The 284389-nt window shown below is 48.0% G+C and overlaps 9 protein-coding genes across 35 annotated transcripts in view; 3 read left to right on the top strand and 6 right to left on the bottom strand.

Moving 5' to 3' along the window:
• The window catches only part of LOC123353839 (maestro heat-like repeat-containing protein family member 2A), a 20665-nt gene extending 17291 nt beyond the window's left edge, over window positions 1–3374 (bottom strand). Inside the window, exon 1 of the mRNA XM_044995255.1 lies at window positions 3251–3374. Within this exon, the coding sequence (XP_044851190.1) occupies window positions 3251–3374 (124 nt within the window). The remainder of the gene's footprint in view (window positions 1–3250) is intronic.
• Window positions 3375–10739: 7365 nt separating this feature from the next.
• Window positions 10740–33453, bottom strand: LOC123354098 (complement C3-like). Of its 3 annotated transcripts, XM_044995769.1 has the most exons (15): window positions 32895–33452; window positions 31213–32264; window positions 30502–30620; window positions 29557–29918; window positions 29121–29252; window positions 26653–26704; window positions 26362–26449; window positions 23553–23642; window positions 23002–23107; window positions 21560–21649; window positions 19720–19806; window positions 17509–17592; window positions 16430–16565; window positions 13639–13710; window positions 12251–12305 (listed from the first exon to the last, which is right to left on the bottom strand). In XM_044995769.1, exons 5-15 carry the CDS (start codon window positions 29158–29160, stop codon window positions 12299–12301), a joined length of 852 nt encoding a protein of 283 aa, XP_044851704.1. In that variant the 5' UTR covers window positions 29161–29252; window positions 29557–29918; window positions 30502–30620; window positions 31213–32264; window positions 32895–33452; the 3' UTR covers window positions 12251–12298. The 3 variants fall into 3 exon arrangements, with proteins under 3 accessions (XP_044851705.1, XP_044851707.1, XP_044851704.1); XM_044995770.1 differs by lacking the exons at window positions 12251–12305; window positions 13639–13710 and adding an exon at window positions 10740–10852 and having other exon boundaries at window positions 32895–33453; XM_044995772.1 differs by lacking the exon at window positions 13639–13710 and having other exon boundaries at window positions 12249–12305; window positions 32895–33446.
• A 16074-nt stretch (window positions 33454–49527) lies between these two features.
• Window positions 49528–73021, bottom strand: COLGALT1 (collagen beta(1-O)galactosyltransferase 1). 2 transcript variants are annotated; one of them, XM_044995043.1, is made up of 13 exons: window positions 72933–73021; window positions 71551–71779; window positions 67259–67369; window positions 65658–65775; window positions 64336–64470; window positions 63978–64182; window positions 62348–62467; window positions 60842–60918; window positions 60490–60596; window positions 59714–59846; window positions 58676–58803; window positions 57375–57581; window positions 49528–51113 (listed from the first exon to the last, which is right to left on the bottom strand). In XM_044995043.1, exons 1-13 carry the CDS (start codon window positions 73015–73017, stop codon window positions 50846–50848), a joined length of 1923 nt encoding a protein of 640 aa, XP_044850978.1. In that variant the 5' UTR covers window positions 73018–73021; the 3' UTR covers window positions 49528–50845. The 2 variants fall into 2 exon arrangements, with proteins under 2 accessions (XP_044850978.1, XP_044850980.1); XM_044995045.1 differs by lacking the exons at window positions 71551–71779; window positions 72933–73021 and adding an exon at window positions 68514–69153.
• Window positions 73022–76975: 3954 nt separating this feature from the next.
• NIBAN3 (niban apoptosis regulator 3) lies at window positions 76976–101087 on the bottom strand. The gene is made up of 14 exons (XM_044994376.1): window positions 100969–101087; window positions 92569–92699; window positions 90998–91129; window positions 90436–90550; window positions 89154–89321; window positions 88104–88219; window positions 87906–88010; window positions 87155–87317; window positions 86555–86742; window positions 85684–85842; window positions 85258–85374; window positions 84919–85026; window positions 83853–83964; window positions 76976–79611 (listed from the first exon to the last, which is right to left on the bottom strand). Exons 1-14 carry the CDS (start codon window positions 101021–101023, stop codon window positions 78038–78040), a joined length of 3243 nt encoding a protein of 1080 aa, XP_044850311.1. The 5' UTR covers window positions 101024–101087; the 3' UTR covers window positions 76976–78037.
• A 6268-nt stretch (window positions 101088–107355) lies between these two features.
• On the bottom strand, window positions 107356–114371 carry PGLS (6-phosphogluconolactonase). The gene is made up of 5 exons (XM_044994956.1): window positions 113912–114371; window positions 111485–111592; window positions 108761–108862; window positions 108061–108201; window positions 107356–107839 (listed from the first exon to the last, which is right to left on the bottom strand). Exons 1-5 carry the CDS (start codon window positions 114185–114187, stop codon window positions 107702–107704), a joined length of 765 nt encoding a protein of 254 aa, XP_044850891.1. The 5' UTR covers window positions 114188–114371; the 3' UTR covers window positions 107356–107701.
• A 659-nt stretch (window positions 114372–115030) lies between these two features.
• On the bottom strand, window positions 115031–137485 carry SLC27A1 (solute carrier family 27 member 1). Of its 2 annotated transcripts, none has more exons than XM_044994954.1 (13): window positions 137251–137485; window positions 134818–134985; window positions 130277–130671; window positions 128733–128894; window positions 126225–126294; window positions 125258–125349; window positions 124990–125099; window positions 122869–123078; window positions 122373–122499; window positions 121965–122102; window positions 121325–121489; window positions 119788–119934; window positions 115031–117184 (listed from the first exon to the last, which is right to left on the bottom strand). In XM_044994954.1, exons 2-13 carry the CDS (start codon window positions 134982–134984, stop codon window positions 117027–117029), a joined length of 1941 nt encoding a protein of 646 aa, XP_044850889.1. In that variant the 5' UTR covers window position 134985; window positions 137251–137485; the 3' UTR covers window positions 115031–117026. The 2 variants fall into 2 exon arrangements, with proteins under 2 accessions (XP_044850889.1, XP_044850890.1); XM_044994955.1 differs by having other exon boundaries at window positions 137212–137265.
• Window positions 137486–138263: 778 nt separating this feature from the next.
• On the top strand, window positions 138264–145929 carry NXNL1 (nucleoredoxin like 1). 4 transcript variants are annotated; one of them, XM_044995154.1, is made up of 3 exons: window positions 138264–138590; window positions 142197–143008; window positions 144833–145929. In XM_044995154.1, the coding sequence occupies exons 2-3, from the start codon at window positions 142683–142685 to the stop codon at window positions 145128–145130; spliced, it is 624 nt and encodes a 207-aa protein (XP_044851089.1). In that variant the 5' UTR covers window positions 138264–138590; window positions 142197–142682; the 3' UTR covers window positions 145131–145929. The 4 variants fall into 4 exon arrangements, with proteins under 4 accessions (XP_044851089.1, XP_044851087.1, XP_044851088.1 ...); XM_044995152.1 differs by having other exon boundaries at window positions 142163–143008; XM_044995153.1 differs by lacking the exon at window positions 138264–138590 and adding an exon at window positions 139159–139531 and having other exon boundaries at window positions 142163–143008.
• A 4474-nt stretch (window positions 145930–150403) lies between these two features.
• Window positions 150404–207283, top strand: LOC123354114 (GEM interacting protein). 3 transcript variants are annotated; one of them, XM_044995799.1, is made up of 22 exons: window positions 150404–150656; window positions 154429–154566; window positions 180615–180708; window positions 182068–182134; window positions 185630–185693; window positions 187253–187378; window positions 187792–187856; window positions 188595–188705; window positions 190133–190213; window positions 190865–191053; window positions 191846–191983; window positions 192676–192866; window positions 194071–194195; window positions 197360–197446; window positions 197606–197704; window positions 198280–198419; window positions 198789–198977; window positions 199445–199582; window positions 200170–200366; window positions 201310–201598; window positions 204630–204750; window positions 205320–207283. In XM_044995799.1, the coding sequence occupies exons 1-22, from the start codon at window positions 150404–150406 to the stop codon at window positions 205847–205849; spliced, it is 3432 nt and encodes a 1143-aa protein (XP_044851734.1). In that variant the 3' UTR covers window positions 205850–207283. The 3 variants fall into 3 exon arrangements, with proteins under 3 accessions (XP_044851734.1, XP_044851736.1, XP_044851735.1); XM_044995801.1 differs by lacking the exons at window positions 150404–150656; window positions 154429–154566 and adding an exon at window positions 154647–154740; XM_044995800.1 differs by lacking the exons at window positions 150404–150656; window positions 154429–154566 and adding an exon at window positions 154650–154688.
• A 4249-nt stretch (window positions 207284–211532) lies between these two features.
• Window positions 211533–252446, top strand: LPAR2 (lysophosphatidic acid receptor 2). Of its 18 annotated transcripts, XR_006574614.1 has the most exons (6): window positions 213308–213439; window positions 216953–217021; window positions 221128–221323; window positions 233459–234201; window positions 245407–245499; window positions 246153–246286. XR_006574614.1 is itself a non-coding variant. In XM_044995702.1 (5 exons), the coding sequence occupies exons 3-5, from the start codon at window positions 221199–221201 to the stop codon at window positions 246452–246454; spliced, it is 1170 nt and encodes a 389-aa protein (XP_044851637.1). In that variant the 5' UTR covers window positions 211533–211805; window positions 216953–217021; window positions 221128–221198; the 3' UTR covers window positions 246455–252446. The 18 variants fall into 18 exon arrangements, 17 of the variants coding, with proteins under 17 accessions (XP_044851637.1, XP_044851641.1, XP_044851642.1 ...); XM_044995702.1 differs by lacking the exons at window positions 213308–213439; window positions 245407–245499 and adding an exon at window positions 211533–211805 and having other exon boundaries at window positions 246153–252446; XM_044995706.1 differs by lacking the exons at window positions 213308–213439; window positions 221128–221323; window positions 245407–245499 and adding exons at window positions 211533–211805; window positions 211919–212105 and having other exon boundaries at window positions 246153–252446.
• Window positions 252447–284389: the final 31943 nt, after the last annotated feature.

The raw sequence follows: 284389 nt of genomic DNA, 5'->3' as shown, positions 1-284389 counted from the left end.
CTCCTATCCATTCCAGTTAGGTGTGCGCGCCGCGCGTGCACGGCATCTCGGAACTTTTTACCCTAGCAACCCCGGCGGGCCGGCTAGCGCCCCCTGGAGTGGCGCCGCTATGGCACCCATTATATACCTCAGCCGGCCCGTCCGCTCCTCAGTTCCTTCTTGCTGGCTACTCCGACAGTGGGAAAGGAGGGCGGGTCTGGAATGGATAGGAGCAACACATCTCGAAAAACAACAGTTACTACAGGTGAGTAACCGTCTTTTCTTCTTCGAGTGATTGCTCCTATGCATTCCAGTTAGGTGATTCCCAAGCCTTACCTAGGCGGTGGGGTCGGAGTGAGACGTGGCGGAGTATAATACCGCGGAGCCGAAGGCTGCGTCATCTCGAGACCAGGGGTGAGCTGCAGCGGGTTCGCACGGGTTCGCGGGAACCCGTTGTTAAATTTAGCAGCCATTTTAGAACCGCTTGTTAAGGGCTGCTAAATTTAACAAAAGTTCCCGCCCACTCCTCTCCTGCTCCGCCCCCTTCTCCTCCCCCTCCCCTGCTTCCCGCGAATCAGATGTTCGCGGGAAGCCTGAACAAGCAGCATGGAGGCAGCCAGCAGGTAAGCTGGGGCGCAGAGGGGGAGGGGAGGTGCGGCTGGCTCAGCAGCTCCCGGTCCCAGACTGTGGCTCCCTCCAGCCCAGCGCCGGCCCGGGGAGTCGGGCCCCACGGCTGCCGCCGAGCGGCCGGGCCCCCGTGCCGGCCCGGGGAGTCGGGCCGAGCGGCCGGGCCCCGGTGCCGGCCCGGCCCGGGGAGTCGGGCCGAGTGGCCCGGCGAGTTGGGCCCCGGTGCTGGCCCGGCCCGGGGAGTCGGGCCGAGCGGCCCGGTGAGTCGGGCCCCGGTGCCGGCCCGGCGAGTCGGGCCCCGTGGCTGGGCCCCGGTGCCGGCCCGGCCCGGGGAGTCGGGCCCCGTGGCTGGGCCCCGGTGCCGGCCCGGCCCGGGGAGTCGGGCCCCGTGGCTGGGCCCCGGTGCCGGCCCGGCCCGGGGAGTCGGGCCCCGCGGCGCCGGTCGTGGTCCTGGCAGAGTGGACCCTGTCCCCAGGCAGTGTGGTAAGGGGGCAGGGAGGGGGTGGGTTGTGGGGGGGGGATAGGGGTCAGGGCAGTCAGAGGGCAGGGAACAGGGGGATTGAATGGGGGCAAGGGTCCTGGGGAGCAGTCAGGAAAGAGCAGGGTTGGATGAGGTGGTGGGGGCACTCAGGGACAGAGAGAAGGGGTAGTTGTATGGGGTAGGGGTTCTGGGGGGCCATTGAGAATGAGAGGAGGGGTTGGGTGGGGCGGCAAGGGGCAGTCAGGGGACAGGGAAGGGGGGGATGGGTCAGGGGTCTCGGAGTGTGTGTGTTAAGGAACATGAGGGGTTGGATGGGGCACGACCCCCCCCCACGGAGGGGGGGGAAGGAGGGAACCCGTTGTTAAAATTTTGGAGGGAGGAGGGAACCCGTTGTTAAAAATTTGGCAGCTCATCACTGCTCGAGACTGTTGCACCAACGCGTAGTGGGAGGCGAAGGTGTGGACCGAAGACCAGGTGGCCGCTCGACAGATGTCCTGGAGTGGAACATTGGCCAGGAAGGCGGCCGACGAGGCGTGCGCCCTTGTCGAGTGAGCGGTGAGGCGGCATGGCGGCACGCGAGCAAGCTCGTAGCAGGTCCGAATACACGCAGTGACCCAGGAGGAAATTCTCTGGGAGGAGACCGGCTCACCCTTCATGCGGTCGGCGACTGCCACAAACAGCTGGGTCGAACGCCGGAAAGGCTTCGTCCGCTTGATGTAAAAGGCAAGCGCCCTGCGGACGTCCAGGGTGTGAAGCTGTTGTTCCCGAGGCAAGGTATGCGGCTTCGGGAAGAAGACCGGGAGGAAGATCTCCTGGTTGAGGTGGAAGGCCGATACCACCTTGGGGAGGAAGGCCGGATGCGGTCGAAGCTGTACCTTGTCTGCATGGAAGACGGTGTAAGGTGGACCCACCGTTAGTGCGCGAAGCTCAGAGACTCGTCTCGCGGATGTAATGGCGACGAGGAAAGCTGTCTTCCAGGAGAGGTAGAGCAGGGAGCACGTGGCCAAGGGCTCGAAGGGGGGACCCATCAGCATGGCCAGGACGAGGTTCAAATCCCAGGTCGGGGCAGGACGCCGCACCGGCGGGTACAAGCGGTCCAGGCCTTTAAGGAAGCGGGAAACCATCTGGTTGGAGAAGATGGACCGACCTTCCAGCGATGGACGAAAGGCGGACACTGCTGCCAGGTGAACCCTCAATGAGGAGACTGCAAGACCTTGCTCCTTAAGGTACCAAACGTAGTCGAGGATGGTAGGTACCGGAACTACGAATGGATTCAGACTTCGCTGATCGCACCAAAGCGCGAACCTCTTCCATTTCGCGAGGTAAGTGGAGCGAGTGGAAGGCTTTCGACTCTCAAGCAGGACTTGCTGAACTGCCGCGGAACAGTCCCTCTCCGCGTGGGTCAACCACTCAGGTACCAAGCTGTAAGATGGAGGGACTGCAGGTTCGGATGGCGGAGTCTGCCGAAGTCCTGGGTGATGAGGTCCGGCCACGACGGGAGGGGGATGGGATCCCGAACGGAGAGCTCGAGCAGCAGGGTGTACCAGTGCTGCCTCGGCCAGGCCGGCGCTATGAATATGACGTGGGCTCTGTCCCTCCGAAGCTTCAGGAGCACTCGGTGCACGAGCGGGAACGGAGGGAAGGCGTAGAGGAGGCGATCCGTCCAGGGGTAGAGGAAGGCATCGGACAGGGAGCCTGGCGAGCGACCCTGGAATGAACAAAACAGGTGGCACTTCCTGTTCTCCCTGGAGGCGAATAGGTCTATCTGGGGAAACCCCACCCTCCGGAAGATTGTGTGGACGACATCTGGACGGAGGGACCACTCGTGGGAGAGGAACGACCTGCTGAGACGGTCGGCCAGCGTGTTCTGCACTCCCGGAAGAAAGGACGCTTGCAGGTGAATGGAGTGGGTCACGCAGAAGTCCCACAGGAGCATCGCCTCCCTGCAGAGGGGGGAGGAGCGTGCTCCGCCCTGCTTGTTCACGTAGAACATTGCTGTTGTATTGTCCGTGAACACTGTCACACATCGGCCTTGCAGGTGGGGGCAGAAAGTTCGGCAGGCTAGATGGATCGCTCGCAGCTCGCGGACATTGATATGCAGGGCGAGCTCCTGGGTCGACCAGAGGCCTTGGGTGTGGAGATCGCCTAGGTGAGCCCCCCAACCGAGCGCCGAGGCGTCCGTGGCAGACGGGCGCGGAGGGTGGAACGGGACCCCGGCACACACGATCTCCGGGTCGAGCCACCAACGGAGGGACTCGAGGGTCGCTCTGGAGACCGTCACCACCATATCGATCGGGTCTCGATGTGGCCGGTACACCGACGCGAGCCAGGACTGGAATGGGCGGAGGCGGAGCCGCGCGTACGCGGTCACATACGTGCATGCCGCCATGTGGCCCAGGAGGCGGAGGCAGGAGCGCACCGTCGTGGTCGGGAAGGTGACTAGGTCCATGATGAAGGCGACCATCGTCTGGTGGCGGGCGCGAGGGAGACAGGCCCTGGCTATGGTGGAGTCGAGGACCGCTCCGATGAACTCCACGCGCTGAGAAGGAATCAAAGTGGACTTCTCGGCGTTGATGAGGAGGCCGAGCCGCCGGAAGAGGGACCGGATCTCCGCCATCTGGCCCATCACGAGTTGTCGAGATTGTCTGCGAACCAGCCAGTCGTCTAGATACGGGTATACGTGGATCTGACGACGGCGGAGGGCTGCGGCAACCACCGCCATGCATTTGGTAAAGACCCTCGGTGCGGTGGAGAGACCGAACGGCAACACAGCAAACTGGTAGTGGGTGTTGCCAACCACAAATCGGAGGTAACGTCGATGAGGAGGATAGATGGCGACATGGAAGTAAGCGTCCTTCATGTCGAGGGCGGCAAACCAATCTCCCGGATCCAGAGAGGGAATGATGGTCCCCAAGGTGACCATGCGAAACTTGGGCTTGAGCAGGTACTTGTTCAGCTCGCGAAGGTCCAGGATAGGACGTAGCCCGCCTTTCGCTTTGGGGATAAGGAAATAACAGGAGTAGAATCCCCTGCCCCGCCTGTCTTGAGGCACTGCTTCTATGGCACCCACGCTCAACAGAGTCTGGACCTCTTGTAAGAGGACTTGCTCGTGAGAGGGGTCCCTGAAGAGGGACAGGGAGGGTGGGTGGGAAGGCGGGGGCGAAACAAATTGAAGGCGGTATCCCGACTGGACTGTTTGCAGCACCCAGTTGTCCGTTGTTAATTGGGACCACGCCGAAAAGAAATGGGAAAGGCGGTTGTAAAATAAGGGGGTAGGATCCGGTAGGGAGAGAGATGGGCCGTCCTCGAGCGTCCCATCAAAAAGCAGGCTTAGCCCCCTGGGGGGCCTTGGACGAGGCCTGCCCCTGGTTCCGCCGATTGCCTGACGGACGACGGCGGTTCTGGGCCGGTCGCCGGCTAACATACGGCCGATAGCGCTGTTGGTAGCGGGAGGGTTGCGGCCGGAAGGGCCTGCGCTGCGTCGCCGGCGTGTGCATCCCGAGCGTACGGATGGCAATGCGACCGTCCTTCAGGGTCTGGATCCGAGAATCCGTCTTTTCAGAAAACAGACCCTGGGTGTCGAAGGGGAGGTCCTGGAGGGTATACTGCACCTCCGGCGGCAGGGTGGAGGACTGCAGCCAGGAGATGCGCCTCATCGTCACGCCGGATGCCAAGGTCCGAGCCCCGGAGTCCGCGGCGTCGAGGGCGGCCATGATAGAGGACCTGGAGGACTTCTTTCCCTCGTCCAAAAAGGCCGAGAACTCCTGGCGGGATGTTGATGGCAGGAGCTCCGTGAACTTCGCCAGGGACGTCAGAATATCAAAGACGTACCTGGCGAGAAGGACCATGATGTTTGCAATCCGCATTTGTAAGCCCCCTGCGGAGTAGACCTTACGGCCGAGCAGGTCCATGCGTCGGGCGTCCTTGGACTTGGGCGCAGGGGCAGGTTGGCTGTGCCTCTCGCGGTCGTTGACGGATTGAACGACCAGGGAGTCCGGGGTTGGGTGGGAGTAGAGGTACTCATAGCCCGTTGGGGGGGCTGAGTACTTACGCTCGACCCCGCGTGCTGTGGGTTGAATGGAAGCGGGGGTCTGCCAGAGCGTAGTGGCGTTTTTCTGAATTGTCCGTACAAAGGGCAACGCCACTCGGACGGGAGCGTCCGCGCCCACCACATTGGTGATCGGGTCCTCGTCCTCTTGGACCTCCGCGACGGGGAGACCCATGGCCGTCGCCACTCGGCGAAGCAGGTCCTGGAAGGCCCGAAGGTCAATGGGCGGGGGTTCGTTGGCTGCAGCACCTGCCACCGCCTCGTCCGGCGAGGACGATGAAGATATGCCCTGCACAATTGGCTCAGGCGCCGGGGCTGTTGGTTGAGCCTCCGCTGAGTCGTGCGGTGTGGCTGATTGGCGGTCCGGAGGAGCGGAGGGCTCGTGCGGAGGAGAGGGAGGCGGCCGGCTAACTGTCGCCTCGGGGACCCTGGTCCCGGTGGTCACATCCCGCAGAGGAAATGGGATGCCCTGCGCCTCATGATGCGCCCAGGGGACCCAGTAGCCCCACTGTTCATGATGGAGTCCTTGCGGGGTCGGCAACCGGTGGGCGGTATCATCCGCACCGGAGGCCACCGATGCTGGGCGGGATGGCCAAGGCGGTGCCGAGGCGCCGAGGGATTGAACCGCTGAAGACGGGAGTCCCTCTGCCGACGGCGCCGAGGGTCGATACGTGTATCGCCGGCGGGACGGCGATCGTGACCGTCGGCTACCGCGGTGCCGGGAGCTCGACCGGTGCCGGGAGCTCGACTGGGACCGGGATCTGCGGTGCCGGGAATGACTACAAGAGTCGCGGTGCCGTGAACGGTGCCGGGATGGAGACCTCCGGCGGTACCGACGGTACGGCGACCGGGACCTGGATCGGTGCCGGGAGTGCGACCGGTACCGAGATTGAGAGCGGTACCGGGACTCAGACCGGCGTCGGGATGGTGCTCGGTGCCGTGATGAGGAGCGGCGTCGAGATCCCGAACGACGGGACGGCGACCTGCGCCGGGACCGGGAACGGGACCAGGACCGGGAGCGCGTTCCGTGCCGTTCGTCCAGAGAGGGCGGCCGTGTCATTCTGGCCGGTTTCCCCACTGAGACGACAGCCCGCACCGGCGGTGCCGGGGGCCGGAGGCTCGGTGCCTCTATGAGCCGGATCAGCTCACGCGCGGAGGAGAATGTCTCCGGCGTCGATGGCAGCCTTGGCTCAACCACGGTCGGTGCCGGGGAGCGTGGCGGTGCCGGACTCGACGGCGCTTGCGGTGCCGGAGTCGAGGGCCCAGGGCACGCTTTACGCACGGCCGCAGCCACTCTCGCGGCATCCTCCGTGCGGGCCTTTGCCACTGCTTTCACCAGCTGTTGCTTGGCGGAAGGCGAAAGCGAGCGGTGCCGGGTCTTCTTAGCCGCCGGCTTAGGTACCGGGGCTGCGGTGCCGGAACGGCTCGGTGCCGCGGGTGCACTCTGCACCGATGAAGCCCTCGGTGCCGGCGCAGACGGTGCCGGGGGTTGGAGGGACGCCTCCATAAGGAGCTGTTTTAGGCGAATGTCTCGCTCCTTACGGGTCCGCGGCTTGAATGCTGAACAGATAGCACACTTGTCCGTGCGGTGTCCTTCGCCCAGGCAACGGAGGCAGGAGCCGTGAGGGTCACCAACCGGCATAGGCCTCTGGCACGCTGCGCAGGGCTTAAAGCCCGGTGCCTTGGGCATGAGCCCGCACCGGGGAAGGGAAGGGAGGAAATATCCCCCTTATCCTTACCTAAAATACTAACTAACTAACTACTGAACTAACTATACTAACACTAAACAAACTATGTACAACAAGAAGTAGCGAGAGCTAGGGTTGTGGAGGACAGAGAGCACTCCACAGTTCCAACTGGCCGTCACGGGCGGTAAGAAGGAACTGAGGAGCGGACGGGCCGGCTGAGGTATATAATGGGCGCCATAGCGGCGCCACTCCAGGGGGCGCTAGCCGGCCCGCCGGGGTTGCTAGGGTAAAAAGTTCCGAGATGCCGTGCACGCACGGCGCGCACACCTAACTGGAATGCATAGGAGCAATCACTCGAAGAAGAACAAAATAGTCCTTAACTATCATTAATTAAGACATAGTAACAGCACAATAAACAGACAAGAGGATAATAAAGCAAGCAAACAAATCCCCTTTGAACCAGGTACCAGCATGTAACTAATAGAATGCTACATATTTAGGGAACTTTCTCCCTGATTCAGGGTCTGATCTGACTAAGCCCCTGTTCCATACCATTGTGTAAACTGGGGACTTGTACAAGATGGAAGGTATACAGTGGCACACAGTCGAGGCCTACTCCATTTTTAGTACATAAACAGGAGGCCACTCCGTAAGAAGCTAAGGGCATTGTCAGCACAGAGAATTTGCCTGTCTCTGTGCTGATGTTATGCACCCCTCAGTGTCTACACCTGGCTCCATAAACTTCGGCCTTTCAAGAATGCAGCATTGTGTAGCACGGGTAATTGTAATAACGCTTGTTCATTGCAGCTGTTAACATCAGGGCAAGGCATCCACATATAGGTCCACTACAGATGGACCAGTGATAGGAAGAGTGTTCATGCATGTGACAAGTAACACCATAAACTATTAAATGCCACAGAACAAATTAAGATCAATAACAGAACAACATTATGTGTGGCGAAGCCATGACAAACACTGTGCAGGCATCAAGGAGCTCGGAAATTAGCACATCACACAAACACTGCCTCAACTTGACTTAGATCTTGGGCAATAGTAGACCCTTAAAAGGAGGCCACAGCTTTACACCCATGGTCACTGTGGTGTTAATTGGCTGCATTTTACAAGAGCTGGATCATAGGTTGACTCTGAGTGTATTTACACGGGGCAAGGTTTGCACAACACAAGCCTTGTGCACACACTTCCCCTCAGAGCAGCTGCGGGTGGAGGCCCGACCATTCCCCCTCCAGCAGAGGGGGAGACACAGCATCTGCCCCTCACTGCGCATGGGGGTGATTTCCTGGCGCACAAACAGCCCATGCTGTATTCTGCGTGGGGGAAGGCCCAAGCCCCGTGCATGGGGTGGTGGTTCCCGTCACCTCCTTTCCAATTTCAATCCTCCCCTCACGATAGTGACCTGATGGTATGGCCAGGTGGAGGCGGGGTGGGATGGCAGAACAGCTAGGGCACTAATGTGTCTTTGCGGTGCTGTCCTTCGTTGCTTCATTGTGTGTGACCGCTGCATGCTGGCATGTGCTCCTGCGGCCGGTCTGCCCCGAGAGGTCAGGGCAGCAGGAACCCTCTGTCCCGCAGCTCAGAAAATGGCAAGGCAGAGCTGCTGGAGAGTAGATTGAGTGGTTGGGGCTCTGGATTCTACTCCTCGCTAGGGGAGTATGGTTAGAGAAGAAGGGGAGGGGGCAGGACACCTGGTTCTCTTCCTGTCATGGGCTTGCTATGTGACATTAGCCAAGATGCTCAGAACCAAAATAGCAAAAGCAGCCTTTAATTCTGAATGCCTCTGATTTTGGGGGTGCCCAGTGTGAGCTATGAAGGCCTGAGTTTCACAGGGACTCAGCATCCACAGAGCCCGTTATTGGCACGACCTGGGACACAGCGATCCTACCGGGGAACCTGAGAAACAGCCAACCCTGGGAAACGGAAACTGCCCTGGGAAGCCTGGTATCTGGTTATTGGTTTGCTAATAAAGCCAACTTCCAGGAAGAGAGTGAAATTGGCCTTGTGTAATGTGTTTGGAACAGGCTGGGGCAATAGACAATAGATTATTTAGGTTAATTTTTCTGTCTACCCAGTGGGACGCACTGCTCAGTTTCTTTCCCGGACTCAGAGCTTGCAAGCTTGTCCCCTCCCAACCGGGGGCAGGGAGAGGGGAAAACAGCCGTCACCACCTCCTACCTGTAAGTGGCTACCCCGCGCCGTGGTAAGTAGTGGGTGGGAGTGTGGACAGGCAGCCCAGATGTGCCTACCTTTAAGATGCAAATACAGGCACAGTCCAGTATTTGCTGGTTCATTTGTTTTCCTCAGAATGCCGGGGGCATCTGGCATTAAACGCTGCGAGGCCATTCCACTTTCTGAGGGACGTGCACAATTTGGCCAGTGGTTGGGGCTTGCGGCAAAACTCATGTGCCAAAATCTCTTGAGGCCTGGACTAGGAAAGCCCAGGCCCCTCAACTGAAGCTCATCCTCATGGAGACGTCCCTCAGTGGCACTTCACACCTGGGCTGGCAAACTTCTGCTGCTGCCCTGTGGCCACAGGCAGCTTCCTACAGACCTCCCTCCCCCACCCCCGCCCCTGAAGGGAAGGAACCTGTCCCCTAGAGGATGTGGGAAGAGGAGAGCTAACACTGCCCCTGCCAAGACCACGTCCAAGTGGAAACGTTCCCCAACTTACTGGCGGTAACGTCAAAGCCGCAGACCCTAAGCAGGCAGGTGCTAAGGAGAGCGGGCAGAAAACCTCCTCCCTGGCACCCCAGCATCCACAGTTCCTTGCTCACCTCTCCTCGGTAGGGACACTGTTTCAGCACTTTCACTTCCATTCACTCCACCAGCTACAGCCGCTCCTCCTTCCTCTCGTGAGGAGGATGAAGATGAGGAAGGGGAGGCTTTTTTCTCCCAACACTCTTCACTGATGCAAGGCAGTGTTTGGTCTGCACATCAGGAGCGTCCCACACCTTCTCTAGGGTCTGAATTTCAAGGGTGGTCTGGTCACCTCCCCACCTATTCCCTTCCCACCTCAGCGGTCATTCTGGCACCCACAGGCAGCTTATACACAGTTCTGCTCTAACACCAGAACTGGCACCATGGAGGTACACAGACGCTCTCCACCAAAATGCACAGTGCCACCAGACGCCCCTGCCAAACAGAATTCTGAGGAGGCAGAAGAAATCTTAGATCAGGAGGCAGCTCCTGCTATCTGTAACTCCTCGCCAGAGAAGAATGTTATGCCCCCTCTACCCACTGCTGGGGAAGATCTCAGGAACTTCCAGGATCTCTTCAAACAAATTGCTGACATGTTCCAGATCACCTGGGAGGAAGTCTCTCTCTTGGACAAACCCCACATGTCCACCTGCTCCGAGATTGTCCTTCCAATTAACTCAGCACTCACGGAACCTGCCAAGAACATATGGCTGACCCGAGCTACCATTCCGCCCACATCTAAAGCGGCGGACAAAAAATGCTACATCCCTCCAAAAGGGATGGAATTTCTATTCACACACCCTCAGCCAAATTCACTGGTAGTTGATGCAGTTAACAAAAAGGGCAAACAACACGTATCCAGAACCAGCCCTTCTGATAAGGAATGGAAAAGACTAGACTTACTTGGCCGCAAGGCCTGCTCATCAGCAACACTTCACTGCTGCATCTCCAGTTATGAAGCCCCCATGGCGAAGTACGACTACATAAACTATTCCAAATTTTCTGACTTTTTCGACTGAATACCAGAGGACAAAAGAGAACAGTTTACATCGCTCATCTCTGAGGGTCACCTCTTGGCTAGGACAGCCCTCCAGACATCTTTGGACTCTGCTGACACAGCGGCAAGGACCATCACTACCGCCATAGTAATGCGCCAGGCCTCCTGGCTTCACCTCTCAGGATTCCCCAAGGAAGTCCAAGCCACGGTAGAGGACCTTCCATTCGAGAGTCTAAAACTGTTCGCCGACAAGACTAATGCGTCACTCCACTTGTTGAAAGACTAGAGAGCCACTCTCAGATCTCTTGGCATTTATACACCTACAGCAAAATGCAAATAAGGCAAGTATTATACATCAGAGTGACCCAGACAAATCCCATACACAAAGCAACTGAGACAATATGCTAAGCAGCGACATAGACAGACGCTGACCAGACGCGGACCAAACTCCCATTCCACCATGCCTCAAGGTCGAGGGCTTGTCAAATCTCCCCCAACTATTGCTGCCAACAATAGATCCCACCAACCATCTCTTCACCAACCGCCTGATGCTGTTCTATCCAATCTGGCAAACTATCAGTTCTGACAGATGGGTTCTGGAAATCATCAGGACTGGCTACACTATCCAGTTTCTCTCCATCCCATCTACCCCCCATCCCTCTTCAGGGACCCCTCTCAGGAGCCCTTCCTGAGACAGGAAGTGGAACATGTCCTACAACTGGGAGCGGTAGAGCCAGTATGTCAGAGAGGGAAGGGTTTCTATTCCCATTATTTTCTAACGCAGAAGAAACCTGGAGGATGGAGACCCATCCTTGATCTCAGGAAACTGAACACATTTGTCAGAACTCAACGATTCAGGAGGGTTATGTTACCTACAATCATTCCAGCACTGGAACAGGGGGATTGGTTTGCAGCCCTCGACCTGTAAAACATATATTTTCACTTTACCATATTACCATAAAATATGTGACAATTTGCCCAGTTTAAAGAAAAAGTCAGGACACCTGCAGGAGGGCTTAAATACAGGCCTGTCCCTTTAAAAATGGGATGTCTGGTCACCCTATGTATGGGGAAACAGACCTTTAAGGGCTGAACTTACCAGAGTCTGGGCAGGATAGTGTCATGCCAGGAGCCAGACTCAATTTAATCATGGTTTTCTACATAACACTGTATTCTTTTTGGTTGTTATAACCTTAATACATATTCTTCACAACTCAGAGATAGATGTAGGTTTCATTTTTAGAAGGTACACACTATACATTTTTAAAGTGATTTATTTTGAAAACTTTTCAGATTAGTTTTACAGCTATATCAGAAAATGAATGACTGTTTGGTTATTTCATTTACCAAAGGTAATTGAAGCAGATGTTAATGAAGTCATTGGGAGGTGAACTATCTCCAATTCGACAGGTTAATCATTAATAGTTGGAGGATTTTCTTGCTGTGCTGTATTAGGAGAACATCACCAGACAGACATTTAAATTGTTTTATTTAACTAAAACAACAACAACATTACGTATTCTGGATTTTTTTCTTCAACAACAAACATATAATATTTTAACAAAACAGCATATGAATTTTTGAATTTAGTTAAACATTCACATTTTTTAAAATCAGGTTTTTGTTAAAATTGTTTAACTAAAATAGTTAAATGAAATATTATAAAAAAAATTAAATCAACTATGTCAGCCAGGTCAACATGAGAAAATTAAAATATTGGCTTCTGCAGCTAACTCAGTTGTCTTCACCTTCATTTGCCTGTTTCTTCATAATCTGGAAAAGAAAAACAAGCTTTCCTTCTTTCTCAGGTCCCAAACAATTTCTCAATTTTGAATGAATTAATCCAAAGGAAGAAAATATACCTATTTCTGTTAAAAGTGAGAGTATCACCTCAACAGTCTCTGAATCCAAGTGCTTAAGTGACTCCCACCAGTTCACTGGTATGACTTTCTTTAAAACATCCACAAACATATTTCTTGAATGGTTCTTATTCCCAAACTGGGTCTTTGTTACAGCCTGCTGCCATTATACATACCGTATTTTCCGGCGTATAAGACGACTTTTGAAACTTAAAAAAAAAAAACCAAAAATCGGGGGTCGTCTTACACGCCGGGTATAAACAGGGCTTCGGCTGAGCCAATCCTGGGAGGCGTCTCTCTTGTGTATGCCATTAATGCATACAAAGCCTGCTCGGATTGGCAAAGGTTGTAATAGCCTGCCTCTCTGACTCAGCCAATCCGAGCAGGCTTAAGAGATGACACCGCTCCCGGAACGCTCCGCCCTCCTTCTCCTCCCCTTCCCCGGCTTCCCGCGAATCAAATGTTCGCGGGAAGCCTGAAAAAAGGAGTGGGCAGGTAAGCCGGGCGTGTAGGTGTGGATGGGGGGGTGGGGGTGGGACGGCTTACCTGCGGCGCCGGTCCCGGTGTCGGCCTGGGGAGCCGGGCCCCGCGGCTGCAGCGCCGGCTCCGGTGTCAGCCGGGCCGGGGAGTCGGGCCCCGCGGCTGCGGCTCCGGCTCCGGCTCCAGTGTTGGCCCGGGGAGCCGGCCCCGCGGCTGCGGCACCGGCTCCGGTGTCGGCCCGGGGAGCCAGCCCCGCGGCTGCGGCGCCAGCTCCGGTGTCGGCTGGGCCCGGGGAGCTGGGCCCCGTGGCTGCGGCTCCGGTGTCAGCCGGGCCCCGCGGCTGCGGCTCCGGCTCCGGTGTTGGACGGGCCCGGGGAGTCGGGCCCCGCGGCTGCGGCTCCGACCCTGGCCCCCGGCAGGGGTAAGAGGCCAGGGCCAGGGCTGGGACTTGGGCGGGGGAGGAGGGGTTGGATCGGGCAGAGGTTCTGGGGGGGGCAGACAGGGGATGGGGAAGGGGGGGTTGGGTAGGCACCGCGGGGGAATTTCTGGGGTCTGTTGGGATGGTGGTGGATGGAGTCGGGGCAGTCAGGGGACAGGGAGCGGGGCAAGTTTGGCAGGGGGTGGGGTCCTGGGGGGGAGTTAGGGTTGGGGCTCTTGGGAAGAAGTGGTCAGGGGACAAGGAGCAGGGCAGGGCGGGTTATGGGTTGTGGTTTCTGAGCGGGGGGCAGGACATGGGTGGGGGGTGTATTCACTGGACGGTTCCCTACCGGGTCTTCGGTGGTGGGTCCTTCAGCCTCGGAAGGGGGGGTAGTCTTATACAGCGAGTATAGGCCAAGAACCTATGTTTTAAGTGGAAAATTAGGGGGACGTCTTATACGCCCAGTCGTCTTATATGCCGGAAAATACGGTATTCCCTTCTAGTACGAGAATGGTATGGTAGATCTCAAATCAGTGAAGGCTACACTCAAAGTCCTCAAGACTTCCGGAATATGCTGCTCAAACAGTTTCACTTTTGTTTCTACTGCCTGTCCCAGACTTCTCCTTGTCCAGATCTATTCTGCCGCCAAGAATCTTCTATTCCAGGGGTAGGCAACCTATGGCATGGGTGCCGAAGGCAGCACGCGAGATGATTTTCAGCGGCACTCACACTGCCCGGGTCCTGGCCACCAGTCTGGGGGGCTCTCCATTTTAAATTTAATTTTAAATGAAAATTCTTAAACATTTTAAAAACCTTATTTGCCTTACATAAAATAATTTAGTTATATATTATAGACTTCTAGAAAGAGACTTTCTAAAAACGTTAAAATGTATTACTGGCATGTGGAACCTTAAATCAGAGTGAATAAATGAAGACTCGGCACAGCACTTCTGAAAGGTTGCCAACCCCTGTTCTATTCACTGAACTTTTTGAAACTTTGCATTTTTAGAGAGACGTTAGGGATTGACTCTGTGTACACAAATTTGCAGAGGGACAATAGGGTTGAGGCCTGTTATTTCTCACTTTTATATATTTATGTATTTATTTAAAAACATCTTTACTGTTAACAAGCATATTATCTCTGGAGACACAAATCCACAGTTTGAGACCTGCAAAACTAAGCATCTCTGATGGTATCTTCTAGACTGAAGAGTGACATCGCCGCTCTCCTCTCCCTGCACATTCTTCAAAACCCCACTTTTTTGACAAAAAGTTGGGATGGCCAGGACAGGGCTGAAAAAAGGGACTGTCCCGGCCAAAACCGGTTGTGTGGTCACCCTAGGCACACAGTGGTACAGAAGACTCTCTCCCAAATATCCATCCATGCGTATCTAGCCACCCATTCATGCTTGTCCATCCTAATCTAATTTAAGGTGTTTCTCATGCACCCATGATCCTAGTAGCTGGTTACTTATACAGCTGTATTGCAGACTATGTAAAGATTGGTAAAAAGTCACACAGCAGGCCAGGGTAAGAAATCAGCCTTTTATTTATTTATATATATATGAAAAAAAAATAAGAAGAAAAGAGAGTGAAACCCCCGAAGAGGACAGGGCTAGTGGCGAGTGTCACCAGCACTGGGACTCTGACTGGAGATGTCTCCACCCTGAGGGTTATGCTCCATCTCAGCTCAAACTGTCCCCTTGGGGCTGCTGGGAAAGCTGGGTCCAAGTTTAGATTGGGCAGCCAAACATGGTCATGGTTTGAGAGAACTCAAGGAATTCCTGGCAGAGGTTCTGGAAATCCGGCTTCCGGCATTCGTCCTCGTTGGGTCACTTCTCGATCCAGGTGTCCTTGCCAATGATGTAGGATAGCCGGGGATGGACAGGCAGAAGGGTGAGCAATGAAGCACAAAATGTGTTCAATTTGTTTGCTCAGTTCGTTCCTCAAGGGCAGCCGGGTTTGCCTAAGGGCATGGGCAGCGGGTATGGCAGGCCAGGGGAGGCTGAGCGTCCTCAAACAGCCAGGCGTGGCCCCACTCATGCTCCTCCCCAAGCCCTATCCTGCTTCCCCCTGGCCACAGCCCACATAGGGCTAGGGCTAGGGCTAGCACGGGCTGGCCTGCGGCTCAGGACTTGAGGCAGTTGGGTGCCCCTGGTGCTGGGGCCCCCCAGCTCTGGTGCTCCCTGGCGCTCCGGAGCTAGTGGCGCTTGAGGCGCTGGGGACTGAGCACACAGCGCTCCAGGGCTGGGGGCACTTGGGCTGCGGCACCTGGTGCTCCGGGGCTGAGGGCACTGGGGCTGCAGCACCCAATGCTTCAGGGCTGGGGGGGCTCAGGTTGGCCAGCTGGAGCGGCCCAGAACTGGGGCCGGGGGGCTGGCAGCCACGGTGGTGGGCTCGGGGCTCTGGTGGGAAAGGGAGACAGGCAGGGCTGGGGTCTAGCCTCCCCAAATAGGTGGCTCACACTCCACCCATGCCTAAGAGCCACATCTGACTTGCAGAGAAACAGTGGGTTGCCTCCCGTCTCATAGGTCCAGAGAGACTACAGATCCCAGCATGCAATGCTCCAGATACAGCATGAGGATGGAACTTTTAGCCTCTGTGAGCTGCATCTTTTTGGTAAAGCTCATTTTTAGGTGTTGTTTTTACTCTAATTAATTATAGTTCCACCCAGTTGAAACCGAAGTGATTTAGGAACAACTGTGGCTGGATGCAGGGACCATGAAATTGCACTGACAAAGTGATTTGTGCTGGTGAAATAGTTGGGTAGCCCCTGTGAAGAATGGTGGTCCAGGGTTAGACTACGAGGCGAATCTGGATTCAATTCCCGGCAACTCCAGAAACTTCCTTTTGGTACTTTGAAGATGTCACCTAAGGCCGGTCAGTGGGAGTTAGGAGCCTCAATACCATTGAGGACCTGGACCGTAGGCTGTCTGTGCCTCAGTTTACCAATCCGTTAAATGAGGGTAATAATGCTGCCCTGCCTCCCGTAGTGAGAATAAAAACCATTTGATATTGTGAGGCTCTCAGAAAGTACAGTAATGGGGGCCTGATAGGTACCTAAAATACATAGGGTAATTAGTTAAGGGCGTGTGTTCTTGAAAGTGACTAAGGAAGGGTAACCACAGGAGACTACTTACTCAGCTTTCCTGGGCCACAAGTCGGTGCTGAGTCCCCAGATCAAGTAGTCTTTGTTACGCTCCAGCCTCAGAGACTCCCTGCATTTTATGTGGCTGATGAATGGGCGGGTTTTTCCTTGTGGATCTTCATCAGTCCCTAGGGCGGGGGTGAAAAAAGATGTCACACATAAGAGCAGAGTGAGGAGGAGATAGTACGGGGTGGAGACAGATGAAGATGAAAGGAACAGAGAAGAGGAGACTCCTAGGTGTTCTCTTGCGATTTCAGTACAAATTCAGCCCTAGTGTGACTGCTACGATAACCAATCACTGAAGCTCCAGCAGTCATTAGAGACAGGAAGGACCGTCTTGTGGTTGTGGCACCGGGTTGGGCCTGAAGAGTTCAGGCCTCAGCTCATGTTTCTGCCACAGACTCCTGGTGTGACCTTGCACAAGTCACTCGACCTCCCTGGGACTCAATTCCCCACCTGTGAAACGGGGCTAATAAAGCCACCCAGTGTCGATTTAGATTGTAACCTCGTCAAGGCAGGGGTTGTATCTGGATATGTCCAGTGCTTAGCACAAGGGGCCCCTAATCTCAGGTAATTCAAATAATTAGAACAGTCAAATCAGCTCCCAGTGAGTGAAGCCGCTTTGAGCTCAGTTAGATCCCTGCTTCCTTTGCCTTTATATTAGTTTATAAAAGTCAGCACTGAGGAAGAGAGACTCCATCTCCCCTATAGCAGCTTGGGCCAAAGGGCCACCAAGTCTGGGATCTTGACTCCCACAATGGCCAATGCCAACTGCTTCAGAGGAAGCTTGAAAAAGCTCATAATGAGACTGACCAATTGTGCCAGGCTGACCACAGGGAGAGGTTCCCCCTGTTATTTTGTCTGCCTCTTCGTGGCATGGCTGCCTAGGTGGGTTGAGGAAATTCTTTCTTGTCCCCTTGTGGCGATAAATTAATGCCCTGGAGCATGAGACTAGATTAGCCTTGGGGCTTTAGCACTTCCTCTGGCTAAGAGAAATAGCTCTTATGCCGGCCTTTATCCCAAAGGCCATTCAGAGAAATTGCACCCTGATTGTAGAAGGGGAGCTCTTACCTGCCTTAATGAGTTCCACAATTTCCATGATGTAGTAGTCAGAACTATCCACTTGTTGAATTCTAACAAGCCTGGTTTTATACACTTAAAAAAAAGGAAGACATACAAAACACCAGTTGAAGGTCTGCAGTATTTTTCTGTAGAGAATTCACTGTGTAACTGACTCCCCAAACTGGCTGTGAGAAAGCTGGTGCCGTGGTGAGGGCAATAGCTGGAGACCGGGGTTCATTTCCCTGCTCCACCACAGACTAACTGCATGACCTTGGGCAAGTCACTTAGTCACTCCATGCCTCAGTTTCCCCTTTTGTACCGTGGGGATAATAGCACTGCCCTGCCTCACAGGAGGTTGTGAGAATAAACATGTTAAAGATTGTGAAGTGCTCAGATACTAGGGAAAAGGGGGCAGGGGCGGCGAGTTATATACACTCATGGTGCCTGGGCTCCAGCAATATTCAGGGCCCGGGGGCTCGGCTCCACCAATGTTTGGGGCCGGGGCTCTCCCCCGGTTTCCCCTGGCCCCCACTTGCTGCCCCTGCTCACCTCCCCTGGGCCCCAGAGCCTGCAGCTCTCACTGAGTCTGCTCTGCCGGCTCCTGGCATCAACTGCTGCCACAGGGTCCGAGTGCCCCCCATCCACTATTGGCAGGGCAGGCTGCCCTTCCGCCCTAGCCCTGAGCCTCTCCAACACCCCAAACCCCTCAACCCCAGCCCTCATCCCCCCCAATCCTCTGCCCCAGCCCTGAGCCCCCTCCTGCATCATGAACCTCTCAGTCCCAGGCAGAGCCCGCACCCCACACCCCAACCCTCTGCCCTAGCCCTGAGCCCCCTCACACACCCCAAACCCTTCATCCTCAGCCCCACAGCCCTCACCCCTGCATGCACCCCCTCCCCTTCACACACACACCTCCCCTGCCCCCAAACTCCCTCCCTCCTATCCCCAAACTCCCTCCCAGAGCATGCACCCCCTCCCCCTTCACGCACATCTCCCCCTGCCCCCAAACTCCCTCCCTCTGCACCCCCTCCAACCCCCAAACTCCCTCCCAGAGCCTACACCCCTCACCCCCTCCTACACCCCCAGTCCAGACCCTGCACCCAAACTCCATCCCAGAGCCTGCACCCCTCATCCCCTCCTGCACACCCACCCCCTGTCCCAGCCCAGAGCCTGCACCCAGCACCCAAACTCCCTCCCAGAGCCTGCACCCCTCTTGCACCCTAATCCCCAGCCCAGGGCCTGCACCCCAGACCTCCTCCCCACACCCAAACTCCCTCCCATAGCCATAGGCAGGTGGGGGGCAGAGTTTGAGAGTGGGTAGGTTGTGGACACCACCAAAATTTCTACAAACCTGCCACTCGTGAATGGGGGCATAGCCGGATAGTTACCCCACTCCTGCTGATTGAAAAGCAGCCACAGCTGTGGCTGGCTTAATAAAGGCCCAGCTGGCCCTTATAAGAGGGCTGGGGGCCAGAAACCAAGATAGACTCTCTCTAGCTTTGAGAGGGAGGGATCTGGCTGCAGGGAGCTGAGACACGGTACCTAGTCTGGAGCAGGGCTGGGGGAAGGCCAAGGGAGCTGGGGTGCTCCGGCCTGGAAATCCCCCAGGCTGTGGCCTAGTGGAAGGCGAATTAGGTACTGGGGTTGCAGGGGCAGCAGGTCCAAACCCCCCTTGCCTATGATGAGTGGCTTTTGTACTGCAGTCTACCCCAGTGAATGGGGGCTAGATGGTGACTGGCAGTAGCCCATGACTGAAGCATGGTGGGGCTAGAGCGTTGTGGGTTCCCCTGGGTGGGGAGACCCTGAGATTATGGGGGTATTGCAAGGAGGCAGCGCCTTGGCCTGAAAGGGGCACTGGGGTCCAGGAGGGACTTGGGCCAAGCAGCAGGTGGGACACCAGCCTGCAGAGGGCGCTCCGGAGGCTGGAAACACTAATTCCCTGGGATAACCAGCAGGAGGTGCCACAGGGGTGAGTTGCGTACCGTGACAGGGGGGCAGATAAATTCTTAGGGTTAGATTGAATCTTAAACAGTCATCTGATTTTGTTCATTTCTTGGCACTTATGGCCCCAAAATCTCATCAGGTTTCTGTCCCAGCAGATCCAGACCTTACCCTGATTCAGCCTCAAAGGCAAACTTTACAATCCAAATCAAATTCTGAACCCTGTCTCTGCGCTCTCCTCATGGAAAAAGACTCAGCAGATCCAAATCACAGATTTACCATAATCCACTCCAGGTTTGCAGGCTTCCTCCATTCGTCTGTTCAGGGTGATGGGACCCTCTATCTTCTGCTGCATGAAGCAGCTTTCTATGGGGAAGGAAGATGGGTAGAGAATCACCAAGGGAGACCATAGTTTCAGCTCTGTTATTAGTGACCCATAGGTGCCCACCTATTTGAATCCTGGGTGAGCCGCGCTAACCCACACAGTGACAGGCTCACCTCCTCTGACAAGGGAGTGGCCATGAAGCCAACCACCTGTCACATTATAGGACATAGGTGCTGATACCATGGGTGCTCCAGGGCTCAAGCACCCATGGGGAAAAAAAATAGGGGGTGCTCAGCACCTACCAGCCACAGCTGTTTGGCGGCTGGCAGGAGGCATTTGGTGGAGTGCAGGTGGCGGGGGCCTCTGGGGAGGGGGCAGATCGGGTACAGGAAGTGGCAGAGCAAGGGTGGGGTCTCAGGGGAAGGGGTGGAGTCGGGGTGGAGCAGCCACCAGGAAAAATAAAAGTCAGCGCCTATGTTATGGGACACAGTAAAAGAAGAAAACAAGGGATGGAGGGGTAGGTTGCAGGGTCTAAATGATCCTGAGCAGACAGACTCAGACAGCTCTGCAAAGGAATCGGTAGATGTTGCCCAGAGGAACTCTGCCTGGGTGTATGAAATAACCAAGGACCATAAACAGGCCTGGCAATCCTAGCTAACTTCCCTCTCTGCACTGATGGATCTCTGCCTGGGTCAGCGCCAGGAGGAGCCTGGTCACAGGACTTAGTGGAGCAGCAGATGGGGAATCAAAGGTGATGGGAAGGACAGATCCGGAGACTGAGCGCCTCTCTGTATGCCCGGCAGACAGCAGGGCTACAGCAAGTTCCCCACTGAACAACGTCCCCACCAATGGGTCTCTACCCTCTTCTAGAGGATCCTTTTCTTAGAGAGCAGGGAGTGGAGCCTCCATGGCTCATTCAATACTTGGCCGCTGGGCTGAAACTGACAGTGGGGGGCTGAGGGGTGCCAGCTGTGGGCATCTTGGAATGAGAGGACCCAGATATTGTAAAGAAGTGCCTGACTTTGTGTCACCTCCCCCCCCTCAACTGGACTCCATGGATCAGCTGGCTTGGTCCAGCCCCCAAGGCCCTGATGGGCAGAGAGGAGGAACTGATGTTTCCTATACCTGCTCCCTCCTGGTGACCCAGCTGGTTAGAGAAATTCTGCTTCTATGTCCTGCTGCCAGCTCTCCTGTGATTGGTGGGTGGGGGTGCCATTGGAGAAGGGAGGGAACCCAGGTGAGGGCAGGTGGTCAGGGAGAATGGAAACCCTCTATGACTGCAGGGGAGGAGGGACCAGAGAGGGAGTGAAGGAAGATATTGAGACCTCTGCGGGGGCGAGGGGTGGGTTCTGGGAGTTACTACCTCCTCGAAGGCCCATTCCAGCCCCTCTAGGTTCCGTTTCCCTGGCCCAATCCCAGGCCCTGCAGTCCCTTCTGGATCTTCTTTTGCCTCCGCTCCCCAGGCGTGCATGAGTTCATGTGGGGGTGCATCCCTCACATATTCCCACTGAGGGTACCCTCATCCCAACCCTCATTCCCCTATTGCTGTATGTGGTGGTGTGTAGCAGGGACACAGCCGGCCAAGAGTCAGAGTTCCAGGCTGGGGGACAGACCCAGGGACCATCCTGTCTCCAGCTGCCATGAGCCTGTATCGCACGTGAAAATCACCCAGACACCACAGGGAAAGAAGGCCCTGATTGGTTGCTAGGGGGGGCCCTGGGACTGCATGTTTGCTGGTAAAGCTGACAGGGGAGCCCTCACCTGAGATGTAAGCAGAGACAGGACTCTCCTTACCTTCTGCACACCGGCAGATGCCCCCGTGACAGATCATATTGAAGAGCCCGCTCTGGTTAGACGGGTGGTAGAACTTGGTGCACCGGTCATCTAGAGAAAGATCAGAGACACGGATCATTCCCCCTCCCGTAGAACAACGGCCACGGTTTACAGCACCTAGGAGACAACCCTGAAGCCCTTACTCAAGCAGAAGCCTCACTGGGTGACCCTGGGGAAGGGAGCAGCAGTCTGTGGGAACGACTTTCTTAGCTATAGGAAACCATCAGCTTGAAATGACGGGCTGGTGCTTGTTGGAGACACTCTCTTAATCATGCTAGCAGCAAATTCACCTCTGGAGGTAAAACAGGGGGAGAGGGCAAGTAGGATAATTATTGCCTGTAGTCAGAGGTTCCCCTTATTATTTTGTCTGCCTTTGCTTGGGTGTGTTAAGGTGATGAGTGGGACCATATATTTCCAGCATGGAATAATGTTGGAACAGGAGGAACTGGGAGGTGGGCAGTAAACCAGACTAGATGATCAGGATGGTCCCATCTGGCCTTAAAGTCTGAGTCTAAACCCCTTGTGTTCTAATCCAGTAGTTCTCAACCAGGGGGACACATACCCTAGGGATACCCAGGGGGTATGTTAACTTATGTAGATATTTGCCTAGTTTTACAAAAGATTCTAGAGCCCTGCAGTGGGACTGGGATCCAGCAGGGCCCATTGCTATAATAGTGGGATAAAAATTCAACAAACAATGCAGGAGCAGGTGGGAGTAGATATTGTGGGTCGGGATGGGAGCAGGATTGAAAAAAAAAGTCCTCATTCGCCGCCAAAAATATGAACGCTCCAGCCAGCAACCCCCGCTCTCTGGCCTCTCAGCTCTGAAGGCAGCGCTCCTACCAGCAGCAGCTCATGCCACCTTAACTCCTGCACTGCTGCTGGCGGGGTGCTGCCTTGAGAGCTGGGAACCTGGCCAGCAGCTGCCGCTCTCCAGCCACTGAATGACACGACTCATAAGTGAAAACAGGCTCATGGCTCGCACTGAAATGTAAGTCCAATATTTATATTCTAATTGATTTATTTTATAGTTACATGTTAAAAAATGAGGAAGTCGGCAATTTGCCAGTACTAGTGTGGCTGGGACACTTTTGTATTTTTATGTCTGATTTTGTAAGCAAGTCATTTTTAAGTGAGGTAAACTTGGGGCATGCACGACAAATCAGACTCCTGAAAGGGGTGCAGTAATCTGGAAAAGTTGAAGGGAGAGTGAGCTAGTGTAGAGCAGGAGACTGGGATTCAGGACACCTGGGTTCTATTTCCAGTGCATCCCCTCTGTTACACGGGGCAATAATACCTAAGTACTGCAGCAAAAGACTGCAAGAGGCAATGATACCAATGTGACCCAGAACAGAATTTGAAGCCAGGTGCCTTGAATGGTGAGGAGAGCTGCGATCTGTTACCTATGCTGTAATAGTCGTAGACTGTGACGGATGCCGGCTGAATGAGCCCCACTTCGAAAAACTGGTGAGCTTTAAACTGCAGGCATTCCTCCTCTCTGTGAGAAACCTGGGTGCGGGGGAAATAATAGGATTGCTTAGGTTGAAGGGTGGCTGGATGGAAGAGAGAATGAAAAAGAATAAAAGAAAGGGAGATGTTGGGGAAAGAAAAGTGAGGCAGGTGGGGGAAAGAAGAACTAGAGAAGTGAAAGGAACAAGGAAAGAAGAAGTGAATGGCACAGAGAAGCAAATTCAACCTTAATATCAGATGTTGCATTTCCCATTAAAGTCAATGGACCTACATCCACATACACCAGCTGAGGATCTGGCCCATTCAGTTACTCTTAGTGGAAAGACTGAATCTGGACCAGTGAATCAAATTTGGCCATGGGTTGCAGTTTGTCAACTTGCTGACGTCTGTGGGGATGCCAGGGTGTATCTCAGAGTGCAGTTTGGCTCAGCAGGAGCCCATGAAATTAACACAAGATCAGAGAAGCCGCTTGTTGAGTCTTTACCTTGTCCACATAGATTATGAGGTTGCTTCTGTCGGATGGGGCTTTGTTGATTTCAAACTTGGAAATGTATCTGTTGACCCCTTGGGAAAGCTAAATGTGAATAAGAAAAAGCAAGAGGCATTGTGGGTAAGGCAGCGTCTCTATGAAAGTCCTGCAGCTCATGCTTGTGATCACATCTCCCATGCAGATTGTATCATGAAAGATACTAGCCTGCTACTTACTCCACACCTAGGGTTGCCAGGAGATTGGTTTTTGAGCGGAACACCTGGTTGAAAAGGGACCCTGACAACTCCAGTCAGCAGCACAGCGCAGCTAAGGCAGGCTCCCTGCCTGTCCTGGCTCTGCACAGGTCCCGGAAGCGGCCAGTATGTCCAACTCCTAGGCGCAGGAGTGGCCACAGGGGCTCTGCGCACTGATCCCGCCCTGAGCGACAGCTCCGCAGCTCCCATTGGCCAGGAACTGCAGCCAATGGGAGCTGCATGGGCCGTGCCTGCGGGCGTGAGCAGCGCACAGAGCCCCCTGCTCCCTCTGCCTAGGAGCCGGAGGGACATGTCACCACTTCTAGGAGCCACCTGAGATAAGTGCTGCCTGGCTGGAGCCTGCACCATGACCCCCCCTCCTGCATCCCAAGCTCCTGCCCCAGGTCAGAACCCCCTCACACAGCCTAACTCCCTAACAGAACCCGCACCCCTTACCCCCTCCCGAATATCAACCCGTAGCCCCAGCCCAGAACTCCCTCCTGTACCCCAAAATCCTCATCCCTGGCCCCACCCTAGAGCCCACATCCCCAGCCAGAGCCCTAACCTGCTCCCTGCACCCCAACCTCATGCCCCAGCCTGGAACCTCCTCCTGCACCCTGCAGGCTTCATTTGTGGGCCCACCCCAGATCTGGCACCCCCAGCCAGAGCCCTTGGCCCCAGTTCTCTTTTAAACCCTCTTATAGTCCTAGCGTTCACAACTTTCTCAGGCAAGGAGTTCCACAGGTTGACTGTGCGCTGCATGAAGAAGAACTTCCTTTTATTTGTTTTAAACCTGCTGTCCATTAACTTCATTTGGTGGCCCCTAGTTCTTATATTATGGGAACAAGTAAATAACTTTTTCTTATTCACTTTCTCCATACCACTCATGATTTTCTATACCTCTATCATATCCCCCCCTTAGACTCCTCTTTTCCAAGCTGAAAAGGCCTAGCCTCTTTAATCTCTCCTCATAGGGGACCCGTTCCAAACCCCTAATCATTTTAGTTGCCCTTCTCTGAACCTTTTTCAATGCCAGTATATCTTCTTTTGAGATGAGGAGACCACATCTGTACACAGTATTCGAGATGTGGCCGTACCATGGATTTATATAAGGGCAATACTATATTCTCCGTCTTGTTCTCTATCCCCTTTTTAATGATTCCTAACATCCTGTTTGCTTTTTTGATCGCCTCTGCACACTGCGTGGACATCTTCAGAAAACTATCCACGATGACGCCAAGATCTTTTTCCTGACTCGTTGTAGCTAAATTAGCCCCCATCATATTGTATGTATAGTTGGGGTTATTTTTTCCAATGTGCGTTACTTTACATTTATCCACATTACATTTCATTTGCTAATTTGTTGCCCAATCACTTAGTTTTGTGAGATCCTTTTAAAGTTCTTCACAGTCTGCTTTGGTCTTAACTATCTTGAGCAGTTTAGTATCATCTGCAAACTTTGCCACTTCACTTTTTACCCTTTCTCCAGATCATTTATGAATAAGTTGAAAAGGATTGGTCCTAGGACTGACCCTGGAGGAACACCACCAGTTACTCCTCTCCATTCTGAGAATTTACCATTAAGTCCTACCCTTTGTTCCCTGTTTTTTTAACCAGTTCTCAATCCATGAAAGGATCTTCCCTCTAATCCAATGACAATTTATTTATGTAAGAGCCTTTGGCGAGGGACCTTGTCAAAGGCTTTGTGGAAATCTAAGTACACTATGTCCACTGGATCTCCCTTGTCAACATGTTTGTTGACCCTTCAAAGAACTCTAATAGATTAGTAAAACAAGATTTCCCTTTACAGAAACCATGTTGACTTTTGCCCAACAAGAATGGCGACTGTACATCACTCCCTTTCCAAACTCCCTCTCAAAACTCCTCTGTTAGCGGCCCCTGTTCACCAGCACCAATGCTGGAAACATCCCTGGGTTTGTTTGCTAAACTTCACCTTCATTTTATACCCAGGCAGCAATTCACTGCAATGATTCCTTCAGGACCTGGATTTTTTTTGTGCAGCCTCTCTTTTTTTTTTTTGTATCCACAGTTCTTCAGGCCCAAATAACTGCACTATGTAGGTCAGAGGATCTAAAGGGAAATCTTTTTTTTTTTTTTAAACTGTGGCCTCACTGTACAAGAGACTGTATCAAATGCATTCTGCTCTGGCATGCACAGTCAAATGACAGCAGCCTCTCAATTTGCTATCCAATAAAGCAGGATTGAACTGACCTGAACTTGTATGGCCAGATTTTCAAAGTAGCCTGTGCAACCTGCAAAATTTGCCCAGGGCCCTGTTTGTTTCTGTGAATTTGGACATTGCGCTCATGGCTTATTCATCCCCTGGAATCTCCTCTATGAATGCCCCAAAACTGCCATCCCCGACCTGGAGACAACTGGTTGTGGTTTCCTAAAGCTGTTACCAATCCTTAGAGCTGTCTGGTCTCCCTCCAGGTTTAACTCTGGAGTCTGACTATTCATCTGCTGCATTGGATTTTCTTATCTGAAAGCCCCAGTCGAGCCACTGCATTGTTTATTACGTTCCCTGTTCTCAGATTACACTGACGTACTCTCTTAAGATCCTCCATGTCCGGTGAGAAGCCAGTGAGCATGGAGACATCGATGATAGACATTGTGGCATCAACCACACCGAGGAACCTAACGAGGAGAAGAGAAAATACCCTTTTGATCAGAATTCATCACTTGAACATTGATTTTTGCGATCGCTCCACCAGTTCCTGTTGCTTAATTATAACTTTTTTGCCCATTCCATAGAAAAAAATCATAGCCCAGGATTCTCCAGCTACCCCCTGCATCGGTCCATCTATTTATCATCTATCATTAAAGGGCATTGTTCTCACCTGATGCAGATTTTAATATAGACTGAACGCATCGCTCCATCCGGCTTCTTAACTGGAAACATTGCAGAAGACAAAAGAAATTAATATCTCAGTGTAAATTTCATGCCAGATAAACCCTCTTTTGTTTTTTAGGTGTACTAATATGGCTTAGTAATCAAACAGGTCCTAGAGTAGATGTGAAAAATCCCTCAATAAACCTCCCCTCCCCTCCAGCAATCCATAAAAAATTCTTCCCATCCCTGGCATGCAAACTAAAAAGCCTCTCCCAGCTGAGTGGCACAAATGAAATACAGTCTAGGGCAGGGGTTAGCAACCTTTCAGAAGTGGTGGGCCAAGTATTCATTTATTGTCTCTAATTTAAGGTTTGGCGTGCCAGTCATACATTTTAACGTTTTCAGAAGGTCTCTTTCTGTAACATATAACTAAACTATTGTATGTAAAGTAAATAAGGTTTTTAAAATGTTTAAGATGCTTCAATTAAAATTAAATTAAAATGCAGAGTCCCTGGACCAGTGGCCAGGAGGTGTGTGGTGTGAGTGCCACTGAATATCAGCTCATGTGCTGCCTTCGGTCTAGGGTTAGCAGAAAGAGGAGACTGAAACAATGAGAACTCATGGGTGTGAATTTGGACAGCTGGGAAAGTTAAGAACAATTTACAGCTGGCTCCCATTTCTGTAAAAGCAGTGCCAAAATCCTGGATCCCTCTATCATATGACCACGCATTAGACCAGCATATCTCCCGCTACTGGCCAGACCTAGCAATTATAACAATCAGCTACTCCCAGGTAAAGGAAGTTGCTCCTTTAGACCAAGCCACAGAGGCTTGTGTTTTGGGTGCTGAAGATCCTGGCACTGGAGATGAGGCAGGCAAGAAGGCTGAAGGTGCTGTAGGCTAGGAGAAGCACGTTGCACAGGAGCAGCAGCAGCAGCTTCCCCTCTCTGCAAGCACCAGGGTCGGGGGCCTCAATCCTCTGCCGCCTCTTCCCCCAAGCCCCCACCCTTAACCTGCCTCTTCCTCCCCGCTCCTTCCCGTTTACTTCACACACCGGGTCCTCGCTCATCCCCGCAGCAATCAGCTGGCTTGCGGCATTTGGAAGCAGGGGAGGGAGGGGGAGCCTGCACAATGAGTCTTCACTCCCCATCCCCGGACACCACAAGCCAGCTGATTGCCACAGGCAGGAGGCCGTGGGGGAAGGCACTGATCCGCGGGGTCTGCTGGCGGACGGGAAGTGCTGGGGGGGGCATAGGAGAGCTGATGGGGGGCTGCCGACTGTGGACAAAGCAGGCAGCCAAACGCCGTTATAGCGAAGCATTGCACAACTTTAAATACAGCATGTTCTGTAATTGAGCAGGGACCTAAGATTGAAACAATGTTAAGCGAGAGGATGTTAAGTGGAGAGTTACTGTCAATTCATGGAGGATGAGTCCATCAACGGCTATGAGTCAGGATGAGCAGGGATCGTGTCCCTGGCCTTTGTTTGCCAGGAGCTGGGAATGGGTGACAGTGGATGGATCACTTGGTAATTCCCTGTTCATAGACTTTAAGGTCAGAAGGGACCATTATGATCATCTAGTCTGACCTCCTGCACAACGCAGGCCACAGAATCCCACCCATCCACTTCTATAACAAACCCCTAGCCTATGTCTGAGTTATTAAAGTCCCCAAATCACGGTTTGAAGACCTCAAGCTGCAGAGAATCCTCCAGCAAGTGACCCGTGCCCCATGCTGCAGAGGAATGCGAAAAACCTCCAGGGCCTCTGCCAATCTGCTCTGGGGGAAAACTCCTTCCCGACCCCAAATATGGCGATCAGTGAAACCCTGAGCATGTGGGCAAGACTCACCAGCCAGCACCCAGGAAAAAATTCTCTGTAGTCACTCAGATCCCACCCCATCTAACATCCCATCACAAACCATTGGGCATATTTACCTGCTAATAATCAAAGATCAATTAGTTGCCAAAATTAGACTAGCCCATCATACCATCCCCTCCATAAACTTATCAAGCTTAGTCTTGAAGCCAGATATGTCTTTTGCGCCCACTACTCCCCTTTGAAGGCTGTTCCAGAACTTCACTCCTCTAATGGTTAGAAACCTTTGTCTAATTTCAAGTCTAAACTTCCTAGTGTCCAGTTTATATCCATTTGTTCTTGAGTCCACATTGGTACTAAGCTTAAATAATTCCTCTCCCTCCCTAATATTTATCCCTCTGATATATTTATAAAGAGCAATCATATCCCCCCTCAACCTTCTTTTGGTTAGGCTAAACAAGCCAAGCTCTTTCAGTCTCCTTTCATAAGACTGGTTTTCCATTCCTCGGATCATCCTAGTAGCCCAGGCAACTGCAAATCTGGTCCCTTCCCCAGCCTTAATCCCACAGAGCCCCGTACCCAACCAGGATGCACATGGTGTCTGAAGAAAATTACAGCAAGTACAGATAAGGAATTCCAAGCACTGACCATTTACTCACAGCCAGTTATGCAGGAGGGAGAAAGCTGAGGACTGTTCATGTCTGCTTAGAAGGATGTTCAGGGTGATCAGGTCCACTTCTGAGAGTCTCTCGTCCGGGTAGGGCTCCTGGACAATTCCTCTGCCAGCGCAGCTGCAAAAGCCATGCATCAGCCAGCATTACACACTCAAACAGATAGTCAACATCAAGAGTATCCACTCCACTCTTGCGCCCACTACCCTGCATGATTTTGGTCCCCTACTTGTTCATAGCTCACAAGACCTAGCTTGTGGGGATGCACACCTACACCCCTGCCCATGTCCTACGAAGAGAGACAGCACAAGGAGAGGCAAGGACAAAGAGAGAGGGACAGAGAGACAGTGTGTGTGTGTTGGCCAATACATTAGAGGAGAGAGAGAAACACGTGGGAGGAAGTAAAAAAAAAAAAACAACTCACCAGCTGGAGTCATCCCCCTGGATCTAACGTTCTGCCGGAGAGGACACTGCTTGTGAACAGAGAAATGACCAGACCCTGAAAATGGGGAACTTGTCTCCCTCGCAACCACAGCTACTCAGGAATCTTTTCCTACAAACCGAGCCCCAGCTAACGACAAGTCCCAGCCTGGAGGCAGGTGGGCCGTTAGCAGAGTCTTCACCGAACCAGACACTTATCTCACTGATGGTGACGTCTGCTCCACTCCCAGCTCGATGGCATCTGCATAGCCTGGCATCAACAACGCTCGCTGTCTCACGGCTCTTGTGCACTTTACATCTCAAAACGGGGGTGGGCTCTTACCCTTGACTTCTTTGTCTGTGGTACTAAGCACAAGAGAGAAAAAAAAAAGTTATCGGAATCTGCAATGTTGTGTAGGTTCTTCTTCTCTCATCTCCCATTACACCTTTATAGCTACAATTAAAAAGCACACAATGCACACACAAACAAAGGAACTCCTCGCCAGAGAATGCTGTCAAGCTCAAGCTTAAGCTTAATGGGGTTCAAAAAAGAATTATGTAAATTCATGGAGGAGAGGTCCATCAAGAGCTAGGATGGGCAGGGATGGCATCCATAGCCTCTGTTTGCCAGAAGCTGGGAATGGGCAACAGGAGATGGATCACTCGGTGATTCCCTGTTCTGTTCATTCCCTCTGACCGAAGCCACTGTCAGAAGGGAGGATACTGGACTACATGGACCTTTCGTCTGACCCAGTATTGTTATTTTTACGTTTGTATGTTAAGCAGCACCTTGCACCTGCATCCAAGAGAGTCACTGTGAAGAGGAGACTATTGTCCCTTCCCCTGGTCTTAATCCCACAGAGCCCCATGGCCAACGAGGAGGTTCATGGCTTCCGAGGAAAACTAGAGTGGTACGGATGAGGAATAGACGCCGTAATTGTTCACTCACAGCCAGTCATGGAGAAGGCAGAAAGCTGAGGACTCTTCATCTCTGCTTACAAGGATGTCCAGGCTGCTCAGGTTCACTTCTTCCAGTTTCTCCGCTGTCTGGGCTCCTGGACGATCCCTCTGCAAACACAGCATGTAACCCAAGTAGGAGCCATCACTGCGCAAAGTTCTATTGATGTCTGAGATACCGCCCTCCCTCTCCCATTCAATCTACATCAGCCCCACTTGATGAACAGAGTCAGAGTCAACTCCCACAGTCACCCCGGCCACTACCAATGGAGAATCTAGTACCCATCATGCTTCTCTTCTCCCTCCCAATACCTCAGTGCGATGCAGGCTCTCCAGACCAAGCCTGTGAGCATGCACCACTGCCCATGTTCTATGCAAGAAGACAGTACAACGAGAGACGTTTTGGAGCATGAGCTTTCGTGGGTGAATGCCTACTTCGTCAAATTCATCCGATGAAGTGGGTATTCACCCACGAAAGCTCATGCTCCAAAACGTCTGTTAGTCTATAAGGTGCCACAGGACTCTTTGCTGTTTTTACAGATCCAGACTAACACGGCTACCCCTCTGATACTTGACTGCAAGGAGAAAAAGAGAGAGAGAGCGAGCATACTGGCCAACATATTAGAGCTTAGAGAGAGAGACACACACACACAGACACAAACACACACAGAGGAAGAAGGACCAACTCAGCATCTGTACTCACCTTCCTGGTTCCAGGCCACTGCTCAGAAGAACCCGCTCCTCTCTGTCCTGGAAGATCAGCAGCTTAGAAGATAGGGAAATTCTCCTCCTGCACCTACAACAAGGAGGAAAACTTTTATAAGAAACCAAACCCACCTAAAGGGACGCAGCCGTCTGTACTCAGCCTCTACCCCGCATTTATCTTGGGCTTTAGCCGTGCCCCTAAAAGTCGTGAAGTGTAGTTATGCAAGAGAGAGAAAGCTGAGGACTGTTCATGTCTCTTCAGAAGGATGTCCAGGCTGCTCACGTCCACTTCTGCCAGTTTCTCCCCAGGCTGGGGCTCCTGAAGAACAATTCCTGTGCAAGTGCACCTACAAAAGCCAAGCATGAGCCGTCACAACACAAAGCTCTATTGGTCTTGAAATCTTGCCCGCATCCCTGCCTCCCTCTTCCATCCCATCCACATCATCCCCACTCGAACAGAGACAATCAACATCCGCAGTCACTGCTCCACTCTAGTGCCCACTACGCTGCATGATTTTCATCCCCTCCTACTTCTTCATAGCTCCTGAGACCTAGGCTGTGGGGTACACATCTAGCACCCCTACCCGTGTCCTATGAAGGGAGACAGCACGAGGAGAGAGAGGGGGGGGGTGTTGGCCAACACAGAGTAGAGTAGAGAAGAGAAAGAGAAACACAGGAGGAAGGCAAGCAACTCACCCCCTGGAGTCATCCTCATGGATCTAACCTTCTCCTGCGGAAGACACACCGATCCTGGCCAGAGAACTGAGCAGCCTCTGAAAATGGAGACCTGGTCTCCCTCATAACCACTAGTCAGGTACCTTTTCCTACAAACCCAGCCCTAGCTAAGTGGGTGTCTGTACCAGGAGTCAGCTGGGCCGTGAGCAGAACCCTCAGCAAAACAGACACTTATCTCAGTGACAGTGGTGTCTGCTCGGCTCCCAGATCAATGACTCTTGCCTGGCATGAACACTGCTCGCAGTCTCATCCCTCTCGCTCGCTTTCCATCGCATGAGGGCAGTAGAATCTAACGTGTGACTTTTTTCCTCAGCGCTAAACCCAGCACAGAGGAGAAGAACAAAGTAAATTAGCATGTCTGTCTGCAATGTTGCATAGTCTCTTCATTTCACAGCTCCTGTGTCCCATGGCTCCGCCCTCAACTACTTTACACCCGCAACTAGAAGGGACCCATTGTAACTGCATCCAAAATAGTCACTTTGCTCAATAGACTCTTGTCCCTTCCCCAGCCTTAATCCCAAAGAGCCTAAACCCAACTGTGACCAAGTGGGAACATTCTGAATGTTTTCTCTGAATACTGTGTGGGTGCCTCAGTTTCCCCTACGCCTTTCTTAAATATCTAGGTGTGGGGGATCAGGGTGTATGATTTTTGCAGAGCTTAGAGGGCCCCGGTGATACTATCTGCATAGAGAATGGCCAGCACTCTCTCCTGGCAACTAACGGCCTGGGCCCCTCCTCTGCAAAGGGGCCAACTGAAGGTGTCAGAGAACAAAGAGATCAAATGACCTCCTGGCCCGGGAAAGGGACAAAGGCCAGAGAGGAGGGGCTGGAGAGTCTCCGATTGGAGCTGGCTGGGAAAATGGAAGGGAGCCCAGACGGGGCTCTGGCCTCCTGGGCGCCCCCCCCCCCAGATGGACCTAACTGAAAGGGTCCTGTGATCTGTACCTGCAAGACCTGTCTTGGACTGTGTTCCTGTCGTCTAAATAAGCCTTCTGTTTTACTGCCTGGCTGAGAGTCTTGGTGAATGGCAGGAAGCCGGGGGTGCAGGGCCTTGTCTCCACCAAATTCCATGACACCAATGAGGAAACACACGGCCTGTGAAGAAAACTACAGCGAGTACAGATAAGAAATCGAAAGCACTGACCTCTTACCTCACAGCCAGTTATGAACAGTCCTCAGCTTTCTGCATTCTGAATGTCTCCTTAGAAGGATGTCCAAGCCGCTCAGATCCACCTCCTCCAGTTTCTGCTCCGTCTGGGACTCCTGGACAATTCCTCTGCAAGCGCAGCTGCAAAAGCCAAGCATGAGCCATCACTACACAAAGCTCTACTGGTGCTTGAAATCCTGCCCTCATCCCTGTCTCCCTCTTCCATCCCATCTACATCGGCAACACTCAATGAACAGAGACCAAGTTAACACCAACAGTAACTACTCCGCTTTAGCACCACTGCCCCACATGATTTTCGTCTCCTCCGACTTCTTCATTGCTCCTGAAACACAGCCTGTGGGGTGCACACCTAGCACGCCTGCCCGTGTGCTATGAAGGGAGACAGGATAAGCAGAGGCAAGGACAGAGAGAGAGAAAGAGAGGGTTGGCCAACATACTAGAGAAGAGACAGACAGAGGGAGAAACATGGGAGGAAGGCAAGCAACTCGTCACCTGGAGTCATCCCCCTGGATCTCACCTTCTGATGCAGAGGACACACCGCTACTGGCCAGAGAACTGAGCAGCCCCTGAAAATGGGGACCTTGTCTCCCTCATAAACACAGCTAGTGAAAAAACCTCTCTTACAAACACAGCCCCAGCAAATGGAGCGTCCCTATCAGGAGCAAGGTGGGCCGTGAGCAGAGCAATCACCAAAACAGACAGTTATCTCATTGAGAGTGGAGACTGTTCCACTCCCAGTAGGACGGCTTTTCCTTGGCATCAGTAGTTCTTGAGGTCCCATCGCTCTCGCTCGCTTTCCATGACATGAAGGCAGTAGACTCTGACATGTGACTTCTTTTCCCTTGGTACTAAACCCAGGACGAGGGGAAAAAACAAGTAAGTTACCATCTCAGTGGGCAATGTTGGGGAGGCTCTACTTTTCGCCTCTCCCACACAGTTAGGCTCTGCCCTGAAGCCTCATCCCATCACACCTTTAGGACTACAAGTAGAAAGCAACCCTTGGAATGACACCTTAAACAGTCACTCTGCACAGCACACTCTGGTCACACACATCAAACCTGTGGGGAAAAGCATGTTTTTGGCTTGTAACTTATTGCTTCTTGTAGCTTGTTGCTTCCAGCAAGCAGAGGCAAAGGGGGGCGAGAGTCAGGGGTGCACAGCGGGCCCATCACAGTCCCAGACTGCAGACGCCAGGAGAGATCTAGAGACTCTGGTCCCTTCAAGCCTTAATCACACAGAGCCCCATAGACAATGAGGAAGCAAACAGAGTGTGAAGAAAATTGCAGTGAGTACAGATGAGGAATTCCAAGCCCTGACCTCTTACTCACAGGCAGTTATGCGGGAGGCAGAAAGCTGAGGACTGTTGATCTCCACTTAAGAGGATTTCCAGGCAGCTCAGGTCCACTTCTGCCAATTTCTCCTCCAGCTGCTGCTTGTAATCGATTGAGCCAGGGCTCCACCCTCCTGGGACAGGAGGGGAGCCACACCGACTCCTTACACGTCCGCTGTTACAGTGGGCTGTACAGCAGAAAACAGCTCAGTGGGGTGGCAGGGGGGACACAGGCCCACCCACTCCACCGTGTCCCAGCCTGGGGCCCTAACAGCGGCTATCACCGCTGCAGGTCAGTGGGGTCCTGACCGCAACACACTGACATCAGTACCTCTGTGTCTGCAGCCTGACAGGGGTCGGCTACCCCCGGGCTGCTTCCACTTTCCCCCTCAGGGCCTACCTCGTCGGTTGCACTGGGTCCAGGCCAGTCAATCAGCATAGGCTCCTCTCGGCCAGGGCTTGGTGGCAGATCCGGCAGCTCCTCGGGGAAGGCCGACCAGGCGTGCTCAGGCGGCTCCTCCGGGTAACAGCAAGGCTGGGGAGGCTCCGGTGGCTCCTCCCAGTACCGGGCCCGGGGAAGCTCCGGTGGCTCCTCTTCGTAGCGGGCGCGGGGAAGCTCCGGCCAATCAGGACAGCTGCCTCGGGCCCTGGAGGGTTCCCAGTCAGGAGCTCCCGACAGCACGTCTGCTCCCTGCAGCGACTGGGCCCTGACTGAGCTCTGGCCACCGGCTTTTCTACTTCCTGTCCCGCCCCTTGACTTCCGGGGAGCGGAGACAGGTGATGGTGGCTCCGCCCACTTGGGTGTCTGCAAGGGCGCTCCCTCTGCTGGGCAGGAGGGGAGCCACACCGACTCACTACACTGCTCCTGGATGATTCCTCTGCAAACACAGTAAGTAACCCAAGAAAAAGCCATCACTACACAAAATTCAACTGGTGCATGAAATCTTGCCCTCATCCCTACCTCCCTGTCCCACGCCATCCACATCAGCCCCACTAGAGCAGAGACTCAGTCAACACCCACAGTCACCGCTCCACTCTAGCGCCCACCACCCTGTGTGATTTTGGTCCCCTCCTACTTGTTCATCGCTCCCAAGACCTAGCCTGTGGGGACGCACAGCTACCACACCTGCCCATGTCCTACGAAAGGAGACAGGACAAGGAGAGGCAAGGACAGAGAGAGAGACAGACAGACAGAGTGTGCTGGCCAACACATTGGAGAGAGAGAGAGAAAAACATGGGAGGAAGTCAAGAAACTCACCAGCTGGAGTCATCCCCCTGGATCCAACCTTCTGCTGCAGAGAACACACTGCTTGTGGACAGAGAAATGACCAGCCCCTGAAAATGGGGACCTTGTCTCCCTCGTAACTACAGCTATTCAGGAACCTTTTCCTACAAACTCAGCCCCAGCTAACGACAAGTCCTGGCCTGGAGGCAGGTGGGCCGTTACCAGAGTCCTCACGAAACCAGACACTTATCTCACTGATGGTGACATCTGCTCCACTCCCAGCTTCATGGCATCTGCATAGCCTGGAATCAACAACGCTCACTGTCTCACGGCTCTTGGGCGCCTTCCATCTCACAATTGGGGTGGGCTCTTACCCTTCACTTCTTTCTCCGTGGTACTAAGCACAACACAAGAGGGAAAAACAGAAGTTATCATCCGAATCTGCAGTGTTGTGTAGGTGGTTCTTCTCCCATCTCCCATTACACCTTTATAGATACAATTAAAAAGCACGCAATGCACACTCAGCCTTTGGAGCTCCTGGCCAGAGAATGCTGTGAAAGCCAAGACTATAATGGGTTTCAAGTAAGAACTAGGTACAGTAACTCCTCACTCAACGTTCTCATTATGTTCTTGAAAAATGTGACTTTAAGTGAGTCCAATTTCCCCATAAGAATGAATGTAAATGGGGGGTTACGCTGCAGGGGATTATTTTTTGCCACACAGGACAGTACTATAATTGGGGGGTGCCCCCGCCTTACCCCACACGGGCACAGCCCACTGGCACTGGCGACAATGAGGCAGGCAAGGAGGCTGAAGGTGCTGTAGGCTAGGAGCAGCACATTGCACAGGAGCAGCGGCAGCTTCCCCTCTCTGCAAGCACCAGGGTCGGGGGCCTCAACCCTCGGCCGCCTCTTCCCCCAAACCCCCACCCTTAACCTGCCTCTTCCTCCCCGCTCCTTCCCCTTTACTTCACACACCGGGTCCTCGCTCCTGCCCACAGCAATCAGCTGGCTTGCGGTGTTTGGAAGCAGGGGAGGGAGGGGGAGCCTGCACAACGAGTCTTCACTCCCCGTCCCCGGACGCCACAAGCCAGCTGATTGCCACAGGCAGGAGGCCGTGGGGGAAGGCACTGATCCGCGGGGTCTGCTGGCAGGCGGGAAGTGCTGGGGGGGGGCATAGGAGAGCTGATGGGGGGCTGCCGACTGTGGACAAAGCAGGCAGCCAAACGCCGTTATAGCGAAGCATTGCACAACTTTAAATACAGCATGTTCTGTAATTGAGCGGGGACCTAAGATTGAAACAATGTTAAGCGAGAGGATGTTAAGTGGAGAGTTACTGTCAATTCATGGAGGATGAGTCCATCAACAGCTATGAGTCAGGATGAGCAGGGATCGTATCCCTGGCCTCTGTTTGCCAGGAGCTGGGAATGGGTGACAGTGGATGGATCACTTGGTAATTCCCTGTTCTGTTCATTCCTTCTGGGGCACCTGACATTAGCCACTGTCGGTAGACAGGATACTAGGCTAGATGGACCTTTGATCTGACCCAGTCTGGCCATTCTTACGTTCATATGTTAAGCAGCCTGTTGCACCTGCATCCAAGACAGTCACTGAGCAGAGGAGACTGTTGTCCCTTCCCTTGGTCCTAATCCCACACAGCCCCATGGCCAACAAGGAGGCTCATGGCCTCTGAAGAAAACTTGAGTGGTACAGATGAGGGATAGAGGCCATAATTGTTCACTCACAGCCAATCATGGAGAAGGCAGAAAGCTGAGGACTCTTCATCTCTGCTTACAAGTATATCCAGGCTTCTCAGGTTCACTTCTTCCAGTTTCTCCTCCGGCTCCAGCTCCTGGACAATTCCTCTGCAAACTAATAAAGACAAGCAGGAACTATCACTACACAGAGCTCTATTAACACCCTCATCCCTGCCTCCCTCTCCCATCCCATCTACAGCCACCCCAGTTGAGGAACAGAGACTGAGCCCACACTATCAGTCACCGCTTCACTCTACAATCCACTGCTCCCCACGGGTTTCGTCCGCTCCTGTGGACACCTGACCAGAGGACCAATGAGGGAGAAGATATTTTCAAATCCCTGTGGAGGGAAGTTTTTTTCCTGTTCTTTGTTTTTTTAGAGAGTCTCTCTTGGGAATTAAGAGAGTCCAGACATCTTAATCAAGTCCTCCCAGGTTTCTGCAATAAATTCTTCTATTCAAGCTAGTGAGTATTAGCAAGGAACTAGTATTCTTATACTTTTATTTCTGTATTTGCAATTCTGTGTTTTGCTATAGAATTTCTTTAAGTCTGTACTGTTATTGCTTTTACTGAGAAAGAAAGGAGGGGGAATTCTCTCCAGAGATTGATAAGTTTAGACCCTGTATATTGTTCCATCTTGGTTACAGAGACAGTGACTTTCTTTTATTCTTTAATAATTCTTTTCTATTAAGGACTTGGTTAATCTTTCTTTGGGTGGATTCTCAGGGAAAGGGGAGGGGGAGGCATCCCTCTGTAGTTAGATCCCGGTATCTCTCCTAGGAAAAGGGAGGGGGGAGGAAGCGGGGGAATGGTTTATTTCTCCTGGGTGTAAGAACTCCATGGATTTGGGGCTCTTGGGATCCCCAAGGATTTTGGGGAAGGACGGTGTCCCAATCCACGTACCTGATTGGGTAGTGGCAGCTTTTACCAGATCTAAACTAGGATTTTTAGTTTAGAGGGAAACCAATGCAGGTCCCCATTTTGGAACCCAACAGCTCTAAGTGGGGGTGAGACCTATGACACCTCCAGCTCCTGGACAATTCCTCTGCAAACTAATAAAGACGAGCAGGAACTATCACTACACAGAGCTCTATTAACACCCTCATCCCTGCCTCCCTCTCCCATCCCATCTACAGCCGTCCCAGTCGAGGAACAGAGACTGAGCCCACACTATCAGTCACCGCTCCACTCTACAATCCACTGCTCCCCACGGGTTTCGTCCCCTAGCTCGCCTGCCCGTGTGCAATGAAGGGTGAGTGTTGGGCAGGAAGGAGAGAGAAGGGCTGAGGGGCCCCATGGGTGGAGGGAGGAATGGGGGTGCAGGTTGGGGAATGTTGGACAAAGGAGAAAAGGGCACTGGGGGGCCCACAGATCTAGGGACAGAGTGGGGCGCAGATTGCGGTGGGAGGGAGGAAAAAAGGGGACTGAGGGGCCCAATGGATGGGGGAATGAACTGGGGGGGCTGTTGGGGAGGAAGGGGCGCTGAGCAGTCCCTAGAGGTGGGGGCATGGAGGCGCAGGTTGTGGTGAGCTGGGAGGATGTTGGAGAGAGATGGGGTCTGAGGAGTCCCTTGAATGGAGGAATGAACTGGGGGATACAGGCGTGTAGGTTGGGGAAAGTTGTTGCAGGCTGGGGGGTGTTGGGGAGGGAGGGGGGGCGGAAGGGGGCTATGGAAGAAGGCATGTATGGGGGAAAGTAGGGATGGGGTGCAGGTTGGGGTGGCCTAGGAGGTGTTGGAGGGAGAAGAAAGGACTGAGGAGCCCAACAGATGGGGGGATAGACGGGGGCGGGTTGGTTTCGGCTAGAGGAACGGGCGTTCAGATTGGAGAAGGCTGCAGGCATAGGGGGTGGGGTGGGTGGGTTGGGGACCAGGGAAGCAGGTTGGGGTGGGCTGAGGGTTACAGGGGGGGATGAGGAAAGTCAGGGCGGGCTGGGGGGTGCGGGAGGGAAGAGGAAGGTTGTGGGGGGCTGAGGGGGACTAGAGAATGTCACGGGAAGCTGGGGGGGTTGGGGGTGCAGAGGGGGAAGGTCATGGTGTGCTAGGGGTGCGGGGACACCGGGGGGGCTGGGGAAGGTCGCGGCGCACTAGGGATGCAGGGGGGCTGGGGGTGCGGGGGCACCAAGGGCGCTTGGGAAATTCACAGTGTGCTGGGGGCACTGGGGGGGCCCGTGGGGGGAGGGAAGCCTGCGGCCCATGAGGAGCTGGGGATGCTCACAGCAGTGTGGGGGCACCGGGGGGGGGGCCATGGGGGGTTGGGGAAGGTCGCAGAGGCTGTGGCTGGGCAGGGGGGGAGGAAAGGGGCGCTGGGGGGTGTCGGGGGGAGGGGGCAGTGGGCAGGGGGAGGTGCTGGGGGGTCCCGGGGGGGGCGGGAGCACTTAGGGAGGCGGGGGGGCCGGTCCCAAACACCCCGCGGGGGGGGGCGGGGTTGCTGTGGCGGCCCCACGTCCCAGGGCCGCAGTGCCTCGCGCCCAACGCACCCGAGTCCCCCGGTTACCACGGGCGGCCTCCAGACCGCTGACGTCACTTCCGCTCCGGCCCCGCCCTGCGAGCAGAGCTAGTCACGCCCAACGCGCCGCCTGCGGGGTCCGCGGAGGCCGATGGGAGTTGTAGCTCTCCCAGCGCTGTCCGTACTCCACCTCCCTGCGCTGGGGCTTTGACCACACTGGCGCTTTGTAGCGCCGCAATGTGCAGCGCTGCAGAGGGTGTTTTTTCACACCCTGCTGCAGCGCTGCAAATTTGCAAGTGTAGCCATATCGACAGACAGGGAACTCACTGCCCCCCCTCCCATCCCTCTCCCCCCACTCCCAGCCTCGTCACCTCCCAATTCCTCCCCCCACGAGCCACGTCACCCCCCCAATTCCTTCCCCCGCCCAGCCCAGACACTCTCTGATTCCTCCCCTCCCCATCTCACCTGGGGCTCCGCAGGCTGCCAGCTGCAGTGTGAGTCCCCTGCAGCGGGGGCAGCGGCTGCTGCTAGGAGACAGCTGCAGAGCCCAGCGTCCTTTGCCCCAGCACTACCTTCCCCCGGTTTGCCCTGCAGCCCCCCGAACCTCATCACCCTCAATTCCTCTCCCCCCCCCCAGCCCAGGGCCACCCAGAGGGGGGGGCAAGAGGGGCAATTTGCCCCAGGCCCCGAGCCCCACAGGGGCCCCCACCAGAGTTTTTCGGGGCCCCTGGAGCGGGGTCCTTCACTCGCTCCGGGAGGCCCGGAAAACTCTTGCGGAGCCGGGCGCAGGAGCTTCTTCGCTCCTGGTCTTCGCCGGTGGGGGGTCCTTCCGCTCCGAATTACTGCCGAAGACGGATCGGGACCCGCCGCCGAAGCGCAGCCCGGTTTTGTGACGAGGCTGGGGCAGGGCCGCCCAGAGGATTCCGGGGTCTTCGGTGGCGGGGGGCCCTTCCGTTCTGGGACCCGCCGCCAAAGTGCCCCGTGGCGGGGCCCCCCCGCCCGCGAATTACCGCCGAAGATGGAGCGGGACCCGTCGCCGAAGCGCAGCCTGGTCTTCAGCGGTAATTCGGCGGCGGGGGGGCCTTCCTTTCCGGGACCTGCCACCGAAGTGCCCCGAAGACCCGCGGCGGGGGGCCCCCGCCGCTGAATTACCGCCAAAGACCGGGCTGCGTTTCGGCTGCGGGTCCCACTTCGGCGGTAATTCGGCGGCGGGGGGGCCCCGCCGCGGGGCACTTCGGCGGCGGGTCCCGGAACGGAAGGGCCCCCCGCCACCGAAGACCCCGGAATCCTCTGGGCGACCTGCCCCAGCCTCGTCACCCCCAGAGTCTCCCCTCCCAGTCTCGTCTTACCTTGGGCTCCCGCAGGCTGAGAGCTGCAGTCTGATTCAATCAGCCGGCCAGAGCCCAAGGTAAGAGGAGACTCGGAGGGGAGGAATCCGGGGGTGACGAGGCTTGGGGGGGGTCTGCCGGGCAAACCGAGGGAAGGTAGCGCTCGGGAAAAGAAGGCTCTAGCTGCACAGAGCCAGGGGTCCACTACAGCCAAGCTCTAAGATACAACCAGGGCCACTGCAACCATTTAGGTGACCAAGGCGGTCGCCTGGGGTGCTAGGATTTGGGGGGGGGGGTATTTTCTTCAGCAGCGACCGCGGCAGCCGGATCTTCAGCCGCCCCGGTTGCCGCCGGCATTTAGGCAGAGGGAGCTGGGGCAGGGGAGTGCGGGGAGGGCCGCCTGCAGCAAGTAAGGGGGGGGCAGCAAGCAGGGGAACTCCCCACCCCAGCTCACCCCTGCCCCGCCTCCTCTCTGAGCATGCCATGGCCACTTCATTTCCCCTGCCACCCAGGCTTGCAGCGCCAATCAGCTCATGCTTGTGCATGGAGATGGGGCGAGATGGGGCGGGGGGGGAGCTGCCGTGCGGGGGGAGGGCGCAAAGTGGAAGTTTCGCCTAGGGCACGAAACATCTGTAGTAAGAGGAGGCCCTAAGCTATAAACCTTGATATCACTCAGCTGCGTGTGTGAGTTCCCTCTGTGTGCTGCCCCAGCTCTGCGCAGATAGCTGACACAGCAGACACGACAAGAACCCCCAATAACCACAGAGTCTAGTAAGATGCAAAGTCACGTCGACTAGGTTTAGTGTGATCTTGGACACAATGGCAGTTCCCCGTATCAGAGGGGTAGCCGTGTTAGTCTGGATCTGTAAAAGCAACAAAGAATCCTGTGGCACCTTATAGACTAACAGACGTTTTGCAGCATGAGCTTTCGTGGGTGAATACCCACTTCTTCAGATGCAAGTGGTGGAAATTTCCAGGGGCAGGTTTATATATGCAAGCAAGAAGCAAGCTAGAGATAACGAGGTTAGATCAATCAGGGAGGATGGGGCCCTGTTCTAGCAGTTGAGGTGTGAAAACCAAGGGAGGAGAAACTGGTTCTGTAATTGGCAAGCCATTCACAGTCTTTGTTTAATCCTGAGCTGATGGTGTCAAATTTGCAGATGAACTGGAGCTCAGCAGTTTCTCTTTGAAGTCTGGTCCTGAAGTTCCCCGTAGATTACTGAGTCGTTAATTTGGAGTAGTGACACTACCACTGAGGCCTTTATATATAAATATCTTGTACTTAGTTACTACACAGTACTGTCCATTCATGTTATAGGTTATCCTTAAGGCTGGTTGTCACCCTCTAGTCAGCTTTACTGGACAGGAAACAGAAGTGGGTAGCTTCTCTGTTCCATTGGTTGATGTAGATCCAGTTGTTTCTTATGGATGCTGTCTTCCAGATAACCTACTGAATGGACAGTAACCAATTTATGAAATATTGCTGTGTCAAGATTTAATAGTGGTACCCAGACACTGAACAAGATTGTTTTGAATAACATGTGCCTCAGTTAGGATGCAGTGTTACTGACCCAAATTATGACTAACAGGCAATTTGTTTACTCAATTTGTAGTTACTATGTAACTTAGTTTCTTTACCTTGTTTTCTTTTTGTTTCTTGTTTTGTTCGGTTTTCAATTGCTTTATTTTTTGGAGATTTCTGTAAAAACTATAACTTTTAACTTTTAAAATAAAGAGAGAGCAGAAGTGAGGAGAGGCGGGGGAAAAGGCGGGGGTGAGGAGGAACCTATGAGGCTGTGGCTACACTTAGCGCTTCAAAGCGCTGCCGCCGCAGCGCTTTGAAGCGCTAAGTGTAGTCAAAGCGCCAGCGCTGGGAGAGAGCTCTCCCAGCATTGTCCGTACTCCACCTCCCTGTGGGGAATAACGGACAGCGCTGGGAGCCGCGCTTCCAGCGCTGGGGCTTTGACCACACTGGCGCTTTGCAGTGCCGCAATTTGCAGCGCTGGAGAGGGTGTGTTTTCACACCCTGCTGCAGCGCTGCAAATTTGTAAGTGTAGCCAAGCCCCTAGGAAGGTAGCGAGACCTGAGCCAAGAGAGATTAACTCCATTAAGATATTTGAAAATACAGGCAGCAGCAGCAAGTTTAGCAAACTGAGAAAACATATAAAGGCCAAAACTTAACTGGTATTTAAAAATATTTGAGAAAGAAGGTTCTATTTTCAGATATGAGCGCGGAGTGTGGTTCCATGGGTTGAAGCAATTGGGAACCTGCACAGTTGGGAATTGTGCCCCTGGTTTTTATCCTGGCTCTGAGAGGAGATTGGGGGTAGTTACCTGCTCTTGTAAAACCTGAATTTGTTCCCCCAGTGTCTGTTGCTTTTGTGTGCATGCCAAATGGATGGTGGGAGTGCCCTTTTTTGCTGCAGTTAACTGTTTTTGGGCAACTCCATGTGTTAATGCATCAATTCTAGGTGTCAACCCGCTTAATTTCAGTTTTTTACTTTGAAATTCTTTTTTATTCACTTTCCTGCAATCGAGTCGCAGCTCCTGTCTCCTAATGTGCTCTGGGAACTGTTCCATTTTTCCCTTCATTTGATTTACCAATTCAGTGAGAGTATTGTGTGCTACTCTTTCCTTCTGTGCACTTACTTGTCCCGTTCTGACAGGCACCAGTCTAGGTTCCGGTTTAAGTTTAACTGGAACCTGGCTTTTATCATAAGGTGATGGTTGCAATGCAGTGGACCCTGTTTCATCTTTTAATTTTACTAGGGCCACCTTTTTCCATTTCTGTCCCCATTCTTCAGGCACAGCGTAGCTAGCTGAAGCCTGCTGTTTACCACCAATATTTATAACAGGGGACGGCACATGTATTTTTTGTAGGTTCCTTACAGCTGTTTCCAGTGTTTCACTTTGTTCCTGTACTGGTTGTCTCTGGGCTGCTTGCCACCCTGCAAGTGGGGTGGGAGCATTCCAGGGCTGTGTAGCTTCTTTTGATTCTTTTAACTCTTTCTTTGTTACTGTTACTTGCTTGGCCAGCATGCCAGCATGCTGTCTAAGCCATCTCACTGCCATAGACATAAGTTGCAAAATTCTTGCTTTTTTACTTTTATTACTATTTCTTAGAGCCTCGGTTTCCACCATTGCGCTACATATGCCAGTCCATGTTTCCCCACTCTCTTTTTTAAATTCATATGGACCCCCTTTACTGGCAATCCAGCGGGTCCAAGAGTTATCAAACTCTGTAGGGATCATAAGGGAGGGGATCAGGGGGTTCCCTAGCTCGAGGTTTGCTGCCATATTGGATTGCGATTCTTACCACGGCAGGTTCGCTTACTAACCAGATCAGTGGTCGGGGTCACCAGTGTTGTCAGAGTACTACTACATCCTTGCACCGGCCCTGGATACAACCACATTTGCTCCAATCCCTCAGAGCGAGACAAACACCTACAGGATCTCTATAAAGCATTCTTAAAACTACAATACCCACCTGATGAAGTGAAGAAACAGATTGACAGAGCCAGAAGGGTACCCAGAAGTAACCTACTACAGGACAGGCTCAACAAAGAAAGTAACAGAACACCATTAGCTGTCACCTTCAGCCCCCAACTAAAACCTCTCCAGCGCATCATCAAAGATTTACAACCTATCCTGAAGGACGATCCCTCACTCTCACAGACCTTGGGAGACAGGCCAGTCCTCACTTACAAACAGCCCCCCCGCCCCCCCCCCCCCCGCAACCTGAAGCAAATACTCACCAGCAACTACACACCACACAACAAAAACAGTAACCCAGGAACCTATCCTTGCAACAAAGCCCATTGCCAACTCTGTCCGCATATCTAGTCAAGGGACACCATCATAGAACCTAATTACATCAGCCACACCATCAGGGGCTCGTTCAGCTGCACATCTACCAATGTGATATATGCCATCATGTGCCAGCAATGCCCCTCTGCCATGAACATTGGCCAAACAGTCTCTATGCAAAAGAATACATGGACACAAATCAGACGCCAAGAAATATACCATTCAAAAACCAGTTGGAGCACACTTCAACCTCCCTGAACACTCAATAACAAACTTAAAAGTGGCAATGCTTCAACAAAAAAAACTTTAAAAACAGACTCCAACAAGAAATTGCAGAACTGGAATTGATTTGCCAACTGGACACCATCTGAATAAAGACAGGGAGTGGCTGGGTCACTACAAGAACTAAAAACTAATTTCCCCATGCTAATTTTTCCCCCTAGTGTTATTCACACGTTGTCAACTGTCTGAAATGGGCCACCCTAAGTACCATTACAAAAGTTATTTTTAACCTCCTGCTGACAATAGCCCACTTTAATTGAATTGTCTCATTAGAACTGGTAAGGCAACTCCCATCTTTTCATGTACTATGTGTGTGTGTGTATATATAAATATATATTTTTTCCACGCCATTAATGTGATGAAGTGGGTCTTAGCCCATGAAAGTTTATGCCCAAATAAATGTGTTAGTCTCTAAGGTGCCACAAGTACTCCTCGTTTTTACAAGCCTTGTATTACCTAATCTGGCCACCAGGTATCACTGCTGCTCCAAGGGAAACAAACACTGTGCAATACCCCGACTGGCCACGGGGTGTCACTGCTGCTCTAAGGAAACCTGCTCTGTGCATTACCCATATTGGCAGGAGACACGCTGGGCTTTACTGTAACGCACACACCAAGAGGTGACCGGAGTGGCGGGTGGGGATGATGGTCATTGCTCCAACTGGTGGAGCGACACACAGGAGCGTCCCCCAGCTGGCCAGCAGAGTGGGGGTGTCACTGCCTCAATATGGGTGGGTGAGCGAATAACTGGAGGGCACTGCCTCAGTTAGACCACCCGATCCAGTTTGCACATGTGTGTTTGTGCACATATGCGGTGCTATCAGATGGGACAGTGCCTTGTGTGTGTCTGCCACCCCACCCACCCCCAAATTTGGGCAGTGACCCCCGATGGCTAGTTCACACATTCAGAAGAGAGTCAAATATCACTGTTTGTCACAGAGTAATTTTATTTAACATCACACATTCTTCATCAATGTAGAACCCCCACCTGCTGAAGCTGGTGCAATCACTGATGACAGTACCATCACCTTTCTTACAACAGTAAGAACTTTTTTATTTGAAAACTGCATTAAGATTACATCTTATAAGATCTTTAGTTGCTATTTCATTGCAAATATACACTATTACTGACAAAATTCTTAACGCAGAATTAAAGGTTGCCTGATGGTATCTTATGTCCTTCCAAGATGCAGAGTTCAGCAAAACTCACACCTCAGAACACCAGGAAACTCAGCAATGCAACCTTAACTTTGCCCTCTTTGAGTGATGACCTAATACACCCATACTCACACTCTGCCTTTGCAGATAGTGGATATCACTCAGAATAGACCACACGGCACCTGTAGCCGAGTCAAATACCTTCTCTTTGCTGAGGCATGACTTAGTTGTAGGTGAGCTGTACTGAACAGGAGCTACCTATTCATGTTCTAAACTCCAACACTGAGCCTACTTCCCAAAAACAACCCCACACTTCTTAAATTTTACACCCCCTTCACCCTTACTCGCAGGATTCCATCTAAAATGATACTTTCACCTACTCATCAGACACACATAATGCTGTCATACCCCACCTCATTACTGACAACCCTCACGGTAAGACCATCCATGTGCCCCGCTACTGACTCAACCTACACAACTCACTGCTGAAATGATGCATACTGGGTCCTTCAACATACATGTAAACGTCTTTCCTTTCATCAAATGTGTGTTGGTGAAGGTGGGCACCTCAGACCCAGATCTCGCATTCAAACTAATCCCCATATGTCCTCATATCACAGTCAAATCTCTACTAAGCTGCTTTATCTAATGCCTGCACCATTCAGTACAGCTAGACCGAACACTGTGAATGCAGCTAGAGTGCATGCAGGTAGTTCCCAGTGACTATTGCCAGCTCAGGGGAGGAAGAGTTAAGATTGCCTTGGCACATGCATTAACTTTATTTCCTGATTTTCAGAGGTTTGAGTTTTGCTGGACTTGACATTCTGGAAAGGGACGAGCTACCTCCAGGCAACCGTAACTCTGCGTTAATTAAGATTTTGTCAGTAAATCAAAGGATACACTTCATTAGGATCTATGCTGTTCAGCATAAACAAACTTCAGTGGTAACCGGACTTTGCAAACACTCTTCTGCTATTTATAAAACAAGAAGCCATGAGTCTTCAGAAATCCTGCTGCACAACAGCTAACCCACAGCCTTGGGAGGTACTCTATTCCTTTCACAACACTCTGATTTGCAGCATAACCTCCAGGCTTCATGAATACAACAAACCAGGCTTTGGGCTGCAGAAATTAACTATGAAAAAAGCTCTAGTTGGTTCAGAATGCAACAGCGTGCCATCTTAATAGTATAAACACATGGCCTTTTGTGCACTGGGTCCCTATGGAATGTAGACAAACTTATCTTCAACCTGCCACCACAGTCGTCTACGTGGTCTGAGCCAACAATCTCGCTGTCCATAGCCATCATATCCCACAGTGGCTATATTCCTCAGAGAGAGAGAGAGAGAGTGTGCGCACACACGCGCTATACAAGCGTGCCTATCTCTGTATCTCATAACCCTAACCCCCAAGAATGAGGATGATCAATGGGACACAGTAATATCATGGTACAAAATATATTGGAAGGACAGAACAAGTCATGCTGGTTGGGGAGTGGCACTATATGTGAAAGAGAGCATAGAATCAAATGAAGTTAAAATCTTAAATGAACCAAACTGTACCATATATAATCTTTATTGATAGTAATTCCATGCTCTTATAATAAGAATATAGCAGCAGGGATATATTACTGACCACCTGACCAGGATGGTGACAGTGACTGTGAAATGCTCAGGGAGATTAGAGAGGCTATTAAAACAAAAAAAAGTTAATAATAATAATGGGGGATTTCAACTATCCCCACATTGACCAGGTACATGTCACCTCAGGACGGGATGCAGAGATAGTTTCTTGACACCTTATATGACTGCTTCTTGGAGCAGCTAGTCCTGGAACCAAGAGGAGAGGCGATTCTTGATTTAGTCCAAAGTGGAGCACAGGATCTGGTCCAAGAGGTGAATATAGCGAGACCGCTTGGTAATAGTGACCATAATATAATTAAATTTAACATCCCTGTGGCAGGAAAAACACCACAGCAGCCCAACACTGTAGCATTTAATTTCAAAAAGGGGAACTAGACAAAAAGGAAGAGGCTAGTTAAACAGAAATTAAAAGATACAGCGCCAAAAGTGAAATCCCTGCAAGCTGCATGGAAACTTTTTAAAGACACCATAATAGAGGCTCAACTTAAATGTAGACCCCAAATTTAAAAAATAGTAAGAGAACCAAAAAAGTGCCACCGTGGCTAAACAACGAAGTAAAAGAATCAGTGAAAGGCAAAAAGTGGAAGTTAAATCCTAGTGAGGAAAATAGAAAGGAGCATAAACGCTGGCAAATAAAGTGTAAAATATAATTAGGAAGGCTAAAAAAGAATTTGAAGAACAGCTAGCCAAAAGACTCAAAAAGTAATAGCAAAAAATTTTTGCTAAGTACATCAGAAGCAGGAAGCCTGCTAAACAACCAGTGGGTTCACTGGATGATTGCAATACTAAAGGATCACTCAAGACCCTCACAAAGAAGAAAAATGGATACACATGAAAGCAGGCAGCCACTCTCTCCCTGTAAGAGGACAGCACAGCTCCTTTCCTGGAGGATTCCTCAAGTCAGCACAGAGGAAGAAGCCCTGGAACATGGAGGCACTTTTTAAGTGTTGTAGAAGTAAGTCTAGTTACACTTCAGGATGGAACTGATTGGTTCAGTACTTGCTTGACATTTCCAGGATTCATAACCCCTCTCTTCTGGTCACTGATACAAATGCACCCCAACAATCACCATATATTTAGTAGCCTGTGGGAAAAAATCAGTGTTCTCACTCCAGCTCCTAGGACAGGGACCCACAATGCAATTGCCAGTACCACACCACCTTCCGCAGAAACCATGGAGTGAAAGGGCCATGGGGAAAATCAGGCTCCACTCATTTCTAGGGCTCCTCCAGGTCAGGGTTGAGGTACATGGGTTACGCAGCGCAAGGAAGTTTGTACCACTACTGCCAAGTTGATCAGTAGAAGACTTCACTCTCCAGGGCTGTGAAGCCAGCACTAGATTAAAATACAATGTGGTGCTTGAAGAAGTCAGCTCTTGCGAGCTCCTTCCCCAGCACTCTGGGCTGTTTATGAAGAAGCAAGAGACAGTTCAAGTCATAACCAAAGATTTTATAAAAACAGGAAAGTTTTGGTCTTACAGAAAGAGAAGACTTCAGCTTATATTAGGGCACATCATTAGCAGGAACCTGCAGGATCTGGCAGCATTTCACCCCTCCTCCCCAGACACCCCCAAGAGAACATTCAAGGGTCATGAATAGGGATCCCAGAAATCCATTTGCCAGGGAAAAATGCATAATGGTGTTTTTACAGAGAATCTTTAGTTTTTACACTGAGAAAAAAACCAAAACCCTCAATTTTACTGCAAGTACCAGTGTCACTTTTTCAATGTGCACAACCTCCCCCTCCTGTGGTTGATTTTTGAATGTGCTTTAAATTCACATAGCTAAACATATGCCAATAAACTGCTTGCGGCATATAGCGGTTACTCAATGCCATATAGCGGGTCGCGTTTTAATGCATCTCAAATTTCACTTCAGCCTCCACACATGAGTAATTAAAGTTATAAAAAGATGCTGAAAACTTTAAAAGTCACCCCAAAGACCATGTCACTGAGTTTGGTAAGGACAAATTTAATGTTGATGGTAACCTGCTGTTCTGTACTGTATGCAGCAAGGCTGTAGATGACGTTTGAAGGCAGACAATCGCAGAACACATGGAAAGAGCTAAACTGACTGAAAAGAAATGAAAGAGGCTGAAACAGCAGGGCCCTCGACAACAGTAAAGAAACAGTGCACTGTGACTGGATCATTCCAGCATTTTACAACTGTAAATATATCAATAAAACATTGTGTTCAACTGATACCTATATATATATTTTGTGGATAAGAACTAACGTTCAGTGTTTCATTTTAAAAATCCATGTTTTCCCCCCCAATTATGGTTCTTTAATTGGAGAATTTTGTTTTGTTTTTTAAATCAGAGAAAACTAGGATCCCTGGTCATGAGATACACACATGGCAACAGAGGCAGGAAGACCAATGTCCTATCAAGCACCAATATCCTAAACCAAAGAATAAAACTTCTCCACTACGACGAGCAACTGTGTAAAGATCTGTGCTGAACCACAGAGCAGTGGCTGAATTGATGGACAAAGCAAACCTGACTTTCTCCAGCATTCTCTCTCATAGAGTCCTGCAACAGCAGAGGTCAGAAGGGCTTCAGCCATGACCCTCATTGGCTTTGTCATCTAAGTGACTTTACCATTATATTCTTGGACACACCGAAGCTCCAGTAATCCCCATGGATGGATGCTGCTATACCCCTTTCCCTGCTTTCTACCCCGGCTCCAACACACACCCTTCCTTATCACGGTCAGTCCCTTCATCCATTTCCTAGAAGGGGCCTGCTCTGGTCATAGCTCATCCCGGGCTGTACTGTCAAGAGGTGATTGGAGCACATCTGAGTTCTTGGCCTCCTTGCTGAGCTCCTGCTGTTCTTTCATTTTCTGGGATTTGGCACGGTCCCAGTCAGTTTTTACTCTCTCATTATTCCAAACCACAGAGGTCTCAGTGTCGCTGATGTAACCATCATCACCGGTGTAATGTGTTGGGTAAACCAGCAGTGGTTCCACTGAAAAGGCCAGCAAATTCCGGTTTTCAAAATGTTCCATGTATTCAGAGCTGTTCAGAAAAGGGGAAAAAGAAAAGGGGTGTGTGTGTGTCACGTCTTCTGCATTTACCCTACAGTCCATCTTCAGCTTCCCACACCAGTGCATTAATCCCTCCATTTACCCTGCTTCACTCCAGACACCCTTCATCCTCCCATTGTGGCATTCAAACCACACATCAACTTACTTAATTTTCTAACCCACAACCCTTCTAGTCCGCTCCCTTTCCCTAAAAGAACAGCAGCTGTAGAAAAACATCGCAGCTCCAACAATTCCTAAGAAATGAGTGTTTTAGAGCCCTCTCCAACCCCCACCCAAGTAGCTCCAACCAGATCTCAGCCTCGTGGGGCATAAACAGACTAGTAAAGCCAGAAGCCAGCTTGTTACTACTGCAATGTGGGAATGTCAGGAAAAACACTGCCTGGGAATGGCTGGGTCATTACACTAATTGAATCTATTTCCTTATGTTAAGTTCTCCTCACACCTTCTATGGGTCATCTCAATTATCACTTCAAAAGTTTTTTTTATCCTGCTGATGATAGCTCATCTCAATTGATTAGACTCTTCCAGTTGGTATGCATACTTCCACCTTTTCATGTTCTCTGTATGTATAAATATCTCCTGTCTGTGTGTTCCATTCTATGCATCCGAAGAAGTGAGCTGTAGCTCACGAAAGCTCATGCTGAAATAAATTTGTTAGTCTCTAAGGTGACACAAGTACTCCTGTTCTTTTTGCGGATACAGACTAACACCGCTGCTTCTCCAAAACCTGCTTGAACCAGGCAGTGTTGAGCAAGATGGTCTGAAGGTGTGATGTCAGCTCTCACTGACAGGGCTGGGTGGCCCACTTGATTCTCAGTAAAGTGGCAGATTTTAAAAGCTATATCAAGGAGCAGCCTGGACTGCAAGTCCCTTCACAGAAATTCCAGTACGGTGATCAAGCCAGTGGACAGTGATGGGGCTAGAGCAGGCTCATGCCTTTGCTGCACAGGAACTCCAAATGGCAGGAAGTGTCTGATTTCACCCAAGTTTCTCAGGTATTCATCAAAAACCCCACGGGTGCTGAAGACAAACATTTCTGGTTGTTAAATAAAAAAAAATCAAAAAGCTTTAAGAAAAATTAAGAAAAATGTAGGGCTGTCAATTAATCAGAGTTAACTCACGCAATTAACTAAAAAAAATTAATCATGATTAATCACACATATAACAATAGAATACCAATTGAAATTTATTAATTTTTTAAGTGTGCAACAGCCCTGGAAAAATGTTAGTTTTCATTCAAATTTTTCATACGAACTGTGATGTCATTCCATATTCTTTATGAAATTATGCTTATCATATGAATGACATAACTGAGATATACTTTATGCCAGAGGGCTCATGTGAGATATCACTGGAAAGGTCTGATTTACTGAATGCGATTATCCTATTTGTATGCCTGTATCATTTCTGTATCTGAAGTTAGGAACACTGACTATGTATTTGTATTTCAACTATGCTACTTTGGATGACGCCCACTGCTAACACTTCAGATACAATAATGGAAAAGCCAGATGAGACATCCGCCCTATCAGCGAGGACAATGATCTATGAAAAGCTTCCGTGTCACATGCATCCAACGAAGTGGGTATTCACCCACGAAAGCTCATGCTCCAAAATGTCTGTTAGTCTATAAGGTGCCATAAGACTCTTTGCTGCTTTTGTGAAAAGCTTGGCTTTCCTGTGGACACTCTATACTGCCACTGACTCATGGACATTGTGATCCTACAGAGTCAGGTGGTCTTGTCACCTGATACTAAACATTACCTGGGACTTCTTGTAATTTTCCACTGTAAGGGAAGGGGGATCAAGCTTGGGAAACAAAGAATTCCCAGCTTATGTGAATCCTATTTAATGGTGGGGAGGAAGGCAAACAAGACTCCTTCCCCTTCATGGCCTGTCTGCCCAAGAAGAAAGACTGAAAAGGGGAAGGCAAGGTGGGAGTCCAGACTGCACGGCTGGCCTTACCATGAGGCGAACTGAGATGGCTGCCTCAGGTGCCAAAATGGGGAGGAGGGCACCACTAGGACCCAGAGTGTAGAAAATTGTGTCTGCTGCTGGTGCATATGTATTCTCTCTGCTCTAGATGCACAGAGATGGTGGAGTGCTGTGCTGGAGGAAGGAGGGCACAAGAGACATAACAGGCAGGCAGGAGAAAAGGTGAGAGGGAATAACAGAAAGCAGCAAGAGCTGCAGGGAGACAGGAGGAGCCGCCCTCTTATGTACCTCTCTAGCACCCCCAGGAGCCTGGCCTGATTAACACCAGCTTCTCAGGGAGCTTCCTGTTTCCTGCTGCTTCCCTGAACCCACTTCAGGAGAACAGGCAGTCAACTGAAGTAGTAGGAGCCAGTTAAGCCCTTAAGACGCTGATATCTTCCCTCACTCAGGCCCTGCTACCAGCCTACTTATTTGTCCCCTTCAATTGAGTGTTGAGAGCCACTATAGCTGGCACAGAACAGCAGTCATGAGTGAAAGAAGAAAATGCAACTCTGGGGCAGCATTCAGAAAAAGCAAAAACAAAGGAAGCTTTTCTATCTAAGCAGGAAGGAGCTCTCCTGAGATACATAGACACAAATGTTTAGGGTGAATCTTCCGGGTCAAGTGAGGCTGTGAGTGGTGAGGAGATGCCCGATCTTCTAGTTAGTCAGAGTGCAGGTGACCTGGCAGCTACTGCAGCATCCATTTCTCCATCTCAAATGGATGTAACCATGCACATTCCTGAAGAAAAAGTGTATGTCAGAGAAAAGTGTGGTGGAGGCACAAGAAACAGCTGCTGCTGAGTTTAGTTCCTTAAATCTATATCACCCAGGACTGTGGACTCACTTGAGCAGTAGCCTGAGGGACTTCCTTGTACTGAATGGGCCACAGCAAGTGAAAAACTTCATGTTCCCAAAAGACAATGAAAACAGAAGTTTCTATCTAACACATTACTGGTATGAAATCCCCAATGGTGACAAAGTGGAGAGGCCATGGCTTATGTACTCAAAAACCCAGAATGCTGCATACTGTTCTGGTTGCAAACTCTTCCAGTCTAATGTTCTAGCCACACTGGGTTCCAAGGACTGGAAAAATCTGGCTAGAAATCTGGCATGCCATGAGAAGGCAGTAAATCACCAGAGAGCATTCCATAGGTGGAAAGAGCTTGAGATGAGACTAAGGTTAAAGGCCACCATAGATCAGCATCAAGAGAAGATTGCATCAGAGTCTCTTTACTGGCAAAATGTTCTGAAAAGGCTCATTGCTATTGTGAGAACCTAAACCTAGCACTGCGTGGCACTTCAGATCAGCTGTATGTGCCAAACAATGGAAACTTCCTTAAAACTGTGGAACTGATGGCTGAGTTTGATGCTGTACTCCAGGAGCATCTAAGAAGAGTCACGACCCAAGAAATGTACACACACCACTACCTTGGAAAAACAATTCAAAAGGAGATCACACAGTTACTGGCAAAAGTCAAAGAGAAGATTGTGGCAGATCTGAAGTCAGCAAGATATTACTCTGTTATTCGGGATTGCACACCTGACATCAGCCATACGGAACAAATGACTTTAATGGTGCGTTTTGTAACGACAACAGAACCTAGTGAAAATGTCCCTGCAATGGTGATTGTCAGAGAGCATTTTCTAGAATTTATTGACACTGATGTTGCTACAGGAGCTGGTATGACAAAAGTGCTTCTTGAAAAGCTGGAAGATTTGGGAATTGCGATAGCTGACATGAGAGGTCAGGGCTACAATAATGGTGCCAACACGAGAGTAAAAAAAGAAGAACAGAGGAGCGCAGACACAGATCCGAGAGTTAAACCCTCGAGCTTTTTTTGTCCCAAGCAGTTCTCATTCATTGAACTTGGTGTTGCATCACTGACCATCAGCTTCTAGTGAGGCTGCTGAATATTTTAATGTAATTCAAAGCATCTATGTATTTTTCTCTGCATCAACTCATCAATGGCAAATTTTGAAGCAACATCTGGAAACATCCTCTCTGACACTGAAACCACTGAGTGCCACACTAAGGGAAAGTCGAGTGGAGGCGATAAAGCCTATCAAACACCAAATTGGGAAGATGGATGATGTCACAGTTGCCATTATGGAGGATAATGCTATGACAGGAACTGTTCGTGGGAGAACAGTGGCACAGGGAAATGGAATCACCAGAAACATACATAACTTCAAATTTCTGTGTGGCTTAGTGTTGTGGCATGACATACTGTTTGAAATAAATGTTGTAAGCAAGAGACTCCAACGTGTTCAACTTGATATATCTGGAGCAATGGAACAACTGGACAAAGCAAAGTCAGACCTACAGTCTTACCGGTCAGATGAGGGATTTCAAAATGTTCTGAAGAGTGCACAGAAGTTGGCAGAGGAACTTCACACTGAAGCTATTTTCCCACCCTTTCAAGAATAACAGAGTCACCAAAGAAGACGACATCTTGATTACGAGGCACGGGATAATCCCATAAGAGACCCCAAACAACAGTTCAAAGTTGAATTCTTTAACCAGGTGCTAGATTGTGCAATACAGTCAGTTGAAGAATGTTTCATGTAGCTCAAGGAACACAGCAGTGTATATGGGATGTTGTATATGATATTCCAAAACTCCTCACTATACCTGAAGAAGACCTACACCAGCAATGCAGGGCACTAGAGACAGTGTTGACACATGATGACATGCGTGATATTGATGCGAGTGATTTAGGTGATTAACTGAAAGCCCTTTCAAGATACATTTCAGCAGGATCAACTCCAAAGGCTGTTCTGGAATATACGTGCACAAATAAGATGATCACTCTCTTTCCAAATGCTTTTGTTGCTCTGCGCATACTTCTAAGACTTCCTGTAACAGTTGCCAGTGGAGAATGCAGCTTCTCCAAGCTGAAGATAATAAAAACACATCTACGCTCCACAATGACACAGGAGAGGCTGGTTGGCCTTGCAACCATCTCAACAGAGCATGAGCTGGCCCAGACTGTGGACCTTCAGGAAGCAGTTCAAATCTTTGGAACCAAGAAGGCACCGAAAGCACCACTTTCATTATTCAAAACAGATAAAAATGCCAGTGTTTACTATGCAGACAAAAAAAAAGTTACATTTGCTGTTCAGACGTTTGAAAGTTAAGTGTTACTTAAAATTTTTGAACAAGGCATTTTAAGTTGTTAGTTCTCCTTTATTGGGGTAGGTAGCAGAGCAGGACCATGAGAGGAGAAGAACAGGAAGAAGGCAGAATTGAGACCTTTCAAAGTTTTGGCCCAAGCAAGGGGACATGGGAGCGTCAGTTGAGCTCCTCGCCTCAGGTGCCAAAATGTTGTGGGCTGGCCCTGCCAGACTGAGACAGGGGTCTAGTCTGAAAAGGACTATAACTGGAACTCTGAACCATAGAAGCTTTGCAAACTGCCCGCAACAATATCTAGGGTGAGAAATACTATTTGTAACCAATTTCTTTAGTGAAACTAGCTTAGTTTGCGTGTTTGATTTCATTTGCTTAATCTGCTTTGTTCTGTTTGTTACCCCTTTTACCACTTAAAATCTGCCTTTCATAGTTAATAAAATTTGTTGATTATTAAACCCACTTTCTTTAATTTCTAACGGGGGGGAGGGGAAGAAGTGTGCACATCTCTCTCCACACTGAGGGACAGGGCGAATTTCATAGTATATCTTTGGGTCTGTGCTCCAAGGGAGGTGGACATCTGAGTGCTGGAGCAAGTCCCTTAAGCTGATTCTTCCCCGAGCTGATCTGCAGCTGGGCGTGTCCCTGCCTGTGTGTGTTAGAGGAGGTTTTAAGACTGTGGCTCCGCAAGACAGGCTAAAGGGAGCCCATGCTGGCAGAACAGGTAGACTCGGTGGTATCTAGGCACATCAGGTGGCTTCCCAAGGAGTCCAACCCATCACAGGAGCAATAACCATTTCCCAACTAGCTCTAGTTAGAACCTCTGTTTCCAGGGACAAGCAGGAAAACTCTTCAGTATCTTCACACCAACTCCATATGCTACTACTGGGATATGTGAGGCTTCACTGCCAAGTTCAGAACATAGGGGTTAATCCCTGTTCAGCTACAGCTGCTGACTACAGACTCCATCTCTGACTACTGCTGAAGCAACAGCAAAGAGTGTTTGTTCAAAGCTCTGCCTGCAACAGGCTTCTCATTTCAGAACACAATGCTCCCTTCACCGTTCCTATAGGCTGATACACCCTTCTTTCCCCAGCACTAGGCCCCAGAGGATGCAGTCCAGACTCACACAGGGTGTTTGTCAAACATGACAGGAAGAAATTCATCCACAGGTAACATCTTGGAGAGTGGCTCAGCTGCCAGCAGCTTCTGGGCACCCTGCAGTGAAATCACATAGGCTAGAGTCCAGTAGGAATAATCTGCCTCCACCAGGTTCCGCACGTGAGGCACAGACTTCTCTGGGTGATCCACCTGCATTCGCTTCCTCCCAATGTAACTGGGGGAGACAGACAGCAGCACAAGATTATCTTTTAGAAAGACTTACACTCTAGCTCAGGGGTTCTCAAACTTCATTCCAATGCGACCCCCTTCTGACAACAAAAATTACTACCGTCCCCCTCCTGGGGTCTTAAAGCCTGAGCTCGTTCAAGCCCCACCACTTGGGGGGTGGGTACGGGAAGGGGACAAAGCCAAAGCCCCACAGCCCCAGGCTGGGGGCCAAAGTCCAAGGGCTTCAGCCCCAGGCAGGGAGCCTGTAACCTTAGCCCCGCTACCCAGGGCTGAAGCCCTCGGGCTTGGGCCCTGGGCCCCGTTTAAGACAGCCCTGGTGACCCCATTAAAATGGGGTCCCAACCCACAGTTTGAGAACTGCTGCAAGCAGCAGCTAGGGCCTCATGAAGGAAAGATCGGGTGGAATTCTCTGGCCAGCTTTATGCAGGAGGTCACATTAGATGATCGTAATAGTCCCTGCTGGCCTCAAAAAAAAAAAAAAAAAAAATTATGAAGTCCCCATGCCTGGAATCAGTCAGCATAGGTGGAGAACAGAGGTGGCAGGTGCCCTTGTAGCATAGGGCAACAACTTCTGGCATAAAAATAAATCTGCTTTCTGGTTAACAGGGTACGTGGTCCTCTCTGATGATGTGTTTGCGGTACAGAAATCTTTTGCCATCATCAGTGGGTGAGCCTATGCTCTGAACTGAGTGCAGCTCAGCATTCTCACCAACACCCAGGCTCTGTCAGAGTTGCTCCATTGGAGCTGTTGGTAACAGGGAAATCAATGACCTCTTTGTTCCCAGTTTGCCAAGCCATCAAAGTATCATCCTCTCCTTATTCAAATCCCTTTCAGAATGCCACTTCCTACTAATGCCTACAAAAAGCAAGTTTATAATAATCAAAGGGTAGGTTATCTCCCACTCTGGACCTCCCAGTGTCCTCTTACTCTTCTCTCTTTTAGACTGCAAGCTCTTTAGGGCAGGATTTATGTATTTTACAATACTGAGTGTACTGCCAGAGGTAAACAGATAATTAAAGACAAGAGCCCAGGGAAGCTGAGTAGAACATCCATATAACGTTCTGATCTTCTGCACTTACATCAAGTCCCAATCCAGACCCTCTTCTTCCAGGTCATACATCAGATTCATCAGCCGTCGTTTAAAGAATATTTCAAACCGCAGGTCATCCTCGAACACGACTGATTTCTCCAGCCCTCCCTCCACAATCTAGCAATTTAGCAGAACAGAAGCCAAGTCAGAGAACCTGAAATGCCTGCACCTCCTTCGCCCCACCCCCCCATGACATGTAATTTATATCCCCTTCTTTCACAGCACTAGTATCTATTGACTTTTAGTGCTGAGGAATTAGCTCTCTTGCCTCCCGACCTCTTCCATGTATATTCCCTTTTACCACTTCTAGGGCACATCTAGGCATCATGAGTAAGGTTCAGATTTTGTCACAGTTATTTTTAGTAAAAGTCATGGACAACAAACAAAAATTCATGGAAGCCCGTGGCCTGTGTGCGACTTTTACTAAAAATAATGGGGGGAGGCCAGACAAGAGGATGACTGAAGCCTGAGCGCAGGGGTGGGGGAAGAAGTGATGAGAGTCTGGACCCCACGGCAGGGCCCCCCACCACTCACAGTGGCTATAGAGGAAAATGTCATGAGATCTCTAAAAGCCACGGAACCCGTGGCCTCCATGACAATCTTATCCTTAATCATGAGATCTGCAAGACTGCTCCCAACCTGCTGTGTATAAATACACCCATTGCGGCTCACATAGTAACCCAAAAAAAACAAACAGAGGAGGGCACCACCCTGCTACCTACACACTCCTCTCACCCAGCTAAAATAACAGTGTCAGCATGTGAATTCCTGCTCAGTGCAGGAATGATTTAAGTCTCTGGATGGTCCTGAGAAAAAAACCCCACCCGACCATATGTCCCTGCTTATTCTTTGTGCAACTGCAAACCCTGCCAAGAGCAGTGGGAACGCTGGAAGTGGGAGAACCATGGCAGGAGCACAAACTGAAAAGGTCCTGGCTTGGCTATCACACCCAAACAGAACAAGTGTCCTGAAGGGGTCAGAAGCACCAAGATCCCTGGAGCTCTCCTGAATATGCAAACTCACTCACCTCCTTCCAGATCTTATAGTGACTGAGGAAGCAACCCAGCTCCCCTTTGGTGAGTGGACGGCCGTGGTATGGATCCTTATATCCTGGCAGCATCTGAATCCCCATAGCTTCCACCTCACTACTGTTCATGGCTCTGCAACAAGCACAAAGTGGTTAATGCCTCCATCAGCACAGAGCAGCAGCTGGCTTTGGAGTCTCTGCTAATGCTCATGAATGCAGCTTCTCTCCCCAAGAAATCTCCAGGCCACTTTATTTTAAGCCTCTCTCTTTGCAGAAGAGATGATGGAAAACAGAATAGAAGATCCTAGGATTACTCATTCTCACAGCCAGTTTATAAAGAATGCAGGCAATTTAGGTCATTACAACAGCTGTTCTGGCAACAGCTCAAGGCACTACACAGCCATTATCTTGTTACCTCACCCTGAAGGGCCTTGTGTGCACGTGCAGGGAAGACATTATTAGAGGAACTATACAGGCTATTCACTCTTTGTCCATTGACAGGGTGGGATGAAGGGAGACAACGCCTTACAATCCATAAGGGGCTTCCTACAGCAGAGAACTTTATGAAGTGACTGGGAAGCACTGACACCCAGAGCGTCTGGCTCCTCCTTCTCCCTTCCACCAAGCAAGGGAGTTGCCCTGCTTCCCTGCATCTCCAAGAGACAGCATCAGCTCTTCCCCATAAATACACCCTCCAGGAATCCTCACTGGAATATCCCGGTTCCTTATTATCAGGTGTTGGACTGGGCAAATGCTTGTTCTCTGGATGCACTCACTTTCCATCCACAGCCTCAATGATTTTGCAGTCGATCTGCTGCTCGTACAGCGTCCGCAGCATTCGCTCTCGTCGATCTGCCCTGTGCTTTAAGTTAATCATGAAAACCTGAGGAAATAAAATCCATGGCCATGAATGTGCAGGGAGGTAAGAACTCAACTGCAACCTTGATGCATCCTGCACTGAACACAAAGAAAGAGATACCCTGTGCTTTATTAAGACCTAGAAATGCAGCTCAGGCATTAGAGAGTCTGAGGTGACCACAGGAGGAAGCCCATAGGCTCAGCTTGTGCAAACTAAACACTATTCTTCATCTCAGTAATGTGCCTGTATGGATGAGAGTCCTGACTCACCTCATCAAAGCCCATCTTGTCAGGGACCTTGGGCAGGACGGACAGGTATTCTGAAGGTTCCACTGGAGGGTTCTTCACTAAGGGAAAACCAAGAAATGGAATGTGAATGGGTTTCTGTAAGACATTATCTTCCAGACATAAGGCCAAGGGACCTCTCTTAGCCGCCACAACTCCAAATGGGGCACAGCTACCACCACACTAGGAACAGCCGTCCAAACAAACCACCACAGAGTAACCAGGTACGAACAACCCACTGGGGCTTGAGAAAGAAAAGGATCCTCTAATTTTCTATTCCACGACTGATCTCCTACACCCCTTCTCGCTGCTAGCCTTTGGCCAGTGCCCCACAAGTGCCTGACATAGATATTTATGCTTATTAGTCCTGTTGATTGACATACTGCTCTCTCATTTATTATTTACTTCAGGTTTTTCCTCTTGTTGGAAGGAGATTCTCCAGTCTCAAGGAGTGAGCAAAGAGTATTCAACCAATTAATTAGAGAACGTTTGCAGGCAGATTTGAACAGGAAACCACTGTCTAGAGCTGCATTTACAGAAATATTCTGTCTCTGAAGACAGGGAGAATGCAAGCTTGTGCAGCTGAAGCCATGCTCTGTGTGCAGCCAAGGGTGGGCGGGGGAGAAATCAGAGGAATAAACCTCTGGCATCAAATTCTCAGATACATAAAACTATTTTAAAACAGTTATCCTGTGACCTGGGCTCTCCCTCTTGCATTACTCAAATTTACAGAGATGTGTATTTAAATAGCTAGGAATCAGTCCTCGTCCCTTTAAGAGTTGACAGGGAGAGGTCAGATACTTAACTTCAGTAAAAGAATCTCTGTGCAGCCAGGACCAAATATAAAGAGATACTGTGACCCGTACCTAGGAATGTACCCAGGGGAAGAAAACATGGAGTCCAACACACTCCCTATACTGTACACACCAGAATTCAGATTACTCCACACACAACAGGGTGGATGGGCACTGCCATACAGGCCCTGCAGACACCAGAGGCCAAGAGAGGGGGAAAAACTGAAAGAGGACTGTGTGGTAAGCTGCAGTCACAAGAGATGAGGGGCCCTAAAGGTTAGCGGAAAAAGCAACACAGTCAAGTCAGGAAGAAACGCTCTCTGTTTTTAAGTGGTACAAACAGCAACCACAGGAGCTGAACAATTTACCCAGATGTCAATAGGCAAGACACCATGCCACCCCCTCACTACCTGTAGCAGACACAAGCAGCTCCAACATGGCCAAGGGAACTGTGGAATCATTTGAGGTAGCGCTTCCATAGAAACTACCATTCTAGCCATCCTGCTTAACAATTCCTCAATACATTTTCCTCCTTCCATCCAACCACCAGCTTTGAGGCAGCTGCTGCTGAATCCCCAGGACAGAGACAGGTCCCAAATTCAGAATGTCAAAAGTAAGAGGGAAGAAGGAAAACCGTCTAAGCAATTCCCAGTCCAAGCCTATGAATGTTCTGTTTCTACTGGCATCCAGCACTTACCCATTATCTCCAGCTGCACGTGCATGAAGCTTTCCACCTCGTCCCGCATGGTGCTGTGGGCTCTCAGTGGCACCGGCAGGAAGCCATAAACCTCTTTGTTGCATACAAACATCTGGATCTCTGAAGTTAATACACAGAGTGAGCTACATGCTGCTCAAAACCCACTCAGTGACAAACCCAGCCCACATCATGGGACTGCATAAGGCACCCATGTCCTTGGCTTCATAAGTCAGCTCAATAAGACCTCACGTGGCCTGTATGAGACAACTGCATTAGAGGGGTGTATTGTGCAGTGACCTGTACAAAAATGCCAACCCAGCCCATTATATACAATTGTTTATACAAGTACAAGACAAAAACTGACACTCCCTGGACTGTTAAGCTGGAAGAGCTGTGCTAAAGTCACGGGTTGGTTTGAGTTGGGAAAGGAAATGTTTGTAGTTGAAATCACTTAAATGGGTTTTCCTGGTTACTGTTTCATGGAATAATGTCTCCATTCCTTTTTGAACATTGCTTATTCACTATGGCACTAAAAAGGTCAGAGGGACAGGAAGGAGCAAGCTTCACCATCATGGTTGCGGCTCCCCTACCATTTCCTGGAACCCTGGGATCCGCCATGACACCATTGGGCCTTTGTCATCTTGATCCTGAAAGATGTTGTGACCTGGCCAGGCCAGAGAAAGGGAACTAAATGACATCCCCTCCATCAGCTTTGTCTAAATCTTGAATACCTGAGAGTTAGGTTCTAGCTATTGTTCCTCCCTCATGTCATTTTCCTTCCTTGTCTTATTTCTCCTGTTTCTAACTTCTCTTTTTGCGTTTGGCCTAACAAGTGTCAGGCTTTAACTGGCCAAGACAACTCCACATTTGTACACTGGTATGACAGGAGAAGCCACAAAAAGCAATTCTTTAAACAGACCAACACTGGTAAACGTTTGCCATGTCTCAGAGTAGCTGATAAGATCATATACTGGTCCTATAGTTTCCCAGCAGCAAGGTTGCAAGCCAAAACCCAAACTCTCACAAAACCTAGCAGAGACAGATGTTGCATTTTCTATCTTTTCTGTTCTTCTCTCTTTCCATTTATCTTGTTTGGTATTAAAGGAAACAGGACTTTCAATAGCAGCAGCAGCTCCAGACCATCTAAACTAACTTTCTCTCTTCTCCCTCTTCTTCCCACAAGAGGACAGCTAATACCATCTAAAAGACTGTAAAGCAAGTGTTCCCCCTATAAAATACTCTATACAACTAAAAGGAATAAGGAAAGCTATTAAAATGAAAGCCTGAGTTAATGCAAAACATTGCAAATCCTTACATTGTTTTTTCCTTCTTTTTCTGTGACTTTAAAAGATTTTAAAATGATGAGTGTTACAACAACAGGGGCCATAGCAATTACTTGATAGGCTTGGTTTGGGGGTCTCCTAACTGAACTATTGAGCGCTGCAACAGTAAACAAGGGTTTTGTTAATATCTTATCCCTTGTTGGGCCCAAGACAACCCGTTACCAACACAGCAGACAACCTAATCCCCCTTCGGAAAAGGATGGCTGCAGGCTCTCAATCCAGAGCAAAGCTACACACCCAGCCTATGCTAGCAAGAAGTGCATGAACAGCAATATCCATTAACTCACCTGCCTGCTTGCAGGCAAATGCAAAGACAATGATGTCATCAAAAGACCAGGTGTAATCTGGGTGTGGTGGGTAGAAGGCAAGGTCCCGGGAGGCCTCTTTCCGCAAGTCAATCAGGAAAGTGGAGTGCACCATGGGGACAGCAAAGCAGCCACGGCGATCTCGTTTTCGAATGGGAATGTAGGCAGGAGTGCGTTTGTAATAGCCCTAAAAAAGGGGAAAAGGAGAGTCTTGCAGGAGCTCGGGGGGGGGGGGGCAGCTGGGAGCTACTCATGCATGCAATGGATCCTGTGTGCAAAGTGCTGGTGTACACAGGGACTGGAAGAGGAACATATGTCAGAATCCCAGGCCTCCTCCTACCTGCGAAGTCATTCCACACCAGAAGTTAGAATAGGCAGCACGAGAGTCCAACATGGGCGCCACTACAGTCTTGTTCTCTGCCATCAGCAGGCCCAGGGTGTCTGGGTTTGTCAGGAGATTATCTGCATCCACAAACTGCAAACAGCAAAGAGAGACAACAAGCACAGTCAATTCTAATGCAGCCAGTCTGGTCCCTGCATCAGCCTGGTGTGCTCCACCCTGAGCCATTCCTGTGTAAACCCTGTGAATGCTTTCCAACTACTCCTAAAGTTACTCTCAGGATGTCCACTGACCCTAGGCGCTCCTCACTAACTAGGTATTACTGCTTTCATTCTGATAAACACAGGCATTTCTGTTCCTAATTCTCAGACCTGAAAGGCAGGATCCATCAGCCAAGCCTGGAAACACATGGACTGCTGAGCTACAAAATATCCCATGCCAGCACATCAGTATAGCATAGGCAGTACTTGAGTCCAAATGGATTTCTATTACCTAAAGCCCAGTCACAAAATTCCCTTAAAGGCAGCTGCTATTCAAAACAGAGAAAGAGACCCATCTTAAGAAGTGCACCCTCAAGGGAGAAGTTCCTTAAATTCAACTACAGTCCTTCCCGTTTAGACATGAGAAACACAAAGATAGCTGTGACAGACATTTATATGTACATTAGCTACATTTATACCTAAGCCAGTTAGATCATAAAGCTACTAAAGAAGGCTACAGCCTCCAAGCCCTCCTGGTCTGAAACATCTTCACAACAGCAATATTTTAAAGATGCTTCCACTTCTCCAAGCAGGCAGGAGCACCCAGTGCCAGCAGACACAAGTGCTTGGCACCAGCTGCATTTGGGGATGCGTGTGAGGGGGGGAAGACACCAGGAACATTTACAAAACACTCATTTTCATGCCACTGTCACCAACATAGTTAGTGCATTGATAGCAATTCATTGGTCAAACAGAGGCACCAGCAGAGCCCAACTTCATGCAGATGAGGGACACAGAGTGCTTGCAGGGATCCAGTCAAGGACATCATATGGATTATTTCCACCCATTAGGTTATCATCATACATTTGGTTGCTCCCAAAAGCAGGACACCAAAGTACATGGATAATGGGCCATGGCCTGCCTGAATGCTGTCTGGCTATTCCTGTGCTCATGCAGCTCTGGTGTGCAGGGCCAGGCTAGTTTAATCAGCAGCATTAGCCCAGGTGAGAGGCGAACAGAAACCTCCACAACTGAACTTGGATTTGGTTTGCAAACTGAAAATGATTGGACATAAACATAGCATCTGTCACCACAGTACCAAAGGCAGGGAGATTTTCTTACCAAGATGTAGTCAGCCCACATGTCCCTGGCAGATTTCAAGGCTGCTTGTCTGAGCTTCATCACGTGCTCATAGCGAGAATTTGACCAGTGCTTCGGGCCTTCCTCATCCGGATAGGACCTGCCAGGGATTAGCCTCAGTTGAAGTCCCAGCTGCGTTCATCCCTCATCACTGCTTTCCCTTCCCAAAAGTTACATGATGTGAATATATAGCTGGAATGAACTCAGCACAAGTGCCAAATCTGAGAGGTGAAAGGCAAGCTAGTTGTAAAAGACGCCCTGCCCCCCTTTAGCCACACCACAATCCAAGTGGCCTTCTCTGCCAAGGAACTAACAGACCTCCTGCTTGGTTTTGGAGTCTTCTCCATAGACAACAGCAAGATTTCGGCTCAGTAATATCACGGAGGCCCCTGAGACTCTACAGAAAAGGGAAGGCATTTGACAGACAGACATGTCTTGTTGGTCCCATGGATCCAGTTAAACCCTTGGGCTAACAGAATATCCTCTATATGCAGTGGAGATCATTGATGCAGCAGAGTCAATTGCTCTGACCCACCAGTTTTATGAGCATCTCTGAACAATCTTGTCTAGAACTGCAGCCAATCCAATCCTGCCACAAACAGTGACTTCTATCAGAGCCCTGACCTGCTCTCCAGCGCACTACTCCCAAGTGACAAGCATCCTGAATCCTCTAAAACAAGCAAGACCAGATAAGGCAGAATTTAATGCTGTCTCCTTGGTGTCTGCAGATTTTGAAAAGGGAAAACAGATTTTTTACTTCTATATTCAAAAAAATGAGACTATTGAAGTATTTACATGGGACTCTTGATAGCATTTGGAGACCGGCTCTGTTCAGTAATTTGCAGGCAGGTCTGCAAGGTTGTATGACCAGGGTGGGCTTCTGACAGTTGCAAGGCGGGGCAGCTTGACTTTCCTATCTGGAGCAAACACTGCATCAACCATCCTCCCATCCCTGGCACCCCATCTCACTGAGTGTATGTCTGTGAGGTCAAGGGAGGTCATTCGTGGGAAGGAAGCCAGTGGTTAGAAGGGAGCCAGGGCACTTGCTGGGGGGAAAGGGGGTTCAGACATTCACCCATCGTCACTTTGAGAGTTCAGTGGGGCTAAGATGAAACTTAACAAAATCACATGCCCCAGAGAAACAAGGCTTATCAACAAACCCTATCTGCTCTCTGGCCCTGGGGCAGTCTTTCACAGGGCAGGAGGGATAGCTCAGTGGTTTGAGCATTGGCCTGCCAAACCCAGGGTTGTGAGTTCAATCCTTGAGGGGGCCACTTAGGGATCTGGGGCAAAAATTGGTCCTGCTAGAGAAGGCAGGGGGCTGGACTCAATGACCTTTCAAGGTCCCTTCCAGTTCTAGGAGATTGGCATATCTCCAATTATTATTATTTTTTTTTTTTTTTTTTTTTTTTTTTTTACCTATTAGGGCTCAGTTAGGTTCTTTCCAACGCCTACCCATCCCACAGAGGTTAACTCCACCTTTTAATTTACCCTTTTACTGAGGAAATCAATAAACCTGTGCAGCTGTCTCTCTTCCCAAGTTTAGCCAGGTGCTGGTAACAGTCTCTGAGGCAGGGTCTCACCTGGGCTCCTCCATCGGCCTCCACTCCACAGTGTGATACAAAGTCTGCACATTTATCAGCCATTCTCGTAGCACAGCCGTTGTGTTGTCAGTGTTGTGGTCTGTTGCCACCCTGAAAAACACCCAACAGTGACACACTGCTAAGTAGGGACATGAACCCTCCTGGCACTTTCCCCCACGCCCTGCAGGGGAAGCTGGAGCAATGCTCTTGGTTAAGGTTATGATTTAATCGTGAGTATCTTTAGTAAAAGTAACAGACAGGTCACAGGCAAAAAACAACAACAACAACAACAAAATTCACTGCCCCAGGACCTGTCCATAACTTTTACTAAAGATACTCATGATTGAATCTTGGAGCAGGGGGCACTGCAGGGGCAAAGCCGGGGATCTGGCACTGCCGGAGGGGGGAAGCCTCGTGGGGCATTGCTGTGGCTGCCACCCGGGGGGATAGGGGGCAGGGGCAGGGCGGGGAGTCCTGGGAGGCCCACTGCGGCTCCAGTCACTGCCAGGGATGAGGGAGCCCCAGGACCAGCCGCATTGGCAGCTGCTCAGGCAGTCCCTGAGGCCAGCTGCCCAGGGCCACCAGAGCAGCAGCCAGTGCCGCTGGCTGAGAGACCGCCCAAGCGCCTGGCTGCAGAACCACTCTAGCAGCAGCCAGTGTCGCTGAGCCAGGGCGGCCCTGAGATCAGCCACACTGGCCACTGCAGAAGTCACTGAATCTGTGACTTCCGCGACCTCCATGACAGACATGGAGCCCTACTCTTAGTCCATGCTGCCTCCCCGCACACCCTGCAGGAGAGTCTGAGGTAAATCCCACCATCTCATATACTTTCTCATCTGCAAAGCTGCCCATTTCCCCTCTAGGTTCCACTGAGCCCACAGGAGACACCCATGTTCCCAGAATTCTGGGCTCTCCATTCTAACCCTGCTCCTCCTCATACCCTATTGAACCAGGAGCCTCTTGCTTCTCTCACCCTTTCTAGTGCAAGGTATTGCCCTAATGTAAGAAAACCAGGCAATCAGCATCCCAGACCCTACTCCAACCCAGTCTTGTTGAGAATGGATCCCCAACACAAGATGCACAGCTGTCTTTAACCCTGTTAGCTAATGGGGGTGGGAGGTGGGCGTACCTTCACTCTCCTCTTTCCAAGCGTACAATTCATCCACCAGGGAAAAGGGGCTCACGGAGCCCTGGGACCGCTCCTTCAGCCACCATGAGGTGGCAGGAAGAGTTCTCTTCCTCAGTCTATACTTACCTCAAAGTGGTAGAGAGTTTGCAGTAGTGCCTTTCTTTCCTCCTGCTGTAACGCAAGCTCCAGTGGGAATTTCAGAGCAGGTACTAAATCCCTTGGGGAAAGATACCTTCCCTGTTGAAAACACTACCTGCCCAGCTTGTCCATGTAACAGCCACGTTCTGCTCCGTGTCTCTAGTCGCACTGAGTGCTGGCTACATGCACATGAAGCTGTTAATGTCCAGACACTTGGGGCAGGCTGGCAAGCGTTTCACTGGGGCCAAGGTGGCTTTAAAGTGCTAATCTGCAACCTAGAAAAAGTAACAGGACCCTCCCATCCAACGATACCCAGATTGGCCCAGGGTCTCACTAGACTCCTGTCTGTGCTCAAGAAAGGCCCCAGGCCCCCAGCGTGGGGCTGCAGGGAGCAGGGAAAGGGAGTTGCCTGAATCTCACCAGCCCCCAGAACGGCAGGGGGAGGAAATCCCAGGCGGGTCCCAAGCATCCTCAGCTCCTGCTCGGGCCAGGGAAGGGAACAAGTATGTGTGGAGAGAAGCCAAGGAGACCCTAGGGACCTGGCTGGCCCGGTGAGGGAGAACGTCCTGCGGTCGCTGGGTGTGTCCTGCTAGTGTGTGCGTGAGATTCCCAGAGATGGGGGTCCTGGGGGGCTGGGCGGGGATGCCCGGAGGGAGGGGGGGGAGAAGGATAGGCAGGGATGACAGCCAGGGGACTAGGTGGGGGATGATGCCCGGGGGGCGGATGCCGTGGGGTGGGGGGGCTGGGCGGGTCCCGGGGGTGGAGGGATGCCAGGGAGCTGGGGGGGGGGGGCGCCCAGGGGACTAGGCAGGGATGATGCCCGGGGGCCGGGATGATGCCCAGGGGCGGATTACGGGGGGGGGGAGATACCGGGGGGCTGGGCGGGTCCCGGGGGGTGGATGCCGGAGGGGAGGGGTGCCCGGGGGACTAGGCAGGGATGATGCCCGGGGGCGGATTACGTGGGGGGGGATGCCGGGGGGCTGGGCGGGTCCCGGGGGGGATGGAAGCGGGGGGGGGGAGCCCGGGGGACTAGGCAGGGCTGATGCCCGGGGGCGGATTACGTGGGGGGGGATGCCGGGGGGCTGGGCGGGTCCCGGGGGGAGGAAGCCGGGGGGGGGTGCCCGGGGGACTAGGCAGGGATGATGCCCGGGGGCGGATTACGTGGGGGGGGATGCCGGGGGGCTGGGCGGGACCCGGGGGATGGATGCCAGGGGGGGGTGCCCGGGGACCTAGGCAGGGATGATGCCCGGGGGCGGATTACGTGGGGGGGGTGCCGGGGACCTGGGCGGGTCCCGGGGGGTGGATGCCGGGGGGGGGGGGGTGCCCGGGGACCTAGGCAGGGATGATGCCTGGGGGCCGGATGCCTGGGGGCCGGATGCCGGGCGGGTCCCGGGGGGTGGATGCCGGAGGGGGGGGTGCCCGGGGACCTAGGCAGGGATGATGCCCGGGGGCGGATTACGTGGGGGGGGATGTCGGGGGGCTGGGCGGTCCCGGGGGGGGGGATGTTGGAGGGGGGGGTGCCCGGGGGACTAGGCAGGGATGATGCCCGGGGGCGGATTACGTGGGGGGGGGTGCCGGGGGGCGGGGGGGGTCCCGGGGGGGATGGATGCGGGGGGGGTGCCCGGGGGACTAGGCAGGGATGATGCCCGGGGGCGGATTACGGGGGGGGATGCCGGAGGGGGGGGGGTGCCCGGGGGGTGGATGCCGGAGGGGTGGGGTGCCCGGGGGACTAGGCAGGGATGATGCCCGGGGGCGGATTATGGGGGGGGGGGTGCCCGGGGGCTGGGCGGGTCCCGGGGGGTGGATGCCGGAGGGGGGGGTGCCCGGGGGACTAGGAGGGGATGATGCCCGGGGGCGGATTACGTGGGGGGGGGATGCCGGGGGGCTGGGCGGGTCCCGGGGTGGATGCCGGAGGGGGGGGTGCCCGGGGGACTAGGCAGGGATGATGCCCGGGGGCCGGATGCCGCAGGGCCGGGGGCCGGGCGGGTCCCGGGGGGGATGAATGCCGGGGGGGGGGCCCGGGGGACTAGGCAGGGATGATGCCCGGGGGCGGATTACGGGGGGGGGATGACGGGGGGCTGGGCGGGTCCCGGGGTGGATGCCGGAGGGGGGGGTGCCCGGGGACCTAGGCAGGGATGATTCCCGGGGGCGGATTACGTGGGGGGGGCTGTCGGGGGGCTGGGCGGTCCCGGGGGGGGGATGTTGGAGGGGGGGGTGCCCGGGGGACTAGGCAGGGATGATGCCCGGGGGCGGATTACATGGGGGGGGGTGCCGGGGGGCTGGGCGGGTCCCGGGGGGGATGGATGCGGGGGGGGTGCCTGGGGGACTAGGCAGGGATGATGCCCGGGGGCGGATTACAGGGGGGGATGCCGGAGGGGGGGGGTGCCCGGGGGGTGGATGCCGGAGGGGGGGGGTGCCCGGGGGACTAGGCAGGGATGATGCCCGGGGGCGGAGTAGGGGGGGGGGGATGCCGGGGGGCTGGGCGGGTCCCGGGGTGGATGCCGGAGGGGGGGGTGCCCGGGGGACTAGGCAGGGATGATGCCCGGGGGCCGGATGCCGCAGGGCCGGGCGGGTCCCGGGGGGGATGAATGCCGGAGGGGGGGGGTGCCCGGGGGACTAGGCAGGGATGATGCCCGGGGGCGGATTACGTGGGGGGGGGGATGCCGGGGGGCTGGGCGGGTCCCGGGGGGGATGGATGCCGGAGGGGGGGGGGGGTGCCCGGGGACCTAGGCCGGGGTGCAGCCCGGGGGCGGATTACGGGCGGGGGGGATGCCGGGGGGCTGGGCGGGTCCCGGGGGCCGAATACGCGGGGGGCGAGATACCGGGGGGCTGGGTGGGTCCCGGGGGATGGATGCCGCGGGGCGCGGGGACCTGGGCGGGTCCCGGGGGGGATGGATGCCGGAGGGGGGGGGTGCCCGGGGACCTAGGCAGGGATGATGCCCGGGGGCGGATTACGGGCGGGGGGGATGCCGGGGGGCTGGGCGGGTCCCGGATACCGCGGGGGGTGCCCGGGGGCGGCTCTCACCACAGCGCCGTTCGCTCCTTCGGGTGCCGCAGCCGCTCCAGGGCCCCCAGCAGCGCCGGCAGCGAGTGCGCCGCGTTCCGAGCGAGCAGCGCCAGCAGCACCCGCGGCGCCTGCAGCGGCGACTCCGGGCTCCACCGCTCCTCGGGGAAGTAGGCGCTGCCCGGGGCCAGCAGCAGCAGGAGCCAGAGCCCGGCGGCCGGGGCCATGGTGCGTCGGACGCTCCGCGCAGCTGCCCTCCGACAAGAAATGGAACTTAAAGGCAAAGGGAAGACAAGCCCGGTACTGGCCGCCGTCTCCCCCGGGGGCACCTCCCCTTTAACAGGGATTCTTACACGCCGACAGAAAAGGGTCCGGAGACACCCCCGCCCCGGCCCGCCTCTCTCGGGGCTGGCTGGAGCCTACGCGTAACGCCTTAAAGGGATGGGGCCAGGCTGCCCCCCACGAGCCACGTGCCCTGCCGCGCGAGGGGCCCGCTCCCGGGACGAGCCGCTGCACGAGCCGGGCCTGGCGCCGCGTGGGGGTGGTAACGCTCCGGCCCCGGCCCCGAGCAGCGGGTCACCAGAGCCCGCGTTAGCCAGGCCCAGGGCGGGGCTCGGGCTCTGCCCCCACCCCGGCCCGCGGGGAGGAGGGGGGGGGGTTGCAGTGCGATAAAGTTTGAGTCTCAGGGGGAAGCCGGCTGAGTCTGGCGCCACGAAAACACTGAGGCGTCTGGCAGCACAAAGCTGAAGCGGGTTTTTTACCCACGGAAGCTGATGCCCAAATAAATCTGTTCGTCTTTAAGGTGCCACCAGACTCCTTGTTGTTTTAATGAAGTTTGGTTACCGCTGACGTCTTATTTCTAGGGGGAACCTCTGTGAGTCACTGCGCACCTGCAGCAGCCCCTGTCCCCTGCAGACTCCCCCCCCCCCCCCGAAAATACACTCTCCTGGGGAGGGGCTGCAATTACACCTTTCGCCCACCAGAGGCTGCTCTTGCCAGAACAAGGCAGGTGGAGCAGCCTGCTGGGGAGAGGCTCGTTCCCCACAGTGCCCTGCTCCTGGGACCATGTGAGGAGGGATGGACAGAGTGGGGACTACAGGGTGCGTGGGGGGCAGTGGTGTTCCACAGACTAGGGGTCAGAAGGGTTAATGTGGGGGAGACAGACTGGGGCATAGGAGCTAGTGAGGTGACAGCATTCAGCTGGGGCAGAGTGGGGGTGTAAGGCTACATGGGGATAGGGGGTAGCTGAGTGGGGTATAGGGACATGGAGATGAGGGGAGAAGGGGTGGCTGGGTGGGGGTGTAGGGACACAGGGGCTTATACGCCTGACTGAATGGGTCAGCGGGGGTGGATGCTCCCTAACAATCTCCCCTCCCCCCTCCAAAAAAAAATCTATTCCATACTTCTCCCACTCATGCACAACAACTGTCCAAGTTCACTCCCAGGCTCCTTCCCAGCAATTACTTCTCTTTCCCTCAGCTCCTCCATTAACCCTGACTCTCCCAAGCCTTTGCACGGCTTCTGAGGGGTGTGGGAAATAGTGTCTGTATTGTAGTTTAAATTAACTATTACTCAGTTATGTATAAATATGCAGTCAAAAAAGCTAACAATGTTGGGAATCATTAGGAAAGGAATGGATAAGACAAAATATATTGCCTGTTTAAATCCAAAGTACACCTACATCTTGAATATTGCATGCAGATGTGGTCACTCCCATCAAAAAGGATATATTGGAATTGGAAAAGGTTCAGAAACGGGCAACAAAAATGATTAGGGGTATGGAACAGCTTCCATAGGAGGAGTGGTTAATAAGGACTGTTCAGATTGGAAAGGTAAGGGGGGATACGATAGGTCTATAAACTGGTGTGGAGAAAGTAAATAAGTGTTACTTACTCCTCTTAACACAAGAGCTATGGGGTCACCAAATGAAATTAATAGGCAGCAGGTTTAAAACAAACAAAAGGAAGTATAACCTATGGAACTCTTTGCCAGAGGATGTTGTAAAGGCCAAGACTAAAACAGGGTTCAAAAAGGAACTAGATAAATTCACAGAGGATAGGTCTATCAATGGCCATTAGCCTGGATGGTGTCCCTACCTCTGTTTACCAGAAGCTGGGAATGGCTCACTTGATGATTACGTGTTTTGTTCATTCCCTCTGAAGCATTTGACATCGGCTGTCAGAAGACAGGCTACTGAACTAGATGGACTTTTGGTCTGACGCAGTATGGCTGTTCTTACGCCTAGTAAGGAATCTATATGCCAAAAAACATTTCCTGAATCCCTTTTTGTTCTAATATTGTTACAGACATACTTGTGGACAGGTATTTTGAAATTACCTAAAGAATTGAAACTGGCATGATTATATTGTTATTTTGACAAAAAAATGTGGAATTTTAAAATAGCGTGCAGAATTTAATTTTTTTGTTACAGAATTCCCCCGGGGTATACAGTGAGACTAAAGCTTATCTGTGTAGAAGAGATTTCTGGAGGTCCCAGCCAAGAGTGTGGAATTAACTCCCCCACAAACAAGGTCTATCACAAACCTCCCTACCTTCTCCAATGGCAAGGACCATTTCTTTGACCTTGCCTTCTCTGAGATAATACAACCACCCAGCTGGTGCTTTGTTTAATTTAGATGGAATAAATGCATCAGAGGTGTTAACATTAAACATGCTTAAATAGGTCCAAAGCTTGGAATACAGACATCACCCTACTTATACTATGGCAAAAACACCATTAGAAATCATGTTAACCTTTTATTAAAGCTAGAGAAAAGAAGAAAAAACAGTTAAAAGCATTTGAAATGTAGTGTTAAGGGAGGCTTTATTTAGTTTAACAATATTCCTTTTTTCTTTAGCTGTATCTAGTGTTCAGAAGGAAAAAGACCCTGTTGCTTGACAGTATCTTGGATGTTACCAATGATGGTAATAACTGTCTTTTTGAGGAAAAGAGAAGTAATTGAGATGGGCTGGAGATGTCTTTGCTGCTGCTGCTGCTGCTAAAGTCCAGTCTTAGAAGGAAAAGCCCTCTTGTTTGACAGTCTCTTTGCTGGTAACCAAAGATGATGGTAACTGTTATCCGAGGTGGTTTTGGGATTCATGTGGAGCTTGTAGGGGTGATGATCTGGGTCCCCCCCTCTCAGGATCAGGGTGACAAAGGCCCAGGGTCCCAGGAAACAGTGGGGATAGCAACCACAATGGCGAAGCTCATTCCAAAAGCCTCTGTTTGTTTTTTAATACTTTCGCCACGCAATCTTTCTTTTAAGGACCCAAAAAGAGAGTGATGGGGGGTATAGACCATCCCTTCATTATTTTGTCTACCAATAGGCCTAATATCCAACATACCAATTGGCTCATTAATTTCCAGCTCTACATTTCCTGTTTTTAACAAGTGTTCAGTTCAACACAGTCCTTGAATCATATTGAGTTGGCCTAGTATGTTTGCACTAATTTAGAGTCTGTCTGCCTTCTGTACTTTTCTCATCACCACTTCTTATAGGTTATTGTAACGTTATGAACTTTTACATACTTTTTAAAGTTGAGTTCACACTTTGGCTAAATTTGTAGGTTCAGTTATTTCAACAGTGCATATAAATTATAAAAAAAATTCCAAAACAAAATTCCACTGCACACACTTTTCCCCCGGGGGGAGAGGAAGAGAGAACCACCATGAGACAGATGTTAATCACATCACTTAATCCACTACCAAATGTGCTCATACTATGAAGCTTAATCAATATAATGAATAACTCTATACCATCTTGCCTCATATTTAATGCCAGACAGGAAATGTGACAGACACAGGCCTACTGGTTAAAGAGTGGTCTTTATTTCCTGCCCCCCATCTTGTGGCAGGAGAGAGGGTTGCAAGAAGTATACTCATCATGTGGTCAAGGTCAGTATCAGCTGACAACAGTGGCTAATGTTACATTTTCTCTTTAAAAATATACAGCTAAAATGCAATATCATCCAAAACCAACCACCACCAACTCACTAGTGCAACCAATTGAAACTGTAAAACAGATGTTTTGAACAAGAAGTAAGGCATACATTCCAGTTTCCTACAAATGGAACATGTGGAATTGTACAAAACCTGTACTGAAGAGAATGAATAACTAGGTTAGCACTGGGGGTCTTAAAAGACCATGGTTTCAATAAGACCAAATTTCAAAGTGCAAGATGTGAAATGAATGCAGTTAGTAAAGTAATTGCAACCTAAAAGCCGGTGATTTGATTCTTATCAATCAGTGCAACTTCAGTGCATGGAAAATCATTAGTATCATTTGATTAGCAGTTAAGAGTCATCTCAGTGGGGTGGATGCACAAGAAATTGTGTTTATGAAATACAGAAACATGAATGCATTTGTTCCCTTTTTGAAAACCACAAAATTATAAAGTGACAGTTTTGTAAACACCACACTTTGAATGTTAATAGGTTTATTCAAATAACTACACCAGATTACATATTTTTACATCACTATCTAACGATATTAGTACTTAACTGTAAACACCTGTTGGTATAAAATACATAGGCTTTTATGGATTAAATAATAAGCCATATATTGTAATAAAAGTTTAAAAACTTAAAGTTTAACAGCATGGTGGGGATTAGAAAAAGACAACACTAGATAGAGTTCCCTTCTCTTAGCAAATTACAGGTCAGCATGAGGCATGAACATTATTAAAAATTCACTAAGAGGTTTTTACATACCTGAAGTTTTAAATTAGTAGCTTCTATTTTGGGGTGAAGTTTTACATATAAAACAGATATTACCTCTGTTATGGCAACCATTCCAATGAACTTCAGGTTCTGTGGGTCAGTCCAGCTTAGCAAAACGTAATAAAAGGATTAAATAGGTATCCTTGTGGCCACTGTAAGACAGTCTCCTTGAGCCTTATTACACAATGGGCCCAATCCTGCTCATTGAACTCCATGAATTGTTAATTTCAACAGCAGCAGGGTTGGGCCCAAAGTATCAGTGATGACACCACTTCACTGTCTTCCCCTGCTATAACTGCCTTGGAAGAAACAAATACAAAGAAGCAAGATACAGTGGAGCAGATTTTTTGTTTTGAGTTTATGCTTGGCAATGCATAATGTGGAGCCCCAGTTTTCCACCTGAGCATGGCTGTAGCGAAGCACACTCAGGGGCGGCTCTACAAATTTGGCCGCCCCAAGCAGTCATGCCCGGGAGGCGCCCCCGAGCCGCGGGAGCAGCGGACCTCCCGCGGGCATGACTGCGGAGGGTCCGCTGGTCGCGCGGCTCGGCTGGACCTCCCGCAGCTGCGGGCGGTTCGCTGGTCCGGCGGCTCCGGTTGAGCTACCGCAGTCATGCCTGCGGGAGGTCCAGCCGAGCCGCGGGACCAGCGGACCCTCCGCAGTCATGCCCGCGGCAGGTCCACTACTCCCGGGGCTCCGGTGGACCTCCCGCAGGCATGAAGCCTGCCGCCCCCCCGGGAAAGGGCTGCCCCACGCGCGTGCTTGCCGCGCTGGGGTGTGGAGCCGGCCCTGAGCACACTCCAGCTACTCCCTCTTCCATTCCTAATAACCTCCATCCTCCCTACTGCACTGGGGGCTCCAAGGAGGGTGAGAGGATCTGATTGTGTCAGCTCTGTACTCGCAGGAAGCCCCAAGTTAGCGGAATGGGGCTAGGCTTCACTCTCTTTGCACTGCCTGAGTCACAAAGGGAGTGGAACAGGCAGGGCTGGCTCTAGGCTTTTTGCTGCCCCAAGCAAAAAAAAAAAAAAAAAACACGGAGTGCCGCCCCTTGAGAAGTGCCGCCCCAAGCACGTGCTTGGAACGCTGGTGCCTACAGCTGGCCCTGGGAACAGGACAGAAACTGTATCAGTGTATGCTGCTGTTTGAAGAAACTGGGGAGGGTTATTGGTGATGTCTTCGTAGCTGCAGAATTTCTGTTGTCTCTCTCTGAAACACTGTTCCAGGACATCAATACCGTGAGATAACCACAGAATACTGTATTGTATACACACCCTGACTTGAAGGCCCCTTACAAACACCTTCAGTATTATCACTTACTAATAGAATTAAAAGCCACACCGGGACAAAGGGCAGAAAGGTGAGAATTAAGAGCATGAGGGTATTAAGATACACTATATGATATGCATAAATATTACATGTTTTACATAAATGTTCACAAAGGAGCAGTTCATTCCTTTCCAATCCCTCAGCTTTTGCTTAGTTTTCTGCTCTGAGAAGCCAGACCAATTCCAGTTCTTTCAATTCACATTTGTAAGGCCTTGAGACTGAAAATCTCTGCATCTCCCACTAATTCTTGGTCAGTGCTGCTGAACCACCTGTGAACCTGCAACTGCCATGTAACTGGCAGCCCCTTCATAGCCTCAGTTGCCTTGGCACTCTCCATTATTTGCTAATATAGGGATATGAAGCATCCATCATCGTATCAGGAAAGTTGAATGTGTGTATTAAGCTTTGTCGTCTCTCTGCTCCATGATGGTCAATGTCAGTTGGATCTTGCTCCTTGTACTTCTATTTCAGAGGTTCAGTTTGTTGACAACCACTTCCCTGGTCTCTGCTGTCTTCGAGATCCATTTCCAGCAGATCTGTTTGGAAGATTTCCATTTCGATAGCTATGGATAGACACTCTAGAAAAACAGTCTTGTCTAGCTCATTGAAGTCTGCCTCTGTCATCTCCTCCTTGTTCATTTCCTGTTGGGACTGCAAGGTCTGGCAGGTTACTTGACTAGATTCTTCTTGGTGCCCAGGGACAGGACCCTCATGCTCATCTTCGTATCTCAGGCTTCCAGTGAGTAAAAAGGGAGCAGACTTACCTTCAGCCAGTCCACCTGCATGCCTATGCCCCTTGAATTCCTCCTGAACATTGTGCCCTAGCTCCAGCTGATAGATCTTTCTTTCCAGACCCTCCGCAGGAACCAACTTTTGGACATGTAATTCTGCGATCATTTCATCACCATGTTCCTGAAGTCGGTGTGTCCAAGTGGCATCCCTCGTTTCTTTCACAGAAAATTGACCGGGAGAGATCATTTGCCCATTGCAAGCTTCCCTGACCCTGCATTTGCCTTCACCCACTGATATTGTTTGCATTTCCCAACTGCTCTGATTTTCTCCTAACTTGTCTCCGTGCCACTCAATTGATGCCACATGATTTGTTGCTGATATTTGTAATTTTCCCCCTGTTAAACCTCCATTGTCCCTATATGTATCTCTGTCCAAACCTATAACCTGCAATGAATTGGTATTAGGCCAACAGTTAGCCTGAGAGTTGTCAGAATTTGTACTATCTGGGCTTGGACTCTGGTTCTTGGACATACTTGTACTTGCAAAAAAAGTGTAGTTACAAGATTCCTCGCAGGGACCTTCTTGATCCTGCAATAACTCTCTGTATTTTTGGTTATTCTTACCACTCTGTCCTGCTCCTTTAATCCAAGCTGGATTTAACTCTAATTCTCCATCCTGCCCTTGACCTCCTTGCTCAAACACCGCCCTCCCCCATTCCTCTCGTATCTTCTCTACAGCAGCTTTGTCTACAGAATATTCATTTATGATGTTCCGTGGCTCTTGTAGATCTTTGCTCCTTGCAAAAGGGTTCCATGACTTGTTATTACATTTGTTTTTATTTGGGTCCCCTGTGCACATATTGTTTTCAGCCTCAGACACAACTTCAGTCTTCTCTGCAACATGTCCTGCAGGTTCAGTAATGCAGCTGCTTCCTATGTCTGGTTCCAAGGCCTTCTTGTGTCTCCAATTCCTACCATCAGGCAACACCCTCAAAGATTTTTCTGCTTCTTTATGGCAATGGGAAGTTACTGGGCAGATCTGCCCTTTATCTTTGGGAGGATTTGCAGCCTCAGCTGAGCTTCCTTCATATTTCCATGCTTCCTTGTCTGAAGTGCTCTCACTGACTTGACAGGACATGAGGTTCACGGTGTCTGATGTGGCATTACCACCCAAGGCTCCTGTCCTTATTTCAGGGTGTTCCTGGACTCTGTCCTGCTGCAGCAAGTTGTCCACGCTATCCAGAACACAGGAGAAGCTATCACTGTAAAGATTATGTCTGTTTTGACTTGAAGCCTCTTTCAAGGCTGAAACAAAGAACAACAGAAAGTGAGAGAAAGAAATACCAAATCTTGCTTTGCTCTCTACCCCTGCTCCCTCCCTACTGCATGTGTCTATATAGTCACACTCCCCGTGCAGCACAAACCCAAACATTAATATTCCATCTGTCCTGTGTCATAGTTCTTATGAGCCCTTCTTGACATTTTTCTTTCCACAGGGGAAGCCAGGTTATCCCCAGCTCTAGCGAGGTAGCCAGCAGCAAGGGTCTGTGACTGCCCTGGAGGCTTTGAAAGCTCTGTCACATGCTCCATCTGGCTTATCCCCAACCAAAAACATATCTGAAGAGTTAAAAATAGCCTTTGGGGCTGGTTTGATCAGAGGAGCCAATGCAAGCAGATGAGCAGGATGCCTGGCTTTAAAATGACCACATTAACCATTTATCCTGAGCACAAAAGCTCTTTTGTTTTTAACACTTGAAAAGCAACTAGTAACATGCAGCCCTGCAATGACATCATGTCTGTAAAATGGGATTTTATTTTACCACACTAGCCAGTGGGAAATGTTTTGGCTACAATCAGAGCGGAAAGAGAAGGCGGAGTCTGGCAGAAGTAAGATATTTCAATTTAGGAATACTGGAATTTACCACAAACAACATATGGAAAGTCGTTTGAACAGAAAAGCATAAAGATTCCTATAGATGTATGAGACCATACGAGCATTCCTATGCCAGAAGGCAACTGGCTCCCTGGTATCTAGCAGAGAGTTTCAGCTGGCCTCACCAGCTCAGGTTTACTCCAACTCTCTATTGTTATGATCTGTATCTAAAAGGTGTCATGTTATGTGTCATTGGAAAACCCAATAACACACTGATCACTAATATTCTTACATGATGTTTGTAAGGTCAACCCAAAAAGATTATTCAGCTGTGCTGGAATTTCGACTAAAATGTGTTTAAATCAGGCATGTCAGGGGGAGATGAAAAACAGTTTTTCCCCAAGACAGAGGAATGCGGTTCCACTTGTTTGAATGTATCTCCCATGTAAATTGAGCAAAGTGTGATCAATGAAAAGCACATTTGCATGCCAGGCAAACAAAACCATCAGAAGAGCAAGGGGGGTGGGGGGGAAATGATCACTTAATTTCAACAGGGTCTGAAGACAACACCCCAGGAAGATTTTCTGCCTCATGAAGCACTGTCAATGAACTTTGAGAGAGACTTTTCCAAGGTTTACTGGACTAGACAGAGAGGTGAAAAGAGCCCCAAAGTTATTCTTCACCTGAGAAGACAAGGAAAACCAGCACCTTGGACTCTGTGGGGATCGTGACTAAGGCCTGGTCTACACTAGGCGTTTAAATCGGTTTTAGGAGCGTAAAACCGATTTAACGCCAAAACCGTCCACACTAGGAGGCACCTTATATCGATTTTAATGGCTCTTTAAACCGGTTTCTGTACTCCTCCCTAACGAGAGGAGTAACGCTAGTATCGGTATTAACATATCGGATTAGGGTTAGTGTGGACGCTGATCGACGGTATTGGCCTCCGGGAGCTATCCCACAGTGCACCAGTGACCGCTCTGGACCGCAATCTGAACTCGGATGCAGTGGTCAGGTAAACAGGAAAAGCCCCGCGAACTTTTGAATATTTCCTGTTTGCCCAGCGTGGAGCTCCGATCAGCACGGGTGGCGATGCAGTCCGAAATCAAAATAAAAAAAAGAGCTCCCGCATGGACCATGCGGATGTGATCGCTGTAAGGGCAGGCAAATCCGTTCTATCCGTTCTATCAGCGCTCCGTTACAGAAGATGAAATTCAGAATCCTTTTTTAAAAATCTCCAGACAGACGCCATAGCAGGGACTCAGCGCACTGCAGCATGACAAGCGTAACGGAAAGCCAAAGAATCAAATGGATGCGCATGGACTGGAGGACTGAAGCTATCCCACAGTTCCTGCAGCCTCCTAAAATTATTTGCATTCTTGGCTGAGCTCCAAATGCTTCTAGGGTCAAACACAGTGTCCGCGGGTCAGGGCATAGCTTGGCAATCTACTCACCCACCCCCCACCCACCCCCAGAAGCGAAAGGTAAAACAATCCTCCGACTCTTTTACATGTCACCCTATCTTTACTGAATGCTGCAGATAGACGCGATAGTGCAGCACTCAACACCAACATCCTTGCTCCCCCCCCCCGCCATGGGCGGCTGATGGTACAAAAGGATGGAAATCCATCCTCATCATCAGCATAAGCTGATCGTACAAAAAGATGGAAATCCATCCTCATCATCAGCCTCAGCTGATGGTACAAAAGGACTGGTAACCGTCCTCGTCATCAGCCTATTGGCCCTAATTTTTTCTGGTGGATGGATGGTGCAATATGGCTGGTAACCATCCTCATCATAGCAACAGGGGGCTGAGCTCCATCAGCCCCCACCCTTCATGTGTAAAGAAAAGATTGTTGCCCCTGGACTAGCAGTGGGATGCTGGGCTTCTCTCCTACACACTGCTTAATGTCCTGTCTGGACTATCATAGCAGCTGGAGGCTGCCTTCCACTCATTTCTCACTAACAAGTCAGTGTGTCTTATTCCTGCATTCTTTATTAATTCATCACACAAGTGGGGGGACAATGCTACGGTAGCCAAGAAAGGCTGGGGAAGAACGGAATCAACAGGTGGGGTTGTTACAGGAGCACCCCCTGTGAATAGCATACAGATAATAATTTCTGCGGGCTCTGACACAGAGCAGGTGGTTCTCTAGCACACTTGCCTATATTAGGCAGCACTGATTCTATTTTTAGATACCAAAAAGGAGGGATTGACTCAGGGAGTCATTCCCAATTTTTGCTTTTGCGCCCCTGGCTGATCGGCCAGGGGCACTTATGACAGCAGCCAATGGTACAAAACGATGGAAGGTGCAATATGGCTAGTAACCACTCTTGGCTTTTGCGCCCCTGGCTGATTGACCAGGGGCACTAGCAGCAAATGGTACAAAAGGACTGGTAGCCATGATCATCCTCAGTTCCAATTTATGGAAGGGTTTGGATGGTGCAATATGGCTAGTAACCATCTCTGCTGTCATGCAAAAGCAAAAGCATGCTTCTGTGTAGCGCTGCTGAATCGCCTCTGTGAGCGGCATCTAGTACACATACGGTGAGAGTCACAAACGGCAAAAAAAGCTCCATGATTGCCATGCTATGGCATCTGCCAGGGCAATCCAGGGGAAAAAGGCGCGAAATGCTTGTCTGCCGTTGCTTTCCCAGACGAAGGAGTGACTGACGACATTTACCCAGAACCACCCGCGACAATGATTTTTGCCCCATCAGGCACTGGGATCTCAACCCGGAAGTTCCAAGGGGCGGGGGAGGCTGCGGGAACTATGGGATAGCTAGGGAATAGCTACCCACAGTGCAATGCTCCAGAAATCGACGCTAGCCACGGACCATGGACGCACACCACCGATTTAATGTGCTTAGTATGGCCGCGCTCCACCCGATTTTATAAATTCTGTTTTACAAAACCGGTTTATGCAAATTCGGAATAATCCCGTAGTGTAGACGTACCCTAAGAGCTAGTCAACTGTTGCAGGAAAAGGAAGACTGGTGAGGAAACTACCTTGAACAAAGACCGTAGCTTGTTAAGATAGGTCTTAACCATTAGAAAGTGTAGTTTTACTTGTGTTTGTTTGCAACTCTTTTCTCTCTTTATTCCTGATACTTGAACACTCTTAAAACCTCTCTCTTTTTGATTGAATAAACTTATTTTACTCTTTACCAAACCCAATCCAGTGCTTTGGCTGAACTGAAGTGGTTGTTAAGTCAAGATAACCAGCTGTTGTTTCTGTCTCTTTAAAAGAGTCCTGAGTGTTCCATGAGAGGGCTGGACATTGCAGGAACACAGTTTGGGGAAAATTCAGAATGGGGGGCAGGGTGTTGGGGTCACTCTGCAAACACTAACTGGCTGGTGCAAGCAGGGTGTGGCCTACATGCTTGTAAGGCTAGCTGTTAGTGTCAGGGCTGTGAGCCACAGCAACCCAGCATTTAAGGCACCCAAAGTTCCAAGGCAGGCGGTGACAACCCATTATTGGTCTGGACTGAACCCCAAAACATCACAAAATGCTTTAAAAAAAAACCAACAGTAGTCAACAGAGGGGAAGTTACAGGCCTGGCAACTGTAAACATTTTTGATCTGGATAATCTGTCTGCTCTTTAGCAGAAGATAAGGACCTAACAGAGCTGACTTTGGCCTGTTTTAGGATGGAACCCAGTTTCTACTCACCTTTGGTGATTGCCTGCTGCAAAACAGCCAGAACCATTTCTTCATAAATATTTTCAACATTGATGATGCCACTGAAGTCAGCAAACACGTAATTTTCATACTTGGGCAGCTCCTATCAAAGGAGGTAGAAGAGAGGAAAATCAGCCAGCGTCAGTTACAGATGCACCTCACACACACACACATAGGCAGGGCCAGCCTTGGATTACACAGCACCTGAAGTGAGCCAAAATATGGTGTTCTGCCCCCACCTTGGAATAAATAGTCACCTGAAATTCCAATGGCACCCTGTAGTTTCTGGCACCTGAACTGCCTGTCCAACCTTTAATGCTGGTCCTGCACAATGTTTTGTGTGTATTTACAGGTTCAGAAGGAAAGTGGAGCCTCATGGTTAAACAGCCAGAATGGAATTAGTTCAAACTCTCCAGAAGTCTGGGGGAAAGTTTAGGATCAAGCTTCCCAGACTCCTGATAACTAAAGACAAAGTTTAAATCTCTTCAGGACACAGTGCCCTCTACCACCAATAGCCCACTGACATGCACCAGGACTACCTTCAAAGGGAGTCAAATTTAACCATTGTCCTGGTACGAGGTACTAAGTTAGGGTGGTAGCAGTGCAGAAAAATGATAAAACAGAAGAGAAAATTTTGGGGTATATTTACATGGCAAGAAGAGTCATGATGTGAAATAGAAGTAGATTCATGGCCCTCTGGAGGGAGTTTATTGGCTGCCTGGTGAGAGTGGTCTGCATTTTGGTGACATTGAAGAACCTATAATACTGCTTAAGTCCTCTCCTCTCTTTAGAGTCACAGTCCAGCCCTGCCACTCTGGAAAGCTATAATGAAAGGTCAGACTAAATGATCTAATGATTCCTTCTGGTCTTAAATTCTGTGAAAGACACTGAGGGGAAGGGGATTCTCCTATAAGCCCACTGAAGTTCACTGGGCTAGCAAAGCTTTTCTGAAGACTAAAATGGAATAGTTTGATAAGATAAAATCAGCTTGTATGAGCGCCATCAGTTCATATATGGGGTTTGGGTTCCTTCACCTTCATTCAGAATCAGGCCTCACCAGTTTACATCTCGGCTCCAGATTCTTCAGCAGAAAGGGAAGAAAGATCTGAACCAGCCACTCTTGTGCAAACTGCTTCCTGGTGGAACTGCTGTCATGGTCAAATTTCTGAAAACCAACCACAACCAAATTGAAAAAGGAATCAGCGCAACAGTCAGGAAACTTCCCCACAACAACTTCTGCATCTATCCACCTAGAGCAGCTCAGGGACTGGAACATGTGAGGAACACAGTGTCCAAGGCAGCACACAGAGCAGAAAGGCCAACAAGTGCAGAGAGAATATGATCCAACGAAATAGGACTTTACACAAACGGAAGGTAAGAACATCACACACCTTACCTTCAGCACACGAGTTTTGATCTTTTCCAGAGTCTGGGTGATTTGGCTGTGGTTAGTTGCCAAGCTCAGATGTTGCTCTGAAAGCTGGTGGAACGTATGGACCGAATTCTGCATTAGCTACAAAAGAAAAAATCATCAGATGAGTAGGGGAGCCAGCACATTCAGAGACTATAGTCAGGACTCAGTTCCATATCTTCAGCAGCCACCCTCTGGATAATGCAACCTGCTTTCTCTCTAAGATTGGTTAAATAATCCCTTCATACCCTGCTGATGTCCAAGGGAAAAAGTAGACCCCGCACAAAATAAAGGTAAAAATAGATCAGCTCAGAGCTGAACACGCAGGGAATGAATGCACTGCCCCTTCCCTTCACCTCCACTAAGAGGCTGACTCACCCCAGTCTGTTCTCTCAAAGTATCACCACTTACCTGCTGCATGAGGTTTTGGGCTCTAAGGACTAAACTTGTCACACCGTGAAAGCGAAATTTCTCCTTCAGTCCTTGCAGACTGTCTTTGTAGAGATTAGCCTTCTCGTAACATGGCTCCATGAATCCAGGTTTCCAGGGCATTTCCCCAAGTGTGAGAACCTGCATCAGACCAGTAGTCAACTAGTTAAGGTCTGTACAGTGCCTAGAGGCAGTGAAAGCCTACCTAAATGCTAAGAATTATTATTATATGGGAAAGGATCTGAGTTAAAGCCATTATCCATGCCCAAGCAATGTAAAACTGAAAAGAAGGCATCTCTTTGCAGAAAGACATTGACTACTTGTCTCTGGAGCCATGTTTGTCCCACAAAACCTGTTTATGGGTGATCCATGAACAGGCAGTGGAATACCTGAGCAGACTCAGACAAGTTCAGATGCCATATTCTTGTCTAACAAAGTTGCTTCCTTTTATCAAGCTGCCTCTGTGGTGTAGTGAGATTCAAAACAGCATGTGGCACTGATCTGAATGAACTGCACTGTGCAGTTACAACAGCAGCTAGGTGAAAGTTACAAGAGCTCAGGATCTGCACAGTTCAGGGCATAATTTCTTCTCTAGCTGGGGGTCAGGGAAACTTTTCCTCCCATTGTACAGTTCTGCACAATTTAGATACATCATTGTGATGAGGAGATTACAAGTATTCTACATTGGTTACTGTTGGAGGCAGGATACTGGAGCAGGTGGATCACTGGTGTTCTGGGGTCTATGAGATAGATGGAATTAAGTTGCCATCCACAATATTGAAAGTGGACGTGTAATGTAGTCTCCAGAGGAATAAGACAAAATGGTCCCTCTCTCATATCATCTATATCTTACCTCTTTCTGGAAGACCGTGGTAGGCAAACTCTGCACATGTCTGATCATCTCATCAATTCTGTCTGTGAAGAGCGAACGCACCACGTCAAATCCTAAGCTAATGGGGCGTATGAGCTCCTCCATCACACAGTCCAGGTCAGGCTCTACTCCTTGGTGACAGCAGGATTCCACTGGGTTCTGGATCACCGCTGCCAAGATGGAAACCCCTCAATTAGCCTGACAGAGTCATAGAGGAACTCAGGCTGCCCTGGATTAATTAGGTTCAAGAAGAAGACTGCAAGGTCTTGGAATGTGAAATACTCATTCATCCACCTATCCTTTATTTCTGATGTGCCCATCCCTGCAGTTTCTATGAATCTAGGGTATCCATCACAATAGCATCTAATCATAAATACAGTAATCAAGATTCACATAGCATTGTCTAAAACAGTAAGACATAATGAACTCATTCCCAATCCAACCTTTCTAGTGGCAGATAATGCTGCACACTCTTAGAATTTCAAATACAATTGAGAGAGTTAGAATTCTAAAGCAAAGTAAATCCGGTGGATTAACAGAAGAGAACCAAACACCCCATCCCTTCACCCCCTTTCCTCTCACCTTGGAGTTTCATAGATATCTGATCCTTTAAAATCAGCATCTGATCCAGATCAGGGCGAATCTTCTTTTCCAACTGAATGTGGAGTTTCTCATTCTCCCTCTGAAAATCCAGAAATTCGCTGGAGACCTGGCCGAGGACCAATGTATAAACCTCCTCTAGGAACTGACCACACACAGCAGGGACCAGATCAGCAAAAGGAGAGGAGAAAACAGGGGAAAAGTAAGAGGCATCATACAGGCCATGTGCAGAGATCAGGAGAAGTTTCTGGTGGTGCTGTTGGGTGCACAGTCCTTGTCAGGTCACTCTACTTGCAGCTGATTAGCGCACTGTCTTCTACCTATATTACATCTGTAAGCATGGGGCTCTAATTGACTCATGCAGAGCCATCTGACCCAACTCAAAGGCCAATCCAATCACTCCTGGGCCATCATTTACTTGGTAGCTACATGTAACTATAGATACCAGGATGCTATTCACTCCCCACAAATACCCCGTTTAAATTTTGCACAACACACTATATCAAAGGCAGCAGTTTCACAGGAGACATGAAAGGCAGAGGCTGAGAGTTGGATTTGAGAGCAGTAGCTAATGGAGTTGTTCTTTGCTCTGCGGCAGACAAATAAACACAAAGTACAAACTCCTAATGTGGTCTCCGCAACCAGAGTCTAAAAAGTTAGCTGTGTGTCACTCGTTAGTTCCCGAAACATCACTGTTTGGGTTTCAAATGTAAGCATTGCTCTGTGGACTTACCTGGCACCAGGTCTGTTTCTTCCTGCTTTCTGATCCTTTGAGATTTGGGGGGACCTGAGACTGCAGCACTGGAAGCAAATCCTCCATCAGCACGTTACTGAGAATCTAAACCCAAAGAAAAAGACCATCTTCACCAAGTTACCAGCACAGAGCATTCATTAAATACTCCAGCTTTGGAATGCTCAGCACTTTACAAACCTCAGGCTCTGTTCCCAGGAGGAGATCCCCTGCTCCGTAACTACCTTTCTCTTGCCTGTAAAATCGCACAGCTTCCAGGAAAGCCTCTACTTCAAAGGAGTCCTGTCTCTGTAAAACTGAATCCGAAATACCAGTCAATCCCAGCAACATTTAGCTGAGGTTAATCAGAAAAGTCCAATCCACTCTTAGCACAGTAATAAACTCTAGGACTGGAAGGGACCTCGAGAGGTCATCAAGTCCAGTCCCCTGCCCTCATGGCAGGACCAAATACTGTCTAGACCATCCTGGATAGACATTTATCTAACCTACTCTTAAATATCACCAGAGATGGAGATTCCACAACCTCCCTAGGCAGTTTATTCCAGTGTTTAACCACTCTGACAGTTAGGAACTTTTTCCTAATGTCCAACCTAAACCTCCCTTACTGCAGTTTAAGCCCATTGCTTCTTGTTCTATCCTTAGAGGCTAAGATGAACAAGTTTTCTCCCACCTCCTTATGACACCCTTTTAGATACCTGAAAACTGCTATCATGTCCCCTCTCAGTCTTCTTTTTTCCAAACTCAAATCTGGCTACATGTAACTAAGATTGCTGGTTACAAGCAGTGCTTAAATGCTACGGCAATAAGTACTATATAAAACCTATGATAGAGACTAACATTACACTAACAACAACGAAGGGGGAAGAACCTCTGGAAATTTCTGTGGATCTGAGTGCACCAGCCTCTCCCTTTAAAGAAATGAAAGCCTAACTACCTGAACTTGCTCAAATTTAAAATAATAAATTCAATCCAGGGAAGAATGAAAAATGTAGGAAATTTTCACACTCTTTGGACTTTCATCAGTATCACATGCGTATCTGATTCAGAAACCCAAGAGTCTACAGTGGTCCTCAGGATTTCACTGGGCCCTCAATTCACAGGTGATGTCTCACTAAATGGACTCCACACAATTTTAGGAAAGGATCCTCATGTCAGTAGCGAACACCTGCTGTCAGCCCCATTTGCAGATGTTGCCTCAGGTCTAGTAAGGCAGGCACTTCCAGGTGTTACCTGTGCTGCAATATCGGATCCCATCTCGAAGGACGGATTTCCAGGCGTGCTGGGATTTTGCAGAGTTTGTGCAGAAACAGAAGGACTTTCGGAACGGATGATAAAGGAACAGCAGAAACTCTTCTGGAGGCCCATTTAAGGGGTCTTGGTCTTGGTGGGTGTAGTCAACTTGAAAAGAAAAACACAGAACATGCTTCCAACAATGAGTTAGAATTGACTGTTTCTAGAAATACTGTGTAATGTCTCCACAGCTCTTAATGATCCTAATGTCTCTCACTCACAGCTGCCAGTTTACTGCCAGAAGGAAATCCTGTCTTCTGACAGACAGCTGAGCACCAGCAACTTCTAAGACATCAGAGGGAACTACATGTGATCAGTACCTGCTAAGATTCAGCCCATAATTTGAGAAATCTGAATGCACTGACTCAGGCTTGAGACTTGCACAGTCACTTTAAGGCATGTTCATTTTTCTAGTTAGTATTTACTAGAAAATACTGTGCCAAAATTATACACTAAGGATTTTTTCTTTTCTGCCATTAACAAAATCTGTTCTGTTCTGAAAGTGATTATTGAAGTCTCACTTCCTTTCTTGAGCAGACAGGAAAGACTCCTGCTTCATTAGAAATTTTTAATGTGTATTGTGTGAAATAAAAAGATCAGCATTTTACATATTGTTACAAACAGATGGAACTTTTAGGGTACATTGCCATTTTCTTTTCAGAGCTGGCAAGCAGCACTGAGAAATGGAACAGAGCAGCTGTCTCAAACAAGTCCAAGGATTGGCAACATCTCTCCGCATCTGCTTCTAATTTCATGTCACTTCACTATGGAACCTGGGTTCGTCATCTGGCTGAATAAAGCCCTGTAACCCACCAACAGTACTAAATGTACTCCTTCAAAGAGAGAAAAAGGAGGGACAGAACAGCATGGCAAAAAGGAAACAGGTTTAAACAGCACACAGTCCTGAAAACCTTGTGTTTGAGAGACATCAGTATGTTCAGTTTATTTTGTGGTCTCCAGCTTTGAGCAGTACAGCAGCCCCATGAGCAATGGAGCTTCTGCGTATGTATAATCAATATTCTTCTTTCTATATGTTGGACTTTACCATCCTTGCAACAAAAAAAAGTCCAGAATTCAGAAATGGAGCCCTTTCTATTTAGAGCTGGTGTTGCTGAAGAGTTCTTGAAGTTGCTGTTCTGTATAATGTTGTGAGGGACCAGTAAGACTCTGTTCCCTTCCGGGTCGCAGCACAGTTCTCAAACAGGGCACATCACAGACTTACCTACTAATCCCTGGCAGAGACTGTCAATCAGCCTGTTGTATTCACTGAGTGAGGTCACCAGCAAGTATCCGGACAGAGTGGTGGATCCTCTGGGCTTATATCCTTTTCCCTGGGCCTGGAAAAGAAATCCAAACAGAACTATCTTAATGAGGGCTCAAGGGCAAAACTCCTCACACACACACACCTTGCTGTTAGTATTTAGGGTCTGAGTGACTGACAGCAAATCTCTCTCTCTTAACTTCACTCATTGACAGCATACAGTCACCTCTGGAGGTGGAATTCAGTAGCTGTTTAATATACACCACACATGAATTTTGGAGAGGAAATGAAGGAGGAGACTGTAACCCTATAAGCCAGAAGGAGGAATTTTAGCGGGGGTCAGAACATAACTTTCCAGAACAGTGGGACAAACTGTCCCTTGAGAAGGAGAACCCATGTTCAGATGTCCAGGTGTACATGTGTCTGCAGGAAACACATCTGAATGGGGTAACAGTATGTAAGATCCATATACATTTTACAGCCCATAAAGTGGGGACAAAAGCAGCTGAAGCAGCACATTTACCTCTTTACTATCAAACCACTCCAGGGTACAGTTTCCCAGCAAAATGAAATAACTCTTCTTCCACTTGCAGGTGTCTCCATTATACTGCGTCAGGAATCCCTCATGCAGAAGAGCATCAGGTGGCTTCTGGAGCTGGGAATGGATGAGAGAGGACAGGAAAGTCGTCCCAGTGAAAGTGCAGATGCAATTGTAAACTCTTTGGGACAGAGACCGTGTCATCTGTGTCTATCAGTGCTTAGCACAAGGGGACCCTGACTGGGGCCTTTGGCTACTACCACAATATAAATAATGAGACAACTGAATGAGGACATCTAGCGGACACTGAAAGTAAATAAAACATCTACAACAACACACACCGTTAATTACAGTCACAGTAGCTCTGAAGAGGACTTACAAGGTCTTTCAGTCTAACCAGAGGAGAGGTCACAGTTTATCAGCTCCATCTATGTATATAAAATTATAAAACTATATGTAGTATGGAATTGCAGTGTTTTAGCTGTGTTCATCCCAGGATTATTAGAGACACATGCAGAGGTGTTAACAGCCCACTTCACCATGAATGGTCTCTTGCAACATGTGTTAACTCCTTATGCTTAACAATCTGTTCCACCTTGTATTTATCTGTGATGCTCGGAGTATCTTTCCCAGACCTGAAGAAGAGCTCTGTGTAAGCTTGAAAGCTTCTCTCTTTCACCAGAAGAAGTAGGTCTAGTAAAATATATTCTCTCACCCACCTTGTTTCTTTAGCACAGAATGAAAGATAGCATGAGCAAGTAACAGTGAGTGGCAATTTTTAAACCTTTCTAGTGGCAGCAGGGCAGCAGTGAAGATTAGAACTTGGGAGTTGCCACCTCCTATGCCCGGGCTTGGGCCACCAGGGTGTGTATCCTCACGCTTGATTCATTCAGCAAGACACACAATTATGTGTCAGAGATTAATAGAACTGGAGCCCTAAAGAACCTCAAGATGCTAGAGAGAATGAGGGAGGAAGGCAAAGTTGTCTTCAGATCAGGGAGAAGGCAACAGCTCGGGGGGGGGGAGGAGAAATCTCTGAGAACACTAGCAACAGCCATACATTGCCCTCTCTCCAAGCTCACAGCTCCTACAGGAGTCAGCAGGGATCACTGAGGGAGGGAGAAAGAGGGGGTGGTATGCAGGAAAAGAAGACCTTTTGAATTATCTGAAACTTTAGTCAGTCCCTCAAAAGTGAACTGAGCCATGCCACCACTGGCCTCTGACATGCAGAAACTGTCCCTAAACACACACACACACACACACACACACACACACACACACGCTATCTGCATTTTAAAATATATCCCTAAAGACCTATTTCCAGGGCATGAGAAGCCAAAGAAGCCCCTATTGTTAGGTCAGCGATCCACACCCTAGCAAATAATTACATGAGACTGCTAGAGCCTAGGAAGAAGCAACTGTAGTTTCCACATTACAGAACTGCTAAGAGAAGGTTGTTTCTGAGGGAACGGAGCCATGAAAAGGGCACCGGTGCCCTTGGGATCAGGTGTCTGTAGTAGGGGCAGTGTGTCATGTACAGGAGGTGTGAGACTTACTTTGCTCTGCAGCAGCTGTAGAGCAGGTTTGCCTTGCGGGTCCAGCTCCTTTGAGACCCGTCGCAGAAAGGTGGTTGCAAGTTGCCTCTGATAATAGGGCATGAAATTCTTCACAGTGGCATCGCTGCGACCTGGGGAGTGAGAAGAGAGATGACCATGGTGTTTCAGTGCTCTCCCGCGGGAGGTGATACAAGCTTCTGTGTCTAATTAGCATTGTTCACTTTCCCAATAGCTTGTGAATTGCCAGTGTGGGCCCCCAAGGATGAGGCCAACAAGTTCAGATCCAGATCCAAACCTCTCCAAAGTTCATGAGCACCCCTATGTGGAAATTCTAATCTGGGCTCTCTCTACACATATTCCAGACTCTCAGGATCAGTGTAAGGCTACCACCAGATTCTAACAGCAACTAATGCTCATCAGAGGAGGAATCAGAATAAACAACATGCAGACAGACAATGCTGGGGAACCCTTTGACTCTAAAAGTGCCTAGGAGGTGCACACTATGGGCCTTTATGTCCCTCTCTTCGCTGATGAGTACCGTGTGCCTACCAAACATAAGGAGGACCATGTTCAGCTGGCATGAGGGAAGGAAATTTGTCACTCTGCAGTGACCTCTGCAGCTGAGCAAGGAGCAGCAGCACTGATAGGTTCCGACAAGAGATTCCATCTAACCTTCTTTGACCAAGGAACATTGACATGATGCAGGGTGTGCAGACGCGGGGCAGGAATCTTCTACTTTCATTGAGGAATCGGGGGAGCACCACAACAGAGGAGCCAGACTTGAGATATAAGATTTACTATAGCATCTCTGGTGTTATTACATGTATATTATGGTAGCACCCAAGAACCCCAGTCAAGATTGGGACACCATGGTGGTAGCTGTTGTACAAATGTAGAAAGGAGATGCTCCCTGCCCTGGCCTGACAGTAAGTTTCTTTTGGAAGAGTCTTGCCACTGCCCCACCAGTATCTAGCATGGGAAGAACCTGAAGGTTCTTTCCACCTACAGTCACAGATTGTAATATCAGCAAAGAGTCCTGTGGCACCTTATAGACTAACAGACGTATTGAAGCATGAGCTTTTGTGGGTGAATATCCACTTCGTCGGATGCATGGATTGTAATATGATTGCCAGAGATTTTAGCTTCACACTGCCCTATGAGGTAGCTTAATGTGATTTTGCAGTGGGGAAACTGAAGCAGAGAAATATGAAGAAACCTTCCCTGGTCAACCACAGCCTGGAGAACCCAGGTACCCCCACTGCCAGTTCCCTATTCTAACCACTAGATCACACTCCTGAACTGCTGTACTTCTACGCTGCGGGAAGCAGAAGCCAACCAAAGCAGCCTGTGAAAATGGCAAACAGTGAATCATTAGGAAGATGGCTCTGAATGTCAGAGGGTCTGATGCAATTAAAAGATAAAAGATTCCTATGTGCCATTGCTTCTCCAAACAGATTCTCTCCATAGTCTAGAAGGGGAGAATAAAACAAGAGCAAATTCACTAATAACTGAGAAGCTGTTGAAAGGTCATGCCTGCATTCTATTGTGACTTCAGGCAAAGCTGACAATGCTGCCACAGTATGAATTTCTGAAGATTTCCTGTGATACATTCCCCAGCCCACCCCCTTTAGCCTGGAGACTCATAAAGAGGCAGAGAGAAAAATGTGGCTCAAACAGTGAGTGGGGAAAAAAGGAATGACAAAAAGTATAAAAACAAGATATTTCCCAACTCTCTCTCTCTCTCACACAAACACACACACACACACACACACGACACCAGAGGGGCCATTCTCACTGTCAAACTAATTGTGTGTGTTTGCCTGCATATTCTAATGATTTTGAACTGTTGGCTGATTTACTATGGAAAAGAAAAGTAATCAAACCCTAAATTAGATTTGGTGTTTCACAGCCCAAATGTGAGCTCAGTGAGCACTCAGCCAGCATTAGTAGCTTTCCAAAAATTCAAAACAAGTTGTGGGATGTGGTCATACTCACCGCTGGAAAAGTCTGCCAGCTTCTGGGAGGAAGACAATGTATGCTACTGCACTACCCTCTTTATGGAGTCCTGGATTGAATTTGATGGTACCACTAAAGCTGCTTAAATGGAACTGAGGGTGGAATTTCCAGTAAAGCCAATGATTGCAGTGGAGATCAAGTTCCTTTTGCCACAGCTACTCCGCCAAAGCAACACAAACAGCTTTAGCTGGAGTAACCACATCTGTGACCCAACACAGCTGATGAATGAACCTCCTTTTCCATCCCCATGCACCATATGCGTTGTCATCTGCACCTCTGCAAAATGAATGCAGACTGCTACCAAATCAAAATAGCAACATTTTACAACTATTTTGCACAGGTGTAAATGACAACACAAGGTACCAGGCAGGGGACAATCAGGTCCAACAGATGCAGCTCAGTTAAACAGACCTCCACCCTCAACCTCAAATGCAAAAATATGAAAAGTGAGCACCTGAAATCAGAGGGGAAGAGCTTCAGACCACTGTACTGAGGCCAGCAAAATGGGCCTCAGGAAGGTGCTCTGAATAGTGCAAATAGTGCAACCCCTTCCAAGGACGTAGGAGACTGATAAGTCAAAAACTTGGGGGACTGTCTTATTTCTTATCAGACCAAATCATTACAGCAAATTGCACAGAAAAATAGAAGCTGAGATTGAGTCCTCACTCACTCCAACACTTTATGGGAGGGCTCCTCATTTTTTAAAATTTCCTGTGGGCTCATTCACCCTGCCCAGGGAGATGATGATGCAACAGCAGAAATCTCACCAGAGGTTAGAAGGATTTATCTGTGAGAGCTCACTAACAAAGGGACTCATTGATAAATTGGAGAGGGTTCAGAGAAGAGCGATTATAATTGTGACATATACTCCATAAGGCTTCATGGGAATATGCTTATGAATGTATATATGACACAACTGGAATGTTTTATGCTACATATGCCATGTAACATATCTATGTAAAGGTTATGATCTACTGAATATATTCATCCTATTTGTATGCATGTGTCATTGTATTTGAAGTTATGAATACTGGCTGTGTACCTGTTTGATTTCTAAGTAGCCTTAGTAAAGCATTTGGTCAGCTTCTTAAGAAAGGAATGTGCAAATTAAGTGCCCAGTCCAGAAACACTTAAAGGACAATGAATCTTGGAAGGCTCCAATCCACATAAGAAGTCTACTTGAGGACGTTCAGGGTAGCATGTAAACAATGGCTGCTGCCTGAAAAAAATGACTCATGCATGGACATATGACTTGCCCATGTGACTCCAAAACTCCATCTTGGAGCTGGACTTTGCATAGGAGAGAGGAGAGAAAGAGAAAGTCTATTTAAACCCCTGGGAGATCCCTCCATTTTGGTCTTCAGTTGGCTCAAGAGAGATCCTTGGGGTGGAGAGGCTACCTGAAAGAAACTGGAACAAAGAACAGTAACCACAGGGAGTGTGAGTGATAGCGGGACCCAGACTTGGAGACGAGTCTGTAAAAGGAAGCTTGCTGGAACTTCTCTGAGGGTGAGATTTTATCTGTATTCATTTTTATTACTGTATAAGGCATAGGCTCGCATGTTTTATTTTATTTTGCTTGGTAATTCACTTTGTTCTGTCTGCTACTACTTGGCACCACTTAAATCCTACTTTCTGTACTTAATAAAATTACTTTTTACTTATTAATTACCCCAGAGTATGCATTAATACCTGGGGGGGGGGGAACAGCTGTGCATCTCTCTATCGGTAAGTTTTATACAGGGTAAAACGGATTTATTTGGGGTTTGGACCCCATTGGGAGTTGGGCATCTGAGTGTTAAAGACAGAAACACTTCTCAAGTTACTTTCAGTTAAGTCTGCAGCTTTGGGGCACGTGGTTCAGACTCTGGGTCTGTGTTGCAGCAGACTGGCACGTCTGGCTCAGCAAGACAGGGTGCTGGAGTCCCAGGCTGGCAGGGAAAGCAAGGGCAGAAGTAGTCTTGGCACATCAGTTGGCAGTTCCCAAGGGGTTTCTGTGATCCAACCCATCACAATAATGATTAAAGGATTAGAAAAAAAATGCATTACAGTGACACTCTCAAAGAAAACAATCTATTTACCTTAATGACGAGATTAAGGGGTGACTTGATTACAGTCTATAAGTATCAATACGGGGAACAAATATTTAATAATGAGCTCTTCAGTCTACCAGAGAAAAGTCTAACATGATCCAATGGCTGGAAGTTGAAGCTAGACAAGTTCCGGCTGGCAATAAAGCATAAAACTTTAACAGTGAGAGGAATTAACCACTGGAACAATTTACCAAGGGTTGTGGTAGATTCTCCACACTGACAATTTGTAAATCAAGATCTGCTCTAAGAATTATTTTGGGGAAGTTCTATGGCCTGTTTTATAGGGGGACAGATGGTTATCACAATGGCCTTAGAATCTATACATCTATGAATGTGCTAGTGTTTAGTGAAACTATAATAACGACCTAAGGATAGTCATGTCTCTCTCATAAGCCTCTCTCACCTGACCTAGATACCCTGTACATGCATTGGCAGCAGTGCCTAACGATCTAGATAGAGATTACGAACTAGTCTCGTCTCCCTGGCCCAGAGTTCAGCAATGCCTGCTGATGTGCAAACACACTCTATGTAACAAATATACAAGTTAATTAAAGTTGGGACCCAGGAGGATATTCAACCTGTTGTGGAACAAAAAGCATCTCCTGTTCTTATTCCCTGCCTGTGCTGAGTGTTTTTCCCATTTTACTTGTTTAACCTTGTAAGGTCCCTGAATAATGGCTGAGCGCCATGCAGTAACCTACCTTTTGTTTCCCCTGTGGTTCCACACAGTTATTACCAGGATGATGGTGGCTATGGATAATATTTTGAAGTAAACCACGACTGGCTAATTTCAGATGAAACTAAAAGGGTACTGGGGGATGCTGAGCACTGAACCTGCACTGAAGTTACTGGGAGTGGCAGGTGCTCAGCACCTCCCAGCAAAATGCCCAGCAAAACAAAAGCCACTGAGTACATCCAAGTGATTTTAAACAGAGACTGTAGCTCCTGCAGTGCAACTGGAAGTCAGTCAGTGAGACGGCAAGCAAGGTATCCAGCCTACAGTCTATGCTAGCCAAGGTTGCTGGCCTGACAGAAAGAGAACAGGGCTCCATGACAGGTGAATTTAAGCCAGCAACTTCAGCTGGTTAGTCCACATTGCAACTCTGCTGTCCGACTTAGAGGTGGCTATTGGCTAGATGGGAAAAGGATCCACTGGAGAAGACAGAGGAGAAGGACCTTGGAGTATTGGTTGATCACAGGATGACTATGAGCCGCCAATGTGATATGGTCATGAAAAAAGCTAATGCGGGCTTGGGATGCATCAGGCGAGGTATTTCCAGTAGACATAAGGATGTGTTAGTACCATTATACAAGGCACTGGTGAGACCTCAACTGGAATACCGTGTGCAGCTCTGGTCTCCCATGTTTAAGAAGGATGAATTCAAACTGGAACAGGTTCAGAGAAGGGCTACTAGGATGATCCGAGGAATGGAAAACCTGTCATATGAAAGGAGACTCAAAGAGCTTGGCTTGTTTAGCCTAACCAAAAGAAGGCTGAGGGGAGATATGATTGCTCTCTATAAATATATCAGAGGAATAAATACCAGGGAGGGAGAGGAATTATTTAAGCTCAATACCAATGTGGACACAAGAACAAATGGATATAAACTGGCTATCAGGAAGTTTAGACTTGAAATTAGACAAAGGTTTCTACCCATCAGAGGAGTGAAGTTCTGGAACAGCCTTCCAAGGGGAGTAGTGGGGGCAAAAGACATATCTGGCTTCAGGATTAAGCTTGATAAGTTTATGGAGGGGATGGTATAATGGGATAGCCTAATTTTGGCAATTAATTCATCTTTGACTACTAGCGGTAAATAGGCCCAATGGCTTGTGATGGGATGGGATCCGAGTTACTACAGAGAATTCCTTCCTGGGTGTCTGGCTGGTGAGTCTTGCCCACATGCTCAGGGTTTAGCTTATTGCCATATTTGGGGTCGGGAAGGAATTTTCCTCCAGGGCAGATTGGCAGAAGCCCTGGGGGGGTGGGGGGGTTCGCCTTCCTCTGCAGTGTGGGGCACAGGTCACTTGCTGGAAGATTCTCTGCACCTTGAAGTCTTTAAGCTATTATTTGAGGACTTCAATGGCTCAGATACAGGTTTGTTACAGGAGTGGGTGGGTGAGATTCTGTGGCTTGCGTTGTGCAGGAGGTCAGACTAGATGATCATAATGGTCCCTTCTGACCTTTAAGTCTATGATTCAATGACAGTGATCTCCATAAGTGGGGTGATGGAGGAATGATGTTTGGATGACAGAATCCTTTTAGAAAGAGGAGGCTACAGCCATGTCAGAGAAGGAACAACACCCCACAAGACACACAACTTGGCCATAGCTGTCCCTGGTGTATCTAGGAAGGAGTTAATCAAATTGCATTAGGGGTATATTTCGCCCCTTGATGTTTGAGGAACATCCTGACATCTGTGTTTTTACATGAGGTAAATAACCATTATGGTGAATACCATCCTAGTCACTTCAGATGACTTCTTTCTCTCTCTTGCTGTATCCTTCACTCACCCTCCACAAGCCAACGGAGGTTTTTAAAAGTAACCTGAGAACTAACAGTAGTTTGGATTAAACACACAAAACCAAAGTTCTGTCCAGCCATGGTCACTAAAGGTCCTGTGTGCTGTTTGTATGAGCCCAGGTATTAACAATAGTGTCCTGGCCAAACTGCAGCTCAGACCATTACACCCTGTCTGCTCAAAGTCGCTCAGGTAGGAACACAGAAATATAAAATGAGAAGAACAGATCCTCCAATACCTGCACCCCTACAATCACAGGCAGTTATATGGGATACTCCCACCTGGTCCTAATAGATGCTCCTTTTCAATGCTCCAGAGGGAACCAAATAACCCCAAGGTCCCTGCCAGGTCTTCTCTTTCTGTCCTAAGTTATTGTGTCTAGTTGTGTTGTTAAACTCTGATTCTCAGTTTCCCCATCTGTAAAATAATAAAAGTAATTACTAACTTAGTACTAATAATACCAACCTTTTAAGGGACTTATACAACCCTACCTTGCAGGGAACTGAATGAATACTTAAAGAACACTGTACTTTTAAAGCCAAGTATCAGTACACTCTCGCTTTGTTTCACCCATAGGTGCTTGTCCTGGCCCAGTGGTGAAGGGATTCTTCTATATATAGTTTGTAAAACACTTTGGAGCTTGGAACACACCTGAAAGAGTCTCCAACACTACAGTAGAGAAATGGCCATGGGCACAATAGGGCTGCAGCACAATTCTTGCACGATTAAAAATGTCATTCCAGTTCCTGTCTACACTACAAGATGAAAGACTTTTCTGTCTTAGTTGTATTGTAACCAGATTCTCTGACATCATAGTTTTGTAGCATAGACAGGCCCTAAAAACAAAGATGAGTTGTTGCTCAGATTATGGCTCAGCTATTTTCAGACAAATTCTCCAGCTGCCCTTGTGAGCAGAGGCAAACTGGACCGATACCAGGATGGGAACCTTAGTGATTCAGTATCAGATACTCACATATGGTGCCAGGTTGTGATGTACAGCTGAAGCAATGTAGACAGATGTGATAACTTTATTGGTGCCTCTGTGCTCATAAAAGGCTCATCAACTCTGCTGGCAAGCATGGATTCTCAGCACCATATATTATAGCTTGGCAAAAATGCGAGTACTGATATCTAACTGATGGCCAGGCTCCAACTTTTGAATTCCCATATGACACTTAGTCTCACAAGTTACGTTACAGAGGTTCACCTGACTGTCGTGTCAAGTTAGATTTAACCACTGTGTAGAATATTGTTGATCCATATTTCTTTCCAGCCTTAATGTCGTGATCAAATAAGCAACAGTTCAAACATGGTGGGAGGATCTTTTAACTATCCCTCCCAACATGGTTGTAGGACTTGTGCATTTTCATTCCTGGTTTTTGTTTTTTTTTAAATGTGGTTGCACTTCTGAAAACAGGTAGAAAAAGTCTTCTTTCCTTATTGTAACAAATCTCTTTTGCCATCAGCTTCCCTGCACAGAAGTCACCGTAAGTAGCAATCACTATATCTGAACGATCTGCAACATAACTTGTTTGGGACATTTATGTTTTAACTTGCTGTTGTCCACTAGATGCATCTTGAACCCCCTTCTCCCGTCCTCTTTGTTTAGCATTCCTGCCCCAGAGATGGATCTATGGTAACCTACCATATCCCAATAACCTGCAGACACAGCCACCTCAGATTACATGTTTATACGTTGAACTAACTGAATAGTTTTATTTTTAAAAGGAACCATCACTCTGGAAATGGTAATCATCAAAGCTTTTCCTTACCTCTCAGATACCTGCGCTGTCTTCCGTCCAGTAGACTTGAATACCTTCCTCCCATCTTCCACTTTAGTATCTTGCCTGTTTCCAATGCTTCCAGTCAGAGTCCTTGGCAGAGAGAAGCTGCCTGGTAAAGTGATTTTTAGGCTCCAAGAGCAGCAGGGATTGTCTTTTTCTGTCACACTTGCCTTCAGATCATCAGCTCATAAATATTCAAATAATGTTTCTGTCTCAGAGCAGTCCCTGCACCCACACCCCTACACACAAACAGGCCTTAAAGGGGCAGCAGCACTGCGGCCCATGAACCCACACCCCGACACAGAAACAGGCCTCAAAATATCCTTAAACCTTTAATGTTAAAAGAGTTCCGGCTGTTTGGAGGTTCTATTTTTGTAAACCGTGTAGTGTCTTTTGTGTCTGTGCTTGATATAACCCAAGCTCATACAGACTTCCTCCCTCTTGTAACAGAGTGGAACAAGCTCACAGAACATGGACATGATGGAACCATGATTATACTGAAGAATGAAAATCCCAGATTGATTCAACAAACAGTAAAGTGCAAACTGCAATTTCTGTCCTAGCAAATCCTCTGCTTACAGACCTGAATAAGAGCTCTGCATAAGCTTGAAAGCTTGTCCCTTTCACCATCAGAAATTGGTCCAATAAAAAAAAAACCTTACCCACCTTGTCTCCACTTACTATGAAACAAAAAAGGATTTCTCTATCAAAGCCCTATTGCACCAGAATTTGGATTTCAGGTGCTGAAGAGTCAAGAGCTATAAACTAACAGGCTGTAATGAACTAATTTATCCATGGATGTCCTATGCCAGGGGCGGGCAAACTTTTTGGCCAGAGGGCTGCATCTAGGGTGACCTGATTTTATAGGGACAGTCCTGATTTTTGGGTCTTTTTCTTACATAGGCTCCTATTACCCCCCACCCCCTGTCCCGATTTTTCACATTTGCTGTCTGGTCACCCTAGCTGCATCGGGTTTCGTAAATTGTATGGCGGGCTGGTTAAGGGAGAGGGTTGTGGGCCGGCTGCCACCTCCTATCTGCCTCCTCCCCGCCCCGGGACCCCTGCCCCATCCAACCCCCCCGTTCCGACGGTCCCCCCCAGGACCCCTGCCCCATCCACACACCCCCACTCCCTGTCCCCTGACCGTCCCTGGACCCCCGGCGCCCCATCCAACCCCTCCTCTCATTCCTGAGGGCCCCGGGACCCCTGCCCCATCCAACCCCCCCTGCTCCCTGCCCCCTTACCGCGCTGCCTGGAGCACTGGTGGCTGGCGGTGCTACAGCTGCGCCACCCGGCTGAAGCCAGACCACGCCGCCGCCACCGCGCAGCACAGACACCGGGTCAGGCCTGGCTCTGCAGTTGCGCTGCCCCAGGAGCTCACAGCCCTGCCGCCCAGAGCATTGCGCCGGCAAGCTGAGGCTGCAGGGGAGGGGGGAGACAGCAGGGGAGGGGCCAGGGCTAGCTTCCCAGGCCAGGAGCTCAGCAGCCAGGCAGGACAGTCCTACGGGCCGGATGTGGCCTGCGGGCTGTAGTTTGCCCACCTCTGTCCTATGCTCACTTAGGGCATCCTCCCGCTCTATACCCTTCTGTACACCATCCATACAGAGCATTTCACAATGATTCAGGGGCTTCCTCCAACTGCACCAAAAGCCAGAGATAGTTCATCTGCAAACCAGGCACCAATGACTGACTCTAGTAGTGCCACTGTGGGACTTTTCTGAAGTATTTCTGAACCAGAAAGCAGCATTTATTTAAAGACTGATTTCGCATGGAAATGCCACAGGTCAGTGCTCAGCACCTGCTCTCAACTCTCAGTTCCCTTCTGTACTTAGCTTCTCCTGATTAAGATTAATTCAGTAACCTTCCACTTTTAACATTATGTGGCAGCCAGTTTCAGTGACGCCCTCCAGGATATGTAGAAACAGGAAATCTTCCACCCTCTCTTTAAGCTGAAGCATTCAGCACTTACATTAGCTCCTGTGCTAGATAAAAAGCAAGATAACCCTTTATGCATGACAGAGCAGTAGGGACGATTAAATAAACAAATATAAAAGGGGTCTGAGAATCATCCAAAAGGTGATCCAGGACCACACAGCAAGTGTGCAGAAGAGACATGCTTACAGTGTTCTATAAAAACATCACACACAACATTGGAGGGTAAGACGAAACAAACTTAATTCCTCTAATGGAATGAAGAAGCATTTCCAAACACTTTCTTAGAACTCGGGTAGCTCAAAAACTGCTTATTAAAATTTCCAGCTTGTAAGAGTCCTGAGTGAGGACAAGTGCGTTTCATACGTCTGAAGAGATGTGCGTTAGCAATAACCAGGATTCTGGGTGTTTGAAAGTCCCATACTGCACATGTGTTCTATGTTAGTTTCCAAGTTTAATATGAATAAAATATGACTTCAGTTCTTTTTTTATTCATGGAACCAATTACAAAGTTCCAAGGAGATCCCACTTTCTCATGCTGCTTAAATAAATCCATGGCGAAATAGGTAGTTGCATCTTTTCTGCGAAGGATGTACAATGAGAATCCTATTAAAGGGGGTGGGGGTTGTTATTTAAAATAGTATTAAGGGACTCTGTAAAATGACTTACACAGCTGCATAAAAGTACCAGGTGCTTTACAAACACAGCAAGTCTCATCCTCTGCCCTTAAGAGCTTCTATTCTATGTGCCTAATACTGGAAGGTGATCTGTGCCTTCCAGTCCAACAAAAGTCAATAGGAATTCAGCACCTCACAGACTAAGAGAACATAAAATTTGGTAGATACAGAGGGGGACTGCTCCAGACACAGGGAGAAGCATGAGGTGAACCTACACCCTCAGTGGGAGAAAGATGAAAGCAGCAATAAAGCAAGAGGATTGATATTAACGGCTGGGGGAAAAAAACAAAACAAAAAAGCTTCCAAGTCCCCCAAACCCAGCTTTCACTCAGTCAGATGAGGCAGAAAAGTACAGGTGCATTTCCTCCTCACAGTACTGTTAGTAAATCTGTTTCCTGTTCCAGTGTGTGCACTGCAGCTGCCTTCAGAGAGAAGAGTCTGAGCCAAGGAGTGGTAAGAACCCCGGATGTGAATATTTTTTTATTTATTGTGAATATTGTTCGAAGCTATCTGGATCTCTGTAAACTAACTTTAACAACCTAAGGGAAGGGTAGAGCATACAGCTCACTAACAAGCCCTACACTCTGCCCAGCCTGCTGGAATTCATGCCCTAAAAGAGAAGATTGTGCACCACAAATCGAGAAGCCGCAGAACCATGCAGGAGACACATGGAGGTTTTTTGGGGAGGAAGGTGGCATGTTTATACAGTACTGGTTGATGAGAAGGGACATTGAACTGTGGGTTTGATCTATTCATGGAGGTATAAACACTTGTCATCCTAATGCCCTGGCAGGGCTCTCTCTCTCAGATTTACCTGGAGGAAAGGAAAGGAAAACATCCATGGAAGGAGAAGAGACTGATGTTCTGGATCATAGTACTGGCTTCAATATCTCTGCTTGCACACAAATGCCCATCAAAGTTCTGTCCAGCTTCTGCATGTCATATTTACATAATATGTATGATTACGGTTTAGAAGTCCTAACTCCTATATTCTATTCCCAGTTCTGCCAGTTTTGCTGTGGACCTAGGGCAAGTCACTTACCCTCATTGCCTCAGTTTCTCCAACTGTAAAATAGGACTAAATACAGTCGAACCCATTTATCTCGACCTCGGTTAACTTGCCAACCCTATTAAGTCGACGTTTTACAAGTGGAACCGCCAAACTCCCTCTTTGTCTTATGGGTTTCTCATCCCTTATGTCGATTCCCCGAAACCTAATATCTCGAGCCCGGCTCCCCGCGTCCCCGACCCACCGTATCCCCAGCCGCCCGCTCCCCGGCTCTCCAGCCGCGCGGTTCCCCAGCCGCCCGCTCCCCGCGTCCCCAGCCGCCCGGCTCCCCGCGTCCCCGACCCACCGTGTCCCCAGCCGCCCGGCCCCGCATACCCGGTCCCTGCCCGTCCCCACCTGGCCCCGCATACCTGGTCCCCGCTTCGCCTGCCGCCCGCCCGCCCGGCTCCGCTTCGCCGGTCCCCGCTTCGCCCCCCGCCCGTCCGCCCGGCTCCGCTTCACCGCCCGCCCGTCCGCCCGGCTCCGCTTCGCCGCCCGCCCGGCCCCGCATACCCGGTCCCTGCCCGTCCCCGCCCGCCCGGCCCCGCATACCTGGTCCCCGCTTCGCCTGCCGCCCGCCCGCCCGGCTCCGCTTCGCCGGTCCCCGCTTCGCCGCCCGCCGGCTCCGCTTCGCCGGTCCCCGTTTCGCCGCCCGCCCCCGCTTCGCGCCCGCCCGGTCCCCGCTTCGCCGCCCGCCCGTCCGCCCGGTCCCCGTTTCGCCGCCCGCCCGGCCCCGCATACCTGGTCCCCGCTTCGCCTGCCGCCCGCCCGCCCGGCTCCGCTTCGCCGGTCCCCGCTTCGCCGCCCGCCCGCCCGGCTCCGCTTCGCCGGTCCCCGCTTCCCCGCCCGCCCGTCCGCCCGGCTCCGCTTCGCCGGTCCCCGCGTCGCCGCCCGCCCGTCCGCCCGGCTCCACTGTGCCGCCCGCCCGGCCCCGCATACCCGGTCGCCTGCCCGTCCCCGCATTCCTGGTCCCCGCTTCGCCTGCCGCCCGCCCGGCTCCGCTTCGCCGGTCCCCGCCCCGCCGCCCGCCCGTCCGCCCGGCTCCGCTTCGCCGCCCGCCCGGCCCCGCATACCCGGTCCCCGTTTCGCCGCCCGCCCGGCCCCGCTTACCCGGTCCCCGCTTCGCCTGCCGCCCGCCCGCCCGGCTCCGCTTCGCCGGTCCCCGCTTCGCCGCCCGCCCGTCCGCCCGGCTCCGCTTCGCCGGTCCCCGCTTCGCCGCCCGCCCGTCCGCCCGGCTCCGCTTCGCCGGTCCCCGCTTTGCCGCCCGCCCGTCCGCCCGGCTCCGCTTCGCCAGTCCCCGCTTCGCCGCCCGCCCGGCCGCCCGGCCCCGCCTCGCCGCCCGCCCAGCCCCGCATACCCGGTCCCCGCTTCGCCTGCCGCCCGCCCGGCTCCGCTTCGCCGGTCCCCGCTTCGCCTGCCGCCCGTCCGTCCGGCCCCGCTTCGCCGGTCCCCGCTTCGCCTGCCGCCCGCCCGGCCCCGCTTACCCGGTCCCCGCTTCGCCTGCCGCCCGCCCGGCCCCGCGTACCCGGTCCCCGCGTCGCCTGCCGCCCGCCCGCCCGGCTCCGCTTCGCCGGTCCCCGCTTCGCCTGCCGCCCGCCCGCCCGGCCCCGCATACCCGGTCCCCGCTTCGCCTGCCGCCCGCCCGGCCCCGCTTACCCGGTCCCCGCTTCGCCTGCCGCCCGCCCGCCCGGCCCCGCTTACCCGGTCCCCGCTTCGCCTGCCGCCCGGCCCCGCTTACCCGGTCCCGCTTCGCCTGCCGCCCGGCCCGCTTACCGGGTCCCGCTTCTTTGGCTGCCCGGCTCCGGGTCCCCGTCCACGGCCGCCCGGCCCCGCTTCCCCGTCCCGCTTCGCCGGATCCTGCCACGTGCCACTTTGAAGCTATATATGTGTATAGTAGTAGTAGTATTACTACCAGCTTCTAGTCTTGGTTCCAGAGAACAAAAAGCAGGACTGGTAGCTCTGAGGCCAATATAATATTAATCGGCTCTTTGGCAAATTATTATTCCTCCTAGACTGACTGCAGTCCTAGGAGTATGTTCCTGAGAACTTAATGCTGACATCAGCAGAAATAGTCACAGATGAAAAGAAGGACATAAGGCCATGACTGTCTGAAATGCAAGATGACAAGAAGCTTAAAAGTATAGTTCTCTCATATCTCACTAACCCAAAGTGTACCTATGAAGATCTTCGATGTATACGATCCTGTAGCAACCAGATTTATGCACAACATAACGGAACCAATCAAACAGGGTAACTCTGGTCAGTAGCCAGTGCAAACCTGAGGACAGAACCTCTCCAGAGAGAGTCCATTCACAAACAGTGTAACCAGGGTCCAAAAACATGCAAGTACTACTGACATCCGTGTTCTGTGATGGACCAGGTCCGCTGGACAATGAAAGGATAACAGTGGAGAGAGAACAAGAGCCTGAAAAGGATCCACAAAACTGTCAAGTGAAACAAAAAGTTATCCTGACTCCAAAGTTGTTTGGAGCATTTCCAAGAAAACATTTGTGAGCAGACCTCAGACTTCACCTCCTCACAATGGCACCTGCATCGCTTCCCCTTAAAGGAGTATAAATACCATAGAGTCAAGGGTTTCCCAAATCCCAAGGCTGTTCCTGCAGCCTCTCCTCACAAGAATAAGGGCTGAACGATTATGCCTTTAGTTGATATTTAAGCAAGAAGTACTACCTGAAGATAAAACAAGAGCCAAAAAACTGAAATGTACATCTTTAATATTGTGCATTCACTTTACACCACATTAACCGTTCACAAGACAGACTGCATCATACTGTCCTCCTCTGCAATCGCCAACATTTCCATTTGCAGCTAGAGACCAGCTTTGAGAGTCTTATAGCTCCCCTCCCTGACCACAGATTATTACAGTGCTCCACAAAGTACCACTTGCTTAAAAAAAGAGAAACAAAAGACAGTGTTAATTTAGTGCCACATTCAAGTACTACACCAGAGTCCTCAATCTGGAATGTTGTAGAGCTGGCTCTATGCAGGAACTGCAGCCAGTGCTCCTGAATCACCACCCTGAAACCCAGCCAAGTGTTTGGTTCTACAAGATAGAGTGCTTCTCGAAGGGAACAGTCAGCTCCTTGGCTGCAGACTCATCCAGAAACCAGTGCAGCTTCCCAGTATGAGGCTGGACAAGAGCAGCAGGGAGGGGATTCTCCTCATCGCCTTCTAAAATACGCTGTCCAAAGAAACAGAGCATTAACACTGCCAGTCTCACTAATCTAGGGGGATCATAGTGCAATGAGACAGTCATGGAAGTGTTCACTATGCCAAACAAACTCTCTAGAATTGGCCAAAAAAATCCATCAAAATGTTTTTTTCAATGGGAAATGGCTTTAACAAGATGGATGGATTGTTTTTGTTAAATTTTCATCAATTTTCTTCATTTTTAAACCTTACCTTTAAGATGGCAGCTTTACTTTCCCCTGTAGCAACAAACACAACAGTCCGTGCTGCATTCAGAACAGGCAATGTTAGAGTTATCCGCTCAGGTGGTGGCTTTGGAGAATCACTAATAGAGGCAACTATCTTCTCTTTTTCCTGCCATGAAAACAAAGCCAAAGTGTGAAAATTGATCAGAACAGTGCAGAGATAGGAGTCAAAGCAAAGGACAGCCTCACCAAACTCAAGCTTGTGCTATTTAACTATGACTAAGCAGCCAGTAAAAGGAGACCAAAGATCATTATCAGGCCTCAGATCCTGGTCAGCATTAATCAACTTTAAAGTTTTCTAGGCAGACTCATGCATCCATGTACAGCTCCACTGAAGTCAATAGGGCTCCATATGGGCACAGGGTTACACCCATATGAAACGGATTGCAGGATCAGGGCTAAGCGAAGAGGAAAGAGCCAAATTCCATCTGCTTTTCCTCTTGTTCCCACTTTCCTTTTTTGAAAAATCACATTCCAAATACTGGCAACTGCCAAGTTCTAATGCCATAACTCAGAGCTGTTCATCAAACTCCTAAAACAACCACACGCACATGCACTCAAACTTACCACCTAGAGACAAAATGGAAACAAAGGCCTGTCACAGTTGTGAACAAATGCACATTCTTATCCCAGTTTACAGTATCCCCTCCCTGGGTCTGTAAAATCACCTGCAGAAGTGGATGATCTGGAAATAGGGAGCAGGTGTGACCATCTGGCCCTATTCCCAAAATCAGCAGATCAAAGACGGGCATGTTCTCACCTTGAAAGGCCTGCAAGAAGGAACAAAAACCCAGAGAGATTAGACAGAGGAAAGCACAAATGAGCACACTGAACAGAAAAAGGAGGTATCACTGCAAAAGTATAAATCACATCAGGAATAAGGCTATACAACTGCTGAACACAGGGCACTCACACACTGCAATGAATTTCTGTTCACATATACAGCTTTCTGGCATCTCACAATTGAACACACTGTCACAGAATGCAGCTGGGTTACAATGGCAGAAATTCAGCAGTAGGCTGTACACCTTTGGTTTAGCAACCACTCAAACACATTATATATCATTAGTTTAAAAACAGCATACACATTCCACCAGAAAGTTTCCCCACTAACACACACCATCTTCACCAGCTAAAGAGTTCCCTCCCTGAGTACGAGCACCACATATACACCACAGTAAACACATCTCATCCACAGAGATATTTTAAAAAAATCATATAGGGCATGAAAGTGAACTTAAATTTCTTTAATCTTATCAGCATTCCAGTCTATGCAAGTGGACACCAATTTCTGAGTTCCCAAGATGGCCTCCCCAGTTTATTTTGGGAATTCAATGTCTTGGTCAACTCAAGAGTGGTCTTGTTACATTAGTTTGTTCCAAAAGCACTGTGACAGGTTGGATTACAGAAACTCTGTTGGGAGCTGCCACCTGATGTGCCAAGACTACTTCTACCCCTGCTTTTCCTGCCAGCTTAGACTTCAGCACCCTGTCTTGCTGAGCCAGACACTCCCGTCTGCTTCAACACAGACCCAGGATCTGAATTACTTGCCCCAAAGCTGCAGGTTTACCTGAAAGCAGCTAACAGAAGTGTTCCTGTCTTTAACACTTAGATGCCCAACTCCCAATGGGGTCTAAACCCAAATAAATCCATTTTACCCTGTATAAAGCTTATATAGGGTAAACTCATAAATTGTTCGCTCTCTATAACACTGATAGAGAAATAGGCACAGTTGTTTGCTCCCCCAGGTATTAATACATACTGAGTTAATTAATAAGTAAAGAGTGATTTTATTAAATACAGAAAGTAGGATTTAAGTGGTTCCAAGTAGTAACAGACAGAACAAAGTAAGTCACCAAGCAAAATAAAATAAAATGCACAAATATATGTCTAATCAAACTGATTACAGATAATTTCACCTTCAGAAGTGCTTCAGTAAGTTTTTTCCTTAGATTGGCCACCTTCCAGGCCTGGCCACAATTCTTTCCCCTGGTACAGCTTTTGTTCCAGCTCAGGAGGTAGCTAGGAGATTCTTCATGATGGCGCCTTACTCTGTTCTGTTCCACCCATTTATATATATTTTGCATAAGGCGGGAATCTTTTGTCCCTCTGGGTTTTCACTCCCCCTCACTGGAAAAGCACCAGGTTAAATATGGATTTTAGTTCATGTGACATGATCACATGTCACTGTAAGATCCCCAAGCCTTCATTCCTCCAAGCCTGATTTACAGGAAGACTTGCCTGCAAACAGAGCCATTCAGTCAATTGTCCTGGTTGATGGGAGCCATTAAGATTCCAAACCACCATTAATGGCCCACACTTTGCTTAATTACAATAGGCCCTCAAAGTTATATTTTATATTTTAGTTTCAGATACAAGAGTGATACCTTTATACAAATAGGATGACCACACTCAGTAGACAATAAGCTTTGTAATGATACCTTACAAGAGACCTTTTGCATGAAGCATATTCCAGTTACATTATATTTACTCATTATCAAATTTTTATAAAATCATATAGAGTGCAACCCTGAGCTTACTGCCAGAGACTTGGACACTGACCATGGCAGAGGCAGTATACCTAAAATTTGGTTTTGGGCTCCCCTATGGGGCAGACACTCCTGTGTCCCCCAAAAAGGAAAGAGACCCTGATCCAGTTGTAGGCTCACAGTATCAGCTAAGACAGACCTTTCACTGGCCAGCAAAATCCCGCTCCCCACTTTCAGTCAGGTTGGGTTTGCTTCCAGCTAGAGTTCTTGGGGTTTGTTCCCACTGCAGTAGTTACCAAGACCCCAACTTCCAGCTTCAGGATACATGTCTCTGTGCACTTCTTCCACTTCATTACAGCCAGTTTATGCTTCTGGGTCTTAATTGTTTTGTCTCTTAAGTCCAGGCTGGTGGGCAGCCTTTTCTTTTTCCAGGGCAGCCTTTTCCCGGGCAAATTGTACATCAATTTCCATTTGTTTTTCCTTGAGACCATGACTTGATGAGCTGGGATACCACAGAGAACCCCCTCCTGCCAGAACTTGCAAAAAATAAAGGTTTTACAGAATCTATGATTAACAAACATTTTAATGACTTTTTTGCATTTTAAGTAGCACATTCCCAGGTGTGTGGGGAACATTAACATTCCCCTACAGCATTGTCAATTCAGAAACAAAAACTTCATGTTAATACATGAAAACTAGTCTGAACTAATTCCCCTAGCTAACTGAAGTGAAGTAAGAAAGCAAGTAACATTAGCAATAAAAAGTAAATTAAGTGTTTAAAATTCTGTTTGATTACCAGAAGAGTTGTTGGTAACACAGCCAGTGGAACCTATTTAGTAAATTAGTGACTTTCACTCTTACTTGAAGAAGTTTGATATACAAAACAAAAACTTTCCACTGTACCTCTTTTAACTTCTCAGCATAATCTGAAGCAGCCTCTTCTACGGGTAGTGAGGGGTTAATGATAACCACTTGCTTTTCTGGGATGGAGATCTTGGAGAGGAGGTGAGTCTGAATGAAATAATTAAGACCCTCAAAATTCTAACCAAGAAGTTGAGCTATATTGTTTTACATAATGGGATTTTTCCCTACTACCAATTAACAAAATCAGAGTACATTTACTTTCATAACTTTTGGAGATAACAGCATCTGCTGGTGAATGGGAATGGCAACCTTTCAGAAGTGGTGGGCCGAGTCTTCATTTATTCACTCTAATTTAAGGTTTCACGTGCTGGTAATACATTTTAACATTTTTTAGAAGGTCTCTTTCTATAAGTCTATAATATATAACTAAACTACTGTTGTATGTGTTAGGCCTGAATAAAGATGTAGCACAAAACCAGTTGTGCCAACCTGACTAAAATCAGGCTAGCAGAGGTTTCTGGGAAAACCCAGAGTGAAATACTGACAGGCAGAATTGTCTCACAAAGCCCTGGGAAAGAGCAAGATAAGTGAGGGGGCTGATGCCAGCTGTGTTGTGTTAAGACACAGTGTTTGAAGGACCGATAAGAAACACAAGCATCTCACAGTTCTGACTTACTCCTTGGTTTAGTGTTCGGTGTGTTTTTAACTCCCTCACATTCCTAACCTTTGGCGCTTGTTGAGATATTAACAATTCAATATTGTAGAGACTAGGCATGAGTATATATTAAAAGGTGTCTAATTTCTAGTTGTTAGACAAAGGGGGTGGATTGCTCTAGTGAATGATCTATGACGTAATAAAACTGTCTATATAAGCTAATACTGAGCTGTAAAGGGGGGGCTGGTTCTTTTCGGATACGAGCTGTTCTTTACTGATACGTGCACTTGTCAATAAAGAACTTTTGATCGGACCTTGCTGGTGTTGCCTGTCTCTCTCTGCGGTCAGACAACGAACTTCGCTGTTGGGGTTCGAGTCCCCGACATCTTTGGCGACTCCGCCGGGACTTTGTCTGACTCTCCGGCGGGGGATCAGACTCTGAGGCAACGCAGCGCGCATCCTTTGATTTAGAGGAGCCTTGCCTGGTAATCTGATCTCTGCGTCGGCGATAAGGCGAGTTCTGTGAACCAGCTGAAGCTCGTAGAAATCCAGCAACATCCACCTACCCGTTGAGTAGGGTTAAGGTTGCCTGGGTTAGAGTCCCAGTGCAGATTGTCGGGGTTAGAGTCCCTGACAACTTAGGTCTGGGTTAGAGTCCCAGTCCAGGTCTGGGTTAGAGTCCCAGTCCAGGTTTGCACAGGATCCAAGTAGTCTGGGTTAGAGTCCCAGCCTGGGTTTGAGTCCCAGTCCAGGTGTTCGAGTCCCCTGGAGAGGTAAGCGAGCGCTTGACGCGGGAGGTGGGGGTTAGAGTCCCCTTACAAAATGGGACAAGTTGGCAGTAAGTGTCTGGGGGACGCCCCATTGTCTCTAATACTTAAAGATTGAAAGAAGATTTCTGGAACCGGGTAGCTTTTGGAGCTGTATGTTTAAAGCTGTATGGAGAGCTCTTGTAAAAATCCCCCAGCATATGCCCCAGAGCCACACTGGGAGGAAGACTGTCCGTGGGGACGTCTGTCTCTCTTGGGCTCACGCCATCTGAATTTATTGACTGTGCAGCAAGATATGATGCATCGTGGTAATAGGAAATAATGGCCTTGGTGGGTGGGTGTGGGTGGGTGGGGGGGTGGGTGTGGGTGGGTGTGTGTGGAAAATGGGGGAGGGACAGTCTAAATATTCCACCTCACCCCCTAAGGGTACCCCAGCATGTTACATGTACGTACATTATGGTCCTAAAACCTGCAGGTATTTAGAGAATTGGAATCTTTACACGCGTGAAAATCTATCTAAACAATGCCCATTGGGGTTCGAGTCCCCGACATATGTAAAGTAAATAAGGTTTTTAAAATGTTTAAGAAACTTCATTTAAAATTAAATTAAAATGCAGAGCCCCCCGGACCGGTGGCCAGGACCCGGGCAGTGTGAGTGCCACTGAAAATCAGCTCGCGTGCCGCCTTCGGCACGTGTGCCATAGGTTGCCTACCCCTGTCCTAAGGCCTCATATACACTTAAAAGTTAGGCTGACATAGCCAGGTTGGTCAGGGTGTGAAAAAAAGCACACACCTGAGCACTATAGCTATACCGACTTAAAACTCAGTGTAGACACAGCTTTGTCCATGGAAAAATGTGTTACCTTAGTCTTCGCAGGAAAATCTAGAATTGTTGCAACAAATGTCTTCTCTATATTCCCGCCCAGATGCCCCCCCAGGGGGTTCTCCCGCGTGCGGGGCGGGTCCCTGCAGCTCCCTCCCCGCCGAGGAGCGGGTCCCCTCATCCTCTCCCCCGGGCGGGGCGGGTCCCCGCAGCCCCCTCACCTTGTAGGCGCCGTACGTGCTCTCCGGGTCCTCCACGGGCACCAGCCGCTCGTCGCAGAAGGCCAGGACCCAGCGGGCGGGGGCTGCGGGGCCGGAGTGGGCGGCGGCCGCGGGCAGCTCCTGGGACAGGATCCGCACCAGGCTCCCGCCCGACAGCCCCAGCGAGAAGCGACCGCCGGACTCGGCCGCCCGCTGCGCCACCAGCTGCGCCAGGGAGGAGCCCAGCTCCTGCGGGGAGGGGAAGACCGAGATGTGGCGGGGCACGAAGCCAGGCATGGCGGGGCCGGAGCAGGGCACGGGGCGAGGCAACAGCCGGTCCGGAGGGTGCTGGGCGGAGCGGAAGTTTGGGCAGTTACCGAGAGACAGCCGGAAGCTGGCGAAAGGGAACCAGGAGCACAGTGCGGGGAGGGACGAACATCCATGAGACACACCCGGAAGCAGGCGAGGAAGAGGAGTGATTAGAGACCGCACAACACCGGAAGTGATGTGGGAAAACGCTGCCAAGTTGCCTGGCAACCCCGGCCCTAGGAGAGGGGCGCCTCGGGCGGGTACCCCGTGCGAGTCTCCAGGGCCCGGGGGCAGCTTGCCCCGTACCGGGGGGTGGTTCTCCGTCCCCCCGGGCAGGCGCGGCAGCCCTAGATGAAGATGTGGGAGGCTCTGAGCGCTCAGCTTGCAGGCTTTTCTCTGCCCTCACACAGGCTAGAAAAAACTCTCATGTCGTCTCAGGCTGCCAGGAGCTGGGGCTTTACCTAAAACACCAACTATCACCAGACTCCCTGTCCCAAGGTGGTGTTTGGGCCTCAGAAAGGGCCAGGGCCACTCTGAGGCAGCGAATGTTCCTCAAGAAGGACCGCACCTCCCACATCCAGACATCATAAAGTCCCCCTACCACACTGCTCTCTGCTCTTGCCCTCTCTTCTCAACCCCCTCAATCCATCCAAAATACTGTAATCAAAACTCATCTTTCAGGGTTATTGCTTTGAACCCCTCTCACCTCCACTCTGCCCTCTTCAATTATAAACAGTAATAAAGTAGCTAATTTAATGGATTGGATTTTCTAGTACAGAAGAGCCCATCACACCAAATGGAAATAAATTAAAGTTACACTGATTCTAAGTTTGTTTTAATGTGTTTGTTTTTATTTCTGAGTTTGGTAAAAACAAATAATAGACAATATAGTGATCAGTTTGAAAACTATTTTGTTTTAAAAGTTTAATTAGTCAATCCATGACATCCTTTAAACTACAAGAAACTTTAGTATATTTAAAGTGATAGCCGGTGGCTGGTGAGTTCAGTTCACAAGCTGCAGACTCTCTCATTTTGTTTTTGAGTATATTATAGTTCCAGTTAACTAGGTTCATTCTTACCATGAATGACTTTCTTCAATGTCTGTCCTGATAAAAGGCACATTCCAGATTTAAAAAAAAAAATCAGTATTTAAACTACTGATAAGGTCCAGTTTCTTGAGTGCATTAAACATTAAAACAATGTGTTTCAAAAGCATCCGCAAAACTTTATAAAAATATTTTAGATGAAGCATTAACTCCACCAGAGAAAGGGTAGAATGAATTTTTTTCTTATGCTCCATGTAGTGTCATTGAAGTGCTGTAATTGAACTGGAACTGCTGAACAGGGTGCAACAGAATATGGTCCTTCCAGTATAAATTGCATAAAAAGTACTAGTCCACTGAAAGTTCCTTAAGGCATCACATGGCTGGATACACCAGCAGTAGCTGCCATTACCGGATATGGTAAATTCAAATGCCTCCAAAACAAGGGAATGACCAGCTGCTCAGGACTACACAATTAAAATGAGAAAATAATCCATTGTTAGGACAGGTGGAAGCACAGCATGCACACACACCTGTGAAGGTCAAACCCTTTAATTCTCTAATTTTAAGAGTTACATTTAGTTCTAATAGTGGCAAAAGCACCAGGAAAACAAGTACATCCGGAAGTGTCTGTTAATGGATTTGCCCACATTAAAAAACAGAAGATAAAATTCTAATGGAGGTTGGAGTAGACATTAAAATTATGATGTTCCTATTTGTCTTATCATATGTGGCCTTCCTTGGTGTTCAACAATTGCCACTAATTTCCAGCAGATGGCAGCACAATTTAAAGATGAAAACCACCAGTAAATATAAAAATAAAATTAAAGAAAATACACAGCAGCATTAAAATTAACATTTCCTAAGACCTCACATTAGCATGAAAAGGTATAACATTCCCATGTGACTCCTCTGTCAAGTCCAGCTATTTACCTCGTCGCGTAGGCCAGTAACAAGTTTAAATACATTATGCCAGTGAACAATGTCCCTAGGCAGTGGCCCTGTGCCCCTAATTATGCTTTTTAGCCATTTACACCCAATTGACTTCCTTCAGTGAATTAACAACCTGTTTATTCTGCAGACCACAGTTTGTGAAGATTCATAGAGACTGCACTCCAGTGGTCAACAATCTGATTAATTCCCAATCCTATTATTATTTATTATCATAATGCCTAGAGCCCCAGTCATCGACCAGGACCCCATTGTGCTAGGCCCCATTGCACAAACAGAATACCTTAGGTAAATGAATGACAGACACTTCAGAGCAAAGACTTCCCACTACAGCGAATCTTAGATGTGTAGTTAAGAAAAAGAAATGTGAGGTGGGACAATCAAATGCTCTACCTGAAGCAAACATGCTACTAACTAAAGGTCTATAGATAGCAACATAACGTTGAAAGAGAAAGCAGAAGGAAACCTGCTCAGGGCATAGCATTTCTGTTCAGTTACATCCTCAGGATGTTACAATAAATAATTCAGACCATAAACACCTCCCATGTTGCACAGAGTCCCTCAGTTTGTAGTGGTTACAAAGAGAAAAAAAAATCTCTAGACACAGAACAGTAGAGAAATGGCATGTCTATGCCCAGGATAGGAATAGGTCACAAATTAATGTGCTTAAGACATGTGAGGACAACGTCCTACAGCCCAATGAATTTGTCACAGTTGCCGATGCATTGCACGAGGACCTTGCACTATTTATCTAGCAGGAATCCCTCACTTTCACAGGCAGGGTCCCTCCTTAAGCTAGTCAGCAGCGTTTCCTGCAAGACACAGAGATCAGATCACAGAGCGACCTTTCTGGCACGGATCCTCTCAAAGAGGCATTCATCCAATGGAACATATTTTCCCAACTTTAGATCGAGAAAATATAACCGGTCTGATGTTTGATGAGGGTCAAATCCTTCTCTCTGTAAACGGGTTTTCTGGATTTTGAATGTGCCTTGGAAAAGAGAAAGAAAACACTAAAGTGAAAATGTTCAGAGCTGGAAACCCGTGGAAACGGAGTTAGGAAGATAAATCTGAACCAACACACTACTTGTTATTGGTGTTAAACCTAGAAGCCAGATACTTCTCACCACCATTGAACAAAAATAACTCCACTGGCTGGTATGAGACAGGATGAATCAGGCCCTAGATCCCTTGGGATCAGTACAAAAGCAATCACAATCCATTCATGGTATATGTGCTACAAACACCATAGGTTTTGTTTCTCCTTTCTCCACCAACCTCTGACAGTACAGGATCTGTGCAATTTCAATTGTGCAATGTGTTCTTGACCTAAGCCAGTGGTCACCAAACTGTGGGGCATGCACCCCTGAGGGGGACACTGAGGAATGTTTGGGGGGATGGTATGGTGGAGCCTGGGCCAGCCCCCACAGTGGGTGGGAAGGGAGCGCCACCCAGCTCCGCTCTGCCCCCAGCTCCACTCTGGCCCCAGCGGCAGATCTGGCCCTGGCTCCCAGCTGTGGGCCCCTGGCTGCAGGCCCCCAGCAGAGGCCCCAGCTGCAGCACTGGCCATACTCCTGGCCAAGGCCTCGCTCCCAACCTGGGGTGGGGGGGGACCACGACTTGGTAAGGGGAGGGGCACGCAGACAAAAAAGTTTGGGGACCACTGCTATAGCTCAGATCTTCATTACAGGGACACTGTGAGGCATTGTTCACGTTTGTAAAAAGACTTCATGATGCAACGTGCAATATATTGCAGGTGTTGTAAAAATGTAATATTTGCATTCCTGTAAGTGCTGTCTATAGCACTGAATCCAACTGGCAAAGTTTTGAGAAGTTCAGTGGCTCAGTTAAACCTATTTGCTGCTTTAGAGATTATGGTGTGTGGAAAGAGTGGAGGTGGGAACCCTGATGCTTTAATTACGTCAGTCTTTAGCTGTCATGTTGAAAATCTAACCGACATCTTCCTGGCTGCAACGACTGACAGCACATCCCTTAGAATAAGGCTGAGATGCACCAGGAAGATCAGCCTTTTGATGCATCTGGTAGTTGCTGCACAGTGGTGAAATTTCTGCCATTTAATTTTCAGTTTGAAAGTTCATGTAGCTTCTGTCTAATAATCAATAAAGGCTCTTATTCAGGTTTGTAACTATTTCACCTCAGTTATAGATCTTGTGTCATACTGGTTTGTCATTTCTGCCATCTACAGTTAGTTGATATTTACTATGTGTGAGCTATGTAATTTCTTGTTTCCACTTCTTCAGAAGACTAAAAAAGAATCCTCCTGGAAAAGAGACAACAGCCACCTCTAAAGCTGTTTAATCAGCTGGCCAGGCAGTTATTCACCATATGAGAAAGTGTGAATGTTTGCAAAATCTCCAGCATAAATGAGGGCAAATGATCAGGTATTAAATATTCTGTGCAAGATGGAGTGGCTAGGGCAATTAGACCTCAGTGGTTCAGGAGCCAAATTAGCGATCAATATTTCCCAAAAGAGCCACAGTCGTGTGAATTCATTGTTTCATTTACTATAGTACTAGTCATATTTAAACAGTATGACAATGGAAATATTTAGTGTATATAGCGAGGTGGCCAAACCATGGCTTGGGAGCCTCATGCAATTCTTCTACAGTTAAAGTGCGGCTCACAGAGCTCTCCACACCCTCACTCCATTCTCCACTTACCAGACTAGGTTGGGGGAGGGGAGGGGGGGGTGTCTCAGGGCTTCTTCCCACAGGAGGCACCTGCCAGGGCTTAGGGTTTCAGCAGGCGCAGGGCTGAAGCCCCGAGCCTTGGCAGGTGCGCCCCATGGGGCTGAAGCCCAGTTCTCCAACTTCTGAAGATTATCGCATGCGGCTCGGAGTGTCAGTAAGTTTGGCCACCCCGGGTATGTATGTGTGTATATATGTTATTCTCACAGAAAATAAGTTAATAACTTAGTTGGTTAATAACATAGTAAAAGCATCCTGACTGGCTAATAATTAAAATCACAGTGTGTTTTAATGTGCTGGCAAGAGCTTAAAGAGCCACTTGCAGCTCACGAGCAGCAGTCTGAGTATCACTGAGCGAGGGGGTTGCGAGAGCCCCAGTGTGTGTTGAAATTCCTTCAGCAGATAACAAGGACACTTTAGATTGTTTGACAGATAGCTACATTTATATTCCCAAGCGCTCTACTGCTGGCAAAAGGCTCCCACTGACCCAAATATAGAGCTGGCCTACACCACAGCACTGAACTCAGAACAAGTGTTAGAAAGCACAAAAATCGTTTCCTCTGCCAAGGTCTCTTCAGTTAATGGCCTTGGTCCAGTTATTCTGCTGTATAAAATTCAACTACAGACATTATTTCACTCATGTGCAAAATCCAGCAGAATCACAAGTAATCCATGAAAGAAAGAAAGACAGACAGACACATGGCAGCAGCCAATTAACTCCAAATAAAACCATCTGACCTAAATGCAGGTTTCTTATCGCTACACAGCACAATTAAGCAAGTGGCAACTTTGACACTTTCCAAGTTTGAGCTGAGCTCTGGGGTCTGAAGGTTACTGACACATGCATTGCTAACAAGAAAAGAACTTGCAAGTGACCCATCAGTACCTGTGGTGTCAACTTGAGGCAGGAGACGAAGAAAGATGGGCCGTGCATAGGGAGGCAGCACCTTCTGTAGCTCCTGATACAAAGCATTAGGACTCAGTTTCGCTTTTGGATCTGCTATTGCTGCCATTCCAGCTTTCCCTTCAACCCCTGAAATAAAACAGCAGAACTCACAGAGTGTACAGGACAGAGAGAATGGTGCTGGATTGGACTTTAGACACTTGGTACAGGTGTAAATACAGATACCCACCTGAACTTTACCCTTCTCTCCCTCAGTTGCAAGTGAGGGCAGCATGGAAGAGGTACCATGCTTTAACCATTGTGGTAGGGAACTCCTTGCTATTCTGATGGACTTGGAAGGAAACCACTTCCAGCCCTCCTCAGTCAAAGGTAAGGTCACAATGTCCTTATCTCAGAAAGCTAATCCAACTCCATCTTGTTAAGCTTCCTCTTCCACCCAGACTCAGTTTGCGATAAAACCAAGGAGACTGAACTGCCATTTAATGGGAACTTTCCAACCAGACACTTGCTTGAAACAGTTTCCCTTTTCATAAAGGGACTTTATTCCTCTTGCTCAATGTAGCTTTCTCCAGACCCTTTATTTGTGCCCAGAGAATTTAAGAGCCATTTATTTATGTTCTATAAAAGATCATTTTGTTCTGTATCAGTTCCTCACAGCAGAGACCCAGGCTTCATGACTGACAGCTATTGGGAGGTACAGCATTGAAGTGGCAGCTCCCAAAGTGAGCCCAGGGACAAGCATCCCTCCAACCCCATCCCCACTCCCCTGGGGATTATACCAAGATGCATGTTCCTGTATGGAATCAAACAGGAGTCTCCATGGAATCCTGAAGATTACTTTCACCAAGAATTTCTGCTGAGCACAAACTATAAATAGGCAGAGACATTAAACATACGAGTCTCCTCCTTCCTATTTCTCATCCTTAAACAAGACCTTTCTTTTTAAGAATAAGTCATTATAAACCAAGGTGGAAAGCATGCACTAAATACTCCAACACTGAGCTGGATTATCTGGAGATCAGAGCTCTCCGGGCACCCAGACATTACTTCTTAGTTGGATTCAACCACTAATGATCACACCTTTCCCCATGTGTACGGATCTCACCAACAGCAGCATAAGTTACAAGTACTGATTAGTGAATTATCCCTGGGGCCTTCATTTCACTGCTCACGATGAGTGCTGGCAAAATCAGACCACTCTGTTGCCCCGCCTACCTTCCCCCATTTTGGGGCACCCTACTCCAGCAAAGATGGCCAATTTCAAATTAGAATAATAGAATATCAGGGTCAGAAGGGACCTCAGGAGGTCATCTAGTCCAACCCCCTGCTCAAAGCAGGACCAATCCCCAGAAATATTTTTGCCCCAAATGGCCCCCTCAAGGATTGAACTCACAACCCTGGGTTTAGCAGGCCAATGCTCAAGCCACTGAGCTATTGTCCCAGGGAATAAGATACAAATTTGTGTATCTGCTTGACTTGCCTCCCCCCTGAATCTTGGGAGTTCTAGGTCTCTAGTTACCTGGTACCTCTACTCCATACACTGCAACATCCGTTTGACTGAGGATGTGACTCAGGATTCCCTCTACTTCTGTGGTGGAGACATTTTCCCCTCGCCACCGAAATGTGTCCCCACTACGGTCTTTGAAGTACATGTAACCAAGTTCATCCATCACTAACACATCTCCTGCAGGGGAGAGAAGCCACAAACAATCTCAGTACTTGATTAAGCAGCGCTAGGCCCTGCCTTTCAGCCCTTGAATATGCCATCTAGGTTCAGCACATGCAGTTAAAGAGAAGACTATTCCTACCTACCTCCCAAGGGTGTGGAGCTAAATCAGTGGCCATTTCCCCAGTGCCTACAGGATCTGCAGCTGTAACAGGATGAGGGAAAGAAACGAGAGAGAAAAGCTAAAGCAATAAGGGGTGGGGTAGAGAGAATCCATCTCTATGGGTTTTCTGTTTCTAGTTCATACATTCTATATTGAATCTAGAATACGACGCAGATGGCAGCAGAACAAAACCCTAAGATGAGATTTCTTGTCAGCCTCTACAAAGAGCTGATTAAACCCCGGAAGCTCTAAGAGTCATTTCCCCTGTCCAGTGACTGAAACATATCTGTGTCGAACAACTGATGAAGCCAGCACTTGTTCTGACAGTACCTGAAAGGTATGCCCGGTCCCCTTTTTGGAACACATTGCATGCAATCTTCTTATTGGTGGCACTCTCATTGACATAGCCATCAAACCTGCGCAAGGGGTCCTGCTGGTTTATTCTACCCACAAGAAGGCCTGGCTCCCCTAGAAAAAACAGAACAAGACCCCATGAGATCACAACTGCTAACAAGATTGGCCATTGTGCTGGCAGTTTTTGCAACACAGACTTACTTAATGCAGATTACTATATTGCTGTACGATATATTTTGTTGAGCTGGGCTACTTTTGAAGCAGAGACCTGGAAGTGAAAGGCTTCATATCCCATCACTCGTTCCTTGAACCAGCTAATGCCCATTTGGTATTCTTGTAGAACAGTTAAAGCTTCGAGAACTTGGTGTACACAGTAACATTTACCTGGGCAGCAGGGGATGCAGAGCCCGCTGGAGTCACGGATCAGCTCCATGGTGTTTTCATTTACCTTCACCAAGCGAATGGGATAAACATTGGGCAAAATCCGGCTGTTGAAACCACAGGCTCCAACCTTTCAAGAGATGGCCCAAGACACATGAGGAAGTGAAGGGCTAAAATGAATCATTTAGCCTCTGAGTTGCCTGTTCCTTGTTATATCTGGCTGTCTACCTTCTCCTAAAAAAGGTGTGGGTGGGAATTTTCTAATCATTTCCTATTAAAAAAGGAAATCATCCCCCACCACCACAAAGATGAGAATCTGTCCTGTAAAGTGGCGCAGACAAAAACTATCACAGATTTAGCTCCCTGCAGCCCAGTGATAGGGTCCCAAAAGACATTGCGCAGAGCAGCCAAGAAAACAGGCAGAAGGTACATCTCCCTCTGTACCGCATCCCTCTTACTATATATTTCTCCCCTTGCACTGTAGCCACCCACTGCGTACCTTTCCATCCAAGTTAGCAATGCTGCAATTACACTCTGTGGCTCCATAGAACTCCCCAATCTGTTTAATTCTGAAGCGCCTTGTAAAGTCTTCCCATATTGTGGGTCTCAATCCATTTCCCACTGCAAGTCGCACGTGATGTTGTGCTTCTGCCTCCCGTACTGGCTGGTTCAGAAGATACCTACAGATCTCCCCAATATATTGAATAATCTGAGGAAGCAAACAAATATAGATCAGTCTCCAGGAGACCTTTATGATGCCCTGGGAACAGCTGAAACATAGGTAATCCCATAAATAATGCCACTATCTCAGCACCTCCATTATTAAATTTATTGTGGTAATGCCCAGAAACCTTAATCACAATTGGGTATCCTTCTGCTGGGTACTGCACAAATATAAAATAACAGCCCGTGCCCCAAAGTGCTTACACTCTCAAGACAGAAGAAGACAAGGAGTGAGGAGAGGGGTACTGCATGCAAACAAAGTGACTGAGGTGATGGGGGCACAGTGCTAGTGCCATTTCCTGAATATTTATTATGGGTCATGGTGTGGAGCAAGGAAAGGAGTTAATATGGCTAAGGCCATACAGAAATGGAAGGAAAGGGGATAATGTGTGGTAGGGAGGTAAGGATGGAGAAGAGCACAGAGGGTGGGGAAGTGGCAAGGCTGGTAGTAAAGGGACTGCCAAGAAGGGTGGGGAATGGAGGTTGGACCAACAGCCAATCAGCAGAGGGGAAATAATACCCAGAGTTCAAATAAAGTGCAGTGTGCTGACAATACTGGTGTCCAAAGACCCTGCACATACCTCCCCTTCTTGCAGCTGCTGCTGAGCAGTCCTGGCTGGCCTCATCCCAGAAAGTCCTGTTCTGCTTCCTCTAACCATAGTTTGCATCAGAGGATCTCAGATAAGCCCCTCTCTCCTCACCCCTGGAGGAACCTGTTCTGCTTCTCCCCTACAGTTGTTATCCTGAACCCCAGCGAAGCTCATGCCTGTCCAAAAATGGGCTGCTCCTAATCATAAGGTCTTTTTAAGAGCAGGGGCTTATGGGAATGCTGCTTTTTGGGGGTCAGAATACAGTTAAAAGTGGTTCAGAACAAGCATCTGGATCCATGGGCAACATACACAGAACTTTCAATACCATCCTCTGAGATACATAACAGCAATGCCAATGGGGGAAGGAGAAAGAAGACGTGTGATCAGTCCAGTCCTCCCCGTATTGTGCCTGTCATGCTACATATCAAGCAGAAGATCCTCCTGTAGCAAATCTGCCTGCTATTAGAAGAGAGACAGTTGTGTTTAAAGCCAGGATTTATCTTCTCTCTCAAGCTTCCACACAGAACCCAAAATAGACATCTGGAACAGGCTTTCTGTCAAGTAAGAAACCCTCCAAGAGCTGAGAGATTCCAGATGACTCCTCTTCTTCATGTGCCAGCAACCCATTCTCTGACTGTCTAGCTCCAAAGAATGTTTGAAGTTACTACAGGTGTGTATTATTAATTGCATTATTGCAAAAGTCAGAGGTGTTAGGGCTGGGAAGAGACTACTGTTGTGCTCATGTTTTATAGCCATATGGAGGTTATGAATCTGATAATTCATTTTTCTATGTTGTATTTTAACAGGACTATAGATAAAACTCCAGTGGCAAGTTAAGATAATTGGAATTGGTAAATTCTGCCCCTGAACTTCACACTTCATCTCTATGCACCATATTTCCTGATATTCCTCTTTTGCTCATTTAGGAATGGACTGGCTAAAGATGTTAGACTGATTGATGTTAGTCCAGCGGGTTAGTAAGCATACTCTATATTATCAGGTGGGAAACCCAGATTCCACTTCTTGTCTTTGTTGCCTGTAATCATCAGGACCCGGAAGCAACACAGATTTGGCAATGAAGGGCTTACAGTCTAAAGTCTCAGGGGGAGGGGTGGAGCTGAGGTGTGATGCTAGTTGGAGAAGTAAGAGGGCTTGCAGTTGAAAACTTGAGGTGGATGACAGGGAAAAGTCAGAGCTGATACCTGAAGATTCCCTGCTGAAGCTAGAAATAATCCCACTGCCCAAATTAATTTGCTCCCATATACTCCAGGCTGCAGAGACATGGCAGAATTCAGGACACTGCTTACTGTGCATTTATATTTTGTACAATCATCCCAAAAGCGACTGGCTGAGAACTTCTTCCTGATCACCACAGTGAGGCCATGGATTAGACACTGGCCGACTCCCATGATGTTACCTGGAAGACAAAGCAGGGCAGGATATCAGTGCTGGCTCTGGCTTCAATCACTTTGGATAAATTCATTTACAACAGTACTTGAAGGTCCTCAACAGCACCAGAAGCACTGGGATAGGCAGCAATACTGTGAACCTTTGCTTCCTGAGGAGGAAGTATACCTGCTGAGTGATAGAGTGGCAGGCAGTTGTAGAGGATATCCTCAGGGCACATTCTGTAGGCATAGTACCCAAAGGCAGCTATGCGGTAGTACCTGCAAGAACACAAGGGATGTTAGGAAATGGAAATGAACACAGCACTTGGCTACACTTGCAAGTTAGAGTGCATTAAATCAGCTGTGGGCGCCCTAACTCCTGAAGTGTCCACACTGGCAAGGCACGTAGAGCGCCTGGACTCCGTGGCTGAAACACCCCTGGTAATACACCTCCACGAGAGGCATAGAGCTTGCTGCACCCTGGCTGAAACGCCAGGGTGTCAGTGTGGATGACGTATTGCATTACTGCACTGTGATTCGCCTCCAGAAACGTCCCATAATCCCTTGAAGTCAAGTGGCCACTCTGGTCATTGTTTTGAACTCAGCTGCAGGCATGCATATATCCCCTTTCAAAGCTCCGTTTCTGACAGCCAGCATGCTTATCTGCTCCGAGACACAAAGCAAACCATTATTGTGGAATGCTCTTACTGCAGAGGTAGGGGTGTGTGGGTGTGTGGGTGTGTGAGAGAGAGAGAAAGAGAGAGACAGACAGAGGATGGCGGCTGATGTCGGGATTTCCCCCTTCCCCCTGCCGCTGTTTGAACTTACAAGACAGCATGCTGACACACACTCTGCCCCTCAAAACACACACTCTCCCCCCCAATACACACTCCACCCCATCCCCTCCATTTGAAAAAGCACGCTGCAGCCACTTGCACACTGGGATAGCTACCACAATGCACTGCTCTTGGTGGCGCTGCAAGAGCTGTTAATGTGGCCACGCCGCTGCGCTTGCAGCTGACAGCGTGAACACACGGCAGCGCTTTCCCAGCTGCTGTCTCCGAGGGCTGGTTTAACTCCCGGTGCTACATCTGCAGGTGTAGCCATAGCCTGAGTATCACTGAATGAAGAGCAGCTTCTCTTCAGCTCCTCACCTGCTGTGCACAACAATGGCAGCCTTTGGCATTCCTGTCGTGCCAGATGTGTAGATATAGAAGAGCCGATCTGGAGAACAAAAACATGAGCCAGGCATATGACAGATTCTCTTCAGCTGTTTAATCCCTTTTTCTGTGCAGGGCTAGGTTTTAGCTTTGCTCCTATCAGTGATCTGCTGATCACGAGTGACTGCTTTGATCTAGTGCTGGCACAGGAGAGGGTAAACTGATATGGTTGGCACAGAAGCCACATTACAACCCTCGCAAAGAGAAACCTTGATGTTAGTAAACTTCACCCATAAAAACAGAGGGTGAAAGGCAGCCCCAATTCTAATCTTTGAATCAAGAATGCAGGGCCCTAAGGGCATGCACTTTTCTTCTCCCTTCTCCAAATCGCCTTGGAATTAGGCCAGCTGCCTGACTCAGACGCTACTGGGGAGATTTCAGAGTAGCAGCCATGTTAGTCTGTATCCGCAAAAACAACAGGAGGACTTGTGGCACCTTAGAGACTAACACATTTATTTGAGCATAAGCTTTTGTGGGCTAAAACCCACTGCATCGGATGCATGCAGTTTCTGCAAGTACTCCTGTTATTTTTACTGGGGAGATGAATCTAGAGGAAAAGTCACTTCAAACAGGGGTGGGGGTGTCTAAGGCAAGCTACACTGTGAGGAGGAAGAGAAGAGCACAGAGCAAGATTTTTGAGATTTTGTAAAGAATCCAGCAAGCTTGCATTACAAAGCATCAAGTTTCTCCATGCAGCAGGAGTTATTGATCCTAAAGCAGTGGTTCCCAGACTTTAACAACTTGTGAACCTCTTTCACTAAAATGTTAAGTCTCACGAACCCACTCCTAAAAATTAATATTTCCAGGGATTTTCTCCTTTACCTGAGTATAAATTATAAAAGCAGTGATCTTGGAAATATAAAATTTGTTTTTATGACATGCTTATTACACACTATTTATTATCACTTATTAATCATTACAGTATTTTTATTACATTATTAAAATGGCAACACTCTTCCAAGATCTCACTTTCATAGCTTGTATCACTTTGAATAAGTCTGTTATAAGACAAGGCTCCTCTGTTTCATCTAGGAGTATCAGATGTGAAACAGCATGAAGGTATTTAAGAAGCCAACTCAAAGAGTTCCTCCTACATAAGTATTCAGGTCTTGAGCAGTTCAGGCAAACAACACATGTTACAACAAAGCTTAAACTTGTTCTTCATAATAATTTAAAAAACAATACTAGCTGAGTATTTAATTCTAAAAACAGCAAAAAATACCCACCTCCCTTTCCATTTCTTATAAGGAGTCTTGAAGTTTAAATATCAGTGCAAGAGATATGCTTGCTTTGATCTGCTTAGCTCTTGGAAGTCCAGGCTGCTGGCCCTGTGCTGCCCAGGGTCCCTAGGGACAGCTCTGTCCGCCATTAGGGAATTTTTTCCAGAGAACCCCCTGTAACATTTCACGAACCCCAGTTTGGGAACCACTGTCCTACAGTAACAGTTACTAAAATGGGAGGACACACTCACCAACAGTGTTACTCATCTCACAGGTGTAATATAGCCTATTTCTGATTCTATTAAACATGAAACACTACTATCTAGCCAGTTCCCTTCCTTTCTTTTCTCCTCTTCTCCACAAGTAAAATAAAAAAAGAGAGAGGGGTGAGGTCATTAGTAATGAAAACAAACCACACAGCCTACGTATTTGGGGAAAATTGAGGGAATTGCTATAAACAGGAAAACCCTTCTTCACCTTTCCTAAATACGAGCAGGCTACTCATCTGGTTTCTCTTGGGTTCACACACACACACACACACACACACACACACCCACCAAGTCCTTCCTCTTTCATCTGGTACCAGTAATAGTGATTGGAGTTGAGGGTCATGGGCAACAGCACTCTCCTTCCCTCAGTTAGTAAGATATATCCATTCTCTAAACCAGGGGTAGGCAACCTGCGGCATGCGAGCTGATTTTCAGTGGCACTCACACTGCCTGGGTCCTGGCCACCGGTCCGGGGGCTCTGCATTTTAATTTAATTTTAAAGGAAGCTTCTTAAACATTTTAAAATCCTTATTTACTTTACATACAACAATAGTTTGGTTATATATTATAGACTTATGGAAAGAGACCTTCTAAAAACATTAAAATGTAGTACCGGCACATGAAACCTTAAATTAGAGCAAATAAATGAAGACTCGGCACAGCACTTCTGAAAGGTTGCTGACCCCTGCTCTAAACCTAGGAAACCTTAGGAAGCCAATCAACTCCAGTGACAGATATTCACCCAGAATATATAGAAGTTAGGATGCTGCCTTTTGCCAACTTTTAGCCTCACTTTTCTCTTTTATACAAGGTGGTTCAAAGTTGGGTTAGGATTACTCTCTCCTTCACTGCTTGCTTAGTTGCCCATTCAGTCATTACCATGTCCCAAAAGAAGTTCCAGGTCTCACACTTATACATTTATCACAGGAAAATAAGCTCACTGAGAAACTTACCATCTAAACCTTTGGCTGCAATCTGATCTGGAGGAGATTTTGATGCAGTACTCAGAAGAGGATCAAGGTATTTAGTCTCCACAGGGACAGAGTCTGGGTTAAAATCTCCAGAGCAGAACTTCACCATGTTCTTGCCCAGCATCCCATTCACTTCAGATATTGCTGCAAAACACAACTACCTCGGTTACAACATGCATAATACTCTGGGCCACAATAACAACATTGCCAATACTGACTTATTCTTTCTTTGCATCTAATAAGACATCTGCAATGCCAAGACCAGAAAAGCCAGAGACTTACTTGGATAGGTATCTCAATATTTCAGTAACACTCAAATTATCATGACCTTGGTATCCTAGATCCAACATGATACTTTACAGCAAATTTAGGCAAATTTATTTTTTTTGTCCATTTTTGTTGCATGAGCTGCAGCTCAGCAATCTAGAAGGATTTCAAAGCCAGTGGTTCAAAGACGCATTCAGAATCCCCAAATTAGATATGTTAATAAACTGTGGAAGAAAGTTTAGTTCAACAGCAATATAATGCACCATGTCCAATATAAAGAACAGTGTCCAGTCCATACACAAACTCATTGTGTAGAGCAGTGGTTCTCAAATGAATTTTTGCTGTGACTGCATGTGCAGCCACTGCAAATTCACAATGACTGCAGTTTTTGACAGTTAAAATTATACTAGTGATACTCTAATCATGTGATTATTTGGAAGTGTCACATAAATAAAATAATAAATCTTTTTAATGTAAAGAGTACGTACTATTAATACCACAAAAGTTACACAGTTATTATGAAGTATGTCGAAGTATTTTTTTTTTTTTTTAAGTTTCTTGCTGCATGCCCCCAAAAGTCATGGAGGCCGCATACGAAGTCCTTGGTGCTGCACTTGAGAATCACTGGCGTAGAGGACACACAATGTGAAGTTAATCAGAGATTATAAAAACACAACAGGATAGGAAATGAATACACCTAACATTACAGATAACCTTCCTTTTCTCTCTGTGCACAGATGCAGAACTCCTGGCGTGCGGAGTTTCTAATCCTCTTTACAACTCCAAGGGGACCGCACCTAACTAATGAACTCAGTTCTGGGCAATTCAATACCAGGAAGACACTGACATAAGAGCATAAGTAATATTTGTAGCTACCCACAATTAGGGTGACCAGATAGCAACTGTGAAAAAAAGGGACAGGGGGTGGGGGATAATAGGTGCCTATATAAGAAAAAGTCAAAAAAAAAAACAGACAGTCCCTTTAAAAATGGGACATCTGGTCACCCTATCCACAATACTACTCATATCCATCATGTTACAGACTTCTCCCCCTTTAGTAACTGATCAGCAGTGACTCAGTTCTCCCATTCTGTTCCCAGTGAAACCCAAATGAGGGAGGAAAGGAACCTTTCTAAGAAACATGCCCTAAGTCCTTATTCAGAACTACTACTAACTTCAGTGAGAGCTTGCCTCAATCAGGACTAAGAAAGAACTTCAGGAGTTAGTCCTTAATGTGTGCCAACTCTCAGGTGTCTCACCTGCAGCCAGCTCTCCTCCAAAGATCACAGCCTTTGCCCCTGAGGTTGTCACACAGTAAACCAAAGAATCCAGACGCAAATTGAAGTTAATGAGAGCTGCCTCAATACCAACTTTTGCCATCCCAAGCCAGAGGCCCACGAACTCGGGACGGCTCTCCATGAAGATGGCAATGACATCACCCAGACGGAACCCCTGCTGGTAGAAGAAGTTAGCTACGGCATTGGAATACTCATCCAGCTGCCGGAATGTCCATTTCTCATCATTGGCCTCATAGATCAGAGCCACTTTGTCAGGGTGTCTGCGGACAACATCGTGGAAGATCTTTGGAATAGTGTTTTTGGTTCGCTGATGCTTTCGCAACTCATACTTGACTCGTATCAGCACCGAGAGGCCACTGCAGCAAGGAGAGGAAAGTCATAATTCCAACAGAAAGTACAACTCTGGAATGAACTCATGGTTTAACATACAGTCTGATATATTTTGACTCATGCTTCTACACTGTTGTACGCAGCTTGAAAATTTCACTCGCTCACCAGGAGTGGGGGGCGGGATTTGTCCCTGAAGAGTTGGGAGCCCCAATCTATTAATTTCTGCAGAATCTAAGGTTTATTGTTAAATAAAGCAAGTTTTTTTCTAGTCCTTATAGTCCAGCACTTACAAATGTGACCCAGTGCACGGCCATGTTCCTACAGTTTCTGGGCCTCTGCTGCCCCCTGCAACTTCAAAGTGAAAGTGAATAGACTCTAATCAGAGAGACAAGGTGGGAGAAGTAATATCTTTTATTGGACCAACTTCTTTGGTGAGAGACACAAGCTTTCAAGCTTACACAGCTCTTCCTCAGGTCTGGGAAACATACTCAGAGTGTCATAGCTAAACACAAGGTGGAACAGTTTGTTTAGCATACGGAGTTAACACACTTCAAGGGACCTTTAAAGGTGAAGTGGCCAGCTAACACCTTTCCAGTCATAGAGGGGAAGGGGTGGGGGGAAGTTACTGGATTATAGATTGTTGTAATAAATCATAAATCCTGTGTGTCTATTGAGTCCAGGATTTTTGGTGTCTAGCAGAGTAAAAATTTCAGTTCCCAGGCTCCTCTTTTGTAGGTGTTGTGCAGGTTTCCTTTGAGGATGAGGACTGAGAGATCAGTGCACGAAATGCCCCAACAACAACTATGTGGGTGAAATGAGACAATCACTACACTCTGGAATGAACTCTCACAGAAAAATTATAAAAGACAAACACCATATCATCTATAGGTGAACACTTTTCACAAAGCGATCACTCTATATCTGACCTCTCAGTCTTCATCTAGCGATGGCAAAAATCTAGTGAGCCATGAAATATCCCTACAAAATTAGAAGGATGCATAACAGCACAAAATAAAAATCTCTATTGTTACAGCTGATGGGAACATATTATATATTTATGCACCAGTTTTATTTGGCCTCAAGCCCCAAGACTTCTTAGGTCTGATTTTTGTCTATTTCTCTTTGTTATGCTGGACGCCAATAAAGTGGGAGATTTTTATCAGGATAAACACTGAGGCTGTGTCTACACTACAGACCTTATAGCTGCACCACTACAGCTGCACCGCTGCAAGGTCTCCCACATAGCCACTTTTTGACAGCGGGGGAGAGCTCTCCTGCCAGTATAATTAAACCAACCCCAATGAGCGGCCTCCTGCCGACATAGCACTGTCCACACAAGCACTTTTGTCAGCGTAACTTATGTCAGTCAGGGGTGTGTTTTTTCACACCCCTCACCAACAAAAGTTTTGCTGACAAAAGTGCTAGTGTAGACAAAGCCTGAGTTCATAATGGGACTCTAAAGTTTCTCTCCGAGATGCCTCCGGATCCTAAGGCCAGTCTTCCATAAAGAAAGAAAAATACACATTCCACAGAGGAGTCTGACTCATAGGCTATTGGCCTGAGCCAGCTAAAGCAGTGTTCTCTAATTGGAAGTCTGGACCACTGCTGTCCCACACAGAACAATGATTGCTGGCTATATTTCTGTTATGTTGGAGAGACAGAGAGCATCACAGCCAGCTTCTTTACACACTTAGATACACACAGACCCCACACACACATAATCCACAGCAAATTTAATTTGAATACCTTAACCAAATTAAAAAAAAAAAGACGTTGACAGAAGACATGGATGAGACTATATTACAGATCCTTATTTTAAGGATTTCATTTAGGGGGACTGGAAAACGGGGAGCTTGCTTGCTTTCTCAACAAGGAAATAATTTCAAATACATTTTGTTTTAGAACAATGCTTGCCTGCCAGAACATGCTTTGCAATGTCCTAGTATTATGTTATAAGCTCAGTAATTTGCAGATCCTGTTGGAACACATAAAAGTATTTCCATAATTCCATAAAGAAAGTTTAAAAACAAAACCACAGCTTGGACATGTATCATTAACTCTGAGCTTTAACAGAACAGAGGCAGACTTCCCATGTAGAAAAGCCATACAATTGTGATTGGGGACGTTGTTTCTAGTCAGAGAAAAACCTCCAGTGTATTGCTCTTCATATGCATCTTCTTACCATTCAAACTCCTAAACTGTTCCAGGAATGATGGTGAGAGATGGTCTCTTGATGCTGCCAAATGAAGACTGTGGGGGAGGGCAGGGCAGGCTCCAGGCACCAGCATCCCAAGCAGGTGCTTGGGGCGGCAATCTGCAAGGGGTGGTAGTCCCTGTGTTTTTGCCCCCAAGCAGCGCGCCGCCGAATTGCTGCCGCTGATGGCAAGGGCGGTCCGTGTGCCGTTAGGGGGCACGCGCATTTCCGCGGCGGCGGCGATTCGGTGGCAGCTTCTGTCTTCAGCTGCCGCGGAAATGCGCGAGTCGCCCTAAGGGCACACGGACTGCCCCGGCCTTCTGCAGCGGCAATTAGGTGCTGCTTGGGGCGGCAAAAACAGTAGAGCTGGCCCTGGGGGAGGGAGAGGATAAAACAATAGTCTACAAATAACTAGAGGAAGCAAACACTAAAGGTGGGGAGGGAAGAGATTGTTTAGGATTTATGAGGGAGCATAACTAGAAGTTAATGGATAAAATGAACAGAGGGAAAATTTAGGCTGAGTAACTGAAAATCCACAGACTGTGAAATCTACTAGACCCTGGAATAGTCTCACAAGGAAAGGAGTGGTCTTTTCTGATTTCTCTAGTTTCTATTACATCCGTTATGGGGCAGGAATTCATTTCCTAAAATCTAACTCTAGATTCTTCACACTTACATTGTTCTGTTTCTGTTGAAGACACTCATGGTCTGTCTCAATTTGTAATTTCTCAATAGCCAGAGAATTAAATATGCTAAAACATACTACCATAGCAACTACACCCAAATAAGAATACCCACCTGGACCCTACTTTCCTAAAGGGGAGGAAGGTGGTGACTGTATTTTCTCTATCATCAAATAGGAAATAGCTGTGCAACAGGAGTTTGCAAGAAGCCCCAAAAAGTTGAAAGGTTATTTATTACAAGCACTGTAAAAGCCTTACATCCCCATGACTGTCAACAGCAGGAACCCTGGTCAGCAAAGCCATAGGATGGGGGATGGGGTTGTTTTAAAAACAAGCTGCAGACATTTTGTGAGACTGAGCTGGCCTTTCATGGTGACCCTATACTGAGCTGTGCCAGAGACAGAACAGAAAAGCCTTTTCACTTGTTAGCTACCCTTTTCACATTCTGAAGGAGCTTTATTCTCTCTATTTATTTTTTGCCATTATTCCTCACTTGCCATGCAATCAGGAGGAAACAGTCCTTCAAAGTCCAGTGACAGCCACAGTAAAGCTAGGCAGTCTCTGGTGATCACAAGAGCCCTAAATCCTTTAGAACAAAGGAGTTCCCTCACAGAAGCCCAAGAGGAACAGAACTAAGTGAGACACTAATTACAGAGTCTCTGGCTGCCCCAGGAGGTAGGGGAGAGACTAGAGACTGATGTCTGAATCACAAATTATTTTTTAAAATCTATACACTTAAACTTGACTGACTGTCCCTTAAACTTTAGCAGGAACAAGATACTTTGCTTCTGTAACACTTTCCACACACTTTAACAAATGTTTTACAAACCTCTTGTTACATTTCACAATCTGAACATTTCCTTAATGCAAGTCCTCATTCTGAGCCATTCAACTTATCTGTGTTCCTACATAAACTAAATCTTTCAAGCCATAATTCACTTCCCCTCACATAAAGAACAGACAATAAACAGAAAACACTCTAACGGCAAATTAAACCTTGAAACATTCAAGCTTAATGACACAAAACCAATTTATTATAAGTTCTTACTCCAAGCACCTTTCCAAACATTTCAGGAATTATAAGGTGGAAAGGTTTCAGCTAGGGTCCAGGAACATTATAGTCTCCGTAGGTATATTTCCAACACTCTAGGTCATAATTCCCCTGCTATGCTGCTAATGCAAGTTGTTAGAGTTGAAATATATACAGATTTATTGTTAGTAGTGAAAAGGTTATTTTATGGAAACACAAAACCAACACATTACAGAATAAGATGAAGGCCCACAAAGTAACTTACAAGAGATCCCTCAGAGCCGTCTTAAAGATGATACGGAGAAACCTCCATCCTCCACTGCCAATGTAAATGCCCAGTGTGGCTGCCAGACTCCATGACCAGGGCACACCAAAAAAACGCATAAGCCCAAGTGAGCCCAGGGAAGCAGTGCAAACCCCAATCATGTGCATTCTAGAAAGAGAGAGAAGTATAAATATGATCACTGCCAGACTCGACTCAGACCCCCTAACTGACCACAAACAAAAATCCAGGGATACATCCTAAAAACCAGATGCACAGAGCCATCACATTGTTCACAGGACTCTCATTTATAAATGAGCTTAGTGACTGACAGTGAAAGTGGCAAGATAACTGGGAACATGAGTCTTCCATTATTTCTCACAAATTTCTGGACTATGCAAGTGTTTAGATTCACAAGTTCTTTCTGGATGGCTGACATGCAAAAACCCAACTGACATTTAGCCACAGGCCAAAATTATTACAACCCAAAACAGCTTTGAAATAGCAGTTTTACAAACTAAATGAGGACATTTTGATACAGAATCTGGATTTAATTATATTTATTTCAATTACCAAAAGACAAAAATCATTCACCAAACAAAACATTTGCTATGTGTCTAAAACTTGGTAAAAGTGGATGACAATTAGTCAATGAATTTGAGATGGCATTGGTGTTCCTATCATCTTATGATGAAGGAGTCTCAGAAACATGTCTATCTTAGTGTTTTATATTGCCACCCACTACCACAGTAACTGAGCACCTTTCAGGTGAAGTCAATAGCAACAGCAAAATCCCTATTAGACTCCATGGAATCGCTCGCACTTCTCCCTTCTCAAGGTAAAAACTCTGCTTGAGGTAGGATTTTTTTTGTGTTTTTTTAGATTTTATGTATTTCCACTATATATTGATGGCAAGGGTTTACGCAAGAATGGCCATACTGGGTCAGACCAATGGTCCATCTAGCCCAGTATCCTATCTTCCGACAGTGGCCAATGCCAGGTGCTTCAGAGTGGATGAACAGAACAGGCAATCATCAAGTGATCGATCTATTGAATAGAAAGCAGTATCAGAGTTGCAAGTGTCCTCCTTATACTGAAAAAGCACTAGGAACTTTTGTAGTACCATGAATAGGAAAAAAAAATCCATTGTAGCACCCATTCCATCCCCCAGTGCAATGAGGAGCAGGGAGGTGCATTAGTTCCAACTGGCGGTGGGAAATAAGGGAAAGTTTCCAGCATCTACATGAGGCAGAGTAAGAGGGACATGTGAGAAAAATCCTCTCCATTGCCAATGGGAAATATCATCCAGACATCACATGGCTGCTTACACCATTCCAGGATGCTTCTTGCCCATCATAGGCACTGGGCTAATCCCTAGTATGGTCCTCTCCTCACAGGTACCCGTCACTGCCCTAGACCGTTCAGGCATCTTACCACTCTCCCCTAGACACCACATGGGATCTCTCAGACTTAAAGGTAAAGGTAATAATTGGAGATATACCAATCTCCTAGAACTGGAAGGGACCTTGAAAGGTCATTGAGTCCAGCCCCCTGCCTTCACTAGCAGGACCAATTTTTGCCCCAGATCCCTAAGTGGCCCCCTCAAGGATTGAACTCACAACCCTGGGTTTAGCAGGCCAATGCTCAAACCACTGAGCTATCCCTCCCCCCATCCAGAAACTATGCCTCCCAACTCTCCCACCTTCACCACTGTGTCACCCCCTTCAGGTTATACCCCCCCACTAGGGGGTATGTCAGCACCCCTCAGACCTCACACACCTCTAGACACCATGCCAGCCCTACTGCTTCACAATCTCAAACCCCATCCACGCACCCCCTACACTATGTCAGAACCCTCCCACACCTCTCCTCCCCTCCCTAGGATCATGACAGTTGGATTACTGAACCTACCCCCATACTCCATTCCCTAGGGACCACGCCAAACCCCAACCCTCAAACTCAAACCCCTCCAGCCCCACAGAGGCCACCCAGGGGCACCATGTGCAGCACCACAGAGCCAGCCCTACAGGAACTGACCCTACTCCCTGACCTCTACCCCCCGTACTGTATCAACTACAGTACCCAGCCCTCTGACATTTACCCACTGTCCCTAGGTCAGCCCTACAACCTCTACCCCCAGACCTGTGCCAGCCCCCTGACATCTACCCGCTGCCGCTGGGGTCAGCCCTACAACCTCTATCCCCAACCCTGTGCCTACCCCCGACATCTACCCGCTGCCCCTGAGGTCAGCCCTACAAACTCTATCCCCAGCCCTGTGCCTGCCCCCCAACATCTACCCGCTGCCCCTGGGGTCAGCCCTACAACCTCTATCCCCAGCCCTGTGCCTGCCCCCTGACATCTACCCGCTGCCCCCAACCCGGGGGACACGGCGCTCACCCGAACCTTTCCCGAGCTCCGACTCCCCCGACCCGGTACCTTGTCAGGCTCCAGCGGCTTCTACCCCCGCGCTAGCCTGGGCCCCTCCCCGGAAACGGCCCGAGCTCCGCTCGCGAGGGGCGGGCCCGAGCGGCGCCCAGGCTCTAGACGATCATAGAGAGGAAGAAGCGGGGAGCTCCGGGACCGGAGAGAAAGAGGAGCAGCAAGCGCCGGGGGGAGGGGTATAGAGCGGCTGGAGGGGAAAGCAGAGCGACGGGGGGGTATAGAGCGGCTGGAAGGAGGAGCATAGAGAGCTGGGGCGGGGATAGAAGGGCTGGGGAGGAACATAGAGAGCTGGGGCGGGGATAGAAGGGCTGGGGGAGGAACATAGAGCTGGGGGAGATAGAGGGGCCGGAAGGAGGAGCATAGAGAGCTGGGGCGGGGATAGAAGGGCTGCGGGGAGGAACGTAGAGAGCTGGGGGAGATAGAGGGGCCCGAAGGAGCGCCATAGAGAGCTGGGGCGGGGATAGAAGGGCTGGGGGAGATAGAGGGGCAGGAAGGAGGGGCATAGAGAGTTGGGAAGGGGATAGAAGGGCTGGGGGGAGGAACATAGAGAGCTGGGGCGGGGATAGAAGCGCTGGGGGAGGAGCATAGAGAGCTGGGGCGGGGATAGAAGGGCTGGGGGGAGGAACGTAGAGAGCTGGGGGGAGGAGCATAGAGAGCTGGGGCGGGGATAGAAGGGCTGGGGGAGATAGAGGGGCCGGAAGAAGGGGCATAGAGAGCTGGGGCGGGGATAGAAGCGCTGGGGGAGGAGCATAGAGAGCTGGGGGAGATGGAGGGGCCGGAAGGAGGAGCATAGAGAGCTGGGGGAGATGGAGGGGCATTGGGAGCTGTGGGTGCGGTGCTTGCAGGCAGGAGCAGCATGCAGAACGAGACCCCGAGGGCCTGCGGTGGCCGTTTTGGGGATCGAGGGACTGGAAGGAAGGAGGAGCATAGAGAACCAGGGGAGGGGCTATAGGGAGGAGCATAGAGGGACTGGAAGGAGGAGCATAGAGAACTTGGGGGGCGGGGCTGGAGGGAGGACCATACAAGGGCGAGCTGGGGTAGCATTTTTGGTTTTCCTGGGTCAGGCCTTTCTGCTGGAAACAGCGCTTGATCCAGACACAGACAGCAGTGACCCTTCCCCTCGGCCCAGCTCTACAGGCTCTTGTATGTGCCTGGCAGGGCCCCAAGCTAGTGCAAAGCAGAGGTGCATCATGCAGTTCTGGTGGGCGCCCTGCACTGGTGATGCACATATCAAACAATGGGACCGTTTCCAAAAGTAACTGAAATAGTCCAGAACAGAGTTACAGCTGGGGAAACAAAAAAGCTTAAAACATTTTGTGGGCTGTGTATTTGTGGTGAGTTTAGGTGTTCCCCTTATCAGATTCCCCCAGAGCTACCCTGATTCCCTTTCATTCTCAAACACAAAATATATGACTATGCAGAGTTCATAGGACCAGATTCTGATATCAAAATGGCATAAATCAAGAGTAATTCCATTTAAATTAGGAGCAAAGAGTCTTGTGGCATCTTATAGACTATGAAACGCTACCCACGAAAGCTCATGCTCCAAAACGTCTGTTAGTCTATAAGGTGCCACAAGACTCTTTGCTGCTTTTACAGATCCAGACTAACACAGCTACCCTTCTGACATTTAAATTAGCAACTTTACTTCTTAGTTACACAGATATAACTGCATTCAGAATCTGGTCTGTGGGAGATTTCCTTTTTGTTTGTTTAAAAATGGGGTCTAATGTTCATACAATATTGCAGGGGCAGTGGGTATCACATATTAAAGTAACAGGACTCTGGGAGTAATTGTAGATTATATATCAGTTGCATCTGAGCATATTTTTGCACCCATAGTTAGTGTGTGAGGTATGTTTAAATGTTAGGGTAAACGATTTGCTTGCAGTTTCTTGGGCCCAGATGGATTTGATATTTTATTTATGGTGATTGCATGAACATTGATATAATATAGTTTACTCTGGTGAATTGTTTTGTTACAGAACTCAAAAGAAATTCATATACATATACACAAACATATATTATAACCCAAATATATTAACAGCATTATATGCAACAGACTGGAAATTGAAAAAGGCTGAGGGACAAATCCACTAAGGTTGTAGGATGAAGCCACTGAGGCACTAGTGTATAAAACACAGAAAACAAGTTACCACAAGAGGCAGAGTGATATCATTAAGATGTAACTCACTGTCATTACATCCTATGCGACATCATAAAAGCTATGATATTGGAGAGCTGTCCCTGAACCTGGCGCTGTTGTCAGTATGTGGTATGTAGTGCTTTTAATATCTAATAAATATGAATTATATCGATTAATTGACTGACAATTAATTGCAGTTAACTCAAAAAAACTAATCACAATAAAAAATTAATTGCAATCACAGTTTTAATTGCACTTAAAAATAGAATACCAATTGAAATTATTAAATATTTTGGATGTTTTTCTATATTTTCAAATATATTGATTTCAATTCCAACACAGAATACAGTGTACAGTGCTCACTTTATATTTTTATTACAAATATTTGCACTGTGAAAATAATAAAATAAATAGTATTTTTCAGTTCACTCAAACAAGTACTGTAGTACAATCTCTTTATCATGAAAGTGCAACTTAGGCCTTGGCTACACTGGCGCTTTACAGCGCTGCAACTTTCTTGCTCAGGGGTGTGAAAAAACACACCCCTGAGCGCAGCAAGTTACAGCGCTGTAAAGCGCCAGTGTAAACACTGCCCCAGCACAGGGAGCGCGGCTCCCAGTGCTGTAAGTTAATCCCCACGGGGAGGTGGAGTACCTGCAGCGCTGGGAGAGTTCTCTCCCAGCGCTGGCGCGACGACTACACTCGCACTTCAAAGTGCTGCCGCGGGAGCGCTCCTGCGGCAGCGCTGTTCAGCTGCAAGTGTAGCCATACCCTTACAAATGTAGATTTTGTTGTTGTTACATAAATGCACTCAAAAACAAACAATGTGAAACTTTAGAGCCTAGAAGTCCACTCAGTCCTACTTCTTGTTCAGCCAATCGCTAAGACAACAAGTTTGTTTACATTTACGTGAGATACTGCTGCCAGCTTCTTATTTACAATGTCACCCAAAAGTGAAAACAGGTGTTTGCATGGCCCTTTTGTAGCCAGCTTTGCAAGGTATTTACATGCCAGATATGCTAAACATTTGTATGCCCCTTCTTGCTTTGGCCACCATTCTGGAGGGCATGCTTCCATGCTGATGACACTTGTTTAAAAAATAATGCATTAATTAAATTTGCGACTGAACAACTTGGGGGAGAATTGTATGTCTCTTGTTCTGTTTTACCTGCATTTGCCATATATTTCATATTATAGCAGTCTCTGATGATGTCCCAGCATGTTGTTTGTTTTAAGTCACTTTTGCTGCAGATTTGACAAAATGCAAAGAAGGTACCAATATGAGATTTCTAGAGATGGCTACAGCACTCAACCCAAGATTTAAGAATCTGGAGTGCCTTCCAAAAGCTGAGAGGGACCAGATGTGGAGCATGCTTTCAGAAGTCTTAAAAGAGCAACACTCCAATGCAGAAACTACAGAACCCGAACCACCAAAAAAGAAAATCAACCTTCTGCTGGTGGTATCTGACTCAGATGATGAAAATGAACATGCATCAATCTGCACAGCTTTGGATTGTTATTGAGCAGAATCCATCATCAACATGGACGCATGTCCTCTGGAATGGTGGTTGAAGCATGAAGGGACATACGCATTTTTAGCACATCTGGTATGTAAATATCTTGCAATGCCAGCTGCAACAGTGCCATGTGAACACCTGTTCTCACTTTCAGGTGACACTGTAAACAAGAAGTGGGCAGAATTGTCTTCTGCAGATGTAAACACACTTGTTTGTCTGAGCGATTGGCTGAACAAGAAGTAGGACTGAGTGAACTTGTAGGCTTTAAAGTTTGACATTGTTTTATTTTGAATGCAGTTATTTTTTGTGCATAATTCTACATTTGTAAGTTCAACTTTTCTTGATAAAGAGATTGAACTACAGTATTTGTATTAAGTGAATTTAAAAATACTTTCTTATTTTTACAGTGCAAATATAATAAATAAAGTGAGCACTGTACACTTTGTATTCTGTGTTGAAATTGAAGTATATTTGAAAATGTGGAAAACATCAACAAAAATTAAATAAATGGTATTCTATTATTGTTTAACAGCACGATTAATTGCAATTAATTTTTTAATCACTTGACAGCCCTAACTTTATGTATTAAACAGTATTTGAAAATCAGTTATTTTTATTGTCAAGTCCTGAGTCTAGGGTTCTTTGTTTTCCTGCCAGAGCAACTGATATCATAAACACCTAAAACAAACATTTCTCTGCATTGGCACCTCTACTTTAGGTGTTTGTGATCTCAGTAGCAAGAGAAACAACTCTGAGCTCAAGATTTTGCAAGTGAATATAAAACACAGATTTTCTAATATTTTATTTTACGAGGTATTAAACTCCATATATCTTTAACATACGCTTATCATATAGCACTGAACACAGCTGGAGCTTACCTATTGTATACAACACTGAATAAACTTATCAGGCTAGTATGTTATTGATTTGAGATCTTAAAATGGTTTTTCATGTCAACACTAATTCCTCTTCAAAGATCATGAGCATAATGGGCCCAAACTCTTTTTTCTCTTTTTAAAGAGCAATTTTTCTGTCCTCTTGAGGAGAGTTTATATGAAAATACAATTGATGGAAATCAGATTCACATCATCATCCTTGTAAGATGCATCTCACAGTCACACCATGAAAGCATGTTTTGTGTTAAAGCAATGCACAGGGTTGTCACTGAATATCTATTTAAGAATATCCTCAGTGGCATACCAGAGATTGTAAAGATGCTCCCCTTCTCTCCTGCTTCGTTTAGCAACAACCATCCCCCCACCCTGCTTTCCTACCAGGGAATTGTTACAGCTTGTATCAATGACAGATCCTGGTGCATTTCTGTGATCGTTTAACACCTGCTCAGAATGGCCCCACAGGAGCCAGGTCAACAGTTTAAGAAGATTAAAGGAGTCTTTGCAGAGTTTGATGTGTCAGATACTATTAATAGGGAGATGAAGCACAACAGGAAGACTATTGGATTTACTGTAAACCCGGGCAGAGCCTGAGCAGCAGCAGGACTGGTGCATTTTCTGACAGCATTGGGAAGGGAACAGTATGTAGAAGGAATGATCTTATTGACAAACTCCTGGAGGCAAACAAACTTCATGAGGGGACACAACAGGGTGGCGGTTCCCTGAAGAGGCTGTGCAATCTTTCCTCACACTGAACTCCCAGACACAGGGATGGAATCCTGCCTTATTGCAAAAGAGCCTCAAATTGATCAGTTGTAATTACTTATTAACTAACCTTTTATCAGCCTGATCTCCTAGGCTTAGCTAGCCATGGTTTCGCTTTTTACTGGGAAGATCCTGATTACAAACAACAAGGACTGTGATGAAGTGGACACTGAGCGTGAACTTAGCCAGAGACTGGATAACAAAGTGATGCTGCTGTATTTTGGATCTGGTGAATGCCCTCGATGCCAGGAGTTTTCACCTGTCCTCAAAGATTTCTTTGTGAGACTCACTGATGAATTTTATGTGGAAAGGGCTTCCCAGCTGGTCCTGGTGTACGTGTCTCAGGATGAGACAGAGGAGAAGCAAGAAAAGTTCCTGAAGACCATGCCAAAAAGGTGGCTGTTCTTACCATTCCAGGATGAGTTCAAAAGGTAAGATCTTAATAAACCAACAAGACAGATAATTTAATCTAATCAGACACAGATAACCGTTCACAACTGACACACAGGTGATAACAGCACTTTGCACTTATCTAGCACTCTTTATCTGCAGAAGGAGTTGGGTCCCCATTATTATAAATGGAGAAACTGAAGCTCAGCAAGGGGAAGTGAGTTATCCAAGGCCACACAGTGAATCAAAGGGGCATAGCCAGAATTAGAAATCAGGAGCTCTGACTCCCAGTCCCAAGATCACTCCACTAGACCCAGCTGGCCGTAGGTTGAGGTTTCAGACTCATGGTAGCACATGTATTTTAAGTGTTTGGTGGGTTATTATTGGCAGTCTTTGTGAAAGGAGTGAGTTTTAAGGATGGTTTCAACAAAGAAAGAAGACCATCTGACGCAGAAGAGTGGGGAGAGATTCCAGTTGTATGAGAGGGAAAATAATACAAAGTGGGTGTAATGAGGAGGGAGGCTTTGGAGAAATATAGACAGCAGGAATAAATAAAGCTGGATCAGCATCAGTGCAGTTTGTCTACAACAAACTCTGTGAGAGGCAGTGTTGTCCAGAGGACTTGGCAGCAGAGTACCTTGACTCTATTCTTATCTCTGCCACTTACTTGCTATGTGGTCTTCGGCAAGTTTTTCACTCCTCCTGCCAGTTTGTTGCTTTGCAAAATGGAGATAATGCTTTATCATTTTGCAATGCTCATTGTTACCTGGGTGAAGTGAGCTAGGTATGTACAGGGAGCTAGAAAAGTACAAAGTGTTTTGTTATAGTTGTTTTTAAGCAGTTTTTTTATATATTCCTAAGGAGTCAGAGCCATAAAGGCTCATCTAGTGCTGTTGATTTCCAGACCCTCAAAGCTTTGTTACAATTGGTGTTTTCTGGCAATCTGGATGAGTGTTTTGTGTTCTTTTATAGTGCCTGTTTATTTCTTGCTCTTAAAGGATCCAACAGAGAGATTGTCCCACCAGGCTGCTTGTGAAACACTAGAAAACACGTAAAGCAAAAGGGAAACATGCACCAAAATACTGTACCCACATTAGTGGCAGAATAAACAGCAATGTAAATAGTAGTGACTTCGAATGCTCCCTGCCCACTTGACAATAAAGCTGAGCATGTTACAGTTTCAATGCTTCTTACAAATTGTAACTAGTTAGTTCTTACATCCCTCTGTGAGGTGGGTCAATGATATTAGTTCTATTTGCTGGCACAGAGAGGGGAAGTGACCTGCCCAAATCTGTACACAGAGTCATTATGAGAAGTAGGACAAGAAACAGGGGCAGTTCTATGTATTTTGCTGCCCCAAGCACAGCAGTCAGGCAGCTTTCAGCAGAGCGCCTGTGGGAGGTCCCATGGTCCCATGCCTTCGGCGTACCCGTCGCCGAATTGCCGCCAAAACCGTGGGACCAGCAGACCTCCCGCAGGCATGCCACTGAAGGCAGCCTGACTGCCACCCTCATGGTGACCGGGAGGCCATCCTCCATGGCTTGCCGCCCCAGGCACACGCTTGAAGCGCTGGTGCCCTGACAAGAAAGCAGGATTTCTAGCTCACTTCCAGTTCATAGACCACTCCCATGCTGCCCTTAGGGGTCAGGAGTGTTTTCCTTCCCAGAGAAGATACTGTACACATCATGCAATTAATCACCTAAAAAGGGGGTTTGGAAACTCACCCCACAATGTGGCAGCAGGAGAGGCGGCAGCAGCATGGGTATCCCCATCGTTCTTCCCAGCAGAGGGGGTGTGTCTTCAGTGCCTTGCCCATGGACCGCTGGGCTTTGTGATTTAAGGTTTCTTCCCTTGTTGATTTCTAGGGAGCTGAAGTTGAGGTTTGCTGTGTCCGACACACCTGTAGTGGTGGTGCTGAAGCCAAGCGGGGAGGTGATTGCTGGGAACGCTGTGGAGGAGATCAGGTGCTTGGGCACTGCTTGTTTCAGGAACTGGCAAGAGGCCGCTGAGCTGGTTGACAGGAGCTTTCTCTTGGCAGAGGACTTTGATGACTTGGCCAAGAGGAGCATCACCGATCCAATCCACCGCCTCAAGTACAAGCTGGACAAGAAGACAAGGAAAAAGGAGAGAGAGGAAGTGCTCTGTCCTGATATGGAATTATGAAGTTCCAGCGGTACATACATTTGCTAGGCTTGTGGTTGTCCTGAAACAGGACTCAACTGTTTCCAGACACAAGAGGGTAGCTTTACTGCAGCACAAGTTAGAACAGACATTTGTATCTTCACACGGTCTCAGGATCTCAGTGGCAACTGGAGGATTCTGAACAGGGAACAACATGTGACTGGGGAGATGAGACAGCCATGCCAGGATTAAAGATGCAGCCTGAGGAGAGGCATTTCCTTTTCCTCACTGACATCTATTCATATAATAGGTCTGTTTATATTATAATGGGGACATTATTGGACAGAAATGCCCCAGAGAACATTTGCTCCTGTTCTCACACTCTCTTTTCCCCCTTTATTGCCTAGAGAGTTTCTGTTAGCACAAGGGTGGGCAAACTACGGCCCGCGGGACGGTTCCAGCCCCTCAGGGCTTTGTATCCAGCCCGCGAGATTGCCCACTGTGGTGCCACGGGCCCCACACCACTCTGCAGAAGTGGCTGGCACCACTTCCCTGCGGTCCCCGGGCTGGGGGGCAGAGGGCTCCGTGCGTTGCCCTTGCCTCCAGGCACTGCCCCCCACAGTTTCTATTGGCCGGGAACGGGGAACCGCGGCCAATGGGAGCTTCGAGAAAGTTACCTGCAGGCGTGGCAAGGGTAGCGCATGCGGAACCCTCCACCCTCCTCTCCCACAGGGGCCGCAGCACTTCCTGGAGTGACGTGGGGCCGGGGACAGGGCAGGCAGGCAGGGAGCCTGCCCTGGCCCCCGTGCGCGCTGCTGCCACCCCGGAGCTGCTTTAGGTAAGTGGCGCCGGGCCAGAGCCCAAACCCCTCCTGCACTCTGCCCCCAACTCCCTGCCCTAAGCTCCCTGCCTGCACCCCTCCTGCACCCCAACTCCCTGCCCTGAGCCCCCTCTTGCATCCTGCACCCCAACTCCCTCCCATGAGCACCCTCGTACACCCCACATCCCTCCTGCACCCCAACCCCCCTTTCGTGAGCCCCTTCCTGCACACCACACCCCCTCCTACACCCCGCACTCCCTCACACACCCCAACCTCTGGCCCTGCATACAATTTCCCCACCCAGATGTGGCCCTCAGCCCAAAAAGTTAGCCCACCCCTGTGTTAATGACAGTCTGGCTGTATCAGTTCTCACATTTTGATTTCTTGAGCTCAAGAATCTAAACCTGCCTTAGTGAAAGTCTCACATTGAGATCTCAGCCATTCATTTACTTAGTTCATTTTCTGGTTAATTTCTACTACAGAACAGCCAGTGGCTTTCAGAAATACTGCTCTGCACAATAAAGCAATTGGTAATTCACCAAAAAAAGTGAGGAAGACATTTTCATTTTTAAAAACAATAGTGTATATATGGGTTGCTATTCATGTTTTATATGCAGACCACTAAAAGGACTATGAACCAAATCCTCCTGTGGAATAAGTGAACCGGCCAACACATTTGACTTGTTATGGACCCAGGTGATACTGGTGTGAGTGACAGTTTCTGATTCTCCTTGCATATCAATAGTAACTGTTACACAGTTTAAAGATCTAGAATATGTTAATTTCAGAGCTGCTGAATGGATTCTTTCCCACCATCACTGTTTGATTTTTATGTTCAGTGATGCTGATGCACCCCAGTGGGGCTATGTTAAATAATAAATAAACTACAGTTTTAGTCTCTAATCTGTGTTGCCATGTGCTGGTAGTAAATAGCAATTGCTGAACACTTGTCAGTCACAAATGAGGGCATGATTGACAATTTTAGCATCTTTTAGGTAACTCTTTTTACTCTTTTGTGCTAACTACAACCTCATTCACAACTGAAGCATTTCATTACTATGGGTCAAATAAGGGATTAGAAACTGCTTTTCCTTTTTTGCCTCAGAAGCAACTAGGACTGAATCCTATCTTCTTTAGCCCATGATTTAACAAGGCACAGTCTCAAGGAAGCCCGCAGTGAGGGGTCTTTGACTGCCCCCTTCCAAATTACTACCTGGGGCCTCACTCATTAACTACCCAGGTTGCATTAAAATAATTTTGTATCAAGGCAATTGCTTTAGACAGCTAGGCTGATAAATAACCCAGTCCCTATTATCTAATACATAGGATAACTCAAGACTTCAGCAGCTGAGTCAGCAGAGAGAATGGGCACAACTCCAATCCTGCTGTCCTGTTGCAACCATAACTCCAACTGCTCGGCACCTCTGGAAATCCAGCCACTTAGATAGCTGTGTAAATAAAAACGTAGGTGCCTAAATTTAGGCATCAGTGTTTGAAAATTTTGGCCTAAGTGACCTAACCACAATAAACTCATGGAAGAGCAGGGAATAGAACCCAGTAATCTTGCATTTCAGCCCCTGATTTTATATATTAAATTGCCCAGTGGGGCAGTTTAAATAGCTTGAATGAAGAAATGGAAGAACTGAAAGAAGGTTTGTTTCTAGTGAAGCCAGAGAGAGGCCTAAGGCAGGACCAGCCTGTTCAACTAGTTTTCTCTTTTAATCCGCCCTCTATTTACGTAGCAAGACTGGCAGGTAGAAGGGGAAAAGAGGAGGAAAAATGTAAACTGAATGGCTGCAAGGGACCCAGTGCCACCCTCATCTCTAACACTATGGCAGCCCTGCCTGGTCTGTAAAAGGAGTGTATCTGTAGACTTGCTATATTTCTAACACTCTAGGATACAAAGAGAAAAATAATGAAACAGAATATCATGTGGGTTTTGATAGTCTGTGTAAATGACCTGTTGCATCTTATTATTTTTCAACTGTCTGGTCATCAATAGGGCCAGAGCAGCCAAGGTACACAATTGTCTGTGGATGCTCCACCTACTGAGCAAACATGGTATTGCACCCTGTACCCACTTTGAAACAGCAGAGAATCCTGGCTGCAAATCCTGCTAAAAACGGGATTACAGTAGTTGAGCCTCATGGGCATGAGCCTGGGTGGTGTTGTGCTAGTTCATCTCAGGATAATTAGAGTTCAGCTCACACAAGTTACTGGGAAAGACATTTTCATGCTAAGTTTGGCTAATGGGGGCTTTCCAGGGAAAGAGTGTGACTGCAAGTGACGCCAAGATCCAACTACTCAACACCTCCGTTAAGCTATCCAGGATCCAGAAAGACAACAAGGGTACAAAAACTCTGTGAAGGAAGTCACCAGCTGTATACAGATGTCAGATCCAGTGCTGCCTAGTTCTGTGTTTCCACAGTGGGCCAAAAAGAAGCTTAAGTCCCAACAGCACCAATTACTGAGGGTGCAGCAGGGATCTGGGCACATAGTCAAAGTTAAAGTGCACCCGTTTGACAGGCTTTTTTATATTATTGGTAATATAAATGATGAAGAATGCTGTGTGAAATAGTTGTACAACTAAGATGGAGTGTTATCATAGATCATAGAATATCAGGGTTGGAAGGGACCTCAGGAGGTCATCTAGTCCAACCCCCTGCTCAAAGCAGGACCAACATCCAGACAGATTTTTTCCCCAGATCCCTAAATGGCCCCCTCAAGGATTGAACTCACAATCCTGGGTTTAGCAGGCCAATGCTCAAACTACATTTGGGTAAGTCCTTCAACACTGGATTAGCACTGTGTACAAATAGGTCTGGATAGCTACATTTTTAAAAGACAGTACAGTAGTCTAGAAGTATGATGAGAAAAGCAGTAAGTAGAGAGGGAGAAAGCTAAAGAGGCATAAACATGAGTAAGCTTTGTACCCTTATAAAGTGCTCAATGAATACTTTAAATATATTATTACAGAAGCTTAGTATTGTCAGCACACATAGCATATAAGTACTCTATTAGAGGCAGTGCTCATTAGTGGCTAGAGCACAGGATTAGAAGCAGGGAGTTCCGCATTCTAATGCTGGCTCTAATATTCGCTCCATCTGTGGCCATGGGCAAGTCACTTAACTTCTCGGCACCTCCAATTCTCCATCAATGAAATGAGGATAACAATAGTATCTGACTGACCCAGATCACGGGTGTTGCCAGGATTGATTTCCTAATGTCTGTAAACCTTTTTTAAGTTTAAAAGCGCTATATAAAATACTGAGTATTATATGAGTGAATATGTATATAAACTAAACTTTTTATTGTGTGTGTATAGTGCACACTGGCCTTCCCAATCACTTATTGGGGCATCTAGGTGCTACCATAATACAAGTAATAATACATTTCTGAGCAATTCATTTTCCAAACTTTTCACCTGCTGGCTTGTCTGCATAACTCATTTTCCTTTTTGAACTATACATTAATCTTCCTATAAAATATCTTGTTGTTATTGTGTAATTCAATTTGCTAATAATTTTTACTATGAAGGCAGTTTGCAGATCTTCAGGTAGTAAAGGGGTTAACAAAAGAGCTGTAGCAGGATCAGTTTGCTCCTATAGATGGTATAGATACTCTGGGAAATGAGTGATTTCATAACTCCCAGCAGGAATGTGGAAAATCCACATACCCTGACACTTGTCTGGAGTTTGAGAAACTCATCCCACACAGAGAACACGGTAGTGAGACTTCCAGGACTGGTGCCTTCTGAAAGGATTCAAACTGAGGGGCGTATCAGGAGAGTTCAGAGGCTGCAAACATCAAGAGCTGTTGCTGCACAAGGGACTGAGTCAGGACAACTACTTGATTTTCCATTTTTATCAGCCAAGAGCGAGGTGCCTTTACACGTGGGACATTCGGCAAACTGGTTTTTCAAACAGGTTGTCATTTTTGTTTCCCCCCTACCCCTGACTTAAATAGGGAAGGAGAATGAAGGTGACTCTCAGCATTCTAGCAGTGCACCTGAACACAAATACTTTTACTTTTAAAGAATCTGACTAACTAAAAGAGCCCACATGAAAACACAGTGCTGCTGCATGTGGATGTTTGAGTTTCACTTTGATATCAGTCTCTCTGAGGAAAACCTGAGTCTTTCCTGAACTTGCGTCTCCATTTGCTGAAATGTGCAGGAGGAGGAGTTTTCGTAATGGTATTTACTACACATTTGAAGTGACTAAAGTCTCGTTTGCTAGACTGTCAAAAGGCAGCAGCAACAGAATTAGAAAACTGTATTTAAATAAATGATCACAGAAATTATTCTTGAGAATTAATCTCAAATCCTCAATTATTCCAGGCATTTTGTATTGAATTTTGAGGCCTTGTACAGAATGTTTCTTCTGCTTATTTTAGGGACAGCAAGCTGTGCAGAAGTTTGTAGGACTGCAGAAATGTGTACCAGAAAACATGATTTGTGACAAAGAGGTTCTGCTCTGTGCTTACTAACATTACCATGAGTCAGACAGGAGTACAGGACAATGCCAGTTACATTCAGATTGGAGGCAAATCACCAGACAATGGGCACTTCACTTCTGAGCATGACTCTGGGTTCCTGACCGCTGTTTGGGCTTCAGTCCAGAAACCTACCTCTGGTAACTGCATTGGTCAAATGGACCTGTGTACCAACGAGCTGCTGCACGTAACTGGACATCTGAGGAACATCGATGGCAAATTCCAGAGCCTCCGGGAGCTTTTCCAAAGAGAAGGTAAATGTCTAAAATTTATATATGTTTGTTCATTTACAAGAAAGGCTAACATAAAAGTTAACCTCATACCAAGTCTGGGCTGGACTTGAAAAGGGCTGGACAGGACCCAGGGTCTTTGTTCTATAAAGCACCCAGCATTCTTTGGTACACTACATATAAAAAACAATGAAGTCAGATGACCCTCAGACCTTTCAGACCAGACTTTCAATGCCTACTTCCCTTTTTAGCAGGCACTTAATAATGTGTACTCTTATTTGTATTAATTGCACCCATATTTATTGCATCTATAAATAACTGCAAGCACATTTTATAGCACTTCCGCAAATAAGAACCCAGTTGCTTCATCAAATGAAAAGCAAAGGCTCCGAAGTGCTATAGATGGCACCTGCAATTACTGATGGATGAAAAATCTGATTTACAGCCGTTCTAAATAGTAGTGTTAGTGACTGCAATCAATAACACCCACTAAAAGGAAGCAGATGCTGAAAATCTAGCCTGCATTGCTAACAGCAGCATTGTCTAACTATATCCTGCCTAGGGATGGATGGTATCCAGGGAGGGTCCTATCTACATTTATACTAAGTGGCAAAGTGACTTTGTTTAATGGCATATCACATCAGCATGGAGGAAAGCCGACAGGTGTACAGGAGCAAACAGTGTGGTACAAGACATCCCTTAGAGGAGGATTTACTAAAGGGGATACTCTATATCCTAGTGAAGAAGCGAGGATGGAAGTTAATAAAGTAGAGGTAGGAACTGAAGAGAAACAGTCAAATGAAAAGGAGTCTCCTTCAATTACATCACATGAAGGCAGACAACTAAATATTGACAACTTTTATAAATGCTTATATACAAATGCAAGAAGTCTAAATACTAAGATGGGTGAACTTGAGTGCCTGGTATTGAACAAGGATATTTATATAAGAGGCATCACAGAAACTTGGTGGAACGATGATAATCAATGGAACATGTTAATATCAGGTACAAAATATACAGGAGTGACAGAGTATGTCACTTTGGTGCGGGAGTGGCACTATATGGGAAAGAAAGCATAGAGTCAAATATAGTAAAAAAGAATCTTAAATTATTCAAACTTTAACTCTGTGGACAGAAATTCCATGCTTGAATAATAAAAGTATAGCAGTAGGATTTTACTACCAACCACCTGCTCAGGATGGTGACAGTGACTGTGAAATGCTCAGAAAGACTAGAGAGGCTACAAAAAGAGAAAACCCAAAAATAATCGGGGATTTCACCTGTCCCCATATTGACTGGGTACATATCACCTCAGGATAAGATGCAGAGATAAAATGTCTAGATTCCATTCATGACTGCTTCTTGGAGCAGCTACTGCTGGAGCCCACAAGGGGAGAGGGAACTCTTTAGTGCTCAGTGGAGCACAGGATCTGGTCCAAGAGGGGAATATAGCTGAAGCTCTTGGTTATAGCAACCATAATGCAATTAAATTTAACATCTTTGTATGGGGGAAAATATCAAAGAAACCCAGTATAGCCACATTTAATTTAAAAAAGGGAAACTACACAAAAACAAAAAGAACAGGAGTACTTGTGGCACCTTAAAGACTAACAAATTTGAACAAATCTGAAACCTACACAAAAACAAAGACCCTAGTTAAATGGAAATTAAAAGGAACAGTCACAAGAGTGAAATGCCTGAAAGCTGCATGGGAACTATTTCAAAACACCATAATAAAGTCTCAAACTAAACATATACTCCAAATTAAAAAAAAAAAAGAAAAAAACAGTAAGAGGACCATGACTAATCAGAGCAAAGAGGTGGTTGGAGACAAAGACGTCCTTTAAAAATTGGAAGTCAAATCCTATGGAGAAAAATAGAAAGGAGCATAAACACTGGCAAATCAAGTATAATTAGGAAGGCCAAAAAAGAATTTGAAGAGCAACTAGCAAAAGACACAAAAACTAACAGCAAAACAAATTTTAAGTCCATCAGAAGCAGGAAGCTGCCAAACAATCAGTGGGGCCACTGGATGATGGAAGTGCTAAAGGAGCCCTCAAGGAAGAAAAGGACATTGCGGAGAAGCTTAAATTAATTCTTTGCATCAGTCTTCACTCCAGAGGATGTGAGGGAAATTCCCACACTTGACTCATTCTTTTTAGGTAATAGATCTGAGGAAATGTCCCAGATTGAGGTGTCATTAGAGGAGGTTTTGGAGCATATTGATAAATTAAACAGTAATAAGTCACCATGACCAGATGGTATCACCCAAGAATGATGAAGAAACTCTGATCTGAAATTGCAGAACTACTAACAGTGGTATGTTAAATCAGCCCCTTTTCCAGATGACTGGAGGACAGTTACTGTGATTTTTAAAAGGGCTCTAGAGATGAGCCTGGCAGTTATAGGCCGGTAAGCCTAACTTCAGTACTAGGCAAATTGATTGAAACAATAGCGAAGAACGGAATTATCAGACCCATAGAGGAACCCGTTATGTTGGGAAAGAGTCAAAATGGCTTTTGCAAGAATCATGCCTCACCAATCTAGTAGAATTCTTTGAGGGTTTCAAGAAGCTTGTGGACAAGCATGATCCAGTTGATAAAGCATACTTGAATTTTCAGAGAGCCTTTGAAAAAGTCATATACCAAAGACTCTTAAGAGGGAAGGTCCTCTTATGAATCAGTAACTGGTTAAAAGATAGGAAATAAAGTGTAGGAATAAACAGTCAGTTTTCACAATGGAAAGAGGGTAAATCGGTTCCCTAAGGATCTGTGCTAGGACCTGTGCTGTTCAGTGTAAGAATATAACATAAAAATGGACACACTGGTTCAGACTAATGGTTCAGCTAGCCCAGTATCCTGTCTTCAGAGGCAATGAATGGGGCAACAATTGAGTGATTCATCCTCTGTCATTCAGACCTACCTTCTACCTGTCAGAGGTTTAGGGACACCCGGAGCATGGGGCTGCATCCCTGACCATCTTGGCTAATAGCCATTGATAGACAGACTCTCCATGAACTTAGCTAGTTCTTTTTTTAACCCATTATACTTTTGACCTTCACAGCATCCCAGGGCACCAAGTTCCACACAGTGAACCTGTGTTTTGTGAAGTATTTTTTGTTTTAAACCTGCTGCCTATTAAATTAATTGGGGGACCTCTGATTCATGTGCTATGTGAAGGGATAAATAACACTTTAATACATTTTCTCCACACTATCCATGATTTTATAGACCTCTAGCATATCCTGCCTTAGTCATCTCTTTTCTAAGATGAACAGTCCCAGCCTTTTAATCTCTCCTTGTACGGAAGCTGTTCCATCCCCCTTATTATTTTTGTTGCTTTTCTCTGTCCTTCTTCCAGTTCTGATATATCTTTTTGAGATGGAGTGGGCAGAACTGCATCCACTATTCAAGGTGTGGGCAAACCTTGGATTTGGGTCAGGTTCCAAGGGTCTACTTCCTGACTCCATTCCACCTAGTACATTGAAGTTTTCACATCTGGAGGAAATGCTTTTCTCTTGGATGTTAATTATTTTCTCTTGCTTCACTTGTGTGTGGGAGCAATAGGGTGTCAGTGCCCCCACAGAGGGGATTTAGCTCTGTCTGGGGGGCAGAGAGATACTTACGTGGAGAGGGAGGGGGGAAATTATGCAGTGAAACACTAGTCATCAATTTTTCCCCTTTCACCTTTTTTTTTAATTATCCCTCAGTATTAAATCATGGGGATGTTTTCTTTTCTTTTTTTTAGACAAATAGCCTTCATTACTTATAATTGTTTATTACTATTCTTATTTCAGGAGCTGTTGTTTCAGGAGCTGTTGAAGCTAAATTGGCTGATTTGCTGCAGGCCATCTCTTCCCTCCTGAGCAAGTATCCTGCTTTGAATTGTGAAGTTATCCAGCTTGCCACATCAGCCCTCATCACCAGCGTGAATGGTAAATCCCCAACCTGAAAGAGTCAGAAGCGTGTGCTATTTATTGTTTGTACTGGGGTAATGCTCAAAAGCCCTGGTCAGGATCAGGGTCTCATTGTACTGGTGCTGCACATATGGAGACAGGTATCTGTGCATGCGTAGAATGTATGTTATTACAGATGTCATGAAGCAGAAGGTAAGGAATTGTCAGTATTTATTCCAATTAAAAGTCCCATTCTGGGGGAGAAGCTGCTGCTAAAAGTTATAAAGGGAGGAAAGTTCAGAGCTGAGGCATCTTCTTCCTTTATCATCCTATATCCGCAGGCGCCTAGGGCATCCACTGGTTTCTGCTGTTTATTTTTGTACTGTGCTGGTAGATGTCTTATTTGTTTCTCTGTTCAAGGCATCTGCTCCTTATTTAACTTTGCTGTTACACTAACATGTTGCTGACATCACTGTAATTTTCACTATTAAAGGGTCTAATGGTTAACCCAGGGAACAGTAATCAGGATGCCTAGATTCTACTTCTGGCTCACATCTAGTTGCTTGAGGGACTGGCTGGGAGTCAGGACTCCTGGGTTCTGTTCCCAGCACTAACTCGCTATGCAACTTTAGACAAGTCATTTTACATCTGTTTCTGTTCCCCCATCAGTGTTTAATTAAATAATCTTTATAAAGTGCATGGGAAATTAGAAGAGGTAGATGGCATTATTACTCTTCTTAGGCACTGATGTAGTCCTGCAACAACCTAGCACTGGGGTAAATGGAGGAGGAAGTGTCCATCTTCGTTATGGATTTGCTGGCATTGGGAGATTGGAAACAAATCCTTAATATTTTTTTATCCTCCTGTTGAGTGTAGTAGTTACCTTCCAGGGGGCTCAGCTTTCAATTTCTCCTTTGGGTCACTTAAAGAAAGCAGAGAGTTACTCAATTTGAGAAATACAATCTCCCTCTCACTTGAGAAGGGAATAGCAAAGCACAGTGGACCCCAGGCACCAGAGTATAAGTTTTCTCCTGTAACACCCTTCCTGTGGTAGGAGTAAGGAACACTTGCTCAGTCATTATGGCCATTGTTCTTCTTTTAAAAGCTGCATTTTCTTCTGCTTCTTCCTTGTGAAAAGAAAATGTGTGAGATGCAGCTGCCTGCAAATCCCTCACTGTCAGTGTCAATGTCACAAAAAACATTGTTCTTAGAACTTCCTAAACAGCTAATTCTCACAACCCCTCTGTGAGGAGGTAACTAACTTTCCCCACATTACAGCATAGTAATTGTCAGAACCAGGATTATCACATGCTAGTTTTAGTACTTAGTCCCATGCCTGAGCCACTAACTACAGCTCTTTCATTCTGAGGCCAGTTCAGCAAGAGTACTGAAGGGGAGACTGGGAATTTTTAGAGCAGAAGTTTAGAAAACTTTATTTGCAGAGAGTTGGGGAGCCTCTCAGGGTCCTACTGCAAGCTGTGACTAGCAGACCTCATTAGGGCCTCTTCTCAGGCTGGCCCATACCAGCTCTGACTATTCTGCATCCTGGTGGCCTGCTTGATTCAGTTCAGATTGGATGATGGCAGCTTTGGCTATTATTACCACCTGGTCATTTCTACACCACACAGGAACAAAAAGAACAGGATATTTGTGGCACCTTAGAGACTACCAAATTTATTTCAGCATAAGCTTTCATGGGCTACAGCTCACTTCTTCAGATGCATAGAATGGAACACACACAGAGGAGATATTTATACATACAGAGAACATGAAAAGGTGGAAGTATGCATACCAACTGGAAGAGTTTAATCAATTGTGATGAGCTATAGCAGGAGAAAAAAGAAACGTTGAAGTGATAATTGAGATGACCCATAGAAGGTGTGAGGAGAACTTAACATAGGGAAATAGATTCAATTAGTGTAATGACCCAACCATTCCCAGTTTCTGTTTAAACCTAAGTTAATTGTTAACAGAACCCAAACCACAGCCTTCCGTACCTCACGGGAAGAGTTAGACCCTACTTAAGAGCAGCATTGTATTTCAGGCAAATATTTTTGCTAGCAGAGTGCTAGGATAAAAAAAATCTGTTTGAAGATGAAGAACCCAGTATTTTCCTAGTTTAAAACAGTAAATGCAATTCAGGAACATGTACAGGAGATCATGCCATGCTGTCTCCCCGGGAACCTAAGGATATTCACCCCATCTGGAAGGAAGATGCAATAGCTAGCTACTTTAGAGCAGCAGCTGTGCCTTTCTGCCACATTTAAAAGGCCTGCCCCCCACCCCTGGGGCTGGCATCCTGGGAAAAAAAGTTCTTATAAAAAGACCAGTGCTTTTCCCTATGGGAAAGGTTAATAGGAAACATAGAAGGGGCTGCTCTGCAATGTAGCACTTAACTTTTTCTAATGCAGTCACTGGATGTACAGCTGTTAATTAGAAAAGCAATAAGTAGATGCAGCAATTGTCTTGTAGGAGATCTCAGTGCTGGGTGCAAATGAAAAGGCTTTCTGCTCTAGGGATAAATTATAATCTTGCTTCAACTACAAATGGAGAGATAGGGACTATTTATGAGATTAAATGTCTACAGGGCATGAGTGTCTATTACTCCCTGTATGTTGATGTGACTGTAGAAGCTGATCCATTTCTGAAGAATTCCTGTACTTCCTTTTTGTGGGCATCTGCCCAAAGAAAGCTCAGGATTCTGCTTTCTGTGCTTTAACAAAACCAATACAGTAAGAAAAGCTGAGTGGTTAAACTCATGAGGCTGGGAGTCCCGACTCCTGGGTTCTACACTAGGTCAAAATAAAGGGTACCTCCCTTCCCTATTGTTGGTGTACTTGAACCACTATTTGCAGAGTTCCTCACATGGGGATTAGATTCTTCCTGGGAATGTTCCTTGTATTCTTTCTACATAGTTAGGAGTTGCAGATTTGCTAAGAATGAAATCCGAGCAGCCAAACAATCCTTCCCTAGTGCTATCCTTTCTCCTTCTCTCCCCTGGAACACTGCTCCTCCCCCTCTAGAAGAGTAACTGAAAACAATTGGACTGTAATGGGAAATAATGTTCTCATTATTTAATCATCTGTCCCTCACTACTTCTGTTTGTAAAGGTCATGCAGTAATTAGTAATTAAAGCAAATTAGCTGAAGAAGCTGCCAGTTCAGAATTGATGCTCCTAGTTCAGCTCCTTTTGGAGTCCTGAAGAAATTTGGAATAGGCCTGAATTGCAAATTTAATTTTCAAACTTCCCCAAAGTTCATTGTGCTTGGAATAGAGTGATCAGATGTCCTGATTTTATAGGGACAGTCCTGATTTTGGGGGCTTTTTCTTATACAGGCACCTATTACCCCCCACCCCGTGTCCCAATTTTTTACACTTGCTATCTGGTCACCCTAGCTTGGATGCAGGGTTCTGGTTTGAATCCATGTCTAATAGCCAGATGTGTTGTGTTTTTCCAATGCTATAGTAGCAGGCTCTGATACAGCTGCTGGCTCTAGGTATGTGAATTCAGAAATATGCTAAATGTAAATATTTAGTACTTTACCCAAACTTTCAATAGTTTATATATCCCACAGCTCCTTGCAATGATCTTGGTTCCAATAAATCTGTGGAGTGAATTTTTCCTTTCTGAAAATGTTCAGTTTCCTCAGGCTTTGCACCCACTGGCGTGTACATCTCAAAGTGATTTATTTAGAAAAGTCTTGCTAGTGAGCCTGGGTTTGGTGTTCAAACAGGGAGGTGAGCAGAAACTGCTAGGTGTGGAAGGCAGAAATGAGTTGGCAGCAGAGTGAGTCAAAGCACACGCCTCTCCCCTCTGACTGGCTGAGATGGGAGAGGAGATCGGGGATTTCGGGATCTCTGGTGTGATGTTTCCACTAAGAGTTTAATGGGGACTGACTGAATTGGGTACAATATGTCCTGATTAAGGAAAGTTCTACTAATAATCCAAATAATTTGAGGTTGGAGGCACTGATATTCAGATAATTGCAGAGAATAGCTCAGAGACCTGAGTGTGGGAGATCACATTTAAAACATGAGAAGGAAATTACACTTAATCCAGATTAGAAATTTGATATAAACTTCTATTGGGCACTATTTTATACTGTATGATGGAGACACCATGAATGAATTTAATGGGTTTCAAAAGCAGCCCTGTTGTTATATTAAGAACTTTTATAGTGCCAGGAACTTCCTAAGAATTAAAGTCTCTGCAGTGCCTAAGATTTATTAGCATTTATCTGTTGGTATCACATTGTAGCCCTGTTTGCTATAAATGTCTTTGCACAACATAAAACACTTCAATAGCACTTTTTATCTATAAATATCAAAATGCTTTACAAAACTGGGTAGGCATAATTATCCCCAGTTAACAAAGTGAAACTGAGGCACAGAGAGGTTAAGTAGTTACACAGTGAGTCAGTGGTACATTTATTGGAAATGTAATTCAATCCTGTGTTCTAGTCACTGATGTAGGCGCATGAATCTGAAGTCAAGAGACTTCCACCAAACAGCAGACTAGACCTTAGAAAAGAAACAGAACATGTGGATACTGGTTTATTTTCTCTGTTCCTTTGTTGTGTTTATCAGAAAAGTTGGACAATAGGTCTAAAACTTTCTAGTTCTGAAATTTGTTCTGAATAAGCACAGAACCTGTTGCCACCACAAACAGGCAGAGAAGTTGCACTGCTGCTGCTTTCCTGAAGCTGAGCTTTTGTTTTTAGGTAGCAAAAGGGGAAAATGTTCAGGAAACAAAGGTAATTCCACATTAGGGAGAAAAGGGAAAAGAAGAACAAATTCCCCACAGCCTGCCTGGAGAAGATGTGACTGAGAGCTGAATATTGGTGAGGGCACCAGAAGGAGGAGGGAGAATTGCTAGCCACCAGCATAGGAATCCAAGGGCCTATGGCTTTCTTTGTTTCCACTGAGGAACTAGAGTAGTGGTTCTCAACCTTTCCAGAGTCTGATTTGTCTTGCGAACCCCAAGATTCACCTAACTTAAACACTACTTGCTTACAAAATCAGACCTAAATATAGAAAAGTGTCACAGCATGCTATTACTGAAAAATTGCTTACTTTCTCACTTTTACCATAAAATGACACAATAAAATACATTAAAAAATAAAACAATTATATTAGAATATATTTATTGTACTTGTATATCTGTGATATTTGAGCCTATTTTGAAGCCCAAACCCTGCTGCCTATGACTGAAGCCCTGTTTGCCACCCCCTGATGCCAGCCCTGCACTTGCAATTCCCCCATAACCCATCCTGTGACTCCCCTGGGGGCTGCAACTCCCAGGCTGAGAAACACTGATCTAGATGATTTCAGTGCCACGTAGAAACCTCTGAGTACCCCCATGGGTACAAATACCCCTGGTTGAGAACCACTGAACTAGAGAACTCTTTGACTTACATGTGCTGGTACTTCATCTTGTGTATGTGGGCACAGATCTGTGGGGCACATCTTGTGTATGTGGGCACATCTGAGGGTATAGAGGATAGAGATGGGCCTTTATCTCCACTGCAGCTCTGAGCACCTCCAAGCTTTGTAGACCTTGATCTTAACACAAACTTTGCAGTTTAGGCCCTTCTTTCATAGGAGGATTGCATGAGTGTGAGGCTCATTGAGGCATCTGGGCATGAGGGTACATGTGGGGAAACAGGGAAAGCTTTCCAACCTGTCTTTCACATATCTGGAGATGTTTCATGTTTGACTGTTACAAGGAGATGGGGTGGAACCAAAGGGAGTGCTGGCATTAGTGATAGAAGGTGCCTGTGAGAGGCTGTTCTGGTTAAGTTTTTCAGCAGAGGGAGATTTCAGTGTGACTGCTTTGTTTAATGAAATAACCACCCCCGCAAATAGCTACTTAAATTAGAGGTGGACCTGAGCCCCAGTTCAAATACCCCAGATGCTGAAGGTTTCTAAATACAAATGTTGAGGTTTAGGCTTATCTTGTGCAGATGATGCCTAAGCAGCTGGTGAGCAGCAACACACATGTATCCAGCCAAGCCCTTCCATAACTTGTAACCTGGCTTTTCATGCTCTTTCTCCTTCTGCTGTTTGCACTGACGTAAACCAGGAGAAACTCCTTTGACGTCAATACAGTATCTCCAGTGTGCGTGTGAGGAGATTCAGACCTATAATGTCACCTAGATTTTTTTTATTACCAGTATACAAACAATCCCAAACCCCCCAAATGAATATGACAGACATTTCTGTAGCTGTATAATAATGAACACACAATGTTCACATAGGACTGAAAAATTTCAACCCAAAAGGTAATTTTCTTTTTAGGTTATATATTTATAAAAGATAGGTGTTTAGGATGGAAATGCTGCCGTGGCCTTAGCTCTCATAAGTCCTCCAGCAATGCTATAATCCTGACTCTCTGTGAGTAGTGTATGTGGTAGGAGAGACAGGGTTCTGTACTTGTGGTTAAGAGGCTGCCACAGGAACAATGATGCAGCTGCAGTGAGAATTCTAACGGACTGTATTACCATAGCAATTGGCAGAGAGGGGTGAAAGGAAAATCATCCTTCTTGTGGCTTCTGTGAACCACAAGCCACAAAAATTCTGGAGTTCCTGCGACAGCTGCTTTTCCAACCAGCATTGTACATTGTCACAATGACTCTGGATCAGGCTTCCCACCCAGGAATTTAGTTACTGTATTGGTCTTGAAGAGACAACCCAATGAGAGAGGGATCACAAGATTGAGTCAGAACAAGGAAGAAGGCTGATGAGTTAGAGGAAATTAAATGTTTTGTGTCCACAGTTCTGCATTTTAAACCACAGAAACTTGTCAACACCACTTACCCTAAAGCTCGCAACCAATAACGTTCATGCTCATAGCTGCAGGATGCCCTTTTATACCCACCCAGAAACAGCCACATGAATAGAAATAAGTGAGCGGCTCTGACTTCTTCATTGGGTCTGGTTACCTCATCACACAGGTGGCATATATCCTGCCTACTATGGAAAGTGGAGAAGCGATTGGTTCTAGCATGTATTACTCATGGGAGCACAGGTAATAAGTCCCTTAATTTCCTTAGTCTGACAACCCTGAGTTCTGAGATTCAGCTATCAATTCATATTCATGAGGAAAGCTAAAAAAACAGAGTATTTATTATCATGAGTTAAACACCTTTGAACCTGGGATGCTGTCATGGCCCGCTGTGAGCAAGCAGAGGCATGAGGTTTGAGGTCAGGGCTGCTGATCACATGTTGATGCACATGGTCGTCAGCAGCCAGGCCTTGCTGAAAGATCATGGAGGGATAGTTTCATAGTCCTTGGTGCAGCAAGTTCAGCAGCCAGGACATTAGTTGGTGGGAGGAGGGTAATCAGTGCATCGGCAAGGGTCAGGGGCAGTCTGGTTAGCGTAGATAGCAGGCAGATTCAGGTTTGGGCATGTCAGGATAGTGTACAGCCAGGTCAGAAGACTGGTTTGGGTAGCAGGAGTTTGTTCTCCAGGGGGTCTGGGCAGCAACCAGCCTAAGAGACTAGTTGCTCAGACAAAAGGTGGTGCAGGAACAGGAAGCTGTAAAATTAAGTGGTGTCCGGTCAGTTTGCTGTCATCTGACCCAACTGAGTCAGCAGATGTAGCCTCTGGTTGTGAAATATTAGCTGCAATTCTCTAGTCCAACCCTGCAGTGGTGTGAAGGTATGGCTGTCGCTCACCAACCCTGCAGACCTGTGTTTGCAATCTGTGGCATCTGACAGAGGCTGAAGTTATAGGCAAGAGCCTTTCTCTGGTTATATAGAGCAAACAACTGTGTCTTTTATAAATAATTATTTGTGAGTCAATGAAAGAAAATGAATTGTTTCACTGCCAAGCATGAGAGACCTATGTTTATGCCATGAGACTGGTTCACCTTTATATTATGATCAGTAATTGCAGGGGAAGCCACTGAAGTTTACTCTGACTGTAGGGTGAACCCTAGAGTTCACAACTCACTTTATGTAGATAAATCTATAGTTTTTGAATAAATGTGTCTTACATTTCCTATATCACTGGTTTTCAAACATATAAGTATTTCTGTGAGATTCATAGGTTTTAAGACCAGAAGGGACCTTTGTGATCATCTAGTCTGATCTCCTGCATTACACAGGCCATAGAATTCCACCCAATTATTCCTGCATTAAGCCCAATAGCTTGCTAATGATCTAGAGCATATCTATTAGGAAGACATCCAGTCCTGATGTAAAGACTTCAAGCGATGCTTAGTTGTCTTCAAGATGGGCTTCAATCTGAGAAACCTCCTCATGGGTTTTAGGGTGTGTCTACACTTTGAGCTGGGAATTACACTCTCAACTCGAGGAGACATACCCACACTAGCTCCACTTGAGCAAGTATTCTAAAAATAGAGTATGGCTGAAGTGCCATGAGCAGCAGGAGGGGCTCCTCCAGGTACATGCCTAGAGTGTACATGCCTAGCTTGGACAGGTACATACTTGGGGTGGCTAGCCCTCCTGCCGCTTGAGCCATAGTGGCTAGCCTATTTTTAGTGTGCTAGCTCAACTGGAGTTAGTGTGGGTATGTCTCTTTGAGCTGGTAATTATACCCCCAGCTTGCAGTGTAAACATATCCTAAGAAATACTGACTCGAGCAAGGAGCAGATTGTGTCATATTAGAGGTGAGCTGGGGAAACCAGAACTCAACTTTGAAAAATCTTGGTCAGGTTTGGGTTTTGCAAAACCAAAATTTTGAGGGATGGGGCGGGGAGTGTCTCAGTTCCAGTTTGTCCAAACCACCAAAGCGTGGAACAAGAGGTTCAGATAAGTGAGGGGTTTTGGTCAATTTCTACTATTCTCCTGCTGTCCCAAACCAATCCCTCTTCTCTTGGTGTGACTGAATATATTATTCTGGAATAAGTGCTGCTACATGGTGCTCTACTGAAATATTTTAAGAAGAGTCTTTTAAACCAATGGCCACATTCACTGTGCATCTAGTACCACTTGCATGTTCCCACATAAATGTGCACTGACTCATACCCCAGGAGTTTGGAATTGTGGGTTATGTTTTCCTGGGGTGACAGTGAAGGTTACCTGTATACAAGAACTCAGAACAGTGAGAGTTTGTGCTGCTGTAGGCACTGAAGCCAACGGAGTTGTAAAATGGGCCCTTCTTTGTTGTTCACAGACAGATCTGAATGTATGCAAACTGCACGATCAAACAAATGTACACTGCACACAGTTTCCTTACACGGAAATGTGTCTGCAGGAAGTAGATTGGTTAAAGCGGCTGCACTTAGACCAGGGCTTCTCTGTCAATTCCCTTAGCATGCGACTCATATGGACTCTCTGGATAACCTGATAACATCAGAATTGGTCAAGGATTTGTGTTTTATTCAGCTTGGCTGCGATTCAGAGCTGGGTAAACTGGGACCCTGCTGCTTTCAGACCAAAACACAGAAGACCCAGTCATGGGAGACCCTGAACCAAGTGGTATGTGATGGCATTTGAAATAACTTTGTGAAGGGTTTATAATGTAAGTTCTATGGGATAGGGGCCATCTCTTGTGTCAGTCTGAAATGCCTAGCAGGCTGTGGTAGATCAATGGTAAACTAACGTTCCTGTGTCTTTGCCTTTTCATGAAGACCTGGCCTGTTCCATGTGCTTTACTACAGCTCTTTCTTTCTGCCTGATGCAGCTGTTGGTTAGTTGTAGTGGAAGCTAGACTCGTGTAAGAGAAAAGAATGCAGAGCCTCCACTGTCAGGAGTCACGGGCTCCAGTGTTCTCTCTGAGAATGTGGATGTGTCTCCTGCAGTACACAGTGCCACTCTTCTGGGTTGAGGTTCTTCAAACCCTTTTTGTTGTAACCCCTATTTTTAAGAGTCTCTTCCTCAACAATAAACATCCTCAGGCCCAACGGCATTTTCCTATTTTCAATAGTGCAGAAATAACCAGTTCAAAGTTTCACATGCTTTTTTTCTAACTTAAAAAAAAGAAATAAAAAGCCAGCTTTGTTTACCAAACGCAACACTCCAGGTGACTTCCCATTCAGGGAGACAAAGCTTTGCTAATTGGAGAGAGAGAGAAAAGAATGGAACAATTACATTATTTTTATTTTGCAAACAGGCGATTGCACACATGCTCAATTTCCACCATTAAAGATTTCAGCAGCATTTTGAGCCTATAGGGACTTTTTGACCATTAATAGTATGAAGAGATCTTTAGGGTGAAAAAAATGCTCTTTGTGGTATAACATGCTAGTATTGCTGATTGTTGTGATTTGAGGGTGAGGGGTGTGTGTGTGTGTTGCTTTTACTAGAGAGGAGCAGTTCTGCCTGATGGAAAATGGCCTGAAAATGCCAAGTCTGTCACAAGTATTTGATTCAACATTAGCCAGCAACCCAGTGTCATTCCATGCAACTGAAAGCCTGACCCAAATAGTTTTGGAAAGAGAGGGAGTTTAGTGGTTGCAGCAGGAGGTGGGGAGTTAGGACTCCTGGGTTCTGTTACAATATCTGCAGCTGACTCTGTGATGCCTTGAATGTCTCATGTCACCTCTCTCTCTCCCTCAGCTTCCCAATTTGCAAAACTGGGATAATTATACTGACCATAGGTACTGGGAGCCATATAGGGACCTTGATAGGTAAGATCTCATGGGGGGATTGTGAGTCTAAGTTCATTAACATTCATAAAGCATTTTGAACACCTCAGTAAAGGGCAGAGTATTATGATGTAGTATTGACATTACTTTGGGTACTGCACATTAGCTGTGTTACCTATATTTTGACCAAGTTGCCTGCTTTTTGAATTTCTGCAGAACTGTTCAATATTTCTCTGTATTACACCCATATCTGTCATCGTAGCCTCTCCCCAGAGGCTTGGGACCTAAGGGTATCTTAAAAGGGCTGTCTCCTTCCTGGAACTGGAGTAAAATTTTGTCTAATAATTTTTTTTTCTATATTATACTCATGTCAGGTATCTCACCCCTTGCTGAGAAAGTTTGACTTTGCCAGTCCTCTGTTTCCTATCAGTTATGTATGATTTGCTTTAGTGCTTTTGCTTGGGGTGATGCACACATGAAAGTAGGTGGAGAATGTGAGAAATACGGAGGAGATTATAGGAAATGGTCTTGTGTCTGTAAAACAGTTTGGTTCTGACTTTTCCAATAAATCTGTGAAGCATTGTGTTGTAAGGTTTCAGAGTAGCAGCCATGTTAGTCTATCCGCAAAAAGAACAGGAGTACCTGTGGCACCTTAGAGACTAACAAATTTATTTGAGCATAAGCTTTCGTGGGCTACAGCATCACTTCATCGGATGCATGTAGTGGAAAATACAGTAGGAATATATATATATATATATACACACAGAGAACATGAAACAATGGGTGTTACCATACACACTATAAGGAGAGTGATCAGTTAAGGTGAGCTATTATCAGCAGGAGAGAAAAAGAGCTGCCCTTAGGCATACGCAGCATACACGGCTGCATAGGGCACACGAAAATTTGGGGCACCATTCCCCTCGCGGGTCGCGACTGGAATCCTCTCTTCTCTGGCCCCACCCCCATGCTGGGCCGGCGGGCTTCTCCCTGGCCCTACCAGACCAGCTGAGGACTCCAGCCTCAGGCTCTGCCGCCCCAGCGAGCTCAGAGTAGCGTGGTCGGTCAGTGGCAGCACAGCGGCCTGGCCCACCGCCACCCAGAGCGGCGTCCCTCCCTGGACCTGGCCTGCCTGCGCCGCGGGGGCCAGGATGGGGCCAGGACAGGAGGAGGGAAACTTCCATGTGAGTCAGCGGGAGGGGCAGGGGGAGCCAGGCCTCACGGGGGAAGGCAGGAGGGACTTAAAGTGACAGTGCGCTCATGTCTCTCTCTCTCACACACACACACACACACCCTGGCTCTCACACACATACACTCACGAGTCACAGTCCCCCAATGCAGTGTGTCTCACACACACTGGCTCTCACACACACACACACTTGTATTATTATTGTTATTACTGCTTGGTACTTCTTGTCAAAATGCTCGTGGTGACCCAGGAGTGGCTAGGGGCTGCAGGAGGGCCATGGGCTCTGGCAAGATGCAGCCCCCATGTGACAGCACAAAGCCCGCCTTGAGCCACTGCTGCAGCATCTGCTATGTACAAGCTCGGTGTGTGTCAGTAAGGGGGGGAGGAGTTCTGGGGGAGGGTCCACAGGTGGGGTGGGGGCTGTGCCCCCTCGACACACTGGGGTCAGAGGCTCTGGCTGGGGCCCACCTTCAGTGAAGCATAGGGGCAGCAGTTTAATAATACTGTGTAGGGCCCCAAAAATCCTAAGGACAGTCCTGTTTATCACTTCTCTGAAGTTCAGCTCAGTCTTCTCTCTCACAAGTAGCAGCTTGAGCTACTTTTTCTGTTAATAATAGGACGATGAGGTGCGAGGAGATGTCTAGGTTACCGAAAATAGAGAAGCTTTCACAGAGGAGAGTAGCAGGACTTCAGAGAGCTTCAGACTAGTTTATTTGGTCAAATTTGGATCATACTCTGCAGTGCAAACAGTGGACTTTGAGTTACTGCCCCTGAGATTCATATATCCTTACGTGGAGAATAGCTTCAGTTCCCAGTGATACTTAAAAGATGAACATGGACTGAGAACTGAGGCCCTGTGTAGTTGGAGTGCTTGGGCCAGCTCTGCAAACTGTATTGCAGCCAAAGAGAAAAGTGATCTGTTAGAAAATAATAGTTCTTTGCGGCTGTGATCAGTATCAAGAGCAGGGAAAGAGGCAGGCACCACTGGGAATTCCTGCAGCAGCCAGAGACTCTGGAAGGCTGGTACCAAACTGAAGAGTCAGCTGTTCTAGGGTTTGAGAAAATGCACTTACTGTGAAATGAGGCATCAGTGGCTGAAAGGGAAGTGGTGCTTCTGCCATTCTGCAGAGCAACAACTTCTCCTTCTAAAAATATCCATACTGCTCTGCACACCCACTACTGGGGGAGCCTGCCTTTCCCACAACAAGAGCAAATGGAGAACAAGGCTAATGGGGCTTTTGCAGGGTAGACATAGATCAGATGACTCTTGGTCTAGTTATCTCTGGAGGCCAGGAGAGTGACAGGCCTTTGCTCACTCTAGCCCTTGAGAGTTGGACAGCTGTGCCCCAGCATTAGCCTTACACAGCAGTCCCCTTTCTTGAGCCTGCATGTTGCAAACCAATATGCAGAGTTGGTACTGGAAGGGTTTCATTACTGTCTCAGTCACAGTGATGGAACAGACTAGGGGTGCCAGGGGTCCAATTTTGCACCGGGCTCTGCATGCTGCTCCCACCCTGAGCACTGGCTCCACACTCCTATTGGCCGGGAACCACAGCCAATGGGACCCAGGGGTGGTACCTGTAGGTGAGAGCAGCGTGCAGAGCCTCCTGGCCCCCTCGCCTAGGAACCGGACATGCTCGTTGCTTCCGGGGTGCAGCATGGAGCCAGGACAGGCAGGGAACCTGCCCTAGCCCTGCTGCGCCACTGACTGGGAGCTGCCCTGTGGTAAGCCTGTGCCCCAACCCCCTGACTCAGCTCTGAGCCTCCCACCCAAACCCAGAGCCCTCTCCTGCACCCCAAACCCCTCACCCCCCTTCACCCCAACCCCCTTCCCCAGCCCAGAGCCCCCTCCTATACCCTGAATGTGCAAGGATATTCTAGATAATAGGGATGCTAGAGACTTCACAAATCTGCTTCAGCCTTCTGCATCAGGCATGAAAGACCTTTCTTCCCCATAAACTTATTTAACTTCTCCATGAAGGCCCTCACTGCACCATGATCCCTCTGCTACCAGACTGCTGCACTCCCTGATCATCCTCGTGATGTGTCTGTTTCCCATCTATAAAAGAGGGATAATTATTTCCCTGCCTCACATGAGGGTTATGGGGCTTAAGTAATATTTGTGAAGGGCTTTGGGAGCCTCAGATGGAAGGTACCACAGAAAAGCAACACATTATTATTCTAGTATCTAAATGACATTTATCCTGTTTCACCCTTATCCCACTATTCTTTTCCCCAGAACAAGTATTCTTTGTGAAAAATTATTCCTCTTCTTCTCTGGTACTGACCAGTGTGTTTGTTTACTTATATAGTGTTAAGATCTCTCATAAGACTCAAGGTAGTTTATGGCTACACATATTAATGGATTAGTAGTACCAGTACCTAGGAGTTACAGTAATGGACAAGTTTCAGAGTAGCAGCCCTGTTAGTCTGTATCAGCAAAAAGAAGATGAGTACTTGTGGCACCTTAGAGACTAAAATTTATTTGATCATAAGCTTTCGTGGGCTAAAACCCACTTCATCGGATTCATGCAGTGGAAAATACAGTAGGAAGATTATATATGTACACACACATACATACATACACACACATATATATATACACACACACACACATATAACGAGTATTACCATACACACTATAACAAGAGTGATTAAGGTGTTTTTTTTCTCCTGCTGGTAATAGCTCACCTTAACAGATCACTCTCATTAGAGTGTGTATGGTAACACCCATTGTTTCATGGTGTGTGTGTATCTATATATCTTCCTACTGTATTTTCCACTGCATGCATCCACTGAAGTGGGTTTTAGCCCACGAAAGCTTATGCTCAAATAAATTTGTTAGTCTCTAAGGTGCCACAAGTACTCCTGTTCTTTTTTAGTAATGGACAAGAGGCCCATTGTACTAAGTACTGTGTAAACACAGAACTAGGCAGTCCTTGCCCCAAAGAGGTTACAATAAGAGACAAAAGGTGAATAAAAACAGACTGACGTGGAAGTGCTAGAAAGCAGCAAGACAATATTGGTCAGTAGCCTCAATGCACCCATTGCATAACTGTTGTCAATTTTTTTTGTAGGCTTACAGTAAAGGAGTTTTAAAGAGCGATTTGACGTATAATGAAGTAGCTTTGTAGATGTTTCTGAGGAGCTACTTCAAATTATGAGGGGCAACATGGGAGAAAGCATGAAGATGACTGTTTGAAAGTTTAACAAGTGGCTAATTGAAGCTGGCACCATGGGGCAACTGGAGGTGGGAATTGACATCTTGATAGCGAGAGAGAGACGATCAGAGAAATGTAGGGCTTGAAGGGACCTCAAGAGGTCATCTAGTCCATTCCCCTGTGCTGAAAAAGGACTAAGTATACCTAGACCCATCCTGACAGGTGTTTATCTAACCTGTTCTTTAAAATCACCACATGATAGGGATTCCACAGCCTCTCTAGGACAGCTGTTCAAGTGCTTAATTATCCTTAGGTTAACCTAAATCTTCCTTGCTGTAAAGCCAATTCCTTCTCAGCCTACCCTTGATCCTGGAGATTGATCATTGTTCTCTTAACAACCATATAATGTAAAACTTGTATAGTGTCTCCTCAGTCTTCTTCTGTAGACCAAGCATGCCCAATTCTTTCTACCTTTTCCCATAGGTCATGTTTCCTAAGCCTCTTATAATTTTGTTGTTCTCCTCTGGATTCTCTCCAATTTATTCACATCTTTCTTAAAGTGCGATTCTCAAAACTGGACACAGCACTCCAGCTAAGACCTCACCAGTGCCAAAGAGAAAGGAACAATTACCTTCCATGTCTTACATATAACACTCCTGTTAATACATCCAGAATGACATTTGCCTTTTTTGCAACAGTGGACTGTGATGGCCCATGAAGAGCCTTGAAAGTGAATACAAGTAGCTTATGTTTAAATGGGATGAAGTTCCTTTATCAGAGATCCTTGAGGCATGTAAATAGATTGGTCTGGAAGTTTTTGGAAAGTGTAGGGGATAATTTCCTGGTGCAAGTGCTGGAGGAACCAACTAGAGGCAGAGCTCTTCTTGACCTGCTGCTCAAACAGGGAAGAATTATAGGGGAAGCAAAAGTGGATGGGAACCTGGGAGGCAGTGACCATGAGATGGTCGAGTTCAGGATCCTGACACAAGGAAGAAAGGAGAGCAGCAGAATAGGGACCCTGGACTTCAGAAAAGCAGACTTTGATTCCCTCAGGGAACTGATGGGCAGGATCCCCTGGGAGAATTACATGAGAGGCAAAGGAGTGCAGGATTGCTGGCTGTATTTTAAAGAATCCTTATGGAGGTTGCAGGAACAAACCATCCCGATGTGTAGAAAGAATAGTAAATATGGCAGGCGGCCAGCTTGGCTTAACAGTGAAATCCTTGCTTATCTTAAACATAAAAGAAGCTTACAAGAAGTGGAAGATTGGACAAATGACCAGGGAGGAGTATAAAAATATTGCTCAGGCATGCAGGAGTGAAATCAGGAAGACCAAATCACACTTGGAGTTGCAGCTAGCAAGAGATGGTAAGAGTAACAAGAAGGGTTTCTATAGGTATGTTAGCAACAAGAAAATAAAAGTCAAGGAAAGTGTGGGCCCCTTACTGAATGAGGGAGGCAACCTAGTGACAGAGGATGTGGAAAAAGCTAATGTACTCAATGCTTTTTTTTGCCTCTGTCTTCACGAACAAGGTCAGCTCCCAGACTACTGCACTGGGCAGCACAGTATGGGGAGAAGGCGACCAGCCCTCTGGAGAAAGAAGTGTTTTTGGACTATTTAGAAAAGCTGGATGAGCACAGGTCCATGGGGCTGGATGCGCTGCATCCGAGGGTACTAAAGGAGTTGGCGGATGTGAATGCAGAGCCATGGGCCATTATCTTTGAAAACTCATGGTGATCGGGGAGGTCCCAGATGACTGGAAAAAGGTTAATGTAGTGCCCATCTTTAAAAAAGGGAAGAAGGAGGATCCGGGGAACTACAGGCCAGTCAGCCTCACCTGAGTCCTTGGAAAAATCATGGAGCAGGTCCTCAAGGAATCAATTCTGAAGCACTTTGAGGAGAGGAAAGTGATCAGAAACAGTCAGCATGGATTCACCAAGGGCAAGTCATGCCTGACTAACCTAATTGCCTTCTATGACAAGATAACTGGCTCTGTGGATGAGGGGAAAGCAGTGGATGTGTTATTCCTTGACTTTAGCAAAGTTTTTGATACGGTCTCCCACAGTATTCTTGCCAGCAAGTTAAAGAAGTATGGGTGGGATGAATGGACTATAAGGTGGCCAGGGGTGAGCTGCAGCGGGTTCGCACGGGTTCGCGGGAACCCGTTGTTAAATTTAGCAGCCATTTTAGAACCGCTTGTTAAGGGCTGCTAAATTTAACAAAAGTTCCCGCCCACTCCTCTCCTGCTCCGCCCCCTTCTCCTCCCCCTCCCCTGCTTCCCGCAAATCAGATGTTCGCGGGAAGCCTGAACAAGCAGCATGGAGGCAGCCAGCAGGTAAGCTGGGGCGCAGAGGGGGAGGGGAGGTGCGGCTGGCTCAGCAGCTCCCGGTCCCAGACCGCGGCTCCCTCCAGCCCAGCGCCGGCCCGGGGAGTCGGGCCCCACGGCTGCCGCCGAGCGGCCGGGCCCCCGTGCCGGCCCGGGGAGTCGGGCCGAGCGGCCGGGCCCCGGTGCCGGCCCGGCCCGGGGAGTCGGGCCGAGCGGCCCGGCGAGTTGGGCCCCGGTGCTGGCCCGGCCCAGGGAGTCGGGCCGAGCGGCCCGGTGAGTCGGGCCCCGGTGCCGGCCCGGCCCGGGGAGTCGGGCCCCGTGGCTGGGCCCCGGTGCCGGCCCGGCCGGGGGAGTCGGGCCCCGGGGCTGGGCCCCGGTGCCGGCCCGGCCCGGGGAGTCGGGCCCCGTGGCTGGGCCCCGGTGCCGGCCCGGCCCGGGGAGTCGGGCCCCGTGGCTGGGCCCCGGTGCCGGCCCGGCCCGGGGAGTCGGGCCCCGCGGCGCCGGTCGTGGTCCTGGCAGAGTGGACCCTGTCCCCAGGCAGTGTGGTAAGGGGGCAGGGAGGGGGTGGGTTGTGGGGGGGTGGATAGGGGTCAGGGCAGTCAGAGGGCAGGGAACAGGGGGATTGAATGGGGGCAAGGGTCCTGGGGAGCAGTCAGGAAAGAGCAGGGTTGGATGAGGTGGTGGGGGCACTCAGGGACAGAGAGAAGGGGTAGTTGTATGGGGTAGGGGTTCTGGGGGGCCATTGAGAATGAGAGGAGGGGTTGGGTGGGGCGGCAAGGGGCAGTCAGGGGACAGGGAAGGGGGGGATGGGTCAGGGGTCTCGGAGTGTGTGTGTTAAGGAACATGAGGGGTTGGATGGGGCACGACCCCCCCCCACGGAGGGGGGGGGGAAGGAGGGAACCCGTTGTTAAAATTTTGGAGGGAGGAGGGAACCCGTTGTTAAAAATTTGGCAGCTCATCACTGAAGGTGGCTAGAAAGCTGGCTAGATCGTTAGGCTCAACGGGTAGTGATCAATGGCTCCATGTCTCGTTGGCAGCTGGTATTAAGTGGAGTGCCCCAAAGGTCGATCCTGGGGCTGGTTTTGTTCAATATCTTCATTACTGATCTGGAGGATGGCATGGACTGCACCCTCAGCAAGTTTGCAGATGACACTAAACTTGGTAGATACGCTGGAGGGTAGGGATAGGATACAGAGGGACCTAGACAAATTAGAGGATTGGGCTAAAAGAAAGCTGATGAGGTTCAACAAAGACGAGTGCAGAGTCCTGCATTTAGGACGGAAGAATCCCATGCACTGCTACAGACTAGGGACCGACTAGCTAGGCAGCAGTTCTGCAGAAAAGGACCTAGGGGCTACAGTGGATGAGAAGCTGGATATGTGTCAGTGTGCCCTTGTTGCCAAGAGGGCTAATGGCATTTTGGGCTGTATAATTAGGGGCATTGCCAGCAGATTGAGGGATGTGTACATTCCCCTCTATTCGACATTGGTGAGGCCTCATCTGGAGTACTGTGTCCAGTTTTGGGCCCCACACTACAAGAAGGATATGGAAAAATGGGCGGGGGGAAGAGTCCAGTGGAGGGCAACAAAAATGATTAGGGGGCTAGAACATATGATTTATGAGGAGAGGCTGAGGGAACTGGGATTGTTTAGTCTGCAGAAGAGAAGAATGAGGGGGGATTTGATAGCTGCTTTCAACTACCTGAAAGGGGGTTCCAAAGAGGATGGATCTAGACTGTTCTCAGTGGTACCAGATGACAGAACAAGGAGCAATGGTCTCAAGTTGCAGTGGGGGAGATTTAGGTTGGATAAAAAACTTTCGCTAGGAGGGTGGTGACGCACTGGAATGGGTTACCTAGGGAGGTGGTGGAATCCCCTTCCTTAGAGGTTTTTAAGGTCAGGCTTGACAAAGCCCTGGCTGGGATGATTTAGTTGGGGATTGGTCCTGCTTTGAGCAGGGGGTTGGACCAGATGACCTCCTGAGGTCCCTTCCAACCCTGATATTCTATGATTCTATGTGCTGAAAGGCCGCTTGGAGGCTGACAGCAGGTCAAGACAGATAGGCGTTGCTGTTGGATAAGAAAGGGACTATCTGTATCCCTATTAATGAATGTTTTGAGTACACAACAGGTTGCTTAATGGAGCTGGCATTTGCTAGGACAGGAAAACGTCTTAAATCCAATTTCTTTCTGCTTTAAATTGAAATTTTAATGTTAAATACAGTGAAGGAACCTGAGTGACTGACACTATTTCTATTTTATATTCCCTTGCAATCAATCCTCACTTTCAAAAGCATAATTTATAATTTTGCCCATCGCTATTGTAGATCACACACTGATAAATCACTTCCTCTTGTTTTACAGTATCTTTTATATCTACAACTCTGTAAATAAAGGAGAAAGGAAGGTGACCACTCAAGAAAGAAAACAAGACTGGTTAGGAAGTTAGATTCCTAAAGACAGCTTGTGACTAATTTTTCCAGTTTCAGATGATTTGTTAGATATGTTGTGCCTCACTTTATGAAGTGACTATTTCTCCCAGAATGCCAAAATCAGAAAAGAGGCCTTTTAACTTGTCTGTGACTTCTGGCTGTATTCGCTGATGCTTCTAGTTCTACATGCAGGGCCAGTGAAACAGGCAGAACTGCAGGATCTCAGTGCTTGGATGAGATGGTGTTTGGAGGACGGATTTAGGTTTATTAGGAACTGGGGAATCTTTTGGGAAAGGAGGAGCTATATAGGAAGCATGGGCTCGGCCTAAACCAAAATGGAACCAGATTACAACTTTTTAATTGTACATGCCAGCAAAGGGGTTTTTAAACTAAGGGCTGGAGGAAAGTGGACAGGTATGGAGGAAGCACATGGTTTGGACACATCCCTGGAGGATTTATTAAAGGGAATACTGTATATCCTAGTAAAAAGGAGAGGATAGAAGTTGATAAAGTGCAATAGGAAGTGAGGCAACAATCAAACAAAAATGAGTTCCCATCAATTATGTCACATGAAAGCAGACAATTAAATATTGACAAATTTTATAAGTGCTTATATACAAATGCAAGAAGTCTAAATACTAAGATGGATGAACTGGAGTGCCTGGTATTAAAATGAATATATTGCTACAATTGGCATCACAGAAACTTGGTGGAATGATGATAAACTATAGGACATGGTAATACCATGGTACAAAATATATAGGACTGAGTAGGTCACACTGATGGGGGAGTGGCACTATTTTTGAAAGAAAGCATAGTCAACTATAATAAAAATCTTAATTAAATCTAAACAGTACCAAAGAATCTCTATGGATAGAAATTCCATGTTTGAACAACAAGAGTATGGCAGTAGGAATATACTACCAACCACCTGACCAGCCTGGTGATGGTGAAATGCTAGGAAGAGTAGAGACTACAAAAACATAAAACCCAATAATGGGGGTTTTAACTCTCCCCATATTGACTGGGAACATGTCACCTCAGGATGAGATACAGAGAAAATTTCTAGACACCATTAATAACTGCTTTTTGGAACAGCTAGTTCTGAAACACACACGGGTACAGGCCATTCTTGATTTAGTCGTCGTCCAAGAGGTGACTATAGCTTAAGTGCTTGCTAATAGCATCCATAATGTAATGAAATTTAACATCCTTGTAGAGGGGAAATACCAAAGAAACCCACCACAGTAGCATTTTACTTAAAAGGGGAACTACACAAAAACAAGGAGGCAAATTAAGGTGGAAATTAAAAGGAACAGTCACAAGAATGAAATGGCTGCAAGCTGTATGAAAACTATTTAAAAACACCACAATAGAGTCTCAGACTAACTGTATACTCCCAATTTTAAAAAAAAGGCAAGAGGGCCAAAAAATGCCACCAGGGCTAAACAGAGCAAAGAGATGGTTAGAGACAAAAAGACACTTGAAAAATTAGAAGTCAAATCCTACTGAGGAAAATAAAAAGGAACATAAACATTGGCAAGTCAAATATAATTAGGAAGGCCAAAAAGAATTTGAAGAGCAACTAGTAAAGCTAGTGATTCCTGGCATGGAAATTCCTGGTATATCACTAGTAAAGCTAGTGATATACAAACTAACAGCAACATTTTTGTTAAGTCCATCAGAAGCAGGAAGCCTGTCTAACAGGCAGTGGGGCCACTGGACAATTGAGGTGCTAAAGGAGCACTCAAGGAAGACAAGGCTGTTGCAGAGAAGCTACATGAATTCTTTGCATTGGTCTTCATTGCAGAGGGTGTGAGGGAGATTCATACCTGGGCCATTCTTTTTAGGTGACAAATCTGAGGAACTATCCCAGATTGATGTGTCAGAGGAGGTTTTGGAGCAAATTGATAAATCAAACAGTAATAAATCACCAGGACCAGCTGGCATTCACCCAACAGTTCTGAAGGAACTCATATGAAGTTGCAGAACAACTAACTGTGGTATGTAACCTGTCACTTAAATCAGCCTCTGTACCACATGTACCACATGTCTGGCAGATAGCTAATGTGATACTGATTTAAAAAAAAAAAAAAGACTCCAGAGGTGCTCCTGGCAATTACAGGCCAGTAAGCCTAACTGCTGTACCAGTCAAATTAGTTCAAACTGTAGTAAAGAATAGAATCAGTCACATAGGTGAACACGTTATGTTGGGGAAGAGTCAACACAGCTTTTGCAAAGGGAAATCATGCCTCACCAATCTTAGAATTTTTAGGGTGTCAACAAACATGTAGATGAGGGTGATCCATTGGATATAGTGTACTTGGACTTTGAGAAAGTCTTTGAGGTCTGTCACCCAGGGCTGGCTCCAGTCACCAGCTCAGCAAGTAGGTGCTTGGGGCGGCCAAGGGGAAGGGGTGGCACGTCAGGCTCTTCGGGGGCGGGTACCTCTCGGAGGGAAGGACCTGCCGCTGAATTGCCACTGAAGAAGAAAGCAGCACGGTGGAGCTACCGCCGAATTGCCGCCGATTGTGACCGCGGCTTTTTTTTTTCTGCCGCTTGGGGCGGCAAAAACCCTGGAGCCGGCCCTGCCGTCACCAAAGGCTCTTAAGCAGAGTAGGCAGTCATGGGATAAGAGGGAAGGTCCTCTCATGGATCATTAACAGGTTAGAAGCTAGGAAACAAAGATTAGGAATAAATGGTCAATTTGCACATTGAAAGGTAAATAGTGGGGTCTTCCAAGAATCTGTCCTGGGATCAGTGCTATTCAACATACTCAAATGATGTAGAAAAACAGTGAAGGTGACAAAGTTTGCAGACTACACACAATTACTCAAGATAGTTAAATCTTAAAAGCCTGCAATGAGTTACAAGGGGATCTCATAAAACTGGGTGACTGGGCAATAAAATTGCAGATGAAATTCAATGTTGATAATTGCAAAGTAAGGCATACTAGAAAACAATCCCAGTAGTGCATAAAAATGGAGTCTAAATTAGTTATTACCAGTTGTGGAAAGATCCTGGAATCATCGTGAATAGTTCTCTGAAAACATCTGCTCAATGTGCAGCACACACAAAAAAAAGCTAACAATGTTAGGAAACATTAGAAAATGGATAAATCTGTGGTACACCCACACCTTGAATACTGTATGCAGTTCTGGTCAGGCCATCTCAAAAAAGATATTAGAATTGGAAAGAGTACAGAAAAGGGCAACAAAAATGATTAGGCATATGACAGAGCATCCATATGATGAGAGACTGTTCAGCTTGGAAAAGAGACAGCCGAGGGGCAGATATGATAGGGGTCTATAAAATCATGAATGATGTGGAGAAAGGGTAAATAACACTTCCTTATTCACTTTCACATAACACATGAACCAGGGGTCACCCAATTAAATTAATAGGCAGCAGGTTTAAAGCAAACATAAGGAAGTAGCTCTTCACATAACACACAGTCAACCTGTGGAACTCATTGCCAAGGGATATTGTAAAGGCTAAAAGTATAACTGGATTCAGAAATGAACTAGATAAGTTCATGCAGGATAGGTCTATCAATTAGTCAAGTTGGTCATGGATACAACCCCATGCTCTGGGTGTCCCTAAACCTCTGACTGGTAGAAGCTGGGACTGGATGACAGGGGATGAATCACTTGATAAATTGCCCTGTTCTGTTCTCACGGTCTGAAGCATCTGGCATTGGCCACTGTCAGAAGACAGGATACTGGGCTAGATGGACTGTTCTGACCCAGTATTGCTATTCTTATGCTCTTATGACCAATTGAGTTGTGGGTCTAGTGAGGAGCAGAATTTCTATAAGTCTAGGAAAAAAACCAAAAAAGTCAATGATCGTGAGATAGATGTGCCCCTTCTCTTTGCAGTGGTCTAGTTCACAATTCCCAAGGTGGGACAGATGAAGCTGTGTAAATTAGACTCTTTGGGTTGTCTCTTTCTGGTCATTCTGCAAGAGTAACATGATTCTACCTTGCATTTTAGGTCCGGCTCTCTGTTGGGGCCACTCATTGACATTCGGGCTCACTCCTGGCATTTTATGGGAGGCTCTAGTGTTACTCATGTATCCTTGCCAACATGTAACCCGACTGTACTTGCAGGGCCACAGTAGGTTTGCTATAGGTGATCAGACTTTTCACCTTTGAAGAGTTCCTCTCTCGTGACATGGAAGTCACAGGCTGGGTGTGGGACCACTGAGAGGTAACTGGGCAAGCAGTAGGATACAATTTACAATGGTGTATTAGCATCAATGGTGATTTTAATCAGCTCTAATTTCTCTCATGAGGCTGGCAGGCAAGTTCAAATGACCTCTACACTTCCTCCAGGCCTTCGGTAAAAGCAGACCCACTCCTGGGTTACATTCTCTGTTGGGATGAAATGCTCTGACTTTTGAAGAATGATGTAACCATTAATCTGTTTTTTGCTCAGCAAAAGCAAATAAGTTATAAACGTTCCCATCTTTGTGCTCCATTTCATAGAAGAGGTGCCTGCACTGTGCTGAACTTCGTTGCAGCTTGGAAACTGGCCATGCTCCTTTAACACAGACTGTTCCATGGCCCATCAAACTGATAGGCTTGGGGTGGGCTGCATTGGCCTTTTTCCTTTACTCTTAATGATGCTTCTTTAAAATGAATCGGCCTCTGACACAACATGACAGACACAGAGAGTCACTTTCACCTGACCCAGGAGCTTTATTAGAATATGGAAGCAAGATTATCTCTAAAGCTGCTCTGTCTTTCTCTGCTTCGCTGTAAAGCTTCTGTCCAGAACCTTCACAGCCTCCTCTCTTCCTGCCAGACAATTGTGCTTCAGATTTAAAGAAAGTCTCACAATCTATCTGTGACCTGAAGGCTGAGAGGAAAGGAACAGGGCATGACCCCATCTCCTTTTGTATCAGCAGGAGGAAAAAGGCTGGTTTGCACTGGGGAGTAACAGGAACCCTGGAAGGGCAGAACAGTAGGTGCCTTCCTCCTGCACACTGGAGAGTTCAGATAGGCAGAATTCCCCACTCCCGGGACTTCAGTGTGGCTCTGCAATGGACCTTACTATGGGCTGCGTATGGGTTCCACAGTCCACTCCTCACTGAGGAGCTGCCAGAGCAGCCAACCTTCTTATAAAAACCTGACTTGAAAATCTGCATATTTTTCAGCTGGGACACAGACCAGTTGTAGTCAGATTAACAAGACAAGACACTGACTTTTCCATCAAGCACCATTAACTGACATTTGCAAGCGCTTGCTCACTGACTGCACCTCTCAGCTACAAGTGAAGCAACTCTTGATTTAGGTCAACCACATCCTGTTTCCTGGAATGTCAGGGGGACCAAAAAAAGAAAAGAGCGACGTTCACTTCTGTTTATACCAAATATGCCTAGTTCTCTATTTAAAAAATGCCCTTGCTTTTCTGCAGTGACAGGTCTAGTTTCTGTCAATAGTCCTAACTGAATGTATCTGAGTAGGAAGCAAGATTTGCCTACTGTACATCCTCCATAAAACACATGTGCTCACGACCACCTGTCTGTTTGTGCAATTTTTGGCAGAATATACTCAGGCCTTTGGAAGATCAGTGGCAGGAATTTCTTGTTGTGTTGTGAATGCTTGTCGTGGAATAAAGCAGATATAATATTTCATCAGCTAGAGTATCACCAGAAATAAGCATGTATGGTATTGAGAAATGGTTACTACACACAACACATTGCCACACAGGATAGCATGTGTTGTTCAAGCAATGAACAACTTCCACAACTCAGCCCTGCCCATGCATCTTGATCCCAATCTACACACACACACACACACACACACACACACACACACACACACACACACCCCTCTCTGCCAAGGCACATTACGAGTCATATGCACCACTAACTGATACACAAGACTTGAGGTCCAAAGTAGAGGCCAATTACTAACTTGATCCAAGTGTAGTGCAGACAGGTACTATGTGCAAGCTTCTCACACATGTTGCTCCAATGCACATTAGCACTGACCCACAATGCTCCTGCTATTTCAGTTCAGCGCCTATTCTCAAAAGAGTTCTTGCTAATTTACCTATCTGATCTTGGGCCTGTTCCCTAGCCCATTGGAGCTGGTGGAAAGACTCCTATTTACATTAGTGGACTCTAGATCTGGCTTCTTATTTCCAAGGAGCTCGGTCACCCAAGCAGCCTCGGAAAATGTCCGGTTTTCCCACAATTTTATCTCCTCCCACCTGTGGCCTCCCATTATCACCCTACTGTCAGCCCACCATGGTTTTCTATTTACCTCACCATTCTCATATATTTTAAGCTCGTTCTCTGTATATTGGACCTGATCCAAAGCCCACTGCAATGCACAGGGCTCCCAGTGACGTCAGTGGACATTGGATCAGGCCCTTTGGGATTTCTTAACAAAACTGTTTCTCTTTCCTACTTACTTCCAGGTCTCAACCATCAAGTGAGAGGGTCTGAAAACAAGAAGCGGTTCAGTGAGATTTTCCGAAGTCTGGACGCCTTAGAAATCTCGCTTGGAAATACGTATGTACACAAACAGGGTGGGACTGGTTCCATGGGACCTCAGCCATCCAGATCTGGTTTTTCCCTTTCCTTCTTTTACAGTGTTTACACAGTCACTCTATGTTCTTTGTGACTCATTACCTCCATTGCTTATTCATACCCTTTTCATGTTTAGAAAAATCATCAGAGTCCCCTCCCTGCTTCTTTTTCTCTAGGTTAGAGATTTGCTGCCTATAATTTAGATTTACTTTACTAACTACTATCTTCCAGGCTTCCTAGGCTATCAATCACCTTCCTTTCTTCTGAGGTGTCTTACTAGAGGATGTTTTCAGGGAGCTCTGGATTTACACCAGTGAGAGCAGAATCTGGCCCACTTGTTGTTGTCATTGAATATGTATCTCGTAGTAGCACCTAGAGGCCTACCTGATTCAGGGTCCCATTGTGCTAGGTGCTGTCCAGAGCTAACAACAGTCTCTGCTCTGAAGATCTTGTCTTTCCGCCTTAATCCACACACATTCTGAGCCTGATTGTGGAATCCTCACCTGTGATGGTGACCACTTGAAGTGAATGGGGCTACTTGCGTGAGTCAGTGTAAATTCCACACTTGGCCCTATATTATGTAATCAAACACTGAAGGAAATGTCTGTCTTCTCTCGTGTTTTATGTTTGCCCGCAAAGTGTACTATCTCAAATAAAACTATTTAATTTGTAAAAGAGAGAAATCCATATGAAATAGTGAAGGGAGGCTCATTGGAAAAGCAGATAATGTGGCAGAGAAGGGTTTATTGAGAATCTCTATTGCTTTGTAGCATATTAAATGGTGGGAATTATAACAACAGTAGTTCGGTTAAAATTCAAACAGATAGAAGGTGGAGAGTTCATTCTGCTGGGCATGTTTGTATTGTTGCTCTAGTTAACTCTGGGATAGGCACAGACACCCACTGATGGCTTCAGCTGGGTGTGCAATAGCTATAGTTGCACTATAAACCCTCCTTTATGTATGCTCCATAAGCTTGGTCTCAGTTACATCCATGAAACCCAGTGAAGTAATTGAGGTTAAATGGGTTTAACAGAATAGAATTTGGGCATCTATCTTCCTAATGACTACCTTCAGCTGAGACATGGATCCCCTAACTCTGCTAAAGGCTACAATTATCATTTCTGGTTAGATTCTTAAATAATATAAATTATTTGGACTAAGCCAGGTCAAAAAAACCAGCTGGTTATAGATTGACCTCTCTCCTAGTCATATTCTGCATTTTAGACCCCAGAAGAAATGGGCTCAGCAATAAATTAAGTGCCATGGTTCTAGTCCTGCATTTTGCAGCTTCCAAGATAGCTTTAAGTCTTTATTATTTAATCAGTTTATTTACTTTACAGGACAGTTGACATGTTCATTGATGACACAGACAGCACAGACCTGACCCCAGAAAGTGAGATACTCCCGGTAAGTGAAGAGAGACAACCCTTTTCAATAGAGATATTAAGTAACATTTATTCTAGCAAGGGAAATTAAGTTGTTTTGGTTAGGATTCTTACCGAAGGAGAGAGAGAGAGATGCTAGGTGCACAGATACAGTGATGGTGTTAGAACGGTGGTGAGCAACCTGCGGCCTGTCAGAGTAATCCGCTGGCGAGGTCCAGCTCCAGGCACCAGCTAAAGAAGCAGGTGCTTGGGGCGGCCAATACCAAGGGGCAGCATTCCAGCCACTATTGGGGTGGTACGTCCGGGTCTTTGGCGGCGGGTCCCTCAGTCCCTCTCAGAGCGAAGGACCTGCCGCCAAATTGCCACCAAAGAGTGGAGCGGCGCGATTGCGCTGCTGTGGCTTTGGGGGGGGGCACTTGGGGCGGCAGAAAACCTGGAGCTGGCCCTGCCGCTGGCAGGCCGCGAGACAGTTTGTTTACATTGACCGTCTGCAGGCATGGCCCCCCGCAGCTCCCAGTGGCTGGGAACATTGAACTGCAGTCACTGGGAGCTGCAGATGGTCGATGTAAACAAGCTGTCTCACAGGCCACCAGCAGGTTACCCTGACAGGCTTCAGGTTGCCCAGCACTGTTAGAAGAACCTGTATATAATAGAAAATGAGAAGCATGGCTAATTTTATTTTGGAGACTAAAGAACAGATAATACTTCATGGAATTTTCAGGTGCATGCAGTTTGGATTCACTCTTGCTGATTAAGGAAAAGTAATTTCCTCCATGCCAGGAATCACTGGGTAAAGTTCTAGGACCTGTGCTATGCAAAAGGTCCGACAAGATGGCAGTGCTGTCAACCTAAAGTGTTCAAATATCATGAGTCAGGCAGCAAAAAGTCATGAGATTTGCTTAAAAGCTCAAAAGAATTGCTTTAGTCAATGCAAATTATTGTAAAAAGAACAGGAGTACTTGTGACACCTTAGAGACTATCAAATTTATTTGAGCATAAGCTTTCGTGGGCTACAGCTCACTTCATCGGATGCATAGAATGGAACATACAGTAAGATGATATTTATACATACAGAGAACATGAAAAGGTGGAAGTACCCATACCAACTGTAAGAGGCTAATTAATTAAGAGAAGCTATTATCAGCAGGGGAGAAAAACTTTTGAAGTGATAATCAAGATGGCCCATTTTGGACAGTTGACACAAAGGTGTGAGGATACTTTAACATGGGGAAATAGATTTGAACTGAGACTGGGAATGGCTCGGTCATTACACTAATTGAATCTAAGTTAATGGTATCTGTTTGCATATTAATTCAAGTTCAGCAGCTTCTTGGAGTCTGTTTTTGAAGCTTTTCTGTTGCAAAATTGCCACCTTAACGTCTGTCACTGAGTGATTAGAGAGGTTGAAGTGTTCTACCGGTTTTTGAATGTTATGATTCCTGATGTCAGATTTGTGTCCATTTATTCTTTTGCGTAGAGACTGTCCGGTTTGGCCAATGTACATGGCAGAGGGGCATTGCTGGCACATGATGGCATATATCACATTGGTAGATGTGCAGGTGTACGAGCCCCTGATGGCGTGACTGATGTGATTAGGTCCTATGATGGTATCTCCTGAATAGATATGTGGACAGAGTTGGCAGTGGGCTTTGTTGCAAGAATAGGTTCCTGGGTTAGTGTTTTTGTTGTGTGCTTGCTGGTGAGTATTTGCTTCAGGTTTGGGGGTTGTCTGTATCTATTGGGTTTCCGGGAAACGGGGCGGGCAGAAGCCCGCCCCATGCTAACGGAACCCCCCCTCAGACTAAGGGGAGGATCCACAGGGCCTCAGAAACCCACTAATTGCGGGGGACAACTAATAAAAGAACAGGGACTGGCCTGTCTCCCAAGGTCTGTGAGAGTGAGGAATCGTCCTTCAGGATAGGTTGTAGATCCTCGATGATGCGCTGGAGAGGTTTTAGTTGGGGGCTGAAGGTGATGACTAGTGGCATTCTGTTATTTTCTATGTTAGGCCTGTCTTGTAGTAGGTGACTTCTGGGTACCCTTCTGGTTCTGTCAATCTGTTTTTTCACTTCAGCAGGTGGGTACTGTAGTTTTAAGAATGCTTGATAGAGATCTTGTAGGTGTTTGTCTCTGTCTGAGGGGTTGGAGCAAATGCGGTTGTATCTTAGAGCTTGGCTGTAGACAATGGATCGTGTGGTGTGTCCTGGATGGAAGCTGGAGGCATGTAGGTAAGTATAGCGGTCCGTAGATTTCCGGTATAGGGTGGTGTTTGTGACCATCGCTTATTAGCATAGTAGTGTCTAGGAAATGGACCACTTGTGTGGACTGGTCTAGGCTGAGGTTGATGGTAGGATGGAAATTGTTGAAATCATGGTCCTCAAGGGCTTTTTTTCCATGGGTCCAGATGATGAAGATGTCATCAATGTAGTGCAAATTATTGTCTCAGTGAAATTTAATGACACATAGAAGCTCAGACTAGATGATCTAATGTTCCCTTCTAGCCTTAATTTCTACAAATCTATGAAAAACCATGAGATTTTTTAAAATAGATTTGGGGTTCTTTTTATTTGCCTTCAGGTTTTTGAGCCTTTAGGCTGTACTCATGTTATGTTTTCAGGCTCTTCTCCAGAGCCAACAGGGTTAGAACATATTTGTCCCTGTCACGGATCGTGCACACCTCATCCCCTTTTGGGATGGGGCACGGGTTGTTATAGGCCCATGGGCAAGTCTGCACGACCCCTCTGGGTCTTGGAGTAATGTGGCCTAACAACCAATGTCACTCTATCTGCCCTCACAATCAAGGCTGTGCGGCCTAGCGGCTCAAGTCAGTAGAACAGCCCTCACAATCAGTAGGGCTGGTGAGGCAGGCGACCACTCCAGGGTAGGCGGTGGCCAGGATAGGGGGACCTGGGCCCGCCTTCTCCACTGGGTCCCAACCCAGGGCCCTGTTGGTGGCAGGGTTGCCTGCCACCAGCTCAGCGGGGATCCAGCTGAAGCACGCTAAGCTAGTCTCTGGGTTTCCAACCACCTCCCTGCAAAGGCTCTCTGGGTTACTTCCTACCTGCTTCTCTGCAGCTTGGGGTCTCAGGGTTCCCCCGATCTCTCCTCCCTCTGTGGCATCTGGAGCCTGGGGATCACTGCCATCTGGCTGGCCTCTGTGTCATGAAGTGTGAGTGGTTCTTCATCAGGAGTCTGCAGCACACCTCCTTCCTCTCCAGCGGTCAGCCCCAAATGAATTGGGTTGCTCCCTTTTATACCTGGCTTCCAGCAGGGGTGAGGCCTCCTCGGCCTAAAGAGAGGCATTAACCCCTGCAGTCCTAGTGCGGGTATGCACGCCCTGTCACAGTCCCCCACATTTCTGTAAGTTGTGGAGTTTTATATTATGCCACTAGCCCTCTGTCAAGTCTTTGGCCACCTTCCTCACTACATAAACCTTCCCAGGAAAGAAGACTCCAAGAGCAGCTCCTGGTAAATTCCTCTAAACATCTGGATAATATTTTTCCTCTTTGTTTTATAGGTGGATGAAAGTTTCTACAAGAGCAAAAGCAATTTGGAGGGGCAGGTGCAGACAAACATCACAGGTAACTTAAGAGAAGCAAAGTAAAATATATAGATGACTCAAGAATAGTTGATCCATTTTCTGTCATTGGCTCTTGTACCCCACCTATGAAAAAGAATGTACAATTCAGATGTCTCCTGGTTGCAATTAGCTTATATGGTCATGGCAGATTCCAGCAGAGATGAATATAGTCACATATGTCTATTTGGGGCTCTAAAGCTCAGTATTCACATTGCTCCCTATAACCCCATGAGATGGGGTGCTCTACTCACCACCAGGACGGCACTTCTTCTTGGCCACTCTGGGGATTAGCTCTGCAAGGCCAACACCCCTTTCTACACTTACACATCATCTCTCCATCCCCTCTGGCTGGTCTGTAGCCTCTCTCTTGCTCCAGGAGTTGCCTCTTCATGACTCCGCCCTCCAACCAGTCCCTTTCAGGCTTGTGTATCAAAGTCCCTTCTCACCAGCAGTCTCAGGCAGTCTTCCCTTTCACCGCCCCTGGTGCCACTCCCTCCGTGTCTGGTAAGGGAACCAGGCCTGCCCTCTTCTCCGGGTTCTAGCTCAGGGACCTTCTAATCAGCAATTTAAGTCTATTCCCTCATAGACCTTTCCCTGAACCTTCTCCTACCTTCCCTCTCTCAGAGTTTGCCAGCCTCCCAACTGCCTACTCCCAGGGATTAACTGTGGGCTACTTGTCTTTATAGACCCAACCCTGCTCCTTCTTCTTCATATGGGCTACCTCATGTAGTCAGGGGATCACTTAGCCACCTGATTCCCCTCAGCTGTGGCCTGTTGGGCTAATTAGCCCCATTCTTAATCTATATTAACCCTTTTCAGGCAAGTGTGTGGTGAACACCCCTCATACCTCATCTGAGCCCCTTGTTTACATATGTTTTCACTTGTTATCTCACTAACATCCAACTTTCGTACACTGACTTTGACTTTTGAGCACTGAGACGTTAATTCACTATATTACTATAGCTGCCTGTCAATTTTTAGTACAATAAATATTTGCCCAATAATTAAAATCAGTTACTGTATTTGAAATGCTGTTGTTGCTCACTTTTCATAGACTCATCAGTTCTGTATTCATCACTGGCATCATAAAGTCCCATATAAAACCACGTCTCCCCTCATGAGAATCTTCCATTGAAGAGAAGCCATTTTCTAATCTGTGTGATGACAACTTTGGCTTGAAGTTCTTTCAGAATTGCTGATTTCAGTGCTGTGAATCTGTCTCAGCATCCTCAAGGAGCATAACTGCAGTTCGCCACTCCAAGCATCATCACACAATGGACTCTGGCTTCTAATTTACAAAAAATAAACTTAATAAAACATTTTATTGGGGACCAAATGCATCTAAATTGCCTCAAACTCATATGGCTGTGCTGGGGAGTTGGTGTGAGATTGGAGAGTGCTGTGAAATAGGCTAGTATAGCCTTGTTGTTCCATGAAAGATCTCTTCTATGACCTATTGTTATCTGAAGATGGCACAAGCCAAGATATCAGAGAGATTCACCATGGGGAAGCCTCTGCCTGTCCTCTGAAGCCCTTCTGAATCTGGATTTATTTTTGCAGTTGAAGAGGCTGATGAGATGCTGATAAAATGCGAAGGTGGTGTTGATGCAGCCCTTGAATATGCCAAAACGTGGTGTAAATATGTCAAAGAACTGCTGAGCTGGATTGATAAACGCTTGAATTATGGTGAGTCCCATTAATGGAAACCATAATCTCTCCTCTGCTTCCATTTATGATACCAAATTATCTCATTGAATAAGGGTGAAGTAGGGCCAGCTTTAAGACCTTGTACTCTCCTAGCTTGGTGTTTCTCTGCAGAGCCAGCGGTGGGGGGGGGGGGGTGTTACTGCAGGCAGTAGTGGATTCAAATAAGCTAACACGGAACAGGTGAAAGGTTGCTCTCCTAACTTGGGTCTGAACCAGATGTTAAAATGCAGAATCATTTCTTAGCAGAAAAGGCTAGGCTCAAGTTCTTCTAGTCCTAGAACCTCCTCTAGGATGATGCCAAATCACATACTGGCTGAGCAATACCTCTGTTCTTGGGAGACATCCTCCTGCCATTGAAGATCTAGAGACTAACCTGTTCTTCCCTTTCACAGAAATAGAGTTTGCTAAAAGCATTGTGAAGATAGCAGAATCAGGCCAATCTACCATTAAACAACAGGTACAATTTCTTTGGGACTTTCCTTCTTGGATTGCTTTCACTGTACAAGAGGGTTTATTGTGCCAATGTGTATACATCACTCATGGAGTCAAATCAGCTCTGTTTTGAATCATGCTGAGGCCTATAGGACACAATTTCCCATTTGTTAAAAGCACAAAGTTGCAAAGAAGTTCAGTAATTTGCCATGTACAAGTCTAAGCAAGGGCATTAAGGATATTCTAAAGGCCGACATAACATAAGAACGTGGGAATTCCCAGATTGGATCAGCCCCATTATCCATCTAGCCCAGTATCCTGTCTCTGCCAGTGGCCAATACCAAAACTTCAGGGGAAGGTGCAAGCAACTGCACAGTAGGCAGCTGTGGGTAATCTGCTTCCTATGAAAGTTCATCCTAACACCTAATAGTTAGAGATTGGTTTAAATAATGAAGCAGGAGGTTTTATATTCCTTCCAAAAGTTCTGTCTAGCATTAATTGATTTCCTTTTTCTTCCATATGGTTATAAAGGGAACAAAGATTGTTCTATGCAGTAGACAAAGGGATGCATTTTTAATATGTCAAAGGAGTGGAATATAGAATAAAAACTCCCTTTGATGCTGCTTTGTGATGTGCAGTGTGTGTTTGTTATGGCTGTAATTAACATGGACCATTTCAGTTCATAATAAGCAAAAATTCTTTTAACCTGGAGAAGCTGTTGTGACTACCTGGTATTTCCAATGCACACTCTCTGCCTCTCCAGGTCTGCATGCCACTCCAGCTGCTCTATACCATGGTCCTGGAACATGACATCAGGATTGGGAGTTTAGCCATTGAGACTGCAGGAGCTTTGCAGCTGAGAGAATACTGTCAGGTACTGTATTTCCTGCTTAGGTGAGACAGTTTAATCTCACTGGTTAGCCAAAGGCAGCAGCCACGGTAGCTCAAGGGCCCATTAATCTTTTGGGAGCTAGATGCTCTCTCTGATTTGATTGAGAGAAAAGGGAAGGAAGTCCACACCCAGCTTCTGGAAAAGGGAAGTTACTTCCCAACAGAGCAGCATTCTGAGAGCTTTGGTTTCTGATGTCATAGCCTCAGCTGCCAGAGCTGGTGCTGTCCTCAAACCATGTCTCTCTCCACCTTCCCATGACCAGCATCTATATGGTACCTCAGCTGTCTTGGGTCGACAGTGATGGTGAGAGAACCAGAAAGATCCCAGCTTGCCTCTCAGGGGCCAGATGGAATCTGCAATCCCTTCTTACTAGAGAACTGGACACATTTGATCTGGAGTTGCTGAGAGGCAACAAACACAGGGCCTTTACACAGTCCCTTTCCAGAGCAGAACCTCGCTGCGGCCCATCCTGCCCATTCTTCCATGCATGTGAAGAGTGTTTCTGTTCTGCTGAACTGGCAGGATGCCAGGACCTGTGCAGGGGGATCATATACTATAGCATGGAGCTCCACTCTGCAGGGGTTCCTGGCATATCTGTGTGTAACAGCTCATTGGGAGCTAAATGGGCTGGGAGTATCTGTACCTACTCCATCGTTCCTCTCAATGGTGTGCATGTGCAAGGGAGGGAGGGAGAGAGACGCACACACAGTCTGGAACCTAGTCTAGCTTTAGGCTGCAGTGGCAGCTGCAGAGCAGCTCAGGGTATGTCTGCACTGCAGTTAAACACCCACAGCTGGCCTGTGCCCACTGACTCAGGCTTGTGGGGCTCAGGCTATGGGGCTGTTTATTTGCGGTATAGATGTCCAGGCTCCGGCTGGAGCCCCAGCCAGAACGCGTACACCACAATTAAACAGCCCCATAGCCCAAGCCCCTGAAGCTCAAGTTAGGTGGCCTGGGCCAGCCACGGGTGTCTAATTCCAGTGTAGACATACCCTGAGTGACTTGGAAGGAGTTTTTCTGCCTCCTCGCTAGTTTGCCCAGTTACTCAGGCTGAGGCAGGGCAGGTGCTGCAGACTTTCCCCTCTTTCAATCTTGATGACATGAAGTAACTTGGTTTAATGTAACCCTTTCGTGGTGTGGGTATGAAAAGAGGCTGCAGAAGTAGAGGGGTAGGGTTAGCATCCTGACACTGATCCTTAAACAGCTCCAGCCCCAGCCTTTGTAAGACAAGGTGAGGGATCACATTTGGGGCTCAGAAATGTTAATGCCAGAAGAGACCATTGTGACCATTTCATGTGACTTCCTGTCTAACATAGGGCTCTCAGTGGTGTCTGCATCAAGCCCAGTAGCTTCTGGCTGAGCTAGAGTATAACTAAGCTGTTTTCACCTGCACCTTTATTCCCTTGCAGCCTCTCACAGCCAAGAGAAATGAAATTGAGAAGTGGCGGAAAGAATTCAAAGATCAGTGGCTAAAGGAACAGAAAAGAATGGTAAGAGACTAAGAGGTGGAAAATGGTGAGAGAGCCAGGCCATCTTGACAGCTACAGGCCCAGAACACTGAGAACATGGGGCCTCTCAGAACACGTAGAGAGAAGTGCTAACAGCAGCCGTACTGGGAACCCTTTACCCTGGCCTGCACTGCTTTGCGAGGTGGGAGAGTCCCAGAGCTTGGGCTGCAGCCTGAGTCCTAACATCTACACTGCAATTAAACATCCCCTTAGGCTAAGCCCCATGATCCTTAGCCAGCTGGCATGGGCCAGCCACGGGTGTCTAATTGCAGTATAGCGATACCCATCCATCTCAATGGGGTATATGCTCTAAAGCCTAATGACAATCATCATTAATATGTAAATAATTAGTTGGAGGTGTGCAATGAGGATGGTGATGAGTCAGGGCAGTGTGGTTAGGAGGAGTGAGAACAGCGCTGGGAGCCAGGAGACGTAGAATTCCAGTCCTCCTTGGTATTGTAAGTGATGCTTGCATAGAGTCCTCTCCACAGTCTGATGCTGGCTAGCACTGGCCTTAGAGTAAGTGACACTCGGCACCCACGAAACAGATGCTTTTATGGCTAGCAGACTTGTGGACCCAGTCTCCTTCCAGCCTGACGATGTGCCCTAAACGCCCTCCTTCTCGGATTCCAGAATGATTCACTGTCATCCTTGCGCAAGTCCCGCCTTCACTACATACAGCGCTGCGAGGAATTGGAGAAAGCCAAGCTGCTGAGTGCCAAGGCAGAAGATGAGTACCAGAGCATAGCAGCAACCCACCCTGGCAGCGCCAACAAGCAGCTGGAGAAACGGCGCCGCTCTCGTGAGGAGGCACAAGTGAAGGTGATGGGGTTGTATCACGTCTCTCTTATACAGATAACTGGGGAACAGGCTCAATGAACTAGAAGCCACTTGTAATATTGGACACTGAGTAAAATATTATGAAGCTACTAGGTTCATCCTTTGCTGCTGGGATGTGGGGTTGATCAGGGCTAGGTCTTGAGTTTTCAGCTTTTAATCATTTTGGATACCCTCTGCTCTTTCCCATTTTTGGCACCCACAAAGGCACCTGTGCCCAGAAGAGTTTGGGACCCTGACTAGCCTGTTCCTCATGTAAAGAGGAATATTCACTGCTCGGTGGCTTTGCCATGCTGGGCTAGATACCCCAGTAGGCTGAACACCTAGCATTACAACTGAATGTGCTGCAGAGCAACGCAGAATGCTCCAGTGACACAGATGGGTTTTGAATTCACTAGCCTTATGGAGAGTTTGCAGCCTGTTGATTAGAGATGACCAAAAATTTTTGAATGCAAAGTTTTGTTTTGTTTTGCCTTTTTTCCAAAACAATTTTTTTTCATGAAAAATTATTACTGACATTTTTAATTTTTCACAAAAATATTTGTCCCATCTTTGATTTTTTTTAAATGTATCAACAAAAGTATTGAAAATCAGCACCAAGACTTAACATAAATGCTTAACAAACAAGCCGATAGCCCCATTCAGCTCATCTCCCATTGTGTTCTGTGTTATCACGTGTCACCCCACTCATGGCTGCACTGTGGTCGCCTGCCCGTTATTTCCAGGGTTCCCAGCCTGGCATTGCTGCTTCTTCATTCTTTATTTTGCTGCACCCAGGTCCAGGAAACAGAAGTTTCTTACAAGATGTGCATCAGTGATGCCAACTCTCGTCGGCAGGAGCTGGAAAAGGTGCGGGAGAGAATTGTCTCCCATATCCGGAAACTCATTTACCAAGGAGATGAGGTGCTGACGCGGGTGAGTATGACACTGCTGTGCCACTTGCTCCAGTCACAGGGAAGTCATCATTCAGGATAGAGCCACCTGATCTTTCTCTACTATACAGATAATTAATGTGATGGTTCTCAAGCAATCAGAACCCAGATCACACCCTGAGCATCGCTTTAGTGCTGACTTTGCAAGGATCAGTGGTCCCATACATAGCTATAGTGACCACAAACCTCCTACTCTATCAGGGGAGTCTGTGGGACAAGGCTGAATCTGGTGACAGATGATGTGGAGACAAAAACAGAGGCTAGAGAGCAAGCTCAGAGCCAGTGAGCAAAGCTCATCCTGTATATGATTCAGCATAGAGGAGGTGAAGTCCTCTCTTGGCTTGCCCAGAGGAGCCCTCACCAGCTTTACCAATGACCATGACTGAAGTACAGTTCCTATAGCAGCTGGATATGGGGTAGGGGTCTGTGTTTTGACTGGCTAATAGGCTTGTATGCAGATTTATTTAAATTAAGTGCAATTCTTTGTGTAATTTCATTAATAAAGTGAAACTAAAATGCTAGGCAGCTATATCAATGAGCAGGAAAGCGTGGTGCCTGTGAAAGAGCCTTGTTTACAAACTGAACTGAGAGCCTGGGGGACACACCTGAGATTCAAGGGAAAGAGAGGGTCACCTAGGCCTAGGGGTGTTTCATGCTTTTTGGGATTTCCATAAGGTCACCTTGAGGATGTTCAAGTTGCAGCAGACTCAGGCAGAGAAGATTCCAGTGGGGTACGAGAACATGACTGAGTACTGCAAGCCCTACAGAATGGGTGAGAAATATCTGGAATTCATTCAGAAGCTGCAGAAGAAAGAGGTCCCCATGGAGGTGTTTGAATTTGAAGCATTTATTCCTGCAGGGCAGAGGTAAAGAAATGTAGAACCAGAGCTGGTGGCTCCAGGGCTTGAAATGTATAATAAGCTGAATAAAAAGACTCATTTAAAGCATTTTACGCTATAAAGTCACTTGTGATGCTGCAGGGTTATTAATGCTGAGAAGACCTGGAATGGGCTAGTTGATAACTTTGAGAAGTACCACAAGCCAAAGCCCAAAAGGGTCTGTTCTCTCCAGACTCTGCATAGCTTCCATTAATATTAGCAGAGAACAGACTCTCAAAGATCATTTGTTTTCTTTGTGAGGATCAGTAAGTGTTAGGGCCTGCACAAGGGTAACTTGGTCCAGCTTTCTGCCCCAAGTCAGGAGTTATTTCTCCCACTTATTTAATGTATTGATCTTCATTATCTCATATGTATGATGTTTCATTTCCAAACTACCCGTATTTATATATTTCCTGCAGACAGGAAATATAAGGGAAATTATATTAAACTTAGTTATATTGAAATTAATGGGCAACAAATTTATAACAAACATAAGGAAGTATTTCTTCACACAATGCACAGTCAACCTACAGAACTCATTGCCAGGGGATGGTGTGGAAGCCAAGATATAACTAGGTTCAAAACAGAATTAGATAAGTTCAGGGAGGACAGGTCCATCTATGGCTATTAGCCAAGATTGTCAGGAATGCAATCCCATGCTCTGGTGTCCCTAAATCTCTGTCTGCCAGAAGCTGGGACTGGGCGACAGGGGATAGATCACTCAGTAATTGCCTTGTTCTCTTCATTCCCTCACAAGCAGCTGCCACCAGCCACTGTCAGAAGATAGGATACTGGGCTTGATGGACCATTGCTCTGACCCAATGTGGCCATTCTTATGTTCTTAGTATTGACTGTCAATCTGGTGTGCACATGCCCTAGGCTTCTTTGAAAAGTCCAGCCTACAATTACCTGTAAACTCTCGGAGGCAAGGACCTGGTCATCTTGTATGTCTCTAAAGCACCGTGAACATCTATGGGGCAATAATAGTTGAACTAATGAAAGACAATTTAAAAAACAAAACATAGAATGCCCCTTGCTTGTGTATTTCATCTGAAGCATTGTTGTATTCATGGTGGTCCCAGACCTGAATAAATCTGTGTTGCTCAGAAGCTTGTCTCTTTCACAAAAGGAAGTTGGCTGAATAAGAAATATTTCCTCATCTACCTTGTTTCTCTGTGTATTTCATTCTCAGGTCTCCTCCTAGTGGCAGAAAAAAGAATGCAGTGCAATACTCCTGCATCTCATCCTCTGCAGTTGATCTGAGCACCTCTGCAGAAGATGCATCAGGAAAGCAGTTTTCCACAAACAGTGAACAAAGTAGGTTTAATTTATCAAGGAAAAGTTAACTCTTTGTTGTGTCACTGCTGCTTGATTCATATATGTATATAGCCAAGAGTAGCAAGGAGAGGTTAGGTTATTAATAACCTCTGGAGTCAGAGCCCAGGGCTTTCTCCAGACTGGGACTGTGTGTGGTTTCGCTGCTGCAATTTTATGGAAAGGGATTCAGGTTCATGAAATTTTGTTCCCTGATTGAATCAGAAAATTTTACTTTTATTTCACAAAGTGTCAGGTTTTATTCACTCCTCATCCAAATGCATCTTAGACAACAGGTGTGTTCCAAAAGGAAAAGTCAGCTGTGAAAGTCATTCTGAGCTTTAACCAGGAGATGCTGTTATGGATAAGGCAGGTGTAGTCTATTTGCATGGTACATAAGCCTTATAGCATTTTAATAAAGGTACAAACAAGCTGGTTCATGGCCCGAATGCGTTGGAAGCTCTTGTTCATCTCCTGGTGTGTGACCTGAAATGGAGATTTTTTTTCTGAAACTTTGTTGTTTCTCTGTCCTGTGAAAACATTTAATGAATTTTCTGGCAGTCTGGGGACATCCTGAATACCCTCAGACCCCTTTACATGCAGCATCAATTTTATAACCCCATGTTTGATTTCATGCTTGACCATCCTCTATATGAAAACTACCTTAGACTGGGCTGTGATGGGCAGTGCAGCCAGTAAGCCTTCTCTTGTTATTCCTTCAGCTCAGTCCCCTGAATGGTATATTGTATTCTCAAGTTTTACATCCTCTTTCCACAGAGCATCGCATTTCATTGCAGGTTTAATACCCCATTTCACCATCTCATAATTTCTCTCAAAGACATTTTGGAAATCATCTCACTACGGTAGAAAATAATTGTCATTAAACTTTTCTGGCACAAAAGGACATTTCCTAAAGGTCTTTAAAAAGCATGGCATGATTCAGCAAAAATGCCTCCAGATTGCTCTTTGGATTATCAGGCTTTCATCGTGCCTGTGCAGGGGCGGCTCTAGGCACCAGCAAAACAAGCTGCTGCCTAGGGCGGCAAAAGGCTGGGGCTGGGGCCCCAGCTCATCCTGCCGCTGCGAGCCGAGGAGCGGCCCGGCCCCTGCAGCCAGGCAGGGCCGCGCTACCGGCTCCGCTTGGGGGAGAGGGGGGGCCCCTTACCGGTAGCGCGGCCCCGCCTGGCTGCAGGGGACGGGCCGCTCCTCCTCCGCTTGTTCCCTGGGTCCTAAACAGCCCGGCAGCAGCTTGGCTGGGGGGGGGGGGGCTGAGCCCGGCCCCGCTCAGAGCCGCGTGGTCAGGGGGCGGGGCCGCAAGCTCCGAGCCGAGCGGAGGCCGCTGAGGTCAGCTTGGAGCTTGCGGCCCCGCCCCCTCCCCACACGGCTCTGAGCGGGGAAGAGCTCAGCCCCCCCCCGGAGCCATGCGGCTGCCGCGCGGTGAGCCGGGGGTGAGCAGCCGGGGCGGGGGGGTTGGCTAAGGGGCAGGGAGGGGGCACAGGTTCTGTGGGGGGGGCGGTCAGGGGCCAGGGAAGGGGGGTTGGATTGGGCGGGGTCTCAGGGAGGTGTTTGTCAGGCACCCCCTGACCCCATTACCCCCCAGGCCCAGCCCTGACCCCCAGCTCCAAGCCCAGCCCCTCTGATTCGGACACCCCCCTGACCCCATTCCCCCCACAGCCCTGACCCCCAGCTCTGAGCCCAGCCCCTCTGAGCTGGGCACCCCCCTGACCCCATTCCCCCCACAGCCCTGAGCCCCAGCTCCGAGCCCAGCCCCTCTGATCCGGACACCTCCCTGACCCCATTCCCCCCACAGCCCTGACCCCTAGCTCTGAGCCCAGCCCCTCTGATCCGGACACCTCCCTGACCCATTCCCCCCACAGCCCTGACCCCTAGCTCTGAGCCCAGCCCCTCTGATCCGGACACCCCCGACCCCATCCCCCACTGCCCTGACCCCCAGCTCTGAGCCCAGCTGCTCTGAGGTGGGCACCCTCCGGCTCCATCCCCCCACCCCAGACCCCCCGCTCTGAGGCGAGCCCCTCTGAGCCAGACAACCTCCGACCCCATCTCCTCACAGTCCTGAGCCCAGCCCCTGTGAGCCGGGCACCCCCCAGAGCCCAGCTCCCCACCCAGCCCTGGGCAACAGCAGCACCACCTCCAGGCAAGTGACAGCCCATTGGCACCAACCATCACCATCACCCAGCAACAGCCCATTTTGTAATTGCAAATGTAGACAGACCAGTAAAGCATTTAATGTTTTTAAATAATGTATTTGGTGTATTTTCAAATTATTACAAATTAATTTTCACTAGTTATTTTTTACATTTCCAAATACATGTTACTATAGTATTGCAACTTTTTTTTATGGAAGGGGCCCCCAAAATTGCTTTGCCCTGAATCCTCTGGGCGGCCCTACCCAGTGTGTGTGAGGAGCCGGGGAGGGAGGGAAACGGGGTCCCCTGGAGCCGAGCCCGGGCTGCGATGGTGGCGAGGGGCTCCTGGAGTGTGTGAGGAGGTGAGCGGCCGACTGGGTTCGTCGGTGCTGAGCAGGTAGCCCCGCAGCCGGAGATCCTCGCCTTCCCTCCTGCCAGGGCTGGGCCAGGGCACCGTGAGGCTGAAGAGCAGCAGGTCCAGGGGGCTCTCCAGGTCTTTGGCCGCCAGCATGTCGAGGGTGAGGGCGGTGAGCACGAACTGATCCACCTTGGCCACCAGCAGTGCTGCGAAGCCCAGGGAGGGGGCCGTGTTCTTTGCGCCACCCCGTAGCCATGCCGCCACCTGGAAGTACTCCCGCTCCGTGCTGCCCAGCAGCTCCACCCGCATGGGGACAGAGTCGCAGCTGGGCCAGGGCTCGGCTGCAGTGTGCTGGTAGCGGATCCCACATTTGGGGGGGAGGCCAGTGCTGGGGCAACAGGGGGTGTGAGTGGGGGGTACTGGTGGGCGGGGGGGGCTCATGTCTGGGGGCGGCAGCCAAAAAAATTTTTGCTTGGGGCGGCAAAAAACCTAGAGCCGGCCCTGTGCCTGTGTGTTTCTGTTTTAAAAGATATTAGCAGAAAGGTCAGTTGTTTTGAGGCATTGTCAGTAAGAGTAAAGAACCCAGCAGATGAGCATGGGTTCATTTAGAAACTGCTGCTGAGACATTAGTCGGTCCGTCTCATTTACCTTGCCTTTTACAGGTGCAAACAAATCCTTCTACAGTGACACAGAAAGCCTGGGTGGGAGCTGCGAATCCCGGTCCCTGGACTCTCCCGCCTCTAGCCCAGGTGAGAAGAATGGCACTTTCTGCCTAATGTTCATACTAACAAAAAACTTCAATAGAAATTAAATGTGGATTTGGAGCTTTTTTATTTTTTCTATAATGTGCAATACATAAAGTACATCTTGTATTTTGTATAATGTAAAACCTTCCTCCTTGTCTCCAGGGCACCAAAGTAGGAAGTTGCTAAAAGCTTCATCCACAGGCGCCATGTCCTCCTCGGATGATTTTGAAGAGAGAGATTCATGTCAAACATATGAAAATGGTAAGCAATAAAGAAACCTGCGTGACTGATAAAAAGAAACAGTAGGAGAGCAGCCTATGTCCCTCATGCTCCCCCATTCTGTTATGCTTATGAAAGGGAGCTTTCCATACACACCCCCATACAGCTCTGCTGATGCCCCTCAATTTGGATCTGCAGCCCCGCCATTGCTATTCCAGCTTTGGGCTCCCCACCCAACATACACAGCTCTGCTGATGCTCCTCAATCCCAAAAAACAGGCCCCTGCTATTCCAAACTTGGGCTCCCCCCAGCAGCTCTGTTGATGCCCCTCCCAATCCACAACCCCCAGTGGTATTCCAGCCCTGAACCTCAGTATAGTAGTGCTACTGCTGCTCAGTTATGACTGGCAGCAATGTCCCAAATTCTATTTCAGGCCCCTCCAGTTCAACCAATAACCACCAGTCATTATGTTGAGCACCCCTTATCTCAAATAGATAGCGCTACAAGAGATCTGCCCAGCTGTCTAGAGAAATGGGCTGCTAATTCTTTTGCATTTCTAGATGGCATGAGTGACTTTTTGAAATGTCTCCTTGTTATTTACATGGTTACTACACCAGAAAATGGATCATCCCAGTGTCAGTTTAAGAACATCTCTCTGTCAAGTGCAGCACAGACCCACCGGCTGCGGAAATTGCGGGGTCCATCCAAGTGCAGGGAGTGTGAAACCTTTATGGTCAGTGGCACGGAGTGTGAAGAGGTGAGAGAGCTCAGAACACCCTGGACTGTAGATAACCAGCTCCCCCTGACCCCTGTGTAAGGTATTTCACTGCAGGCATGTCCCCCCTGCAAAACTCTGTGAATGGGCCCCCCTCTGTGAGGCCAATAATTCAGTGCATGACCATCTCCCTGTCCCTCACCCCAGGCTGCTCTGCCATAACAGCTGAGGAAAGGGAGGCAAAGGGGAACGTATCTCCCAATGAGGCGCTTCTGCAGAAAGTGAATGGAGGGAACAGGAGAAGGGAGAGCCTGTGGTGTGCCCCAGTGGGACATACTTTCCCCAGCTTCTGGAGTGGTCCTTGCTGAACTGTAATTAGTGTCTAACTGCAATATCCTTCTACTATTGCAGTGCTACCTGACCTGCCACAGGAAGTGCCTGGAGAACCTCCTCATCACCTGTGGCCACAAGAAGCTGCCCAGCCGAGTGCCCCTCTTTGGCATCGACTTCACACAGGTCCCTCGGGATTTCCCGGAAGAGGTTCCATTCATAGTTGTGAAATGCACCTCAGAAATCGAGGCACGTGCCCTCGGAGTGCAGGTGAGCAGCACTGAGGTAGACTCCAGCACAGGGCCTGGTCCTGCTCCCGCTGGGGACCAGGATTATGCTCCTGTGGACTTTGACAGGAACCACATTAGGCCCTTACTTGGTACCTTTTGTCTCAAGGCACTTCACAAAGGGGTTTTCCCCAGTGAACCATTGATGGTGGCCTGGGCAGCTGGCACGGGTCACTTGGCATCAAGACAGACTAATTAAAATTCTCTCTAGTTTCCTCTAGCTCTGGTATTTTTAATGCCCCATCATGGGGGTAGCTGGGTACTGAGTCTCTGCACATCACCCTTTGTTTCCTGTCCACAGAGGGAAAGAGACAATGTCACATCCCTTCTTGGCCTTAGCTGCAGAAATTAAGCTGTCCTGTTAGTTCTTGGTCCCCTCCCCTCCTCTCCCCACTCTTCTCAGATTCTCTAACCAGGATCCCTTGACCTTTCCCCATTTCAATAATGCAGGGGATCTATCGGATAAGTGGAGCCAAGGCCCGGGTGGAGAAGCTCTGCCAGGCATTTGAAAACGGGAGGGAGCTGGTGGAGCTCTCAGAACATTCTCCCCATGACATCACTGGCGTCCTGAAGCATTTCCTGAAGGAGGTGGGTAGCAAATCCCCAAGAGGAGCTAGGATCAGTCGATGGTTACTTGCAGGCTCCTGGCTTCAGTTTCTGGTGCATCTCTGGGAGGATGGCAACCCCTGTTCCTGGCTTGCTCTCAGCTGGGTTTTTGAGGCACTGGGATGTGTTAATGTCTGTTTACTGTAGAATCAGGGATTAATTCCAGGCACTGATCTCCTAACTTCCACCTTCTCTGGTGCCATGGGAGTGACTGGGGCTCATGGCTTGCAGTGATAAAGGGCAGATGAGACCCAATGCTTCCCTGAGCAGTAGCAGGCCTGGGTTATTTCTGAGATTCCCCAAATATTAGTTTCAGGTGAACGGCAATTCTGGTGAGGCCTGGGCCTTCTCTGCAGGCCCTAGAAGTTCATGTGAAATCAGGGAGCCAATCACTTGCCTGCACATCATGGGGATAAGAGTTGGTATGAGCCTGGGAACATGCAGCTGAAGGGGGCCAGGGCTGCAGGGCCACTGACACCAGCAAAGGTCCTTCATGGGACTTTCCCTAGAGCATCAAATTGATCAAATAGGCAGGCTGCAGTAACACAATCTCTCTCATCTCACCACAGCTGTCAGGGCCAGTGCTCCTGTATGAGCTCTATGATGAATTCATTGCGCTTGCCAAGGACCTGCAGAGACCTGGGGAAGGGAAGAGAGACAGCTCAGGGTTCTCAGCAGATCCCATTCAAAGCATGAAGGACTTGCTGAGCAAACTGCCTGGGACTAACTACAACACCCTGCGACACCTCATTGCACATCTGTACAGGTGATGGGGACAAGTGGCTGGCTTGCTGATTAGTATCACCTGGATGGGTTGGGGATCTGTTAGATGCTAGTGCTGCAAAGAGATTGCTGCAGAGATCTTGCTCCCCAGAGGAGCATCTGGCACAGTGGCAGGTCAGTACCAGAAGAAGCTCTTAGAACACATCTACACTTGGAGTTGGAGTATAATTTCCAGCTTGAGAAAACATACTCGAGCTAGCTCTCCTTGAGATAGCATGCTAAAAACAGCATGTAGCCACAGCAGCACAAGTGGCGGGAGGGACCAGCTGCCCGGAGGATGAGTCTGGCATCACTGGCTCAGGACAGCTAGCCTCTCCTGCCATTTGCACTACTGCTCACGCTGCCACAGCCACATTCTGTGTTTAGCACACTAACTCGATGAGAGCTGGGAATTACACCCTCAGCTTGAAGTGCAGACATGGCTATAGCCTCCTTCGCTAGCAAAAGGGCAGGGTTAGACCCAAAGGGACAGCCATGAGGAGGGAAAAGCCCATTCAGAAGAAAGGCGAGACCCTCACAGCTCCCAACAAAGGAGAAGGAAAAGGCCCAGATAAGCTGTCTGGCCGCTCCTTAACTGATGGCGCTTCACAGTTAAACCAGGTGCAGAGCCAGAATTCCCATTAGGGCAATGGGAGACATGGGCCTGTGGCCCCAAGCTCCTTTCATCCAACGCTGACCAAGCATCTTCCCTTAGAGCTGGACTTTTCACCCAGCTCAGAGCAGTTTCCTGGATCACAGTGGAGTCTGAGCGTTGGAAACCAGAACTGTGTCCACCTCCCTCACACATCCAGCTCCTGCCAGGGTCGGGATGTATATCTGTACCAGGAAATGGTGCCATCATCTCCCCCACTAACCGCCCATTCCATCCCTCCCACTCGCTGCAATGGGGCTGAGAAGCCCCTAACCATGATGTTTTCCTTTCCCAGGGTGGCTCAGAGATACGAAGAGAACAAGATGTCTCCCAACAACCTGGGGATAATCTTTGGGCCAACACTGATCCGACCCGGCTCAGGGTGCGATGTCTCCATGTCGTGCCTCGTAGACTCTGGGTACCAGGCCCAGATTGTGGAGTTTCTCATTCTGAGCTACGAGAGGATCTTTGGGATGGATGACTTGCCTCCGTCTTTGTATGAAAACACTTTGCAAGAGGCCTTGGCAGAGAAGGACAAAGAGGAGAAGCAGAGCACCGAGAAAGCCCAGGGTGTGACCACAGAGGTACAGCTCGGAGACACTGAGCTGGGCCCTGTGACCCTGTTATAGTCACAGGGAGTTGGATTAGCGAGGAAAACGGGATCTTACAGAAAATGAAGCCACTTGGCATCTGTGGGTTATTCAGAGAGCAAAGAGCAGATGGGCAACTCCTGTGGAATGGGAGAACTGGAAGCAATTCCAAGCTACAGATCCCCAGACAGCTGTGAAGGATGTTTTGCTGCACATTTTAAAGAGTCCGATTCCTACAGAAAAGACGTGGGTTTCTCCAGACTACGTTACTCAGGATGTTGCTGTCTCTCAGTAGATAGTTTTACAGCTCGTGGAATGGATGATTGTATAAATAGCGAAGGATACAGCAGGATCCCCCGCCCAGACCTGCTGGGCTTGCCTCCCTCTGAGGCATAGTTCAGCTGTGGCTAGATAGGCTGTCAAGTATCAGGGGGTAGCTGTGTTAGTCTGTATCTGCAAGAACGAGGAGGAGTCCGGTGGCACCTTAAAGACTAACAGATTTATTTAGGCATAAGCTTTCGTGGGTAAAAAACCTCACTTCTTGATCTGAAGAAGTGAAGGTTTTTTACCCACGAAAGCTTATGCCCAAATAAATCTGTTAGTCTTTAAGGTGCCACCGGACTCCTCGTTTTTGCTAGATAGGCTGTGTTTCTGTGCTGCTGAGCGCTAAGCACCTCTCCAGCCCTCCCCATCTGCCTGACATTTATCTCACTATAATGCCTAGCACCCTTCCTCTTCAAAGCACTTTAAAACTTGAGGTAATTGGCAATACCTCCTGGGAGTTATGTCAGGGATGTTACTCACATTTTTTAGCTGAGTTACCTGAGGCAGAGAGAGGGAAAGTGACTTTCCCAAGGTCACAGGGGGAGTCAAAGCCTGAATGATCAGTATCTGTGTTCAGGCCACCAAGAAGGGGTGTGTGTGAGTGTGTATGTTGCTTCTTTTTCTTAATAGTCACATTCATGTCTGGTGAGCAGTGGTACTGCTTTTCCCATGGTTCCCAGTTACTGAGGCCTAAGGGAATTATAGGGACTGTGATCCCAGCTGAAAGCAGATATTAATCCGACAGTGCACCTGACTTCCATTCCCCATATGGAAAAGTCCAATATAATTTAATAGGGATGAATCTAATAAAACCTACTGAATATAATAGAGAATGATCCCCTTTCCATAGTTCGGAGTTGTTTTTAAAACCATCTGTCACAGGGTCACTCACCGCACTGGTGCCTCCTGCTGGCCATTTTGAGAATTAGCTCTGGTAAGCAGGTGTGCCCTCCGGTGGTGGTGGCTCTCCTGTCCTTGTCTCCACTTGCAGACCCAATCTCTCTGCCTCTGCTTTGTGGCACAGCCCTCCAGCCATGTCATAATCCAGGTTCCCCCTTCCAGGGGACTCCTTCTGCAACAGTCTAGCCGCTCCTCACAGCAGCTTGACAGTCCATAGCCTGGCCGCTTCTTCAGCAGCGAGTGGGGGGAGGAAGGGAGGGACGGACCCAGGCCCACCCACTATGGTGGGTCCCAGCCCAGGGACCCTGTAAATAACAGATTCCTGCTGCCCCTCCTTTCTTTCTCCACCGGTCTGTCTCAAATCCCTGGGCCACTTCCCCAGAACCTCTGGCTCCTTCATCCTCTTCCCAGGGCCTTGGGCCTGCAAGTCCTAGCAGCCCTGTTCACGGTACTAGTTTCTGCAGCCCTCTAGGAAGCCAGTCCCCTCCCTTGGGCTTCCTGCAGCAGAGTGGATTGCGCTGCCCACAGCTTCCTTTTATATGGGCTGGCTGGGCCCTGATTGGCTGGTCCAGCTGTGCAGCCACTGCCCTAATAGGCTGTTTCCTTGTAGCCCTTCAGGCTGGGTTTTAACCCTATCAGGTCCAGTGCGGGGCAGATGCCCTGTCACACCATCCTATATAATTCTACAGCAGGGATGGTTACTAAATTTTACAGGAAAGGTCAAAAATAATTGGCGGGGGGAGAGAATTAAGTTCTATAGGAGTTCTCAATATAATAGTAAAGCCAAATTGTGAGGATTTTGATCAATCCCTGAACAAATTCCCACTGACTTCCATGGGGAATTGGGCTCATAAGAGCAATGGTGTTCGGGCCCTACTGTAGCAGCCATCTCAGGCTCAGTCTAATAGTAATTACTTTGCTGTAATTAATGGTTATGTTTCTGTTGCTTCCCCCCACTTTGTCCGACTGCACAAAGACCGGCAAAGGAATCACTGAGCGAGGCTGCAGCATGACAGATAATGTGACTGCTGCCCCTTAATGCTGTGCATCATGACCTATCCAGAGGGAACCAGGGAGGTCACATGAATTTAGTGCCATTTTCATAATCAGTTTTCACTAAGCTTTTAATTGGATCATTCCTGATTTATATCGAGCATAAGGAACAGGTGGCTCTAAATAATGGGGCTGCGCGTCCATGCAGGGTTTTCTGAAGGTGCCATAAACCCAGGGAATGAACCTGGTCTCCCCACAACTCCAAGGCAGAATCATTCTAAAAGGGTCTGTTTTAATAGTGTGTAGGATACATGGATGTAAACCTTAGCACAGGTCTTGTTTCTCCTGCCAGAAAGCAATCCCTGCTCCTGAGGTGCCTTTTGTAGCAGGCAATATGATTCGATGGGCAGAGCACTGAATTGACACTTGGGACACCTGGGTTCTGTTGTCAGCTCTGACCAGTTGTGTGACCTTGGGCAAATCATCTCCCCACTGTTTCACCTCACAGCCTTTCTCTAGTTAGATTCTTCGGGGCGGGATTGTCCCGCACCCTGTGTCTGTGAAGCACCCAGTAAAACAGGGTCCTAACCCCAGCTCTAAGAGGCCTCTCCCTCTCTCGCTGAGCCTGCCAGCTTTAGCACTGTGGTTTTGCACTGGGCAAGCTGAAATGGAGATCAAGATATTTTCACCATTAGCCGATTAGCTTTGTTCCCTTGGCTACTGCAGCACTCAGGGAACTGCATATCACAATTAATCTGAAAGGAGAGCCCTGTCGAAACAGGTTCACAGTCCTGGCTTTTTCCTACAGAGTTTCTCCTTCAAGCATGATTCAAGTGAGGGCTACGTGTCCGATAAGTCATCTTCCAGTGAAGCCATCAATGAGCTGACAATGGAGGGAGCCCACAGTCCCCTGAGCACAGATCCCCTAGGTAAATGTCAAGCAGGGGCACATGGTCATGGAGCAGGTTTTGGGTTGGCTTGATCTGTGTTTATTGAACTTTCACAGCTTCCGTGTCTGCCTGTCTCTGCATGTGTCCCTGTGTATGGGGTAAGGCATGGCATCACCCTGCCACTTTCCTCCATCTAGGCAGCCCACTCCTCACTGCCTTTGGGCTAGCATGCCACTAGGTTTCAGTGTATTATGAGCCCTTCTCAGGAAGGGGTTTTCCTTCACTCCTCACAAGCCCAGCTGCTAGAGGCCAGGAGGCCTACAGTTACCCACCAGAGTCGATTCTCTAAGGTGTTGTAGGCAGGATTCACAGGCTTGAGAATGCAATGCCTGATCTCCCCTCACTTGCACCCATTTCACACCATGTCTCTGAAATTACTCCTGATTTACACCAGCATTAAGAGAGGAGGCTCAGTCCCCAGCACTGAACAGGGGAATGGCCTCCACTTGTGTGTTTGTACAGGGATTTGTAGTCACATTAGGTAGGCCGCACTGCTCTAGGCCGAGGGGCAACCTCATTTTAAAATAACTCTCTAATGTTTTGTTCAGATTTGAATAGAAATGACGGCTCTGAGCTGGAGGACCCTGAGGAATCAGTGCACGAAAAGCCAGATCCAGATTCTGATTCAGTTCTAGGGACGCAACCCAGGGGGTACTTCAGCCGGCAGCCTGTGAAGTATCCTCGAGTGGCACAGGCCAAAATGAGGCCAATCATTCATAAACCTTCCAGCTTGTCCTTGATGGCTGCTGCTCTGTCAAGCCCTCTGATGGAGGCTGATGCAGAAGGCAATCCTGCAGACTGCAGCCCTTTGACGAAGGAAGTCCTGGAGAAGAAAGGCAGCAGCAGGAGTAGCTCACCAGAGACCAACACACTGCAGCGACGTTCTGGAGGAAAACAGCAACTCAGACATTTTGAGATCACCCAGGAAACTGCCAGGATCGTCTCCAAGTTTCAAACCAACAACACTTCCACAGGGTCCCCTCAAGTTTCTCTGGAAAGGACAAGCACAGACTGCACTGAACCCGAACCAAACTCTGACCTGGAGACACCATCCCAGGAAAACCTTTGTGAACAATGAGGAGTGCACTGCTGGAAGTGAGACAGGCCTGCACTGCCACCAAGTGCTGCCTGCTGAATGGTGGGGACTAGGGTGACCAGATGTCCCGATTTTATAGGGACAGACCTGATTTTTGGGTCTTTCTTATGTAGGCTCCTATTACCTCCCACTCCACCCCTTGTCCTGATTTTTCACAATTGCTTTCAGGTCACCCTAGCAGGGACAGAGAAGGGGATGAGATGAGGACCCAATCCCAGCATCTCTGTTAGGGATGGAGCTTGCAGGAAAGACCTCTGCTATGAATTATCAGGAGGCTGTGGGTCAGCCCAGAATTTGCTTTTTTTACTGTTTAGCAAACTCCAAAAGACCATTCAGAAATAAGTCCAGAAGCTCTGTTATGGAAAGCAAACACCTGTGACTGGCGCCAGGAGTTTTTCTGCAAGGGATGGGTTGAGTGTGATACATAGCTTAGCCCAGTGTGAAGCAGTACAGAGAGAGCACCGATTACTTGGCTGTGGACACCTAGGCAGAGAGGAAATGACTGTAAAGATCAGGCCATTGGAGGAAACACTCACAAATGGTCACTTTCTTGAAGCTACAGACCTCCACTGATTTGTTTAGTTCACAGCATCCCTCATTTTTTCAGCACAAATCCAGTGAAGCGGTGTGTTTTGACATGGTTTGGGGCTTCCACTGCTGCAATTTCTATTTTCTATAAACAGATAAAATCATGTTTCTTTTAGGAAGGAGAAGAGATTGTGCCATCCAGTGAGCAGCCTCAGTATGTTACTTTATCTCGATTCCATATCTCTGCTTTTCCAACAGACCCCTCACTCTCTAGCATCTCTAACTGTTGTGTCACAAACATAATCCCTTGAACCCATTACAGAAGGGCACATTTTCACTAATCCAAAGCAAGACTAGTCTTCCATTTCAGGATCACAATAAGACACCCCCCACATGCACAGTGATCATTCACCAAGGAGCCCTATTCTGATGGTGTCAGAACCAAACTAAGCTCATGTGACTTTTGTCTGAGTAAAGATCTCAAGATTAGGACCCAGATGAATACATGGGTTTTATGTAATGAGCTAACACTGACATATGTGAAATAAAATGATGAGTAGCTACTTGGGGTGATTTATTGTAATAGGGTGCATACTGTGATCCACTGATATGGATTTTCTTGGTTTCTGGTTATGTACAGGGTGAAATTCATCCCTGTGCAGAGGGCAGTGCAAGGACTAGCCGCCCATTTAAGCTACTTTTGCATGGGGTGAATTTCTCCAATAGTGAGCAGCTGTTGAGCTACTCGTGTCTGAACCAGGAAGCCATAGGCCAGGGGTGGCCAACCTCTGGCTCCGGAGCCACATGCGACTTTTCAGAAGTTAATATGCAGCTCCTTGTATAGGCACCAACTCTGGGGCTGGAGCTACAGACACCAACTTTCCAATGTGCCGGGGTGCTCATTGCTCAACCCCTGGCTCTGCCACAGGTACTGCCCCCACTCCACCCCTTCCCGCCCCCTCCTCTGAGCCTGCCGTGCCCTCGCTCCTCCCCCTCTCCTTCCCAGAGCCTCCTGGACCCCATGAAACAGCTGATCGGGAGGTGTGGGGAGGGAGGGGGAGGTGCTGATCGTCGGGGCTGCCGATGGTTGGGAGGTGCTGGGAGCTGTGGGGGAGTGGGGGGAGCTGATGTGGGGGCTGCTGTTGTATTACTGTGGCTCTTTGGTAATGGACATCGGTAAATTCTCAGGTTCAGGTTGGCCACCCCTGCCTTAGGCAAATGGTTAACGCTAATATTACATCTCTCAGCATCTCTCTCTTTCTTCTGATAAAGTTGGCCACCTTCTTTTTTCTCTTGCCTTATCCCTGATCTTTTTGTTTGTTCCTGTTTCTTAACAAGATCCTAAAAGAAATGCTAAGGATTTACTCGCAGCAGTTGTAGAGCTTGGACCAGAAAATGGGGGAAATCACCTACTCACTCCACATCGTACCTCAAAAGATGTGTATTTAATGTTAATATGTTGCTTTGTATTCTGGAGTATTAAATTATCTTTTAATAAAATTCATTTCCTTAGTAAGTGTTAGGGAGCTTTATTATAAGTTCTTTATGTCCTGTTTGTTTGTTAAATGAGCATTATGTGGTATGTGCCAACAGTGCCCTCAACCCTTTATAAGACAAAAATTAAAGACTGTTTCTATGCTGAAGAGCTCACCATCTAAGGGACTGACACAGATAAGTCAAGACACTCGGCAAGAGCCGGAAGAGGAAGGTAACCCAGATTTTCCTTTCTTGCCTCACATTTGAATTGAATTTTACAGGATCAGGTGCTGCCTCCACAGCCCTCCTAGACCATCGCCCTGAGAGCAAGAGGCTAAATCTACAGTCTGAACTATGATCCCCTGGGTGACACGTACAGGCTGCCATCAGGCTGCACCTTATGAAATCTGTACTTTGCAAATCTGTCAAATAGATTCCAGTAAACAAGAGCCACGAGGCAGCTCACATCTGCCCAGACAATTTTTTGATCTAACAATATTTAAACACATTAAACCCATTTTGATCGTGGCAGGATTTAAATCCAGAAAATATGCCACTGAGCAAATTTGTACATGGACTCTGTAGAACAGATCTTTGGCCAATGTACATTGTTATCACTGTATTGACTTCAATGGAGCTGACAATTAACTCCAGCTAAGGCCCTTCCCTCATGTGTCCACCGGATGGCACCCAAGAGTCTACATGACCAGTGGTCTATTTCCCTGCCGCTAATGTGTCTGTTGGCTGCCTATGCTGCTCTGAACAAATGCCGCCTTTCTACTGCACTACTTCATACCGACTTCCTAACACACACAGCTCTTCTGGCTGCAGTGTTTATTTTTAACAAATTAAATTATTTTATTTTGTACTTCCATTCTAGGATCTGAAAGTACTTTGGAAAGGCAGGTCAGTATAATTTAATCCATTTTACAGATGGGTAAACTGAGGCACACCCAAATGCTAGACCCAGGAAGATAAGCCATCTCACCAGACTCCCTGACAGTAATACAGCCAATTCCCTAGACTCCTATTACAGCTTTTGAAGATTCACTCTCTCTGGGAACATGGGAATTGCCAGACCAGGAGTCCAACCATAGGCGCCGACTCCGTGGTGGGTGCTCTGGGGCTGGAGCACCCGTGGAAAAAAATTGGTGGGTGCTCAGCATCCACTGGCAGCTTCCCGCCCTGTCCCCCTGCTCCAGCTTACCTCCACCTCCTCCGTGAGCCCGCTGCCACATCCTGCTTCTCCCCGACCCCCCCAAGCACTTGTGCTGCCAAACAGCTGATTCGTGGGACAGGGAAGGAAGGGGGAGGAGGGGGAATGCAGTGTGCTGGGGGAAGAGGCAGGGCCGGGGAAGGGAGGGGGCAGAGTTAGGGCGGGGACTTTGGGGTTGGGGTTGGAATGGGGGCAGGGCCAGAGGCGGGGAAAAGGTGGAGTCAGGGCATGGCCAGGGGCGGGGAAGGCGGCGGGGGGGGGGGCACAGGCACCCACCGGCGCTGGAGAAAGTTGGCGCCTATGAGTCCAACTAGATAAGTATCACATATCTGACAGTAGCCAACACCAGCTGCTTCGGACAGAAGTGCAGGAACCCTTCAGGAGGCAGCAATGGGATAACCTGCCCCCAGGGGAAGTGCCTTCCTGACAGAGAGATGTTGAGACTCCTGCCCTGAAAAAGGAGTCTTTATGGCCCTTCCACAAGTCTTGGTTATTTTTAATCCATGCTATAATGCTGGTTATTCTTGTTATCCCTTTAAATGTCGAAGATTTTCCGTATATGCACTGTTGTTGTAGCCGTGTTGGTCCCAGGACATTAGGAGACAAGGTGGGGGAGGCAATATCTTGTATTGGACCATCATCTGTTGGCGAGAGAGACAAGCTTTCAAGTTACACAGAGCTCCTCCTCAGGTCTGGAAAAGGCACTCAGTGTCACAGCTAAGTACAAGACTGAACAGATAGTCTAGCATAACTAGCCAGCACATATTCTTAAGGGATCAACCTTTTCCTTCTAAACTCTTGACCGCAAATATATCATGTGGCGGTGAGTTCCACAGGACTTGGGCATTGTGTGAAAAAGCATATGCTACTGGAGCTGATGCATATGCTACTCTTTGTAGGGGAGGCTTTAAAGCCTTTGCCTAATCAAAACAGTACGATTTCTGCCATCCAGCTATACCCTCTGCTTTTCCTTCAGGCATTCCAATAAATACAAAAATGCTGCTTGGGAAAATGTGCTCACTGTTCTCTAGTAAATCCACATTACTCACTGCTTTCTGCAGGGCTGGTATTTATTCAGTGTAATCATTGTCAGGGCTGTCTTTCCATCCAGGGCTCTAGCACTGCCAAGCCTCTCATACGTGGAGGGAGAATCTGTCAATATGGATGGACAGTCAGGCAAATCTTTCCCACTTGTGATGGGTTTGCTGTGTGCCTTAGAGAAACATTTAAAAAGCTATTCACTCTGTGATGTTTTACGTTTTCCCAGTTAGCATCCCTGGAGATGCAATTAGTTCTTATTGTGATGTGCCTATGATATGAATCCCCAAACACATGTCTTTGTTCTCTGTCTGATCAAATTACAGGAATAAAGGGAAATGACCCCTAAGAACACAAGAATGGCCACACTGGGTCAGATCAATGGTCCATTTAGCTCAGTATTCTGTCTTGTGACAACGGCTGGTGCCAGGTGCTTCAGAGGGAATGAACACAACAGGGACGCCATGCCATGTCATCCAGTCCCACTTTCTGGCGGTCACAAGCTAAGGACATCCAGAGCATGGGGTTGTATCCCTGACCATCTTGGCTAATAGCCATTGATGGACCAACCCTCCCTGAACTTATATAATTATTTTTTTAACCCAGTTATATTTTTGTCCTTCACAACATCCCCTGGCAATGAGTTCCACAGGTTGACTATGCATTGTGTGAAGTAGTACTTCCTTTTGTTTGTTTTAAACCTTCTGGTTTTTGTGCTACGTGAAGGGGTAAATAAACTTTCCTTATTCACTTTCTCCACACCATTCATGATTTTCCTCAAGGTTGCATGAAGTTAAAGAATGGAGGTCACAAACAAAGGCCTGGAGGAGCTGACTGTCTCTTGGCCTTTGGGGAAAAAATCTAGCTTATCTGTGTTTCTTCCTTATTCAGTGTAACCAAGAAACAAGCTGCAAATGACCCATGACAGATGCAGTGGAAGTGGAATGAAGGGTAGCCGTGTGTATATTTTAGGGATGCTGCAGGGATCACTAGGCTTTGATTCCATGGGGACAAATTAATCTAAATTCAAGGTTTCCATCTTAAATCATTAATAAAAAAAAAAGAAAAAAAAAGATCCTGCCCACATTTCCCTACTATCCAGCTACCAAACAATGAAGCATCTAAATTGGTATTTTGCCTCTTCTCTCTGTGGGGTGCAAAGAAATGTGGTCATTCCAGCCCCATCCCCCACAGCATTACTCTGAGCTAACAAACCAGAAGATTAGAGCATTAATTGCAATAGCCTTTCCAGCACAGACAGGAAGCAGAATGCCTTACCAAAGGCAGCCTGAAGATGCTGTGCATTCCCCCTCAACTGCCAGCTGCAGGCCACATAATTTAAACCAGTTAGCTGTAATCACTGCCACATGCAGGCATTTTCTTCATATTCTCCCCTCACAGTATGAGTCACTCAGTTTAAATATGTTGCTCCAGAGAAGGGTTTTCTAATTAAACTTAGCTGCCTCTCGCTGGGGATCCGAGAGGGTCTGCACACAGTTGGACAGGCTCCCAGACAGAAAGAACGGTCCAAAATCATTCTAGCTAATCTATCCATTCATCCCTCTCATTGTGGTATCTAAATGCTTGTATTTTTAGGGTTAGGCCTCCTTGACTGTGGATACTGACCCAGGTCAGGTGACTGAGTCCAAGCCACACATTTCCATCTTCCACAGCTTTCTGGTGAGTCACACTTTTATTGCAACCCAGCAGAGACTGGGGAGAGAAGGCAGAGTATGTGATTTCCTTTCCTTTGAGACCGAGGCCCATCCTCTGCTTTGATTTACCTCTCACAGGACTCCAGCAGGGACTGTGAGAAGCTCTTATTCTACCACTGCTTTTGAAATTGAGTGATGGAAAATCCAGGCTGAGTCAGATATCACAGGCACCATTTCCTAGCAGAGAGATTGAACTCGCTAGGGAACAGCATCCCGAGGGCGGTGTTGGAAGCCTCTTCCCCAGTGTGGTGGAGTTCTGATTAAGGCAAGAAGATCTGTCTTTTGTAAACACCTTGTTTTTTAAAACATATTACATAACACAGCAATGGCTGCAAGAGGCATTTCGAGGTCTTACTGTGTTAACAACTAGATTGATTGTGAGGGCATCAGTGGTTGAGGCTGCAGGGAAATATATTCTGGGCCAGCAAGCTTGGGGGCCTGGGGTGTCCTCCAGACTCTGTTTTTTCAGATGTATCTAATATTTTATTTTGTTCTTGGAAGTTTAAATGTAAGAGCTCAAACTAATTCACATGGGGAAGCACTGTGCCCCCAGACTCCTTCATGTCTTTGATGCCTTGTTTCTACTTTAAAGGACTGGTCCTCAAGTGCGTATTGCAGGGTGTAATTCACAGTCCTGGATAAGTATCAGAGGGGAGCTGTGTTAGTCTGGATCTGTAAAAGCAGCAAAGAGTCCTGTGGCACCTTATAGACTAACAAACGTTTTGGAGCATGAGCTTTTGGGTATTCACCCATGAAAGCTCATGCTCCAAAACGTCTGTTAGTCTATAAGGTGCCACAGAACTCAGTCCTGGATAAGTCTATGAAGTGGAATTGTCCCCAGCCAGGTCTCATTCTCACTTCCCACTTCAAAGCACGGGCAGAGAATCCCTTGTGTATTGGCCTATCTGCTGCTATTGCTATTCTGCTGCTAGCTGTTTGCAAGGCAGCTGCTCTCTGACCCTGTAGCTCTGAGCTGGTTCCTAGGGGATGCAGTTACGATAGGTTTACAGATCATTGGGAGGTAAAGCCCTAGTAACCTTACCAAGGAGACTTTTATCAGCCAAACCATCAAGAAACAAACCTCTTGCTTTGAGCTTCTTTTCATCAGTCAATATTAATTCAGGATAATGCAATCTCCTAATCCAGCCAATGAAGACGCTTCTGAGTCTCAGCAATACTCAATGACCCCCTTATCACAAAGTGAATTAAAGGCCTGAGGGTTTCACAACTGGAAACCTTGATTCCAGGCTGGGAGCCTCCTGGCACCATCATTGTGATGCAGCAGTTGGGTTAAAGAAACTGAACCTGATTAGGAAAATTCAATTATCCATTAAAATTGTGAGGTTAACTATAAGGTGAAATGTTACCAAAAAGGGCCATAGTTCTGGGACTTTGTGTTAGGAACCAGGAAACACAAATAGTCTCCTGGCAACCTAACCAGCACAGCTGGCCTGTAGTGGCCTGTTTGATTGGCTACCCTGCCTGATTGGTGGGAAGAGTCCACGGATCAGCTTACACCCAGCAGCAGGAGCAGTGATGGTTGTTCAAAGCCTTTGTTCCTGTCTGTTAGCTGCTTGTTCCAGCCTTGCCTTGTTCCAGGTAACCTGGCTCTGACCCTGGGCTCCTATTCCTGGCTACTGACTCCTGCTCTTATGGGGGGGGGAGGGCTTTTATCAGCAAATAGTAACATATTTTTTTCATTTCTGCCTGGCACATTTCCCCTTCCCCCAAACCCCCAACACAGTTATGTCTTGACATATTCAGCAAATGTCAACTACTAAACCTTCCAATGAAAGGGAAAACAGCTAGTAACTGGCTCAGATAAAGTTCATTACCCACATAATACCATATTGCTAGGCAGGTATCACTTCCCATGTCCCCCAGACACCTGGCTCCCTCTCTTTACACATCTCACCTGGAAACCTGAGTTTTCTCCCCCTCCCCTCGGCCACTGACATTGAGTGAGTGCAGCGGGGCCCGGATTAAACACCCACTGCATAAATGGGACTCCCTCCCTTGGTTCTAGTGGGTCTAGGATCAAGCCCTAAATCTATTTTCCCCTACCCAGAGGGCCAAATTCTGCTCTCATTGAAACCAGTGTAAATTTGAAACAACTCCACAAGCTAAAGGGGCAGAGCCTGGGCCTGTGTTGTTTGATTTTGACTTTGGGATCAGTATTTTTGTGTTGTGCATGATTGATGCAGATTAATGACCCTTTAAACTTAATACTCCATTAACAGCTGCTGTGTGCAGCAGAAAAATGTGGGTTATGGGTCAAATCCTCCCCTCAGTTACACATTTCCATCTTCCATGAATATCAACCAGACCAGTGGTTTTCAACCTTCTTTCATTTATGGACCCCTCCAAAATTTCAAATGTACTTGCAGACTCCTTTGGAAATCTTAGAGATAGTCTGAGGACCCCTAGGGTGTGTGGACCACAGGTTGAAAACCAATGAACTAGAGTCACTTACATTAAACCAGTAACAGAATCCCATAGAAACTAGAGCTAGACGGGAAGGATCTAGCAGGGCATGGAGGCCAGGATTTTTGAAGAAGCCTTAGCCACCCACTTTCATTAAAATTGGGCACCTAAATCCTTTAGGCTTGGTTGAAAATCCCATTCTCCTGCCAGGAGCCACTGCAGGAGTGTTCCAGACAAGGTCCTCTCCAGGGCCACCCTTTTCCAGTCCAGTTTTAAATGTCTCAACGTCAGATTGAATTTCAGCATCTTTCCCTCTTCACTCTCAACTTAAATGGGGCAGGCAGGAACACTTCAGAATAAGCTGGTAATTTGTAGTTTCTCATGGTCTTGCTGCCTACTGCTTTGTTCTTTATTATCTGGCATTTGTTTTTAAATAAATGAAGGCTCTGCCTCCTGTTCTGGAAGGAGCATCGGTGAGTTAATTGAGGCAGGATCAGGGAAGCTCAGTCAGAGTTTGCTGACTTACCTTCATCATCTCTTGGTGTCTCTGCTTTCAGAAACAGAGCTCAACACCTGAAGGAGATCAAGGGAGCAACCACCTTTGGGTGACTGTTGTAGCAATAAGCAATAATGAGGGGTAAGGAAGAAGAAATGGGGGATCCCCCCATATTCTTCTCTCCCCAGGATATGTTTAAAACGCTTATGAGACTGTCCTGCACAAAAGATCCTAACACTGAGACATTAATGCAACATTATGTCCCAGAAGGTTTCCCTCCTGCAATAAAGGTGAACTTAGAACATTAGAGCTGAGGCTTCTAAATACTTAGATGGTGGTAGATTCTTAGCTAAGGTGCCAACTGCAGTGTTCACTTTATTTATTTGTAGAGACAAAGAGCTAGCAGTTCTTCCCTCGTGGATTCTTTCGCAAGGAGGGACTCAGCTCTTCTACTGTTGCCACAAAAGAGAAAATCTTAGAAGTCTTTATAAGACCTTTAATCCGCCCAGCACCCCATTAGAACAGCAGGAACACTTTCTTCTTCCCAGAGATAGTTGATTCTCACTACAGCTAGAAGTCTGTGGGCAAGGCTAAATGGTTATTGCAGGAGCTGGTTGAATTATTTGCTGTGGAATAATGATCTTGCTCCTATTGAAATAAATGGCAATCCTCCTGCTGGCTTCAAAGGTACAGCATCATGCTGAATGTGCATTGGAAATGTCGACCTTTTTTCTCTTTGCAAGCAATTTACAACTTGATCCAGACTTTCTTATTCATACTTTGCCAGGTAGTTCATGCAAATAATTTCCAGCCTCTGGAAAATTGTTCTTTGACTAATCACTATTCTTGATGTGTGTCTGGACACCTGACTCATGGGGTATTGACTCTGCTCTCTGAGTGCATGTTTGACGTGTTTAAAACTGGGGATTAATGGATAACAAATAATACACTTACAAAATGCATTTTTGGATTAATAATTGTAATGCACTGTCCCAGTGCATGCGATCGGGATTCAGGGATGATGCAGTCACTTAGCACCTCCCATCTGAGGAACTTAAAGCATTCTGCAAATGTGAACTAAATGAGCCCAATTCAGCCTTGAGACAGGGGCATGATGTTCTCTCTAGTTTAAAGATGGAGAATATGGGGGTAACTTGGGGAAGGAAATGGGGTTCTCAGAAGCTGTTACAATTATTAAAGAAACTGAATGTCCTCTACAGTAAAATACGTAAGCCCAGATGTATTCTATTTGATGTTTAAATGTATTTATTGACTTGTTTGAAATGAGTGTAATAAACTTCTAAAGGCTTCTTGCTGCAGCCATGAGTTCAGCGGAATCCATTCCAGGGTCCTAAGCAATGCCAAAGGATTGCGCGAAGATGTGTCTCTGTGCACTGCAATTCCTGCAGAGCTCATGAACTGTGGTGGATCAGTTCTCAATTTCTAAGTTACATCTAGGTGCTCAAAGAAGGGGCAGTGGTGTTATGCCAGGTAACAGAGGTAGAAATAACTGCAATGCGGGATATGGTACTCGGTATATGTGTAGTTTTGTCTCTTTACTTTAAAAAAAAAATTGCTAATGTCGCCCTTATGCACCATGCTTTCTTCGTTTCAAGTTCCTTAGCTCTAGCAAATACCAGTTCAAGAAATTACATTCTGCCTCCCTAAATTACTCCTGCAGTTTCCATTGGTTACAATATTCACTTTTACTTCTTGTCCTAAACTGTTGTGTAGCACTGCTGTGTGTTGCTGTCAGGGGCGGCTCTAGGTATTTTGCTGCACCAAGCACGGCAGGCAGGCTGCCTTCAGGGGCATGCCTGGGAGAGGTCCTCCGGTTCCACGGCTTCAGCATACCCGCCGTCGAATTGCCGCCGAAACCGCAGGACCGGTGGACCTCTTGCAGGCAAGCCACCGAAGGCAGCCTTCCTGCCCCCTCACAGCAACCGGCAGGGCGCCCCCCCCCTCCCCCCCCGCGGCTTGCCGCCCCAGGCACACGCTTGGCGTGCTGGTGCCTGGAGCCGCCCCTGGTTGCTGTGTTTCATACCAGAGGTGGCCACATATTTTCAGTGGTCGGTGAAGTGATCTGTAGCTATGGTTTGTATATTAGCTTGTAACCAACTTTGGGATCCTGCAGGGTGTTATATGAATGCAATATATTGACAGTGTTATCCTTTTATTTTTGTATTTATTAGAACAGAACATTTAACTATCTGCTAGCAGATCAGAGGAGGAAGTGTGCTGGGTGGAAGATGCAGTGGAAAGTGAGTGTTTCTCTGAATTTCTTGTTGGGTCCAAAAAACACATCAGGAACAGAAATGGATGATGTGGTTTCTATTCTTGTTTTTGTTTCTTTTAAGTTTTATGTTACAGTGATTTATTCCTCTCTTGTGGACACATGGAGCCAACGGTGCTTGTAGCAACACAGAGAGCAGGAGCATGAATTAGCTGAATATATGAATATCAAATGTTTAGCCAAGCCTTGCACGTTTCAAACATTAGAAGACTATTGTGCTCACTGGACTGAATGCTTAGACAGTGGGTGACAATCTGCTTCTGCCCTTTAATTTGCAACATGGCCCAGACACGCCCTTGGGTGTTGCACACCTTAATATACACAAGTCAAGTGTATGCAACAGAGAAAATCTGGAACAAATTAAATTAAATGTGCACGTCTGGGCATTTAGATCAACTGTTTGTGGCTGGAATCCTTTCAGAGCACTGGCTGCCCTCCTCTATCATTTATTTTAAAAAAAGATTTGTAGAGCTGTAATTCAGTCTGTGCCTAAACAGTCAGTTTGAGATATTTAGCAGTGAGGGCCTGCGTGACTGTCAGCTTTGTTGCCCTTTAAACCAATTTAATATACACTTAAATGTTTTTAATATATGACAGTTCCGTAAATGCAGCTGTCAGGCTTCCTACTCTCCAGACGCGAAGGGCTTAGTTATAAGTAAGGCTGGGTGTTTGTCAGGGTAAACGTCAGAGCTTTTTTGTGGCCAAAAAAAAGCTTTAAAAAAGGGAAAATGACTTGATCTGTAATGTTTTTAATTATTATTACGTTTATTTTCCATTGGAAAAGGGCTAAATGCTTGATCTCAAAGCTTATAGGAGTATAATGTTAACAAAATGGCACAAAAAAGAAGCAAATGTGTAACAATGAATGGGAGAGAGTTGCAAACCAGGTGACAGACTGACTTCTTATTAAAAAACGCTAAATGTCACAGGGCCAGATGAGGTCTCAGTTGTGGAGTAACTCCATGGACGCTAACACAACTCTGCCTTTATCCATGTACAATGGAGATCAGAATCTGCCCCCTGGAAATCTTGTCTTGTGAAAAACAAAAAGCCTTGGACCCTGATTCCTGCATTTGGATCTTCTGGAGCAGACCCCTGTACCAAGCCCTGAGGATCCAATTACAGGATCAGGGCCCAATAGGGTTGCCAATTTTGGTTCGGCGGATTCCTGGAGGTTTCACCAAATGGCATAATATTTAATTAAAGATTAATCTTTAATTCCTTTAGACTCCAGGAGAAGCCTGGAGGGTTGGCAACCTTAGGACCCAAGTGAGGAGGTTTCATGACGGACTCCAAACCCTTTTGTAAAACGTTTGCTCCCAGGCAGATGCCGTGGTGAGGCTCTCGCCTTGCTGCAGCCCCCTGACGCCTGCCCTGTAGGTGGGGAGAGGGCTACAGCATGGAGTGGGCAATGCTGTGAAATGTTTTGACACATGCTAGTAAAACCTGCCACTGATGGGGCCAGATCCTGAAGTCTACAGCTGTACACTAGGCAGTGCTGTATAGTGGCTAGAGCATTAGATTCCAACTCAGGAGACCGAGGTTCTGTTTCTGGCTCTGCTACTGTCCGGTTGAGTGACCTGGGATAAGTCATTTTCACCTCTCTGAGCCTCAGTTTCCCCATCTATAAAATGGGAATAATGGTATTTTGTAAAGTGGTTTAAGATCTACTGATTAAAAGTGTTATATAAGAACAAGGTATTATTATTAGTCAAGCAAAGATCCTGTTGGTTTCACCGGGAGCGTTGCCTGAGTTGGGAGGTCAGGATTTGGCCCTAAGGCAATTTGGTGCAAGAAGTCACTTTGGGTTAGAGTTAGGTGCTTTGTTCAGGATAAAGCTGCAGTTCTGCTGTAGCCATGCAGCCTCCAGCTGGAGGCCTTTGGGAATTGGTTTTGTTTTTTATTTCCAGACTTAAGCAGAAAGGCATGCTAAACGGTTCTTGTGACTCTCCAGCCATAAGCTGCAGGCATCTGACTCCAAACTGAACAGAGACCTGGGGGAAATGGGTTTTCAGCGAGAATTCCTATAAAGGCAAAGACTGAGGCGTGTGGTTCCCTTCCTTTCCAGCGAGTGCAAACTAAACAGGGAGCCTTCATCTCCTGGGGCTGCAGCCATGTCCAGAGCGAAGCAGGGTGCAGCCTCCCTATGAAAGGAAACGGTGCCAGGGCTGCCCACGTGCAGCTCACGGGGAGGGAACTTCCACCTCATTTTGTTTGTATTGACAATAGTGCAAAGCGCCAGATAAAATTCTCTTCGGATAAAAATGAGGCCGAGTCCGGTTTCATAAACACTGCGACCCAACTTGAGTTTAACCTTAATGTGGCTTCCCATAACATGACATCACGCAGGGGCCAGGCTACCTTCCTATTGCAAAGAGCTGCATCTGCCTGCAAAAATGCCTCCTCCCTTAAAGGATAAATCTCCTCCTTCCTGTGTGAATTAGGAGGAGAGGTGCAGGGGCCCCGGACCATCCTGTCTCCAAACAAAACAGCCGCACTAACAACCCTCTCTTCCCTCCCTGCTCTGTTTCCTCTCAGGGCTTGGCTACACTTACAAATTTGCAGCGCTGCAGCAGGGTGTGAAAACACACCCTCTCCAGTGCTGCAAATTGCGGCGCTGCAAAGCGCCAGTGTGGTCAAAGCCCCAGCGCTGGGAGCGCGGCTCCCAGCGCTGTCCGTTATTCCCCACAGGGAGGTGGAGTACGGACAGCGCTGGGAGAGCTTTCTCCCAGCGCTGGCGCTTTGACTACACTTAGCGCTTCAAAGCGCTGCCGCGGCAGCGCTTTGAAGTCTAAGTGTAGCCAAAGCCTCAGCTGCTGCAGAACAAATGCTTTCTGCTTAGAGGGTGCTAGGGTGTCCAGGAATTGTGCAAAGTGCTATTAAATTGCTGCACCTTTTCAAATCACTCCCAGGGTAGTTACCTAACGGACGTCACATGGTGCTGGGTCAGGAACCTAGCTGCATTTGAGTCACTCGTGTCCAGTCCATTCTCGTGCTCATTTATTCCTTGTGCTTTCAACAGTTTCTCTAACAAGGTCATCTTGATCAGATTCCAATCTGGACTGATCATGTTCTGCTGAACTTCACTCCCCCTGGAATTTTAGGCCTTGTCTATAATGGGAATTTGTCCTGATTCTAGCCACCAAAACCCAGCCACTGATGCAGCTATAGCAATGCTAACCCCAAGTGCAGGCAAGTCCTGGAGTAACTACAGCAATGGGTGGCTGTTGATTGCTGGAACTGAAGCAAATTTCCATTGCAGATAAGGTTACAGTTGGGCATACCATTCAGTCCTAAACTGCCATGCAGTGCTGTTGTACTCTGGCAAATAGTTGCTATGTTCCACCCCAGAGGCAGCTGCATTTCAATGACAATGGGTGCTGTGATTCCCATACTTTTAAAACACTTTCAGATGGATGGTGATATAAAGGTTGGCTATTATCCTGAGGAGGCAAGGAGCATTTGTGACTTCCTGTTAGGGTTGGGAATCCCAGGGCCATTGGACTTTGGGAAGCTTTCATTTGAGCAGTTATTTGCAGAGAGTTGTAGTGGGGAGGGGGGGTGTCTCTTACAGGAGATTTCCAACATTCCTAGGATTCCAGGAGAGAGGTTCGGTGGTAGGTAGTTGCAGTTTGCCATGAACAGGAACAATCACAGCTATGAGGGTTGAACAAAAATCTTGGCTTTAAGGTTGTTTGAAAATGCAAAAATCTATTAAAACAACTAACGTTGCTTTTAAAAATAAGAGAGTAATAAAAAGGATACAAACATCTATTATTTTTGGAAACATTTCTCCACCGCTTCTCTGCTGGGCACCAGAATGTGATCACTTCTGCAGTCCACTCTGAGATCAGGTTACTGAGCGCCTCTCTTGACTGAGCGGCTTTGCTGGTGTAGGCTATGGGTAAAAACTACATAACATACTAAAAACCTGCCCTGAGCCAGTGAAACCGGAATAACCCATCAGCCTAAAATGGTGCAATCTGTGGAACAGACTGTAATGTCCCTCTAGTCTTCTTGGCCTTGTCTACACTAAATTATGTTGCATCCTTTTTTTTTTTTTTTTTTAAGCAGTGGTGCAAACGAGGATCTCAAGTGTGCTAGCTGAAAATGCTGGAGCCCTGTAGGTACTACAGCTTGCACAAATGATGGGAAACTGGTGGAAGATTTTCAAATGCAGCCCTTGGGAAGAAGAGTGGCCTTGGGGCTCAGGAATGGGAGTCGGGAGAGCTGGGTTCTTTGCTGGGTCTGTCAAACCTTACTTACGTGGGTAAGTGACGTGAGCTCATCATGCCTCAGTTTCGTCATCTGGGATTTTCAAGAGTCAGGTTCCTTTTGAAAATCCCAACTTCCATCTGCGAAGTGGGGATAATACTTCCCTGCCTCACAAAGGGGCTTGTGAGGGTTAGTTAACTATTGTCTAAGAGACTCTGACAAAGAGGGTAGAGAAATGCAAGGTCTATGATATTAGTTTGTATTATAAAAGCCGGAGCACTGAGTTCTTAAATATCTTTGCACCATCCTATGAAGAAACTGGCCCTGGACACTGTGTGTCTAGACATGGCGTTACTCTACAATTGCTAGTACTGAATAATTCTGTTTAGTAAAGAGTGCCTTATTCTGGTATAGCTGAAACTGGGTCAAGCTAAACAGGAACACGGCACTCTTATTCTGGAATAAGAGTGTCCATGTATGGCGTTATTCAGGAATAGCTATTGTGCTTTAAACAAACCTGAATTAACTTTCAAGCGTAGACAAGCCCCCCGAGGTCTACCTGAACACGTGGTGTGAGCCAGTCTAATTCCTATGGTCCTGTTCTTTGTACAGAAAACCCTTTGTGGACACAGACGGGAGGGACCTCAAACACACTCCTGACCCTTATATACTCTTCAGGTCTATGTCCAAGGTGTGTCTCTGTTGTAATGAGACATTGACAGGTCAACTAAAACCAGTCATGCTGGGTGGTTTTTGCTGATTGCAATGGAATTTACAAGACATGCTCCCACCCCACTCCCCCTACCTCTTCATGTAATCAAAGCTACCAAGGGTCCCACATTTAAGGAGACCAGATGTCCTGATTTTATAGGGACAGTCCCAATTTTGGGGTCTTTTTCCTATATAGGCTCCTATTAGCCCGCACCCCTGTCCCAATTTTTCACACTTGCTGTCTGGTTACCCTACCCACATTAGGATTCCAAGCTGCAATGTTTTCTCCAGAGCAGCCCATGCTCTGCACATAGAACTACTTTCACGTGGTAAATAAGCACCCTGACTTTCACAATAAGCCAAAAATCAAGCTAATCCCTTTTCAGATCAAGGTTGAAACAAGCCAATCCCTAAGAACCCCAACCCTCTGTGACTAGATTCCCCGCCCCCCACCAGCGTGCAGCCTGGGACTGTGGTAGGCCTGCTGTGCACCCCTGCTTGCCCCCCGTTGCCCCTGCTTGCCAGGAGGCGATCCCCCCCAAAAAAGCTACAAGCCCAACAAGCTACAAGCCAAAAACTAGCCAACAAGCAACTCACAAACCAATTAAGCCAAAAACAAGCCCAGTTTCTGTGGTGGTGTTGTTTTTTTCTCTGCTGGTTTAGCATGTCTGCTACACTGTTCCTGCTGCTGCTTGGTTTGTGGACTTCCTCCCTTCTCTTTAGAGAGCAAGATGACTCCATATCCTGGCTCATCTCCATCGTTATGGACTGGAGGAAATTTGCAATGAACACACCTTTCTGATATTTTTTTTATTGTGCTTTGGTATGCAAAGCAGAAATGCTAGCAGGGTAAACATGGTTTCTGAAGAAAGGCCATTTAGGAAGCACCAGATTACAAAAATTATTTAGAAACAACAAGACAACACCCTAAGATGTACAGCTGTCTAGAAGAAACACCTGGAAGCCTGCTGCTATCTCCAACATGTAAATACTCAGTAAAACTGGCTTCTCTTTCATGTGTTTGGGCAGACCATTTATAATTGGAGGATTCTGAGTTTGTACTTTTGGTTAAATTCACCCCAAGCTGTTCCTGTTTTTTTAAAACTGTTTATGAAATACTGTGTAACCCACACACCTTCTGGGTGTGTTGTTCTGTCCCATGTCGTGGCATTGAGACCACTTAGGGAGGGAGGGAGGGAGGGAAAATGAGTCTGCTCTACAGCCTTGGCTAACAGCCAGTTGGCTTTTAGCTCATGCAGTAGAGGCTCATGCACTAAGCTCCAGAGGCCCCAGGTTCAGACCTGCCCGACGACAACCAGGGTCTATCGGTGTTACAGCAGCACTTACAACACTTTAAAGAAAAGAACATTTGCGGAACTAGAATGCTGTGGAAAAGCCTGAGTGCATGCTGAGTGACAGTCAGTCAGAAGAGCTGAGTCTTGTTAAGGGCCCTCAAGGCAAAGGGGATCACCCACGCATTGTCCAGAGCTGGAGATCTGCCACTGTCCTTGGGATAAAAATCCCCCCTTGATTTGCAATAAAGTATTTAATTTGGTTTACAGCCTTGATGTCACCAGTGTCCCAATAATTGTTTCATTATGTTTATCCCAGCTCTTCCAACTTGGGTCTGCCGCCAACTGCTTCATGGTGGCCTAACTGAGCTTTGGAAAGAGAGACAGAGTGCCTGAGATTCAGCTCAGCCAAGAAAGGACTTTGGCATCTGGGCCTGCATGCCTTTCCTCAGCTTCTAATGAATTGTGTCCTTAGCCCCCTTCCTAATATCTCCCCAAGGGACCCAAAGACTGGAACAGGCCTGCATGTAGTGTTGCCTAGAATATGTGCCTTGCTTATCTGCTGCCCAACAGTGCAGAATGTGCACCTGTGGTTGTAGGGTCTCTTCATTCACTTTTGGTTGGCCATGGTGTTTCCTGCAGAATTATCCGCCGTGATTTTGGCCTTTTGGAGTCTGCAGCAGAGAGAGATTCTAGGGCAAGGACCCCTCGGGGTTGAGAGGTTATTATATGGGGGGTTGCAAGCTGTCAGCCTCCACCCCAAACCCTGCTTTGCCTCCAGCATCTATAATGGTGTTAAATATATTTAAGTGTTTTTAATGTGTAAGGGGGATCGCACTCCGAGGCTTGCTATATGAAAGGGGGCAATAGTCCAAACGTTTGAGAACCACTGCTCTAGGGGGTCTGAAAAGTTGTTTTTTGTTGTTTTTGTTTTTTGCTGTAGGGCCCGATCCTTCTCCCATTGAAGCCAATGGGAATATTGCCCTATTCTTCTCATTCATCCATCCTTGCCTTTGTCAGCAGGGGAGCCATCCTCCCTGTTACTGATTGTCTGGGTCCATCTTGCCTCTCTGTCGCTATCTCTCCTGTTTTTGTGTCAGGGTCTCTCTGTGGATCTCCTTGCCTACTTGGTGTAATGCAGACCGGCTCCCCCAGGCCCCACGACCTAGCCAACACGGGGGAAGTTGAGGCTGTACGTGGGGAGAACGTTGTTCCCTAGGGGAACGGGTGATGGGGGGTGAGACAACATGGAAGTCACTGGGGATTTTCTTCAGCGGGGGCATGTGAACACGAATGGGAGTTGCAAACTCCATGAAGTGGGGTTTGAATTAACTGATGATGAACGTTGCAATGATTTGTTAACACCAGCATTGCAGTGTACACAGAAAATGAGATGATCCTGGTGAGTGGCAGCATGGTCTGTCCAGACCAAGGACTTAGGAGATCTGGATTCTTTTCCTGGCTTTGCCATTTTCCTGAGGGGGTTACCTTAGGGGAGTCCCTTCCCTGCTCTGCCTCTGCTGCCCCTTTGCTGGTTGGGGTTCTCCCATCAGCATAGGTAACCCACCTCCCCAAGAAGCAGTAGCTAGGGTGACAGAACTGAACGGTATCTCCACAGGGATTTAGGTCAGCTTATCTACGCTGCTCAGGGGGGTGGATTTTTCACACTGCTGACAGAAATAGTTAAACTGACTGAATTTTCTTGTGTAGACCAGGCCTAAGAGTCCCCTGGGGAAGGCACTCATGTAGTCACAGTGTTCTTTCTCTCTCTGTTTTAAACAAATCACTGTCAGATCTCCTGAAATTAAGTGAGGTCTGCCCCATGGGAGCTTCCCGCTGAGAGGTGCAAAGGGAAGAGATCACCTGTGAGTCTCCCCTGCCACAGGAAGTGCATTTCTCCTCCACCTGTTAAATCTGTCACCACAGGGGTCATGTGTTTCCTCGCCCCTTAGGCAGTTTCTCTCTCTGTACTTGGTAAGAGCCAGGCTGCTGGATGGGATTATAGCATAAAGGTGAGTGTGAGGGCCAGATCCCTGCAAGCAGCCTGGCGGGGGACGTGAACTTTAGGGGGGAGCTGTCCCAGGTCAGGCCCTGTGCTCTGCCTCTGGGGCAGAGACCACTTCAGGGCATGTCTACACGTGCCATTTAAAGCAGAAAAAGTCCCTTTTTTGTGCAAAAATTGTGGGAGCAACTACACTTGCCAATGACTTTTTGTGGTGAAACTCAGAAGTTTCACAGCAAAAAGAAAATCACCTACATGAGAAGCATACAGCTCTTACTGGTAATGCTTTTGCGCGACACGTTCTTCCTGTTTACCCAGCTTTTAGCCTCCTCAGGATATCCCACAGTGCCCAGGTGACCACTTTGGTCACCAGCTCTGCTGCTTTGTCGCCAGGTACACAGACGTCCACCCCTCCCCAGGTAAAAGCCCAGGAACTTTGAAACTCCCCTTCCTTTTTTCTTGGCAAGTGCTCACTTATCATCTGGCCAGGTGACAATGGCTGCTCCGCGGAGAAAATGATCCCCTGCTTGGAGCAATGCTGAGCTACTGGAGCTGATCAGTGTTTGGGGAGAGGAATTGGACCCAGGATGCCCCCCAATCACCCCACCTTCCCACAAGACCTATTGTCAAAATGGAGAGAGCTGCGCTGTGGGACAGCTCCGTGTGCTCCTCTCATCAGGGATGGAAGTGCTGCACATGTAAACACTCTGATGCCTGTGGCAGTGAGCGAGTACCCAAACCAGCACTTTTCTTTCACCAGTTCACTATCACTGTTGAAACTGACAGCGTGAAAACTGCAAGTGTAGACACAGATTTAATCTCTAAAGCAGCTGGTTCCTCTGGTGGAATCTCTACAGAGGACAGTCTGTAACACGCCTGATTTTGCAGGGATCAGAGTCCAGCACTCAAATTAAACTAAGCTTACCATGAGGTGAGGCCTTGGGGGTGGGAGTGGAGAGAACTCTCCCCCCGCCAATTAATTTCTGTTAGCTGTGCCCGTCCATACAGTGAGCAAAAACACAGCACCAAGAGTGCAGATCTGAGCAACTTGTCCCCTCTAGTGCCAGACCAGTGCCTCCAGAAGTGGAGGTGCTTGGAAAATGACTTTGCAGCCTAGATCAAGCTAGTAAAAGACTCAGATTACAGTTCCTGGGTGGGTAAAGTCTCCTGCTTGGCAGATGTCTGTGGCTTGGTAAGGCCCGCCTAGGGGAGGGCACAAAGAAGGATGGGCTCTTTTCAGAAAGCTCTTGCAAAGTTGCCTCTCAGGAGTCAGTGTTTCAGAGGTGCCTGTGACAGACTTTGGAGGTATAGCACATTTGTCTTAAACTTTTCTATTGGCACGGGCTGCCTTCTTGCTTGGAGGAGCCTCTCTCTAACTTCCAGGGATGAAGTCGTCCATCTCCTTGCTGAATAGCAGCTCTGGCTTGTGCTGGGGAGACCAATGCTAACTGTCAGATTTGGATGCAGTGGCTGTGCTTTCAGGTAAGAACGTTATTCTTTGGAGTAAAACACTGTAGTGACTAAGGTTTTTTTTTTAAATTGGCTTTTTGAATTTCTGACAACATAAGTTTGTATTGCAGTGGGCTCTGTTCAGAGAAGAATACTAGTTCTGTACTAGCTCCATTGTTCAGGTTTGATCTGTATTGATTGTGATTATTAGTTGGAGCAGAATTTCAGCTGTTCATTGTTGCTCATTTCCATACTACATTGGCTATCAGTGGTCCAGTCATGTGCGCCAAATGCCTTCCCAGACCCGAAGGAGAGAGGCAGCACCTTCCAGTGTTACTGAACATTAAGAAATGAAAAGCCAGGATGTGTAGGCATTTTTATTTTCTGTTAAAATAATGATTCTGAACTTGCTGTGAACCTGTCACAGCTTTAGCTGTGCGAGTAAAGAAGGAAGTGTGTCTCAGGTGAGGAATTCCCATGTGATGCAAGGAAGTGAGGCGCTCTGTGCACTTCTTTAACAGGAAGAGCTCCTAGGGACATCCCACAGGACTGTGGGTATGGAGTGAGAATTTCTCTTCCGCAGCATTGCCTGCAAGGTCACTTACTAGCAATGGTTGATTAAAGGGAGGGAACCGCATAACCAGTTCTAGATGATGTGATGGGGGAAGAGGGTTTGGGGATAAACAATGGCCGGCTGCAGCTGTTTTTACCAAATAAGGGACCTCCGGTGAACACCAGGCTTTGCGAGGCCTTGTCTGGAAAGGAAATGGCCATGCACTCAACAACAGAAACAAGCTTCTCCTTTGTGCATCTTGACGCTGGCCTGATTGTCCATTTGCTTGCTGCTGGGTTCCTTTTGTTTAGTCTGTTTTGTATAATGGTGGTTTGTGGTGATCTCCGCCCTTGATGCTGCGTTCCAAGGTCGGTTTCCTAATTGCAAAGCTGCGCCTGAGATGTCAGGGAAGCTCCTAGGAACATAAGCAATTACTTGTCAGCACCTGGACCCCACCCTGATCACTGGTTTGCCCAGCTTTAGCCTGTAACTTCTTTACGTTTCAGGGGGAGTTGGCAACACTCTCTGAAACTTTCCATGTTCTCTAGCTGGGTGTTTGTCTAAAGCCATGTTTAAGACCCTGTCATTTAGGCGAATGCTGATGAACTGGTTTTCCAGTCTTGGACGCTCCACATACAGACTGTACTTATGCAGCTGGGTAAAGAGGAACTGGGGCTTTGCTCTCTTGCAGAGATGTTCTCAGTGAAGGGGAAGTGGAGGCAAACTGATACAATTTCAGTGCCGCTGGAAAGACCCTTTGCAATTACCCAGGGAACCGTGAAAGCATGCAGTGTGCATAGCAAAGGTTATTGAGCCTGTCAAATAGTTGCTGAAGAGACAAGCAGAGCCAGGTAATATCTTTTATTGGAGACAAGCTTTCTCACCTACACAAGTTGGTCCTATAAAAGGTATTATCTCACCCAGCTTGTCTCTCTAATAGCCTGGGACCAGAGTAGTCAATAGGCGGACCGCAGGCCAAATCCGAACCGCCAGGCGCTTTTGAACAGACCCTGAAACCTTTTTATTTGCTTATTATTATTTATGAATATCATTATTTTTGTTGTTTTCTCTAGAGTCTGGACATTGACAAAAAATAGACAACCCCTGCCTTGGACCAACAGTGCTACAAGAGTACTGCTTATAAATAGTTGCTAAAATCTTAATCCTCTGAACAAAATATGATTGGTGGAAATTCAACATAACATTATCTCAATATGCTTGTTGTCTCTCAGGCTTGAAAAAGACTGAAACTGGGTGCCACATGGACTAACACACATGTGTGGTATTATTATTTTTAGTATCCTTCTGATAGAATTAATCTGCGCTGGGTGTATGAATTGGTGTGTTCAGTGAATACTGCTTAGAGGCCAGTATCTATCTATCTGTCTTGCACTCATCATAGTATCTAAGCACCTATGTCGTTCACTATGGAAAAAATAAGGATAGATTGAAACCATTTCACAGCAAAACGTCAATTGAATCAAATGCATGTGAAACCTGTTTCCCGTGCAAACAGCTGGTTGATGTATAGAATCATAGATTATTAGGGTTGGAAGGGACCTCAGGAGATGATCTAGTCCAACCCGCTGCTTATGTGCATGGCTGACACCCTTTTATCCCCCCCTCCCCCAGGGCACTGGTGCCAGGGGACTGACCCTCTGCAGAGAAGTGTATTGTTATTTCTTCTGCTAAAGTTTCCTCCTTTGTTTTGGCTGGTTTATGGTTTTGCAAATGGCTGAGGAGGGAGATGCTTACAGCCTGGGCCTTGCTGGTGTGTGAAGTAACATGTGTGAGCCCCTAACCAATTCCATTCCCTAAGAGACTCTTCCCCATCCTCCCCCAGGGAGCTCTCTAGCTGTCTGTCACCCCCAGTGGTTTTCTCTGTCTAGCCCTAATCTTTCTTCCTATCTTTCCTTCCTCTTGCTGATCAAGCCTTCAGTTGTTTTAAGATTTCCCCGCCCTTTCAGATCATAACGGGCTCCCACCCCCAACTGAGTTGTGGTTGGACCAGTTGCTGCCTTGGAACATATGCATGGTGGTGTGTAAGGTCTGCATACACCTCGGCTGCCGGCTCCGAAGGGAGAAGCACGGGCTTGTGGTTACAGCATTGCACAGGCTTGTGGTTACCCCATTTGTGACTCTACCACACGACAGGCCACACCACTGCTCCGTGCCTCTGTAAAAATGGGGATGATGATACTCACCTACCTCCCTGGGGTGTGATAAGTTAAATTCACCAATGTTTGTGCTGCGCCAAGACTCTCTAGGAATCGGAGCCATGTGTATAAGGGTCTGTCTTCACTAGCAACATTAAAGCGCTGCCGCGTCAGCACTTTAATGTGGCTGTAGTTGGGGCACCGGCGCTGGGAGAGAAAAACCACCTCCACCGAGGGGAGCAGCTACCAGTGCTGGGAGCCTGGCTCCCAGCGCGGCAGCTCTGTCTACGCTGCCGCCTTACAGCGCTGAAACTTGCAGCACTCGGGTTTCACACCCCTGAGCCAGAAAGTTGCAGCGCTGTAAAGTGGCAGTCTAGACAAGACCTAAGTGGATCGATCAAGAGACTGGCTTTAGCTGAGCTTTTGAATCTGGCTGCTTCTGTGTTGTGTTTGTGCTCTCAAATTCCAGGCCTGTCCATTCTGCATGTTTGCACAATTAGCCGAGTGTGTGGGGAGAGGTGGGTGGGGCACAGGTGATAACCAGCTTGGCCTGGCTATAGTAACCTCATTACCGGGTTACTAACAATATTGTGAGCAGAGCAAATCCTGCTGTCCTACTCGAGTAGACTCTGAAACATCCGGGAAGAGGAGGCAGTGTTGTTTACTGGAGTGGGGTACCGTGAATGAGGACTCCTGGGTTCTGCTCTCAGCCTCATTAAAGGGACTGACTCACGTAAGGGAACTGCAAGTCAGGACTCACGGGGGTTCTGTTCCCTTCTCCATTAGACTTGCTGTGTGGTTTTAAGTGAGCCATTTTACCTCTGTGTTTCCATTACCCTCATCTGCAGAATGGGGATACCAACAGCCTGAGAGAGCAGGGAGGATTAGTGAGTTCACGTCTGTGAAGCCCGACCTTAGAAGCTTGAGATGGAAGGTGCTAGAGAAGGAAAAATAAATGCAGAATTTGGGGCAGATGTTAATGGCCTCTCTGGCTCTGAGCTGAGCTTCCCTCCACCCTTATCTCCGCTGCAGGCAGCGCCGACTCCCAATTTTCAAGCTTTCTCAAATGCGGCCACCAGGGGCTTTTCTTGCGGCCACAGCCCCCTGAGCTGTGATTTTTTTGGGGGGGGGGGAGGGAGTAGAGCCTCCTCCCTGCTGCTCCTGGATGCACCGTCTTGGTGTTGGTTGCTGGGGCCAGCAGCAGGGTTGGGCCCTGCCCCTCAATGGAGTCACCTGGGGCACAGTGCTGTAGGAGCAGGCAGACTGTGAGTTCCCCACCTTCTGTGGGGTGGTGGGGCTCAGGCTTCGGGCTTCAGCCCTGGGGTGGCAGGGCAGCAAGCTCTGGCTGCAGGGCTTCAGGTTCTGTCCCTGGACCTCATCCTCCGGCCGCAGGGCTTCAGGCGCCAGTCCCCCACTGCCTCCCCCAGCTCCTCTGGCCCCCACTGCCTTCCCAACACTCCATCTAGGACTTAATTTGTCCCCTGGCTTGCCAGGGCTGATTAGGTCTGCTGTGAAAAGTGATATTTGTATGTTTGTTAATATCACTTTTCACAACAGACTTACTATCTAGCAATAAATAAATTACAATGATTTGGACACCTACGTGTGCATATTTATTTGTTTTCCCTAAAGCTAATTAAGTATTTTAGGGGAAAGTGTGGGAGCAGCCACCAGCAAGAGTTGGTGGCCACACTCTGAGGCCACCAAAAAATTTGTCCTGAGAACCCCTGTGTTAGAGAACCAAGATGATGGGAGGTTTTTGTGTGTAATAGTCAGGGTTTTCCTGATCTCACTTGCTTGTTTATGGGGCTGTTATTTCATAGTCCTGTAATGAGGTTAGAATTCTTAATTAACTCCTCATTATCCCGATCTCAAGCCACACAGCAGGGGAAACTCATGCAGGCAGGTGCCAGGGGAGAGCTTCTGAATAACTGCAAAACACAAACACTGGTTTCTCCAACGCAAATGTTTTGTGCCACTCAGCCTGGGATGTTGGCTACAGAAGGAAGTGATGATGGGGCTTGAAATTACATTAGGTGCCAGGCACCTTCATCTTGTTCAGCTTCTCCCATGCAAACTGCAACTCAGATACTGCGTATGGCTAAATAGCAGCAAGTAATGAGGGGGGACGGGGACAGGGGGACGAAAAGGCTTAGGCCAAGGCAAAAGTGGTTGTTTCACATTTGTTTTGGAAAATAATGGAGGAGAGGCAGGGAGGCTGCTCTGGATCGCTGTAGCTGCAGAGGAGACTATCGAAGAAAGGTCGAGCCCTGCTTAGCCGAGGATGCAAACATCCCGAGGAGTAAATCTCCTCTTCCAGAGAAGACAGATCCATTTCTGTGTTGATAGTTGTCACCGTTTGAGTCAGCACTCTAATGCCACATGACACTGATTGGGATCATTCCCTAAAATGTTTAGTGTTTTTTCCAAATAAATTAGCTTCCATTTTTAGAGTCTGACTTTGCATCTGCTCTGGGTACCTGATCCCCATTGACTTCACCCAGATTGCTGATTTGGGCTTCCACAGGGCAATCGAGAAGCGTATTTTAAAATCTGAAAGAGGTACGTGCTTCAGTGTGTGGGATTTATCACCTTGGAGACCACAGCCCAGCTAGTCCCATATCCTGCTTCCACCAGCAAGGTGTACCTGATGCTTCAAGGAAAGGTGAACAGCCTTTCCCGATGCTAGAGTGCAGCTGGAGCCGCTCAGCCTTTCCAGGGACTTCAGTGGGCCTTGGCTCAGGCTCCTGCTCAGCATGGGTGTGGGGAGGGGGAGAGTTGCTCCCTGACCCAGGCAGGGGATTAGTTGATGCCCTGGAGTATGAGATTCAATTGCCTTTGTACCAATGTCTTCCCTAGGTGTTAGTGCCAATGAAGTTATCCAGCCCCCTGATATATTTTGCTGACCTCCTGCAGCAGTTTAGCATCTTTGGCCAGTCTCTGTGTTAGAGCCCAGACTCTCAGTACTCATCTGCCCCTTGGCAGACTAGTCTTGCAGTGCCCACCCCCTCTAGAAGGATTAGTAAGACCTGGGAAAAGAGTGGAGTTCAGGACCAGCCGGGAGGCACCATCAGGCATTGAGCAGCAAAATAAGCTCAACCAATTTAAGATCTGGGCACTCGCCAAGCCAGGAGCCGCGGTGCTGCGGGGTGGGTGACAGCTGCAGGGAATCAAAGGTTTTGTCAGATTTTTGCTTGATGTTTGACTGATAAATGTCTGTGTTATGTGCTTTATTTTCAATTTTTGAAGTAGAGCAGCTGGAGCAACAATAACAATTGCAGTTCTGTCTCCCACACATAGCTGCTTGGTTGGGAAGCAGATATTCCTGAGGAGGAATCCCTTATCAGATTGGGGCAAATCTCTGAGGCCTGATCTGTTTCCGGAGTTGTGCTGCATCCTCAGCATAATTTTCCTGGAGTCGGTTGTACTCTGCAGGCCCCTGCAGCCCAGCGTCTTGTGCAGCCACTTACAGTAGTGCAGCAAATTTGTGTTCACCTTGAACTGCAGTGAATGACTGCACGAGGCAAAGGTGAATCAGGCACTTGGTTTACGGGACATGGGGGAAGAGCTGATATGTCAGCAGCTCAGAGGCTTCCGGTTCTTGTTCACCCTATTTCACTTTAATTAGACTCACGTCTGTAGCAGATGTTGAGGTTTGTCCTACGTACGCTTTTTCCTGTTTTGTATCTTAGGGTAGGTCTATCCTAGAAACATTACAGAGACACAGCTGTGCTGCTGCTGCCGCGGAGACCTTGACTACAGCAGCGGTTCTTTCATCACGGTGTATATCCACCTCTCTGAGAGCAGTAACTAGATCAATGGGAGAATTATTCTGTCGACTTAGCTGTGTCTGCACCAGGGGTTCAGTCAACCTAATCATGGCACTGCAAAAGTTTCCCCAACTGAGTGCGATGTGAAGTGTAGACCAGGCCGTAAAGTATTAGCTCAGTGCGTCTCTCAGGGGCTATAACGGGGGCTGCTTTGTGTGCCAGTGGTTGAACTAACACGACTCTCTCCTGTCCTCAAGGACTGTAAAGATGAAGCACTGCTACTACAACGAGAGTGTGGGGTTTTTCTACAACAACAGCCGGAAGGAGCTGACCTCCTACTGGAGAACCAAGGATGTCTTGGTCGTTGCCCTGGGCCTGACAGTCAGCGTCATCGTGCTCCTGACCAACCTGCTGGTCATCAGCGCCATCATTATCAACCGGCGCTTCCACTACCCCATCTACTACCTGCTGGGGAACCTGGCAGCAGCGGACCTCTTCGCGGGCATTGCCTACATGTTCCTCATGTTCCACACGGGGCCCAGGACAGCAGGGCTCTCCGTCAGGACCTGGTTCATCCGGCAGAGCCTCCTGGACACCAGCCTGACTGCCTCGGTGGTGAACCTGCTGGCCATCGCCGTGGAGAGGCACCAGACTGTCTTCACCATGCAGCTGCACAGCTCCATGTCCAACCAGCGGGTGGTGATCCTGATCATCTGCATTTGGGTCACAGCCCTGCTGCTGGGTCTCATCCCATCCTATGGCTGGCACTGCCTGTGCGACCTGGGCAACTGCTCCAGGATGGCGCCCCTCTACAGCAGGAGCTACTTGACCTTTTGGGCCCTCTCCAACCTGGTCATCTTCCTGATCATGGTGGTCGTCTACACTCACATCTTTGTCTATGTCAAGAGGAAGATGACGCGCATGTCCAAGCACACTAGCTTCCACCCCCGCTACAAGGAGACCATGATCAATCTCATCAAAACCGTCATCATCATTCTCAGTAAGTTGCTTCCCGCTCTGCATGGTGCCATGGGGCTCCTTCCCTTGTCTGCCCAGGTGTTGGGGAGTGAGAGAGGGAAGGAGGTGTCCAGTACAGCTGAGATGGGGGGAGGTAGTTGTGAGCCACCCTCCTGCTCCCCTGGGGTTCCTGGGGAATGGTTTGGCCTCTGGTGTAGCTTAGAGCAGCCTCAGGACTGCTCTAACCTACATGCAACTGCAGTGGCTCCCACTGGACTTTTGGGGAACATTGAGGTGCCAGTACACTATGGCTATCGCCCCTTTTCCTGACTCTCCCCCCAGTGCCTCCATCACACCCTGGGGGCTGCAAGGAGGGCACATACAGGGCTGGCTCCAGACCCCAGCGCGGCAAGCACGCACGTGCGGTGGCCCTTTCCCGGGGGGGCGGCAGGCTGGGCCGGCAGACCTGCCGCAGCCATGCCTGCGGGAGGTCCACCGGAGCCCCGGGACAAGTGGACCTGCCGCAGGCATGACTGCGGAGGGGGCGCTCGTCCCGCGGCTCCAGTGGACCTCCCGCAGGCATGACTGCGGAGGGTTTGCTGGTTGCGCGGCTCGGCTGGACCTCCCGCAGGCATGTCTGCGGCAGCTCAAGCAGAGCCGCCGGACCTGCGAACCGTCCGCAGCCGCGGGAGGTCCAGCCGAGCCGCGCGACCAGCGGACCCTCCGCAGTCATGCCCGCGGGAGGTCCACTGCTCCCGGGCCTCCGGGGCGCCTCCTGCACATGACTGCTTGGGGCGGCCAAATAGGTAGAGCCGCCCCTGGGCACATAGATCCAGCTATGCCATACATATGCCACCGGCAGATTCCTTCAGGCTGGGAGAGTCCTCAGACCTGTTGGCTTAAGGGGCGTTGGAGTGGCTAAGAATCCAGCCTGCTGCCCTGTAAAAAGAGGGCTGTTGGGTTTTTTTATTCGTGTCCTAAATGCGTTTTAGTGGCACAGCCAGTATGTAGAGGAGTTGATCACCAGCTGTCTGTCTCGAAAGACTGGTGTCGATGCCAAAGCAGTTTTGTTACTCTGTGTGATGCTGCAACACCACAAGTGACTCAGGAAGTCCAGTTCACAAGTGACAGTCCTCGCCACAGACAGTGCAGGTGTAAAGCACAGGGTCAGAGGATGGAGCTGGGGCACTACGAGCGCTTGAGACCTGTTGCACTTTCATCTTTGCTCTCTCTGCACCATCTCTCTTCAGCCTCTTTGACTCCAGGGTAGCCTGTTCCCTGCTGCATCTTCCCAGCTTGGGATGTTGATTTTGAAGGGTTTCAAGTCCCTCTTGCAAATGTCCATGAACCTGAGCCTAGGTTGGCCCAGTGGCCTTGGAGCATCTGCAGATCCTTCATACAGGAGATCATCTGGAATGTGTCAATCATCCATCCGGTGAAGATGTCCAGAGTAGTGACATCAGGAACTTTGGTTTCTCACTTGATATTTTAGAATATGGCAAAGACAGTGGGTGTGAAAGGTATTTAGCCTTCTCTCACACTTGCTGTGTGTGATCCAGGTCCCACCCTCATGCTTGAAACGCATGTCTGGTAGATATGTATCTGGGTGCTCAATGTTAGTTTTCTGTTATCTCCCACACATTCAGTCGGTTGGCTGAATGTGGTAGCTGCCTTTCCAATTCGAGAATTCAGCTCCTTATCTAGAGTTAAGTTATCCGATACAGTTGATCCTAGATAGCAGAACTTATGCACCACTTCTAGCATGGTGTTAGGTATTGAAACTTCTGGAGCGGTCAACATACCTTGTTCCATAATCATTGGACTAACCATCAGTATGAAGAAAATAAATCCATTACAAGCTCTACCTACGCTATAGCATCTGAATGCTTTCCAGAATCACCACGCACAGTATAAAATCCATCACGGGCCCACCTTCCTCCTGACAGCCACATGGAGAAATGATGATTTATTTCTTCTTCCTTTCACTCCGTGCCTCACCCCTGTCTGTCCCTTTCCTTTCTTCGCAGTTGTTGAGGGAAGGCTAAGCTAAAGGGGTGAGTTTGGCATTTTCCCCGGCTTCTAATTGGAGCACCTCTAAGAGGTACTTAGGAGGGGCATGGTGCAGCCCTGAGGTGCCCTTATCTCCAGTCTCTGCGAACATGGCTGGCAGCTGTGGCTCTTCAAAGAGCAGAGGTGGTGGGGGAAGAAGATGTGATGTCCCGTCGGAGAGCAAATGCTGAGCTTTGGCCAGCGCAGACCGGGAACGTGAGCAGTGTGTTAATATCACACCCCGTTTCTGGCTGTCTGGGGGTGGGGGCACTTTGGCAGACACATGCTCTGTTCGAAGGGTTCTGCTCTCCTAAGGGGGGGGGATTGACTGTGGACACCAGTGGAGCTGGGAGCAGCTGTAGTGGTGTGGAGGCTTCTAGAGAAACAGTCCGTCTCTCCTGCCACAGGCACCGACTTTCCGCTTTCCCTGGGTGTACTCCAGCCCCACTCAGCCCTGAGGCCCCGCCCCACTCTGCTCCTTCCCCTAAGGCCCCACCCTCACCCCACCTTTTCCTGCCTCCACTCCGCCCCTTCCCATGAGGCTCCACCCCCACTCCGCTTCTCCCCCCCATTCCTCCCCCTCCCCCCAGCGCCGTCTGCCTGCCGCCAAACAGCTGATCAGCGGCGGGCAAAAGGCGCTGGAGGGGGAGGGGCTGGTCGGTGTGTGGCCGTTGGAGGGCACTGAACACCCACTCTTTTTTTTTCCCGGAGCACCCACGGAGTCGGCGTCTACGTCTCCTGCAATAAAAGGGGATAAGGATGATGAAACCAGGTTTCACGCTGGTATTTTCAAATGGGCCAGGGGAGGTTTGTGCCCCACTCTGGTCCAAAGTCAGCAGGATTTGTGCATGTAACTCCCATAGGGTCCTTGACAGTCCTGGCCTGGGTCCTGCCTGAGGTTTTTACTGAAACTGCTCTGAGAATTATATCATTGCAGAGACCCTGAAACACCAGGTACTGTCTGCTCTGCAGAAACATTAAAGCCGCCAGGCGGTGCTCTCTGTGAGAGCCCATGGGCCAAACTCCCTGCTGGTATAAATTGGTGAAGCTCCATCGAATGCAGCAGAGATCTGGCAAAGTAAACCAAGAGAATCTGGCTCAAGGTTTGTCCCAGTCTCCTTGGCCAGTGTTGTGCATTGCGGCTGCTGCCCTGCACCCCAGAGGCAGCTGCACGTTAATGTTTCTGAGTGTATATAGTCTCTAAAGGTCATTAGGGAGTTTGGGCTGAAAGGCATCAGACATAGGTGGAATATTATTTATAATTATAACCATTCAGGCTGCAGTGCCAGTGCCTAAGTGCAGTCTATCAGTATTGAAGTGCCAGGGCTTCCCTGCAGTGTGCTGGGAAATTTTCTGATTGTTATTGCTGTCAGATCTTTCATGATCCAAAGTGTTTAATGAAAATGAAATACACAAACATGTTAAGTGCCTCTGCTAGGGTGACCAGGTATCCGGATTTTATAGGGAGAGTCCTGATATTTGGGGCTTTGTCTCATATAGGTGCTATTACCCCCTATCCCCTGTCCTGATTTTTCACACTTGCTGTCTGGTCACCCTATCCTCTGCAGCCCAGCTCACATCTGAGCCTGTGGTCACGCTCCCCAGCTTGCAGATCTCTCCTGATAAGTGCAGAATTTGCTCAGTCAGGGAAACCTTCAAGCTGAAAACAAAGAAGCTACTCCCTGCAAACTCCTGCTGGCAGAGCTAGGAGGGGGAAGGGGCGGCAGGAATCTGAGTTGTGTGGTTCCTTGGTGTCTCTCTGCTGGAGGAGAATTAGCGCTCACATCCTGTTGCAACTTGCTAACGCAGTGCTACAGATTGTCTTTTCCCGCCTTAGCTGCATGCGCCCTCCCCCCACCCTGTGTTCTGCTGCCAGCAGCATGCCCATGATTGCCCAGAAATCAATCAGATGCTGTAGACAAGTTCAGCAGGGCTGGAACACATTTCGTTTTATTTATTTTGCCCATTCAGGAACAGGGCGAATTATTTCCCACCCCCCTAGAACAGTAGTTAACTCCACCCTGGGTGGATGTTACAGGGACTGACTCATTTCAGTGCGACTTCGAGGCATCATGCTGGGAAGGAGGAAGGATTTCTGTCTGCCGGCAGGGGTTCTTACCTGGGTGTCTAAGGTGGTGGTGGGGAAAATCCAGACCTGACCCATCTTTCTGCTGCTAGGATCCCCTTTCAGGCCTTTCCTTGCTCCTTGAACTGGAAGCAAGGTGAGCCTGGAGGAGTGGCTCTGTGCAGGTTTGGTAAGAGGAAGTGATCGGCACTTTGTGAGGAGTTGGAGGCCTTCTGCTCATCACATGGGGGCTGTATGGAGAGGAGTTGGCCAAAGCCCTTGGAATCTTTGCAGTGAAACCCTGGCTTCTGCCATCACCATGGGACTGACATCAGGGAGGAAATGGCAGCTCAGCTCTTCACCCAGACAGCTGAGCAAGTGGGGGAGGGGGAGACCTTTTTTTTACTACTCAAAGCTGAGAAATGCCCATTAATGATAGGGCTCAGCAGGGTACCGCCAGAGCCGCTAATGCAGAGATTTTCTGCTCTGCGAAAACCTATTTCCATCCCCTTAGCCCGGCTCCACAGCCTTCTGCAAACCTGGACTGTGCACAGAGACATATTTTGCCCTTTACTCATTGCAGGGTGTGGTGGCTGGTAGGTGTGTTAATAGGGAGGGAGGGTCAGAGACCTTCAGGGGCAGTAAGTGTGTGACTGCTGTGTGAGGCTGTGTGTCAGAATTGTGTAGGCTACAGCTGTTAAAAAGAGGGTGCAAAGCTCCCACGCAGAAGGGGGTGTGGGTGGGGGGGACTGGAGGAGACAGGGAAGATGCAGCATATGGGTAAGGAAAGGCCCAGTCTTGCTGCCCTTGACATCAACAGCAGAATTTCCCCTGAGTCCCGGCCCCTGACCCTGAGCGAACTGCAGAGCAGATTCACCACTGACCAGACTCTCTTCTGTGCTCAAATTGAGCCCAAGGGGAGACGTTATCCCTCAGTCCAGACAACGTGGATGAAAGCCATGTCCTAATGGGGCCGCTGCAGATAACAGCCTCGGTGGAGTCCGTGCAGCCGGAGCCCTTTGGGGATTTCAGTGGAGTCAGGACGGGGTCAAAGCTGTTTGCGTGGCTCTGACAGTGAGACAGCCCATTCTTGTTTAGGCTTGTGGGCGCGTGTGTGCATGACGCAGGGTCCCTTGGGTGCCCTGGAAGTCTCGGCCCTGGCCTGAGCACAAGGATGGTGTGAGGCACTCGCGTGGGCCAGGGCAAGGTGATGGGAGGATGGCTTCCTCGACCGTCCGGTGCCCGATCCGGCCCCGTGTGCCTCTCTGTTCTTCTAAAGACAGACCTGTGACTGCACGCGAGCAGATCCCAGCAGCTGCAGACGGCACCAGGGGGTTCATAACCAGGCCATATTCTCTGCTGCTGTAACTCTGATTGACTCTACTCCAGTCGCATCAACGTAGACTTGGCCCAATAATTAACCCCCCCGTGCTTGCTCTGTAAAATGTGGGAAACAGCAAGACTGAGACCGCTTATTGCTCAATAAAGGAAGCCAAAAGCATCTGGTTAATGTCAGTGTTCAGGAGTTCTGTGTGGGGAAAGGGTGTGTGTGATGATGATGAAGAGGGAAAGCTTCTGAAATGGATAATCTTCAGGGAACTGTCAATATGGGGCATGTGAAAGACGCTTTCGGGTTGGAAGAGTGTTTCGTTTTGTATTAGAGGGAGCAAGGTGAATGGGTGGGTTTGTCAATCACTTATCCATAGTGATGGCAAATATGGACTTTCCTAAAACTCATGGGTTTCTGTCTAGTAAATCAGTGGTCTCCAAAGTGGGGTGCGCAAGACGATCCATTGGGAGGCATGGCAGGAGGAGCACTGCCGGGGGGGCGAAGGGAGCAGCCGGAGGAGGAGGGAGGGAACGGAGAAGCTGCCCCGCCCCCCGCAGGCAGGGCCACCCAGAACGCAGGGGCTTTAGGGGCTGCAGGGCCCTAGGCTAAGGGGGCCCCGGGGCCCTGGCCTGCAGCTCTAAAGCCCCTTTCAGAATGCGGCCCTGAGTCCTCCGGCCCGTGGAGGAGCAGGGGCAGCCGCGCAGCCAGCGGCCGGAGAGAAGCAGTGCTTTCCCCTTCAAAGCCGGCTGGAGAGAAGCGGAGCTTTGAAGGAGAAAGCGGAGCTTCTCTCAGGCCGCTGGCTGCGCGGCTGCCCCTGCTCCTCCGGAGTCCTCCGGCCCGTGCTCACAGGGCTGCATTCTGAAAGGGGCTTTAGAGCTGCAGGCCAGGGCCCCGGGGCCCCCTTAGCCCAGGGTCCTGCAGCCCCTAAAGCCCCTGCGTTCTGGGTGGGCCTGGCTGGCAGGGGTGCGGGGGAGCTCCCAGAATCACGGCCATGGGGGCAGTGCCGTGCTGTGCAGAGCCACCTGCGCACCCCCTGCACCAAACAGGAGCTGCCCCAGCTAAGTGCTCTGCACCTCCTGCCTGCCCCAGCCCTGAGCCTCCTCCCACACCCCCACCCTGAGCGCCCTCCTGCACCCTAACTCCCTCCCAGACCCTGTACCCCACCCTGTGCCCCCTCCCGCACCCCAACTCCCTCCCAGACCCTGCACCCCACCCTGAGCCCCCCCCGCACCCCAACTCCCTCCCAGACCCTGCACCCCACCCTGAGCCCCCTCCCACATTCTAAATCCCTAACTCCCTCTCAGACCCCGCACCCGACCCTGAGCGCCCTCCCGCACCCTAACTCCCTCCCAGACCCTGAAGCCCACCCTGTGCCCCCTCCCGCACCCCAACTCCCTCCCAGACCCTGCACCCCACCCTGTGCCCCCTCCCACATTCTAAATCCCTAACTCCCTCTCAGACCCCGACCCTGAGCGCCCTCCCGCACCCTAACTCCCTCCCAGACCCTGCACCCCACCCTGAGCCCCCTCCCGCACCCCAACTCCCTCCCAGACCCTGCACCCCACCCTGTGCCCCCTCCCACATTCTAAATCCCTAACTCCCTCTCAGACCCCGCACCCGACCCTGAGCACCCACCTGCACCCTAACTCCCTCCCAGACCCTGCACCCCACCCTGAGCCCCCTCCCGCACCCCAACTCCCTCCCAGACCCTGCACCCCACCCTGAGCCCCCCCCGCACCCCAACTCCCTCCCAGACCCTGCACCCCACCCTGAGCCCCCTCCCACATTCTAAATCCCTAACTCCCTCTCAGACCCTGCACCCGACCCTGAGCGCCCTCCCGCACCCTAACTCCCTCCCAGACCCTGAAGCCCACCCTGTGCCCCCTCCCGCACCCTAACTCCCTCCCAGACCCTGCACCCCACCCTGAGCGCCCTCCCACATTCTAAATCCCTAACTCCCTCTCAGACCCCGCACCCGACCCTGAGCCCCCTCCCGCACCCCAACTCCCTCCCAGACCCTGTACCCCACCCTAAGCCCCCTCCTGCACCCCAACTCCCTCCCAGACCGTGTACCCCACCCTGAGCCCCCTGCACCCTAACTCCCTCCCAAACCCTGCACCCCACCCTGAGCCCCCTCCCACATTCTAAATCCCTAACTCCCTCTCAGACCCCGCACCCGACCCTGAGCGCCCTCCCGCACCCTAACTCCCTCCCAGACCCTGCACCCCACCCTAAGCCCCCTCCCACATTCTAAATCCCTAACTCCCTCTCAGACCCTGCACCCGACCCTGAGCACCCACCTGCACCCCAACTCCCTCCCAGACCTTCGAATTGCTGTATCACAAAGTGTTAAACCAAGATTTTCAGAAATAATGAAGCATATTCAATCACATTGCTCTCACTAAAAAATATTATTAATATTATTTTTGTGAGAGCAAAAAGGGGTTTTGTACCGTTAATAAATAAAATACAATAAAAATTATTTTAAAGATATTGGTTATTTCATCTTTATCTCATCCTTTTTTAATTTCTATTTTTGGTATGTTTTATAATGTACATAATATATTAGTATAGTAGTACGTGTATATAATTTATACATAAATAAATATACACATATTGGGGGTGCATGCTCAAACATTTTTTTACTGATGGGGTGCGCGATCAAAAAAGTTTGGAGACCACTGTTCTAGGTGATATTTAGGGGCATGGATTACCAGTAGCTACCCAGAAGAGCTCCCTGTGAGAACACTCTTATTCCAGAATAAGAGTTCCATGCAAGCTCTTATCCCAGGACAGAGGTAATGAATTAAATTCACACCCTACCCTTTGCTGAAATACCTTTCCTGTGTGTATGAGCCCCTAGACAGAGCTTTTGTAACTGGGAAATGAGAGTGAGATCACAGGACAGGGCCCAACAGCCTCAACGTGGTTGTCAGTGGGCCACTATGGGGAATCAGATTTTTCCAAAGAACTTAGCTCCCGTTCAGGCACCAAAACATGGGTGCGAGTGTTCAGACAGAAGAGGCCGGTGCGTTGGGTGCAGCACACCTTTGAGAGTCCAGCCCCTTTGTTTAGGTGCTGAAGGGCAATAGAGCTCTTCAGAGAACTTGGCCCCGGTTGTGGGCACTAAGCCCTGGAGAATTTGGCCCAGCGTGCATGGGCTGGAGACAGGCTCTCACAAGCTGGGGGCATCAGCCCTCCCTTCGTGATGCAGCGGTGTGCATAGTTCTCTAAAGGCTGCTGTTCAGCTGAGTGCAGAATTTCTCTTTGTTCCCCCTCCTCTCTCTGAAATTAGGACCAAAGCAATGACCCTGGAAGGAAGTTTATTGGAGTTGCAGAGAAACCCAGCCTTGCCCAGAAAGCAGCTGCTGCTGCTGCCCTGACCCCCCACCAGTGCTGCCTTTCCCCCTGTTTCTGTTAATGAAAGGGTTCAGAGTCAGTCTTTCATTTTGCAGAACCCTCGGTGGTCATTTTTCTTCCTAGCAGACGATTTCCAGTAAAGGGTGTAATTGAGAAACTCCCAGTGAGCACTGTTCCTTCTGTCCCACCCTCCCCGCAGAGACAGGCCAGGATACACCCCCCGGTGTAACAAGAATGCTAGCGGGGGAGTGCGTGGTTTACGGCAGCCTCAGAACTAAAAACACAACTGCAAATAGCAGGGGGTTCAGAATGCACAATAATCACCCTAGAAATTCCTTCCCTCTCCCCCTCCTTTCTCCGCCTCATTCATCGACAGAATGGCCATCCTTTGTCCTTCAAAATCCTTCTGCTAAAGGATTTCCCAAACAGTAGTTTGCAGTGGTGTAGCCATGTTGGTCCCAGGATATTAGAGAGACAAGGTGGGTGAGGTAATATCTTTGATTGGACCAACTTCTGTTGGTGAAAGAGACAAGCTTTCGAGCGACATGGATCTCTTCAGAAGAGCTTCAGAAGGAATACAGGAATTGCCAGGAACAGGCAGACCTAGTCAGGGCCACCCAGAGGATTCAGGCCCCCCCCCCCCCCGCTGCCAAATTGCCGCCGAAGACCCAGCACGGAAGAAGCTCCAGGGGCTTGGGCCCTGCGAGAGTTTTCCGGGGACCCCGGAGCAAGTGAAGGACCCCGCTCCAGGGGCCCCGAAAAACTCTCGTGAGGGCCCCTGCAGGGCCTGGGGCAAATTGCCCCACTTGCTCCCCGCCCCCCGGTGGCCCTGGATCTAGCCGCCCAGCCAGAACTGTCTTCCATCTCAGACTAGTGCAAGATGCAAGAAGCCCCGCAGAAGGAAGTGATGGGATAACCTACCCCCAGGGGAAGTTATTGATTCCTTATAGCCAGAGGATCAGGCTCATGTCCTAAAGCAGGAGAGTTTAGATCGTTTCCAAAATGCTTGGTGATTTATTTAATCCTCGCTATTATAATTATGGATATCCTTGTTATGCCTATGAATGGCCAACCCTTTTTTTTGAATCCTGCTGAGCAATTGTCTTCAATGAAACTTTGTAGCAATGAGTTCCACTATATTATTGTGTGTGAAAAAGTAAACACTTTTCTTAGTTTTGAATGTGCCACCATTCAGTTTTCCTGAATATCCCCCAGTCCTTGTGTTATGAGACAGGATGAATAGACATTCCTGAGTTACTGTCCCTATGTGTACAGAATGTGTCTATGATTTGAGTCCCCAAACAAATGTCTTTGTTCCCAGTCTGATCAAATTACAGGAATAAAGGGAAATGACCCTAAAGAACAAAAGAACGGCAATGCTGTGTCAGATCAATGGTCCATCTAGCCGAGAGTCCTGTCTTCTGACAGAGGCTGGTGCCAGGTGCTTCAGAGGGAATGAACAAACCAGGGCACTTTGAGGGATCCATCCCCTGTTGTCCAGTCCCAGCTTCTGGCAGTTGGGGGTTTAGGGGCACCCGGAGCGTGGGGCTGTCTTGGGTAATAGCCATTGACGGACCTGTCCTCCATGAGCTTATCTAACCCTTTTTTGAACCGAGTTATACTTTTGGCCTTCACACATTCTCACTGGCAAGAAGTTTCACAGGTTGACTGCGTTGTGTGAAGTACACCTCTACCCCGATATAACGTGACCCAACATAACACGAATTCGGATATAAAGCGGTAAAGCAGTGCTCCGGGGGGCGGGGCTGCGCACTCTGGAGGATCAAAGCAAGTTCGATAGAATGTGGTTTCACCTATAACACGGTAAGATTTTTTGGCTCCTGAGGACAGTGTTATATCGGGGTAGAGGTAGATTTCCTTTAGTTTATTTTAAAATCTGCTGCCTGTTTATTTCAGGTGACTCCTAGTTCTTGTGTTAGGTGAAGGGGTAAATAACACTTCCTTATTCACTTTCTCCAAATCATTCATGATTTTATGGACCTCTATCATATCTCCCCTTAATTATCTCTTTTCTAAGCTAAACAGTTCCAGTTTTTTAAATCTGTCCTCATATGGAAGCTGTTCCATACCTCTAATAATTGTAGTTTTCCTTCTCTGCTTCTTTACCAAATCACATATATCTTTTTGAAAGGATGCGACCAGAACTGCACGCAGTACTCAAGGTGTGGGCATATCACATCCTCTCTTCTCTACAGTGCCAAGCTTTTCAATCTCTCTTCAGAACAGAATTTTTCCAGGCCTTTGATCATGCTCCTCACCCTTCTCTAAACCCCCTCTAATTCTGCAATGTTGTTTTTTGAAATAGGGTGACCAATACTGCACCCAGGATTCCAGGTGATGAACCATTGATTTATACAATTGTGTTGGAGTATTTTCCATATTATTACTTAATCATCCCTATTTTGTTTGTTTTTTTACGGAAGCTGCAAATTTGAGCAGAGGTCTTCATTGAGCTGCACACAGTGACGCCCAGGTCTTTTCTCAGAGTTGACAGTGTTACTGTAGAAACCTGTAAGGTATATAAATAGTTCTGTTATTTCCTCCCATGCGCATTTATTTGCTTTTGTCAACTTAGCATTAATTAACTGCATTTAGTAACCCACTCCCCTTCCCATGGTGAGTACGTCAGTGTTATTAACTTCGTCATATAGATAGCAAAACTGAGATAAAAGCAGTGATTGGAGCTATCTGAAAATTTTCCATCTAAAATGACTTTTTGACAGAAAATGTCTTTTTTTGCAGAAACAGACATTTCTGCCAGAAATAAGCAACAAAGAGTCCTGTGGCACCTTATAGACTAACAAAAGTATTGGAGCATGAGCTTTCGACTTGCGTCAGATGAAGTGGGTATTCACCCACGAAAGCTTATGCTCCAATACGTCTGTTAGTCTATAAGGTGCCACCGGACTCATTGTCGCTTTTTACAGATCCAGAATAACACAGCTACCCCTCTGATACTTGACTGCCAGAAATAGCCTGCTATAGTTAACCACCTGTGAAAACCAAAAACTTGACTATATCTTTTTAATCTCATTTTCTTTGTTTTGTTGGAGGGACTGGGGGGACACGACATTTCCTGACCAGCTGTGGAGGCAGGTGAATCACCCAAGGCCCTGACCCCCCAGCAAGTCAGAGGCAGGAGTCCTTACAGCTTTTCTTCTTTTCCCAGGCGCCTTCGTTATCTGCTGGACTCCAGGGCAGGTGCTGCTCCTGCTGGACGGCCTGGCCTGCGAAAGCTGCAATGTGCTGGCGGTGGAGAAGTATGTCCTCTTGCTGGCAGAGATCAATTCGCTCATCAACGCCATTGTCTACTCCTATCGGGACAATGAGATGCGCAGCACCTTCCGGAAGATCCTCTGCTTTATCTGCTACAGGAATCCCAAATACTCTCCTGCATCGGTCAAGTCTAATGTCACAAAACGCAGGATTCTCTCTCAGAACGGCCATTCTACCATGGACTCCTCACTGTAGGAGCCTAGCTCAGGGTTCATTCACGCTGCTCCATAGCAACCACCCGAGAGCAGAGACCCAGGGTGACCTGTTTGTCAAGCAGAAGAACATTTAAAAAAAATAAACTTGTTTGAAAGCATAAATGTTTGAATAAAGAGTGGCGTCAGCAGAATGGGGCGAAAAGCTATTAAGGCAGTGCCGAGCAGTGCCTTGCTTGGCACAGACAGACTTTGAGTTACATACCCGCTATTAAAGAGGTGCTGTTTTTAACAGCACTGTTGATTTAATTTAGTAGCCTCCAAAAGGCATGCTCCACGTTAACCAGGACGCTTGTGTGAGTATTTCTACATGAGACGTGTATTGTCTTAGTTCTTCAGTATTACTACCTACAGGAATGGTCACTCCAGTGCTGTGGTATTCCAGGGCCATGACCCAAAGTCCTTTTGCTTAATCTGTCCTTACTTATTGAAATCAGCAAGAGCTTTGCTTGAGACTTTAGAGTGAGAGACTTCTGACCCACAGATTTTGAAAATCCTGTTCTCTTTAAGATGTCTCTAGGGAAGATCCAGTTTATGTGAATTCCTTTATGAGAAGCAGTTTGCTGCTTTGCTGAAGTGTCTGTTACTGAATTTCCAAGTATTGTGAGCTTTTCCAGAATGTCCGAGGAGCACATACCACTTTCCTGAGCTGGAGAGTTAAGCTGCAGCTAAAAGCTCCAATAGCATTGTTGTTCTGTTAAGTGTACAGCACAGTACTTTATAGTCTTGACTGCGGATTCATTGCCTATTCATGAAGATGCAGTGAGTCATGTTCCCATGAAACTAACCTTTTCCACTCACTAAGAGCCCTTCGACCGCTTTGTGTTGGAGTCTGAGGCAATCAGCACTTTCCCTTAGATTTTAATGTGCAATTTGTAGCTTAACCCTCAATGCAAATAGCATGTAAACACCATCATTTCAAATGTAGTCTTGAAGGCAAACCAAGACCTCTTTTGTCTCCGTGCAGCACAGAAACAAGAAGCATTTCTCACCATCAATATGCTTAGAGCCAAATTCTCTGCTAGAGTAACTCCGCTGATTTCAGTGGATGTATGGCACCAGAGTATTCGGCTCTTGACACGTATGTGAACACTGCGATGATAGAAGTTGTGATTGTCATTTTGGCGCCCCCTACTGGAGGCAGACATTTTGCTATAGAGAGAATATTTGTGACACTGGCTGTGTGGGAGTGTAAACTTCTTCCATGTCCTTAACAAAATTTTAGGGTGAGATTTGCAAAAGCACTCAGTGTTGGGCTGAGTCTGCTCCCTTGGCTCCAGTGGGAGCGGAGGTAGACCAACACCTGTAACCTTTAACACGCAATATTTAAATGTTTAAAAATTAAAGAGCCTGATCCTGTCAGGTGCTGAGCTCCCTCAACTCCCACTGACATCAGCATGTCTCAGGATTGGATCCAGTGTTGTTTGGGGGATTGCTAAGCCAATATGGAAGCCGATGGAAATTTGTTGTGTCTTCTGTCATGTCCAATGTTACAATCGTAGTTACTTCTGTTTAGCTAGATGACTGTCACCAACTGTGGCTCAGAAATCCAGATACAACTAAGAAACAGCTTTCAAATATGTTGCATAGCTTAGCCATGCTGGAAGAGATATGTTACCTTTTAAACTTCCAGCTGAGAGAAAATGGGCAGTGTTTTGCTTGATTAGCAGAGGAGTTTTGTGTCTAAATATTTTCCACCAAAAAGAAAAGAGATTAACCCTGTGGAACAGCTGCAGTTGCACCCTGGGCTTTATGGGCTAAATTCTCCGTTGGTGCAGATTAGCACAGCTCCATTGAAGTCAATGGCCAATTTCCACTAGCAATGAGGTGGGTCCTGTATTTGTAGACTCCTGGGGATTTGTCACTGATGGTCTGCTGGGCCCAGTACAAACCTAACAATTTTCCGACAGCTTCTGCAAAAAGCCTTGAAGCAGCGAGGCAATAAAAGTTCCTTTGTCTGAAAAGCAAAGCAAAATTATCTTAGAAATATTTGTCCAGGCTTTCTTTTATTAACAGGGAAAAAGAATTAAAAGTGTACATTAGTTGTGGTGTTTAGCTGTGGAATTGGTACTAAAATTATTTCCAGGGAAAAAAACATTGACTGTGCTGCATGCTGATTATGAATGAATCTTTGTAGTGGATGAAATGACATGCAGCCCTTCAAGAACTGCAGTTGGCTTTTATGCCCAATCAGGCCTTTAATAAGTTGTGCACATTCCTCCCAGAGAACTCGGCTAACTCGCCTGACCTCACCCAGTCTGCTGGGCTGCAGCTGTTGCACTGTGTTACAGCAAGCAATAAAGTCCACTCTTACAAGTGGTTTCCTGCAGGTGTCTCAGTGGAGGAAGGGAAGCTAATAATAATTTTTCTTTATTTGACATTTTACTGCCACCATATAGAAGCTCATCTTTGTTTTTCTGTATTTTTTTACAAGTTTATTTAAAACTAGCCTGAAAGCCGAACCTGTATTAGCAGTGACGGATTGTTGTACATGAGTTCTTGTTGATTCTTACACCTTGTCCCAGACAGACACTCCCCTCTTAGTGCCCTGCCTTAGAGCTTGTAACAATGGAGTTGGAGGGTTGAGTAATGACTATGCAAAAATTCAGCCTATGATTTATTCTCCCTCTTCAGAATGCACCTCCCCAACCCAATCAAGACAGTGTATATAAAGAGAGAGACATGGCCCAAATCTCCTATGGAAACAAGCCTCTGAATGGAAAGAGAGTGGCTTGAGTCTTTCCTGAGTGATTTAACCCTTAGAAATCTAGCTGATTTCCAAGTAGCTCTAATAGATATGGGAGAGGGAAAATGAGAATCATGGAAGCAAGAGTGGAAAATTATGTCAGATGAAACTTGAAAGGAAAGGGAGAGTCAGTGAGATAGGATTGGCAGGTGCAGACACAAACCACCTAGCAATGGAAATAAATGGTCTATATGGAATCCACACGATCAAAAGGGTACTCTGTACAAGAAATTCACTTTCCAGGAAACACAAAGCCTTTATCTAAATACATGGGGACAGGAATTACCCTTTTATGTTACATTTCCTATTCTTCTTTCTGTGTGTCTAACGACATACTTTGCAGAGCAGGCTGTGATGTTCTCTACTAAAATGTTAGCTTCCTAGAGGCAACTTACCGACTCCAGAATGTGAGTTTTGTTCTTTGTCACACTGCATTCATGACACATTGGACCTGTGCTGTTCATTTCACCTCAGTTGTCTTAGCTCAGTGCTCAAGACAAAGAAGAAGGCAATATTGACAGCAAAGCTAGCATCCCTCACTCTCTTCATCTCAAGAAGAAAAATAATGGATTTCTAATGTCGAAGTATGAACCTCTCTTTGACATTTCATCATCTACTTTTTCAAACTTCTCATGAGAAAATCTTCCTGCAGCCTGAAATTGGCCACCATTGTATTGTTCTAGATGTCAGAGATGCATATGGCCATTACAGACTCGTTGAGCATTGGGTGGAAGGAAGGAATAGACACTTAAGAGCTATTTTTAAGGGATCAGATACGGGATATGTGAGAACACACAGCTTGATCAAAGCTAGGCCACGTGGTTCCAGGAATGAGGGGTCGTGCCTTGCTGGCGAGCTGGAATTCCTTAAGCAATTTACTACCTAAAGTCATACAAGGGCAGTTCTGAAAGGAGGCTAACATCAAAGGTGTGGTGCAAATTTTGTTTGTTGGAACAAAACCTGGAAGAAAGGGGAGAGATGAGGAATTGTTTAAGGGGAAATTATTTGTGACGATCCCAAAAGCTCACCCATCCTTCTGAAACTCAGTGACTCGGGTGATGGCTGGATAGTAAAACAGCTGTAGTATTGTGAGCAGGGCCAACTGAACGGGAGACCCCTAGGGGGCCAAACTCTGCAGAGACACCTCCCCTCCTCTAGGAGGGTAGCGAGTATTTTCAGTTCTCGCCTATTGTTGCTCAATATCAAGCAGTTGGGAGCAGTAGAAGTCTAGCGTTACTTTTCACAAGTAGAGAACACCTGGGCTAGGTGGAGGGCAGTTGTCTAAGGCTAGCAAGGAGAAAGCCAGGGCTTAGCGGATTATGGGGTCAGTAAAGCTATGGCTCAAAAACCTTTTTCTTTCTTTGTGTCTTGGGACATGCTTTAATGTAGTTGCAAAGCCTGGCTTCTTTCTGCCACGGAAAGTGCATGCCCAACAGAGGTAATTCAGGAAAGAAAAATCACACTGACTGTACATCAGGTCTTTCCTGCAGTATTTCTCTGTGTGAGAAGCTTTCCATTGTGCCCTGTAAATCACACACACAGGCAATATTTGTTTTGGCAGATATAAACATACATACGTGCTAGTCACAGACATCAGTTGAGTTTCCTGAATACAGGTTGCTCAGGGAATCACAGTTAGTCATTTGACAGTTGCTCTTGTGCACAGCATATGGGTGTGAATGCTGCATCGGGAACAGAAGTGAAAAGGATCATCCAGGGCTCACCTTGCTTGTATGCAGTGCATACTACAGCTCAAGAGCCCAACTTTCAAGGGTGCTTGTGAACAGACCCCCTTTGCAGCCAGATTTGGATCTGGGCCCCTTGAAACTGTGGTGGGAGGGAAGGTTAATGACATCAATTCAATTGAGATAGTAGCAGAAACCTTAAACTAGGGCCAAAATTTTCTAACTTGCAAGCCTAAGGTTAGATACTGAGCTGGTGGATAAGTGGTCTCGTTTTCAGATGGCCTTAGCCCATGCAGCTCCCACTGGTGCCTGCCTTTAGGCACGCACATTTGAAAAGATTGGCCCAAGATCGTAGCTGCTCTGCATGAACAGTAAGCTCCTGATTCCCATTTACAGAAAGGCCCCTCTGCAGTGCCAGAGGGGCACAGAGGGACCCTGGTATAAAGAAAGTGATTATATGAGGCACTGCACTTTTTTGCAGCTTGCAGTGTTCCTGGCTGCACTGTAATTGTTACTGTTAGTAAAGAAAGCTTATGGGAATGTCTCCATTGCTGTATCTTAGACAATTGTTCTAATACTACCTGCCATAAGCCAACCTGCATCTACTGGGAGTTAGGAGGAGCTTTCCAGTGGGCAGTTTATCTCATAACAGCCACTGCAGGGTCACTGGTGCCTTCACCAGCCACCATTTGAGGTGAGGCTCACTGGGCTCTGAACTGGGCTGGCTGTTCCTGTGTTTCTGCATTCCTAGAACCCCACAGAGACCGTGTCACTGGGCTGATTGTGAAAGGAGAACCACCAGCTACATTTAAAGTGTCAGAGCTATGGGGTTTTTTTAAAGCGCTCAGCTACCGAGCTTATGGGTGTAGTACAAAATGATAGACAGGCAGAGTCAATGCTGCTGTGGGTCTGTTCATGACTATCCCCAAGTGATTCAATAACCAACAGTGCAATGGGAAGGTGGAAACTTCGCACTTGAGAATTGCGTGTTATGTCCTTTGAAAAACAGCCTTGTGAATAAACTGGTATTTCCCATATTCTGTGTGCTGACCTCTTGTCCAGAGTTGGTTTTGAAAGCCCCTTGATCCTCCTTTCAGGCCACAGTGCAAACTTTCAACCCTGGACATTTTAATTGGATGCTCTAGTTCTACATTTGCCTCTGAGTCATGGAGTTGCATCTTTCTTTCTTTAATCAAATTTTTATAAAAGGTAATACCCATCCATCCACTTAGACTAATGAGAATTCACGTCTCCAAGTTACACTCCTCTAGAGTATTACATTATCCATCCAAATGTATCTTTTAACATGACTCTGTATATGGGACATGGCGTTATGGAAGGTCTTAAAGAGCGTAGGTGTCCCTACCACTCGGCTGGACTTGATTAGATTAAACACACAGAATAATGAAGAGCAATGCTCAGGCATTAAGAAACTAAATAATAAAATAATTCACACCCCCATCTCCTCACTCCCCACCCTGGTGCTGTATATAATGAAACAAACCTACAAGTGCAGAAGACTTCACCCCTCTAGTCCCCTGACATTGGACCCTCAAAAACTCTTAACTCAGAATATTGCGTTGTCTTGGCAATCTTGTGCCATTTGAGCACTCTCCATTTCTGTTGTTGCCAGTGAGAGCTGTGAATGTTCAGCCTAACTTGGGGCATCCCGATTTTAGCCTAGCCTTACGATTTCCAGCTTCTCACATGGTTTTATGAACAGGAAAAGTAAACAGTGAAAAACTAGTTCTAAAACATATTTCAAATGTTCCTTTGGAATCTGCACAGTCCATGTTGCATCCTCTGGCCTTTTCAGTGTTGGGGTTAATGGACACAGACCTTTTCAGAGCTACAGAGCTGTTGTGCTTCTTCCAGACTTGTACCCCCATGACCCAGCAGCTCCCATGTTCTCTCCCACATGAAAATTCTGGGTAGTGACATCAGTGCGATCTGCACCCCAGGAGAGAAAATTGGGGAGCAGGAAAGGAACAGTGTTTAGGCTTTCCAGAAAGCTTTGCCACATGCTAGACCAGGATGCTTCCATCTATTGCTCCATCTAATGCTGTAAAGCTCTTTCGGTCCAGATCTTGGAGCTCTGGGTGATAAAGGCAAGTAAAGTCTGGGGAGGGGATGGGAAGGTGTTTTTTCAGCATGCCCCCCCCCCTTTGGATGTTTTGCATTTGGTCAATCGTGGATTTTCAAAGCAAAGCATGGGTGGTGTCTGCTCTTTATCTGGCACCTTGTAGAGTCATTTACCCTAGTGCTAAGTGGGTATAGATGGCTACTGAATCAGCTTGGTGGCATTTAACACCCTCTTTGCTCAGCTCTAAATGATTTCAGTTGGGTCATGGCCCGAGGAGAGGAGAGGTGCCAAGAGAACACAGCAATATAGAGGGGTTGGAAATCCCCCGTAGCTGGGAGTCTAGCTGTGTTAGAGCACACAGACTGCCATAGGTACCTGCTAGTGGTGCCCTTAACTGTCTCCATGCCTGCTCTCTGGGTTTCTGTGGCTTTAGTGCCTTTTCAGCAATGGGGTTTTCTCGTGTATGTATGTCCCTTTAGACTGTTTGGGGAGATCGCATTCTTTATTGCAAAGACTTGTGGTTCAGACAAAGACACTATCCTGTGACTACAGTAGTCTTAGAATCATAGAATATCAGGGTTGGAAGGGACCTCAGGTGGTATCTAGTCCCACCCCCTGCTCAAAGCAGGACCAATCCCCAGGCAGATTTTTACCCCAGTTCCCTAAATGGCCCCCTCAAGGATTGAACTCACAACCCTGGGTTTAGCAGGCCAACGCTCAAAACACTCAGCTATTCTTCAATGCTTAGCTAGCCATAGCAATTGTTCGCCATGTGGTCTGTTCCTGCGCAATCGCAAAGGCTTGACAGCCTGAGAGTCCAACATCGGAACAGATTTGATGAACCCATGTATTAGGGGGTCTGCCTCTGGGCCACCTCCACCCCTTGTTTGGTGGAATTTTATCCTGGATGTTACAAGCTACCGGAGAACAGCATTCACTGGAATGTTTTGTGGCATCCTTGCAACATGTCCGAAAAGCATAAGGCACCGCCTGCGGACAATGGCCCCAGTAGTCTGTAGACCTGAGCAACCATAAACCTCTGCATTACAGATTAAGTCATTCCATTTTATGCCCAATATACAATGTTGACATCTTGTGTGAAAAGCCTCCAGCTTTGTCCAGTCTGAGAGGCGTAGTGTCCATGTTTTGCAGTATGCACCTTGCTTTCCGTTCCAGGGAAGGTGTTTGCGCATGTTTTGCTGGCAGGTCTGGAGCCTTTGCTACATCAGAAGCATCGTCTCCAACAGTCAGGCTTTACGAGGAACAGGTCCACATTAGACACCATTTTGGTTCTTCACTTGTCGGAGATACAGTGCGAGTTTGGGAAGCCCCTGCACATAGCATGTGTTGATCTTAAGGCTGCATTTGATTCAGTAGACTGTCGCGTTATGGAAGGTCTTAAAGAGCGTAGGTGTCCCTACCACTCGGCTGGACTTGATTAGAGAGCTGCATAATGGACCCACTGCCCCGTTCATCTGGGGAACCAGATGTCAGCACCTTTTAAATCAGTATCTGGTGCTAGGCAGGTTTGCGTTTTGGCCCCTGCACTCTTTTGTTGGGCAATGGATTTCTTAATGCAGCATGCCGTCAGGTCCACAGGCATTGAGATCGGTGATCTCTCACTCACAGACCTTGACTAAGCTGATGACGTTCTTTGAGTACAGAGCCCCAACAGGTTTCGTGAGGCACTCCAGCTTATGGAGGAGGAATCAGCTAAGATTGGTCTACATGTTTCATGGTCAAAGATAAAACTGCAAAAATCTAGGACCACGTCCACCCACGACTCCAATCTCTTTGAACAACAAAACCGTCAAATCAGTTTACAGCTTTTGCGATCTAGGTTCTATACTTTCCAGCTCCTCCAGTTCTCACATGGAGGTTCTCCATCGGATTGGCATTGCAGCATCTGCCACAGGCTGTTTACAACAGATATGGAATCAACATCATCTTAGTATGACAACCAAGTTCAGGATTTATTCGAGTTGTATCCTTCCCAGACTGTTGTACGGCTGCAAAACATGGATGTAGTCTGCAAGGGGCTCTTAGACTAGAGGGTGTCATGAGGCTGTTCGTGTCAGGCTGGCCAAAGAAATAAAACCATCTGGCTGTAAATGTGGTGTTCAAAGCCCAAAATGGGGCAGGGACCAGCAGTATTTGGAAAAGTTTGTGTTGGAAACTCTAGTGGAAAATGTGCCTTAAGAATGAGTCCATATGATAGCATCTGCAATGCCACAGATGCCCATGGGGTGGCATCACAGTAGTTCAGTGGATCACTCCTCAGAACCTTTAAGCACAGATTGTGCAGAATGAAAGTTGGAGATACTGACTGAAAGTCCTTAAGGAATGTGAAGGTCAAAGCCAGGAGGATCCCAGTGATGCGCAAAGGATGAGCAGCACATATTGTCATGTTCCAACACGTGAACGTCTTAGGCTTCTGACATCCAGACAAAAGTTGGGTAGTGAGCAAGTTACTGGATGCCTGGAAAGAAGTGGCAAAGCCATTCTGAAGGGAGTCAGGACATGATTCATATCTAAAAATAAATCCCATGACAGGGAAAGCTGCTACCCAAAGCCCACAAAGTGCTCTGCAGCCTGGGACTTTCCGTTTGGCACCGTGTCAAGCTGGGACTTTTTTTTTTTATGTGCAACGTTGTTCTTTCTATTAAAAAGCCAGATTTAGTATTGCTACATGGTGCGATCAATCGCTTCTGTCTCTGGGGCACTGATTGTGCATTATGCATGTTGATGAGTCTGGAAAAACCCTGTAACAGCTATCACTGTTCATATCAGAAATGTGTAGAGCTTACAACGGGGTGGGCAAACTACGGCCCGTGGGCCAGATCCGGCCCGTCAGGGCTTTGGATCCAGCCTGCGGGATTGCCACCCCCGTGGCACCGCAGAGCTAAGGCAGGCTCCCTGCCTGCCCTGGCCCTGCGCCGCTCCCGGAAGCGGCTGGAACCACGTCCCTGCAGCCCTGGGTGTGGGGGGGCAGAGGCCTCCACATGCTGCCCTCGCCTGCAGGCCCCATCCCCCGCAGCGCCCAGGGCTGGGAAGGGGAACCGGGGCCAATGGGAGCTTCGGGGGAGGTACCTGCAGGCGAGGGTAGCGCACGGAGCCTTTTGCCAAACCCCTCCCCACCCCCTGGGCCACAGGGATGTGGTGCCGGCCGCTTCCGGGAGTGGCGTGGGGCCAGGGCAGACAGGGATCCTGCCTTAGCCCCGCTGCCACCCTGGAGCCGCTCAAGGTAAGCGGTGCCGGGCCAGAGCCTGCACCCCAACCCCCTTCCCTGAGCCCCCTCCCACACTCTGCACCCCCTCTTGCACCCCAACCCCCTGCCCTGAGCCCCCTCCCACACTCTGCACCCCCTCCTGCACCCCAACCCCCTGCCCTGAGCCCCCTCCCACACTCTGCACCCCAACCCCCTGCCCTGAGCCCCCTCCCACACTGTGCACCCCCTCCTGCACCCCAACCCCCTGCCCTGAGCCCCCTCCCACACTCTGCACCCCCTCTTGCACCCCAACCCCCTGCCCTGAGCCCCCTCCCACACTCTGCACCCCAACCCCCTGCCCTGAGCTCCTGACACACCCTTCCTGCACCTCAACCCCCTGCCTGAGGCCCCTCGGACACCCTGCACCCCTCATACACCCCAACCCCTAGCCCTGAGCCCCTTCCTGCACACCGCACCCACTCCCACACCGCACACTCCCTCCTGCACCCCAAGGCCCTTCCCTAGCCCTACATTCATGGCCCTGCATGCAATTTCCCCACCCAGATGTGGCCCTTGGGCCAAAAAGTTTGCCCACCCCAGCTTACAAGATAAGCAGCTCTGCAGTGCAATGGAGCCGTGTATCCACTAGGGGCATCAAAGCTTGCTTACCGGTAATTCATTGGTTCTCCCTGGGCCTGGTGCCTGGCTCTTTCTGGAATCATTTATGGTATGCAAAGTGGGTGCAGCATTATCCCAGGAGGGTGGCTGATGGAAGAAGTCTGATTTCTGCATCCACTTTGGTGTAAATTACTGTACAGTGTGCAGGGCAGCAAGGAATTAAAGCCTGGTTCTGCAAGGTTGAGTTAGGGTTTTAACAAACAAGTAGCTAAGGCTTAAGTGTATTTGATAACAATATTTTGGAATTGACTCTATGGTGACACCGCCTTACGGTACGGCAGAAAACCCCAGGGGGTAGTATTGCTTATGGGTGTAGATCTGATTCTGATTTCACCAACACTGAAGTGACGCCATTGGCTTTAGTGGGCTCACTCCTGATTTACACAGCAGTAAATGAGCTCAGAATGAGACTTGGTAGGCAAAGCAGCCCCCTCTCTGATTTGACAGCAGCAAATTCTAAGAAGTCTGTTTGCCTAAACAGACCTTTAATACACGTTGATGGATTTACGGGGTCCCAGCAAGCACCCCGGTAGCTAGCAGGTGAGCAATATTCCTCTAACAAACTAAAAGAAACTAAACAACATGGAGATACCGGAGAAGATTTTCAAAGGCACAAATAGTAGGCAGCTAGGGCTAGATTTTCAAAAGTATTTAGGCATCTAGTGGGATTTTCAGAAGTTCCTCAGTGCCTAACTCCCAATCCATCTGCATCTTTAGATGCTTCAGTATCTTTAAAAAATCTGGTGCTTGCTACCCTTTGTGCTGTGAAAATCTCCCCCTGTGAAACTGAGTGGGCCTGATTCTCTGCTGCACTGCATTTTGTACAATTATTTATATCCATGAAAAGCGAGCACCAAAGTGGGTGTTAAAACCGTGCTAAATCAGACTGGAAGTGCGTTGTACCCACGTTGGGCAGGTGTAGATGATGGCACCGGTATTTGTTGCCTACAGGGACTGTAAGCCATAGATCTCTGCTCTACAGGCTGTTCTTCTCCCTTTGCAGGATGTGGGTGTTGCTGGAGCTGGAATGCTGCTGCTCATGCAAAGCAGATGTCCTTGGGGCTGCTGTGTTTTTTTGGAGGCGTCGTCTTGCTTCCGCTTCTTGGAACTTGCATTTCCGTGCTGGTGAAGGGAGAGAAGGTGCACCTTTCATGTGTGCCAGACCCAGTTTACCTTGAAATGCAGCTTTCTGTCTCTCTTGGGCTGCCTGGGTTCCGTTGGGGCTGAATTTCTCTGCCACATCACAGGAAGGAGGTTGCTTTCTCAGTGTCTGTCAGTGAAAACAGCTAGTGGCAGGGAACTTAGGGGGTAGGTGTCAAATCCAGTTCCTCCCTTCCCTGACCACAGCTCAGCTGGTATTGACAGTTATTGTCCCTCTAGTGTGGACAGAGCCAGCTAAGTTTGGCCTTGGCTACAGTAGACTTTGCTCTAAAATTTCCCACCATTGCTAGTACTGGTATAGCGTCTCCATTGGGAATGCTAGCATAGCTAGGGAGCTGGCAGTGTTTTAATCACTGTGCTGTCTGGATTTGCTGTTAGCTAGGTTATGTCACATGATAGTTAAAGCACTGACACCATTGCTACCAATTGTGCAGCTGCAGCCTGGAGAAATTTTAGGCAAAACGTCTGTTGCAGACACTGCTGTCATAGCAAAGTGTACTCAAGGCCCTGGTTCTCTCAGGAATTGGCCAGGCTTTCTAACAAAGAAGCAGAGCTTGGGTGACTCCATCCTGCACCAGCAGGACAATGGTTTTAAACACTGGGTGAGTGAATGATGAATGAGCTGCCTTTGCCACCCCTCATCAAGCATGCAGGATTTTCATAATTTCATAGGATTTAAGGCCAGAAGGGTCCATTATGATCATCTAGTCTGACATCCTCCATAACACAGACCCCTGAATTCCACCCAGTAATTGCTGCATCGAGCCCATAACTTCTGGCTGAGCTGGAGTGTGCCATTTGAAAAGAAATCCAATTGTGATTTAAAGATTTCAAGTGCTGGAGAAGCCATTTCACCCCTTGGTAAGCTGTGCCAATGGTTCATTCTCATCCATGTAGCTTTCAATTGTTTAACTTCAACTTCCAGTCATTGGATCGTGTTCTGCCTTTGTCTGCCTTCTACCATCAGACACCTCCCTGCATTGGTACAGATAGACTGAGAGCAAGCCACAGGCGCTATTATTTTTCCTGGTCGGTGCTGTACCCCTGCTCTGCCCCAAGGCCCTGCCTCCTACTCTGCCCCATCCCCCAAGGGCCTGCCCTTACTCCATCTCTTCCTGTCCATGCTCTGCCTTTCCCCTTCCCCGAGACCCTTGCCCACTCACTGCTCTCTGCCCTTTCCTGAGCATCTCCACCAGCCACCGAACAGCTAATCAGTGGCCAGCCCCGAGGCTTGCCAAACAGCTGATGGGCCCTGCCAAACAGCTGTGGCTAGTGGGTGCTGAGCACCCCCTATTTTTGTTCTATGGGTGCTTGAGCCCCAGAGCACCCAAGGAGTCGGCGTCTATGGATCAAGCCACCACCTCTTAGCTTTCTCTTCAATAAGATTCTTTCCTAGCCTTTGCCCTGAAGATGTGTTTTACAAACGGCTTTAGCAGCATTACACATGTCCCTGCAGGAGTCACAGCTATGTCACCAGTTCTGTAATAGTGTTTTTTTGCTGTGTAGATGGGTTCTGACACAGCTTCTTCCTAAGCTCAGAGCAGAGGATCTGATCTCTGTCTCCCTGCCATTGATCTCACTCTCAACCCTTATTATATTAATAATACTCATATTTCCAACACATAAAAAGGCCTAAAAAATGTTCTCTTGATGGCTTCATCTGCATCAAATGTGCATAGAGTGTGTGAGCAACAATATCAGAGGCATTTATTGCAAAGCATCATCTGAACATAAAACATCTCTTTGGATACAGTAAGAAACTATTTTTCATTATTTTTCCATTAAATAGATTTTTTTTTCTGAAAAGCACATTATCCACCACCCAAGCTGCCAGCTTCTGCCATAAATCTTGTCATCTTTGTACTGGCCTTCTTGTAAAATTCTGCCGTGGAAGCCAAAAAGGAGACAGGCCGAGATAATTAAGTTGTTATTTTATGTTTCTGGAACCGATAGCAAGTCGAGGAATAATGCAGTTGTTGAACTGCTGCTACTTTATTGGCTGTTACTCGTGCCTGTGCTTTGCATTTCCATGCTCTGGGGGAGGCTGCACGCCCTGTGCGCTCCCTGGCGGCAGCTGGCAGCCCTGGTGGAGTTGGGCAGTGTTAATCCTAGTGAGGAATACGGGGAATGAGGTCCCGTGTGAGGAAATTGCGAGCAGTAAGAGGCCAACACCTAGATCTCGCATGAAAAGTCACTGAGCTGCAAAGATGAGACTCTGGGACTGGAGCACCTCTGGATGAATGGTCGCCAGTAGGTCTCTGGCAGCTGTCTAAGCCTGGCCAGATTGCTGGTCTGGTGAGTCGTTGCTCATGGTCCGGTCCTGGTGAGCCTGGGGTGGTTGGTGTTGCCAGATTAGCTCTGGACCATGACTGGCAGGGCAAGTGGTTTTGGATAGTCCTGCATCAGCCTGCACTAGGGAAGGAGGTGCTCAAATCCCACAGTGATAAGGATAGCTAGCAAACTAGTTTAGATTACAGGTAGTGATCGGAGATGAAAATTAAAACCTATCCAGGAGAGTAAACCCCTGGTGTGAAGATGCAAGGTAGCAGCCATGGCCCATCAGTGGAAATAACGGCTCCATCCCTTGGTCATTAGGAAGCCTAACAAATTAAAACCAGCAGTTACGACAGCACATGATGAGAAAGGCAGCAGTGACTCAGGCTCACAGAATCCTGACTTCTGTGATTCTAACATTGTTTCCATGTAATTTCACTGACCAAAATATGTTCTACGCCTTTGTGACATGTACCTCCCCTCCCTCCCAGACTCACTCATCTGCTGTCGCATGGGGATTCAGCAACACCCAGGGAGGGGCAGATTTACCAAGCTTGGATCAGCAGGCTCAGAGCTAGGAGGAAATACTATAGTATTATCCATAAAAATAACAAGTATCTTCCTCCTTGGTGCTGGGAGAATGGTGGCTTTGTTCGGGGCAGCAGCTAATAACCATTCTTTGCATTTCTGCATTGCATTGTTGGCTAAGGAGTTCGGATCGCTTTACAGATGTGTGTAAAGCACTCCCGCGCCTCTGTGAGAGAAGTAAGAATTATTACCCCTTATACTGAAACACAGGGTTGTGAAGCAAGTCAGCAGCAGAGCTAGGACGAGCCCTGAGGTGGCCTGACTCCCATATTGGCGTGCCAGCAACTCCCATGCCTTTCTCAATAGCATGGTGTACATCTCTAGTCAGAAAAGCCTGTCTCCAAATCAGCCCATCCCCTCATGTTAGAGAATTTCATCGCTACAGTGCCATTCCGTAGTCGTTCCAGCTGCCAAGCAATGATACATATAACGGCACCATGCATTACACTAGTGTACATTAGCTATAATTGGTACTCCTGGGGGAATTCTGTGCCACTGCAGGTGAGCAGAATTCATATCCCTGCAGATTTCTTTGCTTCCCTACAGAAAAATGACTTTCTGACGGAAGCAAAGGGACACTGCAAGAGCAGTCACACACCACTCCCTAGCTGCGCAGGTACATTGTTTCAGGCACTTGGAGCAGCTGCGGGAGAGGTAAATCACCACAGGGCTTGGGACCCCAGCCAGTGGCTCCTACTCTGAGCCAGAATCAGCTGCTAGTCCCGGCTGGACTGAAAGTAGGAGAGGACAGGACTTCCCTTTCACCTGTAAGGAGTGGCTGGGGCTGTGTCAGACCCACCCCCAGAAACCTCCCCCAGCTGCAGGAAGCTCAGCATCCTCCCCTGCTTCCTGCCCCCATTCCTCCTCATCTGCGGGGGGAGGGGTCACTGTACTGGGAGCTGCTCCCCCATCTGCCCAACCCCTGTGTATCTGGACTGCTCATACACAGACACCCCTGCCAAGCCTGACCCTCACCCAGAACCCCCCTAGCCATCCCTACCTGAACCCCATCCCATTGAATCTCAACCCCTACATCTAGAACCCCCCTGCACCCAGACCCCATGTCTCCGGACTCCCACCCCTGCACCCAGACCATCCCCCACTAAGCTCCCTGCACTCAAACGCCCACCCTGATAAGCCTGAGCCCCCAGAACCCAGACCCCCCCTGTTGAGACACCCCACACCCAGACCCCTCTGCTGAGCCCCAACCACTTTCACCTGAAAGCCGCTGCAGAGTCCCATTGCCCCTGCACCTGGAACCTCCCCAACAAGCCTCTATGCATCCAGATCCCTACACACCTAGGCTCCCCACTGAGCTGCCTGCATCCAGATTGTCCCACACAGAATCCTCTCACCCCATGCCTGGATCCCCCCACACTGAGTCCCTCCACACTTGGATCCTGCCTGGTTGAACCTGGCTGCCCCCACACCTGGTGTGCCTGGGAAGAGGGGCAGGGCCCCAGGGTGTTTCTGGGGCAGGCCCAGGCCTTGTGCTGTGTTAGAGTCAGGTGCAGACTCACTGAGTCCATGTTCCGGGGGTGGGGAGGCTGCAGGGTGATCTCCCACCTTCATGCAGCCTGTGGCCTATGTGCCCCACTGCCATGCTGGAGCCTCTGCATTTGTTATTGACAAATAAAACTTGCAGAATTTTGAAATATTGTGTGCATAATTTTTGGTACAGCATTTTTATTTTTTTGGTGCAGAATGCCCTCAGGAGTAAATTGGTCATGAGCAGGGCTTGACTGTGAGCTCTCCAACACTGTAGAACAGACCTTGTCACGTGAGCTAAAGGAGTCATTTCATTAAGTGGTAGCCATAGTAGGCTGTTATCCTCTGTATGCCCCAGCCACTGGGGGAGACACAGCACACGTAGCCAGTGTGTTATTCTAATGCAGAGGGTCCCAAACATTATGCTAATATGAGTCACCTCTTATTAGAGACTTAATTTCATGGCTACTGCCTGTTTCAATCACACAGCAACCATTTAGTAATTCCTAGCCCGGAACTGTGTGTTGAATTGCTTATATACATATATGGAATGTGCATGAGCTTGTGTGTGTGTGTAAAATGCTCCTTGGGGTTGCAGTGAAAGGAGAGGTAACCACCACACATAAAAGACCTCACACACACAAAATCCAGTACCCCCTCCGACAAAAAACAATTGTATTTCACCCACCAAATGATCTCATCGCTCCTACCTGAGCATGTGCATGGCGTACACACAAACACACACAGCACACAATAGAAATTAGACATTAATTAAAAATCATTTGCAGTTCCCAAATATTTAGTTTTGTGATGTAACATGAGGACAGTTTTGTACACATTTTACATAAAGCTCCATTACACTGGACCTGAGTCTGTGCAACAACATCAGTAAAATCAGGCTCCTTTTAGAAAACTAGCTGCTATCCATGAAACATTCAAGCTTGTGTAGTAGTAATAGGAGAGTCACAGACACTTGAACAGCTCCAAGTATTCCTTCCAGCAGGGAGAGTGGGTCACACACCCCAACACACACACTCTCTCTCTCTCACACACACATACAGGCACACCCTATGAAAACACTCTGAGAAACAGCTCGGGGGGGTCTACATTTCCTTCTGAGACTGTGCAATTCTCTCTCCAGATGGAACCCCTCACTTTTGTGCAACATATTATCTCCCTGGATCGCAAAGGCTGCAATCACTGGCCTGACAGTTGATCTAATCCCATCACTGTGCAACCATTTAGTGAAGCTGCAGCCCTTGCCACTGCCATTCCTGGAGATAATGCATGACTTGAAGGTGGGGAATGAATCGGATGGCAGATTTATGGCTTCGTGGCTTCTCTCTCCGCAAAAACACTTGCCAATCAGGTTCTAAAGTTCTAGCGTCAATTTTAAAATTAACTTTCCTTTTCCTTTTTCCTTTTTTTTTTTGCTGACAGGAGAGAATTCACTTGCTAATTATACCCCTGTCCATTTCCTATCGAAATGCGTGGGGCGATTTGTCAGAGGGCTGCAGACAGCTCTCCCTTGGCTGCATCAGCAAGAATGTTCACAATACAATTTAATTTCTTGTCATCTTTTAATCCTGCTCCTTTCCCCCACAGGCATCTTTTGAATGAGAAAAGCTGGTTTATTAATAATTTTTACTAAAAGGTGGAAAAATTTGGTGCTTCCTCCATGGTGTTTGCACTATATCACATCACTCACTATTCCCAGGGCTCACTGAATAGTATTGACAGCTACGGGGTCGTAAACACTCAGCCCTTTGACATGGGAAACTTAGCTCCAGCTTGCTGAAATCCTTTCAAGTGTAAACATGATGAACCAGATTCTGCCTTCACTTACCGTACTACTCAGGATTTAAAATGGTCTAACTGCGAGCAGGATCCAATCCACAGCTGGTAGGACAAATGCTGTAGAAAAGGACACCCCCCAACCCCCCAAAAAGAGTTACATATGTGCTTAACTTTGCATGCTGGAGGTAGTTGCCCTGTTGAGTTCAGTGGGATGCCTTCCAGTGTATAGAGCTAAACATGTGCATAAGTCTTTGCAGGATCAGGGCCTAATGTTGTATTGTAATGGTGCAATAGATGGAAGGTTCTGGGACTCTGCCTAGGAATGCAGGATCCTCTGCTAAGTCAGGGTAGGGTCAGTTGCTAGAACCTGCCTGAAGATGCAGAGTAAATACTACTGACATGTATTGGCAAGTAGCTCTTGCTAGCTCCATCCAGAACAGGAGTGATTAGACTGTCCCTCTGCTGGCTGCTGGGACTGAGTACCAGACTTCAGCCCTACAGTAAGGGTGAAGCATTGGGGAAGTGGCCCATGGAATCGTAGCAGCATAGTGAGCCGTTAAAGGGCCACAGCGGCATGTGTCTGGGACCAGAAGGGCCCAGAGAGGGTGAAACCATTGCCTCCAAGGTGGAAGCCCTGGGGATATGGCTTGATACTGCCAAGCCTAGAAGCGTCAGGCCGTGACTGGGGGACTGCTTAAAGACTGAGAGGCCTTGTGATAGGTTTCTGTTGGACTGTCTACCCTAGCAGGCGTTTGTTTTGTTTGCATTATCTACAGACTGTGTGGCACTCGTCTGGAGGGCTGAGTCACTGAAATCGCTTGAGAAGCTGCTGATAGGGGTCACCACAGACTGAGAGAGGTGCAGACACACCTGGCCAGTGGGTGCTCACAAGGGGTGGGTGCCACCCCGTTACAGACTGCGATTCACAAAAGTTAGCATGGGGGATAGTGCCTCCCCTGAGGTAGCCAATGGGAGGTGGGGAGCTGAGGCCCAAAGTTCAGCAGTGGCCGGGAAGGGTGGGCTAGCACCCCCACAATAGAAATGTAGTGGAGGCTCTAGCCCATGCAAACACAGAATGCATTTGGTGGAGGCAGGACCAGATGGGCTGGTGGGGCCCAGGAGGCAGAGGACCAGTGCTTAATTTGTGCCAGGGCTTGCCTGGCACTTCTAGGCTTGGCAGTTCATAGCTCTACCACCTCTGGGCTTGCTGCATCAGTTATGAATGTAAAAAAGAATTGCTTGAGCCCTGACACCTCTTTCATTACAAATTACGCACCGCAGAGGACCCTCCCATGACTTGACTGGTGATTAGGGGACTGACCTGGGGTGATTAGGGGACTCGCCTGGGGTGTGGTTCATGTCCCCCCTCTCCCAAGGGATTTGCACTGCCCTCTGGCACTACTTAGGTAAGTGCTCTAACTACGGGCTAGTGGAATGTGGGGTTCCCTCAGTCCCTTCTGTTGAAGCTGTTCTCTGTGGATAAACAATTAAGAAAAAGTCATTGGCCCCGGGATAGTGGATTCTGGGTCTCCTGCCTCCCATGTAAGGGCTCTATCAGATTACAGAGTAATTCTCATGCTTGTTCTCTTTCTGTCTCTGGACCAACGATTCTGCATAAGTTATTCACAGTAGAACAGCTTGGACAGGAGAGCCCGTGGCTATGGCTATGCTATGAGCCAGGGCTGTGATTCCCAGCCCTTGTACAGTTACTTGCACTAGCGCAGTGAGTGCTAACAGGAGTATAAATAGTAGTGTAGCTGCAGTAGCACGAGCAGCAGTGGCACTGCTTAGCTGCACTGAGCACAAACCTGCCTGAAGACTGTGGATATGTACTCAGCATGGCTAAGCAGGCCTGCCAACAGTGAGGGGCAAAGGGGGGCAATTGCCCAGGGGCCCAGGCGATTTAAAAGGGCCTGGGCGGGCCTCAGGGCCCGCTCTGCAGAAGCGGCAGGCTGGGGAAGTCGGTGGCTGCCCTGCGCCGCCACTGCAAGGAAATGCCTCCTTTCCACCGCGGGCACCAGCGCCAGGCAAGTAGGGCTGGGTGGGGCCCCAGGGATGGGACCGCGCTGTGTTCCCAAGCTTTAGCTGTTCTGCCTCCTAGGACTGTGCTCAGAGGGGGGATCCCTGCTCTGCGCTGGCTCAGCAGGGCTGGTGAGTGCAGCAGGGGGGCAGGACATGGCGGAGTGGGTCTCTGGAGGGAGTTCTGGGCAGTGGGGGAGGTTTGTGTGTTTTGGAGTGATAGGCAGTGTGTGTGGGGGGGTGCTGGGCAGTGGGGGTGGCCTGTGTGGAGTGCTGTGTAGTTGTAGTGGTGGGGCTGTGGGGAAGGACATTGGGTAGTGCAGGGTGGGGGAGATCTGGGTGTGTTGGGGTGCTGGCCAGTTGTGGTGGGGCTATGGGTGGAGCACAGTATAGTGGATCAGGGGGAGGCTGGGCATAGGGAGTTGGGGAGTGTTGGGGGGGAGGGGGCTGTGTGGCACGGCATGGGCCCGCCCCAGAGGGGAAGGGGTATGCTGGCAGCACAGGTCTGGGAGGGCCAGTGTGTGTCTGGCAGCTGCCAGTTTGTAAACAGTGCCCTCGCAATGGGCTGGGCAGAGTGGGGCCGCCCCCTCCATGCCATGCCCCATTGCCCCTGGCCGGCCCCTTGCCCTGGGTACTGACCTCCCCACACCATGTTCCATTACCCCCATGGGGGCCCACAAATATGTTTGTCACCGGGCCCAGAAAAGGTTAATCTGGCCCTGGCTTGAAGGTCGCCAGGTGGGCATGGCCCTTTCAAGGGGACCCATTGACTGCTCTGCCCTGGGGCCCGGAATTGCTGTCCACAGGCCTGTGGCTAAGCCATGGCACCGGTGCTTGTGAAACTGCATCTTCACTACCCTTGAGGTGGCATGAGTATGTGTACAGGGGCTTGGCATCACACAGCCAGTGGTTTTGTGTAAGCTCACTTACAGGGGCCCAATCCGGTAGAGGAGCTCAGACCTTGCCTACAAGATCAAGTCCTGCAAGCGAGTTAGGCAGAGGAATGTCTATCTGCCCCCAGTTCATGCATCGCTCTGGGGTGTAGGCATCTGGATGCCTTTTGTGGTCTGAGGCAGAAACATAGGCATGGAGGGAGCTTTTACTGGAAAATATAGGTGCTGAATGATTTTTTATGTGCCTTGGCAGCTGAGCAGCGAGGGTTTTGTGAATCCTAATGGGGTCTGGTTCTAAAATGGCAGTCAAGTGCCTAAGTCCTTTTGTAAATCTAGCTGTGGCGTGCTTGTTTGGAGTGTGTACAAGGGCACAGAAGGGAGGAGGTGGCTTGTCCCACTCCGCAGGAATTCTGCCATATTAGATGTTCACAATGGAACATCTCCCATTTTCTGGGATCATAGGGGAACATTTTTTAAATGTTGCATTAGAGGAAAATGTATTTGTGACTCCTCATGAGGAATTGCCTGTGCCTGGGAAATGACCCCAGGCCAAGGAATAAACCCTCTGTGTAGGGTTTGCTTCCTCTGTTTGTCAGATGGGGACAGAGACTCTCACTGTTTATTTCCTCTCTCCTTTTTCCATTCTCCTCATTCTCACTGCCCTCATCATCTTTTCTTTCCTAGCACAAAGCTTTTCCAAACAAGTAGTCCCTAGGATCTGCATCTGGAAGTGTTTTAAGCAGTTACTTTTTCTGTCTCTGGAAAGATCATGTATAAAATTAGAATGTTGCTAAAACAAGTTCATCAGGAAGGACAGATTTCCATGAAGTTTTCATGGGATGGAAGTAAGCAAGAGCTAGTCAGGGCCTTGGAAAACCATTTTAGTAACTTATTTTTATCTCCATAGGTTCGAGTTATGCTCACGTGCTAGCGACACTGAAAAATCTAACCTACTCTACTCAAAATGGACAAAAAGAACAAGGAGTTCTTGTCTAACCTTAGAGACTAACAAATTTATTTGGGCATAAGCTTTTGTGGGCTAAAACCCACTTCATCGGATGCATGCAGTGGAAAATACAGTAGGAAGATATATATACACACACTGTGTATATATATCTTCCTAAAATAAATTTGTTAGTCTCTAAGGTGCCACAGATACTCGTTGTTTTTGCTGATACAGACTAACATGGCTACCCATCTGAAACCTGTCAAAATGGACAGAATTCCTCTTGGCACCTTCTTTTGCCTTTAAAAACAGCACTGGGAAAACTACATTTATTTCTGCAATTGTACCACCCTACAAACACTTAAGGAAACACTGGGGTTTTTCTGTTCCTTGTGCTCACTACAGTCACAGAATTGTATTGTGTTAAATTACAACTACAGCAAGTGGAGTCAGTTAAAATATTGGGTCTCACAAGGTGGCTGGCCCTTTAAAGGGAGTTGAATCTCAGACTCAGACCCACCTGTGGCACAGTTAACTCACCTCCCCAGGTGGGGAAAATGAAGACTCATGTGGCAGCTGGGTCATGTGATCCAATCAGTCCCCTGGGCTAGATAAGAGGGAGGGCTTCTGCCTGCAAGTGTCCCTGATTTCAGGAGAAACTAGTTAGGAAAGGCTGCCTGTGTATCCGTGCCGCTAAGCCTTGGAGGAAAGACTCTTATGAAGGTTTATGTTCAGGGTTCTGTTTCTTGACTTTGTTGCCAGTCTGGTGGACCCAGTGGAAGGCACTATAAAGGGACCATGGAGAACCACAACATAAGCCCCAGAAGGAGAGCTGTGGAGTTGCTTAGCTAAGAGAAAAGGGTTTGGGCTTAGCTGGCTATTGGAAAAACTCAGTAAATTAGACCCCAGAAGGGGACACTTGTTTTTAATACTTTAGGTGGTGAATGGCTACTGATAGATGCAAGGAGGCACTGAGGTTGGCTTATCCACAGGGCTACTGCATGCCATGATGGTGTACTTCAGAGGGGTGTTTCTGTTACCTTGGGCATTGCAAATTTGCAGTTAGTATACACAGTGATGGATCATGTCCACCATTGTAAGTTAGTCATGGTTAAACCCTCTGGGATCAGGCTTCAACCATAATGCTAAATGTGGCTTCGCTCTGTCTATGCTGACTGCAAAGCCCTGGCCAGCATTGTGTTAGCTAACTCAAGCACAATTTTTAACACTTAAGTAGAACAGTATTTCTTTCATGTGACAAGGCCATAGAAATCATCAAAGGTGGACTTTATGGGCCACACTTTTAATTATTGGCCTCTTTTTTGGCACCCAAAACTTTGCAAGTGCAATCAGCTGTTAATATTTACAAAACTGGCCAAAATTAGATAACAAAATTACCATCTTAGGATATGGTAGAAATAGAGATTCTGTCTGGGAGAGGAGAGAGAATCACAGAAGTATAGGGCTGAAATTAATCTCAAGAGGTCATCCCTTGCAATGAGGCAGGACTGAGTATATTTATACCATTTGACATCTTACCTGCATGTTACAATCTTTTAATGATACCTGGAGCATACTATGCATTAAAATCAGACATTGTCTGGGAACTGGAGAGCGGGGCTATTAACAAAATCACCTTGCTTCCTGTACACAGTTACCTTCCTCTTCCATGGATGGCATAACCTGCTATGGGATCAGGGAGAAGTGGTTCTATGGAATGGAGTCCAGAATGTGCACTATGACGGGCAATTGAGGGGGAGTTTTTTCTGTAACACTTTGTAAAATAGTTTTAGGGATTTTATTGATAAAACTAATTAAATTGAAGGACCAGAGGCCAAAGTGTTCATACCTGGATACCTAAAAGGAGGTTTGTAAATCTATATTCGGACACCTAAATAGATGTCTCTGAAATTGTTTAAATGCAGATTTAAGTGTCTAACTTTAGTTATGCTGGTTTGAAAACTTTGGCCAGAGTGCTGCAGTTCTGCCTTCTAATTTCCATAAAGTAGTTGTAGTGATAGACAGTTGTCAGGTAAGCAGAAGTATTGTTTTGAAACACAGGCATCAACTAGGCAGTGTCTGATCCAGAGAGCATTAGGGATAGAGACATCAGCACCTAAGCTTCCTATCAATCATAAATAGGACAGTGTAAAGGAGTGGGGAGAGCAACAAGCTTTTCTGTTTCTAGGCATCAATATAGATTCTGGTCCAGGCACTGCACAGAACACACACACACACACCAGTAAATATGAGGATCAGATCGATTGAGAGTGTTACTGGGGTTATTGTGTTCCCTGCAGATTTAAAGCTTCAGTCAGTTCAATCAATAAATGCACCAATACTAATAGAAAGGTAATGCTCTGCTTGGAAACACGATTTCATGGATGCCAGCAGAGTTCTGGGAACTCACAGCTGTATATTTGTGTTTGCTGATACCAGCAAGTTCCTTGAAGTTTTCTACAGATAAAACCTCTCAGCCTATTTGCTTGACACAATAATTGTCCTACGTAACTGCAGTGTTACTCTTATTTTGACCGTCAATATATATTGATTCTGGCAGTGTGGGTGTCTGTAAATGGTAGTGAAAATAAGATGCTCTCTGATTAAATGAAAGAGCCAATGCTGTATTTGGGATGGGATAAGGGTTTTCCCCACTTTCTATAGGTGGAAGGCTTTATTTTCTGCATCAGGTATGCAGCCTGGAGCCTAACCACTAGACATCCTTCCTTTCTATAACAAAACGTGGTCAGTTGTGATTCCCTGTCTTCTTCCTTGGGTGATCATGCCTGTCATATGATGATAGATATATAAGTAAGATGTAAGGATGTTATTTCCTCTCTAAAAACATCACTGTACAAAACACAGACAAAAGACATGTAAGCTCTGTAGAATTGGGACTAAGTAGCATCCTACATATAAGTACAGACATTGAAGAGGGAGTAACTCAGGTGGCAAAATCATCATGGGAAGCCCATGATGAAAGGGGCAGTAATTCCCACAAGCCTATTAAGCTTGAGTGCCTGCCCCAGAGAAAGTTTCTTGTTTACATATGTTCTTCTTGGTCAGGGGAAACTTGCACCCAGGTGCCAGGGTTCTTCATAATAAATTAATGCACCAGCTTATTCTTAGTTTCATCCAGCTAAATTTATAGGGAATTTCTTCCTAGGAAATGGGATGGATCTAAGTAGTGAGGCGGGTGGACTACTTTTGCTACTACGTTCAGAGAAGACTATTGCCATACGTAAAGGTTGAGTAGAATCTAGAAGTCACTGTTGTAGATTTTTAAGAATCAAGTCTGTGTACTTTTTCAGTTGTCTTAAACACTTCTTGTCGTCTTTGCCTAAGGATTCAATATAAATGCCTTCATTAGTCAACTTCTGGACTGAAGTCTTTGCTTCTTCCAGTACTTTTTCAATGGATAGCTCTCTGATTGATCCAAATGTAGCTGCTTTTGCTGGACAAAGATCTACTACTGTTGTAGCAGATGCCTGGATGGCATTGTTTAATGACCCAAGTGATTTCAACAGTAGACTTATGAGAGAGAGAATGGCAATAGTCTTCTCTGAACGTAGTAGCAAAAGTAGTGCACCAGCCTCGCTACTTAGATCCATCCCATCTTGGTAGATACTTTCCAAAGCCAGTAATAACAGCTGGAGTAATTTTAAGACAACAGCCAAGGATCACTCATGAGAAAGCCAGCGGGTTTTCCCAAGTTGGACTAATTTTAAGTTCAGTCTCAGTGTTTCTTCTATATTTTCCAAGATATTCAGTCTTTTTGGACTCTTGCTGAAAAAAGAATATAACAGACATTAAATCTATAGCTTTTGTAATGTCTTTTGAAGATTCTGCAGTGCTAGTGCTAGTTGGAGTAGATGGCCTCTGCAGTGTGTATAGGAGAGATTAGGGTTACACTTTTCTCTGAAAAAGCTTGTATTCCACCATGTCTTCCAGAGAAGCTTGCAGCTCTATCAGATGCACAAGCAGCCATTTGTTTGGGGTCCAATTGACAAGCATTTAACTCTTCTAAGATGTGGGTTGTCACAGATGCAGCCGATGTGTCTTCTATAACTTGAACATCTAGAAATGCATCTACTGGCCTACCCCTGACATCAAGATAACATACACAATGACTTAATACTTGATGCCCATCTGCATCGGTGCATTCATCAGGCATGTATGCAAATTTTTTGAATGTGGTGAGAGAGTTCTTCACTTTTTCAACTGCTGAGTCTTTCACTGTTGCACCGCATGCTTCTAGCCAGTCAGTTGAGTTTCTTGCAGAAAGATAGTGAGCATTTGCTGGTCTTGTTCGGAACCAGTGTTCAACTTGAGGATGAACAAGTGACAATGCACTTAACATTGGCCTCCAGTTTGTAGTGTGTGGTATCTCTTGCTTAAATAGAAAGTAGGATGCCACAGCCATGTTTGTTCGCATGAACTGTGTTGTCTCTCCAGCATTCTTAACAGCCTCATTAAGTACTTCTAAAATTGGCATTGAAAGTGGGCTTATAAGGCTTTCTGCATGCTGATGCACTCCAGAGGCTTGGTGTTTTGCAGCCTTTTCACATAGTTTGTGAGCATTGGCTTTCTGATCGGTTTGACAAACCAAGCTCCTCCACTTTTACCAGTTATAGCATTGGGAAGCTATCCTTTTTCGTAAGCTTTTTTGCAAGAGGTGCACCAGTAGCCATCTTTTGTAACTTAAATAAATGAGAACTCTGTGACTGACAAAGATCGGGAACTGCCTTTAGGTTTTGGAGACACTGTTTCTTCAGTAGGTAGCTGTATTTGTGCTTCGGGGTGGTCAGATGTAGATATACCACTTGAATCTTCAGATGACATGTTGATATATTCTTGGTTCTTGATGTGTTCTTCACCTTGGTTAGTTTTTGAGGCCTTTGAGTGGAAAAATTGTGGGGTTTTTTTTTGGTCTTTTCATTTTCACTTTGACCTGCAACATATAAAAGAGATACGAATAAAGTAAATGTTTTGTTAGGATAATGCAAATTTAACATAAGGATAATGCAAATTACACCAAAACACATAACAGGTCTAGATTTCTAAAAAATATAAATTTAAAAAAAAATGTATTTAATTTAAATTGACTTTTGAAAAATAAGCCATCATAAGATAAGAGGGAAGTCCTCTCATGGATCAGTAACTGGTTAAAAGATGGGTAACAAAGGATAGGAATAAATTATCAATTTTCAGAATGGAGAGAGATAAATAGTGGTATCCCTCAGGGGTCGGTACTGGGACCATTACTGTTCAACATATTCATAAATGATCTGGAAAAATGGGTAAACAGTGAGGTGGCAAAATTTGCAGATGATACAAAACTATTCAAGATAGTTAAGTCCCAGGCAGACTGTGAAGAGCTACAAAGGGATCTCACAAAACTGGGGGACTGGGCAACAAAATGGCAGATGAAATTCAGTGTTGATAAATGCAAAGTAATGCACATTGGAAAACAATCTCAACTATACATACAAAATGATGGAGTCTGAATTAGCTGTTAACACTCAAGAAAGAGATCTTGGAGTCATTGTGGATAGTTCTCTGAAAACATCCATTCAATGTGCAGCAGCAGTCAAAAAAGCAAACAGAATGTTGGGAATCATTAAGAAAGGGATAGTTAATAAGACAGAAAATATCATATTGCCTCTATATGCACAAGCTTTCGTGGGTATTCACAGGACTCTGTGGGTGCCACAGGACTCTTTGTTGTTTTTACAGATCCAGACTAACACGGCTACCCCTCTGATACTTGAATACTGTGTGCAGATCTGGTCACCCCATCCCAAAAAATATATATTGGAATTGGAAAAGGTACAGAGATGGGCAACTAAAATTATTAGGGGTATGAAACAGGAGGAGAGATTAAAATGACTGGGAATTTTCAGCTTAGAAAAGAGACAACCAAGGAGGGGGATATGATAGAGGTCTATAAAATCTTGACTGGTGTGAAGAAAGTGAATAAGAAAATGTTATTTAATCCTTCACATAATACAAGAACTAGCAGTCACCCAATGAAATTAATAGACAGCAGGTTTTAAAAAAAACAAAAGGAAGTACTTCTTCACACAACATAAAGTCAACCTGTGGAACTCTTTGACAGAGGATGCTGTGAAGACCAAAACTATAACAGGATTAAAAAAAGAACTAGGTAAATTCCTGGAGAATAGGTCCCTCAGTGGCTATTAGCCAGGATGGGGAGGGATGCAACACCATGCTCCGAGTGTCCCTAGCCTGTTTGCCAGAAGCTGGGAATGGGCAACAGGGGATGGATCACTTGATGATTACCTGTTCTGTTCATTCCCTCTGAAGCACCTGGCCGTGACCACTGTCGGAAGACAGGATACTGGGCTATATGGACCATTGGTCTGACCCAGTATGACCATTCTTATGTAAAAAATAATTATAATAAAAATGTTTAGTACAGATACTCCCCAACATAATGACCTCTCGAGATAGCAACGATGTGAGATAACAACCTTGGCAAAATAATGCATTTTAAAAATCTTGGCCTACTAGGAAACATATTTATATAAGTTTCCATTCCCAGTTACAAATCTAGCATTCTGGAGCAAAGTCACTAAGTATAGTCCAACAAACAAATGTTTATTTAACGTGCCCCTCACTTTTCCCTCCACCGTACCCCACTCACCGGTGTTGTCCTTGGTCAGTGGAGACTCAAGAGTTCAGAGATGCTTTCACGTGAGTACACCTCCCAGGTTGGGGGCAAAAAGGCACTTTGCTCGTTCCTCCAGCTGGTCACTGTTCACTCTGGCCACTGTTGTTTGTTGTGCCACCGTTCACTCCACCACTCTGTTGCCAATGGCCCTGCGCAGTCATCTTCTGCTGCCACTGCCACTGTGACCTCTGCGAGTTGGTCTCTTGAGGTTCCACCCAGCTCTCAGTGATTTCAGCTGAGCTCTCAGTGGGGGAACCTCACTGCTAGTGCAGTCTGGGCCGTCTCTTCCACAGAAACACTGTCCCCACAGCAGGACTAAGCACTTAGACCTGATTATCAGTGATTTCAGCTGCAGTGGTCACTTAACAGAACAAAAGACTATCTATGGAGCCTAATCAGCTCTGTCTTTAAACAGAGGAGAGGGACAGGTCCCCACCTTCTCTCTTGGTGCCCTCAATCAGCACAGGCTAAGTACAGTTCTACTGCCTTTTACTCATACAATAAGAACAACAACATTTCATCCCCCCCTGCCCCCGCGCATTCAAGTGATGTGTAACCCAACCCCAGCCAAAATCTATCACTTGGACAACACAGCTCTGTTTGCTGGATACCTAGGTAGATTAGGTGTGAATGTAAATACAATCTGGCGCTGAAGCTTTTCCCCCCAGCCCCAGCTCATCACTAGCTGTCAGGGAGAGCTCATTTAGCCTTTGCTTACAAATCATTTGAAATTATTAGGTTGGCCAACATCACTGAAATAAATGCACTGGCATTGTCATAAAAAACAACAGCTGTATAAGGAAGCTAGTCTATGTTCATACTTTTCAAACCTATTATGCTTTTTCAGATACACGTATTTTATCATACACTGTATATGCTTTTAAAGTGTGTATTAATGTTTCAATTTCAATTCAAATTTCCAAATAGTCACTAAATTGGCATGTAACTAAAACATGGCAGGGGGGTGTTGGGGAAATTCAGGGTGGGGATAGGGAAATCACTGCATGTAACTGCTCGGAACAGTCCTGGAAACCATAAGATAAGAAGGAAGCTTTTCCACATAGAGAGAGTGAAATGTAAATTAATCAATAATGAATGAGAATAGATCACATTTCTGCAGGGTCTTTCATTGAAAAGGGCTTTCCAAACTGATATGTACCAGAATCACTCCTCTACTGATACCCAGCCACCTCTGGGGTGGAGGACAGCAGCTACCTGGGACCAAACAATAATCACATGGGAAGAGAAATTGTGATTAGGGACACTGAGCAATTAATAAAAGTGCTCCAAGATTTTTTGTAGCCCCTTAATTCCAGACTTCTTTGTAACCATGTACAGAACATGCCCGTTTGTGAACTCTTAGGAATTAAGGGGTTCATGCTCATACAGAGGGGATAGCATGTTGAAGTCTCACTAAAAGACATTCTCACCCCCAACCATCACCATAAACTTGCATAAATCAAGTAATGTCTGCAGTGTTGTTGTAGCTGTGTCGGTCCCAGGCTACTAGAGAGAGAAGGTGGGTGAAGTAATATCTTTTATTGGACCAACTTCTGTTGGTGAGAGAGAGAGAGAGAGAAGATTTTAAGTTACACAGAGCATTTTTTCAGGTTTGCAAAGGTGCAGCTGTGAGGGTACGTCTACACTACGGGACTATTCCGAATTTGCATAAACCGGTTTTGTAAAACAGATTGTATAAAATCGAGTGCGCGCGGCCACACTAAACACATTAAATCGGTGGTGTGCGTCCACGGCCCGAGGCTAGCATCGACTTCTGGAGCATTGCACTGTGGGTAGCTATTCTGTAGCTATCCCATAGCTCCCGCAGCCTCCCCCGCCCCTTGGAATTTCCGGGATCCCAGTGCCTGATGGGGCCAAAATCATTGTCATTGTCGCGGGTGGTTCTGGGTAAATGTCATCAGTCACTCCTTCCTCTGGGAAAGCAACGGCAGACAAGCATTTCGCGCCTTTTTTCCCTGGATTGCCCTGGCAGATGCCATAGCATGGCAATCATGGAGCCTGTTTTGCCTTTTGTGACTGTCACCGTATGTGTACTAGATGCTGCTGACAAAGGTGATTCAGCAGCGCTACACAGCAGCATGCTTTTGTTTTTGCATGACAGCAGAGATGGTTACCAGCCATACTGCACCATCTACCAATCCATAAATTGGTAAAAAGATGATCATGGCTACCAGTCGTTTTGCACCATTTGCTGCTGTCATAAGTGCCCCTGGCTGCTCTTAGTCAGGGGCGTAAAAGCCAAAATTGGGAATGACTCCCTGAGTCAATCCCTCCTTTTTGGTATCTAAAAATAGAATCAGTCCTGCCTAGAATATGGGCAAGTGTACTAGAGAACCACTGTATCAGAGAGCACAGCTGCTCTGTGTCAGATCCTGCAGAAATTATGAGCTGTATGCTATTCACAGGGGTTGCTCCTGCAACAACCCCACCTGTTGATTCCGTTCTTCCCCCAGCCTTCCTGGGCTGCCGTAGCATTGTCCCCCCACTTGTGTGATGAAGTAATAAAGAATACAGGAATAAGACACACTGACTTGTTAGTGAGAAATGAGTGGAAGGCAGCCTCCAGCTGCTATGATAGTCCAGACAGGACAGTAAGGCGTGTGGAGGAGAGGAGCCCAGCATCCCTCTGCTAGTCCAGGGGCAATTGAATCTTTTTTTTACACTTGAATGGTGGGGGCTGACAGAGCTCAGCCCCCTGTTGCTATGATGACGATGGTTATCAGCCATACTGCACCATCTACCAGGAAAAATTAGGGCCAGGTGCCCTTGATCGACCTAACAGATACTAGTCAGCATGGTTACCAGCCCTTTTGCACTGCCCCATGTGCCAATAGGCTGATGATGAGAACGGGTACCAGTCGTTTTGCACCATCAGCCACCCATGGCGGGGGGGGGGAGCAAGGACGTTGGTGTTCAGTGCTGCAGCATCGCGTCTATCTGCAGCATTCAGTAAAGATAGGGTGACATGTAAAAGAGTCAAGAGAGGATTGTTTTCCCTTTCACTTCTGGGGGTGGGTGGGGGGGTGCGTAAATTGCCGAGCTATGCCCTGACCCACCGCGGACACTGTGTTTGACCCTAGAAGCATTTGGAGCTCAGCCAAGAATGCAAATGCTTTTCAGAGAGACTGCAGGAACTGTGGGATAGCTTGAGTCCTCCAGTCCATGAGCGTCCATTTGATTCCTTGGCTTTCCGTTACGCTTGTCACGCAGCAGTGCGCTGAGTCCCTGCTATGGCGTCTGTCTGGAGATTTTTTAAAAATGTTTTTTAATTCATCTTCTGTAACGGAGCGCTGATAGAACAGATTTGCCTGCCCTTACAGCGATCACGTCTGCATGGTCCATGCGGGAGCTCTTTCTTTATTTTGATTTTTAACTGCATCGCCACACGTGCTGATCGGAGCTCCACGCTGGGCAAACAGGAAATATTCAAAAGTTTGTGGGGCTTTTCCTGTCTACCTGGCCACTGCATCCGAGTTCAGATTGCTGTCCAGAGAGGTCAGTGGTGCACTGTGGGATACCGCCCGGAGGCCAATACCGTCGATCTGCGGCCACACTAACCCTAATCCGATATGGTAATACCAATATTAGCACTACTCCTCTCGTTAGGGAGGAGTACAGAAACTGGTTTAAAGAGCCCTTTATACCGATATAAAGGGCCTTTTAGTGTGGATGGGTGTGGCGTTAAATCGGTTTAATGCTCCTAAAACCGGTTTAAACACGTAGTGTAGACCAGGCCTGACACTATCTTTGCCAAACCCAAAGAAGAGCTCTGTGTAGCTGTAAAGTTTTTCTCTCTCTGACCAACAGAAGTTGGTCCAATAAAAGATATTACCTCACCCACCTTGTCTATAAATCAGGTAATTCACCCCAAAGCATTGCTAAATGGAACAGGGGTTCCTGTCCTGCTTCCACTGAAATCAGTGGGAAAATGTGATGTCAACAGAAGCAAAATTGCTTTTCTGATTACTAAATGGTGTCAAAGGTGGATAGAACAGGTATCACAAATTATTTTGGTTTTCTACAGCTACAGTTTGTGAAAGAGGCTGAGCCTCATGTAGTATCAATAGCTAGAGTCACTCGTAAAAATAAATGGCAACAAGGCACTCATTGCACAAAATCCATTTTCATCCTGGTTAACAAGACTTCCCTTTGACAATAAAAAGTCCTGGACTAGGAGGCTTGTGCAAGACTAAAACAATGTCACTGTTGTTGAACTGCTAAAGCTACAAACAAGCAGGCAGGACTGAGCTCAGGTCTTTCAACAGGATGACAGGAAGGGTCTACAAATTACTGGGCTTGTCATTTCTAATAAAGTTTTTGCTCGTAGACTCTTGTGAGTTGCTACAGAAAGGGAAAATGCAATTTCATGTTGACACAGCACAATTCCATCAGCTGAACAATTGCCCATATGCAGCACTTACTCTGTACAGAAAATCCCCAGAGGGGAAGCCCCATATCATTTCTCAGCATATTCACTGTTTGTCATCTTGAATATGATAATTGTCTAGGAACAAAATGGGAAATGTTTTGCTGAACAGCCAGAGATGCTGACACTACTAAATGGTGCAGAACAGGGTGACTAGACCTGGGCACCAGAAGTTTGAGGGAGGCATCAAGCCTGGGTCTTGTATGATAGAGCAGGACCATGACCATTAGGTCCCTGCTTTGGAATCTGAATACTTGTTTTAATATGTGTAAAACAGATGTTATTTAAAGATTTGGAATCACCATGAAATGACTACATTGCAGCATTAAATTATCATTGCCTGAGAGGTGAGGAATCAAGCTACAGGGAAGATGACTGACACTCGTGCTTGGGATTCAACTTTAATGAATTCTAAATATGTGGCATGTGCTTTAAATCTGGATTGTTCTGTTATTTTGAAAACCATTTTGCACCTGTCCTTAGCTTTAGGTGTTTTAAAAGAAACATCTGCAAAGCATTTATCAAGATGGCCATGCATTGTGGTGTATAGTCCTTGGATTTGTTTTCTGCACAGAAGTGAATTTCACCTCCCGTTTCGATTACAGAGCATGTGTGTGAGGTGCTCTCTGCAAGATTCACAGCTTAAAAAGCAGCAATCTGCATTAGTTCTGGTTTCCAATATGTCTAAGGTGTAGATCATGTACTTAGAACATAAGAGTGGCCAAACAGGGTCAGACCAAAGGTCCACCTAGACCAGTATACTGTCTTCTGACAGTGGCCAATGCCAGGTGACCCAGAGGGAATGAACAGAACAGGGAATCATCAAGTGACCCATCCCCTGTCACCCATTCCTAACTTCTGGCAAACAGAGGCTAGGGACACCATCTCTGTCCATCTTGGCTAATAGCCATTGATGGACGTACCCTCCATGATCTTTTCTAGTTCTTTTTTGAACCCTGTTATAGTCTTGGCCTTCACAATATCCTCTGGCAAGGAGTTCCACAGGTTGACTGTACATTGTGTGAAAAAACACTTCCTTTAGTTTGTTTTAAACCCACTGCCTATTAATTTAATGTACAATGCATTAGATCATATTTTCAAAGTGACAAAAGCATCGGTAACTGTGGCAAGATCCATCTTTGAGAGAAAAGTCGCACTCTTCTCACCATGTACAGATTGAATAAAGCATCCTACTCCTTTGGACAGAGCTGCCACCAGAGTAACCCAGGAGCATATCTGTTCTGGTAGCCACTGATAGCAATAACCTTAGCTTCCGTACTTTGGCTTAAAGAAAGCACCTCTAATGAGCTCTGTGGATAAAAAGAACACTATAAGAGCTAAATGTTGTTAGTTATTGTTATTACTTATTACTTTATAATTAAATTGACACATTGTTTTTTCCCCCCTTTGGGTGGGATGCTACAACGGCATTTGATGATTAAGCGGCTTTCCAGCCATGCCTATGAGATGGATCAGTATTGTTGATGTTTCAGAGGACTCCCAATTTAGCTGCTTTGATGAGCTCCAGCTGGGTGGAGTAAATCAGTTCAAGTGAAGACTTTCCATGAGTTGGAGAGAATGAATCATTGCAGCTGGGCAGCTAGTAGTGATTTTAATTAATGAAGTAGAACTATATAGCCTGCATCTCATGTACATGGGTTTTATACTAATTAAACTCCATTTTCTTTAATGGAATTCTATTGGGTTTCCGGGTTTCTTTAATGGAATTATTCCTGTTTTACATCAAGGTAAATGAGAGGAGAGTTGGGATCATTAAGCTGTCAATCAATACAGAATTCTGCTTTACACCAATTGTCTGAGAATGATAGTAGTACATTTAGCAGAGAGTAGACTCTATGCCTCTCAGATAACTGATGATTCACCTGTTTTCATTGTCTTTCTAGAGCAATTAATCAGATCAGAGCATTTCTAATTGGAGAACCTGTTCTCTTCCTGGAAGGAGCTCACACCTGCAGGCCTGCCCATATAAATATGGATACAGATATAAGAATGGTTAACCACAGCACCAGCATTACTCTGCCTGACACAGAGCCTGCTCTTGCAAGGTCCAGAGTGGCCTCATCTCAGAGTGAAGTTAATGAGAATCAAGGATGCTCAGCACCTTATGCAGGGGCAGCTCTAGGCACCAGCACGCCAAGCGCTTGCTTGGGGCGGCAAGCCACTGGGGGCGCTCTGCCAGTCGCCATGAGGGCGGCAGGCAGGCTGCCTTCGGCGGCATGCCTGTGGAGGGTCCGCAGGACCACAGGACCCTCCAATGCCTGCGGGAGGGCCGCCGAAGCAGCGGGACCACAGGATCCTCTGCAGGCATGCTGCCAAAGGCAGCCTGCCTGCCATGCTTGGGGTGGCAAAATGCCTAGAGCCACCCCTGACCTTATGGATTAATCCACTGGTGGTCAGGTACACTGCCAACCGATGATGGCAATGGGAAGGGCAATTTGCACTGGAGTAGTTGAGAGTGGCAGCAGGGACTGGGATGATCCTGGGCTCCTATAGCAGGCAAATGCTGGCATGCTGGTAGTCCAATCTGGTTGTGCTGACGTGGCTGAATTCCCATGATGAGGATCAGAGGGACATGGAGTGACACTGTCTGGGGCTATTTGGAGTGTGACCAGAGTGTGGGAGGGTGATGCCTCTTTCCCAGGAGAGGAAATGGAATGTGGTATCAGGAGGTTCTGTGGCACTTAGGGCAGTTTGAATGGTGACAGTTGGGTATGGCAGGTGGGCAGTTTGCAGTAGAACAATTGGGCATGGTTGGTTGGGGGCAGTTTGAAATGGAACAGCTGAGATGTGATCGGTGAGCCTGGCCATTGGCAGTTGGATTTGGAGCAGTTACTTGGGAGGTGACAGTTGGAGGCATTTAATTGGGGGCAGTCAGAAGGTGACAGTTGGGGAATGGCCAGTGGGGGCAGTTGGAATGTGACAGATGGGGGCAGTTTCAGGGCAGATGGGAGGTGACAATTGGAAAATGGCTGTGGGGGCAGTTAGGAGATGATAGTGGGGGATAGTTTGAAGGGGACAGTCAGGAGGTGGCAATTGGAGAATGGCCATTGGGGGCAGTGGGAGGGGGCTGTGAGGGGCAGTTTGAAGGGGGCAGTCGGGCGGTGGCAGTTGGAGAATGGCCGTTGGGGGCAGTTTGGAGGTGACAGCTGGACAGTCTGCACTGCAGATCTCAGAGGCAGGCATTGCCCTGGGGCAGTTGGGATGTGACGGTTGGAGAATGGCTGTTGGGGGCAATCTGCAGGGGGCAGTGAGAAGGGGGCGGTGTGGGGCAGTCAGGAAGTGACAGTTGGGGAATGGCCATTGGGGGCAGGCGCGAGGTGACGGTTGGAGAATGGCTGTTGGGGGCAGTGGGAAGGGGGCGGTGAGGGGCAGGTGCGAGGCGACGGTTGGAGAATGGCTGTTGGGGGCAGTGGGAAGGGGGCGGTGCGGGGCAGGCGCGAGGTGACAGTTGGAGAATGGCCGTTGGGGGCAGTGGGAAGGGGGCGGTGTGGGGCAGGTGCGAGGCGACGGTTGGAGAATGGCCATTGGGGGCAGTGGGAAGAGGTCGGTGCGGGTCAGGCACGAGGTGACGGTTGGGGAATGGCCATTGGGAGCAGAGGGAAGGGGGCGGTGCGGGGCAGGCGCGAGGTGACAGTTGGACTGTTCGCACAGGGCAGCCCACAGGCACACTTTGCCCTGGGACAGTCGGGAGGTGACAGTTGGAGAATGGCCGTTGGGGGCAGTGGGAAGGGGGCGGGACAGGCGCGAGGTGATGGTTGGGGCAGGAGGTGACGGTTAGGGAATGGCCGTTGGGGGCAGTGGGAAGGGGGCAGTGCGGGACAGGTGGGAGGTGACGGTTGGAGAATGGCCATTGGGGGCAGTGGGAAGAGGTCGGTGCGGGTCAGGTGCGAGGTGACGGTTGGGGAATGGCCATTGGGGGCAGTGGGAAGAGGTCGGTGCGGGTCAGGCACGAGGTGACGGTTGGGGAATGGCCATTGGGGGCAGTGGGAAGGGGGCGGTGCGGGGCAGGTGCGAGGTGACGGTTGGGGAATGGCCATTGGGGGCAGTGGGAAGAGGTCGGTGCGGGTCAGGCACGAGGTGACGGTTGGGGAATGGCCATTGGGAGCAGAGGGAAGGGGGCGGTGCGGGGCATGCGCGAGGTGACAGTTGGACAGTTCGCACAGGGCAGCCCACAGGCACACTTTGCCCTGGGACAGTCGGGAGGTGACAGTTGGAGAATGGCCGTTGGGGGCAGTGGGAAGGGGGCGGGACAGGTGGGAGGTGACGGTTGGGGAATGGCCGTTGGGGGCAGTGGGAAGGGGATGGTGCGGGACAGGTGGGAGGTGACAGTTGGGGAATGGCCATTGGGAGCAGAGGGAAGGGGGCGGTACGGGGCAGGCGTGAGGTGACAGTTGGACAGTTCGCACAGGGCAGCCCACAGGCACACTTTGCCCTGGGACAGTCGGGAGGTGACAGTTGGAGAATGGCCGTTGGGGGCAGTGGGAAGGGGGCGGGACAGGCGCGAGGTGATGGTTGGGGCAGGAGGTGACAGTTAGGGAATGGCCGTTGGGGTCAGTGGGAAGGGGGCAGTGCGGGACAGGTGGGAGGTGACGGTTGGGGAATGGCCATTGGGGGCAGTGGGAAGGGGGCGGGACAGGCGGGAGGTGACAGTTGGAGAATGGCCGTTGGGGGCAGTGGGAAGGGGATGGTGCAGGACAGGCGGGAGGTGACGGTTGGGGAATGGCCATTGGGGGCAGTGGGAAGGGGGCGGGACAGGCGGGAGGTGACGGTTGGGGAATGGCCGTTGGGAGCAGAGGGAAGGGGGCGGTGCGGGGCAGGCGCGAAGTGACAGTTGGACAGTTCGCACAGGGCAGCCCACAGGCACACTTTGCCCTGGGACAGTCGGGAGGTGACAGTTGGAGAATGGCCGTTGGGGGCAGTGGGAAGGGGGCGGGACAGGCGGGAGGTGACGGTTGGGGAATGACCGTTGGGGCGGTGCGGGACAGGCGCGAGGTGACGGTTGGGGAATGGCCGTTGGGGGCAGTGGGAAGGGGGCGGGACAGGCGCGAGGTGATGGTTGGGGCAGGAGGTGACGGTTAGGGAATGGCCATTGGGGGCAGTGGGAAGAGGTCGGTGAGGGTCAGGCGCGAGGTGACGGTTGGGGAATGGCCATTGGGAGCAGAGGGAAGGGGGCGGTGTGGGGCAGGCGCG

Source organism: Mauremys mutica, chromosome 20, assembly GCF_020497125.1.
Source record: "Mauremys mutica isolate MM-2020 ecotype Southern chromosome 20, ASM2049712v1, whole genome shotgun sequence".
Taxonomy (NCBI): Eukaryota; Metazoa; Chordata; order Testudines; family Geoemydidae; genus Mauremys; species Mauremys mutica.
This window is presented reverse-complemented; position numbering and strand designations above follow the sequence as displayed.

Bases quoted from the DNA above. Each gene is read 5' to 3' on its own strand.
- LOC123354114 (XM_044995799.1), top strand. From the start codon at position 150,404: ATGAGTCAGACAGGAGTACAGGACAATGCCAGTTACATTCAGATTGGA. The intron at 182,135-185,629 runs GTAAGTGAAGAG...TTTGTTTTATAG, and splicing joins CAGAAAGTGAGATACTCCCG to GTGGATGAAAGTTTCTACAA. The intron at 188,706-190,132 runs GTACTGTATTTC...ATTCCCTTGCAG, and splicing joins AGCTGAGAGAATACTGTCAG to CCTCTCACAGCCAAGAGAAA.
- LOC123354098 (XM_044995769.1), bottom strand. From the start codon at position 29,160: ATGAACAGTCCTCAGCTTTCTCCCTCCTGCATAACTGGCT. The intron at 21,650-23,001 runs GTAACAGATCGC...ATCTTTCTCTAG, and splicing joins CTACGACTATTACAGCATAG to ATGACCGGTGCACCAAGTTC. The intron at 17,593-19,719 runs GTAAATCTGTGA...CTTTTTTTTAAG, and splicing joins CAAACCTGGAGTGGATTATG to TGTATAAAACCAGGCTTGTT.
- LPAR2 (XM_044995702.1), top strand. From the start codon at position 221,199: ATGATGGGAAACTGGTGGAAGATTTTCAAATGCAGCCCTTGGGAAGAA. The intron at 221,324-233,458 runs GTAAGTGACGTG...CCTGTCCTCAAG, and splicing joins GTCAAACCTTACTTACGTGG to GACTGTAAAGATGAAGCACT. The intron at 234,202-246,152 runs GTAAGTTGCTTC...TTCTTTTCCCAG, and splicing joins AACCGTCATCATCATTCTCA to GCGCCTTCGTTATCTGCTGG.
- NIBAN3 (XM_044994376.1), bottom strand. From the start codon at position 101,023: ATGGGAGGAAGGTATTCAAGTCTACTGGACGGAAGACAGCGCAGGTAT. The intron at 89,322-90,435 runs GTAAGTCTGTGA...TTTCTTTTCAAG, and splicing joins TCTCTGCCAGGGATTAGTAG to TTGACTACACCCACCAAGAC. The intron at 88,220-89,153 runs GTAACACCTGGA...TTTCGGATTCAG, and splicing joins GATCCGATATTGCAGCACAG to TTTTACAGAGACAGGACTCC.
- NXNL1 (XM_044995154.1), top strand. From the start codon at position 142,683: ATGGTTTCGCTTTTTACTGGGAAGATCCTGATTACAAACAACAAGGAC. The intron at 143,009-144,832 runs GTAAGATCTTAA...GTTGATTTCTAG, and splicing joins TTCCAGGATGAGTTCAAAAG to GGAGCTGAAGTTGAGGTTTG.
- COLGALT1 (XM_044995043.1), bottom strand. From the start codon at position 73,017: ATGGAGGAGCTGAGGGAAAGAGAAGTAATTGCTGGGAAGGAGCCTGGG. The intron at 67,370-71,550 runs GTGAGAGCCGCC...GGTGTTTTTCAG, and splicing joins AAGGAGCGAACGGCGCTGTG to GGTGGCAACAGACCACAACA. The intron at 64,183-64,335 runs GTAGGAGGAGGC...CCCCTTTTTTAG, and splicing joins GGTGTGGAATGACTTCGCAG to GGCTATTACAAACGCACTCC.
- PGLS (XM_044994956.1), bottom strand. From the start codon at position 114,187: ATGCCTGGCTTCGTGCCCCGCCACATCTCGGTCTTCCCCTCCCCGCAG. The intron at 108,202-108,760 runs GTGATTTTACAG...TTTTCATGGCAG, and splicing joins CAGATCATCCACTTCTGCAG to GAAAAAGAGAAGATAGTTGC. The intron at 107,840-108,060 runs GTAAGGTTTAAA...TTCTTTGGACAG, and splicing joins GTAAAGCTGCCATCTTAAAG to CGTATTTTAGAAGGCGATGA.
- SLC27A1 (XM_044994954.1), bottom strand. From the start codon at position 134,984: ATGCACATGATTGGGGTTTGCACTGCTTCCCTGGGCTCACTTGGGCTT. The intron at 125,350-126,224 runs GTGAGGAGCTGA...GTGTTCTTGCAG, and splicing joins GCCATTGTTGTGCACAGCAG to GTACTACCGCATAGCTGCCT. The intron at 117,185-119,787 runs GTACTGATGGGT...CTCTTTTCCAAG, and splicing joins GCCTCAAGTTGACACCACAG to GCACATTCAAAATCCAGAAA.